Here is a 288,358-nt window from a genome sequence, read left to right on the forward strand (position 1 = left end):
ATTTCTTTATTTTTCTTCAATAAAAACTCCATAACTTCAGGCAAAACACAATTACTCAAATTATACATCAAAATTCCTAAATTCATTGAATACAAATCATCTATTTTTCAGATTTTGCTATCTAAGAAAAGTGGATCAGTATGTGCTTATAAATTACATCCATAAATACATCTTTAAACTCTTTTTTGAGTTACCAATAACATATCAATATTCATACTAGCTGAGCTTCCCCATGCTAACATTCCATAATTTAAATGTGGCAAAATCATAGTTGAATATAACATCAAAAGTATTATAATTGGAAAAAATCTGCTTTAATTTATGAATAACACCTGCATTTCTTGAAATCAGTTTATTCAAATAAACAAGACGAGTGTTCCAATTCAAATGATCGTCAATAAAAGGCCTCAAGAATTTTGTTGAATGTATATCACGACATATAAGTGTTTGATTAAAAACAATTTGTCCAGAAAAAGTTTCTGAAGAATTACTAAATAACATGTAATGAGTTTTTTGTATATTCCACGATAATTTATTCGCTTGAATCCAATTGTTTAAAAAACACAATTCTTTATTAACAGTTTCAAAAAGTATTTGGGGGTCTTTATGAGAAAACAAAACAGTCAATGATCTTTCAAGTGCTTTTCTTTGTTTGTTTGTTTGTTTGTTTGTTTGTTTGTTTGTTTGTTGTTTGTTTGTTTGGTTTTTTTTTTGTGTGTGTTTTTAGCCACTCCACATTGACAATGTTTTCATCTGGTCTTGAAGACTGCCGAGGGATCTGGTCAAGTTTCGGTCAGTCAGTGGTCTCTCCAAGGGTCTCCGTTATAATAATAGAATGCATGGGGTCTAATGGCTGCACGAAATTCGAATACTTATAGGGGATTTTATTCTCAATGGAGTATATGTAGCATTGTTTTGTGACTATTCTACTAAGAGCTCATCTGAAAGGTGCCACAACAATGCAAGGAAAAGGAAATAATTCCATCCAATCTGCCATGTTTGTCTCTTCTGAAATCATTTTGCACGTTTTGAGCTTTAACGAGTGCCAATGTAATATCAACTGGATCTAAAAATGATATAATCATCCTGTTTACAAGACAATCCACAACAAATTGGCCTTTATTGTTATTTTGGGCTTTAAAGATATCATAGATATCAAAGGTTTATATGGCAACTTAAGTAATGTATCAAATTGTGTTAAATTTGTCGTTTGTTCTTATTGTTACACGAAAGAGCACTTGCACATGAATGACAACTTGTGCATTTTTGCAATTTTTGCTTTTGTGCCTTGGAAGAGAAAAACAAAGGTGTTCATTCATGCGTAAAGTTTCCCCTTTTTATTGACCTACTATAGGCTGATAGCCAATTAAATTACCTTCAATATGGTATATGATACATTAACTTTTAGCCAAATATTCACTGAGAAATATAAACTTGGAAAAGTGTTTACTTTCTTATTTTTGCTGAGTGTAGATAGCCAGATACGTGTAGATAGATAGATAGATAGATAGATACTAGTAGATAGAAAATGTCAAATAAAAGACATTACACTTGTACATTGTACTAGTATTTTCCTCTCCACCACCTACTGGGGAAAAGCACTTTGATAATGTAGACATGCGCCATCTACTGACAGACACCCTCGTGTTCGTTTACGTCATTTTTTCATTTTCCTCTCTCCTCACAAATAGTCAAAATGGCGTTCGCATGGCAGCCGGATTCGAAAGGCTTAGAGCAAATTTTACAGCTTTTGAAGGAATCACAGAGTCCGGATACTGAAATTCAGAGAACAGTGCAACAAGTATCCTTTTTGAAAGTTGTTACAGTCGTAATAGTAAGTCGCCAGTGTGGTTTGCATCCCGTTTTTCGACGGTTGATCGCAAATCCATTCATTCTCTCTCGGTGTCGTGCGTGAGAACCCAAATCCGTTTTGCACGTGCGTTTTATGAACGCGGGATTCGATTCCACTGCATGCAGCTATGCATACATACAGGCAGCGAGCGGCAGTGACGCAGAGATTTACCGCTACCTCGACCCGCTGTGGGCAATCTGGCACAGAAACGTTATTTATGAATAAGATAACTTATTTTACCCGGTTATGTTCATTAAATTACCGACGTGTGTCCAATGGTGTTTGAACAGTTTACAGTAAACTTTAATTTGAGATGTTGGGACCATGGATCGACTACTTAAGTGTAGGGTAACATCCCCAGTATTTGGTCACTTAAGCTTTTTTGCAATATTTTTCAAACTAAAATAATACATAGCCTACATACATCATATCTACAGCAATGTATGTGAAATATATCAAATTTCTTTAATCTCAATTCTTATTTTGTTAAATATCACACAGAATTTCACAAAATCGCAAAATATATCACCTTGAAAATTCCCCAGTATACGGTCACCGGCTCCAGTATTCGGTCACGCGATATGCGCGTTCAAAGTCAATGCGTGTTCAAGGCAGCTGAAAAACGCGCGCGCTACCTTGTTGGCGCAAAATTGCATCGGGGACGTTGCGGCGCCCGTTGGTGACCGAATACTGGGGACTCGGCACTTGCATTCAACCCTTGTGCATTGAGACACTGTATCGGCACGTACGGAAATTTTGTTTTTCCTTTGCGTTTTTGAGGATACCATCACACTCCAAGCTTGCGATAAACAAAAAATCCCGTGATAGAACGGCCTATTTCTCGGTTTTTAGCGCCTTTTCGGCGACCCGTATTCTTAAGACTGGGCCTTATCCGCGCGCGCTTTTGGAAAGTAGCGCCGATTCTGCACTTTTGACGGTAAAATTTGGGATTTTGGATGGATTTTTAGAGGGGGCTAAGGGAGTTTCCTGTTGTGAATGAGTGTGCAAGTATGTGAATTAGTGTGATTTGCGTGTGTTGTGACAGTTGAACTCACTGGCTGGTGACTAGTAATAAGTGACCGAATACCGGGGGCTGACCGAATACTGGTGCCCTTACCCTAAAAGATATCAGAGTCAGACAGGATCGAAGTCGAGAGAATTCCCAAGAGGCAAGACTGTGAAAAAAGGGAAAGAAAGATATAACGTCGATTACCATTAAGTCGCCACTACCTAAAGTGGCCAGACATTCACATCGCATGTAACACGCGCCGTGATTGGAGATCAGGTGGGGCGACGGATTTTCATCGCTCTCAAAAGACATTCCTAATTCACCTTTTTCCTCCATAAAAACACAAATAATTGTAATCCAAATGTATTTTACCATATGTAAACAGGTGACAAAACCATTTTTTAATGCGAGAATGTTTTTGATTTCGAATGGATTTCAGGTGGCAGATTAACAAAGTTTTTCAAACGCAATGATGCACAATGCATCGTAGTGTAATTCGTACATTGAAGTGTGTCTATAACACGCGCTAATAATAGTAATACAGTTGTACGTGATGCGCTATAGCCTATGGGCGGCGAACTAATTCAGTGCCTATCGTTCGTTTGCCAACCCGGGAGTGCATAGGAAATACACACAAGTGGCGACTATATGGTAATTGACGTTAGAACTCTATTGTCACTTGTTGTTAAGTTAAGATCAGAAGTGTAAACATTTGCTACATGTTTGCATTGGTCTGCAGTACTTGGTTAAAATACCAGTAGTTAGTATAGCATAAAGACTGTAGTGTTGGTTCTCCAGTTTGTGTAAAGCAAGCTGCCCATAATTATTATTCTTGTCGGTAGTCTGCTTCCTTCAACCTTGAAGATTCTTGTGGAACTTGATATTGTGCAGAGCTACCAAGTCTCACGCATTCTGAGTGAGACTCAAGCATTTGGGGGCCATCTCACGATCTCACGCATGGCATCCATTTTTCTCACGCATTGGGCAAAGTCTGCAACTTGGGCCTATTATAATGAGCATAGCCCAAAGGATTAAAGTGATAGTTGCAATTGAAGGTATATTTTCTTTGTATTTCAAAATAAGTAAAAAAAGTCACTTAAGAATGAACCTGATCGCACCATAAGAGCTAAAAATTGAAAAAGCTCATTACCGTGGGAGGGGTAAAAAAACCCTCCCACCCTTGCTCGTGCTCACATTCGCGCGCTTAAAGGGGAAGGCTAGTAACTGATCAGTGGGAATCAGTGGAAATGCTGGGAGATGATTGTTCCAATCCTTATGGGATTCATTCAAGAGTTCATTGTACAGTAAACCTCGGATAAGTCGACGTCGAGTGAGTCGAAAATCACTTAACTCGAAGCAAAATAAGAAGTCCCGATTTTTCCCTATGTGTTTTCTCTAAGAAATATTTGGATAAGCCGAAGTACGAGAGTCGAATTTCGGCTGTGTCGAAGTAAAACATTCAGTCCCTTTTGTACATAATACACGTAGTTTACATCACTTGAGCCGAAGAAGATTTGTCTGGCATTCTCATTACATTTAGAGAACAAAAAAATCGGCATGTCGAAGAACCCCGTCCCTGGCCCGCTGCAGGTAAGCATGCACACTCACCGTACCGCTCTGCACGCATGTCGAATACATACACATGTATACATGTATACACACAGCACATCGATCCATATACTTTATCCATACACACAGCACATCCATACTTTATCCATGTCAAGCCAGAACTCCGTGGTCAACCAATCGCTGCTTTAATATTTTAGTGACAGGCCAAGTGGGCGGAGCTTGTTTGTGCGTGCCCGACTGGCTGTATAGTTTTGTTCAATGGAGGTGGGATGGGCCTGGGAGAGTGTTTGTCTCAGGGTAGGTTGACAGAGATGGCTACCTATATTGCACCATAGACATAGCACATGCACATTGCCACATTAGCGCAGACATTCTCAGAACTACTTTTAACTACTAGTATTGATACAAATTCCATGTTCAATTTAGAACAAAATAAGAACATTATCTTCAAGAACAGACAAATTTGAATGCAAACACACACACGCACGCACACACACACACACACACACATGCATGCAAATGTACTATAATACATGTACATAACTGTGAGTCGAAAAAAAAATCGACTCTCGCCAGAGTCGAATTTCACTTAAGTCGACACATTTTTGTCAGTCCCGAGAGCTTCGACTCATGCGAGGTTTACTGTATATCTATTGTTGTGTGAAAATGATTTGCTTCAGAACGGTCTCATATTCAAGTAATGTGCAGATTAATGCTCCGTCACTGACCAGGGACGCTAACCTGGAAGCATTAAACTGCACATTACTTGAATATGAGACCGTTCTGAAGCAAATCATCAAATCATCGTTGGGGGCATTTATCTTATCGTATCAATGTTTATGTAGATCCTCGAATTCTGCTTGCCCAAATTACACCAAAATCATTTGAAGGAAACACTTAAAAGCTTATTTTCAATCACTCACATAAATTTACGCCAAATTGGTCATTGGGAAGCGTTGATGTCAATGTCAACTTACAAATTGTACGTGCCACTCAGAACAACTTGTTCTTTGCAAGCAATGGTCACGTGTGATACCTACGCAACCTGAACCTAGTACTTGCCTGGCAGTGAGCTTTAGTTAAGTGGGTTTGTGGTACCCCCCCCCCCCCCCCCCCCCCCCCAAAAAAAAAAAAAAAAAAAAAAAAAAAACCAACCAACAACAAACAAACAAACAACAAAAACAAAACAAAAACACCACTGAACAAAGATAATGTGGAAATGCATAGTTTTTGTCATTTAGGTTTGAATTTAAAAGAGATCATGCCTGTAAATTGTGAAGTTTCAGTATTAGTAAGTGTGTGAGTGTGTGATGTGGTCTGGAATCTACAGGAGGAGGCACCTCACTGATGGGATGTGTATGTATCACCTCCAGCCCACAGTGTAAGCAGTGAGCATAGGACAACCCCCCCACACACAAAAAAAAGTGACTTATTATTTTGCTTTAAGTTTGTGTGCAGCAACATTCATTGTCCATTTCAATTATCTTGCCCGAGTCACTAGGACTCGCATAACCTACAGTTGTATTACCATAAAGCTCTCTGTCTGTATATGGTACACTTTTTTTCAGCATAGAAAATATCAAAAGTTGGGGGAAACAGTTCTATGGCATAACCCTACAACATGTAACCCTAAGTCCTTGAGAAAATAAGACCGGAGCAACTGTCTCAGGAGCAAATGTTGTGTCATCGGGGGATGCACCTATGAACCGGTACAAGAAAATCTTTGTAGTGGTCGCCAAGCCTGAAGTACGTAAGCCCTGGTCTTGGAAAGTCAGTGTGTGTGTGTGTGTGTGTGTGTGTGTGTGCATGTTTGTGACAGACAGAGAAAGAAAAAGAAGAGAATTTTTTTTTTTTTTTTTGGGGGGGGGGCCATTGAGTTTTGCAGTGTACAATGTACATGTTCACTCAAAGGATGCAATAAGAAAAAAAAACCACAATATTCAAATTAACAGTGCTGCCTGTTCAAATGCAATGTGGCTGGATTAATTGTGAACTCTAAAAAGAGGATTATTATGAAGGACTGAGCAAATGAAGGTTTGTTCACGCAATATGATAATAGTAGACATTTATAGAGCGCCTTTTCCACTGGATGCAAAGCGCTAATATGTAAATTTGCTCTTGTTCAAATTGTCATTAATTGTCATTTTGAGTTGCCGTTTTGTCAATTGTGCATGTATACCTGTTGCTCTGAATATCAATTTTTATGATAACTGTGTGTAGTTTTGTTTAATAATGCCCAATGGTTTGGGTTTCATGTGGGCAGATTTACTCTGGCCACTACCACGCATTGTTCTAGTTGGAGCCCTGCTTAAATGGGATAAAATAGTGTTTCCTGACCCCTTCTGATTAAAGCAGGTCACTATGTATGTTACATTATGCATTTTCTATATTAAAAGTAGTAAAAGTGTGATGTTTTCTTTCACATGTAATATGACGTATCATATCATTGTATCATATTTTTTCAACCATTGAAGCACACGAGATGTAGAATGCACGTGTGTATAATCCTCTAATGAATATTAGATCATATCTCATTTAGTAGTTTCTGTCAATTTTTTTCCTTCAAAAAGAACTATACATTGCTTTAGTGTATGATTCAAGCATTGAATTGCACTACTTGTTGACAAAAAACGACAACAAAACTCAGTGCAAAAATTATTGCTTTGAATCAAGCATTGATTGTAATGATGTTTCTCATGATTGTAATGGGTTTTAGTTGATTTCAGAAAAGGTTAAAACATACAGTATTTACTAAAAGTCTTCATTTGTTCATTTGTATAGACACAGATGAAAATGTATTTATTCATATTTTTATAAAGATGAAGTACTGTATATGAATACTACATATAAAATGCCTGTCAGTATCATGTTCCTTAATTCTGAGTCTTCCAGAAACTTGAGTCGCTGAACCAATTTCCAGACTTCAACAACTATCTCATATTCGTTCTGACAAAGCTGAAGAAAGATGGTAAGTTTACCCAAGAAGTCCTGCACATTTTCCAACCCAAACTGAGGTATTTGGAATGTAAGAAATTTGTGGTTTCAGTTTTCATAAGACCCCGTTTACAGTGCGGGGCTGGGCTGGGCCGCGACCGAGCCCCGCAATTCTGTCCGTTTACACTGCAGGGCTCGGCCGCGCTTTTGATTCAAACCTTTCAATATTTTGTCATAGTGGCGCTCTGCTTGTAAACAAACGCAATTTGGTATTGTCTGGTTTTTAGACCATTCGCCAACTGAATTCCGTGGCGACAAAGTCGCCGTTCGGGCAAAGGCCTTTGCCGAAGGAAAAAATCCTTTGCAGGACAAAAACCACCTTTAGTTTTCGACGTTGAGGGGGTTAATATCCTGAATAGCAAAAGATACAGGCAGAGGGTTTGGAAGCCAGACTAAAATTGGCCGCGCATTTGGCCCAGTTTGCGTTTACACTGAGAAAAGGCCGGGCTCGGCCGCGGCTCGGCCGCGGCCGAGACCACCTCCAGAACAAGGCCAAATGCGAGGCCAATTTTGGCCTCGCATTTGGCCTTTTGCGCGTTTACACTGAAATGAAGGTGGGCTGGGCCGCAGCCGAGCCTCGGTCGAGCCTCGCACTGTAAACAGGGTCTATGATGCCTGCTACTGCCAGGCATTTCTGCTCTAAGACATACACATATGTACATTTTGTGAGTCCATTATGAAATGCATGGACTGTAATTATCTTTATCCTGCAAGATTGAGTGCATGTACATATGGTTATTGTTTTTCCGCCCCACATCGTAAATGATAATTTCTTCATAATATTTTTCTCAAGTACAGTGCCATTTATCTTTTAGATCTGGACAAAATATTATGAGCTTTTTTATTTCTTTCTTCAGTACATGTACTGTATGTGTATTCAAGTTGTGCATGTTTTAATTTTTCAATAGATCTATTCATGGTAATAGTATACTAAAAGTAATGTGATTTAAACTTCTTTGATGTGTGTTGTATGTAGTCTTAATTATTATTGATATTGACAAGACCTGTTTTTTGTGTGCTGTTGGTTAGTCGGGAGAATTTACTCTCAAACACATTGCAACAAAATTGCACAAATATATCACTGGGTGCTATGAACTTTGTGTTAATTTTTCTTTTTTAGCAGTCATGCTACATGTAGCATTACAAATTTGTATATGATGCTGAGTGCCTGCTGTTCAAAATTTGAGGGTATTATTGCCTATAGAGTGAAACAAGTCTGTTTCAAATCCTCTCATTGCTAGATATTCAGAAATCAGTTTGTAAATTTTGAAAAAAAAAATACACACAGGCAACTTAGATTTGAACTTGTCATTTTTATTTATCATCAGTGCTACAGCTTGTAGGAACATAAAATGGGTTGTTTTGGGTATGGAGAAGAGTGATGATATCGTGTGTGCACATGAATGCTTGTTTTAGAAGGAGAGCGGGTGTAGGTGGAGAAAGGATGTAAGTAATTTAGTGTTCATCCATCATCCTCAACCATTTTCCAGTTAAGAAATCAATCTGTGTGATGTGTTGTAATCCAAGAATGTTTTGGCAAAATAATGTCTGCTCCGAGGCCCACAACAAATTGGTACGATGGAGTGTGCTCCAAAGTTTTAGCAGCTTTGAAGATCACTCCTTCCCAGCCTGTGTAGGTGGACTTATCATGTGGGTGTAGCCATCATGGTGTAGCGCGTGGGTAGACAGCTTTAATTATGTAATTGCAGTCCCCCTCTCTTGCTGTGATGTTCCCGAGGTATTGAATAGTGAGAGGGGCAAGTGACGCACCATGAATGTCCTCGGTGCTGGCTGCCAGCGGCGAGCAGGTGGAATAACAAAGCAGGTTGAAGCTGACGTGTGGCACGTTCATAAATTAGCATTTAAATTTATGCTTCCTTCCTCCCCATATCGTCCTCTCCCCCACCCACACCCCTTCCAGTGGCACTGATGCTTTTTAGAAGGGAGTTGGGCGGTCGTGTCAGTTTTGGTCGGAAACAATCAAGATCGAAGACTTCCATTCCATTAGCATGCTATGATATGCCAAAATGGATGTAGCACTGTGGATGGAAAAAGCAAAACAAAAAGACAAAGACAAAACATATTTCAAAGATGTAAAAGAAATGCTTTAAGATGTTCTCCTCTCCATTTAATTTTATCTTGTTTGCTTCAAATTAAATAGCTAGAGTAATCACATTTGATCGATGGTGATAATTGCAAAGAGAATGGAACTGGTTGATACAGAAGTGCCCCAACTTTCGCTGCAAAAGATGACTTGCTAAAAGCCTGTTGCTTTCTGTCACATGCTACTGTGTCAGCAGCCAACTGTAAACAAAGCCTGGTGGAAATTTTGGAGGATTATGAAGCACAACTTCCATTAAAGTAATTGATTGATTGTGGGCCATCCGTGTGTTTACTGTTGGGCAAAGAGCATCATCGAGGTGTTAACATTGATTGAAGCGACCTTGTTCCATGATGCATTTTGGAATATGGATGTCAAAGAAGAGTCAAACCTGTTGAATTTTAACCACATCCCTAGGAGCATCAACAACAACAGCAAAAAAGAAGAATCTTAGAAGCAGAGGCAAAAGTGCAACTGCGCTTCAGAAATGATGCCTCCGTGGAGAAGTGGTTTTTGATTAAATTCAAGGGTGGTCCCCCCATGAGGAGATGTATGAAGGGATTGCTCAAAGACGGTGAAAAACGCATCAAGATGAGACGAAGGGAGAAAGGAGATTGCATCCCCGTCAAAAGTTCAACAAGTGCAGGAGTCAGATACAGTAGTCTCCAGTGGTGCCCAGAAGCATACACATGCATTAAAACCTATGTGTGTCTGAAATGTGGAGGATTCGATTGTACAGCGGGGCAGGGTCCTGGCATTGCAAGCCTGCAGGCGCCCTGTGCTGGCTGAATGATTATGATAATTTAAAACATTCAACCAAAGAGGAATACTGTCCTTTGTTATCAAGCAGTTCCCCCTCCCCCCCCCCCCCCCCCCCCCCCCCCCCCCCGCCCCCGCATGCTCCCTAACGTATCAAAGTCCCAATGTACATTATATGAGATAGTAACATGCACGGACTGATAATAATGTCTTGACATTTGTCCCAATGTTTGCATCACAATTATCTGGTTACAAGTAACTACATGTGGATAATTTGCGTGTGTGATCGTATTCACAGAAGTGAGCCACTTCATGTTTAAGATTATATAAAAGCTTATCACAGGGAATTTAAAAACAAATTAACTAGAAATTCATCCTCTTTGATAAAAGTGACAATAATTCAGCAATTGGAAGTTATCATTCGCACATTAGTATCCTTTTCATTACTTTGGAGGACTAGCTTGTGGCTTGCTCTTTGGATTAATTTGTGTATACGACAGTAGGAATTGTATGCAGCAAATCCCTGTACAGGATAAGCCTCATGCAGTGATTTCCCTGAAAAGTAAAATCACTAAATACCAAAGGTAAAGTAGATAAGAATACAACTAAATCATTATCAAAATGTGTATAGAATTGATTTGAGTATTTGTTTTTAAGGTACCATAGATAAATGATATCATGCAGTTTGTTTTTAAGGTACCATAAACAACGATCTCATGTATATTACTTAAAAGGACTTATACTTGTCCTGAGGAGGACTGGACATCTACATGTATACAGTAGCATGTACTGTATGCATATCATTCAGAAATTAAAAATGGCACTGTGAGGCGCTGTGATGGAGTATGCAAGGCTTTGCCATGCCTCTGTAGGCCCCCATGGGCTGTGTGTAGGCAGGCAGTGGCAGTACTGAGTTCATTGATCTTGAAATGTGTCACAGCCGGGAGAAAAACTGGCCTACAGGAAGTGAGCCTTATGCCCAGATCATCCAGACTTGAGTCCATCTCTGCCCTTCAGAATCATTGCCAACAGCAACAACAACAACCGCAGTCTTTGCAAATCCTTTTCTCCCCTACCCCCCCCCCCCCTCAACCCATCCTTGAATAGACATATTCTGTGCTTGTTCAAGTTGTGGATGCAATTGTGAATTGTGCGATTGTACATCTGTGCTACAGGGAATAGGAATCAAAGACACGATCTACACTGCATCAGCTCTTCTGAGATTATGGGGCGTCATTTTCAACTCCATTTTTTCAAATTTACCAATTTCAGTAGGCTTCGTTGCTGAGCAACTATACAGCATCAGAAATAGTCATAGTGCCTGCAGAATGCCATTAATTTATCTGCAATCAGCTGCCTTCTCCTTTTGCCGTGGATATTCTGCATACAGTAGTATTCACTTAATTATTTTGTTCTAATTACTCCAGATGATCTGGCCCAGTTTTCTAGAGATAGCATGTAATAGATAAGAAAAAAAAAGGAAATTGATGCTTTCGTTGCCATGGTAACCACTTATTCCACTGGTATTCCGACTCTTGAGGATTTTCAATTCCAGACCTGATCACAAATGGGGGGGGGGGGGGGATTAAGAAATTTGGCATAATTTTTTTTACCAATACTTGTAGGTAATGCTGATGTTAAGTGCACTCTGCAGATGACATGTCCGATGGACATTTTATATCCAGATGAGTAGTTGCAAGTTCATTAAAAGCCTACCATCTGTGAGCCAACCCAAATAGAGATCATGTGTAAAAGACAACAATGGTGTTTGTTTTTGGATGCAATTATTGATAAGAAAAGTAAATTGACCTTGTTGTGTTTTCCCACAATGTGCACCACAACATTGGAGACGGGCACTATTGATATTACAACCCACGTAGCTCATTAAAGCAAGAGTGCCTAAATTATTTGTGTGATGGGACTAGAATAGAACCTGACCCCTGGAGTTTGTGGGTCAGTAGATGACCTTGATGGGGGGGGGGGGGGGGGGCTTTTTATGTGTGTTCTTGTTATTTTTACACTGCCTGGTTTTTATTTTAACTGTCATTTTTTGAGAGATGACCATTACTACAGGTAAGTATGGCAGCTTTATCTACCCTTTTAACATGTGTGTCAGCAACTTGTGTCACCGAGAAATTCTGGGCAATTTTGAGAAGTTTAACAAAATGAACAGAAACAGACTTGCAAACACACAACAGATACACACACACACATACCACACAACACACACACAGCATGCTCAAACACACAACACACATACACAAACACACACACGCAGACTAGAGGTCTGTAATATACACATATTGTGCTTGTCCCACACCATATGTATAGTAATTGCTCAAGTCCTGGGATAATTTTGCTGCAGAGATGTCAATTGTCTTATCCTCTTTAAATATCTCTCTTAATTTCGTTGTTTTAACACGTATTGCAGAGAGATTAGATGGAACAGATTACATTGATTTATCTGAATAGAAATTAACACACACAAAAAAAGGATGTCATCTCAGTGGAGTCCCATTCTTCTATGTTTGTATCGTACAAGTATTTGGTTAGTTTCCCTCTTTGTTTGAATTGCTCTGTCCGCACAATATTGGAAAGAAATGTAAGGTAAAAAAAATATGTCGATTTTTCATCCCTTTAAAATTTGTTGCTAAGTAGAGAATAAGTTATAGATTGAGCTAATGAGATTTAGGATTTTGCAAATTCTGCAATCCCAAATCCCAACCCCCCAAAACAAACAAACACACACACACACACATACACAATAGTATTTGTAGATGACAGTGGACCCATATGAAATATTTTTTTGATAATCTTTCAAGAAACTCTAAACTAGTCAAAAATCACTGCACCAAACCACAGAAATGTGTTTTCTAAGGTTTGAGGATTTTGAAGCTAGAAGAGTGACTATTTGGCTGTTGTGACTATTTGGCTGTTGTCCTCTATTGGTTATGTATGGTATGCAGCGCATGTTCCTGTGCTGGGGCAAAATACATATGATATGAAATATATTGCATCAAACCTCATCCCTCAAAAATCGCAAAAAAGAAGAAGAATAGTCTGGGTCTTTTCATAATGCAGTATCACCAGTATATAAAAAAGGATCTCTTTTATGGTATAATACTTGTGTGTGTGTGTGTGTGTGTGTGTGTGCGCGCAAACTGTTCTCCCATGGATTGACTCTGAGAAAGAAGGGGGAAAAAAAAAGACATCAGTGGGTGAATAATCCATGTTTTGGAGCATTATTAGGGATGTATTTGTTTGTGAGTAAACAATATCACAGGAGCTCCTTTCAAATGCTCAATCCTTTTGTGCATGTGTAGGACCCTAGGCCTCTTGTCTCCTGTCAGAGAATTACGCATGTAAACGGAATGCTGGCAAGTGTAAAGAATCAAAATACAAACACAATACTGCCTGGTTTCAAAGCAGTAGGTAAGAAAAGATTGTTGGGGAGGGGGGAGGGGCAAGAAATGTGAATTGCAGGAGACAAGAATCAAAATATAGCATACACGTAGACAAGTTTATATTGTGTGGAATTATTAGTGTTGACAAGAGCTTAAAGGGATCGTACAGTTTTGGTTGAGACCTAATTTCAGGTTTCTAACATTTTTGGGTGAGATAATGAGAAACCTCATGAAATATGAAAGAGCATGTAATTTTATGAGGAATTCAACGTTTATTTGATGAAAATTGGTTTTGAAATGGCTGAGATATCCAAAAAAGAGCGATTCTAATAAAGTGTGGGACCCACACTTTATTACGATCGCTTTGTTTTACTTTGTTTTTGGATGTTTCAATCATTCCAAACCCGATTTTCATCAAATAAACTTTGAATTCCTCTTAAAATGGTATGCTCTGTACTATATCATAAGTGTTTTCTTGGTATCTCGCAAAAAGTGAAAAGCCCAATTCTCATCTCCACCAATACTGTACCATCCCTTTAAGTGTGGGATTGAATGCAGTATGGTGAGGACAGGCAGCCACGATGAGCTACAATGGTACTGGTAGAAAATAGAACTCATGTACACACACACACACACACACCCACGCACACACACACCCACACACACACACAGTATACACTCGTGGATTTGAAACTCACATGTATTGTACCCTTCTTGGAAACTGGAGAGAAAGCAGGGATTTGTATCTCCACCTGCTTTTGTGAGGTTAACAGTCATTGTGCATACATACAGTAGTCTGGTTTTATGCTCGACATCTTTCAAATCTTGTCTCATGGAAAGTTTTGATAATATTGATGCTCCTTGTTCAATAGACCGTTTTATTTTCTCATCATTAAAACTAGTGTATGCTACATACCATTTTCAAGAAAAGATGCTCCCGACGACCAAAGAGATGCCTCTGATAGCAACAATTTGATACATCTATGCTAATCTGGATTCTTGAGTATTGACAAGTGTGGCATCATGGATGGAATACATCTTGTGTAGCTTGATGCTGCAACCTTTACTTGTGTATGTCGGTCCTTGGGGAAACTATTCACAGCTTTGAATGCATTTACTCAGTAATGTGGACCTTTGTGGTATAAGCATCTTGTAATTTTTGCAATGCATGCCGTCAAATACAAAAAAGGGCTTGCCTCAGCTGACCGCTGCTTCCCAGGTCGAACAACACAAAGCAGCTCTTCAGTGACAACATTCAAATTACCATTACGATGTGTAGATAAATGCAGCATCCCGAAATCATGTTTCAAACCATGTTCATAAACGCCATTCAAAATACATTTTGAAACGTGATTCTCTCCCTCTCAAGTTAGATAAACGCAGCCAAAGTCACACAAACAGAGTGGTAGTAGTTGTACTAGATTTGGTCACAAAATGTAAAAAAAAAAAAAAAATGAAATCATCTTCATTCTCCAGTTTCCCAGGTTATCAGTAAGCTATGATATTGTTTAGAGTCATTATGGAAATTAGATGAGATGATGTAATTGTGGCATGTGTTTCCAATTGACCTCAAAGACAAATTTTCATCAAATTCAAAAAAAAAAAAGTCCTTTCCATCTTGAATCATTCCTTAATTTAACTTGGCAACAAGAAGTTCTAGTATCAGTGGGTTGTAGTAGCTCCTTTATCATCAACCAAAACATGTTTTCTGTATTAAAAAGAAAGCTCCGATGGTTGGGATGCAGTGATATTATTGGCTTTCTCATTTGAATTTTTTGATTAGGCGGCCATTATTTTTATTGAAATATCTATTAAACCCTTTAAATCACTGAACTTTCCTATATCAGTAACCAGTTCTACTCCCGTGATTTTACTCTGAATATTCGCCTCTAATTTGTAAGCGGAGCGGCAGTTCGTTTTACCTGAAAAGTATCATCCAGGTAGATGTGTGCCGTGGCAACAACTCATTTTGCACATTTAATCAAATCGGCCGTCACTCTGGGCTGGGTGGAGTGGGAGGAGAGAGCGTGGTAATATTGTCATGCCAGGTGGATAAATTTCATGGCCTGTCCGCCACAAAGTATTGGATTGGGCCCACTGCAAGACTAATAGTGAGGCAAAGGTGTAGATCTGCTGTAATACATCACATGATTTTTTTTCAACAACTTCATCATGCATACTTCAGACACTAAACCCAGTAACAGTTGACAGAAGCTTATTTTAATAATGCCAATTATAAGTCACGGGGGGGGGGGGGGGGGGGGGGGCAGTTGATGCAGCATACTCTGAACTATTAGATACACAGGCTTGACTTTGTGTACATATTCAGGCAGTTTTTTTTCTTTCTAGACGAGTTTAATATTACTTGCTTCTGTACAAATTGCTATTCGGTGTTGACATTCAAGCTTCCCAATGATTCTCATTTGTGATATAGAAAATGTCCAATGTTGGCAAATTTATTGTAGCCTTTGCAGCAAGATAGTAGCAGTTATGAGCATCATGTGAAATATTATTTTTTTACACCAACAGTTTTATCCACAAAAGATCTTGTCTGAAATCAACTGATTTTGGTTTGGTTTCATTCTTGAAATGACTTGCAGTCAAAAAGTGAAAGTCCAACCTTATCTTTTATGTGTCTTCGCTCTTGCCTGAGAACATTCTTGCTTTTGTTTCTTCGCTGATCTAGCATACATGGTTTGCTCCCTCTTCTCCATTGGTATTGTACACCAACTTTTGATATTATACATGTAGCCTAAAAAAATGTTGTCTTTGGTGTGAATGTTGGCACACATCCCCAAACAAAACAAAAAAATGACTTAGATTATATTCAGCGCAACCAAATTTTGTTTTGTTTTGGTTTTTTTGTTTCAGAAAGTTATGCAGAGTGTAACCTTGAAACTTGAAAAAAAAATGTTTATGTTTGTGTGATAAAAATTCAATCATTCCATAGATTTGCATGGATAAAAAATATCATTGATAACTCTGGTCTGAAGACGTAGACTAGAGGGTGTGATGAGTGAGACCAGTACCAGCAAACTGAGGCGGGCAGGGCTTCACATTTGGCCGAGAACGGATTTTTTTTTGTACTTCCCACCGGCAAGTAGCTAAGTGCTTGATAGTAGTACCCAAGGTCGTGATGATATGTGCTATGCATACTTAATCACTGCCTACAAGGACGCTGTATTTATTTGGGCCCTAATCATGTAAATGAATATAAATGATCAGGTACATTCTATTTTGCATTTTGTGTTTATGGTACAGTGGCAGTATTCAATGCACATCTACCTGTATGACAAGCATTTCATGCTTTTGTTTCATTTTGTGTGTGTGTGTGGGGGGGGGGGGGGCTTTAGTAACTGACTAACAAAAACAGTAGTTTCATATTTTTTTCTCTCTGCAGTCACTTTTTTTTAATTGCTTTTTTTTTTCTTTTGGCTAGGGCACAAACACTTGCAATTTGGTCATTTTGATGCGAGATATATACTGAAGAATGGTCACAAGCATATGTTACTCTTTTAGTACTTTTTCAATTTGATCGATTGATTGATTGATTTTATTTCATTGCTGAATTTTTTTTTTCATACATAGATGTAATGCAAAGTCAAATGTACCAAAAACTAATTGGGTATAATAGTATTGAATGTAACAGTTGAAACAGACAAATGATTAATTCAAATATCTGACATTATTCTATTTGAGAATTTTAGTGCTAAAACAATTGTTGGGTTTTCTGGATGATAATCAGTTGAACGGTGAGTTTGGTAAGAATTGATATTGGAATTGGAGATTTAAAAAACCATTGAACACCAATGGAAGTTGGTTGAACATGTACATGTATTTGTGCATAAAAATTGCTGTTTGAAAAGTATAAATGATCACTATTAAAATGCTTTTAATTGAGAAAACAATGGGTTAGAGGGGGATAGATTCGAATGAAAAAGAAAAATAATGGATAGAGAAATGATCTTTTTCTTTGTTGGTGGATGTTTGGGCTATTCTTAATGATGCCTCAAGGACAGTATTAACAATGTAGGTGAAAGATTTTCTCTCACGTGATATATAATGTGGCATATAATGAAGAAAACAGAGAAAAGTATTCATTTAGAAGACACCAAGAAATAAGTTGTCAGTCCTTTGACTAGAACCACTTTCTACATTTTTAAAAATTTTTTCCCCTTTTTCTTTACCCATAGTTTGTGGCATCTGTATTTACCAAATGATAAGGAATAATATTTCTAGTATTGCATTGCAATTTGCAATGCATATTATGCTACACTAAACTATCTTTTCTGTAGCAGTTGTGTGCTGTTGTTGTTTTTTTTCCATAGAAGTGTACAGGATGCCATTTGAAATAATATTCATCAGCTGATGTTCCTAATCAATTCAAGTTGGAAAATGATTCCCCGAGTGATTATTAGGAAAAAGGGTATGACCGTAATATCAGCTGTAGTCATTCAGCTCGAAGTGATTGGCATGGAGTAGGTATAACGTAGGGCATCAGTAGACAGTTGATATTTCATGGAACTGATTGCACTTAGTCATTAGCTTTATGTTTTCAGGTATCGCGTGTAACCTGAATTACGCTATTAAAGCTATTATAATGAGCCCGCATTTGATCAAGCATGACGCGATGTTCCTATAGAGGAATCAATGAGGGATGTTGGGTGCGTAGTGTGCCATGTTTTGCCCTTAATCGTACTGATCTTGAATTTCTTCTCAGTAATGATCTGAGCTATAAACTGACGGTTGGAGAAGCGAGAGTCGTACAAGTACTCAGACTTCTCCCAATTCTTTCTCATGTTTCGGAGAACCGACCTTGAAAAAAAAAAGAAGAAGAAAGAAATTAAATCGGACCCCCATGTTCTGATTTTGTGCTGATCTGTTGCAACAAACATCTTGCTTTGAATGTGTAGAATTCTATAAAGCTTCCAGCAAGCCCCTGCCTGACTCACATTACGACAGTGAGGCTTAAAGTGCCAGCTTTCTGGACACAACAGAGCCAAGGAAAAGATCTTGAACAATGCAAGCGGAATTTGGGAGATAGCCCCCCTCCCCCCCAAAAAGACAACAAAACAAAAACAAATGCATACTGCAAGCATATTAGAATAACATGGATCATTATCATAAAAAAGATTAATGTCTAGACCACAGGTTACATGACGGTATGCAGGATTCTAGTGCTGTAAATATGATTGTGGTTGCAATAGGGTTAATATGGGCATATAAGTATCTACCATTGTTGCTGGTAGAAGAATTTACTGCAATCATTTTGTGAGGGTCTCCTGAGGATCAAAGTGTGAAAATTTTACAGAACGCCAATATTCAGCAGCCGTGGTGGTTGCTTTGAGTCATGTATTTTTAATAGTGTACTTCGATCTCAAATTATGAAGCGAAGATTTGAACACTGATCTCCCCCATACAACCTTTGTCATGTACAGAATGATTGTACAAGTGTATTGTATTCAACATGTTAGTGCCTGTGTATAACAGTGTATGCATATGTCTTTTATTAGCGTTACCCAATAAAGAGTGTGTGAATTCCTGCATTTACACACCACACACATGCAGTGCACACACACACACAAACACAATACTCATACACACACGCTGTACTCATGCAAAGCACTACTGTGTGTAGCAGTGGTAGTTTCCCTCCTGGCTTCCCATGCACCAACTCCGAAAAACGTAAACAAACCGAGTATATCACTGAGGATGTGATGTCTGCGGACCACATGTGTGTGTATTATTATATACGCAGCTAGACTTGACTATTCTTTATGCACTGTCTGGTAAAGGTTGAATGAATAGGCTCTTTCCTTGTTCAAAGTATGGAGCACTTTGCCCAAATGCCCATTCAGGCAAAGAGGATAGATTATCTGTGATATGAATGAATGAATTTTTACTTGTCCGGGGCAAGCAAAACTCACAGTCTGGCAAGTTTAGAGCCCTTTACCGAAATGATCATCAGGGCAAATGGGAGGCATGGCAAATGGGAGGCATACCAAGCCCAGGCCTAGATGGCACTCTTATCAATATTTTGGATAATTTGATAGTGGAGCGATGACCCTTCTGTAACTGAATTCTTTGCTGAATCATTTCCCTTGGTTTCTGTTGTTGCTGGATGGATTTCTTGAAGAAACTGGTTTTGGAATGATGTCATAAATACACTTTAAAAAAAAAAAAAATCTTGCTGTTCGTTGGTGAGCAAGTGAACACAATGCTTCCATGCGCTCTGAATCTGAATGGTGCTTGTGGACCAGTCTGACTGTGTGTGCAGCAATGCATTGTAATACTGTACCGAGTTAAAAGGGAAATCCAGAACATTCTAAAATTAGTCTCAAAAGATAGAGTAAAATTCTACAAGCATAATGGTTTGAATTTGATTTTAAAAAATCTTATAGAAATTAGAGAAGTTGTGCTTGTAAAATTGTACTCTTTCTTCTCAGACTAACTTTTGACTGGTCCGGAAGTCCCCTTTTAAAGATGCATCAAATAAGACAGTGTGATTAACCTTTCCGAGAAAAGTTTCACGGCATGTCAAATGCCTTGTCCGTAACTTTTTAGCACAGGTTATTCCTGACAGAAAGAATGCTTCACAGCATGTCTAGGCTTTCCAGTTATAGCAACAACTACTGCATGCATGCTGGATTGAAAGTATGAAATTTAGTTAGTGTGAACATATGAATCCAATATAGTAGCTTGTACCTACACATGTTAAGTGTCCTCAACGGAGAAGTATCCACACATTGAAATTGTACATCCTAGATATAAATAGTCAACTTGCCTAATGGGCAGGAGGGAAAAAAAATAAGGAAAACGGGAGAAAGCCTGAAAGCAAGGCTAGTCCTAGTACCCCGTCAGAGTGAGTCACCCTTGAGTTGAGCTCCTTTAGTCAGTGAGGAAAGAGAGGGAATGTGTTACGACCAAAATCACTCTGAGAATGATCGCACAAAAGAAACAATCAACTGATGTTCAGGCGGTTTATTAACAGTAATATTGTGGGTACAGACTGGTAATCGGCGTCATATCAGTACAACAATGATCAATAGAAACAATTACAAATCGGTAATGGGATCACTTACATGCATCCAAACTATCACAAAGTCGCTACGGTTCCCTGGTAGTGTCCAGATATGATGTTCGATGCACAAATGAATGATCCGCGATGCACCGATGAATGATTCCTGCGACGTAAATCCAGAGGCACAGGTTACAATAGTCCACGGTGTAGATCCGGGGTAAAATCCACGATATACACGTCCACGGCGAAACATGCAGAGTCCAAACGTTGTGACGACCACGTCCAGTTGATGCGTTGAATGATGATTCACTTAATAACGTTCAGCTAAGAATCCAGCCCGTCACAGCTTTGCCGTAGCAATGTCCGTTGACATTAAAATATGGAGTCCAATGAAGGCACATTAATTCTCTGCAGGCAAAATGTCTCCCAGGCCAAGTATCTCCACAAACATAACAGGTCAGCAGGTAACACAGGACTGACTATAACAAGTCGCTTCAGAGCCAGAAGTGACGTAACTCTCAGAGCAGAGGTGTTGGGTACTCTGCCTACTGCAGAATTTCTCTAGCTTATATACTATCTATTCACCCCTTCTAGCACATTCTATAACTCTCTCCAACCTACTAGCCAGTCTAAGTTCCAGGAAACCTGGATGACTCACTGCCTAACTATGTACAAAACATCACTGCCAAGAATAACTACCAATCACATTGGGCTACAGGGACAGTGCCTCACTCAGCCAAATATGTTAGCACTTCCCAGAACTTTCTGGAATGGGTGAAATCATTCTAGATTGAGTGAGCTATAATGTATTTCCTGTTACATGCATGTACTGTATAGCTACATTGTATACCATCTAGAAAATTCTCCACTTATCTGGTCAGCCTGTATGTACTATATACCACATAGAATGTTCTCCATTAATCTGGTCAACCTGTGTACATACACATTAAAACAATCATGCATGCAGTACATCATACATGTACATAACTACTAGTGTGTACATTTGTGACACCATCCCCCATGGGAAAAAGAAAGCCTTGCTGTAGCAAGGGTTTCTTTTACCTTCACAATTTATCATTGTTATTTACAACGAATGTGAAATAAAGTCCAAGTCAAGCAACAATAATCACATACTATCACATGCCTTTTGGATAGCTGTATTAATTCCATGTTCTCTTTTCATGGATACCATTTACAATGATATTGCTTGGATTCTCGGAGCTTATACAATCATATCAAACTGTTTTGCACACATTAATGAATATGCTTAACACATACACTGGAAATGATATGCGGTGAAAACTTTTCACCTTTGATACTCTCTTCATGTTACACTCTTGACAGAGCGTCGGCAATTACATTGTTTTTGCCTGCCACATGTTTGATTTTGAGTGCATATGGCTGCGTCATCATGCTCCATCTGAACAACCTGTTGTTCTTCATTTTGAACCGGTCTAAAAAGACCAAGGGGTTGTGGTCAGTATAGACTGTGACCTCCCCTTTGCTATTTGTCAAGTACACTTCGTATTGCTGGAGGGCAAGGATGAGACTGAGAGCCTCCTTCTCAATTGTGGAGTACTTCTTCTGGTATGCGTTCAATTTTTTGGAGAAGTAGCTAACTGGTCGTTCAGTGCCTTCTTCATCTTCTTGGAGCAAAACCGCTCCTACTCCTACATCGCTAGCATCTATTGCCACCTTGAATGGCTTTGCGAAGTCAGGAGCTGCCAAAACAGGCTCATTAGCAAGGACTGCCTTTAGTTTCTCGAAGGCTCTTTGACACTCATCAGTCCAGGTGTACTTTGCCTTGCCCTTCAGCAGGTTTGTTAGGGGGGTGACTACAGTGCTGAAATTCGGTACAAATTTCCTGTAGAAACCAGCCATGCCCAGAAATCTGAGCAACTCCTTCTTGGATTGGGGGATGGGAAAGCCTAGTATAGCCTCTACCTTGGCTTCTCTTGGCAATACTTGTCCCTGACCGACTACATGCCCGAGATACACCACTTTGGCCTTTGCAAATTCACTCTTTGCCAGATTAATCACCAATCCGGCCTCCCTGAGTCGATCAAAAAGTTGCCGCAAGTGTGTAATGTGCTCCTCCCACGTGTCACTATACACAAGGATGTCATCAATGTATACTACACAGTGGTCAAGTCCGGCAATGATTTGGTTTGTCAGCCGTTGGAAGGTGGCTGGAGCATTTTTCATGCCGAATGGCATTACTTTGCATTGGAACAAGCCATCTGGTGTAGCAAAGGCAGAAACCTCTCTGGCTTTGTCGGTCAAGGGCACCTGCCAGTATCCCTTTAGAAGGTCTATTTTACTGACATATGCAGAATTTCCGACCCTGTCAATGCAGTCTTCTAGTCTGGGAATGGGGAAAGAGTCTGTTTTCGTCACGGCATTCACCTTTCTGTAATCTATACAGAATCTTTGAGACCCATCCGGTTTGGGCACCATGACGATTGGGGAGCTCCAACTGCTTTTACTAGGTTCTATTATGTCATTGTCCAGCATGTATTGAACCTCTTTCCTTACTTTTTGCAGTTTGCTCGGGTTTAACCTGTAAGGGTTTTGCTTGATAGGGTCAGCATCTCCTACATCAACATCATGTACAGCCAGAGGGGTGCAGCCTGGTTTGTCTTTACACAGTTCTTTGTACTCATGTAACAGACTAGTCACATCTTTCCTCTGATTTTCAGGTAGGTAGTTCAGTGCCTGATCTACTTTCCCTAACATCTCTGAGTTAGACAACCTGGCACTAGAGGGCTCACTTCCATTCTCATCTTGAGCTTCTCCCTCTTCATCTACTTCTTCTACTACCACCTGAGCTACGCCTACCGGCTGACCAGCCTTTCTCTCATAGTACCCTTTCAGCATGTTTACATGACACACCCTCTGATCTTTGCATCTGTCTGGTGTACTGATCACATAGTTCACATCATTGAGTTTCTTTTTGACATAGTATGGGCCACTGAACTTGGCTTTCAGTGGTTCACCTTGTATGGGCAGCAGTACAAGAACTTTGTCACCTGGGTTGAAAGTTCGGGCTTTGGCATTTTTGTCTGCCTTTCTCTTCATAGAGTCTTGTGACACTTTCAAGTGTTCCCTAGCTACCTCACAAGCCTTTGAAAGCCTTTCACGAAACTTTGACACATAGTCAAGTAGGTGGACCTCATCATCCTCAGTCATGAATTTCTCTTTGATGAGCTTCAGTGGGCCCCTAACTTCATGACCGTACACCAACTCAAATGGGCTGAAACCCGTCGACTCATTTGGGGAGTCCCTCGTTGCAAACAGCAGGAAAGGGATGCCCTTATCCCAATCCTCGGGATACTCCTCACAAAATGCCCTAATCATTGTCTTTAGGGTCTGGTGGTAGCGCTCCAACGCACCTTGGGACTGGGGATGATAAGCTGACGACTTCAGCTGCTTCACACCCAAACGATACATCACCTCTTGAAATATGCCTGACATGAAATTTGACCCTTGGTCAGACTGCACTTCCTTGGGCAACCCATACCTAGTGAAAAACTGCACTAGAGCATCTACCACAGTCTTAGCAGTGATATTTCGCAAAGGGATAGCCTCTGGAAACCGTGTAGACATATCCATGATTGTCAAGAGGTACTTGTGACCCGACCTAGTCCTAGGCAAAGGTCCAACACAGTCAACTAGAACCCGACTGAATGGTTCTTCAAACGCAGGAATCGGAATCAATGGCGCCGGTTTCACTGAATGCTGTGGTTTACCAGCCACCTGACATGTGTGACAAGTCTTACAAAACTCAGCCACATCCACATTCAACCCTGGCCAATAAAAATGCCTCATGATCCGATCCTTTGTCTTTCTGACGCCTAAATGGCCGCCAACTGGTAACTCGTGAGCAATCCTCAAGATCTCACCGCGGTAACTAGGAGGGACAACAACTTGACGGACCACCGTCCAATCCTCATCAGCTGGCCTATGGGGAGGTCTCCACTTCCTCATCAAAATGCCATCTTTGACATAATAGCACTCAGGGACCTTTTCAGCCTCAGCCTCAGAACACGCCGTCTGAGACAAGCCTTTCAATTCAGAGTCTGCCTGCTGTGCTTCAACCAAGGAAGACTTGCTAAACAGCCCATCACTGTTAGCCTCGGAGCCTAATACAGCAACCCCATCATTCAAATCCTTGAAAAAGGTTTCTGCCAACCAAACACCGGAATTCTCCTCCACATCAATAGAATCCGCATCATCTTGAACAGCTCTACGAGCCTGAGACCTAGTCACAACACAATCTGGGAAAATCCCAGGAAACTCCTCCTGCAACTGCTCAGTTTCAGCAACCACCACTGGTTTATCCGAAACAACTGGAGACGCAACCACCTTGTCCCCAGCCAAGTCATTCCCCAACAAAAAGTCAATGCCTGCCATGGGCAACTCTGGAACAACTCCAACAGTAACAGGACCAGAAACTAGGTCACACTTCAAATCCACTCTATACAGTGGCACTGACATATAACTGCCATCAACAGTCTGAATCAAGACTTTTGCATTAACTGCACTATCTGGTGGAAAAGTCATACCACCATCCACCATCAACGACTGAGAGGCCCCCGTATCCCGCAGGATGACCACTGGCTTACCTGCCTCACCAGAGGTACATGGGGTCACCTCACCATCAAACAAAAAGCTACGATAGCTCTCATCCACCTGCTTCAGCCTATCTTTGAATTTGGGAGATTGACTTTCAATGGCCTGTGTTTCACTGAACGGGACACTGTTTTCGGGTAGGACACTTTTTGACATAACAAATCCCAAGTCCTTCTTTGTTTTGTTTTGCAACTTCCAACATTGTGACTTTACATGCCCTGTCTTGTTACAATAAAAACATTTGATGACATTTGCACTTGTACTGGACCCTTTGTCAGATTGAGGCTTTGGTGCAGATGAAGTTTCAGAACTCGTGCCTTTTTCAGGACCAGCATTCTTTAGATTGCTCGACTGATTTTTGTCTCTCTTATTTCCAGAGAAATTCCTGAAAGGTGGTCTGTTGTCATTTCTGTGGGTCAGCTCATACTCATCAGCCATCAAGGCTGCTTTATGCAAACTTGTCACTTTGTGATCATCCAAATGTGACCTCACACTGAAAGCAACACTCTTTTTGAATTCTTCCAAGAGAACAACCTCACGTAGGTTATCAAAGTCCTGATCCACTTTCAGGGATCTGTACCACCTATCAAACGTCATTTCTTTTTCACGAGCAAACTCAACATGTGTCTGGCCTGGTTTGCGGTACGAATTTCTGAACTTGTGTCTGTACGCCTCTGGCACCAACTCATAAGCATTCAACACTGCTTTCTTGACTGTAGCATAGTCACGTGATTGCTCTTCAGAGAGAGATGAGTACACATCGGCTGCTTTGCCGACAAACACACTTTGAAGGAGCAAGGGCCAAAATTCCTGTGGCCAGTTCAAACTGTTAGCCACCTTCTCAAATGACACAAAATATGCATCAACTCTGTTTTCTTCAAACTTTGGCACCAATCGAATGTTCTTTGCCAAATCAAATTCAGAGGGAGCCCTTTCCTGAGTTCTTACAGTCTGTGCATGAGCCAATTCCATCTCACGCAATTTCAATTGTTGCTCAAGTTTCTTCATTTCAATTTCTCTTTGAATTTCTAATCTCATCTTCTCTTTCTCCATTTCCAATTTAGCAAGCTCAAGCCTCGTTTGATCTGAAATTTGAGCTCGATCTTGAGTGTCAGTTTCTTCTTTGAGCTCCATGTGACCAGCTACTAAGTCAAGGATCTCTGCCTTTCTTACACCTTGTGGAACATCAACATTTAAATGCTGTGCAACAGCGGTCAAATCACATTTGCGTAACCTTTGCAAATCTTTGAGGGACAAATCTGTCCTCTGAACAAATGCCTGAACATCCATTGTACTGATTGACATTGTCGCAATGTATTACACACAATACATGTATACAATTGAACAATCAACTCAACTCGTATTTTGTCTGTACCAATATTCTGGATTCCGGAACGTTCCAAATTCTAACTTTTGGCTTTAAATTCACTTCTCGGACACAAGCCCCCAATTTTGTTACGACCAAAATCACTCTGAGAATGATCGCACAAAAGAAACAATCAACTGATGTTCAGGCGGTTTATTAACAGTAATATTGTGGGTACAGACTGGTAATCGGCGTCATATCAGTACAACAATGATCAATAGAAACAATTACAAATCGGTAATGGGATCACTTACATGCATCCAAACTATCACAAAGTCGCTACGGTTCCCTGGTAGTGTCCAGATATGATGTTCGATGCACAAATGAATGATCCGCGATGCACCGATGAATGATTCCTGCGACGTAAATCCAGAGGCACAGGTTACAATAGTCCACGGTGTAGATCCGGGGTAAAATCCACGATATACACGTCCACGGCGAAACATGCAGAGTCCAAACGTTGTGACGACCACGTCCAGTTGATGCGTTGAATGATGATTCACTTAATAACGTTCAGCTAAGAATCCAGCCCGTCACAGCTTTGCCGTAGCAATGTCCGTTGACATTAAAATATGGAGTCCAATGAAGGCACATTAATTCTCTGCAGGCAAAATGTCTCCCAGGCCAAGTATCTCCACAAACATAACAGGTCAGCAGGTAACACAGGACTGACTATAACAAGTCGCTTCAGAGCCAGAAGTGACGTAACTCTCAGAGCAGAGGTGTTGGGTACTCTGCCTACTGCAGAATTTCTCTAGCTTATATACTATCTATTCACCCCTTCTAGCACATTCTATAACTCTCTCCAACCTACTAGCCAGTCTAAGTTCCAGGAAACCTGGATGACTCACTGCCTAACTATGTACAAAACATCACTGCCAAGAATAACTACCAATCACATTGGGCTACAGGGACAGTGCCTCACTCAGCCAAATATGTTAGCACTTCCCAGAACTTTCTGGAATGGGTGAAATCATTCTAGATTGAGTGAGCTATAATGTATTTCCTGTTACATGCATGTACTGTATAGCTACATTGTATACCATCTAGAAAATTCTCCACTTATCTGGTCAGCCTGTATGTACTATATACCACATAGAATGTTCTCCATTAATCTGGTCAACCTGTGTACATACACATTAAAACAATCATGCATGCAGTACATCATACATGTACATAACTACTAGTGTGTACATTTGTGACAAATGTAATTGGACTGTGTGAGATGATGCATTGCCGCAAAGTCGACCCCTCGGCAGAGGTCAGCAACGTTAATGAAAGCAGAGGGTGGTAGTCGATACTAGCCAATATGGATGGCCGAGGATTTGTAGATCATGGTCCGTGATGTGATGTCCAGTATCTCTGCTGACCATGATCTGTGTAGATTCTTCACAATGACTAAAACCTTCTCCACCCCGCCATCCTTCAAAACTATGTAATTGACTCTGTAAACATTTTTTTTTTTTTTTGGAGAAAAAAATCAAGAATTGCTGTAGGCACGGTGTGATTAATTGGAATTGTGAAAGAAGTTATTATGAAGTGAGGGGAGATGGATGAAGACATCGTTCATACTGACTTTTCCAAGGTTCTTTGGTTCTTCTATTTGTTCATGTCATTGATCAGTTGTGCGTGTGTATGTTTGTTTGTTTTTTATTGTTACAGGTGTATAGCATGTCCACTTTATGATTAGGTGATTTCTGAGAATGTTCCCTTTGAAAATAGATTTTGTTTCTCTATAATCATCATTGTGATTATCATCCTGTCTCTGACCTGTGACCTCAGCTTTTTTGTCACGGCTAACAGTGCATTCCCCTTCCCTTGTCTTCACACCAGCTGATGAGCCGACCAGGTCGCTGAGCGGACTTATCCTCAAGAACAACGTCAAGGCCCACTTCCACAACTTTCCCGCCCAGGTGACAGAGTTCATCAAGACAGAATGCCTGGTGAACATCGGCGACCCCTCCCCCCTAATCAGGGCCACCATCGGCATCCTCATCACCACCATAGCGACAAGGGGCGAGTTGCAGAACTGGCCCGACCTCCTCCCCACTCTCTGCCAACTCCTGGACTCGGAAGACTACAACACCTGCGAGGTGGGTTCAAAATTTGCTGTAATACCCCCCATTCCACAGAGATTTGTTCTCATTGGTCACTCATCGGAAGCAAAGATTGTTGCTTCCGGCCACCCACCAAAGTGTATCTGATCGCAGTCTGATGAATCTGACTTGGTTGGTCAACTATCAGGTGAGTGTCAGACATTTCGTGCGGGATCCTCATCGGACGATCTTGCCTCAGCGGATCACCGCCCGACATGTCTGACACTAACCTGATAGTCGACCAACATACGTCAGATCCATCGCACTGCGATTTGATACACTTTGGTTGGTGGCCAGAAGCGAATAAACTTTGCTTCCGATGAGAGGAAATCTCCCAATCCTTTTGCCTAGTCTACTGCATTGATAATCAGCTGAATTAGTGATGGAATATGTTAAGAATGTTTATGCCATGAGTTGGCCCTTAACTGTGACAGGAAGAAACGAGAGGTTAAATCAATTTATGTGATGGCAATGATACCCAATGGTGATCATTATCATAAAGATGATTTGGTATTTATATCAAGGTGGTGATTTTTGGTTGGAAGCCAAAAGGAGGGACACAGGCTTTAGTGCAGCTGAAATGATACTTTGAATAGTGTACATGACTCAACAAGTTCTTGAAAAGAACATTTGTTGATCTAAATTGAGGGGAGTGGAAAGATGTCTTCAGGCATTGACACGAAATATACTGAAATTTTACTTCTGGAGTCTCCTAAAGAGACTACATTGAGAGAGACCCGCTTTGCGCACGCGCAGTCATATTGCTTTTCTACGCACATGTTTTCATGTCTGCGACAAGCCTTGATAGATCTTGATGATATTTTACACCATTTAATGAATTTACGGTTACCAATATATGAGTAAAATTTGGTTGTAATACATTGTTGCCTGCTGAATTTACCTTTTAGCAAGTAAAGAAGTAATCCCTTTTATAATATAGGGTTTCTGTAAGAAACCTCTCTGTTGCTGGTGTAAATTCTATCAGTCGTCTTTTACCTCCAGTAGAAATATATATAAAATATGATGTGTTTAAAAGTATTTCCTTATAGAGGAAGTTAACTTGTATAAATTCAGGATGCCTGATACGCTATGGCTCTACAATAAGGTCACGTTATTCTCTTTAAAAATTGTATATATTGTCAAATGTTATGGTTAGTTGGAAACCTGCTGTCCTTCGAAGAATGCACTCAGCTCTCTCGTGACAACCAGAGCTTCCTGGCTTCTTACACTGTCATGGCCGGCTAGCCACGCATTGTGCCTGTTCTAAAAGATTGTTTTATGGGTCTACAGTTTTTTCTCTTTTTTTTGTGAGGATGCCATTGTATACCATCATTAACCCAATGCAAAGTGTTTCGAGGCATAATGTCAAAGTTTGAAGGGAGCTCTGTAATACATGATTGATTTTCTTTGATGGCTTTTCTATTCTGTTTTGCTGTGGAATATTATTAGAATTAGGGTGCAGAAAAAAAAATCAGTGCTCATGTCAAAATCATATCATATTTGATATGCGTGTGCTATTAAAGAAGCATCTCAAATGAGGCGAAAAACAAGCGTTGTGTAAATGATTCTGTGGTATCCAGGGCTCTTTAGCATTCCATAGGAAGTCAGCTTCCGTCATACAGGAGGTCCCCTTGTACCCCCCGTCCTTCATAAAGGTCATTTATTCTCTTAAAAATGCATATTGCCACATGCGATGGTTGGTTGGATTCCAGCCGTCCCTTGAAGAATGCACTCGCCTTGCGTGACGATCGGAGCTTTCCCCCGTTTCCAGTGCCATTACAGCCGGATGACCACGCTTTGTGCAGCGGAGATTTTTTGCTTTCTTGTTTCCTTTTTTTTTTTCTCTCTCTCTTTTCTTTTTTTTTTTTGAGGAGATGCTGCTATACTGTCGTTATCCCAATGTGGCGCATCGTGATGGAAAATGTCAAAGTTCGTGGTAGAAATGTTATGCGTCAAGCCAGCCCCCACATGATGCCCAGAATCGAGCCAAATGCTCAACTCCAGACTGTCAGGAAAGCTTTCTCTCTCATCCCAGTTTTTGTGTTTCTCTGTTTCATGGGCTTTCTTCTCCCTCTCCTATCTTACTCTCTCTTCCCCAACCCCCCCCCCCCCCCCCTCTTCCCGGTCAGTGTCTACACGATGTCCCCTCTGTCGTGCGAGAGGAATAAATTTGCATGTCGGAAGTGACCAGGCTCTGTTCATTCATGGGACAGCGATCACAGACTTGCTGAAGTTTCTGAAGCAGAGACTCCCCAACCCCCCTTGCATGTTCCATTTTCTCTGAAACAGAATTTGATTAGCTTCCTCTTATCGAATGATTCCTGGAATTACAAGATTAGTATACACCTGTGTTGGTACGTGTATTGTATCCTGTGTCAGTACATGTATTGTAAAATTGCTGCTGTTTATTCCTTGGCATGGTGCAATACATGGCATGGAAATTTCACAAGGGTCTCGTGAGCCATTGAAATGTAACATACATTTGTCCTAATGGCGAGATTCTTTGCAAGGAAATGTTTGAAGCCTGGCCCATGGCTGCTTCTTTTGTGTTCAGGAAGGACACAAGGTTCATGCCTTTGGATAAACAAGGAAAAAGAGAATAAAATTGACAGCTTTAGTCAACCCACGATAATTCAGTCCCCAGCAAGTGACACGGAGATCAGGAAGTACTAGTGAGATCTCACTGTCTGTCGTTCGCATGTTATTCAAACACAGGATCATGTGACATACAGAAATCAATACTCTGTGAGAGAGGAGAGCTTCCATCAGTTCTGTCTTATACTGACTTATTCTGTCAACTTTAACAAACAAACAAACAAAAAATCCTTTGTTGTCATTGCATGTCATCATGTACAGTAATCCATGCTCGAGCGAATTGATGAAATCAATCACATTCTTTCCAAATCAAGAAATTTTACAGAGAGTATAAAGTGTTACTGCATTCGACTGATATACATGTAGTGTGATAAAAATCGACAGCAAAAACCAGGTTTTCAGTTTTGTTTGTGGCATCAATCAATTTCTTTCTTAATCAAGAAATTGTACAGGGAGTAAGTGTTACTGCACTTGACTGATGTCGTGTGATAAAGATTGACAGCAAAAAACAAGGTCTTCTGTTTTGTTTGCACAGCATATGTTGTGTGTGTGTCAGCCAAAGATATATGTGGGACCCTGGATGGGAGACTAAACCTGTGGCTTGCCCCCCAAGACATGACTTATGCATGCTTGCAATGTGAACTGAAGCACAGATTAGCCTCCAATCAAGTGTGATTTGCGTCATCGTGCATTCGCAGCCAGCACTCATCAGACGTGTCCTCCAAGGTGGTGCAAGATCAAATGTCAGTGGGGTCTCCCAGCCCCTTATTTTTCCTCCCCCCCCCCCACCCCTCACCCTTTCAATTCCTTTATCTTGCGTATGATATCAGAGATTATTCTGTTCTTGTTTCCTCCGTATTGTCGTGCGGCATCGTCGTGATTGCTACATCCTTTGTCGGCACTGTTTGAAAGTGCAGTCTGGACGGTGCATTGAATATTGCAGCACCGGAGCTCATCTGATTCAGACGTCAGTAATGCCCTGTCATACATGCTAAAATGTCATGTCTGATGGCCATTTACTGACTATGCAATGATTAAAGCATCTTTAAATTATAGATTCTTCTCTTGACATTTTTGTAGTTCTTGTTTAATGGCAAGATGAAAAATATTTTGTATGCTGCTCCCCCAAATCACACCCAAGCAGGCATTCAGCAGATGTCCACTGTGTTGTATCTGTGGGCAAGTACTGTTTCATTTCATTTGCATTGCAGTATTAAGTTTTGGTAGCCCTTACCATGGTGTTGGCAGGCTAATGACCATCTTTTTTCAACAGTTTGTAGCCCTTTCCCCTTCAAGATTCTAGGAAAATACAAGGAAAATATGATAAAATATAAAAATGCATGTTTCTTGACATGTCAAAGCTTTGTTTTGCCATAGTGTAAAAAGTAAAAAAGAAAAAACACACACACACATATCTAATGCTAGGTGGGAAGAAAAAAAACAAACCCACTTGCAAGACCACAATTTTGACAACCTCTTTTCTCATGAATATATTCTCCAATCAAACAAACATATCTTGGTATATTAAACATGTGACCTTATCGCAAGGGGGGGGGGGCATCTTCAAGGGACTCTGCAGTGCACATTTTTATTCAAACCACAAAATTGGAACAGTTTAAAGGTTTAACTGAAAGGAAATGCTGATGATATGCAGTATGACATGCAATTTTTTTTTTCTCTGAACATTTTATGTACTAGGAAATTACAAAATTTAAAGTGTGAGTGAAATAATGTAGTACTTATTGCTTTGCTCTGGCACCTTCTTCTTATCAAACATAGTCAAATGACGTGATCAAAATGATATGATCAAAATTATAATCCCCCCCCCCCAAAAAAAAAAAAATGGTTAGGTGAAGTTATTTATAAACAAACAGGAGGGAACTATACTATTAAATGATAACCAGGCTATCATTACACCGCTGAAAGGTGGTAAGGAACTGGTTATTCAATAGAGAAGCAGAGATTGAGTGAATTCAGCGTGGGTGGAGGAAACCGTGCAACCAATGTAGCATGACTCACATTTGTAGACGAAACCCCCACCACCACTCCAATACCAGGTTGATTGCATAAAATCCATATCCTTTTCATCAGACTATTTTAGAGTTTGATGAGTTAGCAAGGACTATGACACATTTATATTGACAGAAAGAGAGAGGGAAAGATAGAGTGAGAGATAGAGAGAGAGATAGAGTGAAAGATAGAGCGAGATATCGAGGTGCAGTGTCGAGAGAGGGAAAAAGAGGGAAAGACTCAAACTGCCAAATTATTGCCCCCAAAATAGTGTAAATGATATCTTTGAGTACAAACCAGCATGACAGGCGTGAGCCAAAAAAGTATCTTGTTGTAGTCATTCTCAACATACACGGGCTGTCATATTTCTGTGATATTGACCACTATCATTGATTTGTGAAAACGTGCAAAGCTCAGAAAAGCAGATCTGCAATTTTCATGAAACTTTATCCACTCTGTTTTTGGTTACCTTTGTGTTTCTGTGTGTGTGTGTGTGTGTGTGTATGTGTGTGTGTGTGTGTGTGTGTGTGTGTGTGTGTGTTTCTTTCTACTTTTTTTTTTTCAGGGGGTGCAAAGTCAATTTGAAGTAAATTTGAGCAATATCTTTTTTTTTCTTTTTGATAGTGGCTTTAGTTTATGATATTGCTTGTATCAAAAGCAGATCACAACCATCTCTCACACGCATTATTAATGAACACTGGGAGCTAAGCTTCTGTATATCTTATGAGCACTTGCTGAAATGCTACTCCGGAAATGTGACCAGGATATTTTGCACTGCATTGATATAGAGGCTTGTATGAGACATTCATCAACCAAACTGAGGTGATCTCAAATTCTTGGATAATAATCACTTTGTGTTTTGTTTCATAGATATGAATAGGATTGACTCCAAAAGGGCGCTAATGTTTTGAATGAAAGCAGTAGAACTAAATAAAGCAACCTGTCGTGGAAATTTTGAGCAATATTGGACAGACAATAAGGAAGTTTCCATGGAGGGGATGTAATTGTCTTCTTGTGCGGCCTGCTTTTGGCATTGTCAGTAAAATTGTGCAACACTCATATTTTGCATGTTATACTTAGCATGAATTTTACTTTTGCAAAATTTTACAAGAGCCAATAGCAAAATTACAATGCATGTGCAATTAAGTGCTTGTCTACACTGTATTGATTGCCAGTGGCAATTCATTAAATGTCTTGCTGCAAAAATACCCTGCTTTTCAGTAACTGGAAATGGTTTATTTCCTTTGCTCAAAGTTTATAGAAGGAATTTATGATTATCTTTGAGAAGATGTGCAAAGAACCCTATGGCCCAATCACTCTTCTGTGAATGGATAGGCATGGAAACATTTTTTTTTTTTATACATATGTATATTGTCTTTCCAAAATGAAAAGATAGTGAAAAACGAACTCATATTATGTTCACACAACTGAGGGAGAAGTACTGTACATACAAGTTTTTCCCTGAAGTAAATTGAACCCTGCTTATCTGACAGTTCCAGGCATTTGGTGTAATCTTTGTTCATACAAAGGAAAATAAGTGGAGTAATTGCCGAGGTTTTTGAGATGAGAGTTGCCCTGTTGCTATCGGAACACTGAAATATCGCGAGACGCATTAATTAACATATTCATGCCATGTGAATCCTTACTATTATAAATGCAAAATACCCCATTAACTTTGTGAGGGTAGAAACTAGGAGTGGTGAAATTTGTTCAGATCTCGGCAATCGCTGTGTGGGTTGTGGAGGTTTTTGGTTGTTTTTTTTTTCTGCATGTTCACTCTTTGAAGGGTTCTTTAATATGTGAACTTGTATGAACCATAAAGCAAATTGTGGTGACTGCCTTTAATACCTTATTGGCTTTTTAAGTGGGCTGGGGTGTATGTCGTCACGCCACAGGGAATTCGACATTGCGTTTCTCCCGGGAGGCATTTGGCGTGTAAATTGAAGTGGATATTTAGTGTAGCGTGCCTCTTAAATGCTACGGAGGGAGGGGGCAAGATTGATGTCTGTGATAGCGCTTGACGACAGGCTGTCCTGAAGAAGAGAAGAAAGATGTTTAGCCCCCTCAAGCTTTGCGACAAGTCCCCCCCCCGTTGGAAGCTTGGTGCCTCAGCGGGATGAGAAAATTACATCAGGACCGGTGTCGCTCCATCCCCTCGCGGCCAGCTTTGCCACTCGGCCTGTGTCAGCGCTTCCACACTTTGCGAGCAAATATGACCCCATTCACATTTGATGAATATGGGTGGTTTGGGTAAGGCCCACACTTTTTGCTTTGTCGGCCAGGGTACCATGTGCATACATGTACAGTAAGCTCTCTGACTGTAATTTTTAGGAGGTAATTGTTTTCAAATTCTCCGTAAACTATCAGAGGCACTGCTGTAACTATGAGCCTCCGTTGACAGCTAGGCTTGAAATATTTAGCAGTGTACCAAACAGTGATGATAATGTTCAGAAGCATATAAAAAAACAACAATGCTCAATTTGTACTGGTCCTGTAGAAATGTAATTTCTTGAGTGTGAATTGGGTCCACATTAATGTAATTCGTACTTGCATAGTGTGAGGGAATGAATGATGCATGAACGTATCTTGCCTTTTTCCATACGAAATAAAAGATCGTAGTAGGATAAGGCCATTGGAGTATGTAGAGACATGTTGTCATCTTTCAAATTTGGCAGTGTAGCGTTTCGGGGACTTATACATCTTAATGACATGTACAAGTGGCACTTGCTAACCAAAAATTGTGATGTATCACATGCATTCTGTTCCTGCATTTTCATTTACTTCTCTCTCCCTACCCCTTCCCCTTCCCTCCCCCTCCCCTCCCCTCCCCTCCTGGGCAGTACTGTACCAATCTTCAAGTACCAGTATTTACACTAGGCTCAAATATTAATATGTCGCATCTCACGAACTGTTACTGTCACCATGTGTGTTTACAACAATGTAGTTGTACACCATTGTAGGTGTGTATGTGTGTATTGGTGTATAGCGGTATGTGTGTCGGTGTATGTGCTGGTACAGTTTCTGAAGAACATTTCCTTCAAAGCATTTTTGTTCTCTAACATTTCTCTCAGTTTTCGTCATGTTTTCCCCAAAGATGGCATTAGATAAAAGAATTGCAAATGTCACTTGTCAGCTTAAGCTTCCAGTGTCCCGAAGGATGAAATGTGGGAAGAGTGTTTTTACCTTCATTCTTCATTCCTTCGACGTGGGTTCATGGAAAGTATGGATGTACATTGTATGTACAGTGAGAGTGTGGAAAATGGTGGAATACTGTTTGTCCCCTCTCTTTTCAGCATTTTTCTGCATAGATTTGTAAAGAATTCTAAGGCACCATTCATCTTCTTTATATTCAACCCAACAATAATTCTGCTTCTTCCATGATGTTCCTGTTTGTTGCGTCACACTCAGTTAGGCAGTTGAACATGATGTGAGGGGAGGATGGGAGGCTTGTGTTTTCTTGGATGAGATTTATTTGTAAGAGGTGTGTACTGAGAACGTCAGAACTCGGTGTCATGATGGAGGGGATCGTGTGGATCACAGTCAGATCAAAACTCTTGTGAGAGATTGAGAGAGAGAGCTAGATTGAGTCGTCAAAGATTATTGCATCCAGAAATTGAGTGGGAGGTAATTTGATTAGTCCAGTCCAGCTGTGTGAGAGATGTCGCATTGGGAATAGATGACATGGGGTCATCTCTTGTGACAGCGTAATGTTTGACGATTTGCGCCAGTGATTTTGTTATCATACAAACAATGTAACTTGATCTGCCAGATGATGTGGTGGTCACTCCAGTCTCACTTGTAAAGTCGCTTGAAAACAAGCCCAATGAACTTCGTACAACTCTTCATAGAACATGGAAGAAGTCTGATGTAATTTCAAAATGTCAGCCAATACTCGCAACTCCTACAATAAATGAGAACAAATTGCGCATGTGTATGTATGTGTATTATAAGTTTGCATTTGTCCATATTCCCTCCCGAATCTCATTGCAGGGTGCATTCGGGGCATTGCAGAAGATTTGTGAGGATTCTGCGGATGTGCTGGACAGTGATGCTCTCAACAGACCGCTCAACTTTCTCATTCCCAAGCTGTTGGGATTCTTCCAGCATGCGAGTCCCAAGATCAGGTAATAATAGTATACAAATAGTGAATGTTTATGAGTGCAATGGACAGAATATTTCATGAGGTGAAAGACGAAATGATCCATTCAACGAGGCGCAACCGAGTTGAATGGATCATTTCGTCTTTCACCGAATGAAGAAATATTCTGTCCATTGCACGAATGAAAAACATTTATTTGTTTTATATAACGCCTGAAATAGATCCTTGTTATTTGATGTTTTATTGATTTAGAAACAAGAGAGAATCTGAGATTGCGGGAGTGCTCACTGAGTGCTTTACGCTATATAGCGCGCTGTCACGTACATACTGCAAACGCAAGCGCTTTACAATCGTGTGCAGGGCTCTCGGTGTGCGTGCAATGGAGAATATCGTATGGATCCAAGATTGCACGGTAAGTGCAACCACAATTGCATGGATGATGACGTCATAGTGAAATGGGCTGGTTAAAATGATCAATGTCAGACAACCAATCAAATGACAAGGATCTACTTCGGCGTTATGTCATGTCACACAATGAACCACACTTTAGTGTGAATAATGCTGAAGGGCTGTGACATTGCACATGTAATTTATGTTATAATTTTGTAGCAGAATTTGTGTTTATGTCATTCTCTCCGCCTAATCAGAACCATAACCCACATAATCAGAGACACATTTTGGCTGACACACTTCGATTGTCCATCATCAATGTCTGAAAATGATAACAAACTCCAGAGAAATAATCACAATCATTTCACTCTCCTGCCAGAATAGTTAATTTCCAACCAGAATATTTCATTTCCAACCAGTGCCAGATAGATCTGTCTGTAGGTAGATAGATACGCTTGATTGTGCAGCCAAAACATTTTTCGATTGGCAATATGACTTGGTTTGATTGAGGACACAATAGGGTGGCATTGTGCTGATGGTGATAGCACCATCAGCTTTTTCTCACACATCCACATCATTATTTGAATGCTTTTTTTTTTTTCTTTTGGGTGTCGTAGTGCATGTGTACCTGTTGCCATGGGTATCAGTTGGTATTATAATTGTGCATTATGTGAGATGATGTGCAGGGGTCTATACCAGGCTCCACTGTTTGAGCAGGAGGCCCACTGTAAATGGGAGCAAAACTTGTTTTCTGACCCCTCCGGAGTAGCAGGGCCGCTGTCCATATATTAAGGATGCTTTGACTTGAGTCTGCAAGGACTAGGCACCAGTGTGGAGTTTTAGACTGGAGTTGAGAGACCAGGTATTGAAAGCTGGTTCTGTAACGATGAAATTTTTTTTTTCCCAGTAAGTCATTCAAGTCTTGATAAAATGATTGACCAGTGTATTCAAATTTTATGCTGACCTTGATCAAGAAGCTGCTTCTGACAACCAAAAATTTGCTTGACTAACCCACATAAACAAAAAAACACCCCCAGAGGAAGCGAACATTGAACCTCTCATACAATGTATTGAAATGTATTATGATAGAAGTAAGAGCATTTAATTGCTCTTTACTAGGTTTGCAGAGAAATTATCCAGTTATTTGACTACTTTAGTGAAATAGATACTACAAATTTGTGTTACACTTCCCTAGCACTGTTGTATTGCATGTATGTTTGACATTAGATCAATGAAGAGTTTTGCAATTCAGATGTCAATTGTGCATTTGTAGGCCGGAATTGATGAAAGCACTTTTATTGCTGGGAATTAGAGGAAGAGAGAATCCCGAAAATGCATTTTGAATATATTCATCCTGCGCCAGAGTTGCAGGTTGGTGTATTTGCACATCTTGCAACGGGTCTGTTGGTTTGCCTTTAGCTTGGGTGCACTGTGTGGGTGGTTAAGTAAGATTGTAGCTCAGTGAGACAACCTTTTCATCATGAATGTTCTGCATTCTAAATGCATGTTCAGTTGCTGCCCACAAATTACATAGACGTCCAGGGTATCACATTAGCTCCACAGTTGGGACACATTTTTTTTTTTACGAGTCCTTCCAAATACCACTGGTCGCCACCCTTATTAAGCAAGCACGACCTGCCTGCTATAAGCCATGCTAATTTCAATCATGCCCCACGGCCTCGTGCTGTCTCAATGTGGGGATGACCATTAACTTTTGATTTGCTTCCTTCGAAAAAAAATAAATAATCTCATTTTATGCATTACTGCTGTGGACATACTGTGAATGCAGACAAGCTTTGGGTGCATGAGTTACTCAGTGTCTCATCTATGTGGGCCTCAATTCCTTGCCTCATCTCCAGATGACTAATTTTATGTTGTTTTCTTTTGGGGGGGGGATGGGGTTGGGGGCTCTGGGCTTACAATGACAGAGTTTTGACTGATGCTACTTATTGAAGGGAATGTTATTAAATGTGCTGCTCAAAAGCTATTTTTGTCAGATGTTTTTGTACTCTGTCATCATGTTGTGATAAAAAATACCAAAGAATAGAAATATGATAATCTAATTTCAAGTGTGCTCTTCAACCATTATCCACTGGTTCTTCATCAGGTTGTGGTTTCTGACACAATGTAGAAGCTGACAAAGAATTTTCTTCTTCCATTAAAGTGCAGGCTTTATGCTTGAAGAGAAATAACACTGTTTTGTAGCAGATGTTGGCCACTTCACCTGGGTAAAAGTGGTCACTAATATAGGGGTAAAAAATTATATCCTCATTACTTTTCGTCTAATATATCATTCACTTTGTATGTCTCTCCATCTCCTTTGTTCTCCTGTGAAGGTCACATGCCATCGCCTGCGTGAATCAGTTCATCATCAGCAAGACACAAGCCCTCATGATCCACATAGACCCTTTCATGGACGTAAGTCATTCGGATGTCATCACGACACGTCAAATCTAGCGAATCTGGCATATTTCACGCCTCCCCTTGTTCCCAGACCCCAGAGAATCTGCTGGCTTTTATGATAAAACTTTTTCATTACCCCCACTCCTCTGGGGTGCATTTGTTTTGGTTTAGTTCAATTATTGTGTGGTTTAGTTTGTTTTCCATAATTCCAACCAAAGTAAGATTTCTGTGCATCCTAAGAAATTCCTGAGCACAGTTAGATATTGTTACACACAAAGAATAAAGTGAATCTTAGTACTTGATGCTGAGTTAGAGTGTATGACAACTTTCAGAATGTAGCATTACTCAGCGATTGATTTTCTAATTTGGGAAGAGGTTTCAGTTACTACCTGATGGCAGCAAATATGGCGCATGATAACATGTGTCCCTGTGCGTCAGGTAAAAGGTCATTATGGTGACAGTTCAATGATGATTCGTATGCACTTTTCCTTCTTGATCAGATTTTCAGTAGAATGCAAACAGAAAGTGAAGCGATGTTCAGGTTTTCTTATTTGATTCCCATGTAAACAAGCTGAACCAATATTTGCTCAATTTCACCTGATGCTGGAGTTTCCGCAGGTACCATATCTTTAACCCCCCCCCCCCCCCCCCCTTCCTCCTCCTCCTCCTCCTCCTCTCACATGTGTCTATTGGTTGTCATGCTACCCCATTCAGAACCTGTTTGCTCTGGCGTCCGACGAAGACACGGAAGTGCGGAAAAACGTGTGCAGAGCGCTGGTGATGCTCCTGGAAGTGAGGCTAGACAGACTGATACCGCACATGCAAAACATCATCGAGGTAAGGAAGATTTTTCCCCCTACTGGGACAGCCAGCTTGTGTGATTTGATTGGAATAGCAGGAGCAGATTAGCGCACAGGAGTTGTAGGGGAATCACAATTAGTTGCATGGCTATCACCACTGGGGGCACTGTATTGATTTTGTTGCGACAGTAACTTTCTGGATTTCTGTTATCACATGCGAGGTAGGTTTGCTGTGGTGCTAGCAGTATGAAGCTGGGGCCATAAGTCATACTATAAAGAGCATTGAAAGAACCAACAATAATGAAAAATAAAATGAGGAAGTAGATATTTTTTTTTTTCAGGGAGAGGGGGGTAATGTTAAGTAAGCTTGCCGCTGTGCTACTAATATTCATTGGCAGTAGTATTGGCCTTTCCAGATGCAGAAGTGATAAGAAATAGAGAAATAAAGTCTTATGACCTCAATGTGCCTCTATACCACTAGTAGATCAAACTTTTCTTTTTGTTTGTTTGTTTGTTTTTCTTCTCCTTAGTTGGGCTTTTTGTGTGTTTGTGTGAGTTTTAATGACTGCCTGAAGGGTGCCCATTTGCTCTCTTCTTTGGTGAAACAAGAATGCAAGAATCATAAACAGGGATCTACACTCCCATTGAATAAAGTTTGCCTTGGCAATACACATCCAGAGTGCCTGACTGCTTGTCATGTCAAAGGATCAGCCATGTATACCCCAACCCCCTCCCCCTTCAGATCTCACTGTGAATGTAATTACATTGTTGAGAGTAGCTGTGTGCTACCATAAACAAAGCAGTGAGGAAATACAGAGCATGCCCTTTGAAGAGTTGATAGGATTCAAGGAGAGATTGAATGTGGATTAAAGAGCAGCTTGATTCAAGAACTATTACCAAGTCTTGAGCAGGTTTGTGAGGAGGGTGAAAATCAGTGAACCATAGTTTCCTATCCTTACTGAACTCCTTGATTGGTTTGCCCCGCCTTTTCTTGTAACCTTTGATAAGAAACTGGATGTTTTAAGCTTTAACTTTTGTTTGCACGTAAGAGGATTAATTTAATTGCAGTTAGGAGTGCAGGATTAGCTGGCCTATAATCTAGGCAGATGATACAGCTATGGTCTTTGCTGTCACGCTAGACAACTGATGCGGAGAGGCTACAAACAGTGGATATGCGTGAAGCATCCACAGCTTATATCCACTTGTCTTGATTTAGTTGTTGTTTTCTTTCTCCAAACGTTGATTTCCTAAACTACTCGACATGCTCTCATAAAATCATCAATATCTCCACAATCGAGTACTTTTTATGAGTCGTGTTATATATGAAATTAAAGCAGAAGAGTAAGAGAATAATGTCATGTCATTTTCAGAAAATCTCCCTCCTCGACTTTTGGCTCCTTTTGTTGTAGCGGGTCACATATGGTCTATTAATTATACAGATCATTTCATTCTAGTCCCATCTGCAGCAAGTAAAATTGTGGAATTATATTGCCTGACGTGTTCTCACTACTCGCAATATAGTGATTTTGAACATCGCTGCATTAGTCACTTGATTGCATTCTGACCAATTACCGACCAATATTCATGTAGACCATGTAATATACACATCTTTTTTGCCCCCTTTGCAGTACATTCTCCTGAGGACACAGGACAGTGATGAGGCAGTGGCATTAGAGGCGTGTGAGTTTTGGCTGACGTTGGCCGAGCAGAGCATCTGTAAAGAGATCCTGCTTCCCCACCTACCAAGGTATGTTTGCCGTGACGGCTATCACCATAGCAACCAGTAGTCAACCATGCTACTGAGACATGGTATTTTTATGAGAGTTGTGAAAATGAGGAAAACATAACAAGTGAAATATCAGTGACAAGATGACTTGCATGATTATTTGAGTGATGATGAATTCATTAAATTGACACTTCTCATCTATGAAATTATATGAAATCCTCACAACAAAATTGACACTGAATGCAGTGCAGTTTCTTGCCATCGATTTAATCATCCATCCGTCTTGGATCTTTTCCCTCCTCAGGCTAATTCCCATCCTCATCAACGGGATGAAGTACTCCGAGATCGACATCATCCTCCTCAAGGGCGACGTGGAGGAGGACGAGATGATCCCCGACAACGAGCAGGACATCAAGCCCCGCTTCCACAAGTCCAAGACGCATTCCCAGCAGCACTCCTTTGAAGAGGAAGAGGTAACCACCTCAACCCTTTTCCCCCACCCCACCCCACCCACCCCCCTCCCCACCTTCGTAGATTGCCTCCTCAACCAAGTTCCCCTCCTCAACCCAGTTCTCTATGTTGTCAGGCCACCCGCATGATCCTCAAGATCAAATTATTGTTGTAACTTTAGAAAATTATCCCCATCCCTGATTTGCCCCCAAATTGTAGACTTTGGGAAAAAAATGCAATCGTCTCTCAAATAATGTAAAATGGTAGATTTTCCTCAACTGCATTTGTTTTTGTTTGTTTGTTTGTTTTGTTTTTTGTTTTGTTTTGGGAGTGTTTTGGTAGGAAGGTGGAGTTTAGACAAAATAAGTATCAATGCCAGCCAGGATTACCTTCCCCTTTTCCAACTGCTTGTAATAATGGTATGACAGATTTGGAAAAAAAAACAACAAACAAAAGATATATGTCTTGTTATCTACACTGCAGAAACACTCATTTAAGTTAATCTAAGGTCTTGTAAATTAGTACAAAGTTCAAGAGTGTATGTGGTTGTTCCCCTCCCCCCCCCCCCCCCCCCAACGTGCTTATAATGGATCAATATCAAACCCAGTGCAATTATGTGACTGGCCTAGTTTACCCACAGTCATTTGTCTTTACCAATACAACCCTCTTTGTTGACAGTGATTAAGCCATATTTCAGCAGGTCTGTGTGACACATAGATCAAGCAAATTGACTTTGGATGAAACTAGGTCGCAGTCAGAGGTCAAGGAACTTTGAGTGTAAAGTTGTGTCACTTGGCAAGTTGCCAGGTGTGATGCTAAGGAATGTGCACCATGCACAGTAGAGAGGTTACATATTGGCTCTCTTCACACTGTCCTTGGTAAAGACATTGATTTTGGCCATGCCTCTTCTCTTCAATGCCTCCAGCAGACATTGTACACTCTTTCTTGTTTTTCTCCAACAGGGGGACTCTGCTTCAGATTATGGCATCGACGATGACGACGCCCTCTCAGACTGGAATCTCCGTAAGTTTTGTGCACAGGGATGAAGTAACAAATGGAGCATGCCCCTTAAGTTCTTGTAATTCACTACATTACACTTTGACACACCACAAGCATGTCCATTTTAATGAGGACACATCACTTTTTAATCATGGTGTGAGTAAAAAACTACGATCAGCGACGATATGGTTGTTGGAATTGAGATCACAGTGATGGTCATGAGTTTGTGGGGGGCATTTCAGCGGGTGTTCTGTCAGTGAGTTTCACCGACAAACTTGCTCTCAGCCGATCAGATGCAAGGATTTCGGAAGCTTAAAACAGTTGTCAGTGACTGACAAGTTTCATGAAACGCTGCCCCGATGCGTCTAGTAGAGAAGACAGAGATCCATTAAGCGAGGTGAGGGACTTGTCTTTGTAATTTGGTGACAGGTTGCTATCGTGACAGACATGTACCTGATGACTTGGCAGCGCTCCCTGACGGAAAGTATCTATTTCCTGCTCACGAAGGTGTGCGGATTGTGTCATTCAGATAATGAGTGCTATAAATAGGCAACCCAGCGTTGACCTTGATACGAGCATAGGAAATCATGTCAGCATTGAGATGAGGTGACAGACTGGATTCAGGCGCACAAGGTTCCGTTGTGCAACCATATTTGCCGGCATCATAACACCACACAGTGCTAGCTCTATCTCATGCAATACTCGGCTCTTGTAAAGGAAACAGTTTGGCATGTGTGAATGAAAACACAGACCTGCTTGCTCTTTTTCATACAAGTTTTATTGTCAAGTCTGATACATCAATATTTTGTGCAGACACACTTACTTATTCTTCTCATGCTCAATTCTTGTTTAAAATCCTGACACCGAGTTTGCATCATTCAGTTGAAACCTGTAAAATCTCAACACACACGAAAATGGATGTTTGGAAACAAGCAAAACCGGGCAGAGATACAAATGGAATTTGTTATCAATATTCAGAAAAGTAAAGGAAGTTTTGATCAGATTAAAACCCTTTTGCATATTTTCCTCTCTTTTTTTCTTTTTTTTTTTTTGTCGCTAAAGTGGAGATGCAGCTCATACAGAGGTGTGGCCTTATGGCCAGAAAATACAGTATTTCGGAGTGGTCCACTGATGACATATTAATGGTCTACGAGAAGCCAAGGCATTCTGTCCCATGGATGGGATATCAACCCTTTATTTACCTAGGCATTCAAAGTTTCACATACCTTTTTTTTAACATTTCATTAATCCCCTGTAAAACATTACCCAGGTGTAAATTTGACACCCCACTCAGGTGTGGCAATGCAATAGTCCAGTGTGAAGGACTTGAAGATACCGCAGGAATTTGGAGAAAGGGGGATATCTGTATTCATTAATCGCTTAATTTCTATACATCCCTGCTCGTCTGCGAAATAAGTAGAGGGCTAATAGGCAGTAGGTAATACTCACATTGGGAACCTGCTCGAATGATGCCGTTTTGACACCATTTGTTGACTATCGAATGTTCCCATGGTTGAACCACAAGGGCTCGTATCATTTGCATGACTTCCGGAATGACGAAATTCACACCACTTCCCAAGGTTTTGCACAGGAAACGAGTGATGGATACCTTTTACCTTGGTGGTCTTTGCTGGGCCTTGAGAAATAGTTTGCAAAATAAATACCTTGCCATGGAAGGAGAATTGCTGTGAATTCTTTTTAGGGAGTGAAAGTTGATGGAATTTAAATGCGAGTATTTTTGGAGAAATATATACTGTAACTTCCAGCCCATCTTCATCAATATCTACAATAGGTCTGTATGTAGACCCCCCCCCCCCCCCCAAAAAAAAAAAGGGGGGGGGGAATGGGGCATGTTTTGAGTAAATTACTCAGTATTCTTCATGTTCTATATGGCCATCGTCTATGGATGGCAGCAGCTAGATAAAAACCTCTCAATGCTTTTTAAAAACACAACACCTGTTTAGTTTCCATAAGTTTGTTAATTGCACGAGGGAAGACAAAAGAAAAAGAACAAATTTATGTGCAAGTTCAATGAAAGTGAGTCGCATGTTCATTATTAGTATTGATTTGCTCATTTTTTCGCTGGCAGGGAAATGTTCGGCAGCTGCCCTTGACATGCTGGCCAACGTGTTTCGGGACGACCTGATGCCGGTGCTCTTACCTATCTTGAAGGAGACCCTCTTCTGTTCCGACTGGGAGGTCCAGGAGTCTGGTATCCTGGTGCTTGGTGCCATCGCAGAGGGTGAGTCGCCCTGCCGTTGTTATCCTAATTCCCCCCTCCCCCTCCACCATCTCCATCTCGAGTTACAACTTTTTTTCATATTCTGTCACCCCATCTTCCTTTCGTACTTTCTTCGATTTCTTGCATGTGTTCTTTTGAGACTGCATGTGCAGTAAATTCTGTGCTGTCTTATCCATCAACTCTGTCATTCACACTAGCTTTCCACCCCCAATCTGAAATAATTGCCACATTTTGACGCAGACATCTCTTCACACACTTTTTGTCTATGTACCACCATCTGATAATTTCCAAACATTTCCACACACACACTTATTTTTCACCCTTACCCATATCTTATTCAAAATGTTTCATATCGTCACTGATCACCGAGATGCCATGTAATTTATGCCTGCCTGTTCTCTCATGCGTTTGTTCTCGTGTCGCCGGTCATTCCGCCACCAGGCTGCGTGAACGCGATGAGCATGCACCTACCGGAGCTGGTGCCCTTCCTGATCGACAGCCTCTCGGCCAAGAAGGCCCTGGTGCGGTCAATCACCTGCTGGACGCTGAGCCGCTACTCACACTGGGTCATCAACCAGCCCCACCATCTCTACTTCCAGAGGCTGATGTCCGAGGTCAGTTCTCTGTCTGTTTGTCTGTTTTCTTACCTCCACTAAGGAGATTATGTTTTTGACAGCATTGTTTTGTTTGTCTGTCTGTTTGCAAAAATAATAAAAAATTTGTGAACAGATTTGGATGAAATTCATAGGGAAAATTGATAATGACACAAGGAACAGATGTTAAAATTCTGGTAGTGATCCAGATCACCATGTGGATCCAAGTGTTTTTCAAGAAAATTCTCTCTCTCTCAATTCTAATTTTTCTGAGGAATTAATAGGGGTTCTTTATTATTGGCCAATTGGGCCTACAAACGGGAATTCGACCTGGGTGTTTTTGAGGTGCACATACACTCACTGAGTGCGCACTCACTCAGGTGCAGCAGAAAGCGAAGGTAGGGACACTAGAAAGGATTCTTTATCATTGGAAAATAAGGCAATTTTCAGCATAATGTGTATATGGGTGGAAGTGAATGAGCTGTGTGGGGGAGGTCTGCGCTCTCCAAGTGCTTTTCTAGTTTCTTTATGTTACGTTTGTGGGTCGGGTGTTAAGTTGCTTTTGTACACAGAGGAAAGGAACAGATTAGTACAACGGGATCACATGTGAGACGGTCTAGTGCTCAACATTAATTATTGTGCAAGGTAAGATATTTAATCCTCTTTGAAATTAAGTTTGTTAGATTTGTGTCTGAAGGTAATTGTTACCTGCATTTAAACAGCTATGTTGATTGTAAGGGCATGAAAGAGCTGTGATATTATTATTCATGGCAACTTTTGTTTCGATGTGATGTGCTGTATGCAAAACATCCACACCTTGAGGTGACTTTTATGTCCTTGTACTTTTGTTTTTAATTACAGCTACTGAAGAGAATTCTAGACAGCAACAAGAGGGTACAAGAGGCAGCATGCAGGTAAGAAAGCTCAAATTCTTTGTCACAGATTTCCCTCTTCTCTGGTAAAATGGCAACCATTGTTCCATTTTCGTATAATTGTATTTTTGTATTGTGCGTTCCAATTACGCTCGGTATGCAGTCGAGCTACTAACATGCAGATCCTGCCCAGACTTTTGATAGTTCCACTCTGTGAAAACATTTCATTTTAGTTAGCCAACAATGTCACAAGTTCGTCGATGCGGAAATTCCAGCCTCTACAAGGATTATTTTCTGACAGCTATGGCTATTCCTCTCACATTGTCAAGATGCGCTGGAGACCTATTGGGAGAATGCGAAATAGTGGTGGCATACCAGTTGCCATAGTGACATTTCTAGTTTCTAATAATTAGCAATAGAATTCATAATGCATAGGCATTTTCTGCATGGTTTGGTGTATAGAGCCCCAAAGAAAATCAAAAGGTGTGAGAATACTATGCTGATACAAGAGGCAGGAGAGATAAAAGTGAAAGGGGAATTGTTTGCTCTTCCCTAAATTGTCATCCTCCAACTCCTCCAAACCCCGCAGTGCGTTTGCCACCCTTGAGGAGGAGGCGTGCACAGAGCTGGTGCCCTACCTACCCGTCATCCTGGAGACACTGGTCTTTGCCTTCAGCAAGTACCAGCACAAGAACCTGCTCATCCTCTACGACGCCATCGGCACGCTGGCGGACTCTGTCGGTCACCACCTCAACAAGGAGGTGAGAGAACAAGGCATCGTATAAATCAATGCAGCTATTGGCTAAGAGCTTCTCGGCCAGATGATTGGCAAACTTTGTTTTTCATACTTTAATACCAGCAGCAGTCACAGCAGGAAACTTTCACAAATTGAGTAGCATTTATTGCATTGTGTAGACAACCCCTTTTGCTCTCATTTTACTTTCGCAAATCTTGGCTCCTTGCAATATTCTCGAAAGTTTCATGCACGCTATTATTTCTGGTTTTACAGTGCCTCACAAACTACTGAAGTGAATGCTTTCTTCGGGAAATGAGACACTTGGGTTTGTGTGTTTCATTTTCAGAAATTGTTGTCCCTATATTTAGTATTTCAAAGATACAGTACTGTATGATGTAGTGTTCCACATTGTCCATGTGATTACGCTCATGACTTATATTCGCTTTTCTTCATGGTGTTAGTAAATGTGGGGTGTTAGATTTTATGTTATCTGGAGACAGTTGCAAATTGCTGGTGTAGTCTGCCAAAGAAACTATACCAGTTGTAACACATGAAACATTGGCTTTGTCTTGGCATCATGCTGAGAGATGTACACAAACAGGACATAAGTCTTTGACATGCATCATATATATTTTAAGTACACTGAATTCATCGGATAGGCTATAGATTACATCTGGGTGTGATAAAGTTCATACCAACACATTTCACTCTCCTCCTCCTCTTCCTTCTCCTCTTCCTCCTCATCCTCCTCCCCAGGAGCACATAGCCATCCTGATGCCTCCGCTCATCGCCAAGTGGAACTCGCTGAAGGACGAGGACAAGGACCTCTTCCCGCTCCTGGAGTGCCTGTCGTCCGTGGCGACGGCGCTCCAGTCGGGCTTCCTGCCGTACAGCGAGCCGGTCTTCCAGAGGTGTGTCTCCCTCACCCAGAAGACGCTGGAGCAGATCATGGTGAGAGGTGGTTCCTCATTTGAATAGATGCGGTCCAGGTGGGATGGTTGCCAAGGAGGTTCAAACACTTTAATTTCCATGGGAGAAAGTTATGTAACAATGGGAGTTGTTACCAGCATCCTCACGTTGGTGCTTTGAGGGTCTAAAAAAACTCTGTTTGTCCTTAGAAGATAACACCTCATATGGTGAATGTATCACTGTCATAATGCTACATTACATGCACCAGATGAGCTGTTTTTGTTTGAGACTAGAAAGTGCTTTTATAGATTTCAAGGGATGTATGAGGTAATGCAAGGAATATGGTGATGGTGGTTGGTTGAAATTTAACCGAGGCAGACTCGTTCCATAATGTGGATCATTTGCATGCAGCTCAATTATGTGAGGATCTATCTTAGGCAGGGATTCTAGAAGAATGATGCTTATATGTAAGAGTTCTGTAGAGGAAACCCCAACAAAACTGTAATTCTTTGTGTGTGATTGATGTGACAGGCTTCAAACTCGAACCCAGAGATCGAGCCGCCTGACAAGGACTTCATGATAGTTGCTCTGGACTTGCTGAGTGGACTAGCCGAGGGTCTGGAGGGCCACATAGCACAGCATGTCGCCAATAGCAACATCATGGTACTTCTCTACCAGTGCATGCAGGTAAGACTAGCCTCTTTATTTTTAAAGGGATCGTATAGTTTTGGTTGATACCTAATTTCAAACTTCTAACATTTTTGGGTGAGATAATGAGAAACCTCTTATGAAATATGAAGGAGCATGTAATTCCAAGAGAAATTCAACGTTTATTTGATGAAAATTGGTTTTGAAATAGCCAAGATACCCAAAACAGGGCAATACTAATAAAAGGTGGGACCCACCTTTTATTCCGACTGCTTTGTTTAATTTGTTTTTGGATATCTCGGCCATTCCAAAACTGATTTTTACCAAATAAACTTTGAATTCCTCTTAGAATGGTATAATCTGTACTATTTCACAAGTGGTTTCTTGATATCTCACAAAAAGTTAAAAGCCCATTTCTAATCTCCACCAATACTGTACCATCCCCTTAACTTATCTGAACTGTATTCTTTCCTTAGAGCTTGTTTGGTGGTGTCCTGTGGTTGTGCATGTATATGTTGGCAATCATGCACCATTACCTGTAGCCAGCCTTGTGGGGAGCTTTACATTTCAAGACATCGGTATCTTCTATATACATTGTACGCGTAACATCTTCCATAGTCACATAACTTACTGGTGACAAGAATGGGGGGGGGGGGGGGGGGGGACATTATGGAGAGTTTTAAATTGGTTTTGCCACATTTTTTTTTTCTTCGTGTGAATGAAACTAGAGGGTGGTGTGCGTAGTAAAGTGCATGTAATTTTTAAAAAGGATGATTTTATCATATCTAAAAATAATGTTCAATTCTTTATAGTAGGTGATAATACTTGTTTGTGCAATACTTGTGTGAATTAGCATTGGTGAGATATTTAGAAAAAAGCTAACCATTTAACAACTATTTTTTTTCTCCATTTCTCCACTCGTCAGGACAAGATGCCAGAGGTTAGGCAGAGCTCCTTTGCCCTTCTGGGAGATCTGACGAAAGCCTGCTTCGAGCTTGTCAAACCCTGCATCAGTGAGTCTCAGTCATTTGTCTGTTTCAACAGCCATCCTGAAGGACACATGCAGGACGTAGCACATGTGTACAATTAGGCAGTCAGATATATGATATACAATGTTAGGAAGATATAATGGGCAGAAAATGGTCTCTAAAATGATTTGTGCACCAAAGTTTTCATTCCTTGTGAATGATTGCCAGTTCACAGTTTTGATTCTTACCGGGAGACTTCCTTTAATAACCAAAGCAGAGTGATTTACCTGAACTGCCTCTCTCAGCCAGCCACCTTTTTTCCTGGATATTGTGTGTTTTGCAATATTAAAGGACAAGTTCACCTTCATAAACATAAGGATTGAGAGAATGCAACAATATTAGTAGAACACATCAGTGAAAGTTTGAGGAAAATTGGACAATCGATGCAAAAGTTATGAATTTTTAAAATTTTTGTGTTGGAACCGCTGGATGAGGAGACTACTACAGCTTGTGAGTCATATGCGTACAACAGTATAAAGAAAATGTAAAAGAAAATTCAACATATTTTCACTTTTTTCGCATAATAAAAGAGCTCTTGACTTGCCTCTTTCTAAAGGCAGGGGGAATAATATTGCCCATAACATTTGTTGGTAACGAGTCAGGGGAATGTGTACTTTTTTCAAAAGATGGAATTTTGTGAAATTCTCTTTATATTTTCCTTATATTGTTGTACGCAAGTTATTCATACACTGCAGTAGTCTTCTCATCCAGCGGTTGCTGCACAAAAATTTAAAAATTCATAACTTTTGAACGGATTGTCTGATTTTCCTCAAACTTTCAATGATGTGTTCTACTAATATTGCTACATTCTCTCAATCCTTACGTTTATAAAGGTGAACTTGTCCTTTAAAGCTTTTGTCTTCCTAATGTTAGAGGCCATAAACAACCTAGACCACTTCCTTCACAAAATTCATTTTGACTGCTTATTTATTATTAACTTGAAAATGTTATCAAGGCCTTGCCTTTCTACAATGTGACATGCAAGTGCATAGGTGGGACCAAACCAGAAAAGTTTAGTGGAATCAGCATGACTGGATGTAGTGAATATGATAGCACCTCACAGGTAGTAGAGTGAAGACCCATTTGATTTTCTGTTTCAATATAGTCCTGGTTGTTTCATTGTCACTTGGTTGTAGCTAACCATTGTCCATGTATGAAACTGCTGAAATGTCTCGCGGTTACCCCTTCCAGGCAAAGCCCTGAAGGCAACAAAGATTATGTTTTCAAGAAGGAATTAACTCCAATCCCCCAGAGGAATGAAAGTAAAGATAGTTTACGGGACTGCAAAGCCAATTTGTGATGGGCTAAATTATGATAATGACAGTCCTTCTGTTTGGTTGCAAGTGATATTGAAGAAGGGGTAGTTGGAAGAGATAATTTTGAAAAATTGATCAACCATAACATAAACTTCATTTGAAATTATGGCAAAACATTACTGATGTTAGAATCATGCTGTGGCCTAGATGGTGTGTCAGGGTTGACATATTTCTATTCTAATCCAAAGTTGTTGTTTGCACAGCAGAAGAAGTAGTGTTTGCTATATAGCCGAAACTTACAGTCAGTCCTAGTGATAAGTCTAGAGAAAAGTTTGAGTTTAGAGACTACTGTATACGCTGAATATTTTGCAAGATTTTTATTTTCATGAATTTTGCGAGTCGGGTGCCATTCGCAAATTTGAAAACATGCAAAAATATTAACTCTGGTTCCGACACGAATATGAAGTGCATACATACATTCCTCCATTCCAGTACTGTACTTCACAATCTCAAATTTAACCACTCGCGAAATCATCGGGAAGTCCAGATACGCGAAAGATTGGACTCGCTAAATATATGGCGTATACAGTATTAAGAGGTTTAGATTTCAGGAGGACAGTTTGAAAGATTCTGATTCAGATCCTGTCATATGATTTCTGACTGCATCCAAAATGTGCTTGGATTTGTTTTATTTCTTTTCTGCGAGCAGACGATTTCCTGCCAATTCTGAGCCAGAACCTGAACCCAGAGTTCATCTCGGTGTGTAACAACGCCACGTGGGCCATCGGAGAGATCTCCATCCAAATGGGTGAGGGCTCATTCGAAACTTGATCAATTTGATTTGATTTTAATCGATTTGAACTGATTTGTGTTTTACATGACCGCTAAAGAAAGCATTGAAAAAATTTATGATCCAGCAACCACGGGAGCAAAGATTTGGAGTCCCTTCCAGCTTTGTATCTACCGATTATGACTTATGTCACAGAAGACAGAGAGTGGAGAGGTTGACCCGCATTTGAATTTCAGCGTGGAATCTGATGAAGTCTAGATTATCTGGAAACACACGAGTTTAGGCTTTTCCATTTCAGAGTTTTGAATTTTACTGACATCAAATATATAGGTCACCTTTTTTTTTTACTCCAATTTTGTCAAAATAATACCAGAATTTCATGGAAATGTATGTGTTGGATGTTTTAATTATGTAATTCTCTGTCTTCCCTTGTAAAGTTCAGTTACTCACTGATCGTGAAATGATGGTTTGTGTTTGCAACTTCTGTGACTCAGCAGTACTGTTAAACAAAAGCAAGATTGCTTCCATCAAACACAGTATGCTGTAGTGGAGAATGAGTTTGAATCAACTTTATTATGTTGCAGTAAGTTCTGAATGTACAAACTTGAAAATATGACCCCGAATTAGATATTTGTTTGCTTGTTTGTTTTTATTTCTGCATTCAATCAGATACAATTTGAATACAGATTTCAAAAAGTACAAAGACAAAGAAAAGCAAGTGCAGTGAAATAAATCGATAACAGTGCACAAATAGATACACATAGGTGATTGCATTGAGCAATGTAGATACACAGAAACATAAAATAAGATATACAGTATTTTTCAGTAAAAAACAGAGATCATTGAATGCAGGAGACCACCATCATAAGCAATTAAGCTTGAAGTGGATGGAGGCCTCATAATATGAGGCCTCCATATATGCAACTGTTGTGGAGGTCAAATGACTAGAAAGCTCATCGGAGCAATCTTGGTTTTCCATTAAATTTGCCAATTTGACCCTTGACCCCTGTGAAACGACATTTCAGGTGCAGCCATGGAGTCTTTCATCCCCGAGGTCCTCACTCAGCTGACGGAGATCATCAACCGACCAAACACACCCAAGACACTCCTAGAAAACACCGGTAAGCAGAGCCTAGTCTCCAGCCAGAGATTTACCATTCATTTTGTCTGTTATGTGATTTAATTTCCAGACCCTAGATTTAAATATATTACAGAATGGGAAAACCCTTTCATAGTCATTATTACCAGTATTCAGTATTAACCCCTGGTATGTTATCAGTATTACTTTCTACCAAGCAAACAAATGACACCCCCCCCCCCCCCCAAAAAAAAAAGAATAAATAAATAAGTAAATAAATAATGATAATAATAATGATAATAATAATGATAATAATAATAATGATAATAATAATAATGATAATAATAATAATAATAATAATAATAATAATAATAATAATAATAATAATAATAATAGAAATAATAATAGTAATGAATAGATAAATGAATAAAAGGAATCCTCTGTTTTCTCTCCCCGTTAACTGTATTTCTTGCAAAGATTGGGGTGTGTATGTAGTGGAATAGTCTTGACAAAGTCCAATCCATATTTGGTGCTATTCTGTGTAAAAATCAGCATTTATGTGTGACATCATAGGACTGGTCAATAAATTTGCAGGGGTGTCATGATACAATACTCTGATGAGGGACACAGTATTTAGAGTCATTAGTGTAGTTCCTGTTACTATAACAATCATAGATATAAGTGAATGTTGGGTGTGGCTGTAAAACTTCCAAGTTTTATTGTTGAAGTCAGCTAATAAAAATGAAAACGGGATCCACAACCATCAAAATCAGACTTTCCCTTAATATTTAGAAATGCGTGCTGACATGATTACCTCAAATCATGAACTTGTCACATTATCAGTGTTGATAAAAAATGTGTTACTCCTCAAGATGTCAAGGAGATGTGGTATATTGCATACATTGTAGCCTTGATTATGTGTAGAAATTAATGGTATTGTGCATTTCATATTTTGTGCAAATTTTCATGTTTTCACTGCATGATCATGATGGCTGTTTTCAATTTGCATTTCAGTCGTTTTATGAGATGTAGAATGTAGCTGATCTTGATCGTTCTGTTTTTTTTTACCTTTTTTTTTTTCCTGAGATTCGTTTTGCAATTTTTTTTGCACTGTCGGAATGGGTCTTGTGGAACTCAGTGTGTACATGTCTGATCTAAGTTTCATCCACTGACACGACTTGGTATCGAATGTCTCCCTGTATTTGAAATTTGCTTCTCTTTTTTTGGTATTATTTCTAGTGGAAGTATATGGTCATATTTTGTCTGTAAATGAGAGCTGTGATAGATATATATGTGTCTGGTACCTTGTGGCAGCATGTTTTTCAAGTCTGGAAGACTGTACTAAAAGAAAAAAAAAAAGATGATGACTGACATTTAAATAATTTTTGTTTACCTTCAACCCATTAGCCGACTGAGTTTCCCTTTCCATATTTTCAATTCTCTCTCTTTAAATTGAATTTAAGGGGAAAATGCCCATGACAGCCACTGAAAAAAAAAAATCGAAATTCTAACCATAAATATGGGATTATTTATATTCCTTCTACATCAGTTCAGAATCACTGAATCATGATCCTGTATTTTTTTTTCTCATTTGGACATTCATTTGTAATATACTTTTATTTTCATTTTTTTTAACCTTTTTTTGTCCCCTTCCCTTCCATCATTCTTCTCTTTTCTCTCCCTCGTGCTGGTTGGTCGTCTGTGCGTTTCCTGTGATGTCTTCGTCCAATCACAATGTCCGATAGCTATCACGATAGGCCGGCTTGGCTTGGTATGCCCCGCTGCTGTGGCCCCCATGCTTCCGCAGTTTATTCGACAGTGGTGTGTACTCATCTTTTGGTTCTTGTTCCTTGTTTGATATCTAACACAGAGTAGACAAAAGAACAAAGAAAATAAGATCAAAGGGAAGTTTAACTTAAACTCGTCAAGTCCCAGGATTGACACTTGTCCAGCTTTGTTCTGTATTTTGTCTTCATAATTGTTATACTTCTCATCAGTGTTTTATGAGGTGGAGTAAAAATTTTCCTTTTCATTTGACCCCCTTATTGTTCATATACAATTGTTTGTTTGGGAATCAGCATTTTCAAAATAAATTGCTTTTCTGTCTTGTGCAGATCCTATGAATTGACATTGCCAATTTGATGTGAGGATGATGACAAGATGACAATTTCTGCAGCAAAATTCCCCTGGGACCTGATTGGTTTAGCCGAGGGTTATGTAAATGAGCAGTTTCCATGACAATAAAGCTGAATTTGCTCAAATTTCACCAATGAGATGAAAGTTATGGCTGTTTGGGATTAAGGGGTAATGAGTTGTCGAATGTAGCAGCCCTTTTGAGAATCAATATGGCATGATGAAGATTATGTGATTGTAACGTCAGTTGAAAAACTTTCCGTGTTTGTATGGAAATTGCATTGTTTTGGTCAAGTTTTAACCCTTATGTTATTTCAATTGTGTGCAAGGCATCTTTCTATTATGTTTTCAAACATGTCACCTCTTCCGCCAGATGAATCGAGGAAAATCATATTTTGGATCTGTTGCTAGAGGCTTTAAAATGCTTCCATGAGTTTTGACATGGCCTCATTACAACAGTTAAGACCGTACTGTTCCATTCTTTGAGCAAAATGGCCACCTGCTCTGGTCAACTTCACTTACTGCAAAATGATGATGAGTAAATGGTTTGGATTTTGTGAGCAATTCTAGTTAAACCTTCATCCTCCCGTTTGTAATACATTATTATTATTAAGAAATGAAAAGGAACACTTATGCAGTTTTCTTGAAATTGATATGATGTCAAACCATCGTTTTCTGTAATGACCCTTTGAAAAGCTCACACACTCTTTGACGTGATGAAAAATTTGGTGTGTTTATGATACGGATGTTCAAAATTTTAGTAAATTGATTTAGCAGTCACACAAAATTAACTTCATCCTATGTATAAGTGATTGCAGATTGGTTGTTCTGAAAGCATCTTGCACATTTGAGGTTACTGTGATAGCGAAGAAATAACTTGTGATCAGGTGATATGCATAAGTTTGAATGTGTTTATAGTGGACACTTTGTTTTATTGTAAATGCCTCTCGTTGAATTTTCATTCGCAACTTAAAGTGGGACTGGACAGTTAGAAGAAAGTTGAATGGCATGCTCGAAGTTCAGTGCTTGTTTGTTGGGTGTTTGTGGTTGTAAGGAGGTGTGTGTGTGTGTTTATGTCATTTCCATCCAGAGCTTGTGGGGGGGGGGGGGGGGATTGAATGATTGGAAATGTTCTAGTCACATAACTTTAGAACAAATTGTAAATTATATGTTGTTTCAAAGAAAAGATACAGGAATAGTGTGTGTTTACCTTCCTTTCATTGTTGAGTTTCATTGATATTTGATCTTGGATTTCCTCCCTCTGTGGGTGGTAAATTTTTCGGGACCCCATCATTGCTTCGTGGTGAATGTATTTGTGTGTCTGCAAGAGAAGCATGCATGCATTGTGTGAAGCACTTGTTATGTCGTTTGAATGATGTGATCATGTTTGTGGAATGCCCTTTGGATTTAAAACACACACACAAACACACACTGAAATTTTGCTTCAATTTTGTTGGTAATGTCAATGAAGTTTTGTGGAAAGCCAGTCTCTTGTCTGCCTCTCATCAACCACAACAACTTGTTTATCCCCCATAGTCAAGTGCAAATCAACTTTATGAATTTATTACTACTCTTGATATTTTATTAGGCTTCCTTGGTCTTAGTTTGGTGGTCAACGTGATTGACAAATTCAAAAGTTTTTACCCACGCATCTCATTATCAGCAAATTGAAGCTAGCTAGCTTATCTGCAAATACGAGATATATGATATTTTCCAAAGCTTGTGTGGAGCTTTAGTGTTCTTGAGGTTTAAGTGCCTTCGGGAAAAACAATACTTAGTGATTCAAGTATCTTTCAGATTTTGACTCCTCTATTCCCGAGCCATTTTTTGAAGAATGAACAATGAGAAGTCATAATATGTTAGAAAACAATCTGTGTTTGCCCACAGACATGTTCAAAGATGCATTCAATATCTTTTCCCAAGCTTCAGACGTAGGGGATGGTGATATTTTGACTTTAAATTGATGGCATGTTGCGAGAAAGTGCTGTTCATTTTTCTCTCTTCTTCCATTGCTGATGATTCATCAGATGTGTTTTAGGTGAAATTTGCTCAATAAAGGTATGATAAGTGAACAGTGGAGAGAGTAGAATACTGTCAGCTAGTGATTTTGTTATCAATACAAGTTTTTGTTTAACATCAGACTTCTTCATGTTTGCTTTGAGACAGTTAAATGCATATATATGCTCTTCCTCCAGTCAGGGAAGTAAGTTATCACATAGTGCTATTTAAGAAGACCCTAAATACTTATGTTTACACGATTCATGCTCTTTGCTAGTAGCCACACAAGGGAAGATGAAGCTGTTACTTTTCCATGTGTTCTTTCACCTCACGTAGTTTCTCTTTTTGTATCTTTTTGCGATAGGTGTACGTCGCTACGGAATATCCGTGACAACGAAGAGAAGGACTCTGCATTCCGAGGTATCTGTGCCATGATTGCCATCAACCCGTCGGGCGTCGTACAGGTGAGAAGGTTTATTAAATATTTCCTAAATGAGATCAAAGTTTTGATATAGGCAATTGCCCTTTGACCGTGGTATGTTGATCAGTATGATCAGGTCACAGTCGAGAAATCACACCACAACTTGGCTGTCAGGCAGAAAGATTTATGCAGTTGAAGATGCCTCCAGAAGATTTGGAGTGATGGGCACAAGAAGATCCTTTGAAAACATGATTATTCCAGGTGTATGTTTATCTGAGATGTTCTTTTCTGATAGAGTGAAATTGTTGATATCAGACTCGCAACATTATCCGGGTAAATGAGAAATGTTGTTTCTTCATCCAGGAAAAGTTGTAGTTTGTGGTTTGAAGTCAGTGAAATTAACTGTATTTTAAACATAGCTTGGTGTCTTTCCATCCATGTCATTTGTGTCCACAGGATTTCATCTTTTTCTGTGATGCAGTGGCGTCGTGGCAGAACCCCAAACCGAATCTAAAGGAGATGTTTGCGAAGGTAAGGAGAGTTTTGTATTTTGCACGACTAAAATTTCTCAGGATGGCCTGTGTGAACATTAAGGCAAAAGATGGCAGTTCCATCTGAAGACTTATAAGGGTGAAAAACTGATGATACAAAATTGTGGATGATGTAGGCCAGATGTGAAAGATTTATATCCTTGTTAGTGATAAAACATTGAAGTATGATGTGGCTGTTGACAAGTAGCCTTTTCTATTCTTAATCGCGCACTGGTGTAACATTTGCTCTTTTCAACTTGTCTTTCACTTTCCTCTGAAATAAAAGTCAAAGCTTCAGTAAATATATTATCATGAGTAGCAGTTCATATTGGTGGGTTTTCCGTATTGGTTGGTTTTTTAATGTAATATGTCAGTATGCTTTTGTAATATTGTGTGTGTAAAGTGGACAAGACTGATTGTAAAGTGCATAGGAAACATCAATTTAATATATGCGCTATAGAAGCTCAATTATCACTATTGATATTCCAATGTGTTATACACCTGTGTTTGAAATTTGTGACATTTAGCTCGTTTTCTCCTTCTCTCCCCAAGATCCTCCATGGGTTCAAGAACCAGGTTGGTGAGGAGCAGTGGCAACCATTCTCTGCCCAGTTTCCCCCACCACTCCGGCAGCGGCTGGCGATGCAGTACAATCTCTAGCTGGCACTCTGGGGCTTCGTGTCGGTAGATAGGTAAGGTAAAATGTCTACAAGCAGAGGACCACTTTACACTCTCTTGGATGACGAGTTTTTTTATGCCTCCGCCACGAAGTGGTGCCGGAGGCATTATGTTTTCGGGTTGTCCGTCTGTCCGTCCGTACGTACGTCCGTCCGCATTCGTTTACGCGATAACTTGAGTAATATTGACTGGAATTTTACCAAACTTGGTCCAAGTATAAAGTATGATGGGGCAATTAATTGATTAGATTTTGGGTGAAATTGGCCAAAGGTCAAAGGTCAAGGTCAAATCATTAAATTGTATCTGTTTACGCGATAACTCAAGACTGGATTCAGCAAATTTCACCAAACTTTGTCTGAGGACGATGTATGATGGGACAATTACTTGATTAGTTTTTGAGTGAAATTGGACAGAGGTCAAAGGTCAAAGATCAAGGTCAAATCCTAAAATTTATCTGTTGACGTGATAACTCAAAACTGAATGAAGCAGCTTTCACCAAACTTGGTCCAAGGATGATGTATGATGGGGCAATTAGTTGAGTAGATTTTAGTGACATTGGCAAAAGGTCAAAGGTCATAAGGTCAAGGTCAAATGCGAAAAACATTGCTATTTCCCCCATATCCATGCAATGCCCGAAGGTATTATCTTAGAACTTAGTGTAGACATGTACTACTGCATAAAGATTCTCCAGAGAGAGTTTCATGTCATAAGGTCAAAGGTCAAAAGGTCAAAGGTTAGGTGAATATGTTACAATTTCACTTTTCTTTCAAATGGTTTGATGTATCTTCATGGAACTTGGTACATACACATGTACTGACTGGCAGGGATTTTCTACCGAATGTAGGGGTCATGGGTCACTAGTCAGGGGGTCAAAGGTCAAGGTCAACTCCTCAAAATTTTACTATTTCCCCTCATATACTATTATATGCAATGCTTACATTATTATTTTTAAAACTAAAACGTGATATATATATATGTATTCCCTAATGGAGATTCTCTGAGGAATTTCCAGCCAGAAGGTCAAATGTCAAAGGTTGAGGGTCAAAGGTCAGGTTTAAATGCAAATATATATATTTTATACTGTAATTACACTCTTCATACGTTGAAAATTACTCAATGCATAAACTTATAAAAGGGTAGGTCAGAAGTCAAGTAAAAATTCTCAATTCCCCAAATACAGGTACCTGCACTCTTAGACAGTTATAGCAAACCTATTTCAAGGAAAGTGAACATTCAAGATATTTCTGACAAACCTGTCATTTCAATATTTTGTCAGTTTTGTGAAACTGTCATAACACATTGTGAAGACATTGTACCATACACCTATTGGGAGAATCATGCATTATGGCGGAGGCATCAGTCGCCATAGCGACATTTCTAGTTTGTTTTAGATCGGGCAGGTCGACTGCAAACAAACGATTGACGCTAAAAGGCATTTTGTCAGGAAGTACTGCATACGGCATATATGTAGCGTGTGTACTCTTTCACGAATCGGGACTTCCTGACATTTTCAGGAGTGGTTAAATTTGCAACAGTTGTGAACGGGGAAATGTACGCCTGACCGTCACGTGCATGTCAAGATCAGAGTTGATAATTTGGCGTGTTGTTAAATTCATGAACTGCACCTGACTCCCGGAATTGGCGAAAATATGAGCCTCGCAAATATACGGCCTATGCAGTAGCAAAGACCGATGCTTCGTGCATCTGTTGCAGATTCTACTCTTGGCAAAATCATTGGATGAAATTACGGAAATACCTCTGCTTTGGCCCAGTTTTATGATGCCTAGGAAATGTCTACTGAATTCACGTTTACTCGTTTGTATTGGTTGTTTTCTCTTTTGTGTCTTTCTCTTTATTTGATTTGTTTTACATTTGGATGTCAGTGAAAATCATTTGCACACAACTGTTCCGTTTTTGAAGTGTGAGAGGGATTTCTGTTTTTGTGTAGTGATAATGATTCTAATGAGCACCAGACATTTTAGATGCAAGCATTGGTGTATTGAAGTTTGTGGTAGGATGGTAAAAGGGGTTGAATGCTAGGATGAGTCAAAGTGAGTGGACCCTTTTACTGTAGTAAATTTACCATTGCAGATAAATATGACAAGTTTTGCTCAAGAGATGTGTATCTCCAAGAGTACTCCTTGAGATATCTATTCAGAGTTATTGTGTCTTTCTTGTAAATCAAAGATAGTTGTGCAAATATTTTATGTTTGCCTGCTGTGTGCCCCCCCCCCCCCAAATTATACAGGGAATCAACTGGCCTCGGCAAGTCTCCATTCCAACGGCCGAGGGGCATCGGGAGGGGTGCAGCGATGGGGGCTGGCAGGTCAACGCACAGGTGGGCCAGGGAAGGGGCACAACAAGCAGCTACCACACCCAGAGCAGCAAGGGGACCTGCAGGTAGTACGGCACTAGGAGGGAGGGGTCAAGGGTCGCGGGACTGGGGAATCCCCCCAGCAGGTCAGATGGAAAAGATGGCGGCAGAAAGACATGACTAGTCTGGGCTCTTTTTTTTTTCTTCTTCTTCTTCTTCATGTGCTTTTGTTTTTTTCTTGTCGCCAGAAAGATTACAGTTCCTCCACTAAACATTCAGAGGGGAGATGTGAGTAAGAAAGGAACGACCCTAGGAAGAGCATGAAAGGTGTTGTTGCGGAACAGAGAGGGTTTCGAAATTGTGACGCAGTGATAATTTCTCGTTTGCCTGTGACATTCATCCGTATCGAGTAGTATTCATGCAGTTTGTAGATTCTTAGCACAATACCAGTATCTGTGTATGTTAGCCTGCTAGGGTTACTGAGTATACAAATGACGTGCACAAACATAGACAACTGTGTTTTTCATAAACAAGAGTGCTTGAATGTAACCAACACGTGGATTTAATTTTGTGTAAGGAGCGAAGAATGTAAGACCGAATGTAGCGCTAAGATTAGCACGTGGCCATGAAATTTACCATGCTCCGAAAATTCTTATGTGTAAGTGCAAAAATTGTGGTTTCGGTTACCAGTAGACTTACTTCTGTCTGTGGCAAATGGAGTTACTGATCTCGGTATGATGAAACAAAACAAAGTTATTCCAATGTTGATGAATCAGTTTGCATTAGCTGCTATACTGGTTCACTTTCATACGTGATGAAGGCCATTTACTTGCGAATAATGCGCGCACGATGTTACGAGTAGAAGAAAATCCATATCCTTGTGAAAGAAAGATGATTAATTTATAGGATTTTACGAAGTTACAGGATTCATGAGTGTTGCAGTGACAATTGATTATATCTTTTTCTTTTTTTTTAAGATGTGGAAGAAAAGAAGTGATATATAGTTTCATCTCATGCATACTCTGATGTATCGTATCTGCTTTTCATGAACTTATTACATTTAAAGTGGGTTACTGGAGTACAACCATTCATATTTCATAATTCATATAGTAGCTTGCAAGTTCGTGTTTATACTGAATATTGTGGCTTTACCATCTATGTGTAGGAAGAAAATTGGAGTAAAGGAAAAAAGAGTAGCATTAGTGCAGTGAAGTCACCGAGAACATTGCTTCCTGCGAATTGCATTTATGTAAAGAGAAAAATATGTACCAGTAATTCATTATCAAAACTACATGGCATAAGGCTTTTGTTATTTTGGTGGATTTCATTATCATTCATGCATCTTTACCGACCGGTGTTTCGTCACAGTCAGCTCTGAAGTGGAGATGTTGGTAGAAGTATGCACAACCCTAAATTCGTGGGTGAATATGTTTTCCTGGGTTTGTGATACAAAACGCGTAGTAGGGCAGGTTCGGTTGAGTTTGCTTGAAATGCTTGCACATGCATTAATTCATTTTCCATTAGGGCATTTGAAATACGCTCATAGCGTATCTGGACAGTTACAACTGCCTGCTGAAGTAGTATCATAAAAAAAAAAAAGAATTGCTATCATGCGAATGTAATCAAACATGCATCATCACTGTGTGCAGCCAAGCATTGGTGTTGGTTTACCTGTTGGTATTTCATTACCTTTCTTGTGTGAGGATTTCTTTTCAGATGCGCTTTCTTTCTTTTATTCCTTTTTCTTTCTTTCTTTCTTTTTTTTTTTTTTTTTGGGCTTGTATGCATAGACTTGACTATTGTGCTGTGGTGGCCATACATGCAATAACAGCAACAAGAAGAAAAAGAAGAAATAATAGAAGACTAAATATGCAAAAAAAAAAAAAAAAAAAAAAAAAAAAAGCTTAATAGTACTTTAGAGCTATTTTAGCATGTTCCTTATTTTACCGCACAAGGCATATTTCATTTTAGGGACAGCTTCTTACCAATGCATAAAACTTCGGTGGCTCTACTCTGAAATAGGAAACTCTGTAGCAAGGCAAGTGCACCCAGTGAGTGGAAACAATCCATGTAATCACAGATGTTCCAGATTACTATCTGTTTATGCCATGTTTACCACTGGCTACGTCTGTATGTACGACTCCACAACAAAGGCACAGTGGGCTTTATCAAGGAATAACTCGAATTCACATATACATATGTGCCCAAAGGTACTGGGCCTGTTGAATGTACCAATAGCAACTGGCCAAGATATTCTCAAACATCGTGGCTGTGTACCACTCGGGTTCAGCCGTGCATTGCGCAGAAATATGGAAATATGCGTACAGGAGATGTTTATTCTCATCATATGTGCTCTGTAGAGTTATACAGTATGACAAGAATATAATCTATGTTAATTGCCCTCACAGTGAGCTGTTTAACCACTAGTAGATGATATATTGTATCTTGTAGTGTCTCATATTCTTTGCTAGTGCATGCCAGTATCTATCGCAGTAGCTTGCGTGTCAACGCTGTAATTACATTTACCATTCAGCTACCAGGTAGTGCTGTCACATTAATGTTTGTCATACATTGGAAATCGAGATAATATGTGGCCAGCGTGCTGTCTTTTGTGAGTAACTTGCCAATATCTGCGCCACAAGTGATGGCTGCAGTGAACAAGGACGGGGGCATTTCGTTCCACTGGAAGTGCATAGTTCTTTTGTTTTTGAGTCTAGATGAAAAAAAAAGGCAGTATAGCATGACGCCCGGAGTCTCATATAGCATGTTCTATAGTAAACACGCCTGGATGGATATACTAAGTTTGTGCACTTTCAAATGCATTTTTTTTTTCACTTTTCTTTTTCACTTCTTGTTTGCTAGTCAGCTGTCGTACAATGGATGGCCTATACTTGGATTGGCTATGACCATTTGGCCAAAATTGCTTGCATGTTCTTTATTCATAGGTAGTTTGTACGGTTGACCTCTCAAATATGCAAATACCAGCCATAAGTAACATCTGGATTATGTATTTATCGTAAGATGTACTTATCAAGTTAGTTTGCCTGTCATGGGACTTATCATTTTTTTGTCATCAATGTTATGCTGTGATATATAGTGCATGCTGGATCGCATCCCATCGTACAGAGCATGGTCGTAGTGGAGTTCTTTCTCGCTCAGCAGCCAAACTTTAAAAATCGTTTTATACGTGGAAAGAGCAGGGCGGCGGCGGCAAAGCTGCACCTGTAAGTATGTACTGCTATCGTAAGCTATATCGTGTAGTGTAAGTGATTCGGTCTTAGGGCATACAGAATATGTTGTCTGCGTAAGCTTATTACGATCTTTTACTCGTAGCACGTTAGGTGACCAAAGAGGGCGACGCGTATCGTAGGAATAAAGGCGGCAGAAGTACCTCGTCATTCCGGTGGAGATAGGGCAGCTGGCGTTGCCGATTCCTTACATCGCAAGGAAAGAGGCAAACATTTCATTTCCAGCTATATTGTATGGCGTACCCTTCATGTAATGTGTGGGGACTGTATTTTCAATTCATATGTGCTGAGCACATGTCTTTAAGAAAAAAAGAAAAGAAAATTGCATTCTTGCTTGACAAAAAAAGAGAGGGAGAGCGTGAGAAAAAAAAAAATAGGTGTGACAAAATTATCGGGATGATTTATCCTTTTATTGTAGTGTAAATTGAGCATGCCTCAGAGAGAGAATGAAGTGTATTTTGAAATGCGTAAGTACTTCAAGTATTCCAGGTGTAGAGTGTAAGTAAGTCATAGCAATCAAGGCGTAAGGGGAGTGTGATGTATCTTTTTTATTAGTATTATGATAATGCTAGGGCAACTCGTTAGCACAAAGGATTTATCGATGAGTGTCTGTTTGCTAAGGATATACCTCTCATACTACGAAAATAGCTGCATTTTTAACCTTAAGAAGGAACTCTACGTTAGGTATTCATTTGCCTCGAGGGAAAAAAAAGAAGGTATGTGATGTATGCGGTGTTTGAGGGCATGAGTTTTTTGCATGTGATTGTTGGCAAAACGTACCATACAGAGTGCATGTATGCATGTGTTGTGCAGATGTCTGGAACGATAAGTAGAACATGCTACCAAACAAACAAACAAAAAAAAGAGAAAAACTGCAAAAAAAAAAATATGTACGATGTAATTGTATGAGTAACATAGGAAATGTCGTTGTAAGCGTTAAGGAAGTAAACAATGGGTGCTTAGTTGTCACTTTTGCATCGGTTGTGTGAAGTGACCAATTTTTCTTCTTTTTTTTTTCCTTATGTTAAGATTGTGAGAGGGCAATATATTAAGGCAATATACATACTTAAATGTGTGACTCTGTGCAGTACCTTGTATGTAGAGACTTTTAAGAGTGTAATGGGTAGATGCACTTGCATTTTTCGCCGTGTCTCGGAGGGAATGTTTCGCTGATGTCGCTTCTCAATCTGCCAGGTAAAATTTGCGTGAGCTCTTCTAAGTGGTGGGGGAAAGACCTACCGAGATGTCGTTGTGCGAGATATTACGTATGAGAAAAATATTTTAGTACTGTAATCATCTTGATATCGCAAACTATCATTGCTTCCTTGATTTGCACCTAGGAAAACTTCGTTGAGGTGAATCCAAAATCTCAGTCTACTGAAAAGAGAAAAACAATGTCACAGGGCTTATGCAATCCATATTAACAGTTTGATCCCCTTTTCAGCTTCATCAGAAACCTCGTATAGATTTAGTTGTAAGCGTAACATACAGCATCATTTCCACACGTTTTCCACTCTCCAATTTCAATGTCTACTACACTAATCTATGCACTAGGCTTTTTGCAGGACTTGAGGGAGATAACAATGGATTTGTAATGACTATCTGTAATCATATTGGGGGGGGGGGGGGATACATGAATGTGTAGATGTTAGCTTCTGATTGTGTCTGTGTATGATTGGTGGGACCATAGCTTCTTAAACATGAGTAGGGATCTTGTAGGCGTGCGTGAAGTTCGGGTGCGTGTTTGTGTAAAACATCTCTTCGTGAACACAGAGGCATAGCTTTCTGTAAATGCAATGAATCAGCTCAATTAAATGCAATTCGATTTAGTCATTCCATGTAAACTCTCTTTTTGTTTTTTCTTCTTCTCTTCATCGTTAGATTTTGAGTTCATTGCACGTGAGAAGGTCTCTTTAAAAAAGTTCGACCTCTGGCTTCGATTGGACGAAGAGTATCCACATTTTCCAAACTGAAGCAATATGATAGAAGTGAAGTTCTGGGTAGCTCTTTGATAGTGTTTACATATTGCTTTGTATTGCTGGTCAGTAAGTTTGAAGACGCAATCTTTGTAGGGAAAAAAATGTGGGGGAAAAAAGAAAAAAAAACAATTATCAAAGTGTATCTGTTTGGTACATCTTGCAGGTAGCACAATTTTTTACCTCCTGTGTAATAAGGGGAGCAAAGAAAAAATATATTGTGTACGTGTATGGATAATATCTTTGGCAAGCTGTCACTACTCTTCTATTTTCGTTAATCTGTTGATGTAGCATCTTGTGTGAATGGGCTAACACAGGGTATTTTTTAGGGAATAAAAATGAAACGACAAATCAGGTGATTTGATAGAGTTCTGATGAAAACTGTTTGTTGTTGCAAGGTGATGAGACGTATCTGTGTGATAGGAAATATTGCGAGCATTATATCATGTTTCTGTATCAGGGCTTTCTATATTGGAATATTAAATGACGAGTTCTGCATTTGCTATATTAATGCACCTATATGAATATCATGCAGTCTTCTGTTAGAATAATATTTTTGTGAATGCTTTATGATTTTTTTTTTTTCAATTAGTACTGTTGGGATGTTGCTAATGAATACTTCTTCCCATTTATAAATGATGTGATATGAGTTTACTACGAGGAACCAAACGTCGGATTCTCGGTTGTGATCCTCAGTATGGTCTTTTCTCTGTGTTTATCTGCAGAAGAAAACCTGCAGTCGGTCATGTAGGGCTAGACCCTCAGAACGATCCAATTCAAAGATGTTAGTGTAGCCCAGTAATTTGGCTCATCATTATTGTACTCCAACAGTCTTGTGTGTGTACTACCAGTGTTGGTATATAACAAATAGTTTGAGGTTGTACATTTTGTTTTGTTTTTGTTTCATTTTTTTTTTTTATGTTTTATTTATTTTTCTTGCAGCCTGCAGTATATGGCCATCTGTATGCAGTGTATGGCTTGATGTATCCTTATGGCATAGTAATACACGCTGGTGGTCGAAAGCCACAGTACAGATCTCAAAATTGTCCCCTAATGACTGTTGATAGTAATAGATGAAGATGATGATCATCATCACGTTGAGAAAAAGCTAGACAAAGGCCATATCTCCAGAAAACTGCAAATTAAATTATGTGTGCGTCCGTGCATGGACCCCCCTCCCCCCCCCCCCCCCCATATCGGGCCTACAGAGCTGACCAGTGCTGTATTTTACACATCATCAAAGCTGCGGACGGCAGCCATTTCAGTGCATGCCAACTTCAGCGGAGGCACATGCATGTTAAAGGGATTGTACAGTTTTGGTTGAGACCTAATTTCAGGTTTCTGACACTTTTTGGTGAGATAATGAGAAACCTCTTATGAAATATGAAAGAGCATGTGATTCTATGAGGAATTCAACGTTTATTTGATGAAAATTGGTTTTGAAATGGGCTGAGATACCCAAAAAAGCAATTCTGATAAAGTGTGGGACCCACACTTTATTACGATTGCTTTGTTTTACTGTGTTTTTGGATGTTTCAGTCATTCCAAACCCGATTTTCATCAAATAAACTTTAAATTCCTCTTAAAAATGGTATGCTCTGTACTATATCATAAGTGTTTTGTTGGTATCTCGCAAAAAGTTAAAAGCCCAATTCTCATCTCCACCAATACTGTACTATCCCTTTAAATGTGATTATGTCAGCGGCAGAGAGATTTGAATTAGTGCGCTATTCACACCCTTGTCGTAAACTAGATGGCATTGTTGAATTCATGGTGGTATGGCTGCTGGTATCTATCAAGTTCTGACTGTAGATGGCGTCCTTTTTGTTTTCAGGGAATAACATGTTGGCATCCTCGTCAACTGCAGTGCATTTTGGACAGTAATTCTTATTTCATAGAGTGGGAAAACGGCACAGCTCCTGTATACATGGTGACACAATATGTGTCCTATTAGGCTACCCATCGATGGCAAAATGAGTGGATTATCTAGGAGAAGAGTGATAAACAATGATAATACTGATGAAGAAGTTTTGATATGGTGCTAATGTTTGACGTTTATTTTGAGAGGTGTAGGGGGGGAATGTGATTTACAGTGTTTGATGAAATATGGGTTTTCCCCGAGTCTCCATTTTCTGTGTTGTTATAGAGGAGTTATGACCGTGATATTTGCTAGGCAGGCAGTCTGCCGTGTACACAGCAACCACTACATTTGGGCCACCTTGTCAGAACAAACTTCCATTAAGTCGACCTCAAACTATGGACAGTGATAACTTAATGTTGGTCATCACACTACAAGTTTTACATCCTTAAACACAAGCCGAAACTGTTAATGTTTATCCCCTTTATGTTGTTTTTTTCTTTCTCTCCTAGTCATGTAACTTTATGTATTTTCGTTGTTATCAACACATTTAGGTGTTTCTGTGTCAGTTAAAAAATTCAGACCTGTTAATAGATGAGTAAAGCTATGTAGGTGGTTTCTAGGTTCTTCCAATACATGTTATGAATGGTCACTACCACTGTCCTTGCCCACTGTGGTCATTTCAGTGGTGGGCCGTGCTTGGACATCCCCTCATCTATCCAGTAAGTTCAGGTTTGATTGCGGGTGGCATAGGAATTGCCCGCACCTTGTTTATTGCTGATGTCTGCTGTTGCTTCTGCTCATCAAAACTATTGAGGATATTGTGTGGGACTGTTGATTACTGCTACTTCAGAAATGAATTATTCCTGTAACATGTCGTTGCATTTAGAAGGTGTCTTATACGGTTATATTGAGTGATTATTTTTCATTTTTGTAAGCGATATATGGGGCTAGGCTCTAAACATTTGATGATTGAGTAAGTTTTATTACTGTAAAAGAAGCTATCAGTATTTTTAAGTGCATTGATAATGCCATTAACTGTACAGTATTTTTAAGTTAAGGTTTGTACATTTGAAATGTTATTTATTGTGGGTAGGGGGTAATGAAGGCTGCAGATTTTCAAAGTTTTGTCTCCCTTTAAGTGCAAGGGATGGGTGGCTAGTTTTCGAAAGGTGCATTACGAAATGAGTTTTGCGTTCCTGAAGGTGGATGTGAGACGGAAGGGATCATGAAATTTATTTGGGGGAAGTATGTGAAATTCTTGTGAATTTGCAGACTTGCCCAATCAGAGGTGCATTATGCGTTTGATACTTTGAGGTCATGTGGCATCAATTTTGTTGCATGTCGTCGTTCTTCCTGCAAACTTCAGCTACTCAAACACTTTTGTTCAATGCTGCTTGTCTATGTCGATGCAATTCCCGGCCATGTACGCTGAATCGTTCGCCGAGATTATTTTAGATTTTCCCCATCAGACGCAAAAGTTCAGACATATCAGGTGTGAGAGTGACTATTGGACATGGTGATCATGGTAGAAGATGAATCCAGGTTTAGGAGACATGGTACAATTTCTCGTACCTTGTTATAGAAACGAATGAGTAAATGTTGAGCACATAAGAAAAATGTACCTGGCATCTGAGTTTGTGTGTATGTATGTGAGAGACTTTGTTAGGATGAGTGCTTTCAAAACCCAAGGAGGATGCATAGACAGTTTATGGGGGCATGGCTCCCTCTTTGCCTTTCAGACAACCTTTTTTACTAGTCTTTCTGACATGGTCATTAGTATCACTCATGAAATGGGATATGTACATTCTGCATTGTGAGTGTCAACACATTATTTTGGTGTGTGTGGGTTTTTTTTCCCCTTCATGTCCCACTAAAGTTAGGGAACTTTCTCTGCAGTTGTAAAATTTGTGACTCCCGTGCTACAAACACTGTGAGAGGATAGGGGAGAGAAAAAGTTTGAGCGTCGTCGAATTGTCTGACACAAACACATAGTTAGGAAAGGTAGGTTAATTTTTAATCAAAATGAGTCATGTCATGGGGAATTAAAGACTTGATGAGGAGTGGTTTGCTTAACTCTGCAGATGATTGAAGTATATTTCAGTGTGTCTTGTAAGGTTAAGATTTAGCAGAGTGCTGAAGTTTTCATCTTGCCAGGTGGTAACACGAATGCATCCTGTGATGTGGTCAGTGACAGTTTACTGTTTCAAGCAACTTGTTGATATATTCTAAGCAATGCAAGGGGGAAAAGACATGGACGCATTTAGTCTGAAATTATGAATATTGTGTGGATATTGCAGCATCATTTGACACACTTAGTTGTGCTGTTTCAGTGATAATTGTTTCCATAAGATACAACTCGTACCATTCATTTAGGAAATGTTCCTTCTTAACTGGATTGATTAGAAGGTCCATATGATAGTTCTAGCAATGGGAAATATTATCAGCTTTGACCTAATGAGTTCAATCTATTGTATGATTATTGGCTGAACTATACTGAAATTGCTAGTGGCCCAAATAATGCTATTTTCTTTTTTTTTCCAGGTGAGAAACTTATCACTGAATAGGTTGATATTTCTGAAAGCATTATGTGTTTACAATTACAACAGTTTCTGCCAGCTGCATGTGTCTATAGAGAGAGAGAGAAAAAAAGTTTTTTGAATACTGTGCAACTGACCGCAACTATTTCGCTAATTGATGAATATCATTATGAAACAGTATATCAAGTTTTTGGGGCATTGCCTATGAGCAGTTTTATCTGTGAGAGAGAAGAACACTTTAAATCTGTGTGCAAACTTGTTTCACAGAGTTTGTATGGCAGAGTTTGTATGTTCACAATAGAAGCATCAAAAGACACTGGGCATACAGTGATTAGTATACTCCCCTTCCCCATGTCTATTAGAATTATTCCCTCCACCGGACTTAAGAATTCAAAAAAAAAAAACATTTTTTATGATAGTAACAGAGTCATAAAGGTCCATTTTTATGGTGTATATGTCACCTCTTTGCATTTCGTTCCCTAGGTAAGAATAATTTGTGTTGCAGATTGCACCTTTCCTTCACAGCATGGTACTCAAAGTGCATAGCATTGTATTGAATTACCGAGTCTCTGACATATCCCCAATTGGTCCGTCTGGACAAATTTCGCAGAATACCTTGTTTCTTCTCGCAGCCCTTTAGCTACTGAGAATCAAAATGAGGGACCCTGTAACTTGCTCTTCTTGTTCTTCCATGCAGTATATGCATTGGCGCAGTGCTAGGATGTAGTGTGTTTGGAGTATGTCGCAAGACAAAATCAAAACCAAGATTTCGTTGACAAGACAAAGGTTTATCTTACTCCATTGCAAATACTGCTCGTACTTTTGTGCACCACTCTTTGTTGTAATGTGAATTGGAAAGGAGTGAAACATTTCGTTGCTATTTCCAGATATGTTTGTGTATTTTGGGCATTCCCGCTGTAGCTATGTGATATTAATGCAGATCTACCTGCTTTGCACACCACAACTGATAAATTATGGATGGGAGGGGCTTGATTGATTGGCTGTAGTGAGATCAACATGCTCATGTTGTGACCGAGACATGAATAGTAGTTTGGGGGGGGGGGGGGGGGGGGGGGAGCCATGTCACTCAATCATGGTAATTGTTTGTGTAGTGGCTCTTGAGAATAATAGCTTTTAAAGCCTTCTTGCTGGTGGTTATGTCGATTCCATTAGTGGTATTGGGATGATGTAGGTACCTAGGTGGCATGGTATCTGTTGGAATATAATCATTATATGTGCAAACAATGCAAGTTTTTTAAAGGCATGTGAGACCCACCCCCCCCCCCCAAAAAAAAAAAAAAAAGATATCAGTAGGTTCCATTTGGAGTTGACCATGCTGTCATTCTTAAGGTAACACCCCAACCACATTGAGGTGCAGCTGTCATTCTTGAGGTAACACCGACCACATTGCGGTGCAACTGTCATCCTTGAGGTAACATGGACCCCATTGAGGTGCAGCTGTCATTCTGGAGGTAACACTGCCCCCACTGTGGTGCAGCTGTCATTCTTGAGGTAACACCGACTACATTGAGGTGCAGCTGTCATTCTTGAGGTGACAAGGACCCCATTAAGGTGCAGATGTCACCTTGGGGTAAACCTTTTGAAGTGCCACACCGGCACTTGAGGTACAAACGTCTCCAACGAGGTCTATGCAGTCTGGTAGTAAGGTCAAGAGTTATTCCTTGTTTCAGGTGTATGACGAGGTAGATCTACAGAATCATTAAGGTGTCTTACCCCACTTCTCCGCCTAAGAAGCATTATTTGTCTGAAGGACGTCTCATATGTCATTATTTCCGTTTGTCTTTGATTTTATATTTGTTTGTGTGTGTGTCTCTCTCTCTCTGTTGGGTTAGTAATCTCTGTTATGTGCTGGATTTTTCTTCTTTTTTTTTTGTCTTTCATTAAAACACCTCTGAGTGAACTTCTGTGGTAGTGACCAAGTTTTCTCCCAATTTTTTTTTTCCCTAGTACAATGAAATCAATGGTCAACACCTAGTTGTGTCAAATTGTCCCATGTAATGTATTAAGGCTTGGGACAATATTGTGGATACAACGATGTCTTGTTTGTGTTTCGCTGCTGAAGAGGTTATAAACCAGCGCATTGCGGTATCTCATACTACATGTAGTACACGTACCGAGTGAAAAGGGCCCTACACTGACAACTTCATCTCGGCTATAAATGGCATTGTGTGTTATTCTAGCTCCTGTTGAATTCTGTAGGGACACAATCAACTCTGCCACACATATACATGTCTATTAAAGCGTCCTGTTGCTTTGGCTGTATGTGTGTATGTATGTATGTTTGTGTGTGTGTATGTGAATGTGTGTGTGTTATTTTTTTTTTTCAAATTTTGTTGTTATTTGCACTGGCCAATGAAGCTTTGTCTTGCCTGCTACAATTGGCAAAAGTGGCGAAATATGTGTAAATGATAATTTCTTTCCCCTCTTTTTTTTTTTATTAAGCCTGTGATGTAACAGTGGACGAGCGATGTTTCTTCGTCAGTGTCGTGTTATACTATGAATATGCATTTTTTGTGGAAATACCTGTGACAGCGGCCACCTTAGTTATTATCATTCTCTTCTTTTGTATGGATAAGCGATGTTTCAGATGTAAGTAATTTGTAAACTAAGATATTTATGTACAAAATTATGACAGGACAATAAGTATGTTATGATAGGTGTATGAAGACTCAAGGTTATAGGTATAAGTCTGTAGAACAATCAAGGATTGTTATGCTACGAGGTAAGGCTAGGCATCTGGCGTGCAGGAAAGGACAGTGAGCGTAAGGATTAAGAGGACTGTAAGAGGTACGTCTTAAACATAAATAAGTAAGTACTGTTTAAAAGGGGCAGCTCTAGGACGGTAATAAACTATGAAGTAAGGCAAGATTTGCTCTCTCGGTTTGCTGATTTTTTTTTTTTTCATGCCTCCTTTTCTGTACTCTGTGTATGTGTTCTGTGTGTTTGAGTCCTGTAGGTTGAAATGGTGGTATGACAGTATACACTATTTCATACAAATACTTATATAAACATTCTCACACTTACACACACACACACACACACACACACACACACACACAAATATCTATCTATATATATATATATATAATAGATATATATATAGATATATGATAGATATATAGATATATATATATTATATATATATATTATATATATACACACATATGTAATGAAGAGTTTGATCGCAAACGACTTAACTTCGTTCTTGTTAAATTGAGATATTTTGCAGTTAAAGCTACTAAAAGATACAGAAAATGATTAACTGTTAGAAAATAAAAGGATATTTTTAATCAAAATTTCAATGAAATTCTTCGTCTATGTACCAAGTGCAATGGTCGCCTGAAATTTTTCAATCTGCTCTATCTGATGATGGACTTACTTTGAAATGTTTAGAAATTGCACTTACCCCTTATTGCAATCAAACTTCATATACTAGTATTCAGATACTCGGAATAATATTGCAGAGATGGAGAGAGCTTGGACAAGTGATATATATATATATTATATATATATATATATATATATATATATACATATATACATATATATATACATATATAATATGTATGTATATATATATATATATATATATATATATATATATAAAGACGAAGACAAACAAGTTGACATAATGCATTGATTCCAACTTCATTTATTTGTAAACAAATTTTTCATCCTTGCACGGATCTTCCTCGGGGTAACAGTTATAATACCATAATACCATAATATATATATATATATAATATATGTGTGTGTGTGTGTGTATATATATAAATTATGTATGTATAGGGGGATGGTGTATGACATTCACCACAATTAATCATTAAAACAATCAGTTTTCCATGTCTTGATAGTGGAGAACATAACCAGTATAGTAGAGAGTATGCAAAGAAATATGGCAGATTACTTACTAGTAGCAGATGCATGAATCCTTGCAAGTCCCAGATCGACCCGAGCTGGCACTGATAGTTAGTCCAATAAAATAAAACGAAGACAAAACATAATTGTGTGTAGCAAATTTTAGTACGAAACGGCACATGAATACTGAGTACATCAAATGATTTTCTGATTTGCCAAGTATATTTTTCCCTCTTGTCTGATTTGTATGCCTCCGCCGGGAAGTGTCGTTGGAAGCATTTGTTTTTGGGTTGTCCGTCAGTTTGTTGTGGACAGCGTAACTTTAGAACCTCAATGAAAACTAGGCATTGATTTTGTGTGTATGAGTGAGCGAAAGTATGCCTATCAACTTTTCTTTGCACACGCTCGCGGTCAAAGTTCAAGGTTAAACTAGAGATTGTAATTTGTCATTACTGACAAATTAAGGTGATCCGATTTTTTTTAAAATCAATGATTCGAGTCCTGATCGCAATAGGCATGACCATACAGGTTTCATTTGTGTTTAGAGACATTGGCCGTGTGATGTTTGGATTCTCATTTAGAAAAGTAAGTCATGTCTGCCATCTTTGGTACTAATTCTGTATACACTAGATAACGATGATACAGCAACAAATACATATGACCTTTGACCCACCTTTACACTCCCAAAATGGCATCTGAGGAAAAAGTGGTTATTTTGTGAAATGATTCTCGCGACATCGTCTATACGTGTGCAAAATATGGGAAAGATAGGACAGGTATTCACCAAGATACAAGATGAAACATTTATGACCTTTGACCCTAAATTACATAACCAAGATGGTGTCCGATCAAGTAGTTGTTATTTTATGAAATAATGTACGTGACATGAACTTAACATGTGCAAAATATGGGGGTGATAGGGGCTGTTTTTCTTAAGTTATTGCAAAGAAAGTTGCAGAATGAAAGAAATATCTAAATACATAGAAGATAAGCTTTAATTTCAACCAAGTTTTTTAACGTGATCCCGACATTGTATGAAAAAACGAAGGCACACTGGCGATAGCGCAAAGTCTTAGCTACAACATACTAAAATCTGGGAGAAATTCACCGAAGGGTAAGTGAGCTAGTGCTCGATAAAGACAACCATGTCAATTTTCACATTTAAAAAATTCCCTCCCATATAGATAACACGTCATAACGAAGATACAGAAAGAAGTACATATGACTTTGACCCCAATTTGCACAGACAAGATGGCATCTGAGCAAAAAGTGGTTATTTTGTGAAATGATCCTTGTAACTTGGTCTTTGCGTGTGCAAAATATGGGAACGATAGGACATGTATTCAACAAGATACATGATGAAACATCTATGACCTTCGACCCTTATTTACATACCCAAGATGATGTCCGATCAAGTAGTTGTTATTTTAGGAAATAATGAACGTGACATGAACTAAACATGTGCAAAATATGGGGGTGATAGAGGCTGTTTTTCTTGAGTTATTGCAAAGAAAGTTGCAGAAAGAAAGAAATATCTCAATACATCGAAGATAAGCTTTAATTTAAACCAAAATTTTTGACGTGAACCTGACATCGTATGAAACAATGAAGGGCACACTTACGGTAGCGTTAAGTCTCAGCTACAACATATTAAAATCTGCAAGAAATTTACCGAAGGGTAAGGGAGCTAGTGCTCGATAAAGATTGTCATGTCAATTTCATTTCCAGAAAAACTGCATTCCCATAGAGATAACACGTAAACTGGTCAAATTTGACAAGATTACTTTCAATCCATTTTTACGAGGTGATGCCGTCATCCAATCAAAATTTTGTAATTTTACGTTTGAAAGAACATTAAATAAGCTACAACATACTGAAATCTGGGTGAAAATTGGCAAAGGATTAGTGAGATACGCTCGAATGAACTTGAAATTTGATGACGTCATTTTGAAAATTTGCTTTGTTTACTTTATTAAGAAATTTGATATATTTTAATCATTTTGCCAGCATTGCCACAGCATGAAATGACATGTACAACTCATCAGCTTTCAGAATATGTAAAGAAAATGGGGGGTCACCGTCCATCCTGACGAGTAAAATCGGATTTAAAATTGGCGGTTTTTTGGCATAGTTGCACTGTATATCGCTATTGACGCGCGCGCGGAATTTCAACTTTGACGGGCCCGTATGACGTCATATTGAGTCAGATTGACTTGAAACTTGGTAGAATTATTCCTTGACATTTCAAACATCCGATCCGTGTGAAAAACCGGGAAATTTAAATTGCATATGAGCTGTGCTTGCGTATATGCGCGCGCGCGTACGCGTCCGTCCAATTTTTTCAATTTTTCAAAAAATGCTGCAAATGGTCTGAAACGGATGCAAAAAAAAATTTGAGCTCGATTGGAGCATACAAATATTTCAACGCGCGCGTACGCGCACGTCTTAGGGTATAGATGATTATTGAGAATAAAGATGGGTAAAATCCGCTTGACTTGAAATATATGTGACGTAAATTTCATTGAAAAATTCTAGTCCATTAATGAGATATGAATGAGAATGTGTTTTCATGTAATGACGTCATAGTGACGTCACGGTCGACTGATCACTATGATTTTATTAGATCTGTCGTCTTTGTGACATGATACATATATGGTATAATTTTGAAATTGATAGGAGCAGCACTTTCTGAGCTAATCGCTGCACAACTTTTGTCCAGAAATAAATAAAGAATCCGTACAGATACAATAGGTGATCCGAAGGATACTCGGATCACCTAATTACTGAAATGTCATGTCATCATATCCCCATATCTCTGCAGTGCCTGAAGGTGTTTTCATGGAAATTAGTGGATACATATATACATATACTACCAGATAAAGATTCTCTAGAAAAAAAAAAATCGGGCAATGGGGTCAGAGGTCAAAGATCAAGTGAAAATGTTAAAATTTTGCTTTTTTTTTCTCCATACCTTGGAAAGGACTCACGGTTTCTTCATGAAACTTAGTACAATCATATGCATGTACTGCCTGGCAATGATTCTCTAGGGTGTTTTGGGGTCATGGGGTCAAAAGTCAAGGGTTAAAGGTTAAGTTAAAATGCTAAAAATCTACTATTTAATGCTGAAATTACACTATTTGCTCCAAACCTTGGAAATTTCTCAACTTAATCAAATTAGTTATACACGTATATTACTGCACAACGAGTCTGTAGGAAGGAAAGATTTGGGCCATGGGGTCAAACGTCAAATGAAAGTGTTAAAATGTCACTATTTTCCCCCATGTTTTGAAAATAGCTCAAAGTATTCTGAAAATTGAATATTACCAGTTAGATATTATTCAAAGAAAGTTGTGGACCATGGGGTCAAATGGCAAGGGTATAAGGGGAGGTGCATACACTCAAATTCCCGCATACTTGCTCTCTGAAACAATGTAGCCATCCAAATGAAACCTGGTTCAGGAAAATGCATAGACACTCAACGCATTTGGGGTTGTGCCATCAAACTTTCAAACGTGCCATTTTCAGCTTTTTGCCAATCATGTAACGCTGTCGTATCACATTGTCAAGATGTATTCTTGACTTATTTGGAGAATAACGCGATATGGCTGAGACATACTAGTCGCTTTCCAGTTTAATTCTGATACAAAAGCAACTCTCTCTTTCTGCCTAACTATCACTCTATCTCTCTGCCTGTCTATTTATATGTCCACCTCTCTGTATCTATATATCCTTGTATAATATATATATATATATACATATATGTATATATATATATATATATATATATATATATATATATATGATACTTGTAGTCCGCGTGTTGATACCAGTACAGAAAAGATGGCGAAGTAGGGTGGTAATGCATTTCAGTCCAACAGTGCTATTCTATTCAGACGAAATTTTCGACGAATACATTCGTCTTCCTCAGGCTCGAAAATGTGGTCTGAATAAATAGCACTGTTGGACTGAAATGCATTACCACCCTACTTCGTCATCTTATATTCTATATATATATATATATATATATATATATATATATATATATACAGAGAAAGAGAGAGAGAGAGAGAGAGAGCGAGAGGGAGGGAGAGAATTACCTGTATCTGTCTATTTTTATCTCTCTCTCTCTCTTACATCCAAATGCAAAGATACTCAACTCACCTTATTCTATTCTCTTCGCACCATTTTACCTGTCCCATTTCATGGGTGGTGTCGCGAATCTCTCGATCAAGTGATGTTGCTCTCTGAACAGTTCGGTTTCGGTGTGATGGGGGTTGGGTGGGGGGGGGGGGGGTTAACTCCAGCGAGAATTCTCGATTAATCAATCGTGTCACGTGACATATAGCAGTTAGAAAGGGAATTGCCGTCTCTTATTCCAGCCGCCGCGCTGTATACAACTCACAGCAGACGGTACGGAAGCAACTGGTGAATTCAGCGTGCGCGCGAAATGAAATCGCGCTGATGGATGGATGGACGAGTCGAGGGGCACCGAGAAAGGGTTTTATAGTCCTGTCTCTAAAATTCATATCACCATGACAACATATCAAATGTGCACTATGTCGAAGCATGCTCATGTGTATAATGCGGGATGCTGAGGGCACATAAAAGCATGGGCAGCAGGGGATATTAATAGGCAGATGACACTATTGAGACAAAGTAATTTTCAGCCACAACTTTGCATATGGCTCGATACAAGTAAAATTATTTCACTATCAATATTGCATGTTTACTTTTTATCTTTTACTAAACATTGATATTTGAACCCATATATGTCAAGAGAGTAAATGAGTTGATGATGTTACAAGTCACAATTCTCCCATTGGATTGTACGCGTATATATATATATATATATATATATATATATATATATATATAATTATATACATTATGTAGCAAGAGATCAGAAAATTCCTCCGGGAAATAAACTCTTGGTGTATACAACATGATAACTTTCCGGAGGAACTTTTCTGTTCTCCTGCTATTGATATTGTTTACTCAACACGTGGACTACGAATTATTTGATTTTTTTTTTTCATTTCATGTCAAAGAAGGAAATTTATTGCAGGTTATTTGTAGGTCTATGGGAGACAAATCAGACAATGACGTCATCAACTCATTTTACTTGCATAATTTGCAGTTCAACTTATAACTTTTCATAAAGAAGTGTGGAAACTTATAACATTCCATAAATTCCTTATTATCATAATGTCCGATTTTTATAAAACTGATATCGTTTTGTTCGACTAGTGTTACTTGATTCTATTTACCAGTAATAACACGACATGAACGTAGTTTCGAATTGCACTTCAGTTGCTCTGATTTCTATTGAAGTGTCTTTTGAATTCAGTTGATAACCATGATATATCGACCTGTGCATGCAGAGAAGAAAATTGAGTTTGTTCTCGGACTTTTGTTGGTAAATAGTGTAACAAATATCTATGATAATGGTACACCTTTTTCTTCATCAAGTTATCAATAATAGTTGATTGAGGTAGGAGGGTAAAAAGACCAAATGCCATCATCTTGTTCACTTAGTGTTGTGCATCGTCATACACATTGGTCATCCCACAGTCCTATAACGAGGCATCCACGGTGGCACCACCCCTCCCCCCCCCCCCCCACGTACACAAGCATACAAACAAATACACCATCTTTTCGGATGATGAAAGATAAGATAAATTTGTCTTTTTACTAAAAATTACACTGAAAATTAAAAAAAACAAGCAACATGAGATCCTACTAAAACCAAATATTTTTCGTTTCGGGAATTGCATCAGCCTATAGATTTCCCCAACGTGCCCGGCGTTGCCTGGACCCCACAGGCAGTAGTAAGACAGGTCCCTGGCTCTCTCCCTCCCCCCCCCCCCCCCCCCCCCCCAAGCCCTGTAGTATGCTCGTTCCTTCGCATATAATATAATGCTGAAATTGTGTGTGTGAACAACAGAGAGAGAGAGTGTGTGTGTGTGTGAGTGTATGTGCGTGTGTGTGTGTGTGTGTGTGTATGTTAATGTGCGTGTATCCTCTTTCCCGACACTGTCCCCGATAATTTATCAAGTACATTTTTCTTCATTAGCGCTTTTATGCGTTCGCACGTGGGCGCACTCTACCCCCCCCCCCCCCCGCTGTCCCAAGCTATGTATCTTTCTTTCTTCTTTTTTTTCTATCCTCCGTTCCTACCTTTTTTCTCTCTCTTTATTCTTTGGTCATTTTAGAGTCTCATGTTTGATTTTAGTTGTACATTACTGTTTTTTTCTTTGCATCTGAACAATCGTTATTTACTGTTAAATGCAACATGTCAAATTCATGTAGATAGACTAATTGATCGTTAAACCGTCGACAGTTTCATTTCACTGTTGCACATATTTAGCAGTAGAATAATTTACCATGTAATTTTAATATATATAATATATATATATATATATATATATATATATATATATATATATATATTACAAAAATGGGAATAAGTAAGTAGGGTTGAGATTAAAGAGATTAGATAAAATGAAAGAGGATGAAGAAAGGCTTCTCTTCTCCCTAAAATTTTGCTTCTCGAAGACGTTGAAGCTACCGGTATCTCGAGTACATCCTTTTTTATTAAAGTAATGTTCTCAAAACGGTCTATTATGATTTGCGTAGCCGGATCAGTTACCTCAACCAGACGAAATTCTGAGTTAAGCTCTGCGTCCTTCAGTACGAAGTTGACAGATAGTCTATCCGCAGGTCTGACGGTTATGATCTTTCACTGTGAATGCACTGATCCCCAGATCTCACCAGTCGATCCACAAAGTACAATAGCTTTGCACTCTTGTTCCCAGGTACAATTTCAGAGCAACAGTAAGGTTGACTTCAGAAAGCGATCGATAGCGGCCAGCATCGTGACGGTGCTATCGATTCTGCGAAGCTGACATGACAGGCAAAAGATACTGAACTTGATGTCCTTTTCTACCGGGGTTTATGGAAGCAAACGACCAGACTGACGAATTGATATGAACGACTGGCGGTAGTCAATCGGATAATGCATAAAGAGGAAAGAGAGGTAGATTTCAAAGAAAGAAAAGTAAGCTGGAAGGAAAAGATAAAAAGCAAAGAATGGGAAGAAAAAGGGAGTGATTGACTGATAGAGAGTGAGAGAGAGACACTCTGCTAGGATTACAATCAATTGGTCAATTGCGACAAATTTCATGCCTGCATTTTTTACACGACGAGCTTAGTCATTCATCCAGGTGGTTGTTTTCGTTTCTATTGCATCCCTTGATCTCGTTCCCACTTTGGTTTCCCAATCATCAGCCCGCAAGCGTGTCTACGCGCACGTTGGTGAAGACCCAAAGGACTACAAGCAGGTTTAGACTTGTGATTGGTCGCTCATTTACTGCCAGATTTCCTTACCCGCCAACTGCTGGAGCAGACGACCGCTACCGTAATGTTTTATTAACCTCGCGGCGATATAAGCTAGCATATTGAGAGGTTAGCTTTTCAATCGTGCACCACTCGACTCACGCGAAGCGATTCGTCATAACTAAGCAGTGCCCCCGTTCTATTTGTTGTGTCTTTGCCGCGCAAATTTTTGATTGATTTTCTGCATCCGTCTGAGAGACACCGATCGGAATTCGTGTTTGGATTAATACCGGTTATATCGAATAGGCCTCTGGATCTGAACTTGCCCCGCAGGAACCCAAATCTTCGCCTTGGCTTGGATTTTATACTCCTATAGATTGTTCTCGTCGCTCATTTGAGTGACCTAGCTGGCCGGAGGTATGTCCGTGGTACCACAGAGACGCGAGCGGCGGCATGGCACGGCTCAGAACCCGATCCAGACGGGGAAAGAAGAAGGTTTTGGGCTGGATGTCTGGCAGCCAAGGGAAAAGGTAAGCTTCCCACGCGTCTCTCTTATACATCCAATGTTTTTATTCACGTGTTTTTACTCTCATTAGGAAACGTATTCATGCTCCAGGTAAGAGTGTGGGAGAGTCAGTGGTAATTCCTGTACAGAGGAAATGGAGAAGTAGTCATGTGGTTTTGCAACTACAGTTTGGATAGACTTTTACGCCTACCTGGCCATACCTTGTTGAATCCCATTCATTATAAACAAGGAAATGGACGAGGTGACCATAAACTTCCACAAACTGATAAAAGATTGCATACAGAGTCTACGAGAAGAATGGGCTCTGTTTGATGAAGTAGTTTGCTTAAGTAGTTAAGAGCTTTGATACTTCACTTAAAAAAAAGAAAATAGATAAGCCATATCCCTTTTAATCTCCGTTTCACTTTAGAAATACCCTTTTCTAAGATTACTGATATTTCAATAAACATCATGAGACCAAGAAAAACACTCCACGAGAAGGAAGGAAAGTGGAGATTGTACAAAAGAAATTATGTTAAAAGGCTAAGTCAGTTGGTCTAAATTGGTATGAAGTTGGATGTTTCGTCGCCTAATCTAGGTCTTATTCCAAACGACTACGAAGTCTTAAACTTCGCTGCTGCTCTGTATTACGAAGACTTCGTAGGACTAGACTTAATATGCGGCCGCTATAAAGCTGGGGTGCGGAAGCATATTTAAAGATGATATTTTATTGACAGAACACTAACGAGCTGTCAAATTGCATTGTTATTACACACAAAAAAATCGAACAACTTCCGGACCTCATCGTGTCTGCATATGGTACTGTGTGTAGACTCTTTATTTCCTAGACATCCCATTAAGAGAAATCATTGGTAATATCGATGATGATTGTCTTTAACACTGTGCACGGCAGACAATGGGAAAGCAACCACCAACGATTTCTAGCAGTAACCTTAGAGTGCTTTTTCCAGTTGTTGACCGATATGTTATGTATGTTTTGTCGCTGACCACCAAATACTTTTGGAAGTTATCTTTTTTTTCCCCTGAAGCATCCGTCAGCTGGATTTAGACTCGGCTAATGAATCTACCGACCTTGTTTTCAGACGACATTCTCTGGTTTTAAGAGAAATGAATGTGACCTTTCATGGATGGTTTCAGGGCTCTCAGGAAAACATAATTTTGCCAATTTAACGTTGATGCTTCACCAAATTACAGCAGCTTGCTGTCAGTAATCATTAAATGACGTCACAGATAAATAATCGAGTTCTTCACGTTCGGATTTTAATGAAATCTCTCCGCACACACAGAGTATGAGAGAATGAATTAAAGAACATTAAGAAATAGTGACAAAATAAAACAAATCGCACACATTTGCATCTACGACGAGATGTGCTGTAGTTCTCTTGTGTGTTACAATGGCACACAGGTAATAGATGACGTGGACATTAAACAATGTGAATAGAGGGATTAAAAAGAGTAATAGGCCATGTCTACAATATTACAATATATGGACTTTTTCCCCAACAGCCTGGTAATGATGCATTTCATTATCCTGCTCCCTTCGATTAAGTTCCATAGGCTGGAGTTCACCGAGTTGTAGCTAGGTCGGGCAAGCCTCAGGCAAGCTTTGTGGTTGCTAGAGGCATCTTTTGTGAACAAAGCGTGCATAGAATCTGAATGCATTACAGAAACCAGTCTATTAAAGCGTACATGCTTTCTTCATTAGATATGAAAGTACTGTATTGTTGTGTACAGTGGGGCAAAGTATGTCACGTAGATATGAAATTGTTTTGGAGCATTGCAATGGTTCAAAATGCCTTGCCTTTAAATAAAATATATTAACGAGACATTATTATTTCCCTAGCAGAACAGATGGTTGTGTACAGTGGGGCAAAGTGTTTCACGTAGATATACCATTGTTTTGGAACATTGCGATGGTTCAGTATGCCTTTAAATAAAACACATTAACGAGACATTATTATTTCCCTAGCAGAACAGATGGTTGTGTACAGTGGGGCAAAGTGTTTCACGTAGATATACCATTGTTTTGGAACATTGCGATGGTTCAGTATGCCTTTAAATAAAACACATTAACGAGACATTATTATTATTCCTAGCAGAACAGATGGTTGTTATACGTTTCGTATTCAAGGTTAAAGTTTATGACTTGCGTGTCTATGGAGATTTTTATTCAGATTTGACTAGCATCAAGTTTTACTTTTTACTCGATGCATGGCGGCTATGTCAAACTTGTATGGTGTTTTTTTTCCCCCACCAAATAATGGCACTCGTCTAGATTGTGATTCTTAACGAGACATTTAAGGTCAGTGCAGTCCTGTCATTGAAACACTCGGGCTAAATTAGATAATGGACATCGTTATACTTACGTGGAAGTGCAGAGGAGGCCAGCCGAACGTTGCTGGCGAATTTCCTTCAAAACGTATTTACGGCTTTGCACAAAGCCTTGTAAAGAATAAGTGTTCACTAATGAGCTCGCAATTTCTGCCCACTCATGTGCTGTTGTGTTTCTAACGCTTCCAGAATCACCGACATTCACTTTGGTAGAAATTCAGCGAATTTCTGATCGGGGGCACCGATCTGTTTCAGGTCATTTCAAGTTTTAGTTTGTTTCTCTGTTTCTCGCTCTGTTAGTCTGTCTTTCCGTCTGCCTGTCTGTATCTCTTTTCTCTCTTTCTGTCGTTTCACGGGCATATGTATAACATGGCATTCCTTTCGTAATTACTATAAAGTAAACAGGTGCCCTGGACGATTTGACCTGATTATCGATTGTCGTTCGGTGTGGCCCCGTAACGCGCTCCCTCTCTTCGCCCCTTACCCAGCGCCCCTCTCCCACTCTCTCTCTCTCTCTCCCTCTCTCCTCGAGTGCAACATGAGCACAAGCCTGGCATCTCGCTGTCAGTTTTCATAACACGGCTGCCCGCTGAATTCACTGCGTTCCCTCTAGGCCCTTAGATGAGGCATGCATTTACGTAAGAGCGGGAAAATGAAGGGCCGTAAGTGTCATGGAGTGGCGTAAGACGGAATAGAATAATGCCTTGTCGACTCTTGTACCGAGGGGAGAGAGGGGGGCATACGGGGCAGGTATTCACAACTCAACATGGATTGCATTTTTGCCTCTGCACACAAAATGTAGGTGAGACTGGATGACTGTTGACATGTGATTTTCACTGACTTAAAAATGCGAATTGCATGTTTGCATGCATGACATCGCAGGGGAGGAATGTTTGCGTTGAATCTTTTAGACGGCCATAAAGGTCACAATGATGTCTCCAGTTAACAATGATGATTATACTTCCGAATCAACAAAATGTGATGAAAAGTATGTCTCCTTGCTCAGAGTAGATCCGACTTGGTGCTCTGCTGTTTCTTTATTTTTTGAGCATCCTTTTCTTCATCATCTCCATGGTTACGACATCTGAATCCTCACCAGATTCAATATCACAAATCGCACTCTTGAGGAATGCCAGACAATTTCAGCTGACAACTTATTGTTTGATATCCTGTTTCAACCCCATTTTCCACTTCAATTCATTTATTTCCATCACGGCGCAGATAATCTTATTTAACAGTTACAGAGCAAAATAACGAGAAAGAGAGATAAGTGAAATGGTAGACGAGTAGTTGACGCAGTTCTTTGGTTGTGCAGTTCTTGCTACAGATGATTATTGAGCACAGCAGATATAGGCCACAAGATAACGCATGTGATGTTGGGACGAAGCAAAAAGCAATGGCAATTTGAATGGTGCCTGATGTCGATGCTATGTAGTACCCGTCTGCTCGTGCAGAAGTCAGTATGAAGAAGCTATATGACATTCAACATTTTCAGACAATATTATGTATTCGTCAACTCTTTAAAGAAAACATCGAAAGCACATTTTCCCGTGCATAGTCGTTTGATTTCATGTGCAGTATCTTATATTCAATCTCGGCACCCCAGACAGTAGCTTTTTAAGCTCCCTCCCCTCCCCCCTCCCCCCCAAAAAAAAAAGAAAAAAAATCCTCGCAAAAACTATCACGGATGGACAGTTATTGTCTTTTCAAAATCTTTACTGAAAGAAATACAATTTTTTAGATGATTAGAAAATTATGATTATCGTGTGTCTTCCAAGAAAACAGAAAGTAAATTAAAATAGTCCTTTCAAAAGACCATTGTAAAAAGAGTATTTCATCTTTATGTAGTAACAAAAAGGTTATTGCATCGTTTCAGAACCATAACGACCACGACGACTACATTAAGATGCCGATAGGACATCCAGGAATTGTTGGTACTAAAACAGAAGCGGCTTCCTTGACCGGACCCTTGGTTCTATTTAAATTCTCCTTCTTTGATGCAGTACAGGGATTAGATGGGTATATATATATATATATATATATATATACATATATATATATATATATATATATATATACATATACATATGTATATATATATATATATATATATATATATATATATATATAAATGTATGTGTGTGGGCGTGTGTGTGTGTACATATACATACACACATATAGGCCTACATGCGTGTGTGCATATATACTGTATATATAATATGGGAGAGACGAACCTAAGTATGACGGCCATTTCTTTCATGCTAACTTCATGTTAAGCTTGCAGCCCTTTTCCATGTACATCCCCCCCCCCAGCAACCCCCCTCCCCACATTCCACCACTCAGGCTTATCTTCTAATCCTTCGAGCACATCATACCCGGAAGCAAAGTCTGCTCGCAAGTAATACGATCTGGCCCCGCATTTCTCAAAGGGACGAGAAAGAAAGGTCATGCAGGAGATATTACGCCCCTTCCTATTATGGATTTACGCTCCATTCTAATGCCTCGCGACATTAATGATAAAAAAGACGTCGGGGTGCAGAGAGAACGTTGTAATGTTTAACCCATCCTTCATTAAAGTCACACTTGGGGTTTTCCCTCCCTAATAATATCTGCAGGAGTTTGGTTTTACATATACCAGGAAGATGACAACTGCCAGGAATGCCGGCTTACTAATGACCAATAAAGACAGCAACGACGCAGCAAGAGATTTTGTGGTTTATGTGGTTCATTACGTCTTCTTCTGACTTCGAAGCTAATGCATGGAATTGACAGCTCTGAAATCGATGATATTGACTTGTTTCGTAAGAAGGGCATTGCCCCACAAAGTTGCTAAAGTATTGATGAGATATGCCTAGAGTTAATGTACGAAAAAAAGAAAAGTACACCTGCATCAAAATAAGTATAAGTGCGCGGGCGGGTCAAATATAGTAATACCATATGAATTTGAATGATGAATGATTGACAAATTGTTGGCGTTAAATTACCCCATTTTTGCCCACGAGCCGTCCTCAAATTTTCACTGTATTATACTGCAAGGGCATTTTCAACGAACCCCAAAGAAGAGGATTTGAAGAACTTTACCATGGGGATTGTAATTCACTGTATATTTCTGTTTTCCCGCTTTTTTGGTCCTCGTTGGGGGGGGGGATGTTTCAGTTGATGAATATTTGCTGTCCCCCAACAGACAAAAGTGCACGTATCAACCAGAGCAGTTTCAGACAGTTTGGCACAATAAATTCCTGTGCCATTTGCGAAGGTTCCTGGTAACCCTTTCTATATACACAAAGCAATATTCAGCTCATTTTCCAAAACCCACTCTGCATCAAACCCTCTCCATCCGAGGAATTTGTACGTCTGAGATATGTACTTTCAGCTATACAAGATGAAATCCGCCCACGAGCAACAAGTGATGTTATCCCTCGTCGCTCACTTTGAACAAACAGCTCAATGCTGTCATGTACTTTGCGCGAGATTTCGATCTATTTCCGTCCTAAATTACTTAGTCCAGATATATTCAACCTTCACTGGCATTACATCAACCGTGATGTTGTTTACTTATCCAGCACTATTATTATTCAAGCTAAAAATAACTACCATGCTAAAATTTATCAATTGAAGCATATCGTTTATTGAAGTGTATGGCTGATGGAGTAAAATGTCGTTGGCATTAATCTTTTTATTAAAGACGTTTAATTAATATGAGCCTTCAAAGCCAGCCGCATAGCGGGTTAGCTATGCTACTGTGACTTGATATGGCCGTGATAGCATTATTAACAAAAGCAAGTATCTTCCTTTTATGCAGTGGTTCGGAGTGCCAGCAGCCCGATATAAGCGTCGACCCATTTACGCCACGGTCAATGAATAAATGGAGAAACGCCACTTTTACGACTTGGAGGAAAGATACCCGGGTGGAAGCTATAGGTTTGCAGAAACGAACTAGAGATCTTTCTCGGTCTTGATTTGTTGATATGTTTTCCGTGACCGCCAAGAAAGCACTGAATGCAAGCAGTACTACGGGACTGACGGTTTTTAATAAATGGCATATAGTTTGGGTGGAGATGGGACTTCAGGTTTCCAACTTCTTTTGTGAGATAATGAGAAACCACGTATGAAATATTTAAAAAAAACACATATAATTCTAAGAGGAAGTGAAAGTTTATTTGATGAAAATTGGCTTTGAAATGGTTGGGATATAAAAAACAAAGGGGTCTTAATATAAAGGCGGGATCCACCTTTTATTAGGATCACTTTGTTATACTTTGTTTTTCCCCATCTCAATCAAAACTATACCATCCTTTTAAGTCATCTTAGAAGGACTATAGGCAATGAGAATAGATTACTTTGCCAAGAGGGGCGCAGCCACTGTCGCCAGGAGGACTCGAACCAGGAACATCGCAACTGATAGTCCATTGTCCTATCCACTTAGCCAAAATAGCTCGAATGCATGTCACGAGTTCGACACCCATGATTCATGCAGCCCACGAGTTATACAGCCCACGAGTCGTACAGCCTATGCGTTCGACACTAAGCAAACAAGACCCATGAAATCGACACACTACCCCAATGTTGTGCTGTCGAATTCGTGGGCTGTTTCTAGCTAGTGTCGAACGCATGGGCTGTCTATGACTCATGGTCCTTTTTTCAGTGTCGAACTCGTGGGCTGTGTGACTCGTGGGTTGACCCCAATAGCTCCTCTTTGAAACAACTGGCATCATTTCAGGAGAGGGAACGATCACATACATGGCACAACTAATTTTTTTATCTGGTATACAGTCAAACCAAGGGAGAAGATAAAGGTGGCCGCTATGGATAGGGTCTTTTTAAACATAATTTTTCTCTAGGTTTTTTTTTTTGTGTGGCCGTATACAACAGGTGGCCAATAGGGCAAATTGGACTGTAGAATAATCTGCTATTTTTTTTTTTTTAGTTTGATCGACGCTATGTACGTGATTGCAATTTTCAATATTACCACGTATGACCAGTTGTCTCGAAGGAGAACGAAAATTGCTGAAATCAATGATTAAACATCGATTGATAATTATTTTTAGCATTGGATTTAATCCCATATTTACAAGGAGTTTTGTGTTTATTTGTTTTACGAGATGCCTCACGTACCAGCTGGTTAAAATGCTTCACGTACCAGCTGGTTAAAATGCTTGTTCTATATAGTTCGGGACTGAATCGTATGACGTCTGTTGTACTAAGAATTGCAGGGTTCCTGAAGCGAACCAGACTTGTGGAGACAAAGCCATTATCGAACTCCATGGTACACATCCTCGGGCGAGCGAGCATGAAAGAAAAACATACAACATGACAGAGACATAAACATGTCTTGCATTTGAATTCCCTGTTGGCACTGGCTGGCGCGAGAACAAAAATAGTCTCCACCCCAACGCAGGTTATACATAAACTCTTGACTAGATTATGATAACCAGAATCTATAATGCAGTCAACAAGAAGTTGTTGGTTTTTTTTTCCTCTGGTGGCCCCGTTCTGGCCACTTAAATCCTGTAAATCTGAGATTTTTGAGGCCCGCAAGAGACATTTAGCTGCCCGAGACAAAAACAAACGTAACAATCCATTTTGAACTTTAGATGCCCGATCGGTGGACCGATATATAGTATCATGTATTTTTATATATAAAATATACTATATATATATATATATTGCAATCACAAAGAGTGATTAATGTACATCTATAGCTGACCAATCATCACTTGTAATATGAATCTACTATGTTCAACATTTTCAGAATGTTCGGTGAAAGAGCACTATTTCCTAGCAAAAGGTGTCATTGGGCTTAAGCCTTGAAAGTATGTGATTAAGAAAATGATGATGTTGAGCGACCCACACACTAAAGTTTGTGGAATGGGACGGGCTCAAGTTTGGATAAAAACACCATTGCCCGTCAAAAGCTAAATCGCAAATACGCCCATGATGACGAACCGAAATGTGTGTATGTATGTGTCAAAACATATCCACGCCAGCCCTCTCCACCTGCAGAAGAAACGTTATTATCCTTAGGCCTCCAGGAGTGGCCAGGGGAACCAGGACATATCATAAAACACGGGGTCAACGGGTTGACATGATCTGCCGCAGTGGCTGAGGTGCATCGGAGGAGTGCAATGCCTTGATTTCACCACGTGACCGCTGCAGGCAACACGGATGACAATCTGCTCTTCGCACACTGTGAGGCCAGGTTTTTGGCGCCTCTGAGTCAGTGGTAACACGAACCACGGTCAACTGACTTAGACGCGTGTGGCTGGGAGTGATTTTTACGCGAGTGTCCTGTAGACACTTACGGAACGCGTTTTGGGTCGCCCCTAGCGGCACTCCTTCAAAGTGCCAGTGATTTCTTTTTTTTCTCTCACATCGTCGCTCTTACAAACTCTGTGATATGAAATCCATCCATGATCTCACCTTATTAAAGACCACTTACCACAATGTACGGCTGCTAATAAAACATACACACACACACACACACACACACACACACACACACACACACACACATCTCTTGCTGAACGTTTTTTTAAAAAAGAGATAACATGTCAATAGTCATTGAGGTGTAATGTCATACACAATTGTCATAAGTCTGTTGGAGGTGTAAATGATTCATCGTGATTGAACAAAATCAAGCTCATTGCAGAATCTATTGGAAAGAAAAAAAAACCAACAACTTTCAATGAGGTGGAACACATGGTTAATCTATACGTAGAGACTGGTTTATACAAACAGCTGTGACGAGGTCCAGGTAATTTGCTGTGCGACAACAAACGTGATTCTACTCATCATAAAGAGAACGATGCAAAACAGAGTCTGAAATAGCAGACAACACAACACTTCCTGCAAGATTTTACGAGGATAAGAGGCAGAATAGTGACGTAAACTTATAACGCGCATCGTACAACACGGTCATTGATGCAGGGAATGAGAGTTCAGCAGAACTGTGTCAAGTGAGTTGAAGGGCCAACAAATTGTTGTATTGACCGGTGTCATCTCGAAGCAGTACAGATTATTATGAAATGTGCTATTTTGAAGGATGCCGAATGACGTTACTGCAGACGGTTTCAGTTCAAAATGTTACGCACACTTGTTGATTCAGGTTGGTTGAAACTACATGTCAAATTAATGATTGACGTTGCAACTTAACGACGGAAATGATGACAGCTGATTGGATGTTACCAATTGCTACCATGGTTACAGCATTTAAGTATTAATTTAAGGACTGACGATGTACAAAGACAACATTCTATGGATCCGACGAACATGATACTGGAATAATATGACATGATCTGTTCAAAGCCCACCGATCTAACTCCAGGTCAACTTTTCGCTGTCACGTTAAGATATATACGCTTATTTTGAGTGCAAAAGTAGCTTTAAGCATAAAAATCTTGATCATAGGGACGCCTTTCATGGATTATCAAACGTCAGCATTATACTAGGTAGAAGTTCATCATACTTTGAAGTAAATGAGAAAGCTAACCACCCATATACCTGTATACATTAACTATTATCACTACCGTGATCTTAAAGGGTTATAAGAGGAAGCAATTTCTCTGTAAGTGAATGCGATGATCAGAAGTTCAGGTCCATACCCAACTGGTGCCCACTACGCACATACGCTCCCATTCATTTACGCAGCACACGAACCCTCGTATGATGAGTCATTACAGTGCTGCGGCGCTGAGCACCACGTCGGCATAATGTTATCGTTCCCAGCCGAATTGCGAGGACCGAGGGGAGAATCGCAGACGGACCATGGCGGCTTTTGTCGCCTGTCATCGAGCGATTCGAGAAAGCCGTTGCAATCGATAAGCGAATGCATGGGCTAATTTGTCGTCGTGCTGATCATCTTCAAAAGTCAAAGAGCACCGTAGATCAAAAACTTTCTGCAATCCACTTACATTTAATTTCCTAAAGAATTCTTCATTCCCACCATTTGTTTCAGTTCGTTACGCATTACGTTACGATGCATCACATTCTAGAAGCATTCTATTTTCGTTGAGATCGGTATGCTGGACCTGTATAGTGCCGCTTTTGGAATAGGCTTTTTCCTCTTCCAATCCAGTGGATATCATGTGCGTTCATCTAGCATGTCTACTGGTTCTGGATCACCGCATTTCTCAATTAAACCGTGGGAGGCGCACTTTAAAGGTACTTGTCCGGGTGCAGAATGAACGAAGGTTTAAAGTGAAGTTCACCCACAGCATCTACAGACACGCACATGTAGTAATACACGCTTCTTGTCTAATTCACATCACTGAATGAGCACTTGTGCGCTCAGATCCTCTTTAAAAAAAAAGAAATAAGGAAATTATTTTCAAAGTCACTGTGAATTGTAGAAATAGATTCTAAAGTTAACGAGTGATCGAGCCCGTTACAAGAATAGGCTGAAAATTATCAATTGGTCGTGTACACATCTGACGTTCTTAGGCTGATCATTCCAAAAGACGCTGCTGACTCGAAAGTGGCAACCGCCTTTTAGTCCTTTAGTCATTTAGCATGGACATCGAACTTGATCGGAAATTCCTGGCGACGTGTAAACGTCACTAAATTTCCTGAAGATAGAACGGAGCAGTATATTCCAAAACAGTAACAGGAGTGACAGCAATTTAAAATCATCCTAGTTTGTTAACAGGTAATACAATGCAGATCATGGGGAACAGAAGAAAAGAAATGCTGGATTGAACAGCTATTAATTAAGTATAATGCAGGCCATAACAGTAAAAACTCGTAGAAATCTGTGCGGACGTTATAGGAAGATAAACCATTTATTTACTTTTTTTGATTACAGCTTTGTACAGAAGTGCGAGAGCACACACATGCACATAATGTATGTGTATGTATACATGTGTGTATCCATACATATGATTATATTCAGTATATGTACATAATACAGTAATAATTATATTGATATACATTCACGCACAGTCGAATTATAAATAAGTCAAATCCATAGCCTATGTATGTATGTGTTAGTGTGTGTGTATGTGTGTGTGTACAGTGAAAATTATATCGAAATAAAATTTATGTACAGCCAACTTGTATTCATAAATAAGTCGAATCCAAAAGGACCAGCGAAAATCCTTCGACTAACGTGAATCTCGACTTATACAATAGAATTGCCAGGGCATGTATATCACAAAAATCCGCGTATTTTTTTTTTCTTCATCATAGGCAATGTTCCGACTTGTGTGAGTGTGACTGTATCTTATCTTGTCCCGGAAGTGACGCTTTTCCCGTCGTATTTACACCCGGGCCAAGTAAACAAAATGGAAATGTAATGCATTTAGCAAATCCGATACTGCTAGACGTTGTCTGCCATTGTTAAACTGACAAAAGCCTGCAAAGTATAGAATTTCCCCACTATTTACGAGAGATGTGAAATTCATGCAGACGAAAACATTCCACTTGTTTTCCTTACGGCACCACGGCTAATTGACTATTCTGCTCGTAGGGAATTCTGTAATGTCAAGTTGTCATTATACCCCATGTTTTTTACGAAGACGTTAAAGACTTAGTAGAAAACAGCTGCGCCTGTTGCGTGGGCCTGGAATTTCAGTCGGAAGTTAAAAGTTCATTTGTTTTCATATTTCTGAATGAAGAAGTATCAATGCAACCAGTACAATTCAGTTGATTATGATTGATGGCCCTTCTGTAATATTTTATTTTCTGGGGCATTGCTGCAGCAAGTGTAGCTGTGAGAAGTGTCTATCAAGCGAAGCGGTAAACACGAGAGTCATTTAAGCTATAAGAATTACAGTGTTGTTGGTTTTTTTTTGTGTGTGCAAATGTGCGTGCATGTGTGTGTAAAGGAGTGTTCTGATGATTATATTTCATCTATTTTATCGGCAGTATTGCTGATGCTAAAGTACTTTGTTTGCTGGAAAAAGAACATTGCATTTTCAGTCGAGATCAGAGGGTGTAGTTCTACTTCAAACAAGTTTAAAGGACTGCGGAATATTATTAAAATGATCGCTTGGCAAAGAAAATATGTAACTGTTGAAAATAGTCATTGATATGACAAAGTGCTATATATCGCCAATAAGCAGCACACTGTAGATGATCTACATGTGTATCAATGTAAGCTTGGTATGTATGTCAAAGATACACTAATTATGATGCCAAGTGAGTGCCGTTGTAAAATACACAGCAAAAAAAAAGAATGAATTAAGGCATAGTGACATGCATCGACAGATTCTTGTTCAGCAATATTGACAGCTGTTTTGTGGGTAGATATATAATATGATATATATATATATATATATATATATATATATATATGTGTGTGTGTGTGTGTGTGTGTGTGTGTGCATGTGTGTTATGCATATAGTTTTTTTATTTATATACAATACATCCCGAAGAAACTCCGAATAAACAACAATAAGAAACTAGCAAAGATTTTACAGTACATCCGTGCTCAGTGCAAACAGTAATTTTATAGTATAATTTTATTGATTAATTTTATTTTTTTTTTCATTTTATTAATTGGGTGTATTATAAGTATACAGTAATTTCGACACAAATGAGAAGAGATACAAGAGAGGGATATATAAGATAGTTTTAAAGGAAACTGCATGCTTGTGACCTTCTACCAATGTTTCATTAGTTCTGCAGTGGTTACGGCTGCGCGGGTATCAACATTCATTTCAGTAACCGCCACCTATGCCAGAAATTTTCATAAGGGGTCTTATCCGAATCAATAATCAATACACTGGCAATGGAAAAGGTGCCGCAGAGATTAGGAGTACCGCCAATGGCTGAATTACGATGAGCGCCATCGATATTAGACGCGCCGAATTATGATCAAGAGCTAAATTGTGTATGTATGCGTGCGTGTGTGTGTGAGTGTGTGTGTGTGTGTATGTGTGTGTGTAGACACGACGTGTGGTTGACGATGTTTGTATGTGTATATATGTATGTACACACATACCACACACACGCATATATATATATATATATATACTTATGCTTGTGTGTGTGTGTGTGTGTGTGTGTGTGTGTGTGTGTGTGTGTGTGTGTGTGTTTCCTTACAGCGAGCATGCAGTCAGTGATATCATTCGGGTTTGTTGTTTTGTCTTGTCTTGTTAAAACAAACAAAAACCCGAGTGACTGCTCTGGCGCCAGAAAATGCTACTGTCGATAAATGTACATTTTGAACGTATTATACCGAAGTTTATTTGAATGTGTTGAAATGTTCACTGAATCGTATTGAGGCAGGCACGGCTGGTTATATTATGAATAATGAATGCTTTCCCAGTAGAATATGTTTTGTATGTCAGTCCCACAATGTATTTGATGCTATACGTCTGAACGTGTAGAGTATGTAAAATCATGATATAGGATGTGTGATAGCAATCGCTGACGTATTGTATTTATGTTCATGCATCAAATTCCCACAAAATGGCGCCAGACGGGTCTTTTTTTTTTTTAGAGTTGTGGTCAAATTTTGAAAGGGGGGATTCTCAGCTTTAAAACAACTCATCAAAATTCGATGTTCCCCAACCATCAAAATAAATGACATGGACAATCAAGCATGTAAGTACATTACTTGTGAGAAAAGGGGGGCTTTGAAGGTATTAAAAGGGTCTGCTCAGGTATACTGAGTCAACCTTTATTAAGTTTGGAAAGTGAGATTGAAAATTCCATGGCAGCCATGCACTGTGAAAAGGGATCGTCGCATTTTAAAAGCACTTACCATCATACACTAAACAACAAATTCATCGTTTATACAGCTGCCAACAAGAACGGCCTGGATTGAACAACTGCTGTTTCTTCCTAATGCCCCCCCCCCCCGACCCCTGTGGTTATCATGAGATTCGGTGAGCGAGTGAGGTTATAATGCACACACATAATACTCTTTACATATAGGCCCACATTATTCGTGAAAAGAGAAAACAAACCCAATTTGAGACGAAAAAACACTGAATAAGGCTACAAAAATATTGAAAGTACTATATGCGACGAAATTCATGCTTCAAACGTCGAATTTGTATAGTAAAGGAATAAATGGGGGAATATCGAGTCCATAGATGAGCTTTATTTTGTGACTTGTTATGCAGGATCGCTTTTTCATAATGTGATGGAACTGAATGTATACAATAGCAGACTGAAATATATATCTTTTTTATTTATTTCAAAGAATTCGGCATATCATTATTGATATGCAATATCATCATAACTTCTTGTTAGAGAATCTTTGGGAACATCGTCTATTCGCATAAATTGGTATTTCATAGCTGCGCATGATTGCACATTAAAATTGTTGCGTGACAGCTGTCCAGACAAAATTGAGAATGGATCCCATTACGTTATTCCGTCACCTCCCTGTTCTGGAAAAAAAATGCACCAACAAAATGCTACTTCATGACTGAAATTTACGGGACTACTCATTACTAGATGAGCCTGAGAAGGGAATGGAAACGTATCACCTCCTCTCTGATATGAACCACACTTCGACTAAATAATGTGTTGACGGGAATAATAAATAAGCAGTCCGCAACGCGACAAGATGTTGACAAGACTCGCTAATGAACGTCAAAGAATTTACGACGGTGGTAGACATAAAGTACCGAGTCTCCGTTTGAGACTGACTGTCGTGCCTGTTCACCAACGTGTGAAAGTTCGTCACTACGCTCCAGATCCCCTGGATGCAACGTTTCCAGAACACTAGATAACCTTTTTCCATGCTCGCTTGTCCGAAGGGTGTCAAAACACGATACTGGCCGGCTTCGCAGGTGGGCGGCGTGGGTAAACGCCATTTATCTTATAGATTACGGTCGACGTGAGTTTGGATCTTTTGTCGAACATGGCTCGCGAGATTATATCATACTCCTATCATACATCAATGTGATAGCAAGCTTATAAATTTCACAGCGCAGTAACCCTCTTTGAGAGTGTCATGTTTCTGAGTAATTTACTTGTATTATTGTTCGCGCTGTGACTCATAATTGGTTAGACGTTCCAAAGTCAAAATGAGTAATATGTTAACATCTACGCCTGATAAAGCCTCTAGTAGGCCCCTACATTCCCAACTAGCTTACAGACATACGGAAACAAGCATTTACAGAGACAGATTGCGAAGACAGTTTTGAGGATTTTAAAGGCCTACATCAATAGTTTTGGGCATCCTTGCCAGCAAACAACACACATTTGCACTGCACACCCGCCTTGCAATACACACTTGCGCGTATGCCCAGCACTTGTTACAGCCCAGTTTTCATGTGAAGACCGATCTACTATAGGTATATACGTGCGTGGGATGGAGTACCCAGACCATAGAACCACTGTTGCTGAGTGTACATGCACGCCTGAGCTTTAAAAGCTTTTTGATTGAATAGCCCTCGGCAGTGACCTTCGTAAATGTTATCCGCTTGTGGCAGTAGCCAGTAATCCCAACAGATTATTGTCTCAGGTCAGTCGGCGGAAACGAATAAGCGCAGCGTGGCGTGGGCAAATCTGGTAATGGACACTTTCGATCACTCCACTCAGTTTAGATTTGCCGGAATAATCGTTTCATTGCAAGACATGCATGGTCGTTCATCATTATACAAAATTATTGCGGATGCAACTTTTTTTCTTAATCTCTTAGAGGGGGATTTGGGATGGATCGGAGTTTGGCTTTAAAATGTGATGCGCTGGATTTGGAACCGAAAGAAAAAGGTTGAAAAAATGACACAGTGTAGCAAAGAAGATGGGAATGATTTGCCTTGAAAGAGAAAATGGATCAGTCAATGATTATAACTGATGCATGCAAGCGTAGGATCGATCTGATAGTTCGTGCTTCATAAAAATCATCGGCGCATTTTTATTTTCATTTCAATTTCACGATACAGGTATATCATACAGAATAAATTGCACCAAGACATGTCCCAAAGCATGAAATATTCAATATATTCTTTTCACTGTATCGTATCTATAACGCGCAATTTTTTAATCTTATGCTAAAATCAGTGCATCAAGTTAAGACATTACAGGATTGCATAACAGTGCCGAATTCTGAGAACAAAGTTGCCTTAGTTCAGGGTTAAGATGATTAGTATGAACTATACAGAGACAAATACAAGTCGATTTATATGTTAATGCAAATTCACCCTTCACGACTTCCCATCAAATACTTTGTAAAATTGAAATATGCCATAGCACAAGGTACTACATTAAAACACAAGAAGCATGACTTCCGAGTATCTTATCTTTGACGTATAGACATCTCGTCTCAATGGTCTGTTAATGCGAACCAAAATGCTGGACTATAGCATTTGAGGTAGGCCCTATACCCAGTGCCACAAAACATGTAGAGAGACAGTAAGTACGGGTTGAAGTTACAGAACGTGCAATGGTAACAGTAAAATATCCAGATTTTAAAGATCAATCAATAAGTGCTGGTGCTTTGAGTTGGTCAAAATGAATATGATATGACATCGAAAGGTCAATTTGACAAAGTCGATTCAATCATACATTTCAACACACACGCGTCTTAAATGCAAAGAGTTTACCTGACAGGGAGAATGGAACTACTTGAATTGAGGTTTCCTATAGGTATAATGTATGTGAGTTTGGCCGATGAGAGTCGGACCAAAGATTGGGTTTGGTTGATGACGAGAGCTGCCTTCGTGTGGTTTCATTGCTGTCTTCGGGTGCTGTTCGTTATTCCGAAGGTTCGATATTCCGAAGGTTCGTTATTCCGAAGGTTCGTTATTCCGAAGATTCGTTAATCCGAAACACACAAATTCCCTATACCTAGAGGTTCGTTAATCCAAAAATGAAAAAGGGTTCGTTAATCCGAACATTTGTGGCGTTATTCCGAAGGTTCGTTACTCCTAAGATTTGTTCATCCGAAAATGAAATTCGGAAAAACGAACCTTCGGAATAACGAATCTTCGGACTGAAGAGCCTTCGGAATAACGAACCTTCGGAATAACGAGCTGTAACCCTGTCTTCGTCTAAGGAGGAGGAGAAGTTCAGGGTGCGGCAGTACAGACCTGTACGAGGCTTGTCCACATCGTCAGCAGGTGGATATAGCAGGTGTAAAGGGGAACATGCGTGCTCGTGGATCAAATGGTACCACTGTCCGTTTTTCTGTGTAGTGACGTCATAATGATTTGACTCGAAGGTGGACGAGAGAGGGAGAGGCATGTTTGGTTTGAGGAATGACAAAGGATCAAGTGCCAAAGGCCTCCGAAAAACACAACCATAGATGGTCATTTCATGATCCGTTGCCGCGCTCTGTGTAAAATTTGATTTGATTCAATTTGATCATTGATTTCTATGTAATCATAGTAATCAAATGGTAATTACATTAGAATGCAAGCTTCGCTATGATCGCGATGATAAATTTATTCGGGTTGTTTTAGTTGTTTATATCATTTGGAAGCGAAACAAACATCCAAATGACAACAGCTCCAGAGAGATTGGTGCTCTTGCTACACATCTATAGACAATATATTGTTTTGCATGTCCTTACTAATATCAAAATATGTAAATGACTTGTCTAGAGGAGAGGAGGGAGAAAGGAACTTGTACTGCTTTCGTTGAAGGAAGTATCATAAAGGAAAGATTTTAGCGCCCTCGCATAAAAACCACTTTCCTCATTATCACATGTATTTTCATTATTAGTTGTGGCAGAAGTTTTACCAATTTTCCCCTATCATCATTATCACATATTAGTTTTGGCATCATCATCATCGTCATCACTATCACCAACCGCAAGCTATATACTGGCTTGCAATGGATGGAGCAAACCTACCCGAGTAGAAAGGGATCACATCACCTCACACTTGATTGCCCACAGCGGTAATGGCCCCGAGTGAACTCTTTTCCCTACTGGAAGAGGCGGAGGGTTCATCCACCCTTTCCATACACGTGTGTGTGTGTGTGTGTGTGTGTGTGTGTGTGTGTGTGTGTGTGTGTATCAATATTGTATAACTTGCCACCAGAGCAGTCAAAGGTACTTATCTATAGGAATTACCCGTAATGGAAAGTATGGGGCACCATACTGCGCACATACGTTCTCATAATGTATAAGTGGCTTTGTGTAAATGCAAACATTCTTCGGGGTTCCACGGAAGACCAGGACCTCATTTCATAAACTTTGATAGGGTATGAGAGTGAAGCTCTTGCTAGAATGGCAATTGTCATGGCAACGGTTTATACCGACAAGAATCCAGCTTCCTGATTTGCTGTTACGTGAGAACTTATCATTCCAGCAAGAGTTGTTGTCCTAACATATTTTATGAAATGGGGTCCAGAAGTATGACTATTATTGTCAAGTGTGATGATTGGGCAATATCCACCGTATTTTCAATTTAGAACATATTTTTATCTTAGATGTACTTTTCTCTGACGATTCTATATGTTCTAAATAAAGATAACAATAACAACCCGATTAACAATACATTTTATACACACCACTTCCATTTTGAGCAGAAGTCCAATTTACCAGCAGCGCCGTGCGTATCTCCGTCAAGTTCAGGGACTTTTTTTTCCTTATAAGGCCAGTGCACACGAAGAGACATTACTATTACTCCCTTCATTAATCAAACAGTATCCGATTTTTTTCGTTGTTTTTTTTTAATGCAAGTGTTTCTGGTTTGTTTGTTTGTTTGTTTGTTTGTTTGTTTGTTTGTTTGTTTTGGGTTTTTTGGGGGGACGTAGTGTCCAATGAATGGTAAGGCACATAACATTATGTCCATTGTTCAGCTCAAGTGTTACAGGAGGATGATGTCACGGCTAAAATATGGATAAAGATGATCCTGAGGATTTATTTTTCTTAGAGGTGATAGGGCTTCACAGGGTGTAGAAAAGAATGAAAAAAATGATTAAAAATAAATGATGCATATTTTCATGAAGTATTTAGAAATTTCGTTATGAAGAGACCAAAAGGCATCAATACAGATCAGCATACATGTCGATTACAGCGTCCTTTTAAATGTACACCAACTGAGAATCATACTTGCGCATGAAATTTTAATCCCAAATCTTGAGCTTACGCTAACTAGGAATCTTTAAGCATGGATTTATTCCCAAATATAGTTTATGCTGAGAATCCCTACGCATGGTAACTATTCCTATGCCTTAAGTTGATGGTAGTTGGAAATATTTATGCATAGTATTTTGGCTTTAAATCTGCTGACTGGGGATCCATGCGCATTAGTCCCAAATTGTTAAGCTAATGGCAACTGTGAATACAATATGTACTTACTTGCGTTTTTTTTTAAGTTCCAAATGTTGAGCTTATACCCGATGCACATGTTATTTTGTTTATTAGACAGTTAGATGAAAGTATTGTTTTTGTTTACGGTATTTTTTGTTTTTGTTTGTTTTTGTTTTTGTTTTTTGCTTCACGTGACAAAGTATGTATATGATTCTTTATGTCTAATAAATTCATATCTAAATTGATGTGCAACTTTGATTAAATCAAATCAAATCAAATCAAAAGTTTAAGGTCACCTGTCCGTCTGCTAGATACACGTTGCTTCCTCCGACAGTTGTGCAATAACAAACACTGGGCCAAACTTATTTACACGCACTCGGATGTGATTGTTGTGATGGGGGCACCATCTTCGTCTATCAATAGGAGAGAATGTCAATAATCAGTTTTCCGCGGAGACGCCGAAGATGTTTAAAAGCAAGCAGCCGACAAGGTTTCGTGTTTGACTGGCGCTGCTTCTCTTTGACGTAAACATCCGGAGAGAACCCCTACATCTGGATTTAGCTCTGATGCAGGCGGTGATTTAGAGCAATTTTCCTCAGCGTGGTCAGAATAAACACGCCAATCTAGCATAAACCCGTTTCAATGTAAACAAACGAAGTCACATTGCGCGTAATCATCGAGCACCTGATCACCGGGCCAGAGGGGAGCATTCATGAATAGTTCCTATACTTCACAAACACGCCACCATCCAATCAAGGTTTGCTTGTTTGCTCAAGCTCTGCTATTGGTCATCTGCATCAAATACTCATCAGTCTTCATTCCAACAGAACGTATTCAAATTGGCAACATCACTTCGTACCTTGTCGTGTGGGCTACACGCAATAATTGTCATATCTAATCACGGTGGACATACGTATACCTTCATTTGCTCTGGCATTGTCTCGGCATTATTCAGTTGCGCTTAACTCTTCTGTCTATTCATTCGAATGAGTACGAATGTGATCTGACACTTGGTATTTGTGCTTTACGAAGTACCATTAGATTTGATCGTGGATTTGATGTTGCTGCCTCATCCATTGACGTCACATATATTAGAGCTTTGTAACACGCTCTTTGTTCTCACGAATGTGACAACTTTGAATTAATAAGTAGTTCAATAACATGTCCAATTTCGGTACTTCTAGTTTTAGAAGTATCAATACTATCTTCATTGGTATTAACTGCTGTCATATTGGGATCGACGTCATAGGGGGTTACCTAAAGCCAAAACCACGCTGGGGCCTCATTCAAGTAATGGCACGTCGCTATCTACTACATGGATTGTAGTTCCAACCGAGTATTGATTGAATGTAATTGAGCGCGTATAGTATTACAATTTAGTGTTCATCGTGGAATCTAATAAGTGTGTAAATATGTCCTTGTGGTTTTAGACGTACGTAATTTGTCGATATGATAGGTGCTAAAACATGCATTTTATTCATCAACATATAATCATAAAATATGTGATTACACATTCATTGAATGTCACCATGTGACTATTTGGCGTCGAATTGCTTCCTTCTTTCGAGGACGCTGAAAATGCGAAACTTTATCTGATGCTTGCCATACGAAATAATCGTCGACGTTTAAAAGGAGAGGGCTGTTTGCTTCTGACGAAAGTTTCCTCGCTCCATCTGTGACGCAAATTCCCACGCTCAATCTGTGATGCCGCCAGCATTACACTCTTCGTGTCTTTTAAGTGGCAAAAATATTGGATGATATTCTTCAATTTTACTTTTTCTCTGTTACCTGACATTTAAACCGTGCTGAGAAAACATTATTTTCATGGATGTGAGGGGACTTTAAAAAAAATCAGAAGAGCCTTCAGATTATTAGTATGCAGAGGTATATCTGTTTACACTGCATTAACGCAAATCCACGCTCATTACTTCATACCACTGCACCTTTTGTCGCCTAATGATACCACGAAACGTGATAAATGGAGAAAAGGCATTGGCCTACATCTAGGATCATTAGGGTTGGCGTCTTAAATGAGTTTGAGAATATATCCGTGCATTAGGACGAATTTATGGTTCCCATGGAACACGCGATGTACTGCATCGGAAATGAAAGGCGTAAGACTTTAGCGTTGTGACTTGCATAATAAGTTACTGCATGATACTGCTTGATAATCATCAGGACTGACTAAAAACAACAACAAAAACAATTGTGGAGGCTGCTGAAGGAATGAAGCTGCCTTTTCTCTTCATTTTTACTTCATTTTTTTTTAAAGAAGAAGGAAGAGGGATGAATTAGTACTATAAGTGTCAAGAATTCTGTGAAGACGCATTGTTTTTTTTCCCTTGCGTAAGGATTGCGCGCTTTTGATGTGTGAGAATCAAATCTACAACAAAGCGATGCTTCATTGCGACAACATCTTTAATGGTAGATAAGCATCTTCTGAAACACGTTATCCATTAAGATTGAATGTGTAAAAAAAAATCCCAATGAATGCAAAACGAAAGAAGAATGAACATTATTATGTAAGGCCAACGCTTTTTTTTTTTTTTGCTTGATTAAGAAAATGTTGTTTTGACTTTAAGTCTACTGAAAAAAAGATCACGTTATTCACCAAGAGATTTGAACGATAGTAGTACTGCTGCTAAACAATATTATCCTCGGTGATAGTCATGTTGCGTATAGTCCATGAAATATCCCCCCCCCAAAAAAAACAACAACAAAACAAAACAAAACGAAACAAAACAAAACAAAAACAAAAACAAAAAAATAATAATCATAATATCTTCATTATACTGGGCCGCATCTGTTCTGCACTGTGTTGGCCGGCTCGACAGAGGGCAGTGTATAAATATAATATTAGAGTCCCTTTCTAGATGGAGGGAGTCTTATGTAGTTGAAAGGCGACTACATTGTACTTGAACTCGGTCTTTAAGACGTCTGTCGGAGATCTTGCGCATGCGTGACACTCTCTGCATGCTACGTCACCTGCCTACAATTGTTTTTTAACCCCTTCTGTTTTAAGATGGGCAAATGTGCACTAGTTTCACTCACGTAGGCCTACCTATATCGACTGGATATTAATGTGGAACGCGGAGGGTTAAAATATGATGCTATTTAGAGGTTCCGATGGTCTTGCCAAGGCAAGATGCTACGTTGTGATGTCAAGGAAGGTTAAAGCGCTTGCCTTATGATGTTTGCCTTTCAGTTTCTGTGTTTATATTATATTAACTGATAATGCACTGATAATGCATACTGCATTTTGGTTCGCTGTCGCCCTCAACAGAGCAAGCCATCTGCGTGACAGTCGGTCACTAAGTATGATAACCCCACGTGCTGTTCCGTGACGTCATCACATCCTGATGTTTCCAAAACAGTTATCATGTTCTGACCTTTGTGTCAAACAGTAGCCACTCTATATAGCTACTGGGCCTACCTCCAGTACCGTGGTTGATCTCAACAGGGTGAATGCCCGCACAAAACCTAGTCTTTCCAAAAAAAATGAAAACAGCAAACAAACTACGAAATCATAAGACTGGACGACCCAAAGTCGAAATCACTCGGGATGCATTTACTTTTCCTTTCCCTTCTTATCCGCATACAGCGGGGAACGTGATGCTGATTATATTGTCTTGGCCAAGTCAGGCGTCACGACGTCTCGTTCCACACAGTCGGAATGACGATCTCCCAGTCGCCTTCGACTGACGGACGATAAGAATTAAGAGCTCAGAAAGCATTGACGAGCTCATTAGGCAAACCAAAACAAACTTAATTTCACGTCGTCGACGAATCTAAAATTGCACATACGCTCTGAATCGGAGACGGTTGGCTCGAGTTGCTGACCTGTACGAAGACGGCGGGTTTACGCCATCTATCTTTGTTAACTCTGCGGTTGACTCTGAATGCCTCTGTCTTGATCCGTTTGCTCGTTTCCGTCAAAAAGACGACTCCGAGTTAAGGGGAAATGTACCCCCAGATTTATATTATGTGAATTCTGTGAATGCAGAAATACTATAGGAAAAAACAGACATAAGTAAAGTTTGAGGAAAATGTGACAATCCGTTCAAAGGGTCATGAATCTTTGAAGTTTTTTTGTGAAAGCAATATGGAGTCATTGCTGAATAAAAATACTGCAACACAATTTAATGTCATGCACAATAATGATATTGAACGACATGAATATGATATAAGGAGAATTTCGTAAAATTGATATATCACGTAAAGTATATATTCCCTCTCTTTATAAGTGACATACATAAACAAGGATAATGCTATTCTCCTGCCTTCTGAAGGCGAAAAGTCAAGTCCCTCTTTCATTATCCTAGAAAAATCATTATATGTGGAATTTTCTTTATACGTTTCACTTTTGTGACATCACCTATTTTCATTTTCTTATCCAGCAATGGCGGCACCAAAACTTAAAAACGGAATATCCGAACTTCCTCAAAGTTTCATTGACGTGTTCTATACTGATATTGCTGCATTCACTAAATCCACCTAACACTTGGGAAAAAAAACCTTAAGAGGCACTTTTTAACAATGTATCCATTTCCATAAATCCGAGCTGAATCATCCATTATATAAACAATATCGATATTTCTTTGTGTAAAAAATGCAAATGATTTTTAAATGCATCGACAAAGTGAAAATCTGTAGGAAGATGTTCGAGATTCGATCGTGCCCATTAAAGTTTTAAATACACAATTGTATACTTAATGTATAGACCTTGAGAAAATGGTTTATTAGCATTGCGTCATTTGTTTACTGACATCGTATGATCTGTTCATAATATGCGTTGATATCAGTGCTGCCTGGAGGAAATTATTCTTAATGGGGTCCCGTTTATTTATTTTTCATAAATAACAATAACAACATAATATCATATTCACTTACATCTTGACATTGACAGCATAAATTTTCAAACTCCGCTATGCTTCAATCTAATTTCATCCATTCCAACATCAATATAAAGATCAGTCCGTAAGATCATAAGGTTTATGATTACTGCGCCACCTCAAGTATGTAATACAGAACAAATACAGAATGTCAGCGGAAGAAACATTTTCCTTCATTTGTGTATTTGTGTATGTGTGCATTATTAATAATGTGTAAATGAGATGTTGGTGAAGCAACGGTTACATATTCATATGTTTAAGTTGATGGGCATATATGAGAGAGTTGCTCAAACATTAGTGAACCAGCCGTTGTATAAGAAGTATATGGAGTAGAAGTTTGAATCTAAAAGTGAAGGCAGGTAAAACAGTTGTTTGAAATTTGACGTGACATGTTAAATGTATGACGAGCTATCTGACGTCATGCTTTTATTTGTTGTTTTCTTTTTCAATTGATTAATTAATTGAGTGTTCCATTTTTAATGCAGCCATGTTTCTCCAGTTCTGATCAAAATTATATTGCCTCATGTATACATATCTCAAGTGATGATACTAAAAACTTTCATCGGTTGGGGATGACAATAAATTTAAATGTTTAAGCTTCTACCAACCTTTAATTGTAGTGGGCAAGCGTAGGACGAAAGCTTGCCCACTACAATTAAAGGTTGGTAGAAGCTTGAACATTTAGATTTATCACAAGTGATGCTTTGCGATTTTTTGACGCTGTTATCTTTATTTGATATATTTGCAATCCATCATCAGGATAACAAGAAAGTATGATTTACATTAATGATGATGATGATGATGATGATGATGATAATAATAATAATAATAATGATAATAATAATGATAATAATAATAATAATGATAACAATAATAATAATAATAATAATAATAATAATAATAATAATAATGATAATTATAATGGTAATAATAATAAGATCTTGCTTAACGCAATCAAATCCTGTAGAATGTGTAGAGAACATCTGCCTGTGTCTCTGTAGAGTATTCCCATACGTCTGTATATCCATTAGTCAAAATGTGAAATGATGTTTGACAAATAGTCGATTAAAAACCTTTACTTTCTCTGGCTTCAGGCCGAATGATCCTGATGGTATATTCCTTTAAATACATAAACGAGGATTGATCACCGTCAGAAAAAAAAAAAAACAGAAACAAAATGTAATATGTGATTGCCAGCAAACTGTCACAACGAGAAGACAGCGCTGAAATCAAGAAATGTTAAAAGTTTTGAAGTTGAAGAATCGACGTTAAGACACAGGTCACAACATTCCGGAATACGTTTCTGCAGTGAAGACATGGTGAGGCGAAATGAGACTTGACATCTAATCCATATTCTAGACAGGTTGTTTATAGCTGTCGTCGCCTTATCACGGAGTTCAATGATAGCAGATACATCGTGAGGCTGTACACAAATGTGAACATCACGGTGTCCATGTCCGACAGTACAAATGGCATGCTTGTTCGAGAATTTGTATTTGCATGCTCAAGTCTCTAGAATGTGACTTCGTATGCGCTCATGTTATTCCGTCTGTTTGATTCCGTCCCTCACGATCCCCATCCCCTTTCAGTGTCAATGGTTTGAAGAAGCAACATGTTTCTTCTATGAGTTATTTTCTAAACACAAACACGTGTGTTCAAGATCGGCAAGCAGGTGCCAAGGGGATCCTCTATGGAAACCTACATGCCGATGCCATTATAGGTGCAGAATGGCGACTGTCATTTCGGTGAGGGGGAAAAATCTCATTTCTTTGGGCCTCTCCACTTACCAATATAGAAGCGAAGTATTAAAGTAATTTTGGTCGAATCATGCAAACTTAGATTACCATTCTAATCATCTTTATGATTTATTATACCTGCATTCTGGCAAGAGAAAGAGAGAAATTGAAATGGACAAAAGCGCCCCTGTCTATTCATGAGAAACGCATTTTCTCAACTCGCGAGGCTGCTGCGTACGTGGTAGGTCACTAACCGCGACCTGGAATCTAAGCGAAAGTAGTACGTATTCGCGACGTCGAAACTTCGACTGCAATTCATTGTCATGCTGGGCGTCTGCTCCGGTGGCGAATTTTAGATGAATCAAATTTCGAAGAAGAGCAGGACGGTTTTGCTTCTTCTTTTTTTTTAATTCGGCAGCGGCGATGCCTCCTCATATTTGTGCATCTTGTTTTTTTTAATGTCTGCTTTGTTTAGTTTCAGCTCTTAACTTGCTATGTCCTTGGATAAGATAATACACAAATACGTGTATGAATCTGTAAATTTCAGAGTGTGAAAGCTGGAAACTAGTCTATTCATAGTTGCCCTGCTAGACCTGACATGTCGCGATATCTTATCATTAACCATGCTACAATATAAGATATCTTCTAACGCGATAGACTTCTTGAACTATTGATAAGTTGAGGGAAACTTTTATACCGTCCCAATTATCGGTTGAAATCGTCATTAGTAAATAATCATATTAAGCTGTGCACATGAAGTGTCTAATGCATTTTAGAATTGAAAGGGTGGTAACACTACATTGGCAAACAGAGTATGCATGCAGCAAAGATGCGCCAAAAAAAAAGACACACTTTTGCTTCGTTTTCGTCAGACAACAACAAACACCAACTACAGCAGCAATACTCTAAACTGTGTTACGCTACACAAAATGAGTACTGCATGGCAATGTTGGTTTTTATAGAACGAGGAAATTAAACTCGACATCGAGTTCCGCCTCGAAATCATCCTAATCCCTCGGCCGCGCATGACGATGATGATTACCGGCAGGTAGACACAACGCCGGGATTGTCCGGTATAGTTTAAACCTCGTGTAGAAAGAAGCGGCTGTAGTGAGGAATTCAAAAACGTTTTTGACAGTTTCTTCCATCTCCCATGAGACCATCTGTCAGAGCACGAGCGTATTGTTGTCTCCGTCGAACATATTTAAGATCCTTAATGTTTGTAGCGGCAAATGACCCTCAATATAGAGCACCTCTCGATTATCATTGCTCGGAGTTCCGCATTTTCGTAATATCACTGACATATTTTGATATGCGCTGTCATCTGCAGGTTACAAATTCAAATATAACATGACCATTTTATACCATCAAAAAATTGTATTTTAAACCGTAGATGCTCTTAGGCCTTGCCATTTGCACTTAATTGTTTATCAATTAATTGTCTATTTTTTTCTATTCACATCTATACCAACGCAGAAAAATCACTGAATGTGTCGCAACCATCGCATATCAATCGCAAGTGGGCGGCAGCAATTACAGATGAATCGCAGAGTGCTCCCAACCATTTCAGTCATTGAAGATTACTAGTAGATGAATCGAGGATCCGTCAAGGTCATTGTAAACAAATCGCAAAGAGAGTCGCGGCGGTCGCAAATGCATAGCACATTGTATGGCGGGCGCTGAAGACAACTCGCATTCGGAGCATCGCAAGTGTGTTAAAATCGCAGGGTGCCTCTTCAGCCACTTAAAATACATCGCAGTGTGACGTGTTGTAGTTTTAAACAAGTCGCAAACATCCTCACAACCATCATAGAGAGAAATAGAGTGCATTGCGGCCATTGAAAATTATATCAAACAGTGAATCGTAATCACGTCTAAGTCGCATGGTACGTCACTACGTACTCATTGCAGACAAATCGCATCCTGCTCACTGATCTCATAAGACTGGTATAATCTTTGCGATTACAGACCGAGCGCTTGTCGACACCGCGATTTTACATTTCAAGGGGAGCTTGACGATGGGTAATATCACCAGACGTGTATTAGTATCGATGTGATAACTAACCGCTGAGCACGGAGACATGTCATGAATCAGGAATTCGCTGATCCGTCACATCTCATTCGAAGTGTTCTCCATCATGAAGGTCAGCGAATTCGTCTTACCATTTCTCTTGTTTCTTTTTACCCCCTAGCTTGTTTCTTGCTGTTAGCGCAACAGCGATTCTCTCAGCTGGCTATACAATCGGATGGAGAGGACAAATACTGGGAGAGGGGAAGTGTAAGTCATCCCGGCATCAATCTTGCCCGCTCCATGAGAGGAAGATAAATGAGGGGCCTAAATGGGGGCAAAGCCGGGAGAAAGGATGAGTTTTCATTATCAGGCAGGACACTGTAATCGAAACTGGATAAATGATTGCCCAGCCGAGTCGAGACGGATTGCTAGCACCACATCACATAGGTATCAGTGAAATACTATATCATATGTCTTACGGAAGATAGATGATTTGGTTCCAGTTATAAGTCTTTTCCCAACTTAAATCTTACCCTTGTTGATTGCAACGTGGCAATGTGTTATGGAGTATTTCTTGATTATTCCATATGGATTTGTCATATTTTGATAATATATTTCGGGGAAAGTAGACTCAACTCGTTTATCGTCACGAAATCTCCGGAAATGATATCTCAGATTGGTTCAATGTTATGTATTTCTGATCATATCAGTGCTCAGTGAGTAGAATCTAAAGTATAAGAAGAAAAGATGTCCAGAACTTATTAGGTAGTCACAATAGAGCGCTCCCGGTCTCTCTCTCCCTTTCTCCCCCCCCCCCCCCTTTCTCTCTCGCTCTATATCTGTCTGTCTGATCTATACTCTATCACCGTCTATGGGTGTACTAGACTCTCGATGTATGATTATTTCATTCTAATAGTCATGGAATGCGGTATCATTTCGTATGCTTCTTAGCCTTTGCCCATGGTAGAAAATAATGACTCCAGTCACTAAGTACATCATGTTGGATGTGCAAACTTTATATATATAAATATATATTTCTAATTTGTCAGAGATGACTGCCCTTTAAAAATGTACCCATTTGTGCACCTCGATGAAAAGTGTGGGGGGCACACCACTTCAAACGGATGTTTGCACCAAATAAGATCTGATTCCGGATTTTTTTTTCTGTTCTACAACACATTTTCCTCTTTCTACTCTTCTTTTAAAGTGTCTTTATTTTCTTCCTTTTTATGACTAGTGAGAGAAATGCATGAGAGAGACAAAGAGCACACAATGAAACTGGATTCTTCTCCGGATTTTATACTTGGTAGACTGTAAGTTCTTGACTATACTAAACATTTTTGTTAATATAAAATGAACTACCTATCAGTATTAACTGATTGCATTGCATCAGATATTGGGACATGGGTTAGATATATTTGGCAAGGCATCTGTGTACTCGATTACGGATAAGTCCGTCCAGTTGAGTAGTAGTGGTAGTAGTAGTAGAAGTAGTAGTAGTAGTAGTAGTAGTAGTAGTAGTAGTAGTAGTAGTAGAAGTAGTAGTAGTAGTAGTAGTAGTAGTAGTAGTAGTAGTAGTAGAAGAAGTAGTAGTAGTAGTAGTAGTAGTAGTAGTAGAAGTAGTAGTAGTAGAAGTAGTAGTAATAGCAGTAGCATTAGAGTTAGTTATAGTCATGGTAGTAGTGGTAGTAGTAGCAGTAGTAGTAGTAGTAGTAGTGGTGGGGTAATGATAGTCTGATAGTAGTTCATGTGTGGTATAGTAAACCTTTCAATATCTAAAATGACAAAAGAATATGAGATATTAGTGACTTTTTTTGAGGAGGGACCATGTGGACTTGGTAAAGAGGTTCTATTTTCAAGTCACCTGTTCGTGTTTGGAATAAAGTTTGCATGCATTGTTTAGTCATGTTGGGTTTTGCTTTCTCGGGGATGTATCGGGCGCACTTTCCGATAGTTAGGGACAGCTTATGATAAGGGTAGGCCTATATCCAGCACATCATCAAAATGGAATGTTCTATATTTAAGACACTCTTATGATATGATACCATGTATACCATATACGACATACACAAATAGGCTGTTGACTAGAAAGAAGTGTACCGTCCTTTCCGTCCTACTTGAAGTTACGTGTCGTTGCTACACTCCGAAGGATAATAACTGACATGCAAATGCAACTATCTGTGGTGCTGGAAGTAACGGTCCGCCTTTTTTCGAAGCTTTCTTTTTCCAAGGCTAGACTACGCACCGCCATGTGGTAATTGCCCTCACTCAGATGATTAAGGGAAAATATAAGAACACACACACAGACACTTTCACTTTCACCCTCACACACACACACACACACACACACACACACACGCACAAACACACACACACACACACACACACACACACACACACACACACAAACACACACACACACACACATTGAAATCAGCTTGTAATCTGTCGGCCTCCTGTGATCTCTCAAGTTCGCCAACAATGTCACAAGTGAACAGTGAAGAATGCAGAGTTTATATACACGCATTTATAAACGCGCCCCCTCCCAAGATACACACGGAAATGAAAACGGAGAATGTGGGATTTGGCGTTACCGTCGTTAAACATGGGAGTAGTGACTTAGGACTTGAGGAGACTGAGAGCCGTCTGAATGGCCGCCAAAAAAAAGGGGGAACCCTTCCACTCATCGGGTGCCTCCATCATAAAGCGAGAGTAATAAGCTTTCAAGATAATTACAGCCCCGATAGTTGTGGGATATTCTATCTCTTTTCGCCACGTACGCGATCAAGCGTCACTCTTTTTCATTCGATGGAGTGTTATTTCTTCTCCCCCCCCCCCGCCCCCGCCCAACACACAGTCAGTACGTTCACAGTGGTTCTTTTACTTAACCGTAATTATAGTAACACTGAATGATATATCAGCCCGCTCGGAAGTGATAGAAATCATAGGAAACTATATTCTCCGTGTCCATCTACTGTCCGTTTTCACCTATTGCGGTTAATGCACGTCGTGAATGTTTGGGATCAATCCTGTTTTACCGCCATTCTGATATCAACCCTGCTGTTCGTGATTATGCAACACGTGACAAGTATAAAGCGCTCCTCCGAAGTGAACCTATTTTCTTGGGTGTACTGTTTGGGAAATACTGACAGGTTGGGGATGATTTATCTGTGAGACAGCGGGACATTCGTTCCTCTTTTGGAATCTGTTGTGTCCCATGATTGATAGCCAATCTTCATTCTGTCTGTTCCCCCTGCTAGCGTTCATTCTTCATTTTCTGGCACATCCCATGGGGGTACTACTCATATTATCATTATTGTTATATCTGTTGACATTTCATAGGTAGATCGAGTGGTAAACAAAATATGAGACTATTCCCCTGTCCACATCTGTGCAATTCCCGGCCTATTTTCATGCCTTCATTTCATGTAGCAGTTTGTATGTTGATTTGTTCCGCAGTCATCTTGCCTTGATATTTCTCTTTCACGTTGCATGGCCCTGTTGTGATTGTGCGAGTCGCTGACCAAGCATCTTATGCCAACGTTCAGAGCTTCTCTTCCGTGATCTTAGATTTTTTTTTTCACGATAGCATAGAATTACTCTTGTCGAAAACCCCGGGGGAAATCAGGCAGTTTGCAATCATTTTTGATATTGCATGCTGCAATAATTCTGCAATCCAATACAGCCCTTTGTAACTCAAGAAGACCACCATGACTACAATCAATTGTCGATTACCCACTTTCTAGGAAACTCTGCATGGGATAATGAAAATTTCATTATGACTTATTAAGTCGATAAACATGTCTTGTGACAAAATGAATGATCATATCAAAACATTCTAATCATAAACCCTTTTTATAAGGGAGTGTTTTATCCTGAACTATTCATTACAACCTTTATTTTCTTCTTCTTCCTCCTCCTCCTCCTCTTCTTCTTCTGCTTCTTCTTCTTCTTTAGCAAATAGAACCGTGGTGCCTTTTCAATCGCCCTGCATCATAAAAAAACCCAAACCAAAATAGAACAAAACAGGGGACCGTTTCATGAAACTTTTTGTCAGTGATTTACACTGACAACTGTTAAAAGCTACTGAAATCCTTGCGTCTGATTGGCTGATAGCAAATTTGTCAGTGAAAATTACTGACAAGTTGCTTCATGAAACACCCCCCAGATGTGCCCCCGCAAATTAACAGTCGTTAAGTGCAACGTAAGACCAACGCCCACTGATACATTTACCTGCTCTGTGCCGTTCCTATCTATGAAGAGCGCCACCTACAGGCCTTAGACTGACTGACAGTGAGCAGAATTCATATCCAACAAAATCCCGCCTCCCAACTTTAATCAAGCAGCCCTCGGCAAGTTGGACCGACTTGTATTAAAAAAAAAAATCAATACAAGATCTGTTGATCTGCTGCAGATGTTTCGACTTCTGGACGAAAGCCAAGGACTCATTGGAGTTTCAGGACAAACACATGAATAAGGTTTGAACAAGAGAAAATATTACCGATTTGGATGCAGTTGCGCCAAGGTTGTCAGATTAAGTTAGTGACAAAAACATTACAATATAGTGCGCATCTGTAACTTATATTCTTATATCCACATTTCTCTTATTTTTATATTTTTGTAAGGATATGATAAGAATAAACATTGTTAGTATATATGGCAAATTAATGATGATATATTGGAAGAAAAGATGCAAACTGCCAAGTGCTTGCAGATGCAATAACAATATCCACACCGCCCACATACTTATCTCTAATTATGTATTACATGAAATACATACGCAATACACACATGATATAAATATATATAATTATATTCTTGTGTACATTATGTTAATAGCGCATACAAGCACACAGGTGAATGTCAAGAAGCATGGATATATACAGGATTTGATGTCTATTTGCTGTCTTAGAGGTTTACCAATGGGTTGACATCTAATGAAGATAGCACAGATGCGAATATGTCTCGCTTAACCTTGTGGAAGGACTGTACAAGCTGAAATATGCAGGATGATCTGATTAAAATCGCTACCATGAGAATTATGTCCACGTCACCTTGCAAGCTCGCGTAGGTCAAGGTTACTATCCTAGCTGAGAAAGCTTCACTTTATAATTGTGATTGGGCTGTTAATGACATATGCAGGCGTCTTACATATCATATATACCCATGTAATATATATATTCTTTATATATTATACATCATATGTTATAATCATATATTATATATCATGTATTATATATTGAATATTGTATAATATATATCATATATTATTTATTATATATATGTTTAATACGTCGAATATTGGGAATCACAAGGAGAAATGAAGCAAAGGACATAAATAGTTATTATAATCGTGACCTGTCTACCATATGTTTTCCATCGCCATTACGTTTCTAACGATATCCCCTCGAGAACGATTTGTTGGAATGTGACACTCGTTCATAAATCTCTTGAGAGTTAACGGCATGGCTTTCATAAATTTTACATGTTAGCATATTTGTTCCCCCCCCCCCCTTGATTAACATCGATTTTTTTTTTTAATCAGGCAGCAGAATCTTGAATTGAACTATATACTACTTTGTCAAACAATCATCTGTAAATCAAACTTTGGCAGGACATCTATCTCAAATTTACCAAGCCCCCCCCCCCCTCCCCATCGAGAAAAACTGCACAAGGCCATTAAAAAGGATCACAAAGTCATTTCAAGGAAGTTTCATTTGAGGTTTTTCGTCAAGTTGATTCCTGGGTCTTAACGCCTGATATAAAAAATCATTTAGATTTCTCATACTAATTTTGTCTTTTTTTGTGAATGTCTTCACATGATATCGAACACATCTCTCCCCTAAGCTTACTCTTCCTAGATTATATGTATAAATCTGCCATCATTTCTGCGTATATATTATATGTGTGTCCATTTCTGTCCAATTCATGTGCAGATAAATTTATGCCATAGGTATTCCTGTATAATCATTTACTGTGTATATTTAAAGTAACCTGAAAATAAATGATAATGTAATAGTAGCTGCGCTATAGATAATGATTATGATGTAAATGATATGAAACAGCTTATGGTTTGAAAAAGCATTATGAAAATGTAATTATTGTTTCATTGTATTTATTCAGATGCATGAAACACGTGCTCACGCATACGTACACGCACACGTACAGGCATACAGTAAGACGTACGTCGGCTGTAAAAGAAGGAAAGTTACTTTAAACAAGACGTTTCGGAATGGAACTTCCTGTGAATTATTAATCCCATCAGCATGCAAATTGCCTTCGTTGGTTTCCACTGACGGAATTAGTGTCAAGCCACAAAATATCAAAGCATTATACCTGACTCATTAGCAGCGTGGTTTTCATTGATGGAATTCCGTCACACCACGACATGGAACAAACCTCAATCAGTAGTTAAAACCCGTGGGAGGACAGGCTTGGCTCTATATTGGCAGCGGAGTGGAATTACTGTCGGGCTCCATGCACGCAGGTCCCGCCGCAAGGATATAATTTGAATTCGGCAGCGAAAGAAAGTGTTCGTGGTAAATTGCATCATTGATAAGGACAGTCACAATGATGCGCTGTTGTGTGTGTGTTTGTGTTTGTATGTATGTGTGTGTGCGTGTGTGTGTGTGTGTGTGTGTGTGTGTGAGAGAGAGAGAGAGAGAGAAGAGAGTGATACACGGCATTTGACCCACACCTGAGGATCATGTGCTTCAACAAGACAACTGATAAAAAAGACAAAACAAAAAACAATTGCACAAAACTCAAAAAGTTTTAGGCCGTCGGAATTTTTTCCCTGAATGCTTCCTTTCAAATTCCAGTAGTCAATTCCATTCAATTCAATTCATATCATGTTATCTTTATTCTTTTCTCCAGCAAAACGTAACATAAAAATTGCGAATAACAATGACAACAATAATTATAACAACACTGATAATAAGCATGACAATTACGAATATACGCTGTTGTAGTGTTTGCTTTGAAATAACAATAAAAAAGAGAAGTGAAGTACTTGAATAGCAGTACTCTTCCCCAATATATGCCCCTTCACCATCGGATGGACAGGCACCTACTGCTTAGTATTCACGCGAATTTGATCACGTGGTATAGGAAACAGATCGAAAAGAATCACGTCAGAAGAGAAGCCTGCCCTCATGCGAGGAACATTAGTAATTGGCGAGTCTATATTGCTTTTCATCTCTCAGCTCGTAGTCTCCTCATCGATAGTATCGATTATGGTTTATCTGTCTACTTTTAGTCACCCATTTATCAACAGATCTTTTCATTACATCCCTCTGGTCAGATGATTTATATTGAGATCATCTCTTATTGTCTCTTATTGAATAGATGCCCATGCACCCAGCCAGCTGCTCAGAAATCTCTCCTCCTTCCTGAGATAATCTACTTTTGTCTACTTTATCTATCCTAATTCCTTCGTGGTTACTAATACAAAGCTTTTGGAACATGTCATGAATGTACTCATAAAAGATGGCATTATTGATACTGCTGGATGAATTTGAGTGTGATTAAAGTTACTAATATTTCAAAATACGTAGTTCAAGCTTGTATGACAATGTAAGCTAGAGAAGGGAATGCATCTTCGGTTAATCATCAAGGTTGGTATTATACTGCCTGAAAAATGCTCAGTTTCCATGCTTGCTATAACCTCGTGTTCACAAAAAAAAAAAAATCAATTAAAGCTGCTGGCACGATACCGACGTTCGGTTGTTCTTCCAAGGGGAATTGCCACACTAATAATGTTCAGTTCAACCTGGCCATTTGAATAGAATGCTTCAATAAAGATTCCATTCGAATTTGAATAAAGTGCAGTAAATACTGGACCATAGAATGCCTTAACGCCAAGCGACATTGACCGCGGGATCCCGTGACGAACTGTCCCGTAACAAAAATCATCACTGTACGGCCGTAGATGGGGCAATTCATAAAGAGAGAACTTGTCAGATGGTGGGATGCGCCGGGATGTAGTTTAACTTGTCTTGGACACTCTTCTGTATGAGTGACCTATTTCTTCTTGACTCCAATGATACCAGCAACAACCGGCTGTGAGATGCGAGGATTTCTTTAAACTGGTGATGCTGATACGGTTAACATGATTAAGTGCAGGATTCCACACGTGCTCAAAGGAGGGTGCAGTGTACAGGTTGCTGTCGCGAACTTAATACAAACTTGACATACCGCATGTCGTGATGCGGGCGTATAAAGTGATGTTTCTGTACTGTTGGAAGTTTGTTTCACGATGTAAGATAAATCTATCTAGAACACGGTAGATATGACAGTCACAGTGAACTTAATACAAACGTGAACTTAATACAAACTTGACATACCACATGTCGCGATGCGGGCGTGTTAACTGATGTTTCTGTACTGGTGGAAGTGTGTTTCACGATGTAAGATAAATCTATCTATAGAACACAGTAGAATATGATAGTCACAGTGTGTTCATATGGCTAGCAGGGAATTACAATATAAGATGTTAATGTTGAGAACAAATGGGCATATACTTCTAGTGATATAACCACGACTTGGAAGGAAAAGCAAAGGAACGTCTCTAGATTATGGAATGGACGCCGCCATTTCTGTTTTCCAATTTGTCATGCTAAATGAATGCAACAGAATGGGCTGTTGTGCATCCGAATTGCTATTCTTAGTGGTCGTATTTCTTGAATCAAATTTTTAGAGACACCTCAGCTTTTGTTGCGGAGCTCTTCAAACTTCATGCATTTACCATACAGGAAAAGATCATGATTTTAGGGTGCCGTAAATGTGCTAATATTCAGAAAACTTGATATGGGATGGTATCATCCACGGGATGGACCAAGGTTACTTGTCACCGTAGGTGAGACGCTTACCACAATTTCACGAATACGAAAGAAAAATAAAATCACCCGGATAAAAAACATGTCTAACTGCCGTTACCTTCTTTTGATTTTCAAAAAGGCAAACTGAAAACTGATTGCAAATTTAGCAGCCGCTTCCATGAGTGTCTGAAGAAGGTTATAAGCTACCATGATGATAAAAGCGTATTCGAACAGTGTGCACCGGAGCTTGCATGTATTGTCCCATAAAATTAAACCAAATACAGTTTTGATAGCTGACCAGAAACTTCCAGAAGAGATGGCAATACCGCCAACCTTGCTTTGCGCTTTGCCGGTTTTGGCCTTGACGCTAACACGCTTTGTGTCACTCTTATTCCTTCCGCTGTTGAATATGAGTGCTTATTCTTGAAATTTTACATGTCCATGACTTTTACGTTGCAATGTATCGATTACACATGTTATTTCGATTGCGAAGAGTGAATTTCTTTTTCTGGTCCCTCACAATTTTTTGCACATGGATTTTCTGCGCTTAAAATATAATGCGCCATATAATGCTAACACGATTTAGGTGCATCAGGCATGCAGGAATAGGCAAATGTTAATATTACGTCATTCCTTAAATGGTGATAGATATGTTATTATCGATTAGTTTGTCATCTCGGTGCTGACTGTCAACCTTATCCGCGCTGTTCTGTAAGTGTGTTATGTACGGACAAATAATTTCAGATCTGTTTGTTTCTCTCCTGTACGATGTTCGTAATTACTCGATTTCACAGGCGCCCTCACGTGATCACACTGCCACAACTACAACAGTGACAACCACAACAACAAACCACGCAAGCGTAAATTCTGATGCTGACTCGAAGCAGCGGAAATGCGTCGTCAATACGTTTGAGTATAATTACGTGAGTAGACCGCCAAAGTTGAGATGGGCGTCGCATATATCATATATGGCTTGAATTGATGTTTATGTATATATCATTTCATTTTAACTTATTACCTTTTATTTACTCTTTTCGTTTTATTCTATTTTTGCATTTTCCAAACAACATGACCTTATACATATTCGTTGATGAATGACTTGAGTACAAAAGGACAAGTATAATCCTTAACATTAACAGAAAAAGCATACATAACCGCATCTTTAGATCACATGCTAATAATCTTGTTTCAGTATTTAAAAATAGGAGCTTCGATGCTTTGGAGTTGCCAAAAAAAAAAAAAACGAGACAAAACAAACAAACAGGCACACAAAAGTAGCAGACTGCTATCAATTGCTTTCACAATGTCACTTTTCTTGTTTCATTAGTATGTATCGCCTATTATTATTCCATGCGACGTAATAGATTTAGGAGAACCAACTGATCACGAGTTAAAAATTGAACTTTGTGTTTTGAGCGATGTTACTTATTGACATTTTGATCATGTTCACGTGCGTTTATAAGATGTATAGAGGAAGGTTAAAAGCTCTCTGAGGAAAAATACCGATGTTAGCGCAAAATGAAATATATATATATATATATATATATATATATATATATATAATTATTTACTTCTCGTATAGATACTGGTTAATAGGCTACTGGTTAAAGTAATACCACAAAAGATCCAAAAGTAAGGGATTAGAACAAAGTATTACCGCATTGAGAAAAAAAAAGGATTGAATAATCGGCAAGGCTTAGCAATTGCCACTGCTTGTGCTTGATAATCATAAGAAATGAATGGCACTGGACAATTTTGTCGGTGGTTGCATTGTGCAGACTAAATAGTGTTTGGTGATGAAATGTTGCTTGTCTCTTTTTTTTTTGATAGAAATTGTGTAGTTTCTAGTCATCGTTAATGTTAAAGAGTTTCAATAGTGCTCACTCAGTCAGTGTCAGATTGTTTCCTATACCGCGTTCATTTATACACATATGCTGCACTATATTTCAACTGAAATATTCCACGTTTACCCATAATTTATGTCTACTATTTACGCCATTTGACGTCTTTAATTGGTTTTTTTTTGCCAAGTTTAGTTTATATATAAACATTAATGTCAACTCCAACCCCCATAACACGCTTTGTTGTAGACTATACAGAGGTTCACTCTGAAAGTGAAAAATATCTTTACAAAAGAGAAGAATGTTGTTTCCTCTAAGTTTATAAGTTAATGAATCAATCCTGCTCAAATTTGTTTTATCGCATCCCGAAAATCCTGCTTGCTGCCCCCTGATGAGTATTACAACGTTTATATAAAACTTGCCCGAGCCCATTCCACTGATTCATATCTGTAAGTCATTTTGGGTAAAATGTTATAGGAGGATAAAGTAAACAAGCAGCTGAAGTGAGTCTAATGTTTGAGATGCTTATTAAAAAAAAACAACTGCTGCCAATAATATCCATAATTTGATAAGAAATAATATAACCTTTATTTGAATTTATGCTTCGGAGAGTGGTCCTTAGACTACACATTTGGTAGTGTTTCATTGTTAGTTACTATTGATTGACGATTAGATATCAGTATTATCAATTAACTTGATTATCAATAAACTTTCGCATGACTTTCAGTGAAATCCAGATAATCGGGGTCCAAGTGAAACACAGCTGTCAATGAACCGGAAATGTGACACCCTTAAACAAATGTTAACGAATATAGCAAACTTTTTTTTTCAAACATAAACCGTTCCTGTACAGAGTGGATACCCCTTTGTTTGGTACAACCTCTGAGAAATTATCTGAGCGGTCTGTCACGTCATCGAAAGGTATTTATTCAGGAACGACCGATTACCGACTTCGGACTTCCACCTGTAGAAGTTACACTTCATAGCTTTTGGCTGTCCGCCAAGGAGCCTCCTCATTCGGCTCTTCGTTATGGGAGTACGATGCTATTTCTCATAACTTCGAGACTGCTTAGACCAAAAACCTCTTAGCCAGCAATATTCGTCAGGCGAAGATTGGAGGAGTATTACCAGTTTTTGTTTGTCTGTTCGCTTGCTTGTATTTGTCCGAGGCTTTGTAATGGCTTTTTTACTATATAATCTTGGATTGGTTTCTTGCTTTGCTGTCGCCAAGCATTAGATTCTGTTTTATTTCTGCGTTTCTTGTCGTCAACAAGTCTAGTCCATGACGTGGATATAAATGGGCTAAAGATAAACATTGGCTCAGTGCTCGCCAAAATCGAGACATGTGAATGACATCTCAATGGCTTTCTGGTATTGTCTTTATTCCTGACAGATTCAGCATGAGTGGGTATATACTTGCTTTAGAGTTGACACAATTCTATTGTGATTTCAACGATATACAATTCAGTAAATCGGTAGATGAGTATAGTTCCTGTATAGCTCCTGTACAGCGAAATTGCATCGCAAAAACATGAACTTTAATGAATCTTTTAAAGGATAAAATGAATGCACTTTTTTGTAATAAAAGAATGCTAAATTTTTCATCCAGATGGGTGCGATATTTTGCTCTGAACCTGCTGAATACAGATATACAGCACTGGCACATGCGCTGTGATCTTATGATGCGTGTATCACATGTATTAAACTATTTTACGTATATATGTGTGCAGTGGAGGATTTACGGGGGACGAGTGGGATGGGGGTTGAACCCCTTACCCTTTAGTTCCATTTTATGGGCATGTCAGCAAATGGTATGTAAACTCATAAGAAGGAACATGATAATAGATATACCTCAGTTAAATTCAAATTTAAGTTGATTTTAAATTCAAATTTATGCCGCACACCATCTCTTATCTATTATTATACCATCTCTGCACAAAATTTATTCTTTTTTTTAGGGGGGGGGGTCTATCGAAATCCTAATTATTTTCATTCCCATCCGTCTCTTATCCTTCTCCATCTTGAACTATCTTCAGTACCTCAAACGATGATTGGAGGTATTCTGAGTCTCGTCATACCAGGCAGGTGTGCCGCCCACTCTTTGTTTTTTGACAGACCGCATTATTCTGTGTGTGAGCAGTGCAATGGCTTTTGACCTTCATATTCTCAGCATCTTCATTTTGTTCAGTTCAAAGAATGGCGCTATGTGCATACTTGAAAATAATCGTATTGAATAGGCAGGAAGGAATGCCCGCACATGGCTCCGTGAAAATAAATATTGGCGTGGAGATTTCTTTTTTTTTTTTTTTGGGGGGGGGGGGGGGTGGGGTGTCGTTGTTGTTTTTATTTGTGAGATTAATCGCTTCCTTTCATGCTGCTGTCTGTGTATCTTTCTATCTATCCATCCATCCACCTATGTCTATATCTATCTTTTATGTATTTATCTCCATGTCCTCATATCCATAAATATATGTGGCTATTATAAAGAATCAAAGCTTATCAAGATTAAAATCTTAAGAATTTAAACAAAAATTCCAAGTCACCTTAAAACCACAGTATTGCTATGAACAAGACTTAGTGTTTCACTACTACATGTCAGGTCCCAAGAATTGTTCCGCTTTAGGAGGAGGAGGGGGGTAAACTTTTATGCAGAGCACTTGTTTCCCGCTATATGTCACACGAGCATGAATTCGTTTCTTCTTGCTTCCCCGTTCACAACGCGCCCTTATCTCGTTCATCTGTTTGGAAATACTGCCCTCTGCGGGAAGAAGCAAGAATGATGATAATAATAATGATAAAAGAAAACTCAAGCGTATTGTAACGCCATCTACTCGTAGGTTGCTCCAGTATCATTTGCCAAATTCCCGTAGGGACCTATAAATTTCTTTGTGTCTTTTGTCGACTTCCTCTAGTCAGTAAATCAGTTATTTTTCTCTCCGTCAGCATCCGTTGGCTTGTTGTTGATCAAATCCACGGACCAAGATGGGTTCCAAGTCCTGTAAAGATATTTTCGGTAATCAGCCTAGATTATTCGAACAGACAATGCTATTGTCATACTTACGTGTTGAATTTTGTGGTCCTTGCTTAAAAATTGATGCAGACAAGTTCAATTATACGTCAGAAATTAAGATTGACAGCGCTGCAATGAGCTGTACACATATTAACACTAACTTCTCCTGACTCCGTAGATTTCTTTCAAACACTTGATTATTTCCATTATGGACTCGTGATATATTTTTGAAAACGATCATTGTTAACCAGTTCGTTTGACTGGCACAAATCATAATGTAACGTGCTAATGTGTTCGAGAAGGAAAGGCTGACCACTAACCACGCTCCGTCAACAAACATGAGACGGCACAATGCCTGTGATAAGAGGAAACAAGACGTTCCCAAATTGTGCTACCCAGTATAAAGTAGTGGATGGAACGAAATTTCGTTCGATTTTATCATACTTGGTGTAGCGGATGCATTTTGCACACTTAGTGTGGATCGGGGGCTGGAGTAGGTGCTCGAATTTCATCGTCTGCTCGGCATAAATCATATTACTACATTTTCTTCATCGGAATCGTTCTGGCACGCCGCCTGCACATCACTCAACCGACCAATCAGGCGTGTTACATCTCGCTGACGTCACAGACTGGAACAGTTGATTTTTCATTGATCGTCAATTGCATTAGCGCACTGTGGAACGTACCCCCGTGTTTCGTAGCGCGCCAACTGACGTTGGTACAATAGGCAACATCGTGCCGCGGAGAATAGGAGGATTGAGCTGCTCTATATGGAATAGATGCACGCTTTCAGCAACACCGAGCTCGGTTCTGATGTCGCAATTTGGCGACGCAGTTAAGCAGACAGGGAGAAATAAGGTCGGCCGATACACGCTCAGGCGAACGATGTTGGATAGCATCTTCCCATCATCTTAACCCCGTGGAGAGACAGCCCACAATACCTGGCAGCTAAACATTGCTCGGAGGCATTCTGCGCTCCAGAGACTCTTTTCCCCATCTTCCGTCCGTGCAGGGTAGTTTTTTTTTTCTTCACATTTTTTTTTCAGCAAGGAACGCATCAACCTAAGGCTCCAGAGCCCACAGGGGGTGTGTTAGTGTGCGGTCAGCATCCAAAGCTCTCGGGGACTTACTGTGGCATCCCGCCAGATTTTTACCTCAGGTGAAGACCGTGCCAACCGCTGAACTGGATACCAGTATCACTACAATCGAGGTGGGTGTTTGAAAAATACGACTAGGCCCAAGACTACAATACACACGCCATTGAAAAATAAAATGCTCGGTGGTGTTAATGCCGATTGAGGTCTACGCAAACCATAACGGTAACCAGCAATGGCGACAATCTGGTAGCTATATAGATAAATTACATGGATAACAATCTATAGAGAGATCCGTGATCATGTAATTTCTGTGAAATGAAATACCCTGCTTACAAAATAGCGCGTGAGTGTACGAGGAGATAGATTTTATGTTTGTCCTTATAACCGGTATCGTACACAATATCTTGATGCGAGAGCAGTAGTTAAGTCGTCCGTTAAGCCTATCTCACCATTGTATAGTCATGTATAGAGAGTATTACCTGGACAACGGGGATATCAATAAATCATGCATTTTCGCGCGGGTGACTCCATTTTGCCTTGGCAGCGATATTTCATAAAGTATGATCTCCCTTTTCCTCTTTCTCTCTCTCTCTCCCTCTCTATCTATCCCTCTCTCTCTCTATCACTGTCTCATACACGCACACACACACACACACACACACGCACACACAAGCACACACACTTTCTCCGTTCCCTTCCCCCGTCTCTCTACATTGTATTACCTATATAATTTTTAGATTCTGCCATTGAAGCACTTTAGATCGTTTATTCAACATTTAGTGTTCTTTCTCTCTCCTACACAGACACACACACACACACATACACACACACAAACATACACGAATTATTCTCCATCCCAACCCTATCTCTCTCTCTCTCTCTCTCTCTGTTTTTGCTTATAAAATGATTCAATTTGTGAAGTCTTGTTGATTTGTTGCCTTTCATTGGACATCGATGAGATATCTCTTTTTGTCACTCCTGGATTCTTGGAATCATATATAATTCACGTGAATGTTGATGTGCCCACACGTGCAACTCGTGTGAGAGCAAATTTTGTAGAGATCTTATACAAATACGCATTGGCCTTTCGTCCTATAGAAGTTGTCTCTGATGTGCGTATAGTTTTCAAGTGCTTGTCCTACACTTAAAAGACAAATAAAGTGGTCCATTATTTGGGGGGCAAAAAACGTGACTTCCAGTAGAAAATGATCAATGACGGCATTGTAGGTTGTGGTTTTATTTCCGGTTTTACAGGATTTTTTGTTGCTGTTTTTTTCTTTGTCTGTTCGGGCTGTTTTCATTTACTTTGTTATACTTTAGAGGACATTTACATGATTTTATTCGCACTTAACCGTATATTTAAGAGCGTCACACCCAACGCAGCCCAGGGTCGTATCACAGAACGGGTGCGAAGTCGTCATCAAAATCAGACTTTTTTATTATATCTAACAGGTGGCGATAAATTCGCAATGATACGTATTTATAGAGATCGAACGATCTTAATTCATATCTTTGCGTGGGTCTTGAGCAATCAGCCCTGGACAATTACCCCTTTCCTCTGACCCTGACCCTAACCATAATCCTAATCCTGAACCCAATCCTGACCGCGGGGCAGGGTTATCTTTGGTAAAATCACTCGTACTCTTGAAGATAGCTTAAATGTGACCTATCCCTCGTGTTTTAAGTCAACATTCGGCCAGAGCGATACTCGGCATCATTAAAAGGTTGATTTGTTAGTTTTCGCAATGATCTGGAATCTGAAAAGCTCAAAATCTATCATGTAGGCCTACATATTGTTCTTGCTGAGATCATATTAGTCTGAAATTAAATACGCCTTCAATCTAGAACGCCCATTATCACTGGAGCCAAAGGTATTAAGTCAAGTTTTATCGTTAACCTGAGACGACATATCGACAATTACTCGTTATTTTCCATAATTTAACACTATCAGCTTATACTGCCTAGTGTGGAGAAGTTATAGTCAGCTGTAAACAGGTGAGATCCCATATTTGATTTCACCCTTAAGTCATTCAGAGAAGTCTATTTCAAATAAATTCAGTGAGTTCTCGACATTCCTTAGGTATTCTTTAAGTTTGTAAACAAGGAATAAGTGTCATTTTTTTTCCAATGGTGGTAAGTGTATTATACGACACCTGTCAACTGAACTTTAAACTTCTTTTCATTTACCACAGCGACTTGTTTGTGAAATAAAACATAATTCATTTGACATAAGCCGTGGCTGCCTGCTCTATGTTATTCGGTCAAATTCACTTGACATTTCCGACGTGGAGAAACGAGGAGAAAAAAAGACATCAAAGCAAAACAACAACAAGATCGGGGCAATGATCTAGTTTGCTTAACATCGAACGATACTGCATTATTTCTATCCCGATGGCTGTCCTAAGCCAAGCGTCATTAGCGTAATTAGAACACGGTCGATGACTAGGCACGTGCAATACTCTGAAATGAGAAGAGGAAAACTGGCTCGTTTTTTCGGAGACAGGGTATAGTAGTTGTCTCTTAAAGAGGGGCTGATTATTCAGTCAGTTATTACCTCATTAACATCAGTGTGAATGATTAAATCCTGATGTCCTTGCCAAGCGCAATTTGATTTTTCCCCACATGAGAATGCAGATGGCGATCCACTATACCCTTATTGCAAAACCTGCTGATGACTATCGACGTCCTCTGAATCGCGTCTTCGTTTCTATTTGCCATGGCTAGATGCGAGACCGACAGACTGTGTTAGATATCATTAGGTTGTCAGGGAGAACCAAGAGGAGGGCATCTATTAGGGGGAATGGTTGTAAACAGGTCAATAGCTTACCAAACGAAATCCGAAATAATGATCGCCACCTTTAGGCGAGTACATGTAATCCCCAAGAGATTTCGAGGACTCAACTTTGCGTTGGTGCCAGGTGAGAAGATCGTATGAGCGCTGCTGAAATATTACATTTGTATGGTATTCAGCACGCATTTTCATCGCAAAAATATAAGAAATATGTTTTTCCTTAAGCTTGATTCAGCGTGAATATTGTGTGCAATTTTCGCAGATCAACGTCACAGTTTGATATTGGGCTTCGCTATTGTGTTTTTTAATCATGAATCAGTATGTTTTTAGGTTCTGGTGCAGGAGTTGGCTGCGGTCGCCCTGGTGTATAATGATCTCGGCAAGCACGAAGCGTGTTTTAGTATGTGAATAAGTATCAGCTGATATGATATGCACATGGTCTATACGGTATATCATCGCATGTAGTCGATCCGCACAAAACTAAACATTGTTGACGAGGCAAGAATATCTATGATGATAGTGTTTGTGTAGGTCCTAATAATATGTGTGTACAGCTATCGGGCTGTGGATGTCGAGAAAGCCAATAAATGCACCGTCATGTATCTGATGTACCGAAAACAGTATACCATCGACGGATCCGACATGGACTTGTTTAGGCATAATGTCATGGGCAGCCTTGGTGTTGGGCGCTTTTGGTTGATGGGTCTGTGACAAATTATCTGTCTTGGAGGCTGGATGCAGACGACCGACGCAAGAAAATTTTCTTCTTCTGTCAATGGCGGGAGACACACTTACACCTGCGCACGTTCGTTTGTTCTCCCTATGTTCAGAAGAACCTTGGTTTTTTTTCTCTTGTTTGGTGAATTTCGTTTTACTCTATGGACTATAAGACCCAAATAGATGTAACAGTGGACATGTGAACATCTTGTCTCGCGCATTGCAGTTAGATATGATGATGTATAGCTTACAGAAGGCCTTCCATCTGAGATGTACCGAAACAAGATTACACAAAACAATTATTATGACCTGATGACGATTACAACTGTGGTACATCAGTGAAACAAGTTAGAGGTATCAATTGTTACGCTGATTCATTCGAACACAGGTCTATTGCCAGTGATGGACGCGTTTATGTCAACCATTTTATAAGGCGCACCTAGATTTTCATGGTCGGACATCCGGGTACATGTATTTTATAGTGGCAGCTAAAGTGAAAACAAACCCACGCAATCATCAGTGCACAATCGGCGTATTTGGGGGACAAATTTGATTATCAAATTTTCTTCCTTAAGTGGCTTTGAAATTCCATAAAACTGGCAGAACGCGATCCATCCTTGCATTTCCGATAGCCACAAGACCTGTTATTGTTCATAAATAACGTAAAAGAATGGAAGATCGAGGATTTGAATGCCGACGCCGTATCGTATCATATGATGTTACTACATGATCACCACATAGATTCGTACACTGTATGCTTACACAGCACAGGGAGTTCATTTACACACAGCATTCACACCGATTCACACCTCAGCCTCGCACATGCACAGGCTAGCTATTTGTTTTCACCCCAGTTATACCGGAAGTGACGTATACCCGACCATGAGAATAATTCGGAATGTTTGAAGCGGTATTCTCCTCCAGAATATCACGAAAGTAATCCGAGGAGGGAATCCTGTAATTGCTGTGATTTCCCTGACCAAATTTCGGGGAAGGCGAGGGGCTGTGTTTGATAAGCACTCCGGTGACACTTTACGGGGATGGCGGAGCACACAGTTGCTTCATGACTTGTATCGCTATCTCACTGAATGCTCTCTTCATAACGAGATTCCTATAAATAGCTCGTTCTGCAGGCTTTCATCCGGGTTGGACACGTAATGAAAATCGAGTTGACCATGCACTCGGTAGCCTTTTTGTCAGCCTTCCTCACACACTCTTGCTATTCATTTTTTTTCTATACATAGACTCATAAACACTTGGAAGAGATCTGCTGTACTGTTGTATTCTATGCGTAAACACACAAGTGCGGAATCTTTCCTGAATCCATCCTTTAACTGCGGGCCTATAAGCTCATAGTAGGCCTAAGTATACGTATCAATGATTCTGTCTATTGTCGGTGGCGATGAAAACATGATGTCGCTGCATGTTTTACCCTTATTACAGGATTTTAGGGTAATGTGTATGCCATGTAACAAGTTATTTCTATTCTACCTTTAGCGACAAATTGTGATGATGAAGAACACTAGCAATCAAGTTTACACTCGGGACGGGAATTCTGCATGGATGGAAATAAGTGATGAAGTTTGTTCTGTTTTTATTATCTATGTAATTGGCGCAGAAGCCAAGTAAGCTGTTCGAGATCCCTCTTATGGGAGGCCTATATGACATCTTTTTTTATGATGTAGTCCAAGCTTCAAAATCTATTCGGAGAAAGGAACCAACCTTTGTAGATGCTATCGCAGCGTCTAATGAACTTCATTGTTTCTGTAATCTACAATCATCGGTTAAAAGCACGTGGGTGTTGAAATTAGGACACACTTTCTTATGCGCTAATTCGCTGGCGCCTGTATATCGGCCAGCAACTATGACTATGTGCTAGGATCATAAGACGGTTGCGTGATGAGGCCGGCGTTTCTGCAGCGTTTTGACGCACTATCTTTGGAAGGCCACTTTGCATTCACTGAAAGATTATGACATGGTAGTTGTTTATTGCACGCCAGCGAGCCATCGAGGGCAGTTATTCACGCAATCACCAAGAAGTGGATGATTGATTATGCTTATTAGCAAACTTCTATTGCTGGAAACACCCTCCTCTCTTCACAACGCCAAACACACCCGTAAACACCCGCACCCACACACACACGCAACAAAAGCACACACTCATGCATACACACGTGATTATGATATGGCACAGCATTCATCAAGCGGATTTTTCGTTCTTGCATGTGGATCTCGTCATCGGGCTTGTAGGCCCCCCCCCCCCCCTCCTACTCCTCCCCCACACAATTTCATATACAGTAAACATCACATACAAACAAATCACCACATTATGCACGATGAATCTAAACACAACACACTACTCACAGACACACAGACACACACACACACACACACACACACACACACACACACACACACACACACACACACACACACGTACGCACACACACAAACAGACCTTAATACGACATCCCTGACACCAGCGTCCTTTTTTTTTCTCCTATACTTGCCATGATACATCATTTCACAACGGACACTATTATGTCTGGTGAAGACTGTGTTGTGACAGCGGATGATCTCTCATGCCCCCCCCCCCCCAACACATTTCGTTTCCTCCCCCTCATTTTCTATATGTCCCACTTTCCTTATCCATCGCTACCTAAACACACATAACACACACACACATATGCACACACACACACACACACACACGCACGCACGCACAAGAAATTTTCATTATTACACGCACTCTAACCCATATCTTTCTCTCTGTTAATTTGCCTGTTATCCCTCATCGCTGGAGCGTAATTACCAATTCTTGTCTAGTGTGACATGGTCTTGACATGTCATCTATCAACAGGAAAAGCGTCTCATGAGCTCGCGCTGAAGTAGGCCGCTGATCTGAGGGAGGTTATGGGGGCTCAGCCGCGACGGTGAAAGGGTGTTAACTGGCATCAAAATCTATTTTGTTTGCATAAGGAGGCAATGTTCGCCCACGTTTCAGGTTCAGCACATGTACTTGCTTTTCAGCAACTATTTGAGCAGAGCTTCCAGCTTTTACTTCTTCTTTTTTTTCAGTATTTTGTACTGTTTATTTCCTTTTTTTTAAAGACGCTGTAGGGTCCATGGAAATACTGTTTTCCCCAAAATGTATTCCCATACACATGTGTATTGCAGGAAGGACATAGAAAACGCCTATTCAGCCCTCATCTATCTGTCTGTCTATCAGATTATAGATGTAAAGATATATTACATGACGCTACGAGCGTTATTTTCAATGGAGTTCAGCGCTTTATAAGAGGCCACTATTATTATAACATATAGATATAGCTATAGATATAAATATAGATATAAATATTTTCAAATTAAAGGGAGACACATTAAGAGGAATAATAGTTTCAAAGCTTCGCACCGCCTTCTCTTTCCTCATTTTTATCTCATAATACATATATTGGAACTTTATTGATTCCTAAATGCACTTTGAAGAATGTAGCCGGTGTAGGCTATACTGTGGAATATCACTATCCCTCACATCTTTGGATGCATCCCACATCTTTCGTTAGCAGCTGATGTCGCATAAAATCTATATCTCCATCTTCCGTAGATGATGCCCTCCGCCACGGAGAGAGCACCCTGCCCCCTATTGTCATATCATTATCCGCTACCTGCGTGTAATTGTATCTCGGCAACGAACCTTTGGTATGCATGATTCATGGGCAGAAATTCGATTTCTGTCTCATCTGTACAGCGCGTAGGACAATTATTCATGGTTTCCCCCTCGGCTAGAAAGCCACTGAAGTGTCAAGTCTGAAAATTGTATGGCGAGGCCACGGGACCGCATTTCTTGTCCCCATGGGGGGAATCTCCGTAGATCCGCTGGAATGCCGAGCGCCATACTTAAGCAGTTACCTCGGGGGGATGAGCGGGAGTACTGATTGTATGATTGCATTGGGTATATATACCGAGCTCCACTGCAGGCGAGGCTGAGGCTAAATGCGTGTAATTCCACGACACGGCAGGCGCGGGATCAAAATTAGAGAAGAACAACGTCGAAAGAAATGAATAAATAATGACCAAAAATGTTTCTATATACTCGTCCCTGTTATAACCCCTTTCATCAATAATTCAAGCCTGCGTTTTCCTCCCGCTAATGCTTTTGTCGTCTTTGTCATATCAATGGTGGTTTAAAAAAAAACAAATAAATAAACGCCGAACTGAGGGAAGGGCTGTTGATGTCTGAGCGAGGAAGAGTGATCGTTATCGCCTGTATAAACGAGTTATATTAAGAGTTGCTCAGTGACGATAATTCCAGCTGTTTAGGCGCGGAAGGTCGCGGTTCAAGGACGACTAGTTTTCATTTCCACCAGGGGTTGTGGAAAACGACGCTTTGACGTTGACCTGATTCACATGGTGATGTATAGTATTAAAAGCAAACTGATATAGCGCGATCATTCATTCTTTTGTCATATACGTATTCTACTTCTACCCTCTATCATTCATAGTTTTTTATATTTTAAAAAGAAGCGACTAGCATTATCGAAGAGAAAAGCAATCATAAAATACATATTTCTAGGATGTGATAGTTAAGCCTTGCATTCAGGATGTAATGAATCGCAAATTGTCACAAATAAGTTATCGCAATTCACAAAACAGAGTGCTTCCGCGATACACTGTAGAATTCAGAGAGAAACAGTCATAGTCAAAAGGTCTTTTCCCTGAAAACATCTCGATTCAAATCAACACTTCAAGTCACGCTGTAGCCCCAGCACTTCACGTTATAGTAGCCAAACATTTTACGTCGTCAGTGGCAAAATAGGATATGACCATGCATGAGAGTGACAAGAAATCTGGTACCAAGTGAAAATGCTATAATAGCGTAGATGTATATTGCATTCTCCCTTTTGTTTCCCACCTGTGCGTGATGAGCCCAAGTGTTATCTCGCTACGTGTAATTGGTAACATGACCTAAGTGGCAAGAGACATTCGGTGTTGTATACTGCACGGAAGTGTAAGGGCGAAATAGTTTACAGAATGGCGAACTTGAGATGGCGCCTCGAAAGGTCATATTAACGACGCGATCTGATCTGAAAATCTAGATATCCAGGAGTTTGTCCTTGTTTCATCTCATCAGTAACCCGGTGTTCTCGAAATCGCGAGAGAAAAAAAGTGGCACAGCGAACGTCAAATTTCCTGTCGAAGGAGGGCGTTATTTATAGAGAGCCCTCATGCACATGGTAACTACATTAATCTTTATCTAAGACAGTACTGACAAATATACATGCGTCCCTCGATGTCACCTTGTCAAGGGTAGCAAATCTAAAGAAGATAACGGTGTTAAGTATGAGGTCCCTGACAGCAGCCGACCGATGCTAAGTTAGAAGGTTACATATCAGTGTTATGTCCACACTCCGGTAAAGATGGACTGTTTTAAGTGTATATTTATATGTATATAATATTTAAGTGTCGATAACCTATGCGGACCTGATCCTAATTCATCATCAATTTGAATGGATGTGCCTAAGACGCACATTATATGGAGATACAAACAATAAAAGACGAACACACTCACACACAAGCACAGATTAACAGGAGTCGATGGAAGCGTATCATTATTACTGCGATGAAACATGAATTGCATTCATCAATTAAGATCAGCCACAGAACCAGCTGAAGAAAAAGACAGGGAGCTCATTTTACATCTGCCGGAAGCAATATTGGGTGTTTAGTGACTGAAAAACACGAAACTGCAAGGATGTAGTCTCGTCTCTTTTTCTTTTTTAATTGAATTGACATGAGCATAATAGATGCACGTGATCGATTGTCCATGTACGACACACGCGTTGCCACAAACAAGATGTAGCTATACTACGCTTGTTCCTGCTACCACCCTAAATGCTTCCGCAGGAGTATTTAATGATCTTCCATTCTAGCTTTATCTCCCTCCTCTTCCCTCTCTTTCCTTAACTCGTCACTCTCAGATACACACATTATTGGTCTTTTTATTCCCCTCTCCATTTTCCTTTTCTCTCCCTCTCTTACTCATCTCTCCCTATCTCCAACACACACGCACACACCCACACACTCTCACACACAACACAAACACACACATACACACACACTCCCTATTTCTTTTCTTTCTCTCCACTCTCTCCCTCTCACACATACACACAACACACAAACATACATACAACACACAACACACACACACACACATACACACACATTACACATAAACACACGGCACATACACACACACTCACACACACATCACACACAAACACACACACACAGACACACACACATCACAAACACACACACACGCACATCACACACCAAACATAAACACACGGCACATACACACACACACATCACACACAAACACACACAGACGCATACACTCACACACAAACACACAGCACATAAACACACACACACACACACACACAAACCCACTTGCTCTCTTTTCCTCATTCGTCCTGTCCTCTTTCTTACTACTCTGTTGCTCTCATCTTTCCTCATACATTCTCCATGACAACATATCTCATTCGCGGTCATCTTCTCTCGCGCGTACGTTCTCCCTCCCCCCCCCCATTCTCTCTCTCTCTCCCTCTCTTTTACCTCTTCATCCTCCTAAGAATGGCTTTTATTGATGGACATCCGATTGGCGCAGGACGTTGTGCCAGATAAGAACACCTGCAAAACATTTCTGCAGGTTCACAAGAGATATGCCGTTTTAATAGCAGGAGGATAGACACTCTTCACTCTCTTCGTCTCCTTAAACCCTCTGCATACTACATTGATTAATTATTATCAATTCATTATGAATTATCTCTCCATAGGTATTTGTGTGAAATCACTGTGCACATTCTGACTTACTGGCACAGAAAGGGTAGGTAAATATAAAGAGAATGTTAATTGATGAACCCTTGCATATCTTCACAAGACAGAAGGCATATAAACATAAGATATGATTATATATCATAGATTACATGATTATAGACATAGGTCTATATATGTTCTGCAATCAAGTCTAAATACATTTATGCATTGTTTGAGGTAGAGTTGTAGTTTAACAGTGCATGAGGAACTAGCATTTGGATACTGTTAGAACTTTTTACCCCTCCCAGATACACCTATAGATCATGTTTATGGGGGGGGGGGGGGCTGAACCCAGTTTGTTCTATTTTGTTTGTCATATTGATGACGACCCCGTATATTGGAGTTTATGACGTTGCTATGTACACAGCGGAGATTTATTTTCTACGATCATGTTGCGTCTGACCTTTATCTTAAGCATTTTGGTTTTCTCTCTCCAAATGTGATCCCATTCCGTGTTGGCACGACCCTATACCATGTTTTGTTTGCCTTTCAGGCCGTCACGCTAATGACATTATAAATTATTAATCCAGAGTTTGAGAACATGGCTGCTTCATGTTTAAACGCATGTAATATGGAGGCAGCAGACGACCAGACGAATCAAAAGACATGATAGACGTCATTTCGTTGATTACCTTCTGCCAATTCTTTGACATTTTCTCTCGTCACCATCGTGTCAAAAATCGCAAGGAAGCTTAAAACGTTACTGAATGATCGTCCATTTACGTTCCGATGCCAAATAACCTTTAACATTAATAAAGGGGAAATACATCTCAGATTACCACGAAATTATCATGAAATAATAATGATATACCCTTCATGTGGTAATGAATATCTTTACACTCGCTGCGTCAATCCACTGGGGATATGGATATACGTTCTGCCAACGGGAAGACTCGGCCAATAATGTGACAAGCCAATATTAAACTCTATGCAACCAATAAGTCTGTGCAGGCCTAAAATGAGATGCGGCGGATACAAGTTTGTCTCTATGTGCACGGCAAGACGATTTTTAGAAACATAATCAGTAGTCATGGTAGTGGGCGGTGAATAAGTGATGGCATCAAATTGTCGACTAAAGTGATCCCGAGTGGATTAGGGATATTTGTTTGGTATTTTACACTCCTCCACTCAACAGAGATGAGGTAATAACAGTGTTTGTTTGTTTGTTTGTTTGATAACATTAGGAAAGAAAGGTGATTACATCTGAACTGAAAATAATTGGGAAAAAATTGCATTTATTGCAGTTTAAAATGACTGTTTGTTCAAGTTTTAAAGGATATAAGAGGTTACCGAGTGAAGCAAAATCAGGTATCGATAGAGGACGGGTATTGTATTTTTGAACCCCCCCCCCCCCGAAAAAAAGAATAGAGAGGAAAAAAACCCAACAACATCAATCTGGAAAATCCCTTGTACAGCCATGGACTGTAAAACTTGATTATAATATAAATTGGATAGATACTATACGCATATCCTGATCCGGTGGTACTGGGATATGAAAACCCTGGAGATGTTTTTCATGTTTGTCACTATAACCGGAACAATGAGATGAAATTGCCTGCTACGATTTGGCTCTAAGGGGTCTCAACGTTTGGATAGGATTTGATATGATGAAATTGTGTCGTGCAATTGTAAACAACAACAACGAAAAGGTTGCATCTGTTGATTTCGGGTTGTATTTGCATTGAAAATATTGCTATTTTGCCCATTTTTTTTTCGATGCGCTTCTAGCTGTGGATATATATACAGTATATCCCTACGTAATATGGAAACCTACTTTGGTTTATAGATGATTGTTCTCCCGCCGGCCCATAGGGAGCGACCTTCGCCGCTTACCGCGGTATTTCAAGCAATCCAGGGGAACGAAGATTTAATATAAAAAGGTCAACAGGGCTAGAAAAATGCCCGATGTATATGTAATGTGCGCGCGTCATGCCCTTAAAGCTCGGCGTTATCTACCTCCTGAAATGCATTACCATCCAGAGTTAGAGGAAAACCCACCCGCCTGGCAGAGTTCTAATCGACGTGTATACTCAAGCTTTTTGGTGTGCTTCTTGTTGTTTTCTGCACTTTTTTTCAATAACCCTTTGTCATATACTGAGTAGGCAATATTCCCATATGCTCAATTGGATGAAAATAATACTTTGCAAAGAATCATTCGATGCCATTTGTTTTTCTCTCTCTGGCAAAATGCTGATATTCAGATTTGTAAACAAGTGATTTTTTTCTGGGGCTTCCTCCGCTCATGACGTAATTGCCTATTTGAAGAGAGAAATTCAAAACAAAAGTATTTTGTCGGAGTGTATACGTGTTGCCCACCTCTGACCTTTGACCCCTAACGCAGTCTTGCAAATGAATGAGGGGAGATAGTGAGTGACACAAACGTAATTTAGCGTGCAAGCCTTAATGTCAATATTCAATAGCGGCTGATGTACCGAGATGTACCAAGGAGTGACGTCTGACATTTATCAGAACGAAGGAGATGAGACCGGGGCCATTGTGCTCCGATGCAGACGCCTTCACTCAAACTGGATACAATGTAGACCTGCGGACCGCAACAAAATGAGGCAGATATCAATCATATCTTAACCATTGCCCTCCGCAATAAGTACATTTCACTTCAGAGGTAAATGGCTGTTTTTCTGCATTAATGCCACTGTTATACAAAACGACTACTCGAAAAATGTAAGCCTTTTTGTGTATGTCTTGAATTGTTTTGCTCGTTGTTCGCCTTGAACCATGTCAGTTGAATATGTTATGTCATTGTTAGGTGAAATCCCTATACCTGGCCCTAATGTCTTCAAACATGTCATCGTGAAATGGTCGCTTATTAACTAATCAAAATACGTGAAATATTCTTCAACTTAAGAAATGGTTGCTTCTGATCTGAAGTACTCCTAGACATTTCAGACAAGTGTCTAACCTTTAGATAAAGCATGATAGATTTACATGAGAATTTAGTGCCTCACACTTAATCCTCATCTCTGGAATTCCGATAAAGCAAGAGAATTCGTCATCCAATATTACTGCATCACGCACAAACCAAACCCGATTACACGCAGCGCGCCACTCTGCGGTGCGATGCCTGCCGTCTGTCCGTGCGCCAATTGTCACTGTAAATTTGTGGCGCTGTGCTTAAACATCGTACCTGGACTCGATGTATTCGCCAGCGATGGCGGTAAAATTTATCACATTAATATGAACACACATTGGGTGAACACATCCGTGATGAAATTGCCCGTTGTATCGTAATCTTACGCAAGCTTCGCAACGAATGGCCGTCGTTGTATGGATGCCATAAGTGAGAGAGGTTTCATTGTTGATCAGCATTTTTTTTCATGGTGCAGTTTGCCTTCGTAAAGACATTTAAGATCACACCTTGTTTATTCCTGGAGCATACTTTCAGGCTTTAGATACTTAACGAGGACATGGCTTACAAACAAGTTGTCTCTTAACTTTCCTTTACCCCGCCACATACCTCCGACAAACATGGCACATCGACGCCAATTATTCCTGGCAAATGTAGTCGCCTGTGCCACACTGCTCTCTTGGAAGCCAGCAAAAATCTGCCCCTCCCTCCCCTCCCCCCCCCCCCTTTCAGCCCCCTGTCACTCAATTGAAAATTCAATTTCGTTGTCATCGTCAGAGCGACGGTGTTAGAAGCGGGGCACGGCGCGCCGTTTCGAGAGCCGGCCTCCGCGTCTCACATGGACACACGATCTAACATGGACCAAACAAGACAGACGAACGTTCCCTAGGAGATTGGCGTTTTCGATCCAAGAGGACCACCTAAAAGTAACATTAAAGGTATATCACGGACATTATTGTACTTACGACGGTAGTTGGAGTGGAGAGTATAACGAGGAAATGTTACATTTCTTAGTTGCTAGGGTAGGGTATATCATGTGCAAATCATGGAGACGTAACAAAGGTGCTGACGTCACAGCCGTGGACAAGTTGTCATTTTGCGAAACGACTATTCACAAACAGTATCTACCACCTGCCAAATACTTGCACCTGTGTAAAGAGTCGAAGCTCCATTAGATATAGCCAATATAATCTTCTGACGTCACGAGATTTCTTCAGGGTATTGGAGAAGACGAAAGAGAGAGTGCAGAAGAGCTAGTAAACATGTACACAAGTGTTTATTGACGATAATTATAGTTTTGTGTAAGATGAAATAGATAAGATATGGGCTTAGATGCATTTGACATGTTCGCTTAAATTTGTCTTCAAGTTTAAACAAAATGGCAGTGGATGATTATTCAAAGTCCTTTTCTATGTGTGATGATATCACGTATGCCAGCAGTATTTACATAATGTGTTTATATTAATGAAGCAGACAAAAAAAAAGTTAGCAAAAATCTCAAAATGAAAACCGGTTAATGTCATCTCGCATATAGTTCCCGTAGTCTTGTAAACAATATAAAAGGTTATACAACCACAAGATACATGGTTCAGGCCGCCGAATTTCAAAGCCCGTGTCAAAAAAAAGAGAAAAGAGTTAAGTTAGATGCACTCAAAGCTTTCAATTTGATGAATACTTTATATCTCTCAAGGTGTCTCGTTTAATACTGCACTGCACAATACAGGAAACTTGAATACGTTGCCATATTCATTATGACGCACAGTCCGACCTCCTTACATTTTTAAACCCCCCTGGGATACTGGGATAGTTCATAGCTATTAAAGTAAATGCGTTCAAAACATTGATGTTAATGAAAATCTCATTTCCCGAGACAGCAGGTTAAATTTGTTTCCTACTCTGTATCGATGACCTCCCGAGTGCTGTCGCGTCACGTCTCACTGTCATCTCCGAGAACACTGACTCGACTCGTCGAGGAGGCAGTAAACTGTCAGGATTTCATTAGCCGAAAACGTGACTCCTCCATGACAACAAATTTTCCATCCAGAGCTCCTGCAAGGCGCACTTTATTTCTAAGATCTCTTCTTCTTCTGTTTGTTTGTTTGTTTGTTTTTTTTTTTGGTTTTGTTTATATAAAAAAATATATATATATATATATTTGCATACGAATGAAAGTTTGTTCACATTGGAGATTCTTGCCATCCCATTGCGATAAATGGTCAAGCCGTTATAATGTCGGCAATTCAGATGCGCATTTTCATTGTGGTTATTAAATCCGGATGAGAACTTAAAAGCTTGTTATCATTTTGATTAAGTTTGTTTCCGGCATAGCACGAATAAATCCACGCTTCTCTGATTGTTGTTTGTGTTACAGTTGTTCAAATCAATTAATGCTCATTAATGTGCCTGACACCGGGTCATCTGAAATATGAATGCGCACTATACTTAACAGATTAATTTCACATGACTATTACAATGGTTTACCTATACAGCAATTTTATTAAAACCACGACTGCTAGAATAATCTAGAATGCATCTCTGAGTCTCTCTAAGTCTCCTAATAGATTTTCCCAGAGCAGATTCAATTTTGTTTTGACTTGTAGGCCTATTGCTTTTCATTTCCATTCGTTATTCCCCCAAAGCCATGAAGTCCTTCTTTGACTTGTTTTGAGTGTAAGTCTATCCTTGTCGGTGTTTGGGGCTAATGATATCATACAGCGTTTTCATGATTGGTATATCCTCGTAATCTTTTAGGTACTATGTCATTTTGTTTCATTTATTTGGGCCTGCTAGTAAAGAGCGTACCAAAATAAAAGTATACATAACAACCTTCTAGATAACATGTAGGTCAGCTTAACATACACAGGTCATGGCTGCATGCTGTGCTAACAACAAAATATACATTTCAACGGTAAGCACGAATGTTTGTATACGTTTATGATATACGGATCCATTATTCGGAAAGCCAGAAAATACGTGCTGTACATTATACTGTGTTTATGTCACTCTGTGCTGCTCACAGCGATCATTTTACACCTTCTCAATGTCGATTCCAATCCTTTTAATCATCACCGTTTCTCCACATCATGAAATATAAGACTGTCTTGTGACCGCTAACGCTATCGTCTCCACCCACGCTGAAAGAACCAGTTTCAAGCCATCGGAGGCGACATTTTCACAGCTTGACGATGAGCTGGGCGGGCTCGCATCATACGTGATACAAATGAGAAAAGGTCATACTAAGCTGACTTCCCCCCATCCCTTGCCTTCCGGCGATATATCGATAGCAACTCCGCACAAAAACGCGCCTCGTGGCAACCTCACCTCCAGTTCTTTTTATGAATGGGAGTGCTCAACCTGATTAGCGGCATGGCGAATCTTGGAAATTAAAAACCATTTTTTTTTTCATACGATCAGAAGTGTAAAAGAGAGAAGGAGTGGGGGGGGGGGGGGGGATGGCAATGGAAGGATTTGACAAACATCTGGCTAGAAGGCTAGGATATTTGCATTGTTTTCATTTGGAAAAGCTGGGGGAATTCTAACAGGACCATAAACTATGAACGATGAATGTAGTGAGTCAAATCAGCATACATTACAAAATATAATGTTAGAGATGTCTTCCTATCTAGATACGGGGGCGAATTGAAGTCAAAAGGCAGCTTAGCTCATCAGGGCATTCGTTGGAGAATTACGCCTGTTGTTAGTCGTTGAAACAGAGGGGAAATGGCTCGGTGGAGTCAATTACGGTGCATCATCCATTTGAAATTGTTTATTGAAGAGATGATAATATCTGGGAATTTTTTTGGTGACAGATTGGGAGTGGGTGTGAGATGAAATCCACAGGATTTTAAGAGTCGATTGCATGGCAAATTTGAATCTATAGTAAGCAAAGAAGTTGTTTTTGTCATTACGGAAGACAATGGCATATAGGGGAATATAGTTGTTCTGTTGAAGGCTGATGAAAAAAAGCAATGATTATCAGTGATATATTGACCGATCATGACGATATTGATGATACCTTTATAGTTTATGTGCATACAATATTGTCATACATCAACACACAAGCTGACGCTCAATGGTAGCATGGGACTGTACATATCACGCATACTGCCATGTTCTCAAAAAATAAAATGAACATCATTTTCGCTTATTATGTTTCAGTGTAATTTTAGGGGGTTCAGTGTGTAATTGTTGATCTATCTTTTGGGAAATACTTTCATGTTTTTGCTTTGTGTTGTTTTTTTGTTTTTGCTTACCGTGCGATACACTTCGAAATTTTGATTTTTCATTCATGGCAGTTATCAATTTTCTTACTGCTGAAATCCACACAGTTTACAATATGCCTCATTGCCTGCTGAACCTTTTTTTTCTCTTTTTTTTCTCCTGGTGCGATTTATGAGTAGCGTAGTTTTTGGTCGGATCGAATTGTTGAATATATGCCATTGAGTCTTTACTAGTTAACTTGTATATATCGGCATGGTCGGTATGTTGAATATCCCAAAAATATCAGGGTTTTGTGTGTGGTATATCTTAACTATTATAGGTTCCTCTTTGCGTACCTGACGAAACACACGAGTGCAATAAACATGAACCTGAATATCAATACGAATTGGTAATATAATATTCACTACCTGTTATCTTAATTTCATTTTGTGTGGCAATATGAAACGAATTCTCCTTAATAGTTAGCTCTGCATGTACCTATCTATAAACAACGCTGAAAGGAATATTATCATGTTCTAATATATAAAGTCGTCATTCTGAAGCAGCTATATACGTGTAGTGCAATTGCTGTTGCTCTCGGTATCACGTGACTAGCTGAAGGGCGTGATTGTTGAGTGGTAGAGCAACAGCTTAAATGTTGGTTTTCATGGCACCGTATAGGACAGGGTGACTAATCGAAAGCCTTCCCTTGTGTGTGTTTCACATCACAGAAGCCACCTGCAGCCGTTATTTCGAGTCTGGACACCACTGCTACCCCCTATTATTTATTCATACATACAGGAAAACAGTTGTAACCAAGTTTGCATAAACAGACATGTTTTGTTCCAACTACACGACTGAACTCAAAAGTGGCAGTCAATCGTGCGTTCTATGGCAGAAATAGATTGGATTAAGCAAATTCACCTTTGCTTCGTAACCTGTGGACGCCAATGCAGACGTCATTCCGGTTGAAAATAATGTACACGAATGGCTACAGGTAGAGACTTAACATTATATACTTGTACTAGAAGAACTCTACCTTATGTCTAACATCCTCAAAAACACCTGCTGTTGTTCGATAAGCCAGAGCATCGGATGTTAACGCGAGCGACAAGGCCGTTCAGTCAATACCCATGCCAAACTCAATAATGAGTTAACATCAGCGTTAGATCATGAGGCCTCACGTACATTCTAAACTCGACGTGTGCATTTAGTGCAGCACACGGTTTACAAATTACCCTTTATCCGATAGCAATTAGACTCTACATTATAGCAGAGCGCTTTTCAAATCATCGAGCTCATGCTCCTAAAGCCATACCTTATCGACCATGATTATTGGACGCTGCAGTAACCTGTTCTTTGTCATCGGTTTTGATTATATTATGGATCTAAATTCGATTAACGAGGAGTAAGCACATATTGATGCCTTTGCCATGGTATCATACCCCACTACACGGAATGCAGTATAATTACCGGAAGTTTTGTCGTCTCTTGATGTACAACAAAAACATTTACTCATGTGGATCATTTCTAAAGATTAAGCCTCAAGGTTCTAAAGGCCACATTCTTGGGGTATGCCATCCCAGCTAATTGGTAATCATTTTAACCATCCCTGAAAGGACTCGCGGCTGTACTATAGCATCGCGTTTCGTATAATGCAGTCCTCTTCAAATGACGAACTGAACTTTACGCTCATATCTCCACAACAAAATACCACTGCCATAGATTAAAAACTGCATATTTCGTGTAATGTCTCACGAAATTGATAACGCCCCTGTTTATCAGAGGGCATTTTATGAAGCATTTTGTCCGACAAAGTTGTCGAACAAATTTGCTCTCAGCCAATCAGATGCACGGATTACAGAAGCTTGTAACAGTTTTTCAGAAAAATATGTGACCAAATCGCTTCAAGAAATGCCCCCAGAATAGTATTTTAGGCCTGATTGTTTAAGTTGATACAATGTTGTCTACAGTATGATAGTATAGATCGTTCCAGCGTCTCTGATTTATGCGGGTTAGCTCTGAATAGATTCGGAGCACAGGTTGAACACGTGAACGGAGATTTCTGCCTATATGGTGGCGTTTTTCACGCACTAGTTGTAGATTGCATGTTAGATCGAGATAGCAATTTTTATGGCAGTTTTCCCTCACCCTCATTACTTCGCCATATCCATTTTTTTAACGTATAGGCTCTTGTGTAGGCCACAGATCCTGCGTTCAGATTGCAAGCTTTACCCCAACAGCACAGCTATCCATGATATTCTGTAACATGCGTAGTGACTTGGTAATATCAGTCAGTGTTGTAATATACTATCAATCTACACCAGACGAAGGACTTATGAAGTTAAATCCATATCGATCAAGAAATCGATGATGTATTATGATATCAATACACTTATTTCACAGGTGATTTTCGCTGCTAATATCTTACTTCACTTGGGGACTTCAAGCGCTTACTATCCGGACTTCAAATTTGCTTTGTTTCTAATGGATTAAGTAACGGTATGAATTGGTACAATTAGTACATATTAAGCGGTACACGACAGGCTGAATTCGATTATCAGATGCAAAGAAGTCGTCAGCTTTTCGCTCATTAATCTCTTTCTATAGCTTTTACTTTCAACGTGGTCTCTGCAAAGTCAAGCTGCCCTTTTGTTGGATTGTACATGTCGACAAAAACAAAAGGTTTTGCGTGTCTGTCGAGGCACTGACCTATACAGTTTCTTTGATTATGATGTCGTTGGCTAGTTTTCAACATAGCCTCTGCAAAGTCAAGCTGCCCTTTTGTTTGATTACACACGTCGTAAAAACAACAACAACAAACAGTTTTGCGTGACTGTCGAGGTATTGACCTATAAAGTTTCTTTGTTTATGTCTTTGATTAGTTTTCAACATAGCCTCTGCAATTAGTCAAGCTGCCCTTTTGTTTGATTGTACACGTCGAAAAAAACAACAACAACAACAAACGGTTTTGCCTGACTGTCGAGGTACTTACCTAGAGTTTCTTTGATTATGACGTCCTCGGTAAGTGTTCACGTAAAGACTGTTTACCGATGCCTAATAACATTGCGTGATGATACACATGAATATTATGTACGAGCCATTGCTGGTTATGTAATCACCGCTTGTTTGGAACAGACGGCTATAAAGGTTAACAGAAGACATCGCTCAATTAACATTTCACTTCGCAATCCAGAAAAGGTTGAGGAAATGTCAGAGAGCACAAAGGAAGGTAAGGAGGAGAAACACACGGAGGGAGGGAGAGGGGGAGGTGGAGGCGGGGGGGGGGGGGGGCTCCGCCTGTGTTCTGCGTTTCTGTATCATGTGCTTCATTCTGCATGTTCTGTAACATTTCGCATTTTAAGACAAAATGCCAAAAAGGATATGATCATCCAGTATGTTCGTCCTGTATCATGAGGTGGCCTATATACATACATCGTATAGTCTCTCTGTGTAGAAACGCGACAGTCAAGTTTCCCGGCAAATAATGACGAGTGAAGGATGTTCAATCTTGTTGGCGTATTTCAGGAAATCATCACATCGCTATAGGCAACTGACACCCAGTGACTGAAGATTTCCTTAGACTAGATTGAAAGAGTTTATGGGGATTCAGAATTTCCATCATGATCATTAAAATTGGATGATTACTAATACTATCAATGTCTCCTGTGAGATATCTGGCCATTTCGGCCACCCATAGGATTGAACAGTTGTTCATTGGACAGATGTCGCTTTCAAAATGTCGTATGTAAGCTTACACATGCTTCGTATTCATTTTCGTGCGTGTGTCCTTGCATTCCTGTGCATAGATTGTGTGTGCGCGTGTGTGCGCGCGCGCAAGTGAGCGTGCGTGTGTGCATGTGCCAAGGAAGGTCCCATGGAATTACACGTTCCAACTTTACTGAAAGACATCTAATGCCACTCGGGCATGTCGAGTTTGTTTAATCAGTTCTCGTCTTTCCTCCGATGCGCATATTCTTCAAAAGAAAGGGGAGAAAAAGGTATACAACTGCACCAAGATTGTGTAAGAATACACTTAGAGCAATTCGAGGACTTAAGAGCACTTGGTTCCAATTGTGTATCACTGTCAACTTTACCCCTTTTCCTCTTCATAGATACATGGTGACTATAGTAGGCATACCGCGGACATGCATCAAATATCGACGACAACCGGAAAGCCAATATTGCCTTATCTCGTCCGCAGAGGGAAACACGATCCTCTGAAAATATTCTCGTGAGGAGAAGCTAATACGAGCGAGGGGGAGGGAGAGAGAAGGCAAGGGAGATAAGGAGGGAGAGTTTGGAAGAGAGGAGTGTGTGCGTGACAGAAGGGGGAGCGAAGATGACCCTTCAGTATAGGCAGCCCTAGTGTGATCACAATTAGACGCAATATTATGTTTGATACATGCACGCAACCAATCAACGACAGCGGTAGTCTGGAATTGTGAAGCTAAATGGTATCTCTTTTAACAAAAAGGGAAAATACATCTTGACACAAGGCCTTGTTTTACTTTTAGATAACCACAGCAAGATGAGAGAAGTAAATCATTGCAAATTTGGAAAATATCAGGAGCAAGAACTTGTGAGTTTATTAAAAGTTTAGAAAGTACGACAAACTGACAGCATTGTGTGACCTATTATAGGTCTCGAGAAATTCTCTATTTGTTATGAATATCAAGATGTCAGTAGGTTGGATTTCTTGGAAATGTTTTGGCGCAAACAGCACTTATCCCATTAGGAGGACATGCAAAAGTGTACTCTTTTTTAGAACCGGTCCGAAGAAAAAGAAATCCTCTGGGGATTAAGAGTTTGCAAATCCCAGTAACGAAGCGACCTTTAGCCTCCTCGAAATAGCATGTTAAGCCCTTTAGTTAGAACTTTCTGTCTATTCCCGAGAACGAAAGGTTATAATCTGCTGCGCAAGTGTATCATAATTATCCGTAAGTGAAATACAGTGCACAACGACTTCGAGAACGGATTGGGTCCATTATAGGAATTTTCCGTGGCAGTCAGTGTCACTGCGTCACAACCAAGATCGTGCCATACACACCACGCAGTGCGGCTTTTGAGAAGCATGCGCACTGTGCGTAACAAAATTGTGTACCAAACTTTATTGCGCGATGCTTCCCTATTTAAAATCACTTTTCCATACTAGTCGCAAATGATCGGTCGCTTGGTTTTAAATATTGTATAGATTAGGATGTGAATAGGATCATTACATTGATGGGCTAAAATTGCATGTATGTCGTCATCCAACAACCCTCCCATTTGTTCATGCCTCCCTCCCCCCCCCAAAAAAAAAAGAAGAAGAAGAAGAAGAAGAAGAAGAAGAAATGAAAAGCTTGCTTTTATTCGAAAAGGTATATTTGCTGTGGGATATTGAAACCACGATAGGTTTTCTTTTTGATAATCATATGTCGACAAGAAGAAGTGAAAATTCGTGCGTAGCCTCGTAAGAAATTTATGTTGCCTTGGCATCACATCCTGTTCAGTTTTAACAAGTGCCTACTATACCAACATCACTTTTTCGCTTGTATGATATGATATACAAAACATATTGGTCATGTTTTATAAATACATAATATAAATGAAACCTAAACATTCCGTAGATACTTCTTTGTCGAATGAATTTTCAAGTCTAGTTTTTCTGAATTCCTCCTTAATTACTTTGTTCACCAAAACCTACATTTTAGGTAACCCGCTCAGACTAGTCACCTTGACATGCCGCATATACACTGCGTATACCTGGGTTAAACAATGAACTTGTACGTACAACTCTCTCGTGTAACTCATCTATTAATTTCCTTTCACTACCTCTTTCTGTGAGTCGTGTTTTGTATATACATGTACGTCTAGCAGGAGATAAGCTCATTAGAAAAGAGACAGTAAGATTTGGAACCGTCTTAATATGACAGACACTCCTACAACATCGTCTGCGTCATGCATATCAGTGATTCATTGATAAATGAAAGCCACACCCAGACCCGTTACTTCCCACACACGACAAAAAAAGCCATAATCATTAACTTTTGACGTCAGTTTCTTGTAAAGAGCATCATTTCTACTCCAAATGACATGTATGACAGCTAGGAGCTTTTAGATCGATTACTGAGTAGTTGGTACTGGAAAAAATAGAATGACCCGCATCTGTTTTAAAATTTCCTGCAATGGCTTAAGCATCAATCGTCTTCTTTCACTCTGCTAAAAACTGTCTGTTGGTTTCACTTACTAAGGTGTAACATGAGGAAAAATGAATGCTGGTGGCATAGATCTGCGTGATCTATTTTTCATATCCTTTAACCCGAAATTGTTTGCTGAGAATATTTCTCTACTATGAATGAATGCTGTCTGCATCAGATGGCGAGCAAAGTTCAGGTACCTATAATACCCACATGTATACGCGTCATCTCTTTATAACCTCGTGGGAACGCGACGCCAGTAAATGGACTTCCACATGCTGTCCCATATGAGCGTGGGCGAACGCAGAGTGCAATGTGCCGGAACACCCCATTAATTATTCACATGAGTGTGTACAATGCCGGAAGCCATGGCCGGATATTTATACCTAAACCACACTTAGTCTCCATATAATTTCTTTATAAGTTTATTTTTGGAACAAAATCTTCATGCTTTGTATATAGGTAAACAAAGAACCCAATACAAGAACGGGTACACTAAGTTCCTACGATTAATGTTGCTTTTTAAAAATCCAGTCTCGTAGGAGCCTTACTATGCCATATAAATACATGTCAACATACACGATTCCCAATACCCTCAATATCACTTGTATGACCAAAGGAATATCTAAATATGTGCCATATATATTATATATTTTCAGTGATTTTTTCGGATTACTTGGATACGTCCACAGAAAAAAAGAAGCAACGTCCAAAACAAGATTCTGCAAGTGTCGTCACCTTTCAGTCATTGTAAAGTAGTGGTGTGATTAACAAAAAAAAAAGGGGGACATTGCATCAGCGAATTTACATGCGAGTTATGCTAGAAGTGTATTCCAATGTCTTTTGGGGGTTAGGACTGTTGATAGTAATCTAATGATTATTACGTTTATTTCATGACAATCTTTACTCGACATGAGCATGATAAAATATCTAATAAACACGAATCAAGAATCAATTTGTTTTCAGATTTGGTGCTTCTGAAGGGTTTATGAAAGATGACTGTTCTTTCTCGTAAATGAAGTGGCTTTTGGTGAGCATACGTGATGATGGAAAAAAGAACTGGTAAATGTTTTAAATTTCGCTTAAATATCCCCCCAAAATGGCACGATAATACACAATGTTTGAATTACTTTTGATGGTTGAATATGAGGTTGCGTCATAGATTGATAAGAATCAGCAATATTCAATGACTGAATCACTAACTATGCACCAGTGGAACGGAAGTGTATAACTGCAGTAGGCCTACGCATTATCCTGCCCACAGTATACTTTTATGTAACATTCAGAAATGATCTTGAAGAGGTTCGAGTTGATTTTTTTTCACTAATTTATCCTGAACAATGAAGATCTTTTTTTAGCTCCCAATAGATAATTCAGAGCCAATATTAGACTTCCCTCTGCGATTATAAAGCCAGGCCTTCCAAGAAACTTGACTATAATGTGGGAGTGCGCGGAAATAACTCCTGCATCATCTGTATATCCAAGAAACCTGGTTCCGTTTGCATGAAATATAACAAGGATTACAGCTGTGAAGGCAGAGAAATAGATAAACAGGAATAAAAATCTATGGCAAAATTTCTACTATCCCGTACCTAAAAATAGATCATCGAATTTTCATGCGATCTCTCAGCTCACGAGAAAGGTGGGACGATACTGTTACACCATCGCGGAATTTCCACACACCAGGCTGTGTATAGCTGGAATGCATGCAGGCGATCTAGTCGACTAAATGACGCTCGTTTTCGAGTCCACTCGAAAGATGCTGTCAGGGACTGTAATTAAAGTACAGCGTATTCCCTGATCCGGGCGCGTTCCTCTTTCCCAGCGGTAATGATCATTCGCATTAACTCTCTCCGCGCCGTTGCATCAAAACAGCACTGACATCTAACGTGTGGTAGTTGCCCGTGGTAGTGAAAGATCTAACGAAAAGCCTGGACTTTGGAGCCGAACTGTGGACCGACATCCTGTACACTCTGAAGAAGCCACTTACTCCGATACCTGGCGTCAGCGTAGAGAAGAAGAGACAACCTCGCGGTAATTCTGTAGGCAAGTACAGTAAGCGAACCGTCGCATCCTCTTCGGCCTGTTGTCGAATCGTCCCTGTTTGAACAAACGAGCAAAACAAAACAGCTCTTTGATCAGATTCTTTGTCTCAACCAAGAAGCGAATTCCAGTAAGCAACATTTACGACTTCTTTCCTTGAAATAACATGTGTTCATCCGTCATGATAAACGTGCAATCATATAATATTGTTAGAATACTTATTATAATATGATAATATTATAATGTGTTCTGTTATGATAGTTTTCATTATGAACCCAAGGTTACTTTCCTTCTTGTATCAAAAATGTTGTTTGATTTACATTATTGTATGTTTACGCCGGTGACACGAAATTTGCTCCTGCGACAATGGCTCCGTCTTATTTTCTCCAAGGACCTATGGGGTTAGGGTTGTGATGGGTTTTAGGTTAAGTTTGATGTGAGGATTAGGATCAGTTTGATATGAGGATTGGGATTAGAATTAGGGTTAAGGTTAAGGTTAAGTTTGTGAGCAGAATATGTGTTTGGCTTAGCATGCAGATATCTTATGGGAACAATTGTCGCAGGAGAAATGTCACGGAACCGCTCACCCCATAGTTTTGTCATAATAATAACATTGAATAACCTTGTGTCTTGAATCGACATTCTTGATTAATGAGAAATCTGAACGCGAGTAATTAATATAAAGTGTCTATATAGCTTACAGGCCTGGTACCAGTACCATTTGTCTGTTTTCTAAAAGTGCGTGTGAACCAGACCACTTCCTTTGATTTGTCCTTCCCCCTTAATAGTAGAAAAAGTGCAACAACAACAACAACAAAGACAAAGAACCCCAAAAGGTAACCTTAAACGAGACTACTTCAGTGTTTGTTTGATATTAAGCTGGACCAGGCCTTTGTTGCTCATCATCCTTCGCTGGTGGCGCTTTTCTCTCCACTATACTCGACGATATCGATTCGGGTGCAATCGATCGTGATCGACACGTGACAATATGCCAGGTACCTGCTCCGTCACCCTGCAAACCAATAGCGCCACTGGCATCGTCATATCGATTACTGCAGCCCCCGTCTGGTGGTGTTAGAAACTCTCACGCATCTTGCTCCAAGATAACTTTCTTCAGACACTATACCGTCTAATACCGACTTTTTTTTTCTTTTCAACGACCTAGAAATTTCATCGTAACCTCGACCAAGAGTTTAAAGTAATCAATCCAGCGTTCCAAAAAGACTCAAAGTAAGATATGTCTACCGCTAATTCAAGACTTCAATTTATGGTGTTATATCATCGTGATTATTATATGCTGTTTTTAAGGGGGTGTTGTTATTTTTAGTCAGACCAAGAGATCATTCAATTTTACAACAGTGGTTGTGATACGTTATCAAAGCAATCTTGGTGATGGAAAATATGCGATCCCGTAGGCATTTTAGGAGCTATTACTGGAGCATTTAGACAAGAAATTGGGGTTAAATAATAGAGACAAGTTTTGCTATGTACCCATAATTTTGTGCTAATTTCTTTAAGATGGGATTACCTTTGCAACCTCGAATCTATACCTTTAGGAGATGACACTGACAGTGTTCATATTGTCATATAAAGACTTACATGAGACACTAGATTACTTGCTTTGCTATAGAAGTAGACTGAACTTTCAGTGGTGGGAGTTCGTCATCAGCTGTCTTACTTCTCAGTATTAAAGTTTATCTCTACGGAGAACTTCCAAACAGCGAGTCCTCTCACCTGCAAGAAATCAAAGGAAGTTTTATGTCAATGATTGTACTTTGAAGCTCGAGGGGGACGGCTGACTATCGACCTACATCCGGGGCCTTCTTTCCAATCAGGAAAAGTGGGAAATAATTCGATTTCTGGCCAAGAGGGCGGGCTGTCCACTGACATGCACTATATGCATGTGGTGACACGCCATTTATCTTCTCGATGGATTGCCTCCTTATTCAATTTGTTGAGCTCTGTAGTCCACCGTGCAGTGGCCAGTGGTGTTTGTGCCTTTACTTATAGCCCCACCGCTTTCCATTTTTTAGCTACGTTCGATTGATTGCTTTCATACTCTTGGTCGATTTGGAACATAATGGATATTTGGAAACGAAGCATACATAACGTGTCAATGTTTACCAAACAAAACAGTCTGGATAGAATCGATGAAGTACAATCTCGTTCGAAGAAAACACAATTTTGAAGGTTTCTAGAGAGTGCGAAGAAAACCGCGTACAGGGTGTACGTACCACACAGGCACTGGATGTAGTCATATGCGCAAACATTCTGTTCCCTTATCAAAGAATCTCTCAAGGATGGGATGACACGTATCACGAAGGCGAAGTTGCTATTAATTAGTAAAAGTTGAGGAGTTTACACAGATCTCAGTCAATATTGATCATTGCACGACAAGCAGGGCGAAGGTTGAAGCAAGGAATGTTTTCTCTAAATATACGTCATAAAGATAGGCGTATCCTTTCCTCCACCTTCTCATTTCCCCTCCTCTTTCTCTTCTTCGTTTCTTACACAATCCCTCTATTTCCCTTCTTTACATCTGTCGTCTTCCTTCCTCATCTCTTCCTACTCTCCATTTCCATCCTACTTTCTTCTTCTACTTCTTCTCCCACCTACCAACTACCCCACCCTTTCTCTCCTTCTGATCGTCCTCCTTGATATGCATCTCTTCCTTCCTCTACTCTTCTTCTTCCATAACATCTGCCCGCTCCCTTTATCCTTCTATGTCAATTCTGCAATGCTCTGCATTACCTACTCAAACATATAAAGTCTTTAAGGAGGTCCAGAGGCTGTGTTCCAGAAAATATAGCCACTTTCACTTTACTATTTATCGCTTCCCCAGACGTCCTGCATGTACCTTACCCTTTTTCCATTCCTTTCGTTTGGCTTCATCGTTCACTCAGCTAGTAAAGCCAAAATGTCAAGGATATCAATTTGCTTTGTTCGTTCAGAGTGGCCATATTCTACTACCATAATGCAAATGCATAATTTATTTACATTACAGGTTTATTTCCTACCTATGTCCATGTAGGTCGAATCTGTTACGCCATGCATGCACCGGCATTATCGTGTAAATCCATGCGAGGTCAAATTTGTCCTAAAGCTCGGATAAAATTGCATTTGGTCTGTCGTCAAAATGGCAAGGGCACTTTTGGAATGATCGGAAATTTCGAACGATGATCCCAAACGGGCCTTTTCTTTTGTCTGTTCGCAAGACGCCGAATTTGCTTCTTTATTAGTGCCTCTTCGAATACGGCGGAAATCCTCGATTGCATCCATAAACATGTATTGATATTTGTAAAAACGATGTCCAAACAGAAGGTGACTGATATATGTTTTCTTTCAAACTTTATTCGACATAGAACTTGTTGCTTTGTTTTCGGAAATACGTGAAGAACACTCCAATCGCCATGAAAAACCAGGATAATATTATTCTGGAGCTTCATCGCGCTCAGGACGAATTGCTTATACCTAAAATGTATAACAATGAGCTTGTAACTTACTACCGTGTGAAGATGATTTTTCTTTTTTTAAAATTAAAAACATCAATGACTTGGAAAGTGCTTGTCGTTGATAACGGTCAATAATGACATCGGTGAATGATGACTCGTGGTCAAGTAGGGTCCTAGTTTGAGATGTTATTGACCAAACCATCGACTAATGCGAAGTTAGAAGTGCAATCACACCGAGTGACACTTATGTCAGGACATTCTTCTTCATTTCATTTCATTTCATTTATTATTTCCGTACCAGAATAACACAAATTATTCAAAAGTAGCATTAACGCTTTGAACAAGGTGAAATGACATGAAGCAAATACAAATACAAACAATAGTAGGCCTATAACAAAAAGTGTAATAAGTATACACAGCTGCACCTAATATACAAACCTATATGATTGCACATAATTTTCATAATTTGCCTACATGAAATCACCGTGAGTTGAAATAATCCTAGCAAATAAGAAATATGGAGGCAACTGAAAAAAGCTGAGCTTGTACAATTAGCAAGTTCCCTGAGTAAAAAGAAAAAGATAAAAGGTTTTTTTTTTCATACTTGCGTATGCAAAGACTTCACAAAAAGTACAAGCTGTGTGAGTTAGAGTTTTAGATGTATTGATTCACCCTGCTATAAAGCGATATCAAGAGAGGTGCGAAATGAATCATATTTTTTTTATAGAAGTAAATAATGTAGAGACAATTTCTTACTTCAATTGATATGTTAATTTTCAATGCTATTTATTGTATATTAAAGCCACAACAGAATGTTTAAAATAAGATACACTCTATGATCCTTGTTTTTCGTTGTTATGAAGAGAAGTTCCAATCAAAATAATTATACAGTCAGTATAATCCAGTTTATTCTAAAAGCGTGTTAGCTCGAAATGGGATTATAATTCATCGACCATCTCAGTTTCTAAGAAATGCAGTACGTTGTATTCTGATTACATAATTCGCATGCTCTTTTCTAGTGAAGCGAGATGATACTACATTAGCATTATCTAATACACCAGAAATATATACGTGATGCAACGAGTAGCATTAACCGCAGGCCAGATTGTCAATATAACCTCATTGAAAATTGATGTCCACTTCTCCGGAAAATATTCCCAAGGGCAAACCCGCTTTTCGCTTACGGCTTACCTGGATTTTTTCCGACCTGTGAAAAAACAAGAAAACCAACAAGTTAAGTATGATTTATAGCCTCATTGAGTAAGCAGTTCTAATCCGTCTTATTCCCCCCCCCCCCCATCGTTACAAAGTACTGCAATGAGAGTATCACAGATAAAATATGAAAACGTGTTTCTGACATTGTGAAATCTATCATTCAAAGACATAGAATTTTCCATCATTGACAGTGAATTTGCGAACAGTGAAAATGAATCCGTGTTATTATAATCTCGTACTTCCCTGCATGCACGATTCACTATATCTATAGCTGATGCTGTTCCCCAGTTTAGTGAGGTGGCAGAGTTCTGTGTCTGCTGTCAGAGTGCAGATAAAGGGTGCTCAGGAGGAGAAGCGCAGCAGTAGCGTGGAGCCAAATAAAGCCGTCTATCCTTGGGGGATTGCACGGCGTTCGCGATGATGGCATGGTTAATGCGCTACCAGGAATTCTCTCCGCGGCTCGATCGTCTTCACGAGCACGGCAACTCGGCGCGTTGATGGGTCCCTCAATGATTATCTGCCTGGCCTGCTCAGTAGTTGGCCAACGGGCATTTGCAACTGGCCCGCCATATGCTGGGAGGGAATGAGAATCAGCTCCTTCTAAATTACGCTGCGATCCAATTTCAGGACTTTTCCACCCCTAAATCATGTAAATGACATTTCCTTTCTCCTGCAAAGTATAGTCGGTTCCACCACTTCAGCCCTTGTTACGCTCTACGTCACTGCTACGTGTATTGTACGCAGGTATATTTGAGCATTCGATACTGACTTCACGTCTAACTCCGAGTGTGTTGGGGACCAATACGCCGGAGAACAGGTTTGGTTGAAATGGAATTTCTTACCCTATTTGAGTTGACATTGATACATTCGGTAAAATTAGACGAGACGCACTGATTAAAATCAGACGAACAGAATTGCAGAAGTTTCATCAAAATAAGAGAGTTTTGCTATCTTAACGGTTCACATTGTATATTTACTGAATGTCCGCAACCGCTTTTATTGCCAATTAGCTGAAGTGATGTATAATCAATTCACAATTATTCCATCAATATCATTAATACACGGACATGTTCTCGATTGATAATTTGTAATAACTACAACACTTTCATCTTCAAAGTCATCGTTGTTACACAAGTAATTCATGGGAGGGATACAAATTATCCTTTTAAGTCTTGTCTGGAAATGAAATGTATAATGGAGATTCGTGTATAGGTCTAAGAGACATCATGTGACCATGACGTCATCACTTTGCCTAATTTGCATACGCATTTTTCTTTTGAACTATGGGTAACATTGATATTCCGTAACGTTCCTTTTAGGCCCAGTTTAATGATTCATATTTCATTTTGTTTATATGAATTTCTTTCTTTCTTTTAAATCAAGGTCAATTTGTTCACGATGTGAAATTAATCTCTAATCTATGAATTCAACCAGAAGTGTCTTCCGTGACGTTTCGTTTGATAGTCAAAACTCATTTCAAACTCAAAAAAAGAAAATAATTATAAGCTAACATGATACTTTTGTAGGAATCGGATTTGGACAGCAATTGATTACTTTTATTCATTTATCACATTGCTACTAGAATATGGGAGGGCATAAAATAAGTGACTTTCCCTGTTTTGGTAAACACTTGTCATTTTCTACTTTCAGTAGAAAGAACTGTAGGAAAAGGTGATTCTTAAACAGATTCTGCTCGGACGAGAGCTGTTAAACTTCTAAAGTGCTTGCTTTTGGCAGACCAGGGAGGTTTGGGCAGACGTATGCATTTTACCTTGGTGAATGAAGGATCGTCCTATGACGACTCGCTAAACGACATGTCGCTCCGTGATTTAAAGACAGCTTTTCGTCACCTTGGACGAGTCCTCGGACAACCTTTACCTGGAGTCTATTTAAAGATGAATGAAGGCTTACATCCAACCGAGATTGTGCTCCATATAGGCGACTTAGAAACCATGAATTATTCATCCTGATTCCCGGCGGAGGTCGAGTTGTGAATGATTGAGTTTATGTTGTTGGTCTTCTTTTTTCTCTTTCACCTGAAGTATGCAGGGGGAAAACGGTTGATTGACCTGACGAGGGTGCTGCACTGTAACTTGATGCAGAAAATGTAAGCCAAGACGATAGCCGCCGTTTCCTCAAACGCGACAACCAGGGCGAATTAGTTGGCTTCTTTTTTTTTTCTCCATATCTTTTCTCACCTTCAGAAAAGGCTATTTCAAACTATTTTCTGATTAAGAACGTCGGTAATGAACATTTAACATCCATCGGAAATTGTCAAATCTATTCAGAACGTGACTCTTGCCGTGTTATGCCCCTCAGTCAGATAATTTTCTCTTAAATACTTTCAGTCTTTCTTTCAGATTGTTAATTGTACTGCAAATATCCACAAGTGACTCCTCGGTCTCTAACACAATAGATAAGTGAAGTCTTTTTCTCTGTACACCGGCTGGATCGGTATGATATATACAAATTGTAAAAGAAATCCGAATTTTCCACAGATTTGCCATTCTTTCACTCTTTTTTTTTTCATTGTTGCTGATGTCTGGTTGTTGCTTCCTATAAAGTTTCCCGTAGAGGGGAAAAGGTAGAAAGTCGTCTGTTGTAAGCGATCAGACCGCTTTAGAATGCCATTACAATAGCGTCGGTCTCAAAGGGAATGCATGATGAAAGCAAGCACGGCGTCATGGTATATTCTATCCTATGGAAGCCATTAACGTGGCGTGCTTCTCCCTGAGGCCGACCTGCATGCATCGCTGAATGCATGAAACAGTGCCGCACCCTGTATGTTAACCAAAAATATCCCGGAAAGGTTCATGTTTCTGCGGTGTAATCCTCGCGAGACGAATACTTCTGCTACATACGTGAGGCGGGAAAAACGCCCTCTTTCTATCCGCAAGCACCTCCCTCGGATCGTGTTTAGAGGCGAACCCATTGTGGAATTTCACGACAAAGAAACAACAAAGTGAGGCTTTGGTGTTTTTTGCGCCCTCGGGCACTGCTGACGTCAGCAAATGTATCTCTTTTCAGTCGGTAACCTCCCCAGTATTTTGTTAAAGGCGATTTTATTAACTGAAAAAAAATGTGATAATTATATTTCCTGCATTATCACCGCGAAGGATTCGATAGATTGCTTTCATTACAAATACACACGCACACGCACACACACACACATATCTATATATACATATATATATATATATATATATATAAACATACATTTAACAACGAAGGTATGACTATGGTATGATAAAACACCTATTGAGATTGAACTGTACAAGAAGAAGAGAAAACGGAAAGTGCACAGATTATACGTTTTAGCCGCCGTCATGTCTTAGCTTAGCTTGTGGGAAGAAAATGTGGCAAATAGATGGATTGCCCGAGTTTAAGTCGGCTTATGGCGTCACTGTTGTACGTCACATCTCCAGTGGCACCTGGAAACGAGCAGGTGTCTAGATTGGTAGAGAATTACGCGTGGCCCAAAATCCCATCCTATATACGCCCCTAGCATTTTCCCGCAGAGCCTGAGGAGACGTTCGTCAATGGGGTATTCCAATCTCTTAGGATTACTAGGTTTTGCTTTGCAGCATATTGTTCCATCCGCTTTCCAGCACAATTTAAATTACAACACAGCCTGACTTAAGTTTGTTTTTTGTTTGTTTATTATGACTATTTTCTCTATATATATTTTGCGTGCGAACACTGTAGAACATGCACTGTCATCGAGTCAAAAACCAAGCAGTGGAACTTTATAGCAGTATTTGAGCGCAAATATAATTATGTTTTATCTATTCACCATCAGAGTTCAATCTTGAGTTTAAATTCTTGTTAATATCCTAGATTTGATTTGATTCTAGTCTTCTTCGAGATTTACAAGTATAGTTTGCTTCATTTCTTGTTCGTCGTGGGTAATTTCTTTTAACTATTTAAGAAAGTGAATTGAGACCATTGATTGGGCTTCTGACGTAGTCATCGAGGTTATTCGGTCATTCAAATAAGGGTCATTGAAAGTTTGGTTCAGAATCGCAGGTTATTAGGCTACCTCCCGCGTCCCAGAAATGAATTGCGCGTTTGCTTGAGATAGATTATCTAACTGCCATAATGACGTGTACACAATTATATTATTTGTCTTTAGATTATTTTGAAAAGATGAAAATTACCTTTCACTCAGTTTGCTTCCATGACGCTCATCAGGCGATCTCATTAGCATATTCGCTTACGCATTTGAACTGCTTTCAAGATCAAGCTTTCGACACGACTATAGATCGCCGAGCAAATGACGTTAATGTGTACGTTACGTAACTTTCTCTAGCGCGCACCATGTCATCTCTGATCAATAACCCATTTGCAGTGAAATGTACTAAGCAGATGGTTAGGGACAGAGGCCATGCATGCAGACGAAATGGCACAGGGCTGTTATATGAACTCTTCGGTGTTATTTGCACCGTTAACAGACCAGATCTGAACCAGGAATAATGCATTATGATGAAACCTTACACCAGGGAGGTGGAAGAAAGCCACCTCCCTGCTTACAGAGTACCACATTACGTCAGGCTTCTTGGTCAAAAATGTTTGAAGTGTTTTCAATCTGTAATGTACTTATTTTGTGTCGATCGTCTTGTGCACCAAGTAGATGTTATATATAATGAGATTGTATACGTAACTACTCGTGCAAATATAATAACCTTAACGATGATAATCATCATCATCATCATCATCATACTAATGATGCAACAAACTACTTTAATTTGCCGATATTCATTGCAGCATTCATGACCTTTCGTCAATTTCTTTATAATCCATTAAGCAAAAATACACAATTTGTGCCTTCCTTTTAACTAAGACCAGCCTTAAAACTTTAGTCAACTGCTATGTATTATGAAATGGAGAAGAATTTGCAATCATAAACAGAAGTATGTTGAGTAAAGACGGACTGTTATGAAATCAAGTGGTTTTTTTTTTCTCTTTCTCTCACTTCCCACGCCTCTGTGAAATACATGCTACAATGAGGAATTAACAAGCGTTAAAGGGTGTGTACAGTTCTGGTCGAGGTGAGGATTTAGCTTTTAACATTTTGCGAGATATTCCGAAATTACTCTATGAGATGTCAAAGAGCATGCAATTCTAAGGGGTATCGAATGTTTATTTGATGAAATTCGGTATTGAAGTGGCTGAGATATCCAAAAACAAGGTGAAACCAAGAGATCCTAATAAAGTTGTGGCATGTAGTCTTTTATTATCATCACTTTTTTTTGGATATCTCAGCCATTTGAAAAACAATTTTCATCAAATAAACGTGGAATCCTTCTTAAAATTACATGATCTTTCATATTTCATAAGAAGTTTCTCATTATCTCACGCAGGAATGTAAAAAACATGAATCCCCACCTCAACCAGTACTGTATAATCCCCTTTAACTTCAGCCAGGTGATTGTGATATGTAACTGTGACGACTGTTCGACATTCATCATTTCTCTGTGTAATGAGAGCAACTGATCCACCTGCTGTCATCTACTCTTTCCCAGCTCTCTCTGCCCCCCCCCCCCTCCATCTCCAAACACACATCTCCATCCCAGCCCTCGTCTTTAATAAAGGGATCAAATTGAGTGACCGGATGTGCTGGCGTACAAAGGAGTGACGCATGTTGTATCGATGTAAGTGCGACTAAAATAGCGCGTTATATACCTGTTCGAGCTGACATCAATATACCCTTGTAAATTCGCACCTCTCATTTGCTATACATGTGGCGGATGGCAGGGTACTGTGTTACATTAACACTCGAAGAAATGGATCATTCAGGAGTGAACTCGAGAAAATAGTCCACCTTCATATCGGCAGGCTAAGGTTTTTTGGGAGGATGCGCGTACATCCAGGCAAGTTCCATTGTAATATGCGGAGTATTTTTGTCATAAGGCCGTATACGTACCACGAAGAGCTGTTTGAACAAGCCGTGCTGTACCTTCGTCGCGAGCTGTGTACATTCTTCGCTGCCCAAGATTGCATCTCGGTAGATGTTGGCTTTATGAGCTTCACATTTCTTTCGCGCGATACCTGGTCTCGGTGATTGAGGAGCAAGCGGGGGCCCCCCCTAGAATCTTACCCCGTCTCTTTGCTCCGGTTCTATTCTATGTACCCGAAGAACCCTCGGTCAATACACCTGACGTAAGACAAATACGCTGTATAACCATCACACGCCGAGCTCCACCGCGTAGGAAGTCCATTAAGAGAAGAGTCAGGTAGGGTTCCATTGCTTTGTGCAACCAAGATTTTGGAAATCTAACCAGGGAGCCACCTCCCTGATCTAACCTTTCTTATTATCTCGTAACGAAATGCCGGTATCTTGCGGGGTCGGTAATGGTATTTCCATTTATTATTTTGGAGGGAGACACGTATAGGAAAAGCTTTAACAAACACTCTGCTTTTTTTTCTCTCTCTCTTTATTTTATTTTGTTTTTGTGACACTAAGATTTTGGAAATCTAACCTTTCTTATTATCTCGTACCGAAATGCCGATATCTTGCGGGGTCGGTGATGGTATTTCCATTTATTATTTTGGAGGGAGACACGTATAGGAAAAGCTTTAACAAACACTTTCGACTTTTTTTTTCTCTCTCTCTCAATATTTTCGTATATAAGCCCCAAAGTGAAACTTTGTATTCTAGTAATCCTGGGTGAATCACTGGAATCATAGCTTGATGATTATTCTGCTATATTTTGAAATATTTGCGAACATTGATGACGTAAAAAATGAGATCAAGACGTTTCGGAGAGAATAGTGGTAATGCGCTAACCAATTTCCATGGAAACATTGACACGCTATGCATTTCAGACGTTTCTATTGATGGGGGATTTTTGTCTAGTACCGCCGGGAAATGTGAGCTTAAAGTATAAAATTACCTTTAAAAGGAAGACATACATTGTACGCTGAAATAGGAAGAATGTCCTCAATTTTGCCCATGCATACAGATGTGCGGTTTTTTCCTACTTACTGACTTAACCCTTTGTCTGCTTGGAATGCCAACTGGCACAGAGAACCCATAGCATTGTACATACTGTCCAAAGTCCCTGGCACTGAAAGGATTTACAGCTTTCATTACAATCACATCAGCATGTTTGTGTAGACTGCCGTGCCCAGCATTTTGCATTGTTCTCTGTTATCTTGCTGCTACGTTCAAGTGTGCGATGCTTTGCGTGCGCAATATAGTTTAATATGTTTTGCCTCGCAAGGAGACTAACATTACCACGCACATTTCTTTTTCCGTTACGAAACTATTTCCCTTTGCCCCTTACCCATAAATGACGTAAAAATTTGGTTGTTGGTGTGTCTATGGATTCTCGTGAGGTAATTTCAATCCTATGGCTGCATTCCCCCTTTTTTTTTCGGGGGGGGGGGGGAGGGGGGATAAGAATACTTCGACATACAAAATGACACCCACGGAGATTCGGCATAGACGTTGTGAATTGTGACACGATATCATATCATACAATTAGAAGTACAATGTATATGCAATGACGGAAGGAATTATAAGAATTCCCTTAGTGCAGCACAAATAGTTTTCAACAAATTTTGCAGCTTTTTTGACTAGTTACTAAAATTTCGAAAGCACTTTTCTTTTCGCAAAATGCTTGAATTGTCTTGATTTGGTTATCGGCATGATGAAGCATTTAGTTCAGCCCGCAGACAATGTAGCTTAATGCTGTGGCGTAGGAGTGTGAAAGCAGATGCTTTTAAAAGTAATGATTTCAGGGGTTGGAAGAGTTCATGTTGGACTTAATACTGATAACTATGTGGCTGGAGGGGTGGGAACCCTGGTCAGTGGTTCTGAGCGTATTTTATGGGATTGAAAGCTTCGAGAAACAAAAGGTGTTGATTGGCACGTTTACCGGGCCCATCAAAGCTCTGCTAAAGCATTATCGTTCGCGTTGCCATGGATTCGGTTCAGTCGCTTCTTACAAAACATCACGTTTCTGGAAAGAACGGAAGGAGGTCAAACAGGAACACAAAGGTACTCAATGAAGCCAATGATGGTATAGATGGATAGGAAGGTTTGTGGCAGAATCCTTCTGCCACTAAATGAGCCCCTAATGCGAAGCTGTATTCGGCCTCTACATTTTCAGCGTGGAGGAGCCAAACTGTAAGTTTTCTTTCTGCTTTATAGCGTGCATTACGTGCCTCGAGGTGCGTTGTGGTTTTTGCTTTCGAGGCTTACCATCAATGTGACACACTATACGGACTGTCCTGTCAATCTACATAAAGAAGAGTAAAAGAAGGAAAACGGGTAAGTCTTTTGCCAGAAAGCATCCTCGTTACGTATAGACAACAGAAAACCGTGCTGGTCTCCGAGCGATGGAATGGTTTAGGTTTGGAAAAACAACTTCGTCGCGATGCAAATTTTCGTCACGTAACCACACTCATGCGCTGTCAATATGAGTGCTACGTGTAAAGCAAAGCGGGCACCGTGCAAAATGATGTCCAATACGCAAGGTGTTATCAAAATCACACACATGAGCAACATAGCCATATACGGGTGGAAAAAAGATTTGTATCGATATTCATTTCCTTTAAAATAGATTAGAGTCTCGAACATAGTGATGTACTATGATTATTCTGCTTGATAAACTTTGAATACATTCAGAGCTATTTCACAAGTCCTCCGCTGAGGTCGTTAAGTGCAAGGCGACCAGAATTTCACTTGTATAAGCTTACACAATCTAGCTTTACGTATAATGGTGTGATTATAAATTCTAGCCATAGAAACAAAATCACCATACAGACGCTGCAACGGAAAGCTCATTTCTGCAAACACATGGCTTGTAACTTGTTTGGTTAACGTGAAAGATATTTCTTCCACCCGTACCACCACGCTTTTTGGGGCCAGCGGTCGCTGCATGCATACTTAATGACCAGGGCGCTTAGACCTGGCGCGTGCTGAATTCAATTGCATTCAACGCTGTAAAAATAGAATCATCGCGCTTATGGTATGAATGACCTTTTCCTGCTCTCGTTCAAATTGTGGCTCCGAACTCACTTGGTGTTTTTATTTTTTATTTTTGTCAGAGCCAAGTAAAATTGCGAGGCAACCAGAGAGTGTTTAATGAGCACGAACTGATAACAGCCACATCATAGTTGGATCATCTCTGGGATCATCTCCTCGGGCGTCATTGCAATCACGATTAAGATGTGGGTTCTATTACCCAATCTGCATAAAGATAACAATATACAGGGGAAAATGAAATCGTTTTGATCACAGCTTTTCGGGTTCCCCATAATTTTGTATAACCCATCGGTAACAATGTGCATTGTAAGCCGGATGAATAATATGCAATATCTCCTATGATGCCTTGACGCGTGTTATAAGCCAGTTCGTAATTAGCTCATGTGCACATTTTCCATATTACTTTTCTTTTTGTTCTTTAAGTTGGTTAGGCACTTCACTCATTTTCAAAGCGACATAGTGCTTGAGCTTACCAGACGTAACAATTTGTAGAATTCATGTTCCAACCAAGAATAGAACTTGCATAAACCAGGTGACTAAAATGAAGGATCCATTTCATTATTGTGCATCGAATATACTATTTATTATTATTGTCAAATACAGTTTAAGGCTTTGAATGTCTTTGTCGTTTGTCAGATATATGTGCTGGCAAGCACCTTTTATAAGAATTATGAGAATAATCATTACATCACAGATGCTTATCTCAGTGACTGTAACAACTAGCATGCCAGTTATCACAAATGCCCTTTTTCTGCTCACGCGCAAAGTGAAATTACGAACTGGCTTATTCCTTGAATGCGTTTGTTATTGGTTGTATGGTCAACTAAGACTATTCTACTTGAGGGATTTCTCGTTGCTTGGGCACTCAATGAACCCATTCCAAAATAGATGCAAGTTGAAAGAAAGTGTAGACCCTACCCCAGCACATAATAAGCACGATAAGAGTGAGAAAAGCACGGCAAGCGGCTTAACAATCAAAGTAAGGAAAAAAACCTGGCACACGCATTAAAATGTGGCATCCGATGCGTCCAGAATCCATTCAAACAATTCTGCAGAATAGGTGTCATGACCAGGTATTAGAATATATAGATATATCAGTTCTAGATATGTACAACCTGCAGGTCAACATTCAAGTATTATACTAACCACTGTATCATAATACGAAGCCTGTTCCCTGTGCCTTCTCTCCAAAATGTTAAAACGTGACCAGTGATACTCTTCATTATTACTTTCTCCATTTTATCTATGATACATTTTCCTTCTTTATTTTTTTCCAAGGGATCAGAATGGTGTTCATTTCAATGGTCCGCCTTGAACTAAATTAACTAGGCCGCCGTGTCGCCTACTTCCTTTGCCTCGTACTACATATAAACTATCCGCCTTTTATGTTTTAATTCTATTCCATGTCACGAGTAGTGTTGAGGTCACTCAGGCATGCATGCTCGCCTCCAGTCGAGCTGGAGTATTGATTTATCTCGTGCGACATCTCATTGTCTTCTCCACCGGAGCAGCGGAGGATGAGTTCCATCCGATAATCATCTAACCTCCGATCAAGGATATCGGGGAAAAAATATGTATGGATTTAAAGGGATGGTATAATATTGGTTGAGGTGAAGATTCATCTTTTAACGTTTTGCGATATTTTCAGAAATCACTCTCTGAAGTGTTACAGAGCATGCAATCTCAAGCGGAATTGAAAGTTTATTTAATTAAAAATCGGTTTTGAAATGACTGAAATATCTAAAAGCAAGTTAAAACAAAGCGATCCCAATAAAAGTTGTGGCCTGTCGCATTTTATTAGGATCGCTTTCTTTGGATATCTCGGCCATTTCATGACCAATTTTCATCAAACAAACTTTGGGTTCCTGTAAGAATTACATATTCTTTCATATTTCATAAGAAGTTTTTCTTCATCTCACCAACACACACACACACACACAAACGCACACAAAGTTGGAAACTTGCAGCCCCATCTAAACCAAAACTAACCATCCCTTTAACAACATGGTGTGAGAAAGAAAGAGAGATAAAGAGAGACGAAATATTCGTGCGAGTGTTATAGTGTATCAACGAATTTCCCATGATAACTCTAGATCATAATCACCCGATATGATTTAGACTCGTCATGCCCCTATGTAATTTGGAGATCAACAGAAATTCCGCATGTTGTCGCCCAGTGAGACCAAACTCACGTTCTGCATATTCAGATTGTTCGCTGGAAAACCATGTGGAATTTATATGGCTTGAATCAGTATGTTGTTTGGTCCACGAATGATTCTTTTATCGCGGTATATCCTTTTGAATGTCATTGCCCATAGGCACGTGTGTGTATACTCACGTTTAACCGACCTGGGCTCTCTTGAAAACAATGGGATGTGCTAGGTATACGTGCTTTCGTTAGTTTTAATGTGAGAATATTCGTAAAGTTATGATGATAATAAGAGATAGAAAGAAACAGGAACATATTTTGGTGTTTGTCTTGATCATAAATATAACATGATAAAGATGTTAATAATCCATGTACGGCTTTTCTGCTCCAACCAATTTTGTAGTTAATTGGATCTGCACAGGGCGTGAAAGTCTATCTGTTTTCACTCTTTGCCTCCGAAATATGGTCTGTTCTACAGATTTAGCACATGGCATGTTCAGTTTCCACGAGCAGTGGGTTATACTAATAACCTCTTCTGATGATGATGATGATGATGATGATGATGAAATCATCACCAACACTGGATCACTTTCAAACAAAATTTGAAGACCTACTTATTTTGATATCCCTTGATATGCACTGGACTTTTATTGTCACTGCCTGGTATTTGTATATATTTATCTCCTATGGCGCCCGGGGATGACATTAACATTCATAGCGCTTTGTATCCAGTGGAAAAGGCGCTCTTAAAATATCTATTTTTACCATTATACTAATGCAACGTCGTGCTAGTCGGAAGGAAATTCTCTACAGGAAGTGGAGATAGTGCAAATAATTTGCAAGTTCCAGGGTGCATGATTACGGATTAAATATCGAAAGAAATGTTTATGGGTGTAGGCTATACCACTTGTTTGTTTCCTTGTCCATTGTAGAAGATAGCATAGCTGGATTGCCCATATTTAGTTACTAGCTGGTCTTCCATGGGGTCCAGTTGGATGTGAGGAGCATATTACCGGATACTCAAAGCAATGACAATAAGCCAGGTCTCAATGATAATAACTACAATGAGATGGAATTTGAATCTCTTACCAGATGATTTTTCTTCTGGATTCCGGGGAAAAGATTATACAATGTATCCTAAGTTATACAATTTTATTTTGCCCCCTTTGTATGAGAAAAGCGGCAGAGACAAAGGCAAAAAGATTTAGATAATCGTTGAATTTTTGTAACAAAGCTAATCTCGTCATCAGCAACAGTGCATTATGCTGAAGTATATAAATGGTACGCGAAGTATTATGGATTTCTGGCCACGGGTGCTTTAATGCGGGTTTTCAAAGGGAATTACCTACCTGTCAGTTATTCATGGGTTTCGTAGGATCGGATTTTCCCTCCATGAAATATTCATTTCCGGATCCACAGATGTCGCCGACGAGAGGATTCGGCGACGCATGTTGATGCCCGCATATTCAACTTTTGTTTTGTCCCTTTAATTGGTAGTTTGCTTCAGGGAATGATCTCGTAAGACGTGATAATGTGCTCCGTTGTTCAAACGTCTTCAATATTCCCGTAGGTGTGACTAAAGCGCGGAATCTGTTAGTAGGCTTCCGCACGTATTTTGTTTGATGTATGGTTCTTTCATATTTTATTTATGAAATAGCCCAAAAAGAATCAATTTTGACCCAAATCGTATATGGGTGATGACAATCGCCTCGAATTAACGCGGACACAAACCTATGAATATTTGTAAGAGTGTAGAAAGTGAAATCATAACATCAAGTGTGCATATAATAATAATTCCTCACTAAAAGCAACACCCAGGTGTAATGCGGTGACGATGTTTATCTTTGGTAGATGTTAAACTACTGTGGATTTCTACTGCGTCGGTGCGGCAGTGAGAGAGATGTCTAAATATATTGCCAGCCTTTTAATTTTTAGTTAAATCTTCTCTCCACTTCTCTAATCTTCCATCCCACATACAGCAATCTCTAAAAAATGAAAAATATAAAATAAAAAACACCTTCAATGGCTGATGATGAATAATATGATCGATGCAATATCGTCTACGTCAATTTCCTCGTAATTGAATAAGTTTATAAAGACTAAAACCCGATGTTAGAAGCTATATAGTGAAGGAAAAAAAACACGTTTAAGTGGTAATTGTTGATAGAGGGCCCAAGTCAAAACCGTCTTGATGATGGTGCCTGTTGTTGTTTTCTTTGTGTGTATATCTCTCTGTGTGTGGGTGTAATATTATATATATTGATACAAAGGGGTTATAGTTGGCGAAACGCTAGTAGACAACACAAACAGGCGTCCCTGGGTAATGAATAATCCCTTTGCCCACGGATATTTTTGTTATTTCATTCACTAAAAATGAAATCCGTGAAAATTCATCAAATTAAGAACAAAGCTCTTTCTCCCAAAGGGAAACGAGCTCCACGACGTTTTGAATGAATATAGCTGAAGCCATATCAGATAACTTTCAAAGATTAGGCGTTCCTGTTTTTCCTTACTTCTGCCATGAGTTTTACAGAACAAACAACAAAAAAATACCGTAATTATCATTCAGTAGTCATCATAGGAGCCGCCGGTTAGTCTACATTCTAAGCGTCATTTGTGTTTTGCCATACACGGACCCCTGCGACAGTATTTTGTTTATTTACTTCATTAGCAGGGGCGGATCCAGGAATTCCGTAAAGAGGGGGCGCGTTTACAAAATTAAAGGGAGGGGGGCGCACGCACCCCCTCCCCCATTTTTTTCTTTTTATTTCTTTTTTTTTTCAACAAAAAATAAAGGGGTGCGTGCGCCGGTTGCGGTCCTCCCTGGATCCGCCCCTGATTAGTATATAATGTAGACACAGATAAGCCCATAGCAGACACACAAATCAACTAATGCTATTTTGATGGCATCTGCTTTGCAACGCTTTCGTATTCATGTTCTTGTTATGACATTAACCAGTTGATATTCTAAAGGCAGTAACAACAAAATGATTACTTCTAAACAAAAAAAAAAATATCATCTCAGTCCAAGTGGCAGTTTTCATTATTCTAATGTTCTTTTCCAGAGGGGCCCATATTTTACAAGCTCTGTCTTTTTAGTGGGTCCCTCCTTTTTTCGCACTTTAAGCAAGGTTATACATGTACTTTACTTCGACCACTTCTGTTTCTTTTTTACTACAATGTATGATTACTATAAGGTCTTCAATTATTGTACAGGCTTTTCATTTCACAATTTCTGTTTACCTTATTCTCTGTTATCTAAGGAAGTGTAACATATATGTTTTGTCGAAAAATGAAATAAACTTTGAATTGAATTGAATTGAAATTGAATGTTTTGAAACACTTAGATTCTTCAATTTCACGTAACTTTTTCCCCCTCAATGTCTCCTACCCATGATACCTGCACTATCTTTTGAATTTTTGGTTTCATGGATTGTGTTGATCGGAGTCAAAGGGTCTAGCAAAATCAATATAAGCAATTGTATATACAATTATTGGCTAGCCAAGAACTTTACTCATCCTATAGTTTTAAGACGTTTGGTTTCACTTGAACACTCTTCTCCAAAAACAACAATGATTGATAATTGAAATCACTGTGCTGGGTAAAGAGCTTAAAGAGAAAAATTACGAGATGATAATGATTCTCTTCGGTAGATTACAGGTGTTGACAAATTGGTGGCTGTTAACTAGGTCTTGTGTGTTCAGCATCTCACGCGAAGGAGGGGGGGGGACATAAGATTATATTTAACCCGGTTTTAGGTTTACCCCCTCTTCTTTCATAACGAACAAGTGCAACACTCCCCAACTCTGCTCACTAATCGAACATGCCTGACAGCGTCTCCCCTCCCTCCCCCTTAACTTTTCATCACTTTCCACCGGTGTCGCTCCTCATTATTCCCCAAAGACAAAAAAGGTAGTGCATGTGCATCTCAGCGAACTTCTCTTCCTCTCTTCTCCCTTTCACCTCGCTGTCCTCCTAGATACCTTCCTCAAATTTTCTCCTCTGTCTCTCCGTCCTCTGTGGTCTGCATTTCACGCGCCGATTACTCTCGCATAGATAGCGGAGGCACTCAAAAGCAAATTGCATTTTCACCTGTCTTTGGCTCCCGATCTTCTTTCGGGCTTTGTAATAGGTCAAGCGGCGCATATGTATACTCGCCGGTGCTTCTATCCCCCCCCCCCCCCCCCACCTTCGTGTTAGCCGGCTAAGTTATAGCATATAGCTACAGAGCGTCCAAATATCGACACCTTAGCTTGGTGGTGATAAAAAAAAGGTGACAATGTGACATCGCTGTCGATTTCATTGACAAGTCGTATTTTCAATCGTCATGATGTATAAGTAAGTTCATTTTCTTCTGTTGATACCCAAATATTGCTGTTTTAAATGATTTCCGAGACTGTAGTTACGTCGCTTTGGCTAGTAACAACTGAGCTCTGAGTAATCGCACCATCTCCGTTATGATCTCTATATAGTTAATGCGATCAATGCGATGTACTGGGAAATCAATCTCACATATTCCACTGTATAGACACACACAAAAAATAAATGTATTTAACTAATATCTTATATTACATTTTGTACCCTCGTTATTTGTGTGTGTGTGTTGTGTATTGTTCACGTACACTCTACAGGTTTGAAAATTCTCTCGCCATCGTGTATGTACGATTGTTTCGTTTTCATAGTTTTGCAGTATGGATAGCTTAATCTAATAGTCTTTGAGCGGTCAGTAAGAGTTGCCCTATATTCATCGATTAAAAAAAATGGAAGTCACATCTTTACTCCTATCGACATAGGTTTGTCGTCCCTTGCGAGTCATGATAATGTCACGTGATATAAATGAGGAACGATCGTGATCAGGTGATACGGTTTTGTCTGACGTACATGTATTGTTCCCTCACCATCATTATTCTGCAAAGAGACTCAGATCCTGCTAGAGTGGGCTGATACACTGCTTCTAATGAGGTCGAACCTCGCGCAGGGGATTATTAAGGACATGGTCTTCCTTTCCCCAATAGCTTTCACCCTGAGCTTGGTATTGTGAGAAGAATCCTCACCCCCCCCCCAAAAAAAAGGAGTTTTCTCTGCTCTACATATACCACACACATGGCGTATTCCCCTTCTGCGTCGCAATTTCAATAACCATGCAGTCACAAGTCTTGGAATATTGGAATATTGGAACCAAAGCAAGCAATATCATTTAACACTGGGTCATCTTCACCCCTGTTAGGGTTAAGATATTAATAAAACACGACATAATAATGTGTTCTATTCTATTCCATTCCTCTCCTTTCCATTCCATTCCAATCCAATCCAATCCATTCCAATCCATTCCATTCCATTCCATTCCATTCCAATCCATTCCATTCCATTCCATTCTAATCCGTTCCATTCCATTCCATTCCAGTCCAATTCATTCCATTCCATCCCATTCTATTACCTTCCATTCCATTCCAATCCATTCCATTCCAGTCCATGTCATTCCATTCCATCCCATTCTATTACTTTCCATTCCATTCTATTATTTTCCTTTCCGTTCTATTCCATTCTACCCGATGCCAACTGGTCCAGTTTGGTCATAGGGCGCCGTTTTCTCTGGATGTGCGGAAGTATACGTACTGGTGATTTAAGGGCAATGGAACTCAATGCATAACGTGGATTTAATAAATGCAGAATTGCACCAGAAATACTAAATGAAGAACACATCAATAAAGTTTGAGGAGAATCAGACAATCCGTTCCAGAGTTATGAATGTTGACAATTTTCGGTACCGCTATATATGGCCAGATAAGGTGACTTCACCTCTTTCTGATGTCGCAGTTTGTCAACGATTTTAGCTTGAAAGTATGAAGAGAAATTCATTTTTTTTTATATATATAGCATAATTACAGAGCACTTTCAGAAGGCAAGGTGAATGATTATTACCCCAATTATACGTCAGTAATAAGGGAAAGGAATGTGCACTTTTCTCACAAAATGGAAACTTATGCACAATGTAATTCCTTTCCTGAGATGAGATACAAGCAGAACTTTATATGTTGTAATTTTCTTTAGAATTTCTGTATGTCTACTTCATGTCCAATTCTTATTTGCCCTGCACATTCGTTTATGCGTCTTGTCCTGGGCAACGTATTATTGATGTGATAATTCTGTTACTTTTATTATGTTGTCACGTCATTCAATGTTTTCCTTTGTTGTTTGATAAACTTCAATGAATTCAGTGATGATGATTAATCTTTATATCGTCCCAATATACCGTAGTGTCGGGAATCAGACAAACCAGAGGAATAATAAAACGCGTAATTACATGCTCAGATAAGACAGTATGTCTGTTTACATAGAAAATACCGAAGGAGGAGGAGAAGGAATCGTGTCTGCGTATTTCAATCGAAGATAGGTGTTTTCATATGGCTTCGAAAAGCGGGAAAATATATCATTTCGGAAGCAAAGTCAATATAATCTCTACATTTAGGTCTAGTTAAGATTATGGTTCTATTGGAAACTGACCACTTGTACGTCAAATACGGGAACGTCGTTGTTTTGAGCTGTATCTAGGAGTTGTTAAGCAGTGCACGAGCTGATGGCTCGTAATGTAGCTTCTCTGAAACTACATTAGTGTAGTAGCTTTCAAGTGAGAGTGTGTTGACACACGGCAGCTTCTCGTGTGTGTTGTGTTGAAGCACCGTGTATTCAATATGCGTTCTCCTTCTCTGTGCATTCGTGCCCGTGCTCCATCACCGCGCTGATATAAATAGACTGGTGCCCAAACCCACATTGACTCGCTCAGTTAGAAGCGCCATACGATATTGAGCGGCGGAGGGGAGGGCAGAAGGGGTCACCTACCTCGACAGGGGCTTGCTTACTCATTTGTTTAATGTCAGAGTGCACATGGATTCTCGTCTGTTCCTCCGGAAATTGTAGAAAAGGGGGTTTGATTAGCAACTGTGACCTTTGTTCTAGTCTGTCCGTTCTTCCAGACTGCACATTAGTAGACTTGTCTGTAGTTTACATGCATGTGCATTACATTAATCCCAGCCCAAAGCTCTCTTTGGTGTTCGACACTTGTGGAAAATGGAAACATAACATTATTCGTCAGAGTAATATTGATTTCTGGCTGCCAAAACTGACATAATGGTATAAAAATGTCTGGATTTTTAAGTAAATCGTTTTCTCCTTCGTATGTGGGATTGTACTCATCATGAACGAAATTGGATTTCGTTGAATGAGTTTCGATTTTTCTTTTTGCAAATTCCAATCACATGATTCTCATGAAATATAATGCCCACATGCGCACGAACACATCCATGTGTGAGGTTATAGTTTGTGTATCTCTCATTCACATATTTTGATGGGTATTGTATGACCGTATCATAATGTTTAGGGCATAGGAGTAAAGAGATACATAATATTATGTAACAGTGTGTTAACTCAATTTACCCGACACCTCTCCATACGCCGTGGATGCTTGTTTTCCGTCCCGAATTCCAAATGAGCACAGCTCGATCTTTAAGGGCCACACTCTAGCGCGCAATGAGAGAGTTCGTCGGTGTGGCGGAAATCCGAGCAAGAGCTATATAGCCTACCTGCCAGTCGGCGAGTTTTTATATCGTATAACGAAATACAATGCTCGCAAGGATGTAACACTCCTGGGTGTATAGTAAGATTATCATCGTCAGTGTGCTTCATCTTACCAACTGGCCAAACTACAGCGTGCTCAGAACTCTGCTGCTCGGGTCCTCAGTGGAACATCTCGCTTCTCCAGCATTACCCCAGTTCTAAAAAATCTTCACTGGCTACCAGTATCCAAGAGGATAGCGTATAAAATTCTTCTTCATACATGGAAAGCAGTACATTCTTCAGCTCCAAAATATTTGCAAAACCTTGTTTCAGAATACGTCCCTGGCAGAAATCTCCGTTCATGTAATAATAAACAATTAACAGTTAAAAGAACAATCTCGACTCTCGGAGAAAAAGCCTTTGTTGCTGCAGCCCCATCTCTCTGGAACGCTCTTCCACTGAGGATCCGATCAGCAGAGACCATTGAAACATTTAAAAAGCTTCTGAAATCACATATGTTCGCATCTTGTTTTGATTGAATTTTCAACGAATTGCTCATTGAGTGTATATCTCTATCTATCTCTTTCTTCTTTTTCAACCTTCTTATGTACAATTATGACTACGATGTATGTTATTCTTTGTGTAATTACGTCCCTCTGCGCCTCAGAATAGGCTACTAGATCGAAGGCGCATTACAAATGCTGTACTTATTATTATTATTATTATTATTATTATTATCATTATTATATGGAATGACATACAGGATGTTATCACAACACCAACTTTTAAATGTCATGCCATTGATATCAAAGTTCTTCGTGCATAGAAGATAGATGTATATACCCTATAGTCGAAGTAATAATCAAGACGAGAAGAATTATAGCCAACAGACTGGAAGTAAGACTATGTTGGCGCATGCTCAAGCTCAATGACGGCTTGTGACATCATCATGTGACATCTTGATCCGGGAACCCGAGATATTCCTCTCCCGTACCCTTAAAAGCACATTCATTTGGACAATACGGCAACATCGACTATGTTGTCTCTTTACACAATCATCATTTGATTCCGCTTTTTCCTCTTTTTTTTAAAGAAATGTGTGTCACATCGTAAATCAAACAGTTTCGTGGTGTTTATGAGGTGATATGAACACTAGATATCCTCACCCGCGTTCAGATTCCGTACTGCTCTTTGTACATGGGAGGAATAATACTATATAATAATTATTACAGTCGTCGACAGATTTTAAATGGCTATGTTATATACTATTGGATAAAACCATAAATACTAGTAGTCATTTCTAATGTTGGGATACGCTGCTCTTTTGTGCATCGTCCTTTTACGCTAAAATAAACACAATTTTCTCGTGAGACAAAACATACAAATCCACAACAGCTCTCCGGGCGAGGGAGACGGGCTTTAAAGAGATCAAACTAATCGTTCATCCGGAAGGTAGTCACGCCCTTGAAGGCATGCTTTTTTCTATGAGGATTTTATAACATAATGCCATGCTGCAATTGCGAACTCACCATGCTAATCATTCCACTACTCTCGCTGCTAAATATAGAACTATGTGCCCACTCTTTGCGAAGCATTCGTGACGCCAATTTGGATATCAGGTAATGCGGATTTTGGGGGACGAAAAAGGGGGATAACAAAATACGCAATTAGGTTCGGTATAGCCAGGGGAGGAGATTCAAACCAAACGTTGTGTTTTGCGTATAAAGCTTCGCTAAATCCTCGCTGACAGGACGGAGCTGTTTGTTACGTCGTTGGAATAGGATCTTCGTGACATTTTCCGACAGGACTGATACACGCACTGTCGAGACCCAGTAATCCTTTGGCAACATTACAGTATGCAAGAACGCTGCCCTGCCCCTTGGGACGGAATTTGGAAAAGGGACTCTTTTTCTGGTCGCCGTGAGATTGAGGGGCATAGAAAGGGCATGTCTGCCATTTACTCGAGACTCCCTGCGAAGTCACGTAAAGCAATCAGCGAACGCCAGACGGAAGCGACGAGCGGGGTTACATAGCGAGGTACAGGAAGACAGCGCAAACATTATAGATATAGCCACCAGAGTCCCCCAAAAAGCATGCAATCTCAACACGCGACGCTGATCAGTTCCCTTATATTTCGTTACACGGTGAGAGATATAAGGGGAAACACGTGGACACCGTACTCTTCCCGACAAACGGACACATACAAACACACATAGTATTATACACACACCACACACATTCGCAGACACAAATTTATGTACGCCAATAAAGGGGCCGACGGAATAACATTAGCATGGACGAGTCTCTCCAAGCCTTATGTAAATATTTCCCTTCTATTTCAGTGGCATTTCACCTCGCTTGTTCTGACAAATCCATTTCCGAATTCATAAGATTGCATTACAGTATCATCAAGGTACGGATATTTCAACTGTAGAATGTTCTCAGATTGATTACCATGCCGCTATCAGTATTTGGCTTTCTCGACGTTGTTACCGATGGTGATTGGTGTGTTCTCATTTCATTTTTATTTCATTTCTGCAATTTGCAATTGGTGACATGATATAGAAATCTGTCACTTTGATAAAGTAATGCATGAAACAATGACGTAAAGAGTTAATTTCATGAAATCGTTTTCAAGCTTGTGTACAGAGAGCAACATGTAGGGAAAAAGCATGTTGCACATTAAATGGCAAATAAACATTCTATTCACAATGCTGAAGACTTGAATTACAAGCAGAACTTGACTTGACCGGCAGGAACACATGAGTATATTTTCAAAAATCCGCCGCACTTATTTATTCTTCATTATCACATTTTGTTACAGGAAGCTGTACAAAACCTAAAAGAGTTATTTTTATTTTTGCATGTGTTTGAACGTGTCTTTGAAGAAATGGCGTGCATTTTTGTCCATTTCTGTCTCGTCTTTTTCTCCCCATCAGCGATTACTGACAGCAGTCTTTTCTCATTTTCCAGCTAATTGCATTCCTATGGTGCTGAAAATTGTGGATAAGGCGATTTATATCCATTTTATTGTACGCGTACACAGGCACACACATACTCACATATCATACGCGAGAACATAAAGGCACACACACAGAGACAGACAGATAGAGAGACAGATCTGTATTCATATGCACATTCTCAGTGGCGCTTTGAAATGTATACTGTACATGGCTGGTTGGTTATATACCTAAGTATTCCAGAATTTTGACGAATATATTATGTGCGTGGCAAAGTAGATTTGAATTCGTATAGCTTGCTTGTCATTGGTTAAGGTCACAATATCGTAATGTGTCCATCAAACAAGAATATAGCCATAATGTTGATAATCTTTTTCTCTTATTTCAAATCTACAGCTTCCTCGTGATCGCAGCATCCGCTTGCGCGTGATGCCGGAGCAGAGCAACGATTACCGCGTGGTGGTCTTCGGCGCCGGCGGGGTCGGAAAGAGCTCGCTGGTGCTTCGCTTCGTGCGGGGAACGTTCCGCGAGACGTACATACCGACCATCGAGGACACCTACCGCCAGGTCATCAGCTGCAACAAAAATGTGTGCACGCTGCAAATCACGGACACAACTGGTTCCCACCAGTTTCCGGCCATGCAGCGGTTGTCAATTAGCAAAGGCCACGCCTTCATTCTCGTCTACTCCATCACGAGCCGCCAATCGCTGGAAGAACTGAAACCCATATATGACGTCATACGCGAGATCAAAGGTGACGTCGACGGAATTCCCATCATGCTCGTCGGCAACAAGTGCGATGACCCCAATCGAGAGGTCAGCATTCAGGACGGTATGGAACAATCCAAGTTCTGGAGCTGTGCGTTCCTTGAAACGTCGGCCAAGACCAACTACAACGTCAAAGAACTCTTCCAAGATCTGCTCCAGCTGGAAAAGAGGCGGAGCATGAGTCTTCACCTGGAGACAAAGAAGACGAAATCGCAGAAGCGCCGCGAGAAGCTGAAGGGCAAATGCACTGTCATGTGATGCCTCCTGAATCCTCAGGTGCATCCATTACGTAGATGCAGGTGACTATAAAATTTGCATCTTATACAGGATCACAAAAGAGTTGCTGGGAGAAGTGTGGAGATGCCACATTCATTACTGCTGTGAGTCAGTCACGAGATTATCGCGCCATTTTGTCCGATGTTTTGACAGCGAGAACGCGGATCCCGCATGCGGTTGACGACGCGACAAGAATTTCTTTCGCGTGCGCGTATAAAACGTCACAGACTGCACACTGTTAAATATCAGATGTGTCTGTGTCACACCCTTTGTCTACCGGCGAGATTTGGTTCCTGGTCCCTTCACTCCGTTGTCGTTCCCGGTTTCGAGTTTCACCGTGTGTCAAAAGAACTATAGTGCTCCAACCATTTTAGTAAGGAGGTGTCGATGATGAATATTACCTTGGTCCACTAGTTGAAAGAATATTCGAAAGAAGACGGCGTCCTGAGCAAATCATAAACTATTTACAGCATCGCACCACCGACCAAGCGTCTGTGTTGCACACCTTCCTCAAACAGACACATCTCATTCTGTCCATCTGCATGTCTGTCTATTTATTGCTTATCTGTTCCTACGTCCGTCTCACCTTTCTCTATTTCTGCTCTTCGATATATATTTACTGAGAGAGCACATATAGGACGGTTTCTTGGTATTGCTGTGAGAGAAAGTTTCATGGTGTTAGGATGTGTACGTTTGTCATACGAAATAACACACAGTGTTTCCGTGGTGCATACAGTTATAGATGAATATGTCGTACTGCAAATGAACTCTGTAAGTTACGTACTACCGTTGTGAAAACACAGGAGTTTCCATACTTAATTATGATAATGTGTATTCATTGTTTCACAGTGTTTTTTGGATCATGCATTCGAGTGAGGAATAAAGGAAACTTGACACAATTATGTCCAAATCATCATGGAGTCCATGCAAAAGCACAGCGTGTTTGTCATATGTGTTCATTACACAGATATCCTGCTTCACGTTTTCCCATTCTTTGTCTTTGTCCCACATTGTTTGGTAAAGTAATAATAATAGTGATAATGTCATCTTTTAAAAAATGAATTAAATCATATCAAAATTATGTCAAAACTCTATAGCGAATATTGAGAACAGTATTCTTTCTTCAAGAATTCTATAAAAAAATTTATTAAAAATTTCTATAAAATTTTTTTTTCTGTAATAAGGAGTACAAGACTTTAATTGAACTGCAAGATAGCGGTATTTGCACTGTACTTATTTAATGAATAAATTGTTTTCGACTCAGTGAGGATATAATCGAAAGCCCATGTGAGATCATCTACGATTAAAGTTCTCTTGATGAAAAATCAAATAGCGAATGATTGATTTTCATGGTAGATAATCTTTTCTGACTCAAAAAAAAAATGGATAGCTTCTGTGATAAGCTGATTCAGTGTTTGCTGTGTCGCATGTTGGTATTCATATATCTAAAGGTGATATCAGAACAAACAGACAAACAACTCTTTAAGAATGGTAGATTCAAGGTATGGCGACTACCGGTTATGATCTAAGCAATATCTATACCGTAATGTACAGAACGATTAATTTCTTGATTTGAAAGGGATGTTTCTATGAGACCAAAGACGGAAAAGACCAAGACATTGTATACTTGTTCTTACTTTCTGTTGAGTCGTGTTGGTAAGTTCATTCATTCTTTTTTTTTGTATCTTCTGTGTCTGTATGACTATACGTTATCAAAGTACAAGTGCAAAATCTAATTGTAGTTGATATTCAGTTATTTTGTGCAATATCACAGTAATGATAGAAGACGTTCTTGATGTGATGCCAGAAAACAAGTTTAATTGAAGAGTGGTGGGAAATGACTTGTGCATTATTTGTCTTTCGTTAATTCTCCTGAGATTCATATATGATAAAAAAGTTGTAGATATTTACTGTAAATTGACATGAATGAGATTTGTTTATTTTGCTATACAGTCATTGAATTTTTAGACGTTGATTGTATTTAATTGCACAATAGAATGGTGGAGAAATGGAATTGTTGTAACACAATTTCTCATGAATTTTTTTCATGTGCAATACGTCGCGGTACACATATCGGGATGAATTTGCTTGAAGAGGTTCTGTACAGCATATAAAACGTTTTATCGATGTTTGACTATTATCTGTCAGTATTTAAAGTGAGTGATTTTCCTTACTATTGACTCGAGAATGCGCTACAAGAGTGTCTAAGTTACATTTGATGTCATCATAGACATTGTGTGTTGTTTTCCTCAAGTGAATGACAAAGTCTCAAGGAGCAATAAGCACGTGTCAAAAATGTTCTCTTTTTTAAACTTTTATTGAAAGGCTTGTCTAAATTCAATCTCATACATTTTCCCAATTTTAAAAGAGAGGAATTAAGCACATGTTGGCTTGTTTATAATCGACAAAAATTCCTGCACACGGCGTACTGCAACCTCCAACCATTTGCCACTTTAGTTGCTTGAATTTATGATGGCTTAGGAGAGTATACTCAATACAAGGAAAAGCGGCTGTGCCATTATGGCTACGTCCATGATAACTACAGCTGACTTCCTCCACATCTTGTTTTGTCCATTTAATCATACCTTCTCGTCTCGTTCTCGCCCTCTTAATAAGTGATTTATTTATCAGAACTTTAAATGAAATCGTAACTTGAATGTTGGAGCAGTCATGTCTAGCTCACGCATTTTCAGTCCAGCTGTATACGGAGAGAAACGTGCATAGGTATCAGACATTAACGACTATTTGCAAGTGATGTATCTCCAAGTCCCAACTTAATTCATGAAGCACACGACCCGTATTTTTGCCAGTAATGTTTACTTTCTGACGCATTGGCCACTCGACAGAATGCACGACCGATCATTTTAAAACATCAAGCCTGCTTTCTTCACTTTCAATGCATTCTTCCGACGTCTCACAAACATTAGATCTTTGTCGTTATCCAGGCGTATGATCGCTATCGCAAACGAGGTGCAGTCTCCATGGCATTAGGGTGATGTGGCGTGAAATAACTGTCGACCAAGGCCGGAGGAAAACGATATAACGTGGAATTCTGAATGTTGAGGTCACTACATATTATATACTATGCCTGCAACTCAAACGACTTTTTATCCAAACAGCTCAAATCACCCCGCATTCCCTTCACCAAAAGGGAAGGCAACTTTCATGGACTGCGATCAGTATGATCTCTAAATGCTACTTAGCTTTAACTGGAACACGAAATATGTTACGCATGGAATCTTTGGAAAGAGTAGATTCAATCCTATTCTCACTCCATCCATCAGCAAATTTTGCTATGTCAGTTTTGCACCACTGTATGTCCACAGAAGACGAAATTTTCTTTTGCTCATGGTTTGGTATGACTATTTTCTTGTTGGTTTGCTTTCGAATCGCTCTTTGAATTGTATTCGTTGAACAGCCAGCGTTTGAAATTCAAGAAGTGCTGCATTATCTCAGACTTACGGTTTGATTTTGGACGTATAGACCATAAAATACATGCAAACTACTGATGAAAATGGGTGTCAGGGTTTGATGACTGACGGTGCTTTTTTCAGTAAAAGGTACACAGTCCACGATGTGGTCTTTACCACCAGACCCTTTTTATTTTAGCTTTGTTAAGGCTATTATGTCCACAAATCAAGTAATATTCAAATAGTTTGTATTCTTTTATGACAGTTCTGCAGTAAAACGAATTGAATACACCTGCTCTTGAAATCCAAGGTCAAGTATAAAGACTTCCACTGCACTAATAGACATCAATTTAGCACTAAAAAGTAGTGGAGAAGACACAATACTAGCTTCAGATGCAATATGCTATTTGCGAGGTGGTATTTAGTAAAACAGGGTCTCTTCTTTAAGAAAAAAGAAAGAAATAGAAATAAAGAAATTTGTTTACGCATAGGCAAACTTACTGTATCGCCTTAAATGAGGAGAAACGCTGCACCTGTCAATATCATCCCATCATGTGCAGTTAGGTGCATGCATACATAATATCAAATCAACATTATGTCGTCATCATGACGACATTGCCATTTTTTCTATGGAATGAAAGTTGATTTACGATAACATGCCGTAATTTCTTGTCCTGCTTTACTCTCAACACATGTTAACTTGCTGTTATATTTGTATCGTCTTGACGTTTGAAATGGAATAGATTCAGATATCCCTCCTATTAAAGACGTCATATCAAACGACCAAAAAGAAAAAGTCAGCAAAATTAATCCCCTTTTTTTCGAAGATGAAAGTCTATTCCTTTCTAACCAAGGGCAACAGAAAGTAACAATTCTTCAAAAATCAGCAAACCACCTGTCGACTCCACGCCCAACCCACACACGACGAGAAGTAGAAACAGCAACTGCATAAGGTAGCGGCAACGTTAAACCATCAAGCCATTTGGTGATTTTGCTTCAAAACTGATCATCTTATTATCACCAAATTGGCAACTTAGAATTCAAATGCATAATGTTTCTTTTTCTCGGAGAATGGTTTAGATGGAAGTAGTTAGACCCATCCTTGGCTCAATTTATCAAAGCTGCGCAAAATTATGAAAATATAAGATTTTGCATTTTATTTGCCATAATGCTAACATAAATCTTTTGAATGTGTTGCCAATTTCAGGATTAATTATACATATAGCCATTTGAAACCTTTTGATAATTTTTCACCAAAATAAACGATGGTTTATGACCAAGGGAGGGGGGGGGGTGCTTAAATGAAAGATTTTTTTTTATTCTACCTCTTGAATGGCTGGCAACAAATAATTAACTTTACAGTAAAAAGATACAGCATCACACCACAGAATGTGTTCGTTTTTGTGACTACATTATGTTCACCTGCCACGCTATCATTTTCGCACGAAGTTCCCTTCTAAAATGCATGTAGCCGAGTTTATATATAGTTATTGTCAATAGTAATAACCGATTGTTACAACATTTTGAGTGGATTGAAGGGGACGCACGATCTAATGTCAAATGCAATTCCTAGTCCTTTGTTGTAGTATCTTCTTGTGGTGAACTTTTATCGTTTTTATGACTCAGAAGACTTTAATTGATTTTTTTCCTTATTTTTACTCCAAATTACAGAAACGTGCATCACACCATGATTTTTACAGATTCAATGAAACGTTAGCTTCAGTAGATTTCACGATTTATTGTTATTAAAGCTGACTTTGGAAAGCAATCATACTCGCACTATGATGTTATAATGTAATTTGTCACGTAGGCCATAAAAAAAATGTTCATTTATTTTTGCATATTGTGTGACACATTTAAAGTGGAATTTGTAATGTTCAGGTTTATGTACTGTATGTGTGTATCTGCCACGATCCTTTTGCATAGTGACGGTATAATGAGAGTGACGACAAGTAACAATGAAACACAGATATAGTGCTGTCATGCGTAACGTATAGTCTAGCTTCTTCAAATATAATTGTATCAGTGCTTTGTATATCATTAAAGTTGGGAGTATCCTCAACGTTCTTCAAACCATCAGCGCAACACCCCATACATGATTATTCTAATTATTATTTCTTTTGCGCACAAGTTCGAACAATACTTTTCTTTCTTTTTTTGGGAGGGGGGAGAATGCAAGACTCGAGGACCGCAAAACAGGAAATCATGGATTTTTTACAAAAACTCTTCTCACAGAAATTGAAAAAAAATGGAAAAAAAATCAAATTAATATCATGTCATAATCCCATTGGCAACAGTTCCGAAATTTACACCGAACCCTGTATCCGGAAACTAAATGTAACAGGCCGATTTCTTGATATTTGCTAAAATCATATAAAAAAGATACAAATCTTTGGAGCTATGAAACAGAAAAGGGTTTTTGATCTTGTAAAAACTTTGCCAATGATATAAAGCGCTCAGATAAGTTTATAGGTTGCTAATAATTTTGCAACCGAAATAAATGATGGATTTTGACGAAACATGGTTTCTTGGAGTAGATGGTTTACATTGCATAACATTCATATAATATCATATTTGATCTCCAAGCTTTTTTATTATGATTATATTATTGCTTGATCAATCTTAACTCTGGAGTAGGGCGTGCTGCTTTGCATTTTAAAAAGGATAAAACATGGAAAGGGATACTGATCATTTACAAAAAACAGAAAAACACCCCCTTCTCCTGATTGTACTTGCTTTTCGACGATGGAAACGGTTATGTGACTAATTTGAAATTTATGGGGGAAAACTCACGAAGGTCAAATCAAAGTCCCCATTAGTTTATCCATTTGCTATTTGAAATAATTGATATTCTCAATTATAGGCTTACCAATGTTATTCATTTCATTAGTACATTGTACGCTACGGTTGCAGAGCAAATATCACTTGTTTGCTGCGCTCTTGTTTTATTTTATGTTTGTTTTAGTTAGGTAGAAAAGTAATACACAAATGCACAACAATATTTTAGATCGGGCAATTGAGAGATTTTCAGAAAGAAACACAAAATGAGATATGATGGATTTTTCCTTTGTGTGTGTATGTGTGTGTGTATCTGTAAAGAGGCCATGCTTGGCTATCTTTCTCGTATATTATTTGTCTGTCGTTTTCAAGAAACCAATCTCTGGATGGTGTATGTCCACGTTTTGATATATTATGTCCGAACCTAACGTTACTCCTCTCTTGATATACAATTTTGAGGTGGTTTTCTGTGGTTGGAGAGTAGCATTAAAGGATGTTCTTTCTATACACACTGATTGTAAGATTCCTCTAACAAACTGTCCACAAGATATTTTTTTTTTCATTTCGTATATTGTACATAACAAATTTGATTGAAGAGTAAACGTCGTTTGAAAACTATGAAAAAAAGAATGATGGCTATTGTATATTTCAGAGTCAAATACGAAAATCACACGTTTGTTATTAAAGACACATAGACTTATTGGAAAATTTTTGTTTACGCTGTGTTGTGTTATATTTTGAACACCGTCATTTCATGTATGGTGAAAACCGCCATACACCATATTGGATTCTGTAATTCATGTTTATTGATTGGTTGGCTTGGTATATGTGTATGTGTGTGTGTGTGTGTGTGTGTGTGTGTGTGTGTGTGTGTGTATTTGCAAAGCGTAACACTAGATGTCATTTAAACAATCCAAAGAATTACGATTACTTGTGGTTGAGGCACAAACGGGACGCAGAAACCTGGAATAGTGATGATGCGACGTCAGGGCCTGGTCACACGTACGCGAAGACAGGTCGCCGACCTCCAGCGACCAATTTCTGGCGACCATCGACAACCAATTGACGACAAAACCCTAAAATTTTCGATCGGCGGCGACTGGAAGCTGACCTGTTGCCCACCGGTTGCCCACCGTTTGCAAACCATTCAACAACTGGTTGGAGAGCACTGTGTCAACAACAACAACAACAACAACAACAACAATAATAATAACAACTGATAGTGAATAGGCAACTGGTCAGCGATCTAATAGAGATCACTAGAAACTTATCGCCCATTGGTTTCTGATCAATTCGTTTGGGTCTCGGCAACTTATTGCTCCAGGACTGCCAATGTGTAGGACTGCTCAAAAATACCCCACGCTGTCAATGAGGGGTCAACGTTGTTCTGCTCATAGATGGTCGAGATCACGGATTTAGTGTTTGCCTAGAAGGAAGAAGAGGCGTGTGGCCAGCATTGTAGGGATCGCTTCACGGGGTCAGGAAACTGTGCATGAATGAATGTGGACTGCATCAAACACTTCTAGCACCAGGCACATGGACGTGGCATTTGGACGCAGACACTCTACAGCGTTCTCGAAACTGTGTTTGGTAGTGATTATTATACATGCAAAATAGTCGGCTACTTTAGTTAGTATCAGTCTTTTATCCGTCAGCAATTGGTCGGCAATTGATCGGTGCCGACCACATACCTTCACGCCAAAGACCAGAAATCACTGAAGACCTGTCTGAAAGAGGTTGGCAACCATGCTCACTCGGTGACCGGTTGCCGACAGTTCCACGCGACAACTTGATACCAGGTTGGTCGTCAAAAAGTTTTCGATGCAGCTTCGAAAACCTCTAGCCCACCACTGACAACCACTTTCGGACTTCCCAAAACCCCCTTTTCACGACCTGTGACAACCAACTGCCGACCAGTGATTTCAGAGATCGTAGAATGGTCAGCCACCGGTCTTCGCTTGTTCGTAACCAGGGTCTAATAGAGTGAATGCATTGGTATGCGATGATCACGAAGGTGAGATATTCGTGGTAGTTACCTATCGTTCATGACAACAGCACAGAAAAGACGGGGACATGAAAATGTGGCTTAAGAATAGTGATGACCAAAGAATTCAAGTATGATTGACGAATACTTCATTAAATCCTCATGTAATTTAGATTAAAGACTAACATTTCAGCTTTGAAAATGGCAGATTTTGCTGAACAAAGTATACCGCCCCAATAATTCAAGCGCTTTAAATGAAATTTGGCACACATGTTGAGCTCAATGTAAGTTGTGCTTGACACATTTCTCAACATAGCGGATACTGTATAGTGCATTGCCATGGCATCAGCACATTATGGCCTCAAGATTGGAAAAGAGGCTGGCGGATGGAATGTCTTCGCCAGTTTTAAAGCGAGTCAATCGAAATCGGGCGCACACGTTGAGCTCAATTTATATTTACAGTTTTCAACGGTATACGAGACGTTACCATGGTAACAACACATTATGTTCCAAAATGCTTGCGGATCGAACTACTTCTCCAGTTTTTCTGTCATTCACAAGATAATTGGCGTACATGAAAAACTCGATGTAAGGCAATTGTGCAAAATACCTTTTTCAAGAGTACTGGAAAGTGCGTTGCCATGGAAACAGTGCAATACGGCCACCAAATCATAAAAAGCCTTGGAGATTGAAATTCTCTTCCAGTCTTTACACGATTAAGAAGAATTTTGACACACAAACACATGGTGACTGTGTGATAAAAATTTTAAGGACAAGTTTTTAAGAGAAGTGCATTGTCATGGTAAAAATGCATCATGGCCCAAAATCAAGAAAAAAAACCTTTACAGATTGAAATTCTCCAGCTTTTGAGCGATTTAGAAGAAATTTGGTAAAGTCGTGATGTATTAAGTTGCGCAAGACATATTTTTAAAGAGTCGTTGAAAGTATGCCGCCGTGGTAACAACACGTTAGATATGAAAGTACTAGTTGTAAACCCTTGTATGTAATATGCTTTCATTTGAAATTGCAGTTTTATTCCATTATTTCTTCTGGACCCAAATCTTAATTTTACACCCTTGATATCTAGAGTGTCACAAACCATATAATACAGGCCTTCCTATATAACTTCCGTTTCCTCATTTTCTTGTCAGCTATATCTTATTGCGTAATTTGTCCTGCATCGTATAGTAGCCATGATATTTGGCATCATCGACGGTTTTGTTGTTTTGCTTGTCGTTTGATCAAATTTTGATTAGATTTGATTTGATTTATTCACAAAATGCATATACATACATACATTATTCACAAATATGCACATAGTTTGTACATGAAATATGTTATTATACATTTTGTGGGGATCGTCATAAGCTATGACAAGCTTGACTGGGACCTCCACAGTAAGGATAACTTACACATAATTATGTACACATACATCATTAAAAAAGAAATGCGGGGTTAATGGATTCATAGATCGGGAAATGAGAGAAGGAGAGAGATAGAAAGAAAGATAGAGAGGAAATAATAAGAAGAGGGGTACTCTACATCATGGTGGTTAAAGGTATACAATATTGATAATTTTGGTGACATGGTCGTATGATTACATACCCCTTATTTCTTGATCGATGGAAAATAATGACATGAAATACATGCAATGAAGAGGGCGAGTCGGGGGGGGGGGGCGTCCGAAATAAAGGACGCCATCTATCGTTTCCTACCTGCTTCAGCTGAGATGACGTGATCGACGTGGTGATGGTTTTGATGTTGATGGTGCATGACGGTTGTTGTGTTGTGTTTTAAAGAAAGAAGAAAGAGAGAAAAAATGGGGCCCTATACAACAAATAAGTTGCCCCATGACGGTTATGATGCCAGAAAGATAGTCCATTGCGATGTCATTGCCTTTACTGTCATTATGACAGGGAGACCAAGATTATCATGGAAGTGTTATGATCATTGTCAGTTAATGGGAAAAATCAGTAACAAAAAAATGGCAACGGATTGAGAAACGACACGTAAATCCAATGGAATGAGGAGTAACAGGGTCAATTCGAATACAAATTTAATGGGTTACATTATTTTACACACCATAATAATTCTGCAAGTGACCTTAGCTGCATGGATGGGGGTGAACAAATCTTTGAAGGATTCATTGTAGCAATATTCCTATTCATGATCATGACGCTAATATAGCGATGGTGGAAATTATTTCATTGACGAAGAAAGATTACGATTGATGACGTCATGTCCGCAAAACAAATAAGAAGGAAGAAGAGTACTTGTGATTACTGAAATATCATATCATATCATATCATATCATATCATATCATATCATATCATATCATATCATATCATATCATATCATATCATATCATAGTATTACATCAATACTGAACGGTGATGTCATTTCAGGTAATATGATTCGAGACAATATTTTCCCGCGGACATGACAATTGTTATATTACACCTCTAAAAAGGCAATATGTGTATAATTCATTCAAGCAGAAATATGAGAGCAAATGACAACAGTTCCTCAGTATACACGTAACAGTTAATCACAAATACATTTTTTAACTATACAGTCGTGCTTCAATTCCAAACAACAAAAAAAAAAAGATCTGTTGCAAAAGAAGCAGCCTTTTGAGAAATGACATGACAAAGAAAAAAAAAAGCATCGCTGGCGGTTTCAGCACATTTCCTTCGAGATGTCTGTTCTATTCAGTTTTTGTTGAATATCACACATCAGCATCCCTTTAATCGCATTATTCACAAATCTAATCATGCGAGAGCGTTGCCCCAGTTTCAGATCTAAGTCATGCACGCCAACGGCGGCCGTGCGTAATCTTCAACACGATTAGATACATATTATGACAATTAGTTATGAGCGAAGGTTATGGAGGAAAATATGTCAAAGTTTAAGGGTGGGTCTCAATATGCTAACTTGAGAAACTTTACTTGCGATTTCGTAGAACCATTTAATAATTTAATTCAATTAGTTATGATATAGGGCCTATTAGTTACGTAATTAATATGTATAATACATATTCATGATTCATATCACAAACATGTATAATGGTTATGTCAACCCATTATACTCACAATCGCTTGACAGAGCCCTTTGGCATAACATTTGTTAGATATCAACCTCGCAAGGAATTTCTTAAATTCTTCCTTTGTACTCTTCTACTCTAAACAGAAAACCAATTCGATACAATATATCAATATGTTTATATATACAAGTCTGTGTTTGCATACACCAGTTATATACATGTACATCATAATCACCGTAAGCATTATATTGGTTTGGCAAACACATGATATTGATTTCACTGATGTTATTGCAACTATGTAGGCCTATACAACATTAATGTTCAATACACTAATAGTGAATTCTGGAAAAGTTGACTTCCGAATCAATGAACAAGGCAGCGTTGATCCCTGGATCGTTGTCACAGCAAGTTTTTCGTTGTCATTCTCATGATCATTCTTCAACTGACGTATAGCCGAACCGATTCTGAGTCTCAGAATTGTATCCTGGCGGCTCTTAATTGATTGAACAAAGGGGGATCGATAAGTGTCCTTCTGCACCTGTGTTCGGAGAGATATTGGTCACCAGCTTTCAATTTGCGTCTTCGCGTCGCCGCTAAAATAGGGTTGATATTTAGTGACCTTTCAGGCAAGCGGGCATACAGATCAAAATGAGCATGAAGCGCTCATGCTGCGATATGCAATTTCAAAATACGAGTCTTGGTCATTATTTTTTCCTGACGGTATTTTTGCTTTCCTTCCCAACGCTATTGTTCCCAGGTGCACGATTTAGCAAGCGGTGCAAGGTAGGCGCTTCGTCTGATAGACATGCATGGAAACGTTCACGATCAGCATGCCTTCCTGGCCACATACCAGTCATAAACGTCCTCACCGCATATTATTCAAGTCACGTTTATCTCTTGCTGTTCGCGCAGTATCTCTGCGCGTCATAATATGCAATATCGCACCAGGGCATTAACGTTATATCATTTGCAATCGGGACAAGCAATTGTTGATTATTTATTTCTCTCTTTTTTTCTCAGAAAACTACGCTCGTTCGTTCCCTTCCTCTTGTCACACTTTCAAAAGCGAACACGTATACACACACACTCTCTCACACACACGCACACGCACACACACACACACACACGCAATAGGTACTTGTTGGAGTACACCGTTGTTTCCCGCCATACACAAATCCTCCCACAATGTCATTTTTACTCCCACAGTGGATGACTAAATAAAGCGAAACATATGATGGAACTCATACAATGTAGCCTATACCTCTTTCTCGTCCACAAATACACAAACACACACATACAGGTATGTCAAAATAATATTTTCTCCTTCTTTTTCAACATAATAATATTAATGTACCTGTCTCACACAATGAAGTAAAACATGTATGCCATATTCCTCTTCTCTCCGCCGCTCTCTCTCTCTCTCTCTCTCTCTCTCCCTCCCTTCTCTCTCTGCCTCAATCTCGCTTGGATTACCTTTCATCCTTCCTCCTTCTCCTCTGTAGTCCATTCTAATTTCACGTCTCAGGTGCTCTTAAACCAATTCTCAAAGCTGACAAAATCAGCCTACCAGGGCCTTGTATTTACAAGAGTTGCAATAAAATTATTCCTCGTGAGTTTGTGCAATGTAGGTTTAGCCCGTGAAATCCGATCGAATTAAAGGTTGCTGTCAATTGAATCTCTCTGTAATACAGGTCCCTGGCCGAAATTGAAAAGTAAAAAAACAGAAGCCTTACAGGCGTCATAATCAATTTTTACGTCTTGTCGAGGAGGCAAACGCAATCTTTATGGTGGTTTTGAAGATACTCTGTCGATGAAATAAAAAGGAAAAGGAAAAAGTGTAAGTATGAATAAATAACATGTTTCCATCAACCCCAGTTCTCTCAAGGCCCGTTGCCATGACGACTGCTCGTCAGAAAGATTTTTACTTCCGCGATGCGAGTATCAAGGGAATTGTTTGATTAGCACAAACTCACGCAGTACCACAGAGCGCTGTCGCGTGAGGCGCCAGTAACCCCTTCGCTTGGTAGCCGCTGCAGAACCCTCACCACTCCGCTGAACACTGGTCACGTAATTACCCCTCGTGTTTTCCGAAACGTCAGGAATTTTACGCTGCGGCACCTTCAAAAACACACCCTCCGCAGACGACTATACCCATATGAGTACTGAACGTCAAAACTAGTTTGTTCTAAAAGAAACGTAATATTATTCAGAGGGGTGAAGGTTCAGGTGTGAGTTTCTTCAATTTGTCTCCCTCTATACAAATTAAATTTGTTAAGATCGCAACTGCTGATCTGTAGAGTAACAAATATGTCGGAAAACAACATTTCCGACATGTTTGTTAATTTACATATCAGCAGTTGCGATCTTCACAAATTTTATTTGTAGAGGAAGACAAATTGAAGAATCTCACCTGAACTAGTTTGTTCTGTTCGCCATCATGTGTCGTGACTCACCTAGCAAAGAGCATTTGCGTGCATTTGAATGACATATATGACTTTTGACGGTGTTTTGGGGGTGATGTCCCGTTATTCCGAAGATTCGGTATTACAAAAATGAAATAATGCCCTTCATTCCGAAAAGCACACAAATTCTCTATACATAGGTGTTCGTTGATCCGAACATTTTTCGAATGTCCGTCAATCCGGAAATGAAATAAGGTCCGTTATTCTGAACTTTCGTTCATCAAAAAATGAATTAAGGTTCGTTGTTCTGAAGTTTCGTTAATCAAAAAAAAAAAAAATGAATTAAGGTTCGTTATTCCAAAGGTTCTTAATCCTAAAATGTGGAAAGGAAATGAGGGGGGCTTAATGAAGAACCTTCGAACTAACGTGCTTCATTTCGTCTTAGGTCGTTTTCGGATTAACGTACCTTCGGAATAACAAACTTTTTTTTTCATTTTGAAATGATGAACCTTCGGAATAACGAACCTTAGGAATAACGAACCCTCTTATCTGACGAAACCGTTGATTTGCAAGCTCCAGTGAAGACAAGAGATTTTATTACGAGGGCAATCGTTGTATAGTGGGTTATCATAGGCCCATTTTTTATTTAAGAAAGGAGACTGACAAATAAACGAAGAGAAAATGATATTGATGTCGTTGATCCAAACGTTTATTGCAGTTGACGTGAAAGAACATATCAAGGGAAGGTACAGGATTGGAGGAGATGAGAATTGGGCTTTTAACTTTTTGCGAGATACCAGGAAAACACTTATGATATAGTACAGAGCATACCATTTTAAGAGGAATTCAAAGTTTATTTGATGAAAATCGGGTTTGGAATGACTGAAACATCCATAAACAAAGTAAAACGAAGCCATCGTAATAAAGTGTTGGTCCCACACACTATTTAAAATCGCCTTTTTTTAATATCTCAGCCATTTCAGAACTAATTTTCATCAAATAAACGTTGAATTCCTTATAGAATTACATGCTTTTTCATATTTCATAAACGGTTTCTCATCATCTCACCAAAAAATGTGAGAAACCTGAAATTACGTCTCAACCCAAACTATGCGATCCCTTTAAATGCTGTTCTGTCAGAGAGAGGTTACCTTATGTTGAACAATGTAGAATTTAAAAAAAAAATCAAGAATGATGCTTGACGTTGGAACGTGCAACTCTGACATAAAGTCCGATGCTCACTGTATGCGATCTGCGCCTGCCGATCTATAGAGAGCTCTTGTCAGAGTGGGAGCGATCTCCTCCAGTCCGGATGGAAAAGTCGTGTAGTGGTCGCCGAAGGGTCGCATCTGATTGCGCGCCGTTGTGTCGGCAAGGGTGGTGTTTGTAGCAGTCGCAAGGTTTTGGTCATGTTCAAAAATTCGGCTTCCTCTGGCTTTGGTCGAGCACACTCGCAAGTAGAATCGCAGAGTAAGCACATCCAGATAGACCCCCTGGGCAATTACCCCAGTCCCTTCCCCTGACCCTAACCTTAATCCTGATCCTGAACCTAATCCCAATCCTAACCCAAACTCTAACCCTAACCCTAACCTTGATCTTTACTCCAACCTTATCATTAACCATGCAGTATTTAGCAAGGGGGTAATTGTCCTCGGGGGTAATTACCCTGATACGCCTCGAGCGCATGTCGTCCCGACGGGGCTCGTTTCATCAGTGACAAGTTGTCATAAATGTGACAAGCTACTGAAATCCTTGCATCTGATTGGCTGAGAACAAATTTGTCATAGAAATGTGGCAGTTGTCACTGATGACAAGTTTTATGACACGGGCCCCCGGATCGCACGTCAGCTGGTGTGTCTGTTGATGTTGACTGTATCCAACTTGACCATTGACCCTTGACAACCCACGAGGACTAACCTTGATCCAACGATTCACAGCCCCCAATATTCTAAAGGACGTTCCACGGCCCCTTGTACACACTAAGAAAATCCGGTTCAGAACTGACCCGGAACCGGGTCCGTTGGGGTCACACTCCGTTCCGGGTCAAAAATGACTTTGAATTTAGTCATGAAGACCCGGAATGGGGTCACCCTTACCCAATACATGACTCTAAATGGGATCATATCTGACCCCATTTCTTGTCATTTCTGTCCCGGAACGGGATGTGTCCCCAATGGACCATTGACCCGGATGTTTAAGAGTGTATCGTATGTAGAGCTTTCCTAAAATTGGGAATAAAAAAGAGAGAGTTAAGGAAGTTCTGTATGTTATTTTTCTAATTCAATAATCAATTAATGGTTTAAAACATACGACAGATTTGTGCACTGAAGTGTAGGAAGAAAACGATGATTTTGTTCATTATTTAACATTTTAACCCTCCCCCTAAAAGTCATTGTCGCCATTTGTATTACAAGAATGGAGTGAATTATGATTAAAAGGATGTATAGGCAGTTTTAAATGATATAATGTCAAAAGGGCAATCTAGCAAAATATAAAAGCAGAAATCAGTGGGAGACCTATAAGCTGATGAACAATCCTAACGGTCATGTTGAACTTAAAGGACAAGTTGACCCTCAGAGACATGTGGATTGAGTGAATGCAGCGATATTAATAGAACACAACAGTGAGAGTTTGAGGAAAATCAGATAATCTGGTTAAAAGTTATGAATTTTTAAAGTTTCTGCTTAGTCACTGCTGGATGAGAAGACTACTACAGCTTGTGATGTCACATGTGTACAACGATATAAAGAAAGTATAAAGAAAATTCCAGATATTTTCACTTTTCTCTCATGATAAAAGAACGCTTGACTTCCCTCTTTCAGAAGGCGTGGGGGGAAATATTACCCTTAACATACGTCAGTGACGAGTCGAAGAAATGTGCACCTTTTTCAAAAAAAAAAATAAAATTTTGTGAAATTGTCTTTATATTTTCCTTATATCGTTGTACGCATGTGACATCATACACACATCTAGTACTCTTCTCATCCAGCAGTGGCTGTTCAAATACTTTAAAAATTCATAACTTTTGAAGGGATTGTCCGATTTTCCCCAAACTTTCACTGATGTGTTCTACAAATATTGCTGTATTCACTCAATCCACATGCATATGAAGGTGGACTTGTCCTTCAAGTTCCATATTGTACACAAACTATGTCTCAACTAAAAGAGTAGAGATAGATTCAAATAAAGTTGGAAAGTCCCAGTGAACTGGCAAATAACATGGTTTTAATGATTGCTATCATGCACTCTTTATTGTTCGCTTGTTTGAAAAATCTCACATAAATTATGCTGAGCAAAATGTGCTCTTCCTGGTACAGGTCTGTCGAAACATCACCTCATGTAGTTTTTTTTTCTTTAGAAATAGAATCTACACAGGCCTAGACCTAAAACTTACTCCTCAAATGTAAAATCTGCGACTTTATGAAAGCTTCAATCGCGTTTCATTGTGTATGGTTACAGTTCGTTACTCCGAAGGTTCGTTATTCCGGAGGTTTGATACTCCGAAAATTAAATAACGTTCTTTAAACCGAAGACACGTTATTCCGAACATAAAAAAAGGTTCGTTATTCTCCAGGTTCGTTAATCCGCAAAAAAAAGTTCGTAAATTCGCATGTTTGTTAGTACGCACCTCTTCTTTATTTTTGGATTAGGGAACCCTATTTCATTTTCCAAATTACGAACATTCGGTACAACAAACCTTCATATCAACGCCACGAATGCTCGGATTATCGAACCCTTTTTCAATTTTGGATCAACAAACACCTAGATACTGGGAATTTGTATGTTTAGGAATGATAAACACTCGGAATAACGAACCTTTGGAACAAATTTCATCATTCGTGTCTACACACTATGCAGGACACCAACCAAGCTCTAAACCTTGCAATTACACTTCCAGTCTTCAAATGTTGGAAGTATTTTGTGTGTTAGATATCGCCACTTTTATTTACGTTTGCTTCCAAGTAAGCAACGATAATAAGATGCGACAAAGTCAAATATCAATATGCAGCCAACACATTTTTAAAGTATTAAACCGTTAGACTGCATTCTCGAACAATAAATAAGTAATAACGAGTTGAATTTCATTCTCTTTTAAGACGTGCAAAACTACGGAAAGTATACAACATGATTCTATGTCTGCAAAGTGTGCTTGAATAGATTAATTAGGAGTCACGCATCTCTCACTTTAAAGACACTTTATGTTTCACTCACTTTAGAATCGATTTTATTTCTTCGTGGCGCCACAACTTCCAAATGCATGCCGGTTCTTTAGTGTGAGATGGTATGTATCGCGAACTATATTACTTGACACTGTCATGGTGGATATTATGATTATTGTATATCCGCCATTTGCGGCTTATAGCGTTCCCCCTCCTTGTCGCCACCAGAGTTTTGCATCCCCAAACATCTAATTGACTTGGAGTCTCGATCTATGGCAAATTGCCTTCCTCAACTCTTCTCTTCGTCGACAGAGAGAGGGAGAGAGGCGATATTGCCCATGATCCGATAGTTTCTTCCCGCAGCTGCTGCGACGATTTCTGCAGAATCGGAAATTAAAACCGCATCTGAGATTTCGGCCCTGCACGATCCAGCTAGAGCTTGTGATACCCATCCTATTTCCTCGATTATCGGCTGTTGCGATACCGGACAGTGACCTCGTTTTGGTCCGTCTCCAGCAATAATTAGCGATCGATTGCACATGACCACCGCCCTCGCAGTTTCTGTCGGGGTTTTTTTCCCCTCTCTATCTATCTATCTATTTATCTATCTATCTATCTATCTATCTATCTATCTATCTATCTATCTATCTATCTATCTATCTATCTATCTATCTATCTATCTATCTATCTATCTCTTCCGTAATGTGTACCTTAAGCGCGACCAGAAGGAAATCGGTGAGGCATGATTTCTCCGGGCAGGCATTTGGAATAATCCCACTGCATTCTAAATACAGCACGTGAAACTGCACTACGTACAGAAAAACAAACATACAAGGTGATGTTCGTTTTTCCGAAGGTTTGTTAGTCCGAAAATGAAACACTGGTCGTTATTCCGAAGATTCGTTAATCTGAAAATGAATGAAGGATCGTTATTCCGGAATAATCTGTGGCGAAGCTCTGTCGAGTAGTTATGAGGGTGGGAAGGGACTGACATAATTTATCATGACTAGGTGAGCACGCAGGATTCGTTCAAAGGGGATGATCAGTACACGGATGTGTGATTTTTTTTTTTCTGCCTTTGAAGCCTCTCACGATAATTGTTTCTGTGTCTTGCATGGCTCATCCCAGGGCCGGCGGAACGTTTTCAAAAGTGTGGGGGCCCACTTCCGGGTTTCATGAGCTGACAAGCAAAAAAAAAAAAAAAAAAGGTCCTCAGCTCATCTCTCCCCTTCGATTTCCGGGTTTCTTCAGCTGACAAGCCAAAAAAAAAAGAAGGTCCTTACCTCGTATCTCTCCCCCTTCCATTTTTTCCGGGTTTTTTCAGCTGACAAGCAAAAAAAAAAAAAAAAAAAAAAAAAGGGGGGGGGGGGGTCTTCAGTGGTAAAATTTATAACCTTACACCGCGCTCACACTTGAAGATCTCTATCTATTTCTATTTAGTGCCACTTAGTACTTCCGGGTTAAAAAAAGTGTGTGGGCCCCAAAGTGATGACATCTTATCTACTAGTATTCCTTTGTATGATGCACAAAAAGTGTGGGGGCCCGAGCCCACACGGCCCCCACGGTTCCGTCTGCCATGCATCCTGATAACGATGTAGAAGAGGGGGATAGGGTGGAGCGAGCTGAGGAAGAGGAGAAAATATCCTCTTTTTTCATCATTAAGAACAATTTCTGATTATGACTGGGGTTTTTTCAGATCGTCAATACTCTCTAAAAAAAAATCGAGTGAAAATATTCACTCCTAAAAGAGTGAAAACAAAAAAGAGTGAATTTAGTGTGAAATTGGAGTGAATTTTGAGTGAAAATGTTCATTTTCACTCATTTTGGAGTGACCTCAGGGATCACTCGAAGATTTTGGAGTGATCCCTGAGGTCACTCTAAAACGAGTGAAAATGAACATTTTCACTCAAAATTCACTCCAATTTCACTCCAAATTCACTCTTTTTTGTATTCACTCTTTTAGGAGTGAATATTTTCACTCGATTTTTTTTTTTAGAGAGTAAGTATGTGTATCATGGGCGTTTGTGTGTGTTTTATTATACATGTCTGTGCGTGTATGTTTCGTTTGGTTTTTATTTTATTTCCAACACATTATATGATTAAAACATTTGAATACACATATACTAATGATACAACAATGCAATGAAAGACAAACTATGAACAATGATATAATCTTGAATTTCAAGACAAATACAGAAAAGTTGGAAATGGAGGGGACTGCTAAAAAAAAAAACTGAGTTTGGAGTTTGCAGTCCCCTCATTAAAAAAAAAAAAAAACTGTAGTTTAAAACTGATAAAACGAGACTGTGTTGGCGTGCGTGTGTGTGCTTTTGCGTGTTTTCATGGCGTAATATCACACCATTTTGTTGTTGTTGTTGTTGTTGTCGGCACAACACAGTATTTTGTCACATATAAATGTAGTTTATTTCATGGTCGGATTAACGAGCCTTATTTCATTTTCGGTATAACGAACATCCGGAATAACGGACCAGATTTCATATTCGGATTAACAAACATTCAGGATAACCACAGTTGTGTTGTTTTCAGATTAACAAACCTTATTTCTTTCATTTGTTTTGTTTTTTTTTTTGTAACGAACCTTCATTCACTTTCGGATAAACGAACCTTCGGAATAACGAACCTTCTGTCATTTTCAGAGAAAGAAGGGGAAGAAAGAGAGAGAGAAAGCATTTGATTTAAGCAAAGGATTTGAAGAGTATTTCGAAACCTGTGCAATCATTGCGAAATTATTATTGGTAGGATGTGCAAGTAGTATAGTGTAATAGTTAAAGCGTACTCGTTTATTTACATTAAAAAAAAATCTTCGCACAAGATGTATACATTACATTTACATGTACATTATAAACACGGAAATGCTTTTGTAAATAATCACCTATCACTGAGTTCCGGTGAAGAAAGTTCTTTTTTTTTTCTTACAGAAGGAATTAATTAGGAAATTTTATGAGAATATCACTTTCTATTATACAAATCAAGTATCATTTTTAAAAAGCAGGTGTGGGAAAGATTTATCTGTTCATAGATTCAATTTTCATTTTTTTTCCCGAAGCTCAGCAGCTAATGACATTTAAAATATTGCTTCGGATGAGTTTTTTTTTATAACATATTACTCAAAAACATTTTGGCAACTCAATAGCGATCCCTTGATATTGTGGACGTACGCCATCACTCGCTCACATGCATTTTGCGTCGTTATTATGCTGCAATTTTCTCCCATCAGCGCCCTGGAAAACATCATGGTTACTATGCTTCCCACTGTGTGTGTGTCAGTGTGTGTGTGTGTTTGTGTGTGCACGCTTGTTTGTATATGTGTGTATGTGTGTAGTCTATGTGTATGTCTTTGCCTGCTGCATGTCACCTCTCATGAAGGACAGTGGGCTCGGGTCCTTCGTACATGACTGTGTGGCCTACATCATACTTCGAAAGCCCCACACACTATATTACAGAAAATCCTTGCAGTGAAGACACACGGATTCATGCACACACACACACACACACACACACACACACACACACACACACAAACACACACACACGCACGCACGCACGCACGCACACACGCACACACACACAGAGCGCCCACACCCTACTGGTACACTCTCTAGACACACACTCCCATACCCGCATGATATGCTATACACACGTCAACCACACAACAGAATACCAGTGCCGTGTCGTGTACGTATTCTCTATACCCGGCCTGTCGCCGCGTTTTCGCTCATTATAATTATCCAGAGAAAAACAAGGCAGGGCTGTGCCTCCGTACTGGGGAATGCTGATAAATACCCACGCCTTCTACTACCACTGGCGTGCACTGTTGAAAAGGTAGGATAGTTGGTTGAAATGCTCCTGTACATTTTACCGATTATCTGAGAAATCATCTCATCTTTCCAGTAGCTGCAGATGATAACGCTCAAACTCGAAGACAGGACACCTTTTTCGAATAATCGTCAAAAAGGTATGTTCATTACATTTCCATACTCTTATTGTTCTGCCAGTTATATATTGCGGCGTATGTGTACCCTAGGTTGCTATGTGATGATACAGCAGTATTATAGTTATTCCATCCATGGTTAACGAAGCCATACTCATTATGGCAAACCCTTGTTTTCTGTGATGAACAAAAATATACTCATGTTTGTCACGAATGTTTGTCAGATAAATCTGAGGGTCTTATGAGACATATGAATTCACCAAGAACGTATGAATCACGAAGGGAATATCTAGACATCTGCGCAAGATTTCGGTTCATGAGGAGATTCTATTTCAGTGCGTGGTATATCACCCTGTGTGTGGCATCAGCACACTTCTTACATAACATTTTTTATGAGCATGCAGGGTCATTAGCAGTATAGACTGTCAAATTTGAGCCTGCATATTTTGTAATAATTTAAGTGTGCGTATTGTCGAAGGTGACTTCTAGAGGTATAGACTAGCCAAAATGAGACAGCTCAAAATTTAATCATTATATACTACATGTATAACATCTTTCACATTTTGTTCTTGAATTAGCTTATATGATTTTAAAAGGAAGTCTTTTGGGGGAACATTACGAAATACAATTCCAAAAGACTGTCTCATAAAAAAATATGAATGATCCATTAATGAATTTGATTAGCATAAATACAAATGCGCGGATATATTCTTAGCGATGCAATTCGGCGAACAGGGTTTCTGAATTCTGCTGCAAATCAAACACATTAACTGTCTTTTTTTAACCTTAAAGTAGGCCTACATTAAGATTCTAATGTTTAGCCTTAAGACAAATAGTATTAATCTCTCTTCTTTATTCCAGAGCCCTGTTGCATAAAAAGTTGAAATCAAACACGAGTTTATGAATACTAAATTCTGATTGGCTGATACCTGACTTATGCTTGATTTTCTGACTTAAAGGTTTGATTATACATCATTTTATGAAACTGGGGCCCTGGTGAACTATTGTATAATCGCTGGCATTGAGTATAATACGTATTTATGATTATGCATGGAAAAAAGCATTTTGTTATTGACCGTCTTATCATAGTGTTTAATATCGTATTCTTGCAGACGCGACTTGGATAATGTTACAGATGGAAGAGTAATATTACCACGTTATGATTATTATCACCATCATCATTACATATAGATAATTATCAGTATGATGACGTAATCCCCAGGAATTTCCATTGCCATGACATCAAACTGACGATTTCAAGCTCCATCTTGTATTCTTATACGATTAGATAAGGTTAATCATAACAAATTGTGATGATGTTGTGAGTACAGTAACAAAAAAAAAAATGTGAGTATTAATAATTATATCGTTCCGCACTGTAAGTGCACCCATTAAATCTTTACATTTTGGATCCATTTATGTCTCAACAATTTGGTGGTTTCTTCTCAACACACACACACACACACACACACACACACACACACACACACACACACACAAACACACATATATAAACATATAAGTTGTCCAAGTGTTGATGTGATAATATCATCAAAAATAAAACTGAAACCAAGTTCACGCTGTATTCACCATCAGTTTATTTCGGCACACTAATAAACTGTTGGTGAATACAGCATGAACTTGGTTTCAGTTTTATTCTATATATATACAATTAGACCTATTTACAATATAAAACTCCGGATCCAGCTAATTGAGGGAGAGATTAATTTGTAGATATTCAATGTCATCAGCAAAGCATATTGAAATCCATATGATACAGTCGCAAACGTTTCGGAGACAAATTGTCTCCTTAAGGTCATGTGTCTCGTTAATAAAGTCATTATGATCATATTAATGTCTCCCTTAAGCTGGATTTATAGTTGTATTATATACCAGAAGTCTGGTAGAATGCGAGTGCTTTGACCAAAACTTTAAAAAACTTTAACGAAATCATCGACCAATGAAATGCAAACTTGTGACATGAAACTAAATTATTATGTTACAGTCATCCTCTACATATTATACACACAGTCAAAATATTGTTAACATTATCTCCCTTTTCCGTCTTTTCAATAACTTACTTACCCCCATTTCATCTCGAGTTGCATTTTCTATAACAATCATGAAATTGCCCTCCATGCATGTGCAACAAGCATAAACGAAGAGTTGATAATGAAGATAATGAATAGACACACCAATAACTATATAAGCACTTGGAGAGCGCAGACAGACCTCCGCCAAACAGCTCATTTTCCACCCATATAATTATTGTGATTTCAACCCTTGTCCTATATTCATTATCATCTGCATTATTAGAACTCTTGACCACCAAGATATACCCTTAGCATTAGGAATCACGTTGATATCATAAGTAGTTTGATAGCTATTCACGAATTACTCTATTTCCCAATGAGAAAGATTCCTAGATCAGACAGTGATCCAGACCACTACCAAAATTTAATAATCTTTTTTTTTTTTGCGTGTGCGTTCGTGTGTGTGTCAAGATCAAGTTTTCCTGTAAATTTCATCCAAATCCGTACTCAAATCTTTTCGAGGTATTTTGCAAAGAGACAAAGAGACAGACAAACATACAAACCAACGCCGGTGAAAACATAGCCTCCTTGGTGTAGGTAATAAAGATAAGGCTTTCATAATGAATGCAGACGGGGGATCGAGCACATGATGCTATCTTCAGTAGAAAGTAGGTGGTGCCTATACAACAGCATTCGACAATGGCGTTACCACAGCTGCGGGGCATTATGGCGGCGTGCACGAACCGCGCTCGCTCGCCCCACACAATATACCACGCAGTCACCATTGACGAGTCTCCGCCGAATCCCATTGTGCTCCATACTGTACTGTGCGTCCGGGGAGTTGCACTCGTGTGTGCCACAGCTACAGCAGCGTGCACCAAGCCCAGATTTTGATTCACGTTGTCCGCCATGCATAATATGCCTAATACAGAAGCTGTCTTGTTCATACGTTATAAGTCTGAACACGGGTTGATGATTTATATTAGCAAGGGAGTGGTACAAATTCTTCGGGGTATTTCCCTAAACGCGAGTATGACTGAGGGTTTTGAGATATCCAAAATAGCATGCCAAACATTGACATTTTGTTGTATTTTCTTACATTATGGTAAAGAATTGAAAATAAATTGATGGGTTTACCCTACTTCAAAGGTGCTGAATCCGAATCTGGTTGAAGCATAACTCTTACATCCCTGAGGGTTTTGAGATATTCAAGATGGCCGCCATAATGATAATAGAAAAACTCTGCAGTCACATAGGCCTACTATTGTCTTGCCATCCACATCCTGAGCAGGTTAGCATCGTTCTGGGGGGGGGGGGCATTTCATGAAGCCTTTTGGTCGGATATTTTTCTGACAAACTGTTACAAGCTACTGAAATTCTTGCATCTGATTGGCTGAGAGCAAATCTGTCCGACAACTTTGTCGGACAAAATGCTTCATGAAATGCCCCCCTGGTCGACTTCCACCTGTCATTTATCTTTTCTTGTACATATCTTTTCTCTGATTATTCAGCAGGAGTTCCAGAAAGTGCATGTGTGTATAGGTATTATATATTTTTTGCGCATATTACATGTTTACTCTTACACGTTTTCTGTTATATCTTTTATGTATCTATATCACGTAGCTACATTATTTGCAATATTGATGTGTTCACGCAACACTTGAAGCATTAAGAGAGACACTGGTAGAATTGTATAAGAATCGTTTTGCGGAAGATAGTATTGTAGGTAACGCATACTTTTTTTCTCTTCTTACACGTTTTTCCCATATGATTCATCTTTGTAGTTTTCTGCATTACAATTAGCTGGCTTCGATGGCTCTTGTGTAGTGTAACACGCGCATTGCAGATTTGCAGGGCACGTCGAGTCCTGCTCCACGAAGATGGTGATTGCAATGAGTGTCTTTCAATAGGACCCAAATGCAATTAGCAGGGATGCAGTAATAAAAGCTTGTCCATTTGCCGAGTGTAATGTGTTCGCGTTGCTATGACACCCGCGTGAAAATTTCATCTACCATACCCCGTTGACTCATACCTGACTTTCAATACGTTGAATCCACCTGCCAATTAAGATAGATTGCCATTAGATCGCCTTCATTTCACAACAGCGTCAAGATACATGGTTTTAACGTATTTTGCGCACCGAACTTGAGACATTACCGAAGCACGAGACATAACAATTATCATTCTCACATTGCCAACCCTTTGTGTCCCGTATACCCCGATATATATATATATATATATATATATATATATATATGTTTATATATACATGTATATATATATATATTTATATATATATATTCCACTGTATGTATTCCACTGTTACATAACTACATTCTCTCAACTATTTTCACATCTAAAGCAGATTAGATATTATTCAAGACTTGCCCTAGAACATACAAATCATTAAAGAAATTTTGCTTGTCAGTTGTTGGTTGCTGAACAAGACATCGATGCAACGTAATTAGAACTTTTTATTAACTTCGCTTGATAATTTCATGAAAAGAAGATTTTTCATATCTGCACGCTGGGGTGTCAAATAATTTTCGTACATTTCTCCATGAAACGAAGTCCTTAAAAGTGGAGAGACCCAATGAAGAGTTATGGTTATGAAACGTGGATCCCTCGAAGAAACCTCCATGACAACATAATTAGAGACATAACTGAGTGGGCGAGGAAACATTATTATTATTATTATTATTATTATTATTATTATTATTATTGTTATTATTATTATTATTATTATTATTATTATTATTACTATTATTATTATTGTCACTATTATTATTATCATCATTACTACTACTACTTTTTTAAATAATGTGGTCTATTTGGTAAAAAAACCCAAAAAACAAAACAAAAAACTTGCAAAATCGTAGCCCGAAGGCTACAACACATTGCAAGCATATTTAGATACCTCCAAACTACCAAGCACATAGAACACATTGAGCTATCAATTACATAACATCCACTGAGGAAATCACAATCAAAATATAAGTACACTGTATATTGAACAAAAAATACCACATATTTTACCAATGCTTCACATGTAAATATTACACATCATTCTTCATATGAAATATACTTGACTGAAAAAAAAAAAAAATATATATATATATATATTCTAAAGGAAAACCTTAAAAACATATCACTGAACAGACACAAAATAGGAAGGAACTATCAAAGAATCTATTCTTATATCACTTTTATCATAACTATGTTTCAATCAATATTTATATTCCAAGGAATAACTATAGAAAGAGAAAAACGTGGTAACCCCATTTAAAATTTGGAATTATGCAGACGTAATTACGCATTCACACTCGCACCCACATGCCCACATATAGCACATGACAAGACACATGCACGTGCACCCACCCACACACACACACACAAACACTAACACACATACACATACACAGAGGCAAACCTTAAAAGCATATCACTGAACAGACACAAAATAGGAAGGAAATATCAAAGAATCTATTCATATATCACTTTTATTATAAGTATGTTTCAATCAATAATTCTATTCCAAGGAATAACTAAAGAAAGAGAAAAACGTGGTTGCTGATTAGTAACCCCATTTAAAATTTGGAATTATGCAGACGTAATTACGTATTCACACTCGCATCCACATGCCCACATATAGCACATGACAAGACACATGCACGTACACCCACCCACACACACACACACACTAACACACTAACACACATACACATACTCAGAGACACACACAATCCAAATACATGCCATAATGTGTGCACGAGAGATAGAATATAACAAACGGAATAGGTCTAGCACGATTAACATTATGTGCGGGTGACGTTTTATACCTCAACTTCTGTATGTATATACCTGATGACAGAAACATGTATGAAGGCTAAATTAATTAACAAAAGGATGACAATATTACTGTTCCTCGACCTCTAACCAAAAGCTCATTTCACGTTATATCCATCATGTTACATTCTGATACTGAGAGAGAGAGGGGGGATATTAAAAAAACAACAACAGAAGAGGAACTTTACGACCTAAAAATCACGAATAGAACATTTAGGCAATTATAAAACAAGATAAGTGCCTCTATATACTTAGCTCTTTCCCTTTCCGATATACCTTTTGTCTATCCAGCTTTTACCCACCCGTATACTGTCATATCATAGAGATGGGTGTTCGTACGTATATATCTATTCAATTACGAAGGCAGGAAAGCGCAGACACATATATATTCCCCATATACTCATAGAGTAATCATTTTCTGTCATATGCATGAAGCATCACAGAACAGTATATAGTGATGAAATGAGGAAATATGCTGGTTTTCATAGTTATAAAGACGAGTTTTTTATATTGTTTGTTTGTTTGTTTCTTAGTGTGAGAAATATATTGAAAAACGATAACGTTACGCGACACCTTTTGGGGCAGAGGGGGAATGAAAATCATGTAACATATTAATGGAGATTTCCTGTCGATCCATTTTGACTTTCAATGTGGAAAGGTGATCCAATTTCTGCAGATGGTGTATTGCTACAGTACTCATTACTATTATGTATGAAGGGATCTTAATAGCCTTCGATGTTATCTTAGAGTTGAAAATTTTAATAGGAACCCAAGAGATTAAAAGGTAAGACATGAGCTTGTTTTTCCCCGAGTTGTATAAGGTCGATGGGCAGTTCTGATTTTGACCTGCTTGTAATGAGCCCCATTGGTCATGATGATAGTTATACAAGTCTTAGAGATCAGCAATGGCCTTGGCTGAAACTATATCTTATCATCCAAACATTTCATTAAACATTCCCGTCAAATCATGAAAATTAAATCAAAATTAAAGTCAGTAATCCAAACGTTTTCTATCTTGAGTATTATTGCTGACAACTGGATAATGACAAATAATATACTCCACAAAGAGGACTGTTAAAGTAACGGAAGAAGAAGAAGAAGAAGATAAAGAAGAAGAAGAAGAAGAAGAAGAAGAAGAAGAAGAAGAAGAAGAAGAAAATACTAAATGCCTATCGGCACTTAATGCAAAAAAAAAAAAAAGAGGCTATGTCAAAGCGCTGCCTCCAGTGTTTTAATGCCAGTAGCCATCATTTATTAGGACAAAGCTCTTTGAAATTGAGAGAGTTTGCAACAGAGGTTGAATATCCAGCCTTCGCTCAGTATGAAGTAATAAAGAGTCATGGAGAGCTCGTGGCTTGCCGTGCTTTGATATATCATTAGAGAATAGAAAGTTACCGTAGTATAGTTTCCCTGCCAGGGTATATGTGAAATGAAATATACTTAAATACTTCTTTTGTTGATCTGACCTATCCATTATGATTCACTATTCCCAGACTTGCGTTTGCTGGAAGCGGAATATTAAGAAACATATAAGATAGAAACATATACGTTTATATATCAATGTCATGAGGCTGCATATCAAAAGAGGACGGAGGATGATTTTCAGTAATGTGCTTGTTTGTGTGTGTCGTGTGTATGTGTGTGTGTGGGTGCGCCATTTCTTGCGCTGCCTTTTTTGTTGTTGTTTTATATAGTGCCAAATACGCAAAATTATTACACGCTGTTCTGGCTTACAATGCCTTCCTCGATGGCAATCATGGAGCAGTCCTCAATGGTTGGGTTTGAAGTGGCAGCAGAAACGAAATGTCTCGATGTGTGCAGCGACTACAGTTTCAGTTCAGGGAAAAAATGGATCTGGGGGGCATTTCATCAACGAGTTCGTCGGAGTTTTCACCGACAAATTTGCTATCAGCCAATCAGATGCAAGGATTTCATTAGCTTTTAACAGTTGTCAGTGTAAATCCTTGCGTCTGATTGGCTGATAGCAAATTTGTCGGTGAAAACTCCGACGAACTCGTTGATGAAACGCCCCCCTGAGATCAATTTCGAGCGATCATCAAATTATTCAATTCACACTGACAATTTCGCCGCCACCACCATCACTTTCGTTGCAAGACATACTATAATAACTATAATCTTTACCACTCATACACACACACGCACACATGCACACACGCACACACACATACACGCGCACTATGTAGTTTGTCCTATACATAATGTATGTACAGGTACAATGTATATGTAAAAACATGTAGGCCTAAATTACATACATGGGCAATAGCACGAGATGTGCATGAGTTGTGTGTATCATCATATCCAAAAGCCACTCGGTGCTCTGTAGCCGTAAGCAATGCATCATCACAATCAAACATTGCATGTGTGAATGGCACGGTGAATGGCGCCCTTTACCGTATTCGGCGGACGCGATGCGGACAATATACCGCTGGCCCCGAGAGAACCGTGACTCATCAATGGCCTAAGCGAGGCAAGCGTTGTTGGCAAATCTATAACACACAACTGTACGGCATGACCATACTACACTTCATAGTCGCTTTAATGAGGGGCGTATGTCAGGGCTCCCATTTGATTGTTTTTATCTGTTGTTATTTACTTTTTTGTGTCGTACTAAGTGTTCAGCTGTGTGGGGATTGTTCCCAATTGTCCTTTTGTAATCTTACTTTTGTGGTGTGTGTGTGTGTGGGGGGGGGGGGAGGGGGCTTATATGAATCCTTGTATCAGTCTTTATATCGCTCTGACTTTGTATAATTGTCTTCACATACAAGCAGATGAATAATGTCAATTTTTTGCCTGGGTCATTTCTTTATTTCACCGGAATTTTGTCGCCCATAAAGGCCACTGTCACGTTGCTAGTGATACAGGAGTGTTACGGGATATCATTCTTCAACTATCTATGCGCATGCAAGTTCTCATTTCAATACATGATAGGAGCGAAATGATGATTATGTAGTCGATGAAGAATCAATAAGGGAGCAGCCATTAGGGGCGTTTCAAGCACATATAGTGACATTAATTAACCCTTACCCTTTACGTTTGCCAGGCAAGAAATGAAAGTCAGGATACTTATCTTTTGTCCTCATCACAGACTCTCCATTCTTTCGGTGGGCATACTGCCAAGAAGAATGACTGGCCTTTATTGAATATTCCTGTCCTATCATTTGCAACAATTTTCAGAAAATATGGTTATCTTGAAATGCCATGACAAGTACACATCGAAAACAGTAAACATGGTGCAAACATCACTAGCTGTATGAGGCAATTCAGTATACCACATGTTTCTAGCAGGTAAACAGTGTGAAGATTCGAACAAACGCACCGTCAATACATTATTACGCGCAAGCATTCTCTACTTCACCAGTAAAATTATCTCGCTGCATATCTCAGTACTTCTCACCCCAGGGCCTTGATCTACATCGCATAAAAGCACCTACCACTCTTATAATTTTGCGCATACAGTTTGTGCTATATGATTATGTTAGCACTTAAACATGTCAGTCCTAATGAATAAAATGCTAGGAGATTTTTGTTTCATTCTAAGGCAAGCATGGCAAGGTCGAGACGACACTCGTGATCATTATTTTTATCTTCAAGCGTTGTGGTCATTTTACCAATGACTCCATTAATAAATATCTTGTCTTATTCGGAGAGACAGACAGACAGACATGACAAGATGAACAGAGGGAAATAGCAATGTGTTTCCGCCTCATACAGCAATAAATAAACCACCGAAATGTTGAGCATGATAACTGTGCCTTAAACAACGCGAAAGAAAAAAAAAGAGACAGTATACAATTGGCGATACATATCAGTTTGCTTCACATTCACATACATGGAAACAGTAACTTAAGACTTCCTCGTTTATATGCGAACATATGCCAACCTATTAGGAACATGGATAAGTATTGTAGCATATACAAAACAAAACTGAAAACATATGCTCACACACACACACACACACACACACACATACACACACACACACACACACACACACACACACACACACACACACACACACACTCATACATAAAGTACTTTGCACTTGCATGTTGCTTACAACACCGGCATGATGAATTGATTCTGTTGTGTGGCCCTTTCACTTCTTCGAGGCGATCGAGTGATGCAAAAATGCATTAAAGTAAGGAACTTTGAATTGCTTTGGGTATATCATAACCTACATCTTAGGCTCTTTTCAGCAGTCGTCAGCACTGAAGTGTGCTTGTGGTTAAAATCTTCCATCGATGGAAATAGATTGATTCCGCAAAGTGCGTCTTTGAATTTTTTTCAAGGCGATGATGAGCCCCCATCATGAAAATAATGCGGAACCAGGTTTAGCTGTCGTATGAAAGGTTCATGATCGATCAGGACCAAAGCTATTAAAACAACAACAACAACATCAACAACAACAACAACAACAAAAACAACATCAACAACAACAACAGCATCAACAACAACAGCCTCTTGTAGACTACCTGCAAAAGCGGATATGCATGATGGCTATATAGATATTATGAGATGTTGTTGACGACTTTGTGGTTTTCTCGATTAAACCACAACAACTGATATTTCGTTCGACATTTCGATGAAATAGAACGTTAAATCCTGATCAATATCAGACTCGACATTATGAGCATGTCGTGCATAGGCCTATTTATGTTCTACTTCTCAAAGTACGAAGGTTAATCATAAGAATATGCACAGTTTCATGTTGCCTGCATGAACTCATGTATTTCATACATGTTATACGCCGCAAGTTTCGATGAGGCTTTTTAATTCGGCTATTTTAATAAACTGCCATCGTTCTTTCTTTCTCTCACTCAACCTGTTCGTTGTGCAGCTCCTGTCACCAGGCAACACACCCGGACGTCTGAATTCCCACATTGCGGCTTCTACACTGATCAGGGTTCACCCCTCAACACGCCATTCACCCCAGACTCAGGAAGCCTCCGGAAGTCCGTCGGCGTAGCACTCCGGACGTTGACCGATTTTGCCAAGTAGGAGCTTAGACGCCAACAGGGTGGTACTCGCCCTCTTCCGCCGAGCAGTCACCGCAGCTAACCAGCAGCACACGGGAAGCCATCAGCCAGACAACCCGTCCTTGCCACCATGTCTCAGGTAACGGCCCTTAAGAAGACGGTGGAGCAGCTGAGGTCTGAGGCGAAGATCGAGCGCATCACGGTATCGCAGGCCTGCAACCAACTCCAGGAATACTGTGTGCAACACGAAGCCGACGACTTACTACTAAAGGGTGTCCCGACCAACATCAACCCGTTCAAGGAAAAGCAAAAGTGCACCATCTTGTAGAGGGTGTTGGGTGGTATTCACAATGATGAGCCGTAACGGTTTTCCCCATCAGTCCTGTCAAAAAGAAAGAAAGAAAGAAAGAAAGTGAAATTAACCCCTTTTGAAAGAATGCCCGCCTCACTCATTTCCCCGTCTCACGTACACATAGTATAACATGTCTATTCAAGTTGTGAAGGGAAAATTTTAACACGGCACTGTTAGGGGCCCATGTGGTTTTGAGCAAAAGTCAGCTAACGTTCGAACATGTAGTAAAGAGCAAGTAAGAGAAAGACGGCAAATTATGTTAATAGTCATAACCTTACGCCGGAATTCCGACTTCCCTTCGAAAGAGGCATTCATTGTAAATATTCTTTTTTTTTTTTGTTCACCTCCAGATCCAACGTCACAGACGCCTTTAAAGTGAAAAGTGACGTCAAGAGTACACTGGAAATAGAAACAAGATTCTCATGTCTTAAACAATTTCACAAATAACCGGTTAGTCCGGTGTAAAATCGCTCCTTTCCCTTATAGAATAACATGATGGGGTGCGGGAACGTGCCGTAACTGTGGAGGTTGATAATATTTTTGGAAGATTTTACATAAATATTCTTGTTGAACGCCATCGTGAAATTAGTAGGGATATCCCCCAGATATGCCGATGTGGCATTAATCCAGGATGCAGGAAGTGGCTTGGAGCCGAGGTTGCCATGCCCACGGTTGCCAATGGTTACTAACCAACGTTTTTGCATCGCAGAAAGAAAACCCCACCTCCAAGCGTCAAGAATGTCTCCCCCTTGCGTTGCACTTCATGAGCTTCACCTCTATAATGGTCACAAAATGTTTTATAATTGCTTAGATATTGTTGATAGAAATGTGAACAAGAGCAGAAAAAAAAACTTTAATATTTTCCTGTATGACCTTACTGATATGTTATCGGATCGGAATCAAACATGCTCATTTTGTGAGGTGTTACTTCATGAAAATATTTTTAAGAGCACCCCCTCCAAGGCAAGTTGTGCAAAATTGCAGATGCATCGCTGTCATCGCGGATATGATAATGTCCCAATGCTTTCTGGAACGCATGCTGGGACGAAGTTTCCGGTATACCGTATCATGCGGGTATGCATGTGTACAAATGCGTTTTATGCTTGATTCTTGACAGAACATGCAGTGAAAACAATCAGTAAAGATTCTGTAAATTTCATTCCCCGTATCTCCATATAATGACCATGTCATTATATTTATCAAACCGTGTTTCTCCCATCCAGTAACCCGTTGGTACCCTCGGGACACTAAATTGTTCACTGCCAACGCGATTGTGTTTTTTGCTGATGGCAGGCGGTTAGTGATTCTTGAAAGCTCTACCCAAGCATCCTAAGACTCCCCTGGGTAGCAAAGGCTGCCCCGCCGTTGTCTCGGCGTGTGCCCCCGTAGACATCCGTGGAAGCGCCATGGCACTAGAGTTACATGGATTAACCACGAGATAAAAGCATTGTTTATAAAGGCAGATTTTGTCATATGTTTTCACTCGATTGTACCGTGGCAGAGCTGTATGACCGATTCCCCCAGCAACTTCGCCTTGTCTAGCTGTTGTTAGTTATTATGTTTCTGTATATTATTATTGTTATGTGCAATATTGCTACTAGGATAACTCTATATATATTGCGAGAGATAGTGTAATTGTAACACCGGCTTTGATTAACGATGTTGTTGTTTTTTGTAGATTGTAGAAACAATTTTAGTAATGTATTGTGCTTTTTTCGTGAGTGTGTGATCCTTACAAAGTATATCAGGTTGAGAAAAGCGTTGATTCAGAGAGGAGGAGCTCCTCCTGTAGCTACTGGTTAAAGGGCCGGACTGTACACAGGCTAATGATAATTTCAGAATTGCTTCGATGATTGTATCAGCCGTCGATTCTGCAGCATGAACAAGGAATATCTACATTGAAGAGGAACACTTTCATTTTAAGATTTAACTATAGCTGTTGTGGTCTACGTTTCAAAACTGAGAGTCTGATCAGACATATGGGAAGAATATTAAGGGTGATAAAAGTTACGGAAGGAAATTGATTTCCTCAGTTTCGATATTGCTGAAGACTTTTATGACCACGATAAGTCATGTCACAGTAAGAATAAACGAGTGATTATAGGATATCGAGGAAAGTAAACTGGCTATCAACAGTGGAATACGGGAGGGCTATTCATGTACGTGCGACAACTTTTGACTAAAATCAATGTTTAAAAGAAAAGGTATACGAAAACGTAATGCTAGTGAGAAAACAACAACAACAACAACGTAGTTCTGACGACGTAAGACCACTGCTTACCTCAGATTGGGTTCAAGTCCACAATCCAGTGTTGATTGCCAAGTAAGTTTGAATCTCAAAAAAAAAAAGCTTTCGCGTTGTATATCAGATCACCTGTCACATATGCGGAGGTTGTGGAGTCGAACTGCTCCGAAGTGTAGCAACTGCATTTGAAATTTGAAGTGACTATTCCATTTACATCTTTCATAGGCTGTAAGTGGTTGATATGTCGCACTGATACGTTTAATAAAAGTGCGATATCTCATTATCCTATCAAAGAATACAGACTTTAAAAAGTCAGACAAGTGAAATCGTTTCCTGTTGGTCTCTGAATGTGACCCCGCAGTGCTATCCTCTTTTTGGCTCTTAGTATCCAGCTAGCACTATGTCATCCATGTATAGAAACGGATACCGCAACAACTCCAGCTATAAATATGCGTCTTAATGATTGAATTGATGTCGCCTTAGAAACACTTAAACAGTTAGAATAGCTCGGGATATTTTTGTAGTCTTTCGAGTCGTGAGTTGTACAGACCCCGTACATTGTTACATGGTTATCATAAGGGGGCAAAGGGAACTTCGATCATTACACCTTGCAAACTATAGCGTTGTCTTCTTCTTTTTTTTAAGCGTATCATAGGTGCAAGTAGACGGTTACGAGTTTAGAACTCATCTAATCGTGGCTTTTATACTTAGGAGAAAAGAAAACATGTTACATTTTGCATTTGTTCTTTGACGTAATCATGGTCAACTTGACAATACTTGTTTAGGCACACTCGATGTTTGCCAATGCGGTCCCCTGTTATATATGACAATGATATCGCAAGAAGAGATTCTGGATATGGTGTTACAAAATAGTGCGGTATAGATGGAATTTTAATTAGAAGCGCTTCAATGCAATTACTCACTGGCTGTATAAGAATAAGTGAAATCAACTCTTTCTCAAGCTTTGGATGAAAATCGCATCGACATTCACGTCTATGTTTTCGATTGAAATCTAAAATTGTTATTTTCCGTATCGTAGTGCTTTGTTATGACTTCTTAATGTAGCCATTGTAAGTTTATACAGAATTTCAAAGCCTTATGACTTGTATGAAATTAAAGGATCCTGATCAAAATTACAGTGAATTGTGTGGAGTTTTTTTCACTATACTTATCTCAAAGGGAGTTTTGGTTGAGACGGGAGATTCAGATTTTAACTTTTTGCGAGATTATTAGAAACTTCTGAAATATGAAAAAGCATACACTTCTTCTAGGAATTCAAAGTTTATCTGACGTAAATTGGTTTTGAAATTACGGAGATATCCAAAAACAAGGTAAAACAAGGTGGTCCTGATAACAGGTGGATCACATCTTTTATTCGGACCACTTTGGTTTCTGTTATATCTCAGCAATTTCAAAACCAATTTTCATCAAATATACTTTGAATTCCTCTTAGAAGTATATGTTCTTTAATATATTTCATTAGAGGTTTCTCATTATCTCACCAAAAAGTTGGAAGCCTGAAGCCTTATCTAAACCAAAACTATACCAGCCCTTTAACATGAGAGGAGCGAAGGTAACAGAATGAAATATTATGTCTGCATAAATTACAAGTTTGACATTTAAGCTGAAATCATCTGGTGTAGCTATAGTTCAGTTCAGTTCAGTTCGGTTCAGTTTTTATTCACCATCCATTTAGGAATATACAATAAAAAGATACACAAAGATACATAACTATATACAAAGTAAACATAAACAAAACAGAAAACAATTAAACTTGATGGTGAGAACCCCAGGAGAAGCAGTGCTTATAGATAGGGGCCCCAGTATATTAATATACATGTAAAACAAACAAGCAAAAGAATTAATATACATTTCAAGTTTGTACATTTGGTTTGGTGGGAATGGGAAAGGGAAAAAACAACATGCATATATATATAAATGTATATATACAAATGTATATATATATATATATATATATACATATATAGCGTTTTAATGTGGCCAATTGTGTATGATTGTATGTGTGTTCACTGTGTAAAGTGGGGGTATGTGCAGATGATTGAGCATTACTAGATGTGTCATCATTCCAATATTCATATATATATATATATATATATATATATATATATATATTATGTATATTATAATAGATCAAAGCTCAACACTGGAACTTTTTTGATGGTTGTGGCCCGTTTTGGGCCACCAGAATCATCAGTTTCAATTTTTAGTGGCCCCGAAAAATAGAAAATAAAAAAGTAAAATAATTTGACAAAACATTGAAATAATAAACCATAATAAAATGTTAAGATTTGCAAATGTAGAAGCTTTAAATATATACCACTTATTACTGTGCTTAAGAAGTATAAAAATTTTGAAAAAAAAATTAATAAACCATGGAATGATGATAAACCCTGACAGTTACGTGTAAAATTGCCAGTATGATAAAGGGCTTCAAAATATGCTATATACGTGGTGCAACTAAGTTCACAAAGTCCTACAAATTCAATATTGAATATCATTGTACATCATGACACTTCATAATAATTCATGACAAAGTTATGTTGAACATAGGGGTACGAAAATGTAATTGAATAGATACAATTCGGCAGTAAACTTTGGCAGAGAGTGAGAGAGAAAACAAGGTTCAGCCAAATTTGATAGTAAAATTCAGCATGAATGCAACTTGCAGCTTACTAAAATGCGGTGCAGTTAATGTATGTATCACGCACTGCACCGCCAGTTGTTCTTCTTTTATGTATGAGAAAACACATGAAAACAATTCACACTCACGATTATATATATATATATATATATATATATATATATATATATATATATATATATATTGGGTTTTTTTTTTATCGTATTGGCAGTATAAAGTAATGATCCATTACTGTTAGCGTACAGTGATAGATATAAAAAAGAGATGTACGTAATAATGTGTAATGAAAATATAACACGAAGAACTCAAGAGATGAGCAAATGTAGGCTTTGGCTTGTGGTATTCACGTATCCTATAGAAAAAAGTATCTGACGTCAATGACAAAATCCCAGTTGATGAGAAAGATGAAGACAATCATGCAAGCTAAATCACTAGGTTTTAGATGTTTGATGCCTTGTAAGGATTCTCCCTGTAATCCATCACTTAATTTGCACTGATCATCTTCATCCACAGAGGATTATACATAAATATGAACTTACGTAAATGATTCAAAACTAATCTCCATGCGTACGACTGTCCCGGGACATGTTAAGAATATCGAAAGGGGTAGTATAGAAATACACAAATTCAAAGAAAAAGTTTTAGTGAGTATAAGACGTGTAACGAAGGAACATGCTAAAAGTAACTGAATGTCCAAGATATTAATTACATCAATTTTGTTGACCGAGGAAAGACACCAAACCTCTTGAATATGAATATCATTGGCAGTGAGGCTTTCTGTCCACCTATTATGTGGATTCTGATAAAATCAAAGAAGGATGAGATTCTATAGATATCATAGTGTTTCTCAGAGAGGAAAAGAAATACATTTTATGACGAAGAGCAGGATATAAACGGATATACAAATATGCACACGATATCCCATGTAGGCATGCAGCACAATACAACGTATATGAGATTTCGGTCGTCATGACTGTATAATGTCTTTCGATGGGCAATGCTCGTAGTACCATTATGGCATTATGTATGTTATCATGCTTTTAATGTTTATCTGGGGAGAACCCTCCCCTTTGTATATGACTCCTGTAAATAATATTATATTTCTCACACACATACACACATAATTTTTGTATGTTTTTATCGTTCAGAAATATAATCTCCCGTGGCTTAATTTGTAAGATCTGAGCTAACTTGAACTAGTTTATCATGTCTACAATCTACAAGTCAGATATATAGGATAAGTGTTCAATTAATAATCGTAATTCCCATTATAGAAAAGAAAGAAAGAGTACACCAGTTTATACCAGGTATATGGGATTCACTATAATCTAATAACTGTGCTATTCTTACCACGATAAGGAAGTTTGTCTCGACCCTTGGCTTACTCAGAATTCAATAGCTAATCCTGTAACGAGTCAATTCTTAGTCCATCTAAATTAAGTAGGGGTAAGGTAGAAAAAATCCAAACTTTGTCGTATTCCTCTTTCCTCTAAGGTCATACGAAAGGGGGAAAGATCAATATGATGGAGTATGATAATAATAATGACAATGATAATAATGATAATGATAATAATAATCATCATCATCATCATCATCATCATAAACAAACATACTCACACACATACGGCGCTGTGGCATTATAGTGGATAAGACTCCCGACTCCCGATCGGAGGACTCGAGTTCGAATCCCGCCCAGTGCTTACGTCCTTGGACAAGATGTGTTTACCCACCAAGTCCCTCTCGACCCAGGTGTATAAATGAGTACCTGGCAACGCTAGGGTAATGATAATGGCAGGGCCCTCTGGTAGAGCAGTGGCAACACTGAAGAGGCTACCCCCGGGTAGTTAATAAGACTTTATTATTATCATACACTATACACTGCCACGCATTTACATGAGACAGAGCATGCTTCAATATTGGTGCCAGAAGGAAAAGTGAAAGGAAGAGATTAACCCTTGTGATGTGTGTTTTGAGCATATCTGTTAACACAGAAAACTTCACAGCTTTGTGCACACTGCATAGTCTGTGGCACGGAAAGGGTTAAGGGGAAGGAAATTGCTCATGGTTAATAAATGTATTATACCGACTGTTACAAAATGACGCTAAGAATGCCATCGAAAAATTACCGTTGGAGCTGAAATGGCTTCATTTTTACAACGTAAGAGTAGTAATAGCACTGTATTATGTGGTAAGAAACAAGAGATCCAGGGCCCCGTTTCATAAAACTTGTTATCAGTGACAAATTGTCATAGTTCTTATAAGCTAATGAAATCCTTACATCTGATAGGCTAAGAGCAACTTTGTCACAGAAATGTGGCAGTTTTCACAGATAACAAGTTTTGTGAAACGGGACCTAGGTCTCACTTTTTTTTCCCTTTTTTGTGATTGGAGGGATACACTCTTATGGGAACAGATCCCCACACCCCCATCACCAGAGGCGGATCGGGGGGGGGGGGGGGGCACACAGGGCGCCCTTTTTTTTCGATAAAAGAAATTTAAAAAGGAACACCAGCCACGACGTTTATATCGATTTTTATTTATTTATTTGTGGCACCAGAAAAAAAAAACTTTGCCCTCCCCCCTTTACGGAATTCCTGGATACGCCGCTGTATCATCACCATGTGACCATCCGAATCAATGGTAAAAGGGGGTCATGGCACTTCCTGCATGGGGTACTGTATAACCTTGCAATTTACCACTCCATGTTTTAAGTTGGCTGAAAGATAAAATACGATCACACAACTGAATGTAAGTTGTTTGTTTCGTCGTATAGTGTGCCATACGAAGAAAGAAGAATATTTGTCTGTGTGCTTGCAATCAGTATTACTGTTTCGTGATAGCGCTGTGAAACTTTCCAAACTTTCTTCGTCAACGTTTGACTGTGTTGAAACTATCGCCATTAAAGGGATGGTAATAGTATTGGTTGAAGTGAGAATTTAGCGTTTAACTTTTTCGAGATATTTAGAAATCACTTTATGGAATGGTAATAAGTCTACAATTCTAAGAGGAACTTAAAGTTTATTCAATGACAATCGGTTTGAAATGGCTGATTAGATGTCCAAAAACAAAGTAAAACAAAATACGATCGTAATAAAAGGTGGGTTCCACCTTTTATGAGGATTGCTTTGGTTTGGATATCTCAGGCATTTCAAAACCAATTTTCCTCAAATAAACTTTGAATTCTTCTTTGAATTATATTCTCTTTCATATATTTTCATAAGAGGTTTCTCATTACCTCAAAAAAAAAATCATCATCAAAAAACTTTGAAAACCTCAAACCCCATCCGAACCGAAATTGTACCATTCCTTTAAATATATATATATAATATATTCCTTTAAAATATAAATATAATAGCATGCCTGTTATGCATTCAAGAACTTATATCACTTCATGTATATCGTAATCAATTATATCTGTCTGATCCCTCTCATTATACTTTCCTCATCCGTATAGCTTTAGTTTTAAATGTACTCAATCTCTTTCTCGTGTCTGTGAGTTTTCCTGCTCACTGTTTATGTCACATCTTACTATATTGTGCTCGTCCTGTCCTAAATTTGTCTCCTCTTGTGTGCTATAGTATATTATGTACGTACATCTATTCTGCAAATAATTCCTCGTCCATTAATGTGGATTTTGTTTGTGGGACCCGCGCAGCATGTAAGCATACAAGTTTTAGTGGGTCCCTCAATTTTTTTTCTCGCTGAGCATGTTTTAAACTTATATTTTCATTGTTATGGCTGGCATATTAAATATTGTTTTAAAACCAAAATGATTGCCAAATGATTCTAATGTATCGACATCTCCATTTTCATACCTTATTAATTTGTGTCCTGTCGAAAAATGAAATAAATTTTGAATTGAATTGAACCACTTTGTTTGATTTCACTAAAGGCGATTTTTTTTTCTCTTTCTTTTTCTCTGTCTCTGTCTCTGTCTCTGTCTCTCCCTCTCTCTTTCCCCTCTCTCCTCGTGTTATTGGATATTGAATATGTTATGTTCAATGTGACTTATATATTTTGTTTATAAACACACTTAAAATCATTATTTTCTGATTCTGATTCTGATTCTGATTCTATTTCTGAATTTCGTTTTTCATAAATGAAATACAAAGTCAACTGAACAAACAAATTGAGCACAGTATAAATTGAATCTGACAGTTAAAAAAAAACAAATAAATGATCAATTCAAATATTCAACTTTTTTCGCCTAACACAATTCAAAATGAAAATAAACTATTTTGTGCACACATTTATGTAAACATAAGTTACGGTATATTTCTTGCTTTGTCGTGACAAAGCAAGTTACAGTATATCTATTGCAGTTTATACTGCAGTATATCTCTTGCTCAAAGGCAAATTAGGCAATTCTTGATGTACAGAAATTCAGGAGATCATCATCAGAAGCAATCATTATTATCTGTTTGTAAACCAACGCAATATAATTGTTATGCATACAGGGCAAAACACATAAACTGTAGTATAGGACACGATAAAGCTACCATTTTGAATTCATTCTTAACGATTCAGTGGGGAAAAACGAACTTATCATAATGCCCGTTATACTGTGATTCATGTCACCAACGTGTTTGTGATTGTGCTAAAAGATGAAGATCTAATTCTTGTTGAAAAAAAAAAGCTGTGATCGTAAGAATGATTCAGACTGTGAAACTTTATATAGGTGACTGTATGGATTAGTCGTATAAATCATTCTTTCCAATTCGCATTAATGTAAAAAAAACACGTTGGAACGAGTTTATACTATACACACTAGCAAAGTGAAATGTGTTCGTTGATGATCATTTATCTTCATCATGTTCATACAATATAGTTACTGCATATCGTTTCTCTATAATAATAGTTGGTTGAACATGAATACTGACAGGAACATTGAAGTAGTTAGAAGTTAACAGTAATAATGAACGTTTGTTATCTTGCGGCTGATTAGACTTTATATCATTGTATTCTTTGTTGAAATGTTTGAATATGTGTATGTATGTAAATATATGATATCTTTTCATTTTTGAAGCCCCGTGAGCACTGAAAAGTAGACCTGTGCGCTTTACAAGTAGCCACTATTATTATTATTATTATTATTATTATTATTATTATTATTATTATTATTATTATTATTATTATCATTATTATTATTATTTACTATGGACATTTGCTAATACATAAGTATTGTGAATAATACACATTTTGTATTGCGAGCAGGGCCTACTATAGCTGGACCCTGTTTATGAAGAGTTATAATTGATTATTATAGTTGATTTCTATGGTAAGTCTATGGCGGCCTGTGTGGTAAGGAAATTTATAATCGATTACATCTTTTGATAAAACGGGGCCCAGTTTTGATACTTATCATGTATTACACCATATTATAAAGTACAGCAGAATTATAACACAGCATAGGCCTTTAATCGGTTTATAAAGAACATGACGACCATTCATACATGCTATTTGATTGCTTGTTTGCAGTCAGATCAGTTGAAATATTGCATTGTTGTAACCATCCATCATTTTAGACATTTTATCTCGAAATTAAAAGGAAACCCCCCCCCCCAAAAAAAAAAAATCATTTACACAGAAATGTGTTGATAAAGTGTATCTGGCAAGTGTGTATGTGTGTGCATCTGTTAATGAGCTGAATGAAAGTGTGTAATCATTATCCACTGAAAATTGGTTTGCAGATGTGCATCTGCATTATTTCAAAGTTGTTGTTTTAAGAAACAAAACAGAAAGAATTCAATGTAACTTCTTATTTATGATCTGGCTTGCATAAGAGTATATGCTTCTTGTCAATTATTATTTGATTGCATGAATAATGTGGGTTTTTTTTTTTAATTATGCTTTTTCCATTTGTTCTGCGCTTATAGATCATGTGCCTCTGTTCATATAGCAAGCTTACTTGAATCAATATCATTGCACAATGATCGCAGATTATTTGTCTGTTTTTGTTTCTTCTGGAACGTTATAACGAGTATCTAATATTCTATTCCGGCTTGTATTAAACCAGTATACCCCAGAGATATAGATTACTTTCTTTTGCTGTTAGCACAACGTGGGTCCTTGTCCTTTTAAAGAGTATACTCTGTTAAAACCAAAATAATCTAAAAGGATACCTAGTGTTGCATTTGTCGTCAGATGACGTGTGTAAAATGTGAAATTATACTTTTTGTATCACAAGTTGAATGGAACTCATTCCCATCTGAATTCATTCCTGCCACGCACCATCAAGCAGTGGAATGGACTCTCTCAGGAAGTCGTTGAGGCCAAGTCCATCGACACATTTTGTGTCAAGGGCCTCAAGACGAGAGTAGCTGATCATCTGCAGGCCATTTATTAATGTATTCATTTATTTCTACTTATTTCTGCTTATTTCTGCTTATTAATTACTTTTTTTTCAAGTTTACTGAAATTGAGTCCCTTATTTGCAATTGATTTATTACCAATTATCATCAAAGCTAATTATCAAAAATTTCTGCAAAGTGCACTGCCAACCTCTCTACAAAAGTGACAGAATAATCATCTTGTTGATTGTGGTCGCTAACCTAGAAGAAGAAGAAGAAGAAGAAGAAGAAGAAGAAGAAGAAGAAGAAGAAGAAGAAGAAGAAGAAGAAGAAGAAGAAGAAGAAGAGTTGCTGTCGACAACAACTCCCCCCCCCCAAAAAAAAAAAAAAAAATCCACAGTATGCATATTAATATTCTTTATTGTCAGCTAGGTGCCATCACGACGGATACTATCATGGTAAGTACGGTATTGATCATTGTCTCAACGCAGGTGGCGCACTGCAGTTTGCACTGCATGTGTTCAAGTGTGATAGTTATGCACGTACATACGTACGTGTGTGTGTGTGTGTGTGTGTGTGTATAGTATCTGTGTGTAAATGTATGTATGTGTGGGGTGGTCGTGCAGTGTGTCATACGTCGAGGTAGGTTGGCATGCATGCCCTATATGATCAAAGGGAGAGCCGACATCATGGCGGTAGTGATCGAAAATGTCCGTCTAAGTTCATTGTCGGACCAAGGCGACATTTCACAGCAAACGCAGAATATTCTTAAATTACAGATAACTACGCAAGATGCGAAGCCGGTATTTTCACTCTACAACGGTAAGAACGTGTATTTCGAGCAGAATTCCTTTGTTTAAATTCGCTTGTTTTGACATTTTGTGCATGCCTTGCGTTATTCAAGCAAGATTGGGTTTATTGTGTCGTGACCCAGCCCCGCGGGCTCGGGCCGGCCGATAGCCATGGTACGCTTCATGCTGTGCACGCACTAGCTAGGTAATCGAGCTGTGAAATGACAGATTTCAACAAATGGCTGCTAATGTAGAAACCGACACAACACTCTCATCTGTGATCTCCCTTCTATAATACAAAATTTAAGGGTACTTTTTCACTGTATAAGGCCAAGTAAAAAAAGAAAGTAGTTTCTCGTCCGGGTTTTTTGAGCTAGGCGATGAGGGAGGTCCTTACTATTTGATATCTTACTATTTTTTCAAGGATCGTCAAAATGAAAGTAATATGTGTTTCTCGTCCGGTAATTCTGAGAAAGGTAACAAGAGGGGGCTTTACAATTTTCTATATTCAATTTATGAAATGAAATATCACTCTGGTAGCTGTGTTATGAGACCAGGTCCCAAGTGTACGTCTTGCCTGCACTCTGTGCATTTTCAAACAAATAGATATATGTGCCATACTTGAAATGAAACTTCATGCATGCTAAAATACATTTGCTTTTTCCTTCCACTACAGATGTCAAGGGAAAATGACCATCTTAATACTGGTATTTAGTGTTGTAATGGCTTTTCTGATACCAGTGTACTTGCAATTCTGATGTATTGTGCTATTAATTGAAACAGGTATAAAACACGTCTTTCAACAAATGTACGACTAAAATAAATTCCATGATATTCAAAACACTGCTTTATTTATTGGTGTTTGTGACTTTTTGTGTCCACACAGCTGGTATGTATATATCTGCAGTTCTTCACAGTACAATTGTAGCACATTCAACTGGAAACTGGCTTGTACAATTGCAGATGGATGTCAAAATTATACTGTACTGATATGGCATTCTAGCATTAAACGTTTAAAGATGTTTCTTCATGTTCTAAAAAGACATTTGATAATCACTCATTATTTGGATGATGAATGATTGTATAACAGTACACACTTCAGATGATACCACTCACGGCTGTGTCCGTGAATTTACATCGTGAAGAAAAGTATCCCGCTGAAATACGAGACAAACCAGAATCCGTGGAAAAGTTATTTATTTTGTAGATACACCCATTTAATAATTCTACATTTGCTGGAAAAGCTCATTCATTTTCTCTTCAAAATAGAATGTATCGCCGTGACAGACCAGGGGATGGGGACCCTGGACAGCTAACAAAACACGCACACTTTGCCGATATACGGTGCGGCACGGCCACTGCACTGGCACCAGGGAGGTGTGGACCTCCCTGCTGGCACCGTACCTTCCGACACTGCACACACATGCACATAGTCACAATGACATGAAAATGTATACAAACTCGATACCGTACAATCCTCACAAGCATTTGTACAGTACAATTCATCCGCTTAAAATATCAGAAACGGGGAAAAATACGAACAACGCGCGAAATATCAGCGATTGTTCGCAAAAATGTTGCCGCTATCGCGTTCACGACGTACCGAGTGCGCTGTACATCACAGCCCAGTACAGGCCGGCCCGCCGCGCCGCCCATCCAACTACAGTGCAGTTCGACTGCTTTGTGGGTCATTCCTTCTTGCCGATCGGCCGAGCTCGCAGTGTGAAATGCATGCTTTATTACATACGCACTACACACAGAAGCTACAGCTGTACTACAGTCTACAGCTAAGTAGAGGACGCAAGGCGTAAAAATTAGAAATGAGACGTCACAATTGGTAGGTGAATTGTCGATCTGTTTGGGTTTTTTTTTCGGCGGCCGAAAAAATAGTAAATATCAAAAAAGTCGATGCGGCAACTGAAAATCGACGCGGGCGGGGAGCGGGCTGGGACGAGAATTATGAATTTCTTGGTATTTTCAGCGCCATTTTGAAAATAGTAAATAGTAAAAAAATCGATGCGGCGGCCAAAATCGATGCGCGCGAGGACGAGAAACTGGTTTCTTTTTTTACTTGGCCTAATGTATAGAAGCCTAGAGCACTAGACTAGACTAGGTCTATGTAAAGTCAGAGCAGGACAGGATCACGACAAAGTATTCGCTTCTTCATCCATTTGTAAAACTTATCCTGCATGCAAATGGCAAATGCTACAGTACAGACATTTCTATTCTAACTAGAAAATCCATGCTACTGAATCTCTACACTCTAACAATTAGTCAGAACAAAGAAGAAAGGTAAAGCTTCAGTGCTGTCTCCATTAATGTTGAGATGGATTGCATAAGTACATACCATTTAGAATGTAAAATTCAATTCAATGTAACGTGATTGTCTTGATTTCAATTTTATTGTCCATCGTTTGTTGATTGTACACACAGCTGCATAGACCCTCTAGGCTCTATTGAGTGTAATCAGTTGCAATCCCTGTAGCTCTGTGTGTTCTGATCTTATGTAGCTCTACTCCAGTATAAAATGCTAAGTTATGATTACATGCAAATTACGATGTAGGCCTACATTGTATCTAGGCCTAGGTCACATGTCTTGTGACAAATTGTGTGATAAATGTAAAATTGTAAATGACCTCAGTCAAATGCAACTCAGTCCTTGAAATATGTTATCGAATATTTCTATTTATTGTACCTGACATCCCTATGAAAAAAGAATTACCACTAGTACAGTTGTATGAAGGAGGCCATGATCACATAATCACACTTCTTATCAACGATGTAGATTTGTAAGCTGAGTTTATGCTTGGATTTTATGTACCTCTGCCAAGGAAGGAGGAGGTTAAGTGCTCATCTGCGTTGGTTTTTCTGTTTGCAAAATAACTCAAAAAGTTGCGTACGGATTAAGATGAAACTCATATTTAAAAAGTCGATATTGACACAAGGAACACCTCATTCAATTTTGGTAGTGATCTTGGAATTTTCAGTTATTGTTCAAGGATTTTTGATGTTTTGGCATGTACAAACTGTAAGTTCAACGAACTTGGGAGTTCAAGCTGCGCGTACTGGAGGTTTACATACGCGTACTGAAGCGCGTGCTCTGCTTTGCTGATGACGTAGACAAAGAGCTTCTGTATTGGGAAATGCCATGCGTGTATGTTTGCAGGGAAGTGAGTTGCTGGTTTGGCGGAGGTGTGCGTTCTCCGAGTGCTTTTCTAGTTGTGTTTGTGCTTCCTGTACTTGTATAGTGTGTTTTATTTCTTTCCTGCTACATTGTAGCACATGCAGATACTTCAAGTTACAACTACAGATAGATCTTTCAGGATAACAACATTTTGTAGCAAAACACTCATTTTGAATAGAATTTTAGATCAATGTATTGATGAATGAACCAAATCCGAGGATTTAACATTGTCTCTAGAAGTGTTTTTTTTTTTTTGTTGAACAAACTTTGTTTTTCACATTTTCGACAATATAACTTCAATATTGTCACATTCATAGAAAATGGAATAAGTTCTATGATTTTAACTGCATCTGATAATCTCTGCTGCTCAAAAGTTTTCATGGTCTGAAAGGGATGCTATACAATGTAGTTTTGGTTGAGGTGAAGATTCAGCTTTTAACTTTTAGCGAGATACTTAGAAACCACTTAATGATTAAGAGCACACAATTCTAAGAGGAATTCAAACTTCATTTGATAAAAATTGGTTTTGAAATGGCTGAGATATCAAAACACAAAATAAAACAAAGCAATCCTAATAAAAAGTGGGTCCCACCTTGTATTAGGATCACTTTGTTTAAGATATCTCTGCCATTTCAAGACTAATTTTCATCAAATAAACTTTGAAATCCTTTTACAATTACATGTTCTTTCATATTTCATAACAGGTTTCTCATTAAATCTTAAAAAAAAAAAATCATCATAAAAAAACACTGTAAACCCAAAGCCCCATCTCAACTGAAACTTCACCATTCCTTTAAAGAACCAGTACAACTACACTCTACTACAATGTAAGAGGGATGTACTTTAACGGAAGGAGAAGAAAAAGAACCAGGATATTGACATTCATAGTAATCCTTCACAAGCACAATGACATACAAAAATGTACAATGTACACTGTATGCACAATAACTACACATGACCTACATACCACGTATAGTCTGTGGCCTTTTGTCTTTGCAACACAATGCCATAGAAGAAAAAAAATGTATTTTTTCTCATTCATGTTCTTATTCTGTGCTCTTCAACCAGTGGGCCGTGAAGATCTTGCAGATGGGTAGTTATGTCAGCCAAAAAATAGAATTGTTAAAAAAAGGATTCGCAATCTATCTTTTACTCATTCTTTTAGAAAACAAAACAATTATAGGAGCCATTATTCTAGTTGACCATGGGTTGAAGGGATTTAGGTAAGAAGTGCACTTCAAAATGATTTTATGTATAGTGACCAGAAGATAGTGCACTTTTACAGTACAGCCAAACACTGTGTACATTCATTAACATTATTATGGCATTCCACTATAAAGACAACACAAGGGAAATTACATAGAGAAGTACTCTGAGAGCGCACACCTCCGCCAAGCAGCTCTTTTCCACCACTGATCTTGTTCTTCCATAGAGATGCATTGTAAGTGAGTTCCACCCATACATGCATGCTGAAAGTTGCCTGATTTCCCAGTATACATAGAAGCCTTTTGGTATGTCATCAACCTCCAGCTGCGCGGCGCGCCTCACCCGAGCAGAAACTAGAGCACCCACTGTAGTGTGCGTATGCAAACCTAAAAAATGTGCAGCTTGAACTCCCAAGTTCATTGACCCTACCAGCCAAAATGTGGAAAATCCTTTTTAAAATACACAAAAATTACTGGATTACTACCAAAATTTAATCATCTGTGCCATGTGTCATTCTCAACCTTTCCTGTAAGTTTTATCGAAGTCCGTTCACTACTCTTTGAGTTATTTTGCACACGGACAAACAAACAAACAAACATACGCCAAAGAAAACATAGCCTTCTCCGCTGGCAGATTGTCTCTCTCACACTCGATACACAACCTGCAACATCAGCAAGCATCATGGACTACAATGTAGTTTTACTACCTGACTACTACAACTTGTACATAATTGAAAACTTATTTAAAAAATATTGAAAAATTATTTGCTGATTGTAGAATATGTTTCCATGGCTTTTTATCATGAAGAATTTGATGCCATGCTGGATAACCTTCAAGGAGCTTTATGTTTGATGCTTGTTTACCAGATGAAAGCTTGTAACCAGCGTTGTTTATCTCTAAAAATGTGTAAGAATTCAAACTCTTGTGGATTTTAGTTACAGAGGTATGCTTTTGTAATGAACATGAAAAGATTATAGTGTAGTAACAAGGGATTGGGAGGGTCTAAAACTGCCCTACAATGACCAATTTTTATTATGTAATTAGTTTATTAAATGACTGATTAATTCATTTATCAATATATTTATTATTTGTTTGTTTGTTTGGTTATTTTATGGGGTGTGCAACTCAATATGCACGTATTGTAAAGTCTCCATCATGGGAAACCTAGCTCGTCATTAATTTGTTTAACACAGGAACTGTCCCTGTAGTGGTTTTTTTTTTTTTTTTTTTGACACTGTAAAAATAGTATCATACTTTGAAACCTCTAGGAAAGTCTACTTTGAAGAATCTACTGTTTGTTTGCCATGTGAGGGTGTGAACTCAAAGGTGGTTTTCCCTTGTAAATTCAATGTAATATCTCAAAGTTTATTTTCAGAAACAAAGCTGTTGATGATTAAGTCATCTCTTAGAAATTACATTGTGGTTTAGGATGTTTGGGAGGACACACATAAAGCAGATATCCGTGTGTACAAAAAAAAACATGACACCTTAGGCGTTGTTGCATACATCCCTTGCATCATTAGGGTCGGTTTCCTTTAACATCTAATGTACACCGAGACGTAGAATGTAGATGTTGGAGTTTAGATAGTAAGTAAGAGGAGAAAGAGATAGCACAAAAGCAAAACATGAACAGGACATATGATAACAAATTAAGCACTTTTATGAGTGTAGTCAGCCTTTGTTTGGCGTCATATTTCAGAGCATTTACACTGGTATTTTTATGTGAGATGTGTGTACATTTCTTGATGTTTGTGGTGTGCATTTTGTTTTCTTTCTTTGGAGTATTCTTGTAGAATGACTTCATGAATTAGGAATGAAAATTGGTGGAAGCAACAACTTTGGAATGTGAATGCGAATACTTTGTTATTCAATCATGTTGAATCCAGAAACTACAACATAATGACCAGCCAAGTGGATGTGTGCTTTGTAGGATTTTGGCATGACAATTTCTTTCTTTTTCTTTTTTTTTTCTTGTTTTATTGTCATTTTGCAAGATGCCTGACAATCAGAGTTGGGTTACATGCTGTCATTGTCAATCAGTTGCTTTCCAGACATCATTTCAGGCTAATGTTTGGTACACTCTCATGTAAATACTGCAGCTTTGGTTAGGCTATAAAAAAAAAAAAGAGGGGGCATGGGGGGAATCCTCCACCACAGTATCTCAAAACATTATGTTAGCTCTTTCCTTGATAACCTTGCCTATGCAAACACATTCCTCAATATAAAAACCGTGACTGCGTAATATGCAAACACATTTCATACTTTGACCTAATTTTGCCAATGTCTCCACTCTTTCGTTGTTTGTAAATACTTCTAATGTGCTGTTATACAAATGATGCACAGGATAGAGTGCGTTAGTGGAGGCGTATAGTGCACTCGAGGGTATTTACAATTGTGAAACATGCACGAGACGAAGCCGAGTGCATGTTGCACTACATTGTAAATACCCGATCCTGTGCATCATTTGTTTTATAAAATGGGTCGAAAATTCGAAAACTAACAGCATTTTTCAGCGTTTTTCACGTACCTTTGTGGGTCAAGACGTCCGAAGATGTTCGTCCCAAACATTTACGCACGTCGCACTCGGAAATCCCGCACATATAAGTATGATGGGGGGTTGGGTTTCCGGACACTTAAGTTCCCGCATGAAAACTTACTTATTTTACATAGGATATGCACCCTTTACCTTAAAGACTTGATATAGACTCCTCATATACAATGTAGGCCAACTAGACAACATACTCTGAAAACGGCGTGAGAATTAACCTGCTAAATCGTTGGATTTGCCCTTCAAAGTGACTCCATGTACGCGTCCGGTCCCACAACGCTTGGTCTACTGTACACTGTACGTACAGTTGTATGATACATACGCCACACATGTTATGCACAAGGGAAGAAAGGCCGGCTGGCCGGCAGTCCGAACTAGAAGTTGTTTACAGGATTGACAGCGCGTATGCATGCAATTCAAAGGAGCCGCCGCGCGCACAGACGATCGGCAATAGGATTTAACACGCAGTGCAATGGGACTGAGTAACCAAAGCACACGTGACTCATTTCAGCGCTTCCTATTGGCTACATTCTTGAACCCATTTTATAAACACTTTTATCACAGTCTTTACATCAAAATGTTTCTGCCTCTGTCTCCCTTCCCCCCCCCCCCCATAGCTCTGTCAATAATATGAGGGGGAAAAAAGACACTTTCCTTGATGACAGACTAATTAACCATCAGTCTCTTTTTACAAAATGGTGTGTTAGTGTCTTGTGGGGAGAGGAAATATTCTAGAAAATGTTGGTGTACAGTTTCAAGTTTCTCATCACTGGAATACAACAATTTCCAATCCATGTATAAATATTCTCTGCTACAGTGAATGTATATTATCTGCTGAAAATTACCACATGTCCAAGATGTTTGAATGGTGCCATGCAGTACTGTAACCTTTATCGTTGGTTTGTAAAAAAAGTATTTGGATGTGGTCCAGAACAGAGTTAGGCCTGTCATTTTCCCAAAATAACAGCTTGTTAATTACTCAGGGCTAACACATCACAAGGTTCAATTCATTCAGTTCAGTTTGCAGCCACAGCGTAACATTTCCCAGAGTGAGTGAGGTGTCATCAAGGACGCAAAGATGCGTGGGAGACATTACCTACCTGTCTTTTATGGATTCATTCTTCAGACCTCGATAGAGGGTGGAGTCAATGTATCCCCCAAATAATGTAACTTCAGAAATGCAGTATTCAAGTACTGTATAGTGTTGCATTCAAAGTTAGTAAGAAATAATGTCAAAGAATCTTGTCACTTCAATCATCAAACTTAACCATGGACATCAGAGAGATGCTTACAATGTATATCAGTCGCTACCTGCTGAAGGAATTTGATTTGATAAAGACAGAGGGGACATGCGAAGGAAGGTTTCTTGTTTTATTGCTTCCTACACTTGTTTAGAATACTTAAGAAGTGGAAAAGGAATGGGCATCGTAGCAGACCCTCAAGCACAAACTGGGTAGTACATTGAGAAGAAGTTAGGTTGAGCTCATCACATTCCAATTTGAGGCCAATTACGCCATACCCATTCAAATTGAAGGGGGAAACTCCCCATTTGGTTCAGGGAAATGAGAAGCTTTGCCAAGGAGGGCTGCTGGTAGTTCTTTCTTTCTAAAATGCATGTAAATATGATACTCTGACATTGCCAACTTGGAGGAGAGTCTGTCAAGAGTGGCTTACACTTGACAGTGGTTCCTGTATTAAAGAACACTCTTGTAGACCAGGTTTAAAGGGGATGGCTAGTAACTGATCAGTGGAAATCAGTGGGAATGCTGGGGGATGATTGTTCCAATCCTTGTGGGATTCATTTAAGAGTACATTATATATATCTATTGTTGTGTGAAAATTATTTGCTTCCGAATGGTCTCATATTCAAGTAATGTGCAGTTTAATGTTGCCAGGTTAGCATGCCCGTACAGTGACGGGGCATTAAACTGCACATTACTTGAATATGAGACCGTTCTGAAGCAAATAATTTTCACACAACAATAGATATATAATATACTGTATACGCCAATATTTTCGCGTACAGATATTTTCGCGAATCACAGTATCGGTGGCATTTTCGCGTGTTGTTAAATTCGCGATTGATACTAGTAGTAGTAGGGTCTACTGCCAAGCCCGAGAAACACGTTCAAACACTTGCCAACGTACTCGTAACATTTTTCCATTTGCATTGTGACTTCCCAAACATGACAATTACGGGAACTTGCAGTGAGACACTCACACACGGCATTCACAAGTACCGGTACCTACCAAATGTTGCAATAAATAGTTGTAAACAACAAAGTTTCAGAGATGCGCTAGCGAAAAATTTACATGCATCCCTTGGCCTCACCCCAACCACGTCGAGCCGGTGTTCGTTCGCATAGGCAAACGTAGCACGTACTAGTAACTGCGACCAGCAGCCCCATATGCATAGCGTAATGGGGCTGCGGTCTGTAGCATTCAGGATCATGACAGGGTAGTATCGCGGACAAATATCAACTTGAAATCGAACAATTTCTTCAATTTGAAGACTTATCAGTAAAGGTGAAGTGTTGACGACAGGGTTCGTGCAACGTTTGGTCCTGCCAATAGTCCCTTTTTGTTCGAATTGATGACTTAATGTGACTCGGTCCAGAGGGACCTGGGAGAGCTACACTGAGTTGACAGCCAGCGCATGCTCACACAGACAGATCTGTAAATTTGTGCGCATGTGATGTGTGCACATGCGCTGGCTGCCAATTCAGTGTGGCTCTTAAGCTCTCCCAGGTTCCTCTCGACCGAGTCACATTAAGTCATCAATTCGAACAGAAAGGGACTATTGGCAGAACCAAACGTTGCACGAACCCTGTTGTCAATACTTTAACTTTACTGGTAAGTCTTCAAATTGAAGAAATTTTTCGATTTCAAGTTGATATTTGCCCGCGATACTACCCTGTCATGATCCTAAATGCTACAGACCGCAGCCCCATTACGCTATGCGTATGAGGCTGCTGCGCTGATTGCAGTCACGTAGCACTGAGATTGCACATGTTTAGCATCGTACTGCACTTCCATCGTAGTGTACGTACAACGTGTACTAGCCGGTGTAACAGCCGCGTTGGTGTGGCCAGCGTTGGATGCATATTTTTGTCATCGATTTGTACATAAGGTATGACGGGGTAATATTTTCGTGTGTTTTTAATTTCGCGATCAGCCCGAAGCTCGCAAAATTCGCGAAAATAAAACCCTCGCGAAAATAACCGCGTATACAGTACTCTTAAATGAATCCCACAAGAATTGGAACAATCATCCCCCAGCATTCCCACTGATTCCCACTGATCAGTTACTAGCCATCCCCTTTAAGGAGTAGGACAGACACCTACAGCCCCCCCCCCCAACATACAATGTACACACCCACTCTCACACACACACATGTACACGATGTACACACTCGCATGCACATGATACTTTATATTGTGAGTTTCTATAAGACAACAGGTCCTGGTTTGGGGATATAAACTTCAAAAAACCCACACACACCTAGCCTGTTCTAATGCGTGATGACTCAGAAATACATTTGTACTCTGGAAGTATTGTTTGCATGAGATTGTGCATATCTATTCGTGAATAGTTAAATGCAGGACAAAGTTCCATAGTGTAGGATGCAATATTTAATAATTTGTTATCCACAGGGTCAGACCCCAATCTCAATGAACCAGCGAAACTGCTGATATGTTAGCTGTTTTCGTGCGCAATAATGGTCGTTAGTAGTACCAATATTCATCCACTCTGTCTACCTCCAGCTGCTGTAATCAGATAAGTGCAGCCTCTGTACGGGAGCTTTATTGATTATATTCCAAACGAAGATGTAAGGCCCCCTTTCTGCTTAAAGCTTGACTATACACAAAGTAGACCTGTTCAGTTTTGGCGCTGTGTTTTATGTTAATGTTTATTTCAGCCATAACTGTAGAAGGCTTCAGTATGCCAAACAATGTACAAAAATGCACTGACATGGCATTGTATCGTAGCTGACACATTACATTTAATCCATTGAGTCACCTTTTCTTCCTATTTTTGAAGTCTCCCCCCCCCCCCCCATTATGGCTGATACAGGTTACAGTGTTTTCTTACCGAGTGCAGTAGGTCTGTGGGCAACGGAACTTCCCATCCCAGTTTCTACCACTGAGACATTCGTGTAATCATGCCTAGTATTTATAATCTATCAGTCTGTAGACGAGTCAATTATTCAGCCCAAAAGTAATACTAGTGTAGGAAATGTTGGAGTATACAAATGAACTCACTGCTGTTATTATTACTATGTGACTTATAGTGTTTATTATTATAAGAAATAAAAATAACTGGTGTAGTACAACTGTATATTAGTAGTGGTGGTGGTGGTGGTGGTAGTAGTAGTAGTAGTTAGTAGTTATAAGTACTTCTACTACTACTACTACTACTACTACTACTACTACAATTGTACTACTACAATTGTACTACTACTAGTACTATCCATACTTCTACTACTGTACGTAGAATCTGTGGCACCTATGAAGTCAGCATCAATTTTATCTGGCAACAGCAATTCTGAACTTCATATCATTTTATTTACATATTGTAATACACATACAATTCTCATACATGACCACACTTCCCAATTGTGCATTGTTTGTCTGTGTGGTAAATTCACTACTGGCCTGCTTGTATGCAACAATTTTGTTTATTTATCTTTTGGTGTTTTTTTGTTTGTTTGTTTTTTTAATGTGCAGGTAACCAGCAGGTATTAACCTTTGACCTGGGCAATGAAGAAACGCAGACGATATGCAGGGCCACCAAGCTGGCGTACTTGGTCAACATCAGGGGCAATGGCATCTTACTGCACTTCACAACAGACTTTGGTGAGTTTGTGTTTCTATCGATGGCTAACAGGTATATGTGATTACTGAAAAATAAAAAATCAGGGGAAAAGTGGATCTTTGTCAGGCAGTGGGAAAAAAAAGACAAAAAAGAAAATTTTGGAAGGGGAGAGACTGTCATGGACAAAAATTTTACACTAGAAGTGAAATTTGTACTTACATAAAAGTCTGAATTATGTGCTGTTTTCACTGAGATTGATAAGCTTCTCACATATAACATACAAAACGTTAAGTGGAAGTGTGGTTAATGCCACTGGGTTGTGTGCCCTACACTGTAGTCATAATTCACAGACAAATTCATGCATCACAATTCATTTGCATAAGCTGGGCCCTTGTGTCATTAATAAGCTATAAACATGTATAATGCATTTATGCTGGCTCCGTGTGTACTTGTAGCTTGACTTTGCATGCGTCGGGCTCCGAATTTTGTATCTAGAGGACTTACTGCAAAAGGAACGTCACTGATACTGTCATACAGGAAACCCCAAAGTCAGTTGCCCACTGCTCATGGCAGAAGGTACTAGTGCTCATTACCATCACAGTATAAAAGTCCTTTGTGTGGCAAGCCCATTTGTTGCTTGCACTAGTGATCAACAAGCCCTCTTTTGAATGAGATGCCATTTGTGAGGCGCTAGCAGTGTATGGGGTCCATCTAATGTCTAGCGCCAATACTAAATGTCAGGGAGATATGCATAGGTGAAAGAAGCCTCTGGTGAGCTCTTGGGTTTCGGGGGGGGGGGGGGGGGGGGGGGATAGAGTGCTCTTCGGGTAGCGAAAGTTAACATGTTTCTTGCGTCATGAAAGTGGAACGTTATTCACAGAGGCTCTGTCAGATGTGAAATGTCAAGTAATGAGGACACGTGTATGTTGCATCGGAGAGAATCTAGAAGACAAAAATACACAGACTTTGCTTCTAGCAAGTCATTGCTGCCCAAGCAGTGAAATGTCTCGGGCAGTTATATAGTAAACTAAGTACACTCGTCTGGGATATCAGTGTCAGCTGAGTGGAAACTTGGGAACAAAATCTGTTCGTCTTTAGAATTTGCCATTCTTAAAGGTGTTGTTGTTGTTATCATTAAAATGAAGAACATTTCATGACAGATTCTTGACGAATTTGTATTAATAATTTGTTTCAGCAGCATTCTGAGTGCAAGCAGACAAGTTCACTGAAGTTGTGATAGAGAATGACTTTTATGGTGTATCATTTATCTCAGGCTAAATACCATAGAATACAGTGTATCAGTGTCCACGATTAAAAGTAATTTGAAACATACATTGTAGATTGATCTTTATACAGTACTTGAATGTTGCATCGCTGCCCTGGTGATAAAAGCATTTATCTTTTAGTGATCGTGAATTCTGTAATCTCATTGGTCAATCAACCACTGAATATATCCCGTATTCCGTGATATGACGTCATGATATTACACAGCCAGCTGCGCGTGTACCAAAGACGCTTATAGGAAAGTGCGCGCTAATCCTGTACAAAACAAATGGACAGCGCGCGGTCCTCAAGCGTACTATGTATTACGCACATTTTTATAACCTGAGACCACTAGACGCTTGATAAACAACAGCAACTTATATCTGGCTACTGCAGTATCTTACGACATGTATGTGTACAATGTACGTATTTGTATGCGCGCATACGGTAATCAGCTCGCGGGACGTAGGCCTAAAAGTCAACATGGTCACAGTTGACAGCCGGCGATTTCAACATCATTCATGAGGGGAAATCAGCGAGAAGAAGGTTAGCATTTACACTTAAAAAGATAAAATCGTTACCTTCTGCTTGTTCTTACGAAATATGGGAAACGTCTACGGTCTGGTGCCATATTCCATTCAGCCTCCGGCCTCATGGAATATGGCACCAGACCGTAGATATCTGCCTGTATTTCGTGAACAAGCAGGGGGTAACTGATATTAGTACTACCCTCCTAACCAATGGTTTCTACTAATAGAGATTCCACTTAACTTCAGACATAGGATGTATTGAATGCAGTGTTCTTATGACATCATAGTTCATAGAATGACTGGAAAATGTGTATCATAATTACCTAAAATAGCACAATACCCACTGTGCATTAGAGATGGAGGCAAAATTGTGTAGTCTCAAGCAACCATACATTGTATGTCATCCACATACATGTACATGTTACTTACAGTACATTTAGTGTTCTACTTTCTTCCCATGGATTTTATACAATACATGTAGCAGCATATCATGATGTACTGTATGTACTACTAATAATAATCAAAAAGAAATGCTGAAGAAAATGAATCTTTTTTAGCCCGACAGTGTATAATCATGATAGACTGAGGCATCACATTTACAAAGGTATTTTACATTTAGACATAAAAACAGGAAATTCCAAAATCGTGTGTACAAACTGCATTGTGTTAATGGCAAGTTGTGAGGTGATAGCATCATCAAGCTAGGGAATAATGGCAGGACCCTCTTGGTAGAGCACACTCAGCACTTTTCTTCTTCTTCTTCTTCTTCTTCGTCTTTTTCGTCTTCTTCTTCTTTACCCATCATCATCATCATCATCATCATCAACATCTCACTCATTTGCCTATTCATAGTTACTGTTCAAGAAGTGCTTTGCAAATATTTCACAACTTTGTCAGTTTCAGTGGTTACTAATTTGTATAGTTTTTGTGTTTTGTGACTGTGTCATTGCATGTATAATACAAATTAAAAGTCTGCAGTGCCTGTGTACAACCATTGTAACACAGTGAGTCTGTTTCGAGAATGAAGCACATAAATTATAATCAGTGCATTTGTCTTTTATCCCTCTGTCAGGTGGTGGAGTTGGCAGCATTTTGTTGCTAGCTCCTCACTCCATTCATTCATCCATCATGTGTGAATTATTCATTTGTCATCGCAATAGCTAGAGAATGTATCGAGGGACGTGTTCTGTAATCCTGCATGCGGAGTAGCCACATACGAAATGCTGTAAACACCATATGTTTCACGGCGGTGTAATTTGCACAAATTTTCGAGGCGACCGATGTTCACAAAATTAACCGCCATTAAGATACTGCTCCTTATCACACAAACATATCATCTTTGAGGTGATAAATCAGTAATTTGCTTCTAGAAAAAGGTATCGATCTGCTATCTTTGTAATACACACATAGCACTTACTTTTTCAGTCATTCACTGCAGCTCTCAATCACAGATTAAACGACATCCACATTTTTGTGCAAGTCCAAATTTGCAAAGTAAATTGCAGTTTGTGAAGGGGAACTGGGTACACGTGTAGGTATAATGCATGTAGTACAATGTACATTGTAGTTACCTGGTCTAAATGTCATCAGCCATACCTTTACATGTCGGGTAAAAAAAAAGCTGTGGAAAGGTAAGGTACAGTACTTGTTTGATCCTAGGGTACACCTTCAGAAGGTCAGGAGCAGATCCTGATAATCATTAACTTACTTTTTAACTGCAATGAAAAGTCATCATCTTGCTAGTGGTATGACAGAGCTACATACACTGTATTTACAGAAATTATTGTGATTGAGAAATCAAAATGCTATCGCTGTGTTTACAGACAATTCTATGATAAGTTTAGAAAATTGACAACACAATCTTTATATGTTGTACAAAAGATATTAATGACTGCTAGAATTTTTTTTTTTTTTTTTGGGGGGGGGAGGGGGAGAGGTGGAGGAAGGGAGATTTGTAGTATTATGGCATCAATTTAAAGTTGTTGAAATGTACCCTTTTCTAGTCACATGCAAATTATTCTACAATTGAGCAGTGTGTCAGAGCTACATGTACTGCATAGGATTTCATCCAGAACAAAGGCAGCTTTTTCCAATCATCCATGTACTCACAGCTGCTACAAACTACAGTACATGGTATGGGTTTATCACACAAAATATCATCAGTGGATGTTGACACGTAAAGGTGTATGATAAAATCTGACTTAAAAGTTACCCTTTTCTGTTCAAGTACAAATTGTTCTACAGACGTGTCACAGCTATCAACTTTTTCATAGCCATTGATCCAGTACAAAAGCATCTTCTTTTAAGCATTATAGTCACAGCTACAGCAAACAGTACAGTGGTTAATGCAAATTTTGTTATCAGTGGATGTGCGTGTTGACATCATGATATTGGCGGTTTTTATGCCTCCAGTGTCCTTTGATAGTCACATGTCTGGTTGTTGTTCGTTTGTCAACATATCCTGGTTCATGTGTTGTACTGCACTTACTTGTTTGTCCAGTGTCAGTCAGTATATTTAGTCTGTATAGACTTAACACTGGATGGGGAATTTGTGTGATGTGCATTAAAGTTTGATAAAGAGCATCGGTTTCTCTTTCGTAATCTTACAACACACAAATTACACTACTGCTTGTACATGTTTGTACGTGCAAAATATGCAGAAGACTTCTGAAGAAATCTGTGTTAGTTCTGTGGAAACTATCTATTTGTGAAAACCTATCTATGTGCTTTCATATCAAATTTCCTTTCCAGTATGTGTGTTAAAAAAAAAAGTGAAATTCTACTCCATGTTTAAGTTGACCTCAGCTGTGTTATTGAGGCATACATGTAGTAGCCCTTAAATTTCAACATGGTAGAACTTTGTGTCCCAAATTGAGATCATTGTAAAGAGAAATGCACATCCTTGTTTCGAAATGTTCACACCCTCACTCAAAATAGTATTATAAGCTCTGTCAGTCATGCGGACACTTGCGTAATAGTACAAATGCAGACTACAATGTATATTAGGCAATGCTGCCATCACCTTTTTTGATAAGTTCTTTATCCATTTAGATGTGCAAATAAAGCATTAAGCGGGGTTCCCACTATCACGATTGGCGCCACGATTGAAATCGTGGTCTTAATCGTGCAGCAAGCGTGATGGTCTTATCAGATTGTATCAGATCTTAAGGTCAATCGTGGCAATCGCGTTAATCATAGGAAAATTTTGGACGGTTCAAAAATTTTCTACAATTAACACGATTACTTTTTGATCGTGATCATCGCATCAGATCGTCTAGGATCGTATCCAAACGCAGCAAATCTCGTCTAATCGTGCTTCTTAATCGAGTGGATCGGGATCAACTTTTCCACTTCACTTCCGCTTATTATTATCATCATTATTTGCCCATTTGCCCTTATTTTACTCATAGATTAATTTATTTTGTATTCTGATAGGTGGTAACCTGCATCTTTAGATTATTATTTCCAAACGGTAAATTGTATGACGGTGTGGGGTTTAATTGTCGTAATTTTTAAGGTACATTATCAAAATCATTTTTTAATGATTTCATAAAATGAAAGTTGTATTACAGATTTTTAGATGTTTTCATACATTATGTTAATGATGTTTTCATTAATGAGTTGTTATTACCATTATACAGACACACAAAACAGGATATGGGATAACTTTTGTAACGAAAGCAAAAAATGAGCAAAAATAAAATGGCAATTGTGTGTCTGCACGTATTAACTAACGTCAGTACAAAGATGAGAATAATTTAATGAATCGTGCTTTAATGGGTACATATCAAAGGCAAATGGTTAATTTTTAAAAGTATATTACAGAGTATTTTTTGGGGGGAGGGGGTGCAGTATCCTGCTGTTTGTGTATTGTACATAGTAATTAAGAGTTGTTGTTTCATCAGCCATCGTTTGACCCCTTTGCATCTATTTTGACACTTTTTAATGTCTTTTTTTGTATGTTTGGTAGAGCATAATTTTAGAGGAAAATGGTTATTTTCAACTGTCATTATTACTGCAAATGTAAAAGTGACCATTGTCGTGGATGTGAGATCACCCGTATGATTATGACAATGAAGATAACTCTTATTATTTTTCACAGTTAGTTATTTAATAAGTGTAGCAATATACCCCTGCGAAGTAATTTTGCGTAAAACCTCCTTTTTTGTTAGAAAGTGACATCATTTTGATTAGGGAGTCACTTTTCAGTTATGTGCGTGTATCACTTATGTTAAACATTGTTAAGTAAAACACTAAATCAAGCCGAATAAACCAAACTTTAATAACCCATGAGATAACGACATTTTGAAATAAAAAGGCATGATACATACCCTTTGCGAATATGAAATCGAACACATAAGCAATACTATCCATGGCGGCCAACTTTCTTATATCGAGCTTATATAACACATAATACAATGTTACATAACATTCAAAATGATCCCATCCTCTTTCTTAGCTTCCATTTCTAATTATTTTCTTCAAGTATTGGAGAGAAAAGTCATTTTGTCTTGCTGGGTTTTTTTTTCTGGGTAAGAGGGGTAATCATCTCATCTTATGTATTTGGGTTCGTTATTTTATTCTTTTTTTGTGAGGGGGAGGGTGAGCATGTCGATTTAATAATCTATTAATTTCTTTACGTTTAATGTTAGACGAGGGAATATCTGAGGTTATGGCTGGCCTGGGTGCTACTTTACGCTCTCTGATAACATAATCGTCATTAGCAATACTGCAAAGGTTACGTTGTCATCATCGTCAACCTGTCGAGCCTTGCCATCATCAATGGTTGTGGATAAAATTAATAGGCCTAATCACTCTGCATAATTTGAGGGAAACAATGAAATCCATCGTCAGCCGGACTATAATATTCCCATTCGGGTCCAATCGTGACTTAAATGGGGGTTGCTTGTGATCCCGATCGTAAAAGATATCGCATCTTTTCTCAGCAGCCCGTATTGGTTCGCGGTATTCGTATTGAAACGTATCAGTACGTTGCTGCACGTACCAGATCGGGGATCCTGATCGTAATGGTCATGTTAGATCGGTACCAATCGTGAACTCAATCAGGACAATCCTGTCGGATCGTATTTGAACGGCAGACTATCATGACAGATCGTATCGCTTGAAATAGACCAATCGTGACCATATCGCATCCAAGCGTACCAACACGTATTGACTCGCATAACCTCGTATCCAAACGTGAAATTTCAGACGAGTTCAACAAATTTTCCACGATCAGTTACGAATGTCCAATCGTGGCGTTCGCAATGGATCGCACGATAGTGGGAACCCCGCTTTACCAGTATGGGGATCTTATTTCTGGAATAATAGCAGCATCTACAGCTGTGTGATCCACTTTGTAGCAATCAAAACCACATCATTCCTAGGTTTTACTGATTGCAAAAAGATTTGAAAAGAGTGCACACAAGATTGTCTAGTAGAATACATGACAGACTAAAAAAATTGTTTTGATTTCCAACCTGAACATCAGTTTATGCCACTTTCTGAGCTCCATTTTAATAGACATACAATGTAGTAGGACCATTCATCACATTCTTATATAATAGAAGGCTAAAGCAGCCACTTTTGAGTCTAATACTGAGCCAACAAAGCATTACAGGAGGATTGGACGACAGAGAGCGCAGGCATCCCTCCACCAAGTAGCACTATTCCCAAATTATAAAGAATCCTTCAAAAAAATCAAAACAATTCCTAGATCCGGACAATGATCTGGATCACTACTGAACTTATAATCATCTGTTGCTTGTGTCATTTTCAAGTTTTCCTGAAATTCATCCATTTCCATTCATATCTTTATTGGATTATTTTGCAAAGAAACAGATACACAACAAACGAACCAATGTCGGCAAAAACTTGCAATGTAACCTCTTTGGGGGAGGTAAATCAGAAAGTGTCCATCTCTACCTTTTTCTTTGCACTCTTTACATCGATCCATGTTTTCAATTCAACACAAGCTGGTGGCCACTGTAATCAACTCTTGTCATGACTGTTGTATTTATGGGAAGCCATTTGGCATTTACAAGCTGTTGATCCCCAGGGGCACTGCACCTGCTGGTATCTTAGCTACATGTAGATATCCATGCATGGATGACATACAAAATATCATGCCACTTTTCTCCACGGTTTTAGATTTGCATCTGTGATGAATACACACTGTTCTGTGTATTCATTTGCCATGATATAGTGGTGCAGAATTTTCTTACAAGTATTACTATTATTACTATTATTATTATTATTGTTATTATTATTATTGATATTATTAAATAGTATTATTATTATTATTATTTTTATCATTTTTAGAATTCCACTCAAGAATTGTTCTAGTTTGTAAATATCGGTCAAATATCACAATGATAACACAATTACTTGAAATGGTGCCAATATAGGCTTTAATTAAATCACCAATAGACCCATCTTCATCATGCATACCACTATACATACATACACCTACATGTAAATGGTCTGTGGTTTCAGGACATATAAAGAACTATTGTTTTTTGTTTTGTTTTTTTTCATGGGGGGAGGGGATTCCCAAGACTACTGGAAAGAATTGTCGCAATGCAGATTGCATGTATTTTGTGTATATGCTATTAAAGGTCATCCATGTCTGCGTGAAATCTGTTTTAGATTATAAACTGACCAAACAAATTTATTCCCACCATTTACAAGCTGCCAGTTCATTGTAGGGTTGAAATGCTACTTATACATAATGTAGATGTGCAATATTAAAGTACAATTTATCTTTCACCTTGAAAAGCTTTGAAATCTTTGTTTGAGTGCATGGCGTAACTGGTATTTGTCAAGGAAATTTTCAACATAAAGAAGTCACTTGGTATGAAACCACTACATACAGTTGTACTTTGAAAGAGAAACAGAATGATAACTTATTTGCATAAAACTGTAGATCCGTTTCTTTCGGAAGTCACTGCTTATGTTTCGCTGCTCGCAGTGAAAATGGATATCTCATTAGAGGAAGATTTGCTTTGTAGACAGTAACTTTCATAGAATGCACACACTGATACACTTATGTGGGACTACATGAGTACTGTGCTAGGTGAATGTGTTTGTTGAGTTATTTTCCCAATAGTTCATGGCCCAAAAGTGATATACCCCCAATCGGGAAATCAAAGCAATCAACTCGCTGAAGGTCAAATGTTCTTTACGGACAAGCTGTCCACTTTACCCTTCTCTGGAAATAAATGTAACCTTCAATCTCATTGGCTGCATTCTCAATAAATGACAGTGATGCTTTGCTGCACTTGTGTATGCCAAAACAATTTAGGAGTGCCCCAGGGTTTCTATTCACACTGCATCAGGCACACATGTGCACATGTGTTAACTGTCTTGTTCATGCTATGAACTTTCCGGACAGCCTCATTTATTAAAGACTTAAATCAGTACACAGTATCTGCATACAAAATACATTGTACATGTAGGTGGTGGAGACTAGTGGTGGACTGAATCCATGGGCTATTGGTAATGGGGATACTGTGTCTACCATATTTTTGGCAGGTATTAAATGCTACTCCAAGAAGACATGATTGTGGTATTGGTTGTTTTGTATTCAGACATTACGAATGGAGGCAAAAGGCGCCTGAGCTCGTGATCAGGCCCCTATAGCCCTTTTTACACTTGTGTTTCTTAACCCCAAACTTTCTCTGACCCAGGACTATCGTTAGTCCCGTACCAATTTTTTCAGCTTTTTACACTGGCCAATAATAGTCCCGTACTATCTCTTGTCCGGGGCTAAGGAGAAAACTGACCTTTTTACACTCATATTTCTTAGCCCCGGACTTTCCAAACCACATGAATATTCATGATTACGCTGTGTACTGAACACGTACGCGCGCGCACCGGCAGCACTTGATTACCTCGTTTCTGATTATTCAGTGAGGGTCGGACTTCGTCTCCGTCGCTTAGCCCAGGATTATTTTTTCGTTCTGTTTACACTCACTTGCTTGGCACCGCAATTGTGGTGCTAACCCTGCTATTTTGCAGGGCCAGATAGTACCGGACTATCGGTGGGGCTAGCCCACTTTGGCAAAAAAGAGTGTAAACAGAAAGTGGGCTATTGTCCCGTACCAACGGTGGGGCTAAGGCCCCCCCCCCCCCCTTAGCCCCACCGTTGGTACGGGACTAAGCGAAAATTTACAAGTGTAGAAAGCCCTTATGACCACATTTTACTCCTCCGGCTCGCTATTTACAGACTGTATTGGATTTCTTCCAAGCAGTTTCCAGCAGCTTTAAAAAAAAAAAAAAGACATTAAAAAGAAGACTCTACATTTTGTCTCGCTGACTACAATTTGTATTAATGACCAAAATCCAATTCTGCTATGAGGGCTGCATATCTTGCTTGTACTTTAAAATACAGTTGTACATAAATGATTGCACCATCATTTTTGTGTAGAGGTCCATTTGCTCTGTACAGTGTACATGTAGTCTGTGTGTGGAGTATTTAATGTTTCACTTCTCTAACAGATATTTTTGAAAGTGGCATACGTATCATGTACATGAGTAGTCGCCATTTCATAATGATAATGATAATGATAATAATAATAGTAATAATGATAATAATAATAATAATAATCGTAATGATAATCGTAATAATAATAATAATGATGATAATCATCATCATCATCATAATACAATATGTAATTTGTACAGTACTTTACTAATGATAATGAGATTTAAGATAGACATACAAATTACAGTTCTTCATTGTCTCTGAATGGATAATGAGATGTACCATGTTAAAAATTTTAGAGAGAAGACAGTGTGTCAGTCACGTGAGAACACCACAATTTTTTGCATGGTATTTTGTGGCATGATTCACACCCAAATCTTGCATGCATATTTTGTGCAAAGTTTTGATTATCACCCTGAAATACCACGGTATTTAGCAGTGTATTTCGGGAGGCATTTTGCGGTGTGTTTACTTTCGCATTTACAAAATACATGTACCACGCCGTATTTCACTGTAAGTGTCAATAGCTCTAGAGCCTCAAAGAGAGTATTTAAACCTGAGTTGCTGGCTGACAGTACCCTGACAGTCCCGTTGAGCCCCCCCCCCCCCCCCCCCCCAAAAAAAAAAAAAGGAAAATAAAACCAAGGAGCTTCATGGTAAAACCTGACCAGCTGACTGAGGTTGCATTTATCAACTCCCTTCTGGCACAGAATTTAGGTTTCCAATCAACTTTCAGGGAGTTTTGGGCAGTTGAGACTTGATAAAATGCAAAGCTGTTGTGATTCATGGGGTTAGAAACGCATAATTCTGAAATGCCCAAAAAAAAAGTGCAATCGCAAATGCGTTTGAGCCAGAAATGCATTTCTGTTGGGTTGATAGATGCAAAGTCATTTTGAAATTCATTTATAGCTTGGACATGCCCACGCCAACCATTGCCAACTACACATCTCTATGCTCCTTGGGTCAAACTGTGCAATGGAGCTGTGAAGTGGCAAGGCCTCCCAATTGACTCACAACTGAGTTGACGAACACAACAACTGGAGAAACTTGATCCGAGAAAGGTGTTTGCAAACATGTTTTGATTGTGGTTATTGAAATGCACTTCAAACGTTGGAATGTTAATAAAGGCAGCCTGATGCCCTCTCAACATAGAGTGTCACTCTATTTTGATTTTGTAAAGGCAGCATGGAATTCGAAGATATCATTTTCATTTAGATCTAATGGAAGACAAGAAAACTTTAGAACTTGAGAGTTAGCTTGTTCTCACAAGACAGTAAAATTGGTCACAAGTATTCTGTGCAGATTGGATGAGACGGTAACTTCATTACTCCATAACTCTCCTGGGAAAGGTTTAAACCAAACAATATAAAGTTATAAACATGTGATTTTTCAATGATTTGATAGCCACATGTACAATTCCTTATCTCTTAAAAGCAGTTACAGTGTATTGGAAAGACGACACCTTGTTTATCTACTAAATGATTTTATATGAAGTGTATGATTTTCATCTACAGTATTCATTAAAACAAAAAATTCAGTGAAAATTTATTTGCAGGTTAGTCATTTCGTCAGCATCATAGTGTTATAAATGAAACCATAGAACTTTGAAATTCCATAATTTTCTAAAAATCTATCTTTCTGACTGTGGTGAATCTTGTATTATTTGTTTTTCTCTCTTTATTTATTGTTTTCTAATCTTTTTACAAACGTCACATGGAGTTTCTTTTTCATTGAGCCATGATAACCAGGGCAGGCTAGTAGAGTATCAGTTCGGTTGACTGTGGATGACAACTGGCCTGAAGGTTTCCATTTGACTGTGTCATCATCAGACGGGTGACCGTCGTATTGACCCCTTGACCTTTCGATGCATTCTTTCATGTGCTGCATGTGTGTGCGTCATAGAAATATGCGTGGCTATAGAAATGTGTGCATAGGTGGTTCAGATTACATGCCCGAGTGGTTTAGACTTTCATCAAAGTACAATCTAGATGCATTATACACATGTAGCTGAAATTCAACTGTACATGTATGTACAAACAGTAGAACAATGTTGTACCTGTTCAGGTATTTTGTGTCACGCTCAAGTGTATTTTAAGTACTCCATCGTGTTCACAAGGAAAGTGCAAAGAATGCAAAGTCTGTAAAAGTTTAAATTTTTGCGCATTTCATGTGACCAGAAGCTAGCACAAAAATAAAAGCTTGCGAATACAATTATTTGTGCATCATGAATTTTACCACTGTGTCACGTCGTGATTCTGAAGCAGAACGCGAAAAATTACTAGAGTAAAAACATTGATTTTTAGAGTACATCTTGTTTGTGTCACTCTGTTTCATCTTGATTCGATGGGCCATTGTACAACAGCAGTATACATAGTATTAAAGCCATTTAGCTTATGTGCATATTTCCCAAATGACCCCCCCTCCACATGGCTTTTATAAGGTTCCTCACCAGTTTTCAAAGCAACATAAATGCATAAGTTAGCCCCGACATAACAATTTATGGAATTCACATTTAAACAAAGAGTGCACTTGTGTAGATCAGGTGACCAGAATAGAGCTGTCATCAGTTAATACTTGGGAAAGTACCATTTCATTCACTGTTTTGTTTTGAATGCATTAGAAACTTCTTGCCAAATGCTAAACTTTTAAAGAGCTTGTGGCTGTCGAGTACATACACATTGGATTGGCTTGCTAGCACCATTTGTAAGGATTACTTGAATGATCATTACATCACCGATGCTTATCTCGGTGAATTTAAAAACCAGCATTCCCCGTTATCACAAATGACCTTTTTCTCCTCATGCGCACAGTGTATTAAACTACATACGAAGTGGCTGATTGCACAGTGAGGATGATTATGAATGGGATCTTTTGCCCATACTGCCCTGATGGGTGTTGATGGTGGTACACTCATAATAGACTTTTAGAAATTTCACAGCGAGTTTGTGTTTTTGATTGTGTAGCACTAGCGGGCTCAACGGGTGTCTTCAAAATTTGTTATTTTGTGAGGAAAGGTTTCTTGTGGAGAGATTTAAAAGTATAACTTTCAAGTATAGACTTGTCAGTGAGAGGCACCGTGCAGCACCTTAAAACAAATACCTCATGATTGACATTTATTGAAGAAGGATCAAAGTGGTATGAATGGGGACCTTGTACGAGTGATTTACTCAGCTCCCATCCCTCAATGTTCTTAAATGATTTGGGATTGACGTGGGTAGCTCATTTTGGAGCTCACAACTTAATAAAGGCTTTAGTTGGAATGAATTATGCATGTCTGTGTAATCTTCCCGAGATCACCGTCAGAGTAGGAGAAATGAAATAACTTTATGTGTTAATATTGCTCCCCCACCCTCTGAAATAGAAAAGAAAAACAAGTTTAACAAATATTTAAAGAAATTTTTCCTTGTAGTCATGTAATTATGGAAAACTTGTATCGTTTGATTTTATATACAGCCTGTAGGTGAGAGATTTGGCAAAATACATTTGTAGCAAGACAATTAGGATTGAGGACTGAAATATTGAAACCATTTCCTGGATGACATCAAATCATGAAAATGTTTCTCCAGTAGGAACTGTGACACAGCCATCTTGGCCTTATAAAACACGTAACAGTGACATTGAATATACAAATGCACACAGAGATGTATAATTTGTTTTGTAAGCTGCAAAGATTATGCTCTGATTTTTTTTTCTTTTATAATTTCTCGGGATTTACTTAGATTCTACATATTTTGGTATGTCTGATGTAAAAGGATTATACAGTAGTATTGATATGGCATATCATGTATAGAGTTTTGATGGAAATGTCTTTCAAGGAAGGATGTTGTAAACAGCAAGGGAGCATGTTACAGCATTTATTTGCTGGAATATATGTCGTTTTGAACGATCATTTGATTTTGTTTTCTCACCATCTGCAGAGGTCACAAGATTTGAGAAGATTTTGGAAGGAGCAAGGTTCAATCAGAAACAGGCAGGAAAGAAGTCGGTATTCTCTGAGCGAACAGACGATGCATCAGCTGTACAGTATTTTCAGGTAGGGCGCTTCCCTTTTCACTGCTTCAAAAGTGGCTAGCCACCATTCTCTGTTCACATTGTATGAGTATTTGTGAGTTTGTGTACATGTGTATACATGTGTACATACGTTGGGATTGGTTATCAGTATGTAAGGGAGAGAGTGGGGTGGGGGGGGGGAGATATTTTCATTTAAGTAATTGAAGTGCAATTCATTCACTCATTTCAGGTATTTATATTTGAGTCACAAAAGCAAAAGTAATTATACTAAAAACAAAGAGTGAATGATGATTTTTTTTTTTTCAAAGAATGGACAGTGTGATTTGATTACATTCTTACCTCTTACCATACTGCTTGTGTCATTAGTTCATTGCAGTTTACCAAATAAAAAGATATTTAATGCACCATTTGATGATGTGAATGAAATCAACAAGAAATCAAGGGTGGGAGGTGAAATATGTATGTTTCTTTACTTTGGTCATGTCATATATCAGTATTACTCTAATCTTGAATTTAGTTTCTACTGATAGTTTTGAAGATTAAGAGGGGCCCTCTGTACTATTACTAAGTTGCAAATAAAATGCAGTCACTGGACTCTAGAAACATTGGCAGTATTGATTTAGTGTGTCTGCTGTACTTCACAACAGTTCTTCAGTTCTTGTGTGTAATTGGTAACCCAAAGTATTTCATGTATCCTGTTATTGATACACTGACTAGCGTATTCCCGAGAAACGCTTGCGGTAGCTTAAAGAGCTCGTCTGCACCTATTCCTTCATGCTGTATTCAGGATCTCACATCCCTGAAGAATGCAGCAAGTCATGATCTCAGTCTTTGGAGGACTTAACTGAGGAAGAGACAGACAGACAGACAGACACACACACACACACTCACACAGACACACAAACGTTAGAGAAAAATCACAGCGAGAGCGAGAGAGAACAATAGTATTTAGCATTCTTACATGATTTGGTTCTCATTGTTCCTACCCCAATTTTGTTTTTCTTCAAAATTCAGTTCTACGGCTACCTGTCTCAGCAGCAGAACATGATGCAGGACTACATACGCACGTCAACCTACCAGAAGGCTATGTTAACAAATCATGAAGACTTCAAGGACAAGGTACTGTATGTCTGCAGTAGTGCCATTCTTGTTGCAAAAATTGCTATCAAAATTCGGGTCGTGATCGGGGTTGCATCTTCATGATTTGTCATTCTCACTGTAAAAAAAAAAAAAAAAATTGAAACTCATAGGTTGCGATTATTTGCGAGGAGCTGACCTGCAGATGTATGTGATTAATAGTATGCTTGCTACATCACAATCCCAATTGGGCCAAAACGGCGACCATATTTCATTGTCGGGCTACCAAAAGAAAAAGTTAGTGTCGAGCCTTGCTAGTGTACATCTGTAATATATAGCGCCTTTGAATGTTTTTTAAACAGATGTATGGCATCATACAAATGCTGTGAATCATCATGTAATGTATTGGCTTGTGTGTTTGTTTGTGTGCATACATGCTGTATGTGTGTGTATGATTTTGATATCGAGCAAAATTTGAATGAAGAATATGGAAAAAGTATGTGGTGTATGTGTTTGTCAAACTGACTTCTGGAGTATCAGTGAGATATAATGATTTTTCAGCAATAATTTTTGTGCTCCAAGTTTGGTTTAGTTGTCCCCGCCGAACGAGTTCGAGCAGGGGACTATGAAACGGGCTCCGTACGTGTGTGTGTCCGTCCGTGCGTCCGTCCGTGTGTCCGTCCGTGTGTCCGTCCGTGTGTCCGTGTGTGCGTCCGTGTGTGATCAAAATCTTCAATTTGCTACTTCTCTGTCATTTATGAGCCAATTTTGATTCTGTTTGCTTTATATGATAGCACTACATGGGAGCTTTGAAACTTCTACACAGAATTTCAGTCGTGACCTTTGACCTTGACCTTTGACCTATATTGTACATTTTGCTACAAAATGCTACTCCTTCGCCATTTCTAACCCGATTTCGATTCCGTTTGCTTTATGTGATGGCACTAGGTGAGGGCTTCAAAACTTCTACACAGAATTTTGACCTTTGACTTCTTTGACCTTTGACCTTGATTTTTTGACCTATATTGTACATTTTGCTACAAAATGCTACTCCTTCGCCATTTCTAACCCGATTTCGATTCCGTTTGCTTTATGTGATGGCACTAGGTGAGGGCTTCAAAACTTCTACACAGAATTTTGACCTTTGACTTCTTTGACCTTTGACCTTGATTTTTGACCTGTATTGTACATTTTGCTACAAAATGCTACTCCTTCGCCATTTCTAACCCGATTTCGATTCCGTTTGCTTTATGTGATGGCACTAGGTGAGGGCTTCAAAACTTCTACACAGAATTTTGACCTTTGACTTCTTTGACCTTTGACCTTGATTTTTGACCTGTATTGTACATTTTGCTACAAAATGCTACTCCTTCGCCATTTCTAACCCGATTTCGATTCCGTTTGCTTTATGTGATGGCACTAGGTGAGGGCTTCAAAACTTCTACACAGAATTTTGACCTTTGACTTCTTTGACCTTTGACCTTGATTTTTTGACCTATATTGTACATTTTGCTACAAAATGCTACTCCTTCGCCATTTCTAACCGGATTTTGATTCCGTTTGCTTTATGTGATGGCACTAGGTGAGGGCTTCAACACTTCTACACAGAATTTTGACCTTTGACTTCTTTGACCATTGACCTTGATTTTTTGACCTGTATTGTACATTTTGCTACAAAATGCTACTCCTTCGCCATTTCTAACCCGATTTCAATTCCGTTTGCTTTATGTGATGGCACTAGGTGAGGGCTTCAAAACTTCTACACAGAATTTTGACCTTTGACTTCTTTGACCTTTGACCTTGATTTTTGACCTATATTGTACATTGGCTACAAAATGCTACTCCTTCGCCATTTCTAACCGGATTTCGATTCCGTTTGCTTTATGTGATGGCACTAGGTGAGGGCTTCAAAACTTCTACACAGAATGTTGACCTTTGACTTCTTTGACCTTTGACCTTGATCTTTTGACCTATATAGTACATTTTGATACTAAATGCTACTTCCGGCGGGGACATATTTTACGCACCGCGTAATTTCTACTTTTCCTTGTTTTTCTGATGTCTGACCCCCCCTCAGACCTTTGCATGCATTTTTGTGTCAGCTGAAAAAAGAAAAATTCCGTTTTCAATCAGTTTTCTCCTTTAGCAGACAATGTGGTCACCGAGATAGTTGATGCATCCCACACTTGCTGTTATGTGAATGGAAGAAATATAAAGTTGATGTTGCCATTCCATGTCTAAGAAGTCAAGTTTTGATTTACAATTGAAATGAAGCACCCCAAGCTATCAATGACTTGTCATTGATAGTGATATGACTTTTGCCTCTGTGACAATTGCTGTGGTCTTATTTTTCTGAGGACTTAGGGTTAGAGTTGTGACAGGGGTTTAGGTTTAGTTTGATGTGAGGATTAGGGTTAGGGTTCCTGTGATAAGGGTTTTCATTAGTTTGATGTGAGGATAGGGTTAGGGTTGGGGTTAGGGTTAGGGTTATGTTTGTGGTTAGGTAGGTTTTATGTTTGGCCTAGCGTGCAGATTTTTTTATTGTCACTGGAACAAATGTCATAGAACTGTCACTGATATACTATTGTTCCATTTTGACACTTACGTTTGAAATTCATCAAAACAGAATTACTGAATAGATTGATGAATTGATAAATAGATGATATTGATAACAATGAAGAATGATGATGACGGTAATGATGATGATAAAAATAATGCACATGTATACGATAAAAATAATGCACATTTATAGTTGTAGCTCAAGGAGTCCATGTAATAGATTTTACTTCAGTAAGATGTTATTTGTGAGCTTTAGATCTGCAATGCTAACAGCAAGACAATGCAGCCTCCCAGGTCGAACAATAGAAACAGCTGCCTTGCGGAACACCATTTTTAGCCTAATAGCGTCGTCCATAGCATTTATGTTACAGATCTAGAGCTCGCTTTTAGAGACTGTGTGCAGAATTCCATTTTTCATCTTTCCTAGACATTTTGTCTGTGGCTTTGGCTCAAAGTCCTTATGGCTAGTGGTACGTAGGACACAGGCACTCGAGTTCGCAGATGTCTTCAAGTCTGCTTGTAAAAAGCAGAAATGGGCTTGAAGGGTGCCAAGGGAGAACACATCCTAATTTGCAAATTTTCTTTTTTTTTTCTTTTCTTTTTTGTTGTTGTGGAGGGATTTGGGGGGGGGGGGGGAGGTACAAAGTGCAGGTCAAGGCACGCACATTTTAAAGAAACACCTTACTTGTGCAATTTTAACATTTTGCCCTTGGGACATTTGTTTCATTGCAAGGTTTCCCCATACTAAGAAGTTGGTAAAAAAAATCTTTTGGATAACCTATGCCATCTGCCATAGGTTATCCAAAAGATGTCTGGTTTACATGAAGTCCCACATGTGCATTGCTGATGAGCACTCTTTGTTGAACTTATGGATTAATTGCTTGATTTTGGATCTTGATTGGAAACCAGTGTAAGTCTGTGATTTCATCACACTGCACGTATAAATGTGTGTGTGTGTGTGTGGGGGGGGGGGGGGGGGTTAGTGATAAAAGTCACAAGCAGTGCCATTATCAATGTATTGAAACATATGTTTATACCAATACGATATCCCTGGTGTTGTAGTCTTACTGTAAGATATTGATGGTTTTAAAAAATATGCATCCATCTCACTGTGTTGCAGGTCGTACTAGACATCGGTGCTGGCTCGGGAATCTTGTCGTTCTTTGCCATCCAAGCAGGGGCGCGCAAAGTCTACGCCATCGAGGCGAGCTCAATAGCAGAGCAAGCCAAGGTGAGTCTGAGTCTGAATGCAAGACTAGACATGTAGCCTCAATGCAAGACTAGTCATGTAACCTCTACACACAACTGACCTCATCATGGGTATGTCCAGGAATTGTTTGTGCTGTTTCACTTGTTGACCTCGAGTGTCTTGTTTTGTTGTTGATGTGGAAGCTGCTTTCACCCACAGATATTCAATAATGAGTGCACAATGTGCAACTAATCTGTTTAATCGCTCTTTGGGATCCAGTATAGAGAGTTTTGCGATAACTCACCAGATTATCAGAGATGCACACTATCTTAGGTATTCATATGATTACAGTCACAGAACATAGTATACTAGGTATCTCACTATCAAGAAAAGGTAATTCAGTTCACCAGGGCCCCATTTCATAAAAGATGTTAGGGTGGCAACTTTTTGCTAGAATAGCAACTTCCCATAGCAACAGCCAATCAGGAAGCTGGATTCCTGTCATTGCCCTGACAATTGCCATTCTAGCAAGAGTTGCTGTCATAACAATTTTTTATGAAACGGAACCCCGATCTCAATTGCAGTGCATGAGAGAATATGAGTGCAGTGTTATCAGAGGGAGAGATATGCTAATCCCATCTATTTCTTTAAAAGATTGCAGTTTGTTGAATATTATATGCATTAAAAAAAATTAAAGTTTCATTTTAAGGGATTCTTGGCAATGGAAAATACAGACTCTGTCAAGTGTTTTGATTTGGACATGTACAAGAATGTGGTCTTGTTGTGCAAGTATGTTTGGTATATACTACAAAGTGCATCTTCCCATGAAACAAAGTGAAGATGTTGAGTGCATTTAGCAGCCCACAAACGTATAATGCAGCCATACAGAGATTTCATTATTTCTTACCTCCCATGCAAAGTGGTCTGCACAATGCTACCGCTGCTGCATTCGTAAGTCTTCATTTCTGAGGTAAATATGCACGCAAAAAACAAGGGGAAAGAAAGAAAAAAGGACTTTCTCTAAGACAAGTTCTACAGCAGCTGATGTATATTTACGTCGCTACTTTTGCAACCTTCATTCTATTTGCAATGGTTTCTGTAACTAACACTAACCCAGATTTGTTTTGTTTCTTTATACTGATATTTTTTATCTGTCGTTTCCTTTTCAGATTCGTCCAACCCACGCCGTTGCATCTTCTTTGGGCTAATGATTTTTCTTTTCTCTCGCACTCTTCCCCCCATTGTCCATTCATCCACACTAAATCCCTGTTTTCTTTGTTTGTTGTTCTTTCTTTGGTTTCTCTCTTAGAGTGAGAAACCCATCCGTGATTGGTTAGTGCAGCACGTCACCGTGGCGATAAAGCGATGACACACTTCTGCTCACTGAGTTCTATCAATGTGTTGTGTAACATTCACCTCAACCTAGCCCTCCAATACCTCAGCGCTGGGCGTTTTCCCCCTCTAGCCACAAGCGCTCGTTCACCGTCCGAAGCGGTGGCGTTGAGATGAACGCGGCCGGTCAGTAAGTACTGTGTGGGCAAGGGGCCTGGCGCGAGCATTGCTGGTCACTGACTGTGCCCTTGACTGCTAATTTTGAAGAACTTGCAACTGTCCAAAAATTTGTTCTACATGCAGAGTTACAATAGAATGCATGCATGTGCAATGTCAGCAAAGCTGATACTGTAACACTATTCTTTGGATTATCTTTTTGTTAATTGTATCACTGTATGCATCAAACACATGTTCGAGGCTGCTTTCCTCTGAGTTGCCAGATTAAACAACCCTCATGTTGTGCAGTAAAATGGAAATGTTGTGAATCTGTTCATTATTCCAGTTTTCTTCTCTCTGCAGGTCACACCAGCAATGTTGTCATCTTCCCTTGCCTACACCCCAAGGCTTTATATCACATTCTCACAAATTTGAAAAAAAAAGAAGAAGAAGAAATGAGATGAATTCATATTTTTGTTGTCACAGTAAATACTCTCTCTTTCTCACAGGAGTGGAAATGCTTTCTTCCCAGTGCATCAACCAGCTGTTGAGTTATTTGGGAACTCACAGACTGACTGGAGATTGAAATGTGCAGTTGCAGATCACGTGACAACGTCACATGACTTGCATCAAGGAGGTGTACGTCACTGTGCCCTCGTAGCTGAACGTCCATTAACAATTTTCTCTCTATTTGATAGAGTTACAGTGGACACCTCAAAACAGTGTATCTATGCACTGCACTTCCAATGTGCAAGAAAAAGCATTCCAAATTTCCTCCCGCAATGCATATTTTCGTCTAATGCTACTCTGCCCTTTATGTTTAGTGGAGTATGCACTTTGTAATCAACGAACTGTAAGCCTGTATGAATTGTGAACAGAGTTGCCACGTTCACCGTGTCACTCCTTCTTTCGTTCAAACCTTAATCGCTCGCCCATGCCGCTCATCCCTTTTTGAATCCTCCACAGCAACTCGTCAAAGCCAACAATCTTGCTAACCGCGTCTTTGTGATCCCGGGTAAGGTTGAAGAGGTGTCGGTGCCCGAGCAGGTGGACCTGATAGTCTCGGAGCCCATGGGGTACATGCTGTTCAACGAGCGGATGCTGGAGAGCTACCTCCATGCCAAGAAGTGGCTCAAACCGGGAGGTGAGTGCAACCCCGCTTCCCCTATTCCCCCTCCCCCCCCCCCCCCCTTCCCTTCATAAGCCAGAACTGGAGGATGATTTGAGTATAGTGAGGGTATTCATTCCCATTATCTGCAGATGTATCATCACCATTTACTGATAATGATACATCTGTTTTTGTGATACTGATACAACCGTCATGCAGCTGTCATTGTGGCATCAGCAGCCTTATCATCCCTAGGTATGATCCTAAGTATCAACATCTCCATTCATGTAATTCAATAATCCCATATGTGATTTGTCGTAGTCATCTCTATCTGAAATTTCAAGATCATATTCAACATGGTCATATTGATATCGCTATCCTCCACATCAGGGAAGCAATGTCTTTATTGTTGTCCTCCCGTTATCAAGTCATGGCAGCTTTTCCTTTTTCTTGGGATGGCGCTTATCTGTTCTGACACTGTTACGCCATTCTCTACACTTTATTTTCCAGTGATGTCTTCTTTCACTACTTCATCCTTGGTAACTGGCCACAAATTTTGTTTGTTTGTTGTTGTTGTTTTTTGTGAATGTAGAGCTCCTCACAAAACAAGGACTTGTATATTCATGGCAGTTCTAGCATGGTTAAAGATACTAATACCATTAGTGATGTGAGTAAGATTCAGCATTATAACTGATTTGATAGATGGATGAGTGCACAGCTCTCTATACACTGATAGCAAATTTCTCATGACATTGAGGGTGAGATTCGTCACATTCATGCAAAGTTCTTGCAGTTACTCATACAATGTATGTCAACAGTGTTCTTGCAAAGAAATCTGCAAGCTGGCATTTTGATATTTACTGTTTCTCATGTCTCTTGTAGGCAAGATGTTCCCTACCCAGGGTGATGTCCACATAGCACCTTTCAGTGACGATGCTCTCTACATGGAACAGTTCACGAAAGCCAACTTCTGGTAAGGGGAGGTGGTTTTTTTATTCAAATCTGTGACCACACTGTAAGACAGTTTGGTATTCAAACCAGATACTGAATGCCTTAAAATGCCCAGCCAACCAAAATTGGGCAAATTCAACAAACAAAAGTTGTCAGTTGTATGATACTTCGATATTGATGAGTACCGTGATACTGACTCATGACCCTGCCATGCCAAGGAGGTAGGAGACACTAAAAATCTGCCAAGGAGGATATCTTTTTTATACCCCCGCCAAACGAAGTTTGAAGGGGGTATATAGGAATCAGCGGACGGTCGGGCGGTCGGGCGGTCGGTCGGGCGGTCGGTCGGGCGGTCGGTCGGGCGGTCGGGCGGTCGGTCCGTTGCAAATCTTGCGTCGCGAACTACTTCCTCAGTTTTCAACCGATTCCGATAAAATTTGGCACAGATGTGTGCCTTGGGTTGTAGATGTGCAAGACGTATTTTTTGACAGTACCCAAAAGTACGTTGCCGTGGTAACGGCATATTATGGGCAAAAATGGGTACAAATCTTGCGTCGCGAACTCCTCCCACAGTTTTTGATCAATTTTTATGAAATTAGGTACAGATGTTCATCTGAATATGTTAATGTGCAAGACACATATTTCCGCAGTGGCAAAAAGTGCGTTGCCATGGTAACGGCATGTTATTGGTAAAATATAGGGCAAAATGCTTCATGGCAAAACTGCTTCATCAGTGTTCTTCCAATTCTCATGGAATTCATATTGAATGTTTGTCTTAGGATATAGGTCAGCATGACACATTTCTTGACAGTGACAAAAAGTATGTTGCCATGGTAACAGCTCACATATTATGAGCCAAAATGATGGAAAATTTTGTGTTGCAAACTACTTCCTCAGTTTTTGCCCAATTTCCATGAAACTTGGTACAGATGTGTGCCTTTGGTTGTAGATGTGCAAGACGCATTTTTTGACAGTACCCGAAAGTACGTTGCCATGGTGACGGCATATTAATGGCAGAAGATCAAGGAAAGATCTTGCGGATTTAACTACTTCCTCAGTTTTTTGACCAAAGCTTATGAAATGTGGCACACACCTTGATCTTGGTGGGAAGATGTGGAAGACATATTTTTCGGACGTGTCGGAAGCTGCGTTGCCATGGTAACGGCATATAAATGGCAGAAGATCAAGGAAATATCTTGCGGATTGAACTACTTCCTCTGTATTCGACTGAAGCTCATGAAATGTGGCACACACATTGGTCTTAGTGGGAAGATGTGCAAGACACATTTTTTGGACGTGTCGGAAGCTGCGTTGCCATGGTAACGGCATATTAATGGCGGAAGATCAAGGAAAGATCTTGTGGATTGAACTACTTCCTCAGTTTTTGACAAAAGCTTATGAAATGTGGCACACACAATAGTCTTGGTGGGAAGATGTGCAAGACATATTTTTCGGACGTGTCGGAAGCTGCGTTGCCATGGTAACGGCATTTAAATGGCAGAGGATCAAGGAAAGATCATTCCTTGGGTAAGACTGTCGTCACGGGGCGGGGGTATTAATCACCTTAAGTGATATTTCTAGTTTTATTCTTTCTTTTGTTTCTGTCAGTAATATAACTTGAAAAGTTGAGAACGGGTTTCGAAAAAAATATCAGGATAAGTCTTTTGGGATAAAAGTAAGAAGTGGTTAGTTTTTGGTGGTGATCCAAATTATGATACCGAACCAGGATTTTACTAAAGGATGCATTCGCAGTCGTATAGGGTCAATGACTCTGATCTTGGCAGAGGTTTGCTTTTTCCTAGTACTTCTAGTTTCTTTGTTTGTTTATGTGTTTGTCTGTTTCGATATTACTCAAAAAGTTATGACAGGATTTCTGTGAAATTTTCAGGATAGGTTCATTGAGGTAAAAAGAAGCTGATTAGCTTTTGGTTGTGATCTGAATCATAAACCCCATTACCGGATGTATTTTGAAAGGATGCGTACTCAGTTTTCTGGTGGTAGTGCTAGCGACTCTATGGCCTCAGCAAAGGTTTGTGCTCTCTAAGTGCTCCTAGTTTTGTATTATCTCGTGGAGAGCAGCAATGTAATTCAGCCAGGAATATAATAATAATAATAATAATAATAATAATAATAATAATAATGATTATAATAACAATAATAATAATAACAATAATAACAACAATAATAAGAATGATAATAATGATAATAATAATAATAATAATGATAATAATAATAATAATAATAATAATAATGATAATAATAATAATAATAATAATAATAATAATAATAATAATAATAATAATAATAATGATGATGATAATAATAATAATAATAATAATAATAATAAGAATGATAATAATGATAATAATAATAATAATAATAATAATGATAATAATAATAATAATAATAACAACAACAACATCAACAATGATGATAATTATAATAATGGAGTCTTTTAATGCGCTATGTCCGTCACACAGTGACACTCCTGGCGCAGAAAGGTGAGATCTCTTTTGTTGATTTCCTCCTTTGGAAAGAGCCATGGTTGAAAGAAACATACGAGAGTGACTGGAACAAAGAGGTTTGAAGTTCTTTCTTGAAAAGAGGGAATATGGTCTCCATTCTCAAGTTTCATAGGCAAGGAGTTCCAGACAGAAGAACCAGACCACATGTCAAAACAATTTTTTTTTTATCCCGGAATGCAAATCAGAGGGTTGCTATCATGTTGTTACTTCCATTTCTCACTTTCGAGGAAATTGATCTTTTGATTGTAAAGACTTTGCCGACTCCGATGGGAATTGAAATAAACTCCCGAAAGGAGGATATGAAAAACTGTAATATCAGACCAGTGAGGGTACCCAGAGTTGATATGGATATGCCTGTACAGTTTTAGAATTTCACTGGTCTTTGTTTTGCCACACACAACATGATATGTTGTGATATTCAATGACTGCCTTAGTCTACCTCAAGCTTTTTCACTGCATTTCTGTTTACTTCCTTCAACTCTTAGTCGTGATAAAATGTGACAGTTGCAATAAGCGAGACACGTGTGTGTTTTACCATGCTTTTATTGCCATTCTGAGAGAAGTGTTTTTATAGTGCAGCACATACCTGCCAAGTGTTCCCATTTGATAGGAATATTCCTATTTCTGAGGAAAGAAGAATTTCATTTAACCTTGCACTCCTAATTTTGTCAACACCTGCTAATAGTGGTATATGGGGGAAGGGTAAAAATTCCTGTTTTTGCATTATTTTTTTCCCCCCAGTTATTCCTACTTACTGAATTGTAGGGTTGGCAAATCGTCGGTTGAGAATGATAAGGGCGTTAAGTGACCACAAAACCCATAGTGTTCAAGACCACTTAACGCCCTTCTCATTCTCAACAGATGAAATTATGTTGTTAATATCAACATAACACTTGAAAACACTGGATCTTGTGCAATTTTGCTTTGACTTTAATGGCCATGTAGTATAGAAATTCTAAGAAAAAGATTGCCATGTTCCTTAGATGAATGTACACATCCGAGGTGCTCCTTCCGTTCTTTGCTCAGCTGAGTAAAACATTCAGTATGAATGTGTGTGGTGTTTCTGTTTGTCTCTTCAGGTACCAGCAGTCATTTCATGGTGTGGATCTTACGTGCCTAAGAGAGACAGCACTGCAAGAATTCCTCAGGCAACCCATTGTGGTGAGAAATGAAGCACTGTTCAGCTTCACTCCAAGATATCTACTCCAATACTTTGGAAAGTAGGAATAGTCTGTATGTTCCCACTTTCAAAAAGAATCCATGTTAGATATGGCAATATGTGAAGAAGTGCACATTTTTTTTCTTTTTGTGTTTACAATTTCTAGTCACCCCGAAGTCAACTGAGCTAGGCAGCAGCTAGAAAAAAAATGGGAAATCATAGGTCATAGGATATGTTTAAAAAATCATGTCATGATATTTTTTTTTTCACAACTTTTGATACCACAAAAATTAAAAAAACGCCCTTTAGCATAGTGGTGGTTCAAAATTAGAAATTGTTGAACTTTGGTGACTGAGCTATATGATGATGTTCAAATGCATGAAAAATACTCCAGCATGCTAAGTTTTGACGTCACTATCAAGAGAATTATTATCAAATATCACCATGCTAATAAAGTGTTATTTAATGGAAAGTCTTATCATTTACTGTCTATGGGATAATAGTGACTTTGGTAAATTTGGTCTCATACTGATTTCCAAATTTTAGAAGCATTTACTGATAATATCAGCCTCCATTTCTATAGCTTCATATGTACACAATATCAGAGACTCTCTTTGATAGCATGTAGAACTATGCAACTTGGATTTCTCAAACTGGACATACTGCTAGACAGTGCATTTGAAAGGGTATTTGTCAGGCATATCAGGAGTCATTGATAAGGTCTGTATGATATGTTTGCCAACCTGCCATGAATACATGCAGTCAAACCTGTCTGTAGCAGCCACTCTAGGGAAGCAGGAAAATTGGCCTTTAAAGACATATTTGGGCCGTTTTTGTCCGAAATTCTGTGATGATGGCAGTGTTCGTTGAGTGCCTACCATGAGCAGGAACTCTTAACATGCAATTTTCTCCGTGGGGAGGGGGTTATCTTGTGACCGCATAAGGCAGATGGCCGCTAGGATAGATTTGACTGTACATGTGTATGTTGTTCATGCCATCTAGGTTGCACCAAATTTTGTCAGTGCACAGAGAAATCTAGCCCGTATTCCTTTTTTGCTCTCACCATGCCAAAAATTAAAACCTCTGAAGTTGGGAAGTGGGGTAAAATCATAGCTACTATGTGAAAAAAAGGGAATGTGAGTGTCCATGCTGTATTCATCTTGCTCCTTTTCTCTGTGTAGGATACCTTTGATATCAAGATCTGCCTGGCAAGGTCCTTCAAGTACACAGTGGACTTCTTGACCGTCAGTGAAAGTGACCTTCACCGGATCGAGATTCCCTTACAATTCAAGACGCATCAGTCTGGCGCGGTGCATGGTCTGGCCTTCTGGTTCGATGTTGCCTTCCACGGGTCATTGTGAGTATCTTGAAGGATGGGGGTAGGCGATAAGATTTCACTTTTATTCAATCTCCTGTTCCTTTTAAATCTTTTGCATTTCTAGTGTAATGCCTTGAAAGCAGATGTGTCTCAAGACCAAACTTTAACATTTTAAAAACTGATACACTTTTTGTAGATGAAAATTTCCTGTACATAGCTGTTACCTTATAAGTTCTTTTTAATTTACATTGTCTTCAGAAAAAGTGTTATGGTTTCATTTAAATTTTACTCACCCAAATACTCAGAATGTGTGCAAACTTTATATTCAAGCATGCCAATATTCTAAGCCGCATTCTCTTAGTTCCCAATTGTTTGTACATTTTGGTTGCTGAGATGAAATCTGCTTGTGAGATAAGAGATGTCAGAGATAAAACATAAATGATCACATATACTTGCATTTGGAGAGTTTGAGTGCAAAAACAGAGATATTGGTTTTAGCAATTTGAGATATTTTATATTCAGTCTGCTAAAAAAAGAAAAGAAAATAAGAAGTATGTGATAATTCTAATAATATCTTCAAAAATATGTCTTCTTATGAAATGTGTGCAGTATCACTGAAAAGATTTTATTTTTCTCTGCTTGATGATGACCTTGCTGTAAAAAAAAGAAAGAAATACTGTTTATCAGTTTTAGCGTTCAAACTCTTCATTTATTCATGGCATTGTGTATCCTTATGTCTTCACTCCTATAGACAATCTGTATGGCTCTCCACAGCACCCACTGAACCTCTTACACACTGGTATCAGGTAAGCACAAACTCCTCCCTCTCTTCCCTTCCTATTCCTCTTCTTTCTCCTATTCCTCCTCCTCTTCTTCCTCCTCCTCCTCCTCCTCCTCTTCTTCCTCCTCCTCCCCTCCCCTTCTCCTCCTCCTCCTTCTCCTCCTCCTCTTCCCTCCTCCTCCTTCCCCCCCTGCATCGTTCTCCCATTTTTCTTATGTGGGTATGTAGGTGGACCACTTCACTGGCTTAGCACCGTGCTCTTTAAGAGGAATGAATGAAGCAGGATCTTTTACATGCATTAGTCGTGACTCCCTTACACATGGTACCTTCATTTAAGCACGCATAGATTATAGAGTACCTAGTAAGTGCTCATCTGCTACTCCAGTGAGCTCAAGTACATGAAGCATATAAGTCAGAAATTTAGGTTGCGTCACGGCATGCATTGTGAAGTACCACATATTCAAGGCTATTAGTTGCTTTGACTAGGGACTAATACAATATATGATGGGAGTGGGAATTTCTATCATTGTACTAACTGATTCTTCTCAACCATTCCAGACATGTCTTTACGGGTACATTTTCTGTCACTATACATTTATCATGTGCAGCCCCGTTGAGTTGCCAGAGAATTCATATACAATTGTACTTTCCATTGATTGTAAAGTGGCTGCTTCTTAATTTCATACCATGTTTTCTTTTCAAACTGAGGTACTGTTCAATGTTGCTATATATCAAGGAGAACTGAAACCTCTTTCTGAAGTGAGTTGTGGTGTAGTGCTGGCCATGTCATCAAAGAATTGCCACTATGGAAGATGAGGGGGAAAAAAAGACCTAGACGTACAATTGTAATTATTAACATATTATACATATACAACATGTACATCTCATTGTATGTAATCGATGGATAGCTACCATGTATTAGTTGGATGGAAGTTTAGGTGAATTGTTGCTTTGTTTGCATAATTACCTTGTTTCTTTAATGTATGTAACCTACTTCTAAACCCGAGATTTCTGTGACTAATATTGCAGGTACGATGTCTGCTGAGGTCACCCATATATGTCACAAAGGGTCAGAGGTTAACAGGAAAGGTCATACTCATCGCTAATGCAAGGTAAAGTATCTCCATGGGGACAAAGGTGGGGCTAATGCCATAATGTACAACTATCAGTTTTTATTCAAGGTTTATGACAGTGTCTTCATAAAATGACATGTTAGTTTGTGGTTTCAATGCAAATTATGTCAACATAGTCAGATTGGCCTAGACTGTAAGTTTAGTTTAAGGGCTAAATACCGTATGAGCCATATTTTTAGTGGATCTAATTTTTTATGAATCAGAACTTCCCGACAGTTATGGGAGTGCTTAAATTTGTGATCGTGGAGTACAGAAATGAATGGGGAAATGTATGTGTGCACGTCACGTTCTTGTCCAGATCAGTGTTAATAATTTTGCTTCTTGGATTTCATGGATAGCTCGCAAAATATATGGCATGTACAGAAAAACCCTATGTCTTGAAAGGCAGCAGCTTTCTTTGTGCCAAAAAGTCATAGATGTACCCATAGTGTAATTAATCTGATTTTAATAAAGAGCTTGCCTTTTACAGCTGTTTTTTTCCTGAGAAGTACTTGTAAGTGTGTGTGTGTATGAATTCAAGCTTTGAATGTATTCTGAGTAACCCATAATTACTCACATGAGAGCAAAATCTTCTAACCAAACATCACATCATGTGTGGCCCAATATGATCCACCGGGATCAATCAATGCCACTTTGTTTGTATGTTTTAGGGCACCCATTCTACTCTGTGAAGAGGCAAATATTTTTGTTGTTGTTGCTCACAAAGGTGATTTGTAAGTCTGCCTGTGAGAAAACTCCAGTCATAAGCACAGTACACTGAAGAAGTAATCAAAGGCTACCCTGAAAATGAGAATTAGAAGACAACTCAGACCACTGCCCGCTAGTGTTATGCTGTTTTTGTTGTTGTTAGTGGCTTTTGGGTGTCATGAGGGCATTTTTTGCAAATGCAGACCTCCGTGGGCTGTATTAGTCAATTTGCTTCAGCAGTGAGGCATACAGCTGTACGTATTAGTGGCAGGGAAACAAAGAACCTTATCCCAGTGTAGAAAGACACTTGCATCTATCGTCAGTTACCATGGCAACAAGGAAATTTTCACCATTGTAGCTGCAACCAGTGAAAATTACAAGTTGTGATTATATTTGCAAGTAGTACATGTAACAATATACATTTTGCCATTACTGAAGAGTAGAATTAACAACAGTTGCTAGTGCTAGTACAGTAAATGAGAGCTGAGCGCTTGACCAGACATGGTCATAATTTCCTGACCCTTTCTCGACCCCTGCAGGCAGAGCTACGACATTGACCTGGAGCTGGAGTCGCCCAGCTCGGGGGTGAAGTCCACCAACCGGCTGGACCTCAAGAACCCCCTCTTCCACTACACCGGTCAGCAGGTGATGGTACCGGCCGGCAGCCACACCGCCTCGCCCTCTGAGAGCTACTGGAACCAGCTGGGCGGGGCCACCAACGGCATGGACACCGCCGGTGCCTCCACGCTGGGCAACGGCTACAGCAATGGTCAGATACTCAACACAGGGGTTGTCCAGTCCAATCTAGTACCTATTGGTGAGTAGTGGTCAAAAATGGATAGCCCATTTAAAAAAAAAAAAGAATGTGGAAATAGCGTATACTTAGGACAGGTAGAAATAACAAGATAAAAGTAAAAGCCAGGAAGATATTTGCTGTAGACGCGATATAAATATTTGTAATTATATAAACTATTATTTTGTTCTGTGCATTAGGGCGAAAAGTTGAGTATGCATTGTAGAATTTCATCTTCAGATTTACTTGTAAACCACCATCTTTTCTTTTTGATGAGAAAAAAAAAGTTGCACAGAAGTTGTTCAAAACGTAAATGATGGTTGTACTTTTGTTTTTGTTTTTTTTTGGTACAGGATAGCTATCATTGCGACATCGTGCTAGGCATATCTCGTGTGAAAAGTGTTGGTGTGTCCGGTTTCATGAACTCTGCAATTTATGAGTATTCTTTTGAGAGCAAAACTTGCAGTGACATGTTAGCCTTTTATCCCACCCTCACAGCCAACACAGATCCCATCGCCCACAGTACTGTGCTCCCGGGGGGCCTCACGCAGCGCCAGTACACCGTCCCCATCCCTTCCTCCGTGGGCCAGGCCATGACGTCGCTATGCTTCGGCAACTCCTCCTCTACCACCTCCAATCAGTACCACCAGGCCGGCAGCAACCAGCCGGGCCAGCCCCAGCACCACCAGCAGCAGACGGGTGCCAGTCAGCCGCACATGTCCCAGGCCCGGCACGGCACGGGCAGCGGCCGCAGCCACATGATGGTAGATCAGCTGGGCGGGGGGATGTATGGCGGGGGGCGGGGGCAGCAACAGCAGCACACCAAATACGGGACACAAATGAACTAATTCATGTAGAGCTCGCGGGAGGGAGGGAAGGGGGAAAGGGAAGATTGGATGGAAAGAAGGTTGAATGGAGGAAAGGTTGGATGGAGAGAAGGTTGGATGGCATTACTGGATAGGTGTACAGATACCATGATAGAAAAACAACAACGTGCGGATTTGGCTTTAGGAGAGTTCCTTTGAGAATGAAGGAGGAGTTCAGGCAGAGGGGTGAGCAAGGAGGAGGGGTATGATGGTAGTGTGTTATGACGTATTGATCATCCATTTGTGTGTGTCTGTATATGTCTGCATGTGTGTGTTTGCAAGTATGTGTGCATGTCTGTGTCTCGTCATATGTCTGTGTGTGTGTGTGTGTGTGTAGGTGTGTGTGTTTGTGTGTGTGTGTGTGTGTGTGTGTGTGCGTGCGAGTGTGTGTAACGAGTGCTATTTAGGATGACCATGCTTGTCACAAAAGGCCCAGTCGATGAGCCGATCCCTGTTGGATTATCAGGCGGTGCAATTCATCGCAGAAATGAGAAGCAAACATCTGACCTGGACTCTAGCTATCAGCCAAGCAAAGATCATGGGTATGGAGAAAATGCATTGATATCCTGTGGTTGTGACCAATCTCATCTGATTATGCAACTGGTGTGTTGCAGAGATGTGCCAAACGTGATTGCTGTCAGGAACCTGTGGTTGCATCTGCTTAGTGACCCCTGAAGCTCTCTGCCATTGATGATTTCAGAGGGTAGTGTTGCATGAAAAGTTATCGCTTATGACCTACACAAATCAGCTGTAAAAGTATGAACTGGGTTTTGATTGACAGAAAATGTCATGGCATATTTTCCACAATTTTCATGTGCAGTCTCAAACATGACTCTCTATGCAACGGCTTGGATAAATGGAATGTAACTGACTTTGAAGATTAATAGGCTTAATGCAGGTCATATCTTGGTGATGCGTGGATCATCCCCAATATCCCCAAGAGATGGGCTTTATAGTGAGAGTAGGAGTGATAATTGATGGAGGGGGAATTTGGCTGCCAGAGTAACGTGATGCTGTCAGAATCAAGATGTAGGGATGAGAGGAAAGTAGATTTTCTATATCAGGCCAGTAGGCAGATCAACCTTTGCGGAGGAATCAGAAATTAATGATGCGTTACCATGGAAACATCCATAGTGGGTGGAGAAAGGGCGGAGGGCAGGGCAGGTAGAGAAGGATGGCGGAGGATTGTGTTACAGGGAAAGGGCCACTACCACCTTTTTGTCACTGCTCACACAGGTCATCGGCAGAATCATTACAGTAGCATCATTTCCTGTAGAGACGATTTCTAGATGCACAGGAGTCGTTGTGCCACCTTTATATGGGAGCAGTCAGATCTCGGGGTCATGTACAGATATTCCAAGTACATATGTAGAAACCAGCCTGTTGCTATATTATCCACTTTTTCAGAATTTTATTCATTTTTAAATTTTTTTCTTCGCTTTTCTTCTTAGATTGTCGTGACACTTGTTGGTCATGAGCGGCCCTTTGTAAGATAGCTGCACCTTATTTTGTTGTTGTCAAAGTGTTTATAACAAGAGCTTTGCAGCACCGAAGTGAATTGAGTACCGTGTACTACCAGCTGTTGCTAGAAGGTGGGGTTATTTTTTATGCCTTCTGTGTCTTTGGTTTGTCCTTTACTAAATGTTTTTATTCTATTTACCAACTTTCACATGAAAAGAGGGTTTACTGCATGCATTCTTCTTTGTAACAATTGCAATCATTGGGTAATCACCATTTGGATATGAACCCAATTTTTTGCCCAGTGATTAACTAGAATGTGTAACATTTATTTATATTTCTGAGATGTGGAGTTACACATTGTGTTATTAGGTAGCTCATTGGGTTACAAATCACATCCAGAATGCAGACTGTATGGACAGGTATTGAATGGCTGTATAGAATTTTTACATGAATATTCAAATGTGCTCAAAGTTACACGATGCCAATTCACTGATCTCCTGCCATATTTGCAGAATTTCACTCAATCTTTACTTCTTGCAATGGTTCTATTTGAGCTCACGGTTTATGTGTTGTATGCAAGTTGAGAGCTTACACCAAATATTTGGATTTGATGTGCACGAATGCTCCCGAAAATTGTGTTAAAGAAATACATTTGTTGGCCTACATCAACACTGCTTCAAGCAAACTTGTCAAATGTTGATTCCAATTGATCTTTGATGTTTTACACTCATGAAATTTATTCGTGATGAAGGTGGTTTGATTTTGGAAAATCAACAGACCACAAGATGAGACAAGTTTTGAGAGTTACAGGCCTTTTATTGCCATAAATTAACTTGGGGATTACTTGAAACAGTTTTGTATTTATTCCCTGAACATCCAGGAAAAAAAAAAAAGAGAAAAAAATTGGGAAAATGAAAGAAGAAATATATCGCATATCATGTATTCAACTTCTGTGCTGTAGGATGTGTACCCTGCAACAAACAAAAGTGTATTTTACCATCTGTGATGGTCATTTAATTGTGTCTCTAATTAGACACATATCTATGTCACTCTCCTTTATTTTGTCCTTACTTTCTCCTTTTATCTTCCAAACCTTTGGCAAGTTTTTTAAGAGGTGTGAGGACGCAGGTATTACTCATAATGTAGACCACCTTTTTAATCGTTGACTTGACACGCACAGCTTAGGTGCTGTAGAATTATGAAACTTTGTAGCGTATGAATTATAAACACCGTAGCGAGTATTCATTTATGGTACATATAGATCTCTTTCTAAGTTGTGTACATATAGTTGGAGCCTGCTCGTAGGCCCTGTAGCTGTTCATTCTTCTGGCAGTCCCGTTTAAATGTACCTTGTTCAGGATGGGCTCAGTGTATGGTATTTCATTTTTAATATTGTCCAACTTTCTTATCTTGTTATTTGTGTGCCGTTTCGAGGCCTCTTGAGAATAAAATGCCTTCCATCCCCTTTGATTTCTCCCTGTTTTTAATATGATATAAAACAATGTTAAAAAACGTGCAAAATGAAATTCAATCACTCAAGTCAAGTTTTTAATATTGTGTGTAAACATAGTAAAAAATGCGAGTTATTCATCAAAAGAGTGACACTGAGTGAGTCTCTAGCCCGGGAGATCATCCTCGAACCAAAACACATTAGGAAATTACCATGCCATCATCATTAATTATGTCCTGGAAAACAAAACAAAACAGAAGATTTCTTGAGTAATGACTTCATAACCCTGTGAAGACTATTTCTAACATCCACTGGATTTAATGTCCAGGCTACACACAACATCTTACTAGCATCGAACAAGTTTTTTCAGTCAATAGCCATCCCTGTCCCTTAATGACATGCGTTTTTTTTATGTTTTTGGAGAATGTCAGATATCTCACTGGCATGTGCAAGTTTCACATAGCATTCTCTTCCTCCAAAAATTTCCCCCCGTTTTCATTTCAAGTGGCATTTGGTGTCGACAAGAAGCATGTGTTGAATTTGGTTGCTTGAGACGGTGCGAGTTAAAGTTTTCCTTGAATATTTCATTTTTCAGACTTTGTGAGAGCTGGCAGCATTGTTTAGTCACTGTAACGCTGGAAGTGAGTGATGTCCATGTGAAATGTTAGTGTCAAAAAACTGTGAATTGAAGAGTTCCATGTGTATGGCGCTTAGACTCCAGAAATCCTATTACAGTCTACCAAACATATTGCTTCTATGGAAACCCTTCCCTCCCTCCATCTTCCAGCCCAGTCCAATTTCAGGAAATGAAGATGGCAATTCCTATTTTTGTCAGAGATATGCCAGGGTATTTTATAGATGACATAAACTACTTTAGGAGTTGCAAAATTCATAGAGAGAAAATTATGCTATCCCATCATGCCCTTCATTTAGTAAATCTACAGTGAGCCCCAAATAGAATACTGGTAATGTTTTGTCACAGGGTGAAGGCTAAGACTATTGAATGTAGTAACACTTTATAATCTATTCTCATCATACTTTGGGTCAGAAGAGACAAACAAAATAGACTTGTGTCACCAGTTGTTTCATTCAAGTCACAAACACACCAGTGAATGTCGTGGTGGTGTGTGATAATCTGCTGTAGAGATTGTAATGCTGTCAAAAATGTTTTTCTGGCCACACACACACACACACAAAACTCCAACACCTTTGTTTAAAAGATGAAGGAGTTTGTTACTAATTAGCATGCTGCCAGCAGACACTGCATATTGGGCGAGGACCAAGGAATTTGTCTGTAAAGACATTTGCAAAAAACATTGAGGATACTGTACTGCTGCCCAGTTATAAAGGAGAGAACAGGCAGATTTTTTTCTTCTATTCTGCCATTATTGGCAGAGTCTGCGCTTGTTCATGTAGATAACTCAGAGGTGTTGATATAATTTATGCCCCCCACCGTGAACTGGTGCCACGGGTGTGCAAGTGCCATCAGAATTAGCTTCATTTCTCACCATTTCTGTGATGTAATTGCCACATTTTTTTCTGTCTCGTGTTCCATGTTGACTTGTACTGCTATTTGTCGACTAGCGAAGTAGAACTCTTTGTCTTGTGTTTTCATACTAATAAAGCCATCATTCAATGCACATCATATCACAAGGTGTCCGCCTATTGTATTGCGTTGTTGCACACTTAATCAGTGAACACTTAATTTTTCATGCATCACAAATGTATCTTTACAGTGTATGTTAATATAGGGGAACCTCAAAGGGATGATACAGTTTAGGTTGAGATAGGGCTTGAGGTTTCTAACGTCTTTTGATGATGATTTTGTAAGATATTAGTGAGAAACCTCTTATGAAATATAAAAAAGCACATAATCCTAAGGGGATTTCCAAGTTTTCTGAAAATCGGTTTTGAAATAGCTGAGATATCCAAAACAAGTGATCCTGATAAAAGGTGGGACCTACCTTTTATTTGGATTGCTTTGTTTTACTTTGTTTTTGGATATCTAAGCCATTTCAAAAATGATTTCCATCAAATAAACATTGAATTCCTCTTAGAATTGTATGCTTTTTAACATTTCACAAAGCAATTTATGAGTATCTTGAAAAAAAGTTGAAAGCCAAATTCTCACCTCAACCAATACTATACCATCCCTTTGATATACTGTAAAAGTGGTTTCTTTCACGTACAGAAACTTTCGCGGTTTCCATCAGTGCCGACTTTTTCGCGTGTGAATAAATTTGCGGTCAGTAATGATAGCGTTGTAACAAGCGATGTGTTCAAAACATTTTCGAGTGATGTTAAATTCGCGGTTCAACCTTAAAGCGCGAAAAGCGCGAAAATAAAACCACCGCGAAAGAAACCACTTTTACAGTAGCAAAGACCTAAAACTGTCTAACCACTTTATAATGAGGTTGTTGCACACTTAATCGTGAAACACTTCTTTTTTCATTCATCACAAATCTTTATATTAATTCAGGGGAACCTTGTTATAACGTAGACCTAAAAACCAAGGCAATGACCATGTTATGTCCGGTTTCTATGTCACGGTACAAAAACAAAGAAAACAAAGAGTTGGGTCCTGCAAACTATCCTCGTTATGGGAAGGTGTTTGTTTGTTTGTTTTTTTTTATCTGACCTCTTTATAATGACGTTCCACTGTATCATTTGTTGCAAAGTTTCAGTTAAGCTGGGAATTGCAATATATATATTTTTTTTTTCCCCCCAGATACAAGTATAATGTATTACATGCACCTCACTACTAATTATCTTTATTCAGAAGAAAACAAACCAAACCAAAATGAAACAAAACAAATTCAAAACTATTAAAAAAAGGTTATAATAGTATTTTTCAGTCTCCACCCTGAAAGATGACAAGAGATATTCATTTTCATTAGGTTGTTGGGGCATACACTTTTCCAGCAAAAGCGCTCTCACATGTCGGTTGTTTAAGCTTAATATTTGTTGAAGAAAAGAAGGAAAGACAGTACATAGTTTTGAGGCTCCAACTTGTTCAGAGTGGAGGAGATATGTGTAATGAGATAGTATGTTTGTGTGTGTGAATAGATGGATGTGGTTTGACAGTGAGGGTCAATAAACTCAAACTGTCAATGTCATGGTGTAGGCCGTACATGCAGGTTGTCTCTGGTACCAAGCCATTCTAAGGGGGCTGGTGTGTGGATTTTAAGATAGTTGTACCAGAGTATCCAATGGAGAAGTGGATGATGATGATGATGATGACGATGATGACGATGATGATGACGACGATGATGATGATGATGACGATGATGATGATGATGATGATGATGTGATGATGATTGTGATCATGTTGATTATGGTAATACAAATCTGTAATCTGTGTCAGTGATTATGATAAAGATTCAAAAGGACACTCATGTAGCACTGAAAAAGGAACGTAATATTAGCAATACTGCAGAATTTTGCCAACTAAACCATCTTATTGATAAGAAATATTTGTCATACTACAGTAAAATAATGCAGTATGCTACGTACATCATTGAGCACAGATAATCTGATTTTAGTTTATCTGTTACAAGACATCAGTATAGATATGAATTTTGAACTTCATATCAATGAAGATGAGAAATATGATACACCTAAAGTATGAAAATAACACGAATGTAGGGGATCACATACTGCCATTTATGAAATGCTTATGAATGTCCAGAGAAAAGAAATATTCTTTTCTACCATTTTCTTCACTGTTTGAGGTAAGTTTATATCACCAGGTGAATAATTTTTGCTTTTTTTCTTTCTTTCTCATTTCTGTCTCATTTCTCTCAGCATTGTGAATAGGGTATTACAAGACAGTTAGAGTGGGTAGCCCCTTTGTTTTCTCCTGGAACCATAGAGCAATTTGGAGAGTAGGTACTGGGTAAGTGACAGAAAGCCAAGTCATGCACCGGCTGTTAACAAGGGGTAATAATCTCATCTCATCCTAATCCTAGATGTTCTGTGAAGTATGTATGCTCATAGACGTGATTACAATAGCAACAAAGAAAGCATGGTCCTTGCTGTCAACCTAAAAGCCGTCACACTGGTAAAAGACCGAGAAATTTATAGATCACAAAGTCTTCACGATCTTGGTCGTCTGTTCACACTGGCAACCAAACTTTTCTATCTTTGGAACGAGTAGTTTGGCTCACTGGCTCGCATGTGCAAAGAAGAAGGAAGAGTATAGTATGCAGTCCAATGGCTAGTGATTGTGATATAACAATGGATACCTGTACATTACAATAGTTGTGCGCTTCTTAGGCACCGCCCAAACACAGAGGATGGATTGTTCACGTGGCAAAGATCGTATTTCAGTTTCTAGCGTTCACACTGGCAAGAGATCAAGAGGTTTGGCGGGGGTCCGGGAAACATCCCCAGTTTGAGTGGGAAGTTTCGCAAGAAGTTTCACAGGAAGTTTTGGCCACACTGGCAAAAAGATAGCAATTCTAAACTTCTCAATCTTTTGCCAGTGTGACCACAGCTAAAGTGACTTATAAGACACTAAATTTGTACAAGTGAGAGTAAAAAATAAATGAATGTATTGTAGATAGAATTCATCCCCCTTGGATAACTAAAAAGTATGCTGAAAAGTACATCTTGCTTGAATTACTAAATTTTGACAATGAAGTTATCTCAGGAATACGTGTCGCCACAAGCTGCATATGCATGTAATTTTTCCCTTCCTTGCCAGTATGAATGTCTAGATTTAAAAAATGTGAAAGATGCAATACTGCTGGACTTAAACAGAAACCGAAGACAGCATGTCAGTAAATAACTATTTGATCTATAAACTAAAAGCATGTTGAGTGTTCAAATCAATGAAATTCTTGCATTTTTTTTAATGCAACTGATTGACAAATTGGCCTACATGGACATAAATATTCAATCACCAAATTAATCAGTGTTTTCGTAGTGACTATGATGTAAAAAAAAAAAATCATAGTGATGGGCACTGGATAAGATGCCTGTCTGGTGATCAAGGGGCTGCTTGTTTGAATCCAGCCCAACCTTGTATGCTCATGAATTTGTATCATGGCTACTACTAAAACACTGATTGATTCAGTGCTTACATTTGTATGTACATGTATGTTGATGTAAGGCAAATTGTGATGATCTGTTGCAATATTGAGTGTTGTTGTTGCAAGGAGGAAAATATCTTCCATAAAAATGGCCACATAAAAGGAGTGAAGATGTAGACAGATATTAACAGCACCGTAGCTAGTGGATTGCAAGTAATTTGTCCAGCACAAGTGCATCAAATAAATTGGTAAGTGTTCCTCAGTTGTCATGTTGCACAATGTTGCTGCTCATTTTCTCACAGGCTTTCACCATTAAGGATTCTACGATCTCACCACAGCCCTTGAAAAAAAGAAAGCAATTCATATTGCCTTTACTCCCTTTTATTGCTACAGTCCTAGCTTGCAAAGAGTTCATAGCTTGAGAATTTGTCTAATCTCAAAGAGACCAATAACTTCCTGTAGTTTCATTTTACAAAAAGAAGTTCTTCTTTTTAAAATGCTTTTTTCATCCTTAATATAAATTTTCCTTCTGGTTGAATCATCCATCAAACAAATTGAAATGGATTAGATTTCTTGGAACGGTTTAGATATCATGTAGCTGTGATATTTGTTTTGAATTTACCAGTTATCCATGCAAATGTTTTCCATGTCTGTCTCCATAGGACTGGTCGAAGGAACCATGATGTACTAATAACTGACTCATAGCACCTTTGCTCATTTGTATCACTTACTTTTATTTAGTGTCTGTATTTTTCTGCTGTCTAAATTGCTGCATGATCTTCAAGTTCATTAACATAATACCTCAATTTAACAAACAACAATTTGCAATGTGTAAAACATCCAGATATTATGTGTACATACAGTATTTTTCAGAATATTGGCATGCTTGTCTGGAACTGTTTGACTTCGGAAGTAATGTCTTTGTAACCGATATATTGCAGCACTTTCTGGTCATATTATGGTTTGTTGTATTTACGTACTGCATTGCATATACACTGACAGTATACTATATAATGTGTTCACAAAATTTATTTTTCAACATGTTAATCATAACCATGGCTACACTGTGTGAAGGAGATTAATGGCAAGTAGTCTTTATACAAGTCTTTATTGTTGTCGTGTATTCATGCCTTCAATATGTTGCATGCCTTGCTTTATTTTGACTGCAGTTGATTTCAAGAGATAAACGTATTCTGGTGTAGCACATGTTACCTCAAGAAGTCCTTGTGTTCTGAGTCATCTCCAAAAATTCTTCACTTCTCTGTATCTATTTAATACATACAGAGAAGACAAGTGCAGATTATACTGTGTAAACCTAAGCAACAAAGGTGTTTGCCAATAACTGAATGAAGGAAAAGTGCAAAATAAATGTATCACAGTAAGAAGAAGATGAATAGTGTGTAAAACAGAAGTAGAATTTCATAATGTATGTGTAAAGCTTCATCTAGCTAACTATTATATGTGATGGAAGCTTCTGCAATATAAAGATTACCTGATCCATTCAAGTTTTTGCCTATTTTGATAATGAACAGCATCTTTTGTCAACTGTTGTCATGGTGATATTGCATCTTTCATTGTTCGTCCCCCTCATCAAACTCTTGCCTCCTGTATCATTTCCATCCTCTTCCAAAAATTCACATTTATAAATACATTAATACATATATACATTGTATCTTTGTATTCACATACATAATGTATATTCACATATATGAACAAGTCCCGTCAGAGGCAGCACTTTACAAACACTGGCCAACTGGACAATGGTTTCTAGTCAACTGTTAACTGATGAGTGCATATTAAGCCCATTCACACAGCCACTACTAGTTGCAATTATCTGCATCGCGATTCATATTGTGATGCAAAAACTGGTTTTTAATGCGTGTGGACATAATAATTGTGACTTTTAGTGAGATTCACGTCAAAATTCCCACACTAAAAGTGTGACGTTTAAAAAATAGTTGCAATTATTTGCGATGCAAAGTGTGTGTGAACGCTTTGCAGAATTGTACCATTTTTTTTTGCAACTGATCGACAAATTGCCCTATATCAAATTGCCTTTACGTTGATGTAGGGCAATTTGTCAATCAGTTGCAATGAAAAACATCTCGAGGGAAGAATTTCATGAATTTGTACCATTTTTGTTGTATCCCACAATACAAGGTGTGTGCAGAACAGTCGGGTCAAAGTCAGGTCAAACTCCAAGACTCAAGCATGCCCAGTTTGGCCTCACTCAGCCCGGTGCGATTTGGGTAACAATTTGCCTGCATGAACTGGTGTGATTTGGATTTATAAATAGGTGCCATTCGAGTCATAAGTTGTTGTTTTTTCCTGTCTGGCTGTAAACAAGAGTGCAAAAAAAGCACAATTTGAATCACGATTCAAGTCACACCTTTCCAGTATGTGTGAATGTGCCTATTATCCAAACCAACTTGAGGTTGGTAACGTATGCAATGTTGCAGCCAATTCAACCATCAATGGAAAGATCCCAATACAACAAGAAAGTTCCTCTCACAACATTAACACCTATCAAAGACATTTGAGAGATATTGGTTTGCTTATCGAGAATATCATGCCCCAAACCTCACCATTCAATGCCTATCAGCAGTGAAAAATTTTGTGAACAGATATTGAAGTTGTGTTGTTGGAAGGTTGGTTCTTGCATGATAAGATGCTAAGTCACAGTTTGTGGTACATTGCATGTAACAGTCCTCACAAGGACTATACAGTATTAGTAGTCTCTCTTAGTCTACTTCTGCAAAAAACTGAGAAATGCATAAGGTCGCTAAATCACCACAATCAAATTTTGGTATCAAGTCCCCATATGGAAACCAGATAAAGTGACTGTTTCATTTGAAATGATATACAGTAGTAAAAAGCACATTATATTACAACATGATTTTTGACTGGTGGAATTGGCACGATATGATATTCACTGCATGTTATTCTGATGTAGTTTGTGGTCATGCAACATAACTCTGACTTTGTGTGGGGAATAAATGTTATGAATACACTTCATTTACTATGACAAACAGAATACAAACAATGAATGTTTACGAGTGCAATGGACAGAATATTTCATGAGGTGAAAGATGAAATGATCCATTCAACGAGGCGCAGCCGAGTTGAATGGATCAAACATTTCATCTTTCACCGAATGAAATATTCTGTCCATTGCACGAATGAAAAACATTTATTATTTGTTTTATATAACGCCTAAAATAGATCCTTGTCATTTGATGTTTTATCATCTTGGAAGAAGAGAAAATCTGAGATCGAGACAGTGCTCACTGAGCGCTTTACGCTAGCGCGCTGTTGCATACACACACTGCAAACGCTAGCGTTTTACACGCGTAGTGTGCCGGGCTCTCGGCGAGCGTGCAATGGAGCAAATCGTATGGATCCAAATTGCACGGTAAATGGAACCGCAATTGCACGGATGATGACGTCATAGTGAAATGGGCAGAATGATCAATGTCAAACAACCAATCAAACGACAAGGATCTCTTCAGGCGTTCTATAAAATACAAATAATGAATGTTTATGAGTGCAACGGACAGAATATTTCATGAGGTGAAAGATGAAATGATCCATTCAACAAGGCGCAGGCGAGTTGAATGGATCAAACATTTCATCTTTCACCGAATGAAATATTCCGTCCATTGCACGAATGAAAAACATTTATTATTATTTTGTTTTATATAATACCTAAAAAAAGATCCTTGTCATTTGATGTTTTATGAATTTATAAACAAGAGAATATGTAAGATCTATGATCGAGAGATTGCTCAATGAGCGCCATATGCATGGTTGATCACATGAACACAGACATAGACTGCAAACGCAAGCATTTTACATACTTGTACGTAGTGTGGCGGGCTCTCAGCGTGTGTGCAATGCTTGTGTACATGGTAAATGGAGCCATAATTGCACAAATAATGACATCATACTAAAATGGGACAAATGATCGATATCAAACCTCCAATCAACTGACAAGGATCTCTATTGGTGCTATGTAACATAATAGTGCATGTTATATAACGCCTGAAGAGATCTTTGTCATTTGATTGGTTGTTTGACATTGGTCATTTGGCCCATTTCACTATGACGTCATCATCCGTGCAATTGTGGCTCCATTTACCATGCAATTTTGGGTCCATACGATTTGCTCCATTGCACGCTCGCTGAGAGCCCGGCACACTATGCGTGTAAAACGCTTGCGTTTGCAGTGTGTGCATGCGACAGCGCGCTAGCGTAAAGCGCTCAGTGAGCACTCTCGTGATCTCAGATTCTCTCGTTTCTAAATTAATAAAACATCAAATGACAATGATCTATTTTAGGGATTATATAGAATAAATAACAAATGTTTTTAATTCGTGCAATGGACAGAATATTTCATTCGGTAAAAGATGAAATGTTTGATCTATTCAACGAGGCACAGCCTCGTTGAATGGATCATTTCATCTTTCACCTCATGAAATATTCTGTCCATTGCACTCATAAACATTCATTATTTGTATACTGTCAGACACTACCGTATTCTGAAATTTATGAACAACAAGAACACTGTTTGCTATCATGTCAGTTTCTCTTACATCAGCCTTTGGCCTTGGTAAAATAAAATGGCACTTGGGACACTAATGCATTAAATAGTTGTGGATGTAGTCCAGGATAGTGCATTAATGATCATGTATTGCTTTCTGATTTTGATCCAGGCCTTGATGTTCCTGAGACTAAACCTGCACTGGTCAGATACTACAAGTACATCTCCTTTGATCACACAGATTGATACACTGTAGTAACAACACTACGCTTGAATATTTCAGTAATGAGTATGTGCGATCATTTTTATTCATTTTCAATAACAAAATATTTACATCACTACAATTATCATCTCAACATTTGTAATGCACAAATCTGCATGTAACTGCCCTGCACATTATCGTGTAAGTTCAAGCAGTACAAATTCAATTGTGCTGCATATCGAAACAAAAAAGGGGGAATAAAAGGTTCATGCATCATGTATATCTCTGTAGGTACACTGAAACTGCCCTGCTCGTTGCAGTAAAAACATCAGTACAAACTCCAGTTTTGTAACGCTTTCAAATCCTCTGCACATTTCCATGATAGAGATTAACCATGATAAGTTCAAGGTTTGCCAGCGGCTTGCCTGAACTGGATTTTTTTTTTTTTAAATATGCAAACACGCATTCAAGATATAACTGTAATACCCTTGGTAATCCAAGAGGTACCAAATAGTTGTTGCAAGAGTCTTGTACAGTACTGTACATATACAATTCAGTACATCATGAAAGTCGTGTATTGGCTGTTTTGCGAGCATTTCAATATCATGGACATTCTACCCTAAGGACATACATGTAGCAATATCTATTCAACTCAATCTTGTACATTTTATATATTTTAGCACTTGGACACCAGTTTGCATACCAGTTTGCATGCATTATTTTTTGCTAATGTTCAACAAGACCAAGACAAACTTTTGGGGGTTATGAACAAACTTACAAAAAAAAAATTATAAAAATGGTATGCATAAACTCTGAACTCCATAAAGGCTTGTTCCCACTACCGTGCAATTCCCTATGCATTGGCCATTAGTGTTACATGGCATTTTCATTTAGGTCTTTCCAATCTTCGCAACTGTTGACATCATGGAGTTATCATCTTGTTAATTGTATCAGATTTTTGAGGTCACTTGTGGCAATTACATTAATCAAAGACAAGTTTTAAATTGTTGAAAACTGTTTACAATCAATGCAATTGTCATGACTGACCTAAAAATCTGATAAGAGCTGATATGACTTGATACGATCACCACCAGTAATCCACGATTCAGACCACGATTTCAATCGTGGTGCAAATTGTGAAACAAATGAACAAAAATGATACAATCAGCTCCTAATGGCCAAATTGTGGTGTGGGAAATGGATCATATGACAGCACAAACAAGCCTTTAACCAATATGTGTTTGAGGTGTGACTCTCATGGAATGATAAAATCTAGTACGAGTTTCACAGTTTGGGTCTGAATCTAAGACTGCCAGTAGCAAGTTTCTGCCAGTCGTTCCACAAGAACAGCAGTTTGCTCACAGCAGTTAGCTACTGCATCTTGCTTATAGTTTGGTTTTCTTGAACAAGCTAATCCTGAGCAACAATTCAGGGAACCACTCATTTCTACACAGTTGTTAAATGGACTATACTATCATATTTCAAGCTGAGGTCTGCAGTACACACAGTATCCAGTTCATCAATAAATACAGTGTAACAGAATAAAGAATCCACATCAAGTTTAAAGGGGCTGTACAGTACTGGTTGTTGTGGGGATTCATGTTTTTTTACATTCCTAAGTGAGACAGAAACATCTTATGAAATATGAAAGATCATGTAATTTTAAGAAGGATTGAACGTTTATTTGATGAAAATTGGTTTTCAAATGGCTGAGATATCAAAAAAAAAGTGATAATGATAAAAGACTACAGGCCACACCTTTTATTAGGATCTCTGTTTCACCTTGTTTTTGGATATTTCAGCCATTTCAAAACTGATTTTCATCAAATAAACTTTTGATACCCCATAGAATTGCATGCTCTTTGGCATCTCATAGAGTGATTTCTGAATATCTCGCAAAACGTTAAAAGCTAAATGCTCACCTCGACCACTGCTGTAGGCCTACACACCCTTTAAGATGTGACTTAATACACCATCAACGTTTATTGTGCTATAACACTCATTTTCACTATCAAGAACTTGAGATTTCCAGAACCATGGAACATAGAGAAATTGCTCTATGGCTAACATAGAGAAATTGAAGTTAATAATGAGGAAACACCAAAGGGGGATTGACATGCACCTTAAACTCCATCAACAAACTATTAAAGGACATCTTTGGTGAGGGTGACACCTTAAAGGGATACACAACCAAGGCGGAGGGTCAATTACAACAAATTGAAAGTAAACACGCAGATTTGGTCGAGAAAATAACAGATGAGGCAACATACGAAGAGATGGGAGAGTGGGACAGTAGGTTTGTGGAGACCATCGTAAGTGCGAGAAGTTCAGAGAAAGAGATCAAGGTTCTTTGTCTCCACTGAACAATGCACCACCAACACGTTTCAACACCACTTCAGCAAGTGTGAGGACAGTTGTGAACAGGACGCATGTGCACTACAGAGCGTTGTACCTACTGTCATGGGTTATCTGCAACATGGAAATATCCATTAACAGGTAAGGATTCTGTTAGATGGTGGAAGCCAGGTCACTCTGATAAGAGGAGTCTTCTCCAAGTCTTCTCTAAGACATCAGGGGAAAACTGGCCCTACCCACTGACCATCACAAAAACAGGGAAGCCTTGTGGGGAAGCCCCTGTTGTTAAACCAGAAGACCTCCAGCAGCATCACCATCTGTGTGGAGTTGATGTACACGCTTGCCTCTTCTGAAACTGTTGACGTGTTGCTAGGCATTGGCAACACCCATTTGATGATATGAGAGGAACGCAGTACATCTTTGGAGAAAAAACCTGACAAGTCTGTAGCGGCGAGATGCCCCTTGGGATGGTTCATACCAAGGAGGACGGGCAAAGGGCTCTGCAGTGCTGCTGAATCATGTCAATGAGTCGACAATCGGTCCCTTGGAGAAGTTCCTCGGCCTGGAAACAGCAGCCTTGCAGCCGAGAAGATGTAAATGCTCATCAGAGCTCTTGGACAGAGGAGCAACTGAAGCAATTGAGCAAAGTGTTACTCAGCATTACGATGGCGCGTACGAAATCATGTTGCTATGGAAGAAGTCCCCAGATAGTCTTCCGGACAACTACAGCTATGCGGTGAAGAGACTGCATGGCTTGGAAAGCCAGTTCAGAGACAGGCCCGAGAAGTGGGACGTGTACTGCAAGCAAATGAGGGATCTGCAGCACAGAGGTGTTTCACATTCTGTCAGTGACGCAGAGGTTCGACAAGACAGAGAAGCTGGAAGAAAAATGTGGTTCTTGCCACATTCTGCTGTAAAGAAAGATTCAGAAACCACCCCAGTCAGGATCGTCTACGACGCAAAGGTGAGATTTCAAGGTCATTCCTTGAACGACTACCTCATGAAAGGTGAAGACCTGAATTCTGATCAACGTGGCTCTGCATTTCAGAGAGATCAAAGTGGGCATCATCGCTGATATTTGCAAAACATTCCAGGCGATCCAGATCAGGCCAGAAGATGCAAGGTTTCACCACCGTGACATTCGGAGACAGGCCTTCTCCAACGGCGGCAACTGTCACCCTCACTCACGCACGTCACAAATAAACATGCACCTGGTGAAGAACAACTGAAGAAAGTTACCACCAATCAGTTCTATACGGATGACCCGAGTGAATCCATCAACAGTGTCAAGGAAGCCATCAATCTGAAAGCCAAGCTTGTAGAAACGCTTGCTAAGGGCAAATCTGACATCCGTAAATGGCGGTCAAATGTAAAGGAGGTTTGTGACTCTAAGGAAGACGCCAGGACCACATTTGTGGTTTGGGACCGAATGGAACCTTTCGACTGATACACTTCATAGTGTGAAAGAAGTCAAGCCCATGGAGGATGTTGTCCTTACCAAACCCAAGTTGTCAGCCCAAGATAAGATTGCATAGGAATTCATCACAGTGACTTTGGCACATGGGAGCAAATTGGAAATTACAAGTGAACCTTATAGTTCACGAAACCAAACGAGGCATTTAATGCTATTTTTTTTTAATTCGTTTGATTTGAACACATTACAAGGAACATCCTAACAAAGCCTGTGTCTGGAAAACCAGAGACAGACTAATCACATCAAACTTATCGAAGTTAAGGTAATGATTGATATTGTCTCAAGCATTTTGAAATACTTGTAGCACATTGGTTGTTGCCTATTTCTTTCCACCACGTCTTGTCCATTGCACTGTTCATTTTTCTTACTGTTGATACCTTCTTTGAAGCTTGAGAATTCATGCCGTTTGTCTTGCAAGGTGATTCCTTGGTTATTTTCTTTAGTGTCATGACATGCTGTTGCCATGGCAATGCATTCTTTGGTATTCTCTAAAAATGTGTTTGGCACATTGTATGAGATGGGTTTGGCTGTAAACGTATTTGCTTATTTACTTACCAACATTATTGCCTACCCATTGTCATCTAAGCCACCAAGTTGGCGAAAATTCAGCATAAGGGCCTTGCTACAGACTTCTCATGACATATTTGCCCAGTCACTGTACCTTTGTCTGTAATACGTGCCTGCCTCTAGATAAAATGGAGAGGCACGTCCTCAGACCACAGATTAGAACAAGTCATCAGTTGCCCGAGTGTCAGATGGCTTTTGGGAAATCGAGCCATGCCTCAGGCTCTTTTTTTTTCTTCCCCCGACACTCGGGGCAGCACAACTGGAAGAACCCATCGATAGTCCATCCAATACGTGTAGTTGTAAGGAAGCCACTGAGAGATGACAGTATTCATGATTCAGGGCCAGGACAAGGTAATCTTGACGATCAGACTGACAACAGTGATATTCTCTCTTCTCATGAACCTGTGTGCATGCACCAGACAGGGCTGCTGGTTTTCGTCAGGAAGAATTTGAAATGCACACAGATTTTGAGCATATCAATGATTTTGATTGTCCACATGGTGGGAGTGGTTCAGACTCAGAGGCTTTGCTTCTGGAGGATCTCTATGCAAGTGGACTATTGAATTTTAGAATCAAGTATCACATGCTGCTCTTGCTGGGCTATTAGCTGCATTTCGACCCGACTTTCCAAATTCACCCAAGGACCGAAGAACTTTGCTGTCCACCAATTGTTTACCAGAATGTAATGTCACTAGCTGGTGGTGAATACCACCATTTTGGTGTGAAAGAGTGTATGTTGTTCACACTGTCTTCCAATAATATTCATCCTGAGAGTTTGTCACAATTACTGCTTGATGTAAACATTGATGGGTTACCACTCTTCAAGAGTTCCTCTGCCCAAGTATGTTTAATCCCTAGCATGATGAAGTCATCATCCGTAAAAGATCCATTCGTGATAGGCATTTTCTACGGCAAATCAAAGCCAAATGATGTCAGGGAATTTCTGTCACTATTCATTCAGGATGTTCCGTCTTTGAAAGAACATGGAGTGAACTTTGCAGGAATCAACAATCCTTTTGACATCCCAGCACAACTTGAAAGAGAAGAGGCCACACTGTCACCATTTAAGGGATCACAGAATCCTACCAGCTGGAACAACTAGAGATGAATTGTTGCAACTCCTTTATCTAGAATGGAAACAGGGGGAACATCAAGCAATATTCCAGGCTGAGTAGGATACAATTCACATGTGTCTCAATGCAAGCCACTGACCCAGGTTGGAGCAATACCAATACTCCCATCAGAGGTAGCACACAAGTGGTCAATCCTGCCGACTGTGATCATGCAAGCAAGTCAACTGAGAAATCTGACCTTTGAAGATCACCCTACTATCATTTCATTTGACATCACTCTGACAAGGTGGTCCAACTGCGAGATGCCAGACCTAATTAGTTGAAACATTCAGTTGTTTCACTACTGGGAGAACTACATTGTTGTCATGGCTGCCCTACTACACTCTTGGTGCCTCCAGGCATCGATGATGCAGGCATATATAGAAGCTGATGTCGAGATCTCTAGGTCGGCAACAAGGCAAATCCCGACAGTTACACATTAGAAGCGCATGTTCTTCGTGTCTACACCCTTTTCTTATGAAGCTCTCAATGAAATGGTGCTGGAATTTTTCAAGGAAAACCTACAAATGAAAGGGGTCTGTCTGAAGGCAACAGACCAAGTTGAAGCTGCCTTTGTGAAGGGAGCAAGAGCACAAAAAGCGGAGACTGTAAAACAAGCAAACACCACTCTATATTTGAGGCTTTGTGGACTGCTGATGTCATCAAGGCTTTCTAAGAATGAGAAGAACAAAAAAAAAATCCAAGAATGCAATGTTAAAATGCAATGATGCATTACCAACATAAAGTTGAAGTTATCCTTTGCTTTGTCGCTGCAACCAGAAGTAATGATCAATCCAGTACCAGGTCAGAGATGACACCAATATAAAGTATATCCCAACAAGCAGGTTCCTTTCACATATTAAGTTGAAGGCATAGCTGACCAACTATCTTGCTGCAAAGGTTCTAGAGTACTACAGTACATCACACAAACATGGCATCATCTCTTCTTCAGGGCATACCAGGATCAACAAAGACTTGCTTTTCCACGAGAAGAATCATGAAGAAGTAAACACACTGTTGATCTCCCTGCTGTCCTGGTGAAATTCATAGAGCAAATACATGCTGCGTTCTAGGGAAATTTTGAGCTGAAAGAATATGTATGACACACACAATATTTGCGCGGAAATATGCGTGTGTATTCTTTTTTTTTTCAATTTTAGGTCCAAAAGTAGGGGTGCGTCTTATACACGGGTGCATCTCATACACGGAACTTTACGGTACTTGTGTATGAGGACTGTTCAAGCCTGTGTTCATGCAAATACCCTTGTCAGCATACACTTCTTCTTTATGAATGGGCTTCCAAAAACATTCTGTAAAAATATGTACACATAGGTCTCCTTTTGACAATGGATGGCAGCCGGACAAGTGAAACTACAAAGAGGTTTGTCGTGGTGGAGTTTTATGAGGAGGAGCCACCAGAAGTTGTGATTGTCCTGTCAAGCTGTCTCCATAGCTTCACAGGAGAAAATGGGTGCGAGATCCACTAGCCTTCCACCACAAGTAGTCTGAAGTTGGGGAAGATGCTCACTTCAAATGCAATTCCAGAACCGATGACATGGGAAACGTTATCCCTCAGGGATGCTATTATGCTGACAAGAATATCCATCAGGGAAATCAAAAGTTACTCTTGATGACAGGGCATTTTTGTATGCTGCACCAAAACTATACAATAATCTCCCTTTGTTTGTAAGACAAGCAGCTACAATTAATGAGTTTAAGGTCAGGTTAAAAAGTCATCTCTT

The 288,358-nt window shown here is 39.2% G+C and overlaps 3 protein-coding genes across 4 annotated transcripts; all 3 read left to right on the top strand.

The window, feature by feature from the left end:
• Positions 1–1,696: 1,696 nt before the first annotated feature.
• LOC139731061 (transportin-1-like) lies at positions 1,697–64,397 on the top strand. The gene is made up of 23 exons (XM_071641941.1): positions 1,697–1,801; positions 7,323–7,398; positions 28,541–28,800; positions 37,399–37,532; positions 40,234–40,315; positions 41,015–41,137; positions 42,729–42,847; positions 43,131–43,299; positions 44,239–44,299; positions 46,365–46,517; positions 46,959–47,131; positions 47,972–48,024; positions 48,572–48,743; positions 49,475–49,669; positions 50,159–50,314; positions 51,201–51,288; positions 53,269–53,367; positions 54,375–54,470; positions 56,173–56,248; positions 58,923–59,022; positions 59,436–59,510; positions 60,062–60,201; positions 62,436–64,397. The coding sequence occupies exons 1-22, from the start codon at positions 1,697–1,699 to the stop codon at positions 60,167–60,169; spliced, it is 2,673 nt and encodes an 890-aa protein (XP_071498042.1). The 3' UTR covers positions 60,170–60,201; positions 62,436–64,397.
• A 19,348-nt stretch (positions 64,398–83,745) lies between these two features.
• Positions 83,746–180,733, top strand: LOC139731056 (GTP-binding protein Di-Ras2-like). Of its 2 annotated transcripts, none has more exons than XM_071641935.1 (2): positions 83,746–83,867; positions 179,153–180,733. In XM_071641935.1, exons 1-2 carry the CDS (start codon positions 83,757–83,759, stop codon positions 179,780–179,782), a joined length of 741 nt encoding a protein of 246 aa, XP_071498036.1. In that variant the 5' UTR covers positions 83,746–83,756; the 3' UTR covers positions 179,783–180,733. The 2 variants fall into 2 exon arrangements, with proteins under 2 accessions (XP_071498036.1, XP_071498037.1); XM_071641936.1 differs by lacking the exon at positions 83,746–83,867 and adding an exon at positions 126,400–126,871.
• A 43,908-nt stretch (positions 180,734–224,641) lies between these two features.
• LOC139731058 (histone-arginine methyltransferase CARMER-like) lies at positions 224,642–268,404 on the top strand. The gene is made up of 13 exons (XM_071641937.1): positions 224,642–224,777; positions 236,412–236,540; positions 250,695–250,810; positions 251,803–251,907; positions 255,545–255,655; positions 258,068–258,245; positions 259,092–259,182; positions 262,765–262,846; positions 264,026–264,201; positions 264,914–264,968; positions 265,973–266,055; positions 267,303–267,580; positions 268,055–268,404. Exons 1-13 carry the CDS (start codon positions 224,645–224,647, stop codon positions 268,402–268,404), a joined length of 1,887 nt encoding a protein of 628 aa, XP_071498038.1. The 5' UTR covers positions 224,642–224,644.
• Positions 268,405–288,358: the final 19,954 nt, after the last annotated feature.

This window comes from Diadema antillarum, unplaced genomic scaffold, assembly GCF_040938485.1.
Source record: "Diadema antillarum isolate AM-2024a unplaced genomic scaffold, OU_Dant_1.0 seq00000355_RagTag, whole genome shotgun sequence".
Classification (NCBI taxonomy): domain Eukaryota; kingdom Metazoa; phylum Echinodermata; class Echinoidea; order Diadematoida; family Diadematidae; genus Diadema; species Diadema antillarum.

What these genes read in the sequence shown, in the direction of transcription:
- LOC139731061 (XM_071641941.1), top strand. Translation starts at nt 1,697, where the DNA reads ATGGCGTTCGCATGGCAGCCGGATTCGAAAGGCTTAGAGCAAATTTTA. An exon ending in CTGCTTCCCCACCTACCAAG is followed by an intron (nt 42,848 to 43,130) that starts GTATGTTTGCCG and finishes TTCCCTCCTCAG; the next exon opens with GCTAATTCCCATCCTCATCA. An exon ending in GACACTCCTAGAAAACACCG is followed by an intron (nt 54,471 to 56,172) that starts GTAAGCAGAGCC and finishes AATGTCCGATAG; the next exon opens with CTATCACGATAGGCCGGCTT.
- LOC139731056 (XM_071641935.1), top strand. Translation starts at nt 83,757, where the DNA reads ATGTCCGTGGTACCACAGAGACGCGAGCGGCGGCATGGCACGGCTCAG. An exon ending in TCTGGCAGCCAAGGGAAAAG is followed by an intron (nt 83,868 to 179,152) that starts GTAAGCTTCCCA and finishes TCAAATCTACAG; the next exon opens with CTTCCTCGTGATCGCAGCAT.
- LOC139731058 (XM_071641937.1), top strand. Translation starts at nt 224,645, where the DNA reads ATGGCGGTAGTGATCGAAAATGTCCGTCTAAGTTCATTGTCGGACCAA. An exon ending in GCACTTCACAACAGACTTTG is followed by an intron (nt 236,541 to 250,694) that starts GTGAGTTTGTGT and finishes CACCATCTGCAG; the next exon opens with AGGTCACAAGATTTGAGAAG. An exon ending in ATACTCATCGCTAATGCAAG is followed by an intron (nt 266,056 to 267,302) that starts GTAAAGTATCTC and finishes CGACCCCTGCAG; the next exon opens with GCAGAGCTACGACATTGACC.